The sequence below is a fragment of the Dermacentor andersoni genome, chromosome 6 (genome assembly GCF_023375885.2).
Source record: "Dermacentor andersoni chromosome 6, qqDerAnde1_hic_scaffold, whole genome shotgun sequence".
NCBI lineage: Eukaryota > Metazoa > Arthropoda > Arachnida > Ixodida > Ixodidae > Dermacentor > Dermacentor andersoni.
The window spans coordinates 147,144,476-147,432,833 of NC_092819.1; the positions used below are offsets into that span (position 1 = coordinate 147,144,476).

The 288,358-nt window shown below is 46.3% G+C and overlaps 4 protein-coding genes, 2 long non-coding RNA genes and 1 pseudogene across 7 annotated transcripts; 2 read left to right on the plus strand and 5 right to left on the minus strand.

Moving 5' to 3' along the window:
* Positions 1–5,744: 5,744 nt before the first annotated feature.
* On the plus strand, positions 5,745–32,351 carry sra (RRM_RCAN_like domain containing protein Sra). Its single transcript, XM_050172252.2, has 4 exons — positions 5,745–6,057; positions 20,194–20,367; positions 24,040–24,208; positions 26,025–32,351. The coding sequence occupies exons 1-4, from the start codon at positions 5,890–5,892 to the stop codon at positions 26,174–26,176; spliced, it is 663 nt and encodes a 220-aa protein (XP_050028209.1). The 5' UTR covers positions 5,745–5,889; the 3' UTR covers positions 26,177–32,351.
* Positions 32,352–41,460: 9,109 nt separating this feature from the next.
* eIF3m (eukaryotic translation initiation factor 3 subunit m) lies at positions 41,461–51,942 on the minus strand. The gene is made up of 3 exons (XM_050172249.3): positions 51,379–51,942; positions 43,470–43,805; positions 41,461–41,899 (listed from the first exon to the last, which is right to left on the minus strand). The coding sequence occupies exons 1-3, from the start codon at positions 51,817–51,819 to the stop codon at positions 41,519–41,521; spliced, it is 1,158 nt and encodes a 385-aa protein (XP_050028206.1). The 5' UTR covers positions 51,820–51,942; the 3' UTR covers positions 41,461–41,518.
* A 10,194-nt stretch (positions 51,943–62,136) lies between these two features.
* On the minus strand, positions 62,137–87,839 carry LOC126523395 (lamina-associated polypeptide 2-like). Its single transcript, XM_055066948.2, has 5 exons — positions 87,464–87,839; positions 80,522–80,633; positions 77,750–77,933; positions 68,629–68,748; positions 62,137–62,489 (listed from the first exon to the last, which is right to left on the minus strand). Exons 1-5 carry the CDS (start codon positions 87,638–87,640, stop codon positions 62,291–62,293), a joined length of 792 nt encoding a protein of 263 aa, XP_054922923.1. The 5' UTR covers positions 87,641–87,839; the 3' UTR covers positions 62,137–62,290.
* A 307-nt stretch (positions 87,840–88,146) lies between these two features.
* LOC140219016 (uncharacterized) lies at positions 88,147–170,824 on the plus strand. Its single transcript, XR_011895294.1, has 3 exons — positions 88,147–88,298; positions 170,201–170,419; positions 170,641–170,824. It is a non-coding gene; the product is annotated as an uncharacterized lncRNA (long non-coding RNA).
* Positions 136,828–139,252, minus strand: LOC126523396 (piggyBac transposable element-derived protein 3-like). 2 transcript variants are annotated; one of them, XM_055066727.2, is made up of 3 exons: positions 139,039–139,252; positions 138,621–138,760; positions 136,828–138,558 (listed from the first exon to the last, which is right to left on the minus strand). In XM_055066727.2, exons 1-3 carry the CDS (start codon positions 139,067–139,069, stop codon positions 136,924–136,926), a joined length of 1,806 nt encoding a protein of 601 aa, XP_054922702.2. In that variant the 5' UTR covers positions 139,070–139,252; the 3' UTR covers positions 136,828–136,923. The 2 variants fall into 2 exon arrangements, with proteins under 2 accessions (XP_054922702.2, XP_072144956.1); XM_072288855.1 differs by having other exon boundaries at positions 138,621–139,251.
* Positions 170,825–171,017: 193 nt separating the features above from the next.
* Positions 171,018–177,519, minus strand: LOC129382767 (uncharacterized; annotated as a pseudogene).
* Positions 177,520–219,935: 42,416 nt separating this feature from the next.
* Positions 219,936–239,251, minus strand: LOC126523649 (uncharacterized). The gene is made up of 3 exons (XR_011895018.1): positions 238,956–239,251; positions 225,752–225,873; positions 219,936–220,641 (listed from the first exon to the last, which is right to left on the minus strand). It is a non-coding gene; the product is annotated as an uncharacterized lncRNA (long non-coding RNA).
* Between the last annotated feature and the right edge of the window lie 49,107 nt (positions 239,252–288,358).

Below are 288,358 nucleotides of genomic sequence, written 5' to 3' on the forward strand. Positions count from 1 at the left end.
CACCGGCGACTGACAGTGGTCGCGCGACCAAGTTGGTCGCAAAGCGACCAGTCGCAAATGGTCGCAAACGGTCGCCTTTCTTGAAAAGCGACCGTTTTGGGCCAGTCGCTCTCTGCCCGATTTTTCAGTCGCGCGACCGTGGTCGCAAAACTGATAAACCAATCAGCGGCGCACCGGAAGTGATCTTTCATGTGTCTACATCCGGCCTCCTCCGGCGTCGCGTTCAAATTCCGCGTAGATTCCGAGAGTTCTCGCTGAGAACGATAATCTCCGGGATTGCGACTTGCGGGTCGCGCTAAGCCGGGCTTGCCGGTGTGAACATCAGTCGCCTTCGGTCGCTTTTTGATTGCGAGTCGCAAATGGTCGCGCGACCTCCTCAAGTCGCCGGTGTGAATGTGCCCTAAGGCCTACACTGGAATGTGCAAGCATCATATGGGACTCCTACCAAAAAGGATTAATTCATAAAATTGAGCGGGTGTAGAGAAGGGCGGCTAGATTTATTCTTTCAAGGTACTCCCGAACTGATTGCGTAACAGAGATGCTGCAAGAACTGATTGTAGCCCCCCCCCCCTCTTGAAACGCCGTCACATAGCCAGACTAAAATTCTTGTTTTTGCTTTCTCAAAATTTATTTAACTTTGATGCAGCGCAGTACCTAATTCCGCGACAAGTCCGGAGCCTACGAAGTGACCGCCGCAGAAACTTCCTAGTATCTCAATCTCGTGTGAACATATATGCATACTCTTCTTTCCCTAGAACCATAAGAGACTGGAATGATTTACCGAATGCTACATGTGATTCTCAAACTGTAGAACACTTTGAAACCAAGGTTACAAAATATTTTCTAAGTGAATCCTCGTGATCTACCATATCTCCTGTAAGTTGTATAATGTAGTATTGTTATGTATAATGTTGTGATGTAACATGTATCATGTAAGTTGTAGAATGTAGTATCGTGATTCAGTGCATATCGTATCGTATACATTGCTGCTTTATGTTTCCCATGACGATTGTTATGTCAGATTTTGTATATTTACGTATAATGGCATGCTGTGACTTGTATAAGTATATGTATTAGCTATACAGTGCTGCTTTATGTAAGCAATGATGGCTTTTGTGCCATATTTGTACCCCACCCCTGTAAGGGCCCAATCGGCCAACAGTACCTGCAAATAAGAAAAGAAATATAACTACGAGCCACATACAATGACATTACCAAACACTACTATTTAGGACGCAGGCAATTCCCATTGCCACATTCAAAACTGAACAGGGCTCAGGCAGTCTCACTGCGCTTATTGCAAACAGGTACATATCCCTCACCGTACACCATTAATAAAATATATCCAGAGAGGGAGATTAAGATGGACTGCAACGATTGTAATGGCATCATTGGAATCAGACATATGCTGGCGGGGTGCCCCGCGATTCTCCCCAACCTCGTTGAAAAATGGACACAGTGGGAGAAAAGGATTCAAAGCCCATTGTTTCAGGACCAACTAAGGGCCGTCCAGAGGGCCCATGATGTCGCTGAAAGGCTTGGCCTGACAGTGCCAACGTGGGAGCGGCCCGCCTTGACTTGAGAAGTCGAGCCTCCGGACCTCATTCCAATAAATGTTTTCACACACACACACACACTGTTTCTCCGCGAGGCTGCAAATAATTCGTACTTCAAACTTTCCCGTTACACAAATAAGGCGGTAACCACAAAAATAAAATTATTACCGCGTAGCTTTAAATGTTTTTCCTTGCCTATTATAGTGCAATGGCGAAAGCCTAATTCTTTATTGAAATGAAATAAAATGCTTGCTTCACTGCAACTATTTACTTTCAAATTTCACTTGGCAGTGAAGTTTCATGAGTAAAACGGGCTCAGTAGTGAAATGAACTGTACCGCAGACTTTTGAAGAGTGAAATGATCAGACTCCATGCCCTTTGTCCATGTCTGTTGCACACCTCATTGCTTCCGCCGATGAAAAGACTCTTCAAGAGCAGCAGACGCTCCGGAAGTATCAAGCACGACGCCATATTGAAAAGGCCCCATGACGACGATTTTGTTTGTTTCTGTGATTGGCTGGCGGGGTAACAACCCCGCGTGGTCCATGTGCCTTGGTTACCAACTGCTGTTTCTTAAGTTGTATTCTACTATAGTAATCTTTATTTTACACTTTCACTTATTCACTTAATTGTTCTTGCTCCGGCGCTTTATTCATGCGCGAGTCCATTTGACGTTGTTTCTTGTTTGCAAAGTAAAGGAGAGGTGTATCTCACAGGCGTACCTGTGAGATACACCTTATTTCAGTTCCCTTTTGCGGGCTTACGCGTCTGTATGGGGAATGGTGGGCGTTATTCACATTTCTACTAGTAAATGTACCCCCTCCCTCGTGTGCATAGAAAAGTTACCTTGGGTTGGGCCTCCCCTGAAAAAAAATCCCGGGCACGTGCCTGCCTGGGATTGCAAGGTTTACTTGAGTATGGCTCACACACCATGGAGGAATCGAACGTCTTGCCGCAGGTTCGCAACCTGATCTTCGCACGGTGCGCGAAGACGGTTGCACTGAATCCGTGCAAAGTAATGGGCTTCCCTTTGAGTTATCATAAATTGTTTCTTTCCTGATTTCATTTCTTCCTCTTAAATAGTTACTCATGGCAGGTTTCTTTTCCATTGCCGCCACCTATGACATTATTTCAGCCTCTCTGACTTTCCGCTTGACCGTTGCTGTGTTGCCCACCCTACAGGCCGCATACCTGTTGGTAAGCTTCCTAGTTCTTTTCCTCCACTGTGAATCAATGTTCTTCCTGTACAGATACCTGAACACTCTCCCAGCCCATTTACTTTCTTCCATATTTTTCAGCCGTTCTTCATACTCAATTTTACTGCGAGCTTCCCTCACTTCAAAACTAGTCCAGCCCATATCACCCTGCCCAGCTTCATTTGTAGTCTTCCCGTGAGCACCCAATGCGAGGCGACCCACTGACCTTTGGTTCCCATCGAGTCCTGATTGTACCCCTGATTTAAAGCAAACAACCGCATTTGCAAAAGTAAGTCCTGGAACCATTACACCTTTCCACATACCTCGAAGCACCTTGTACCTATTGTATCCCCATAGCGCTCTGTGTTTCATTATGACCGCATTTCTCTTCAACTTTACTGTTATTGTTTTTTTCCCGTGTTTCAAGATATGTTGCCTTCGTTTATATATATATACCAAGGTATTTATATTCTTTTACGCGAGGTATTTCCTGGCCCTGTATTGCGACTGTCTGTTCATTGTTTTCATTGAATACCACAACACGTTATTTTCTAACACTAAATTTCAAACCTAAATTCTTGCCTTCCTGTCCACAGATCTTAGTCAGACGTTGCAAATCACTTTGCTTGTTAGCTAGCAACACAATGTCGTCCGCATAAAATAAACATGGAAGCTGCTGCTCTACTACTGTACCCGCCTGTCTGTATGAAAGATTAAACCCGATATTACTTCCTTCTAGCACCCTCTCCATCCTCACCATGTGCATCATAAACAGCAGTGGGGATAAAGGGCACCCTTGCCTCAGCCCCTTGTTGATATCAACTTTCTCCTCGCTCCTCATCCCTTCCCATTCAATGCAAACGGTATTTTCTAGTTAAGTCTCTCTCAAAAGCTGTTGACAATCGTCGCCTAAGGCTTCCGCTTCCAGAATATCCCACAAAAGGTTGCGGTCTACGCTGTCATACGCTCCTGTAATGTCTAAAAAGGCCACATTTGCTTTCTTCTGCTTTCTATACTCTTGATATTTCAAATATGCTGAGTAAGAGCAAATAAGTTGTCATCCACACGCCTACCTATTCTGATATCTTAATCAGCCAACAAACAAAGACACCAAGGACAATATAGGGGAAGTTACTTGTACTTACTAATTGAATTAAAGAAATGATAAATTAATGGCAATGAAAGTGGATGAAAAAAGAAACAACTTGCCGCAGGTTGGGAACGATCCCACGTCTTGGCATTACGCGTGCGATGCTCTGTGTGTGTAAGACGGTATTGTAATGATAATGTAACGGTAATGATTGTGGCATGCTTTTCTAGAGCATTGCAGCACCTCAGTAGGTCATGGTGAAATCGTGCGTTGCTTTCGGCTCTACAAATCGACATAAGAAGACGCCGAGAATAACATTTCACCTGTAAGCACATGTTTCTCTATGCTTACCGCCGCCCGTATGGTGTGCATTTTCTTCAGTTCGTAACCATTGGGAAGATGCACGTAGGTGATGTACTACATTACGCGTGTCTCGATGTTAAATTTAGGCCTTAAATGCTCGTCGGCGTGTCACCGCATGTGGTTGGGCTGGGATTTCGCCGCTAGCTTCAGCGCGCTCGAGTTCTGCTCAAGTACGCGGGCAGTCTGTTTGTACGTAGCGCAATGTGTGTGTTTAAGCACAAGGGCGCTTACGTACCGAGCATTATGTACTCTTGTCTTCTAGTAAGCTGCTGTGGAAGCGCTTTAAATTGTGCGTATGTTGATGCATATGCATTCTTTCGCGAGTGCCCTGCTCCGTCACGCGAAGAGTGTAATGTCTTGTATTTGCACAAAAACGCGTAATTTGCGAAGTTAAGACATTTAATCGTTATACTAGTGTAGATGTTGGCGATTGGAACCTTCATAAGCGAGCAGAAACAAATTAAACCAATAAAAATTGATCAGAGATAATACCCATAGGATCGATACATAGGGCTCCATAGAAAATGCATGGGCAAGCTTACTTTAGTAGGGGTAGCTAGCCAACTGAAATTTGGGGTTGGGCCAACTTGAAATTTATTGTTTGGACCGCCCTCAAATTTCAAGTTGGCCTAACCCCAACATTCAGTTGGCCCACTTCCAAATTTCAGTGGGCCTACCCCAAAATTTCAAGTTGGTCCACCCCTGAAGTTCAGGTTGGGTCACCCCCACATTTCAGTTCGCCCTCCCCCAATTTCAAATTGGCCTACCCCTACTATAAGCTTCCCCGTGTATTTTCTACGGAGCCCTTTGTATCCCTATGGATATTGTCTCTGATAGTTCTTTTAATTGCTTAAGTTGTTTCTAATCGCTCATAAAGCTACCGATCACCTATATTTGCACTACTATAACCATTCGAAAATTACGCGTTCTTGTGCAGGTACGAGGCATTACACTTTACACGTGACGTAGCTGGGGTACTCGCCAAAGGATGCTTATACATAAACCAAGCTAATCATTAAAACGATTTCATGCACACGAAAAATAAATGTAGTATCATATATTACTGTAGCTAAATTGCCTCATCGCAAATAAAATAGTTATGTAAGAAAAACGGATATTACTTGTGCAATTTTCGTTAGGGGAATCGAAAACGCACTCGAGTGCCGCGCGTATTCCGCGGCTGGGCCCATCCTCTTTTGCCCCTGGCAATATGGCCGCTGGTGACTTCACTCGCTCCCGTAGGCGCCCGCAGTGGCTATTGCTCCAGATGCTTTAGTATATAACCTCCTTGCTCTATAGCGGCACCATTGCGGCATAGAGTTTCATACAATTGTAGGAAACTCTATGCATTGCGGCACGCGTCGCCATAGAGTTTCATACAATAATTATATGTATGAAAGTATATATGCGCGTTGCGCCAAAACTATAGGTCTACAGTCAGACATCCATGGTTGAAATGTTGCGCCGCCATATTGGCGCTGCCTACCATAAAAATCTACCTCTTTTTCTCCATTAAGTTGTCCACCCGGGCGCCTCTTTCTCACCCGTTGTTTCTCCGCGTTCGTGCGCGGAACGTAATGGCTGTGTGTGTGGCGTAGCGCTGTATCTGTAAATATCCGAAGGACATCCTGAAAAGTCGCGTAAGCTAGCCTTACCACTTCGAAGAGTAGTAGGTGTCCTTATAATGAAAACCCGTGATAGCGCGTCGGGCGACATGGAAGAGTGCCACCGAATCAGCGCCTTGGAAGATTGCGAAGTGTTGTTGAACGATTTGGCGGATACATCCGACCTTCCGACGTCGCTCATAATCACAAACGTCGACGTTAGCATCTTCACGGACCCGGAACAAAAGGTACCTACTTCGCCTTATGACATGACTCATCTAGCTTAATGAAATACAATCGATGTCGCTCAGCCGCGCTAGCAAACGTTGCTTCACTCTGCTATGCAACGTCCAAGATGTCGAGCATCGATAAATTTACCATCGATGTTGGTTCGATTAAGTAATTTTGCTATGCCCGTCCGAGTTCTGCACTTTAGTTCCTTGCCTAGTGAGTGAACGCTAGGCAGCATGCTTTCCTTAATCCGCCCTTATAAAACGCATATGGGTCGGAGTAATTCATTGCCGGCAGATAGAAGATCCTTTTCGTTCGAGGAACGAACACACCCCAATCTGTGTGTGTTAACGAACCAAGCATTTGTTTTTCTTCCATCATTAGTTCTTCGTGCTATAACTGCGGTGAAATTTTGCTATGCTCGCACATTTTCGTTATCCAAACTAAACTACTTGCCGCTGGCTGCAATAGGCAGCAATGGCTCAGTTTGAAGGTTTTACTTTTATTTCCAGAAGTAGGGTCTTATGAAAGGAAGAAAAGTAATAATAATAATGGGCCGGTTTTAGCGGTAACTTTAGCGAATGATCGCGCGAAACTTGCGATTGTTAGTAGGGCGAGTAACTTAATACTTTTGCAAAAGCGCCTCGTTCTATTGGTGACTAAAAAGTAGGTGGTTGTAATTAAACTGAACGGCGCTGTAATCGTTATTTGTATGTGTGCGTCAGTGGTATCAGGCTTATGTAAAATATCATCCAAGGAGATTTCTAGCACTTACAGGTCGTGATATCCTGCAGTCATTGGGTAGCCTCAGAAGTAGCCATGCCATTCATCTGGCAGCATTGATGGGGAGTATCCTCACAGTCTACATCGTGTCACACACTCCTTATCAGAAAGCAGTCTTGCAGCATATTCCACTCGCATCAGCACCAACCGAAGACATATACATTACACAGCCAGCTAAGCATACTTCCATGTTACATCCATCCTTGGTAGCCCACAGTCCGTTTGAGTCAGCTGTTTACGCACATCTGGAGATGCGTGTGTGCACGATTTGATAACAGGATGTATTATTTTTCTTTTGCTCCCACTGGGCTTTCTCGGAGTAGAAGGGAGCAAGGTCCAGTGAGCAGGGAAAGTGCAGATTCCACCGCAAAAGAAGGGGCACGCATGAATGCAAGAGTGTCCAGGAAAAAGTGGGACGGAAGCGGCCAGCATGATGTTCCAGCTGAACAAATCTCAAATGGCCAGTTGCCGTGCTTGGCTGTTTCGAGAGCAATGGAGACTCCTGTATGGCCTCTATTGTTGTTAGTCCTTTTTTTTGCTGCGGGAAGCTCCCGTCTAAAAGCATCTCACTCAATTTCACATCTTTTTTTTTTTTTTTTCATTGCTGTAATGTGCCCATCTGTTGTTTTACAACAGTAGTTATGGATTCCTTTAACTACTGGTCTATCAGAACGCCCTTTCATGGTTAGCCTATAGAGACAGTTTCTTAAAGTCTGAGTGTTGTGTAGTTGCACAAGTAGCATTTGCCGCCTTGTCACAATCCAGATTTTTTCATTCTGAAACAGGTTTGTGCTCAAGAGTAAAGTTGGTTCCAATGTATGGAGGGATTTTGATATCTCATGTAAAAATTTTGTTGAAATCGAAGAGAATAGTCGGGACCCCTTGTGACTTACCTTTCTGAACACACCCAAAATCCACATTTGCGATTGTAATTGAAGTTTTCAATAGTGCTGAATGCTTTGTGTTTTGTTGATATTCTCCCTCTCCTGAAGTCCGCAGCCAGCTCCTTGACTTACTGTATAAAGGACTTTGTTCACTCATATTATCATGTAACTTACTGTAAATCTCATTGCTTTTAGAAAAAAAAAGCGCCTAATCACTGTCCTCGCCTGCTGGGTTAATTCCATATTGTCACATTGTAGTGACAATGAAGCACCAAAACCACCATCAGTCCATCCTTCTAAAGCAAAACATTGCCAAAAGTGCACTCTAAAAAAGGTTACACCCTTTGGCGTTTATCCTGTCCCCACATCATCGTCTGTCTTGCTTGCTTTTCCTTTCTCAAAAACTCTGCGCTTGCTACTTTCTTGTCAAGAATGCTATGTCATGCTGATAATGCGCATGCAGTTTGTGACCTGTAAGTACTGAGTGCACAGGCATGTACAATAGATTACAATCATTGTTTGGGGAAAAAATAGACCCCAAAGGGTGCAAACTTTTCATAAAGTGTGTGTGTTAATAATTTCACTCTTTATTGGGCTAACTTGGGCTCGGAAAGACAAGCAGCGCTTGAATCGCAGTGATAGTGGCAAGTGCAGTAGTCAGTCATCGAGTCTGAATTCACGGGTCAAGTCCTTATGCTATCTATAAGTGTATCAGTACATTCCAGAATAATCGCTGGCGTTAACGTACATTCAAGAATTTGAAACACTATTCCGGGTCATGTGTGCATTCTGATTAGGCAAGTCTGTTTCACTATAGAATGGGCAAGTACATTCAGGAAATTTCAGGTGCAGTAGGGGCCCGTGCAGCAAGTGATAAACTCATAACAGTCATAATTCGGTGAAAATCTGTGATGCAAGAAGTAAAACAATGTAAGCGGGACAATGTTTCCGCACTATTACTCACTCAACCTGCCAAAGTACATACAAGAACCACTTTATCACATATTACCATTGCACTAATCCATCTGCCCCCTTTCCATTCTGGGCAGGAAGCATTCCAAACCCCGCTATTCAGACTTAGTATTGCACATTTACCGTACCATACACATAATTTAGAGGGCAAAAGGCGGTAACCAATACTCCAGTTGCAGTAAGGAGGAAGAAGTGGAGTTTGGCAGGCCATGTAATGCGTAGGGCAGATAAATGGTGCTCTATTAAAGTTACAGAATCTGTGCCAAGGGAGGGGAAGTGCAGCCAAGAATGCCAGAGAATTAGGTGGTTTGATGATAATGGGAAATTTGCAGGCATGAGATGGGGTCAGCTGGTGCAAGACAGGAGAAATTGGAGATTGCTGTGAGAGTCCTTTGTTCTGCATGGACATAAAATAGGCTGATGATGATGATACATAAATTGTATAGAAATATATTGCTATACATATAGCCAGGTTGTGAAAAAAAATTATAGAGGGCCAGTGAAGCTGAACCTCAGTGCCAGAATTTTATCAGGGAATCGTTCCAATATTTCATTGTTTGTTTTTATAAAGGTACCTGCTTCCTGTTCTTGCACTCTGATCACGAGTTGTAACAGTCATAACATAACACACATATTTTATGCCATAACACACATATTTCAGGAACTGTGAATTTAGATGCTGTACCCGACTTTCGTATGTATGGTATACGCTTGCATGCTTTTGGTGTACCCCCTTGTCTTTTTTTTTTTTTTAAGTGAAGTGCTTTGCTTTTTGCCAAAGTCTGGCCATATCTACACAATGAGGACAAACGCAAGAATGAAAATTTGAGGTGTTTTTTATTCTCAGAGTATAAATTCCTAAACATTTTGATTCCTAGATTTAGTTGTAAGGCTTATGAAACTGCTTTTGGCTGCATGTGCGTTAAATTGTTGCGGGTCATGCCTCTTGACAAGCCAGACATATTTGGCGCATTTTCGGTGGTAAAAAAGCAAATTTTGGAACATCTTGTTCTTGAACACATTTGGAAGACTCATAAAATTGCTGTTTACAAAATGCACATAAAATTATAATTTCAAATGTAAGTATTAAAAAATTACCTAAAGACTGGCATTGTACTTTATAACGTGGGCTCTTGCCATGTTGGCACAGTATGTCACAATTTTCGCAAGGCAGGAAATTTATAACTGATGGTGGCTATTAACTGGTAGCAGCTTGAAAAGAGTCATCATCATCATCAGTGGTGAGCGGACTAGAGGTGGAGCATCATGTTTTAGCTCAAGGTCCCAAGCTCAGAACCTTGTCCAGGCCACTGCATTTTCAGGCCTGGAGTGGCACCTGAAACTGGTGAGAAAGGATTGCAGAGAACCAGTAGTGCTGTACTGCTGCAGGTCCAACGACCTCGCTGACGAAGCTGCTAGGAAAGCACACGAAGCAACCGTTGTTTCTTTAGCTTTATCGCGGACTGACACAGCCCAACACTTCAGCAAGCTAGCGCATCAAATGACAATGGAGAAGTGCCAAACACTTGAATTCACTCAACATTGATTGCATTCCCTCGACCCCTCTATGCAACTGCGGCTGTTGCCTGGGCTTCCACGAAATGAGGAGACAATGCTGTGCCACTTACGCTTGGGCATCGCATTCACCAATGCATGTATCTGTTTGACTGGAATGGCTGACAGCACCGAGTGCAATGCCTGCGGGGTCGAGGAGACTATAGAACATCTACTGTGCTACTGCCCATCTTTCGACGATGACAAGACATGACCTCTGCACAGCTCTAAATTAGTTAGATAGAAAACCGTTCACGTTGAACAAGATCTTGGGACCATGGCCTCTCATATCGCAGCTAAAGAAGGCCACAAAAGCGCTGCTGTGATATTTGAAAGCTACTGGATTGAGTCACCGTCTGTGATTAGGACTGAGTGACCAATCGATATCCCCAGTGGACTTTCTCTTCTTCTTTTAATCTTTCCCTCTCCCTAGTGTAGGGTAGCCATCCGGGCTCAGTCCTGTTTAACCTCTCTGCCTTTCATTTATCATTTGCTCTCTCTCTCTTCAGGTGCAAGCAAATTAGGAAGGCCCACTGAGCTTCATCAAAACATTCTGTCACCGTAACAGGAATTGACCTCCTTAGAGAACTGCAATATTTGACCACTGCCTCCCTGATGACCCATGACTGTAATTACTGTACAAAGCCTCAGTTCCTCGAGAGTGCCACATATAATTACAGTGCCACTTGTTTGACCTATTCATAACATGCGTCAAGTGCAGCATAGCTTTGGACAGTGAAAAAGGATGCTCAAGTCAAGGAGGGTCATTGCGTCACCGAAAGCGGAGGTAATGGTCACATGATATCTCAAACAACTTAAGAGCAGGCCGTTCAGCCTGGTACGGTTGTTGAAGGCCAGGCAGCGACCGCCTTGCCAAAAGCTGCCAAATGGACGTTTCCACTTGTTCACTTTTCTCGTAAAGGCAGGGGCCCATACTCTCCTTTTCTCCCATTGATTGCTGAATGAACTTGGCTTTCAGCAGCTTGGCCTGTTACCACGAGACTGCCACAACAGGTTTCAGTGATGTGACAAGTCTTCTTTTTCACATCCGAAGCTGTACTGCACTTGGCACTTGTTTTGAACTAGTCACATTAACAGGTAATGTAATTAATTACTTGCTGCGCTCTACGGGGAATGAAGGCTCCATAGCGTAATTTATTGGGTCAACAGCCATCCAATAAAGTGTTAAAAACGACATATGCTTTCTGTCAGTACTCCTCTAAGGGGCACTGAAGATGTTTGTGTGGTGAGTTATAATGATAAGATTCTCTGGACTATTTACCCCTGGCACCGCCACTCCCCAAATAACTCGGGAACCAGCCCCCATACACTCCTCACTAATCTCAAGTATAGGTACTCGTTTTATGTTATGAGCACAGTCCTTGCCTCGCCCAAATCAACACGTCCAAGTAGAACATCGCAGATCCATTGTGCATACCTGCCAATTCTCCTGAATTTTTTGTAAAGTTGACAAATTTGGGATCGTTCAGCTATTCTACAAATGTTGCGTCAATTTTTATGAAAAATATATTCGCAAAAAGGTTTCACTTGTCAGCCTTTTATTTTTATGTTGGAAGCCTTCTAATGAAAGGATGCAAGAAGGGTTCTTGCTTTATGCAGAGGACACTGAAACAGGTGATTAGCGACTCAATAGTCATTAAAGAAAGTCATTGAAATCTATAAAAGCTGTTTTGTCATTTTGTGCTGTTCCAAGTTGGCTGCTGCTTGTGTGCCGCTTATAAAGGTAAATTGTTTATAATGTGCATATGTATCCCTCAAAAGGCGAGCGCTCGCAGCATGGTTTAAGAAAATGCATATTTCCTTTCCGCCTCGTCCCCCTTTCATGTTGTGGCCACGGTATTTTGCTAATTTTGATGTTGCCAGGTTGGCAAGTAGGCACTGTGCCATGCAGTGTTCCACTATTCCAGTATGCACTATGCCATCCAGCTAAGCACACAGAGCTTGTAGTTTATATTTCTGGCTGTTTAGCTGGAGCACATGTCCGAGTGCTCTGTTGCTTTGTTACAACGGGACAGCCATGGCAGGTCGACGTATTGGTTTCGTTCACACTGTGATAATTAAGTTTATGAACTGTTCATGAATTCCGATGCAGACAAAGGTCGTGATGAGGAACTGTCATTGTAGATGCTGCCATCTAGTGAAAGCAGGGTGAAATAGTTCCCCATAACAACATGGGGTCAGTGATCTAGCAGCATGTGACTTTCTTCTTGTTGAGATAGAACATGTCTGAGAGACTATTAAACGTGTGGGTCTCCTATGAACCCATGAATACTAACATTAAACTGCTGGAATTGGCAAAAAGAAAATGTTGCCTAAATTTTTTCCCTTGCTTAACAGCAAATCGGCAACTGATCATGCATTGTACATCTCCCTATTGTCAACGAGACCTATGTGCCATTACCTAACGCACTTTCTAACCACATATTTTACCAGAACTAATATGTATAAGCTTCCCTTCTTCTTGCATTCTGTATTCATTTTGAATAACCTAACTGAACTCTCTGACACACTGTATGAATAGATGCTCAGAATTTTTTTTTCTATTTATGTTGTCTGTTCTGCTTAGAGCAGTTTTTACAGAAGATTCAACAGTGCAGACAATGGAAAATGGCTTAAACAAGCACTGACTCGTAACTAAACTTTATTTTGGAAGAACAGTGGCTTCCCAACAGGAAATCACACATGTACGATGTGAGTTGAAATTAAAGCAAAAGAAAGGCAGGAAAAGACAAACAACAAAGTACAAGGCATGGATTACATTTTCGACAGGCGAGATACACAACTTTTTCATGAAGGACAGCTGAAGGCAGGCTAATGCAGACGTGCTCATTTTTTGTGGGATGCCTCCATGACAAGGCGTACTTGTCCTAACTTTGGGATTGTATAGATTTTTTTTATTGTGAACAGCACTCTTTTTTTTGTCTGCCTCAGCCATTTTGAGCCTATCTGTCTAACTAACCTCTTACGCTGACCCAGTGACACAAGATGTCTACCTGCTTGGGCCACTAGGTATGTGCACCTTGTTGTGATGCCAATGTGGTCGTTCTGTTGCCATCATTACAGCTTTGTGAGCTTACCATCATCGCGCCATTGTTGTCGCGCCTTCTACTCGGCCCAGTGGCCTAAGGGATCTAACAGCTTGGGCCACTGTGTATGGGCATGTGGTCTTGATGCCATCGTGGTCGCATCATTACAGCTTTGTCATCCAACACTCGTCGTGCCTTCGTTGTCACGCTGCCATAATGTCATAGTGGTCGTTCCGTCGTCATTCCAGCTTCGTGATCAAACTCTCATCATGCTGTCGTCCTCACGCCTTCTACTACAACACAGTGGTCCAAGTTGTCTAATAGCTTCAGTCGCTATGTATGTGTTCAATTTCTTGATGCCGTCATGCTCGTTGCATCCTCGTCATGACATTGTCACGCCATCGTCGTCGTAGAGCTTTAATACAGTCGTAGTCCCTTCATTGTCATCATACACTTGTCATCCCATTGTCCTCATGGCATTGTCATACCATCGTCGTCACTGCATCATTGTCATACAGTCATCATTGTGCATTTGTTGTCATACCGTCGTCGGGATGCCGTCGCAGTTTTTCGTCATCATTACTGTAACTTCGGCATCCAACTCTCTTCATGCCGTCATTGTCATGCCGCTGTCATCGCTTCAGTATTGTTATCCACTTGTCATCATGCCGTTGTCATCCTACCACCGTCATCAATGGCATTCATTGTTCATCATTCTATCGTAATGCTGTCATCATTCATTCTTGGTTATGGCACCATTGTCATGTAATTGTCATCATTGTGCCATCTTCATAAAGATGCTGCAATGTATCCATTGTTATACCATTGTCGTCATTCTCGCTTCGTCTGGTGTCGTCGTACCTTCGTCGTCATAAAGTCGTCCTCATCTTTGTCCCTATGGCATCGTCACATTGTATGTATCCATTGTTATACCATCGTCGTCATTCTCGCTTCGTCTGGTGTCATCGTACCTTCATCATCATAAAGTCGTCCTCATCTTTGTCCCTATGGCATCCTCACATTGTCGTCATTATACCATTGTCATAATCTAAGAATCAATATCTCATTATCATCATGTCATCGTCCATTTGCACCTTTTTCGTTCCATTGGTATGATTCTTTATCATTCCACCATCATTGTGTCGGCATCATACAGTCGTCATGATTCTTCAATGCTCGTGGACAACCTTGCTAAGGGAGTACCATAGCAAAGTGGAACAATATTGGAGCATGTGCATGTAAGTGAAGCATTAAAGTTCTCAGAATTACTACTGCATGCGTTAAATAAACATCACTTCAGGAATATGGTTAGTCACTGTATCGATCAATTGCTATTCGCATTACCTACACAGCCACCATGAGATGTGTTCTGCTGTAATTTAATTTCTTTTTCTTTTGAGGTCATTGACTGAAAACTTGCTTAGTCATTTTGTTGCAGTGCATTGTAGACTGCGTGGTTGCAGCCTGTTGTGTGAAAAAACAAATTCTTTATCATCGCAAAGAGTGCATGCCTTGTCAATGGAGGCATATCACATAAATCACATAAGAATGAGTACACCTACATTAGTAGGCTTTCATTCGGCAGTTCTACTGGACCAGATCCTCTATTTATTTATTTATTTATTTATTAAAGCTAAGCTGTTAGCCTCTAGCCGGTCGGAATTTTTCGTGTCCGTCATCAACAACAAGAAAATGAAAAAAAAAAAAGTGCTTGTCTACTTTGGAATCTGGCATACAGCACATAGCTCAATATTCATTTCAATAAAGAAAATAACAAAACAAGCGTCAAAACCGCGTGATGGATGATCAAGCGCCTGTGAACAATGCGAGGCACATTCCTTCTCTGCGTGTGTGTTTCCCGGTAAAGATTACGGTTGCATTAGCTGCTCTGGTGGGAAAGGAGCAACATTAGCATACGGATCAGTGAGTGACGTCACCAAACTTCATGTATAAAAGGGAGACCTGCCTAGCAACTCATTCAGTTCATTGCAAGACCACAATGGGTAGACCACACAAAGTTAAAAGACTCCCGAAGAACAGTGTGAATACGATGAGTGTCGAAGAGTGCAAAATTGTAAAGCTCAACAATGGTGTCAGGCTAAGACTAGGCAGAACAATAAAGCATTTCATATCCCCATCGACGGCATTTGAGTGGTTTTCTAACAGCTTCACTGGCCATCCACTTTTGCAAGGTTGGGATGGCGAGTCAATTTTTACATTTTTTTAATCTCCAGTACGCTCATAGCCCATGTAAGGCCATTGAGGAGGCAGTGGGTGGTTACAAAGAGGAACATAAGACCAATACATGGGATTAGTTAAAATAATATCTAACTTGTGTAGATTAAAATTTTTGCAGCATCATTATACAGGATTTCTAGGTGAAGGAAATTCAGACTACACAATATTATAAATAAGTAAACAGTGCGCAATAAATATTTTAAGGTAAAAAACAAAACTATACAAACCTGGTATTAAGTATAAAACTATATAGAAACACTCACAACAGTTATAATACAAACCAATGAGGATACAGTTAGGAAGAACATTATATAAATGTTGTTAAGAACGTGAATAACGCATATACGTGCAAAATCAGCATCATTGCCATGCAGGATTACACCATGAAAAAAAATCCCATATATTCTAATCTGTTTCAAAATGGACCTGCAACCGTGTCTTGAATTCTTTAGTGTTGTTAGTTATAAGTAAAGCTACCTGCTTATAGGTGGTTCGACTCCGATGACGTCCTGGGGATGAAAGATGCCGAGCAAGTAGTAGTGTGGCAAAGTGGGATGCCAACCTTATGTGGATGATCGATGTGTGATGAAATGTAGGTAGGTGGGATGAACAGTGCGTTTTTTAGGTCTTCATTAGTATGGTAAATTTTAAAGAAAAAGCCCAGTCGTGACACCTTTCGACGCACCTCAAGAGACGGTAATAATAATGCATTCTTCATGAGCGTTACCCCTTCTAAACATTTATAGTTAGAACAACAGGCTGCACGATATTGTACAGCTTAAATAGCTGCTTTTAGTTTGGGGGTCCTATGTTGACAAGGCATACTCTAACTTAGTATATTTATTGACAAAGCATATTCTAACTTAGTATGCACTAAAGATTTATATAGTATTAGTTTGACAGCAGAAGAAGCTATAGAAAATTTTTTTTAGATATCCAAGCGTGCGATTAGCGTTGGCGACAATGTGGCTGACATGATTATTCCAAGCGAGGCTCAAGGTTAGAAAAACACCAAGATGTTTGTACGATGTAACAGGTAGTAAAGATGTGTTGTTAATAAAATATACTGAAAGATTTTTGGTTTTAAGACTTGAGAAGCACATCACTTTGCATTTAGTTGCATTAAGGGACATCTGCCATTGATGACACCAGACAAAGACTGCGTCCAGGTCAGTTTGTAGCATTTCAGCATTGTTAGTATTCTTAATCACACAATAAATAGCACAATCATCAGCAAAAAGTTTAATTGAACACGAAAGGTTGGTAGGTAGGTCGTTAATATAGGCAAGAAAAAGTAAGGCACTGAGCACCAATCCCTGCGATACGCCAGCTGTTAGTGCAACTTACGAGGAGGTACAGCTGTTAGCATGCACGAATTGTGAACAGTTTGTTAGGAAGGATTCGATCCACACCGATATGTTAGGGTCCATATTCAGTTTTCCCTGTTTATAAAGAAGAAAGTTATGGGGCACTTTATCAAACACTTCCCCAAAATCTCAGAAGATACAATCGACCTCAGAACCATGGTGAAGAAAAGATTGGCGTTACTCAAAGTTAGAAGCTGTGTTTCGCAAGAAAAAAAATTTTCAGAAGCCATGTTGTATAAGGGTAAAAAATGAGTTGGCTTGAAAAAAATTTGCCAAGTGAGAATATATGACATGCTCCATGATTTTGTAGCAAATACTGGTTAGCGATATTGGACGATAATAAGCTGGTGAGTGCTTGTCACCAGATTTATGGAGTGGGACCACCTTAGCTATTTTCCTGTCCTCTGGAAACGTGCCAAGCTTGAAAAATTGTTCGAATATTTTACATAGTATGATAGTGGTCTAAACTTTAGTGTTCTTCAATATTTTAGAGTTAGGCTGTAAGACCAGCTCAGGTTTAAGTTGTCAATAACGTTAATGATTCTAGAACGATCAAATCTTATCAGATCCATCAGGAAGGCAATGTGATAGTCATAATCAAGTGAACTTGGATTGAAAATGTGTGAAAAGGCTTTACAAGATGTTTCTTTTAGAATATTAGTGCATTTAATAGCTGGAATTGGATTTGATTGGGAATCGCAGAGTAATATTTCTAATTGCTCTTGCTCGTTTATGATGCCCCAAAACTTTTTAGGATTGTTTGTTAACATTGAATGCAATGTCACATTAAAAAAAAACTTCTCTTTCACTTCTTTTAGCACTCTTTCTTTTTTAACTTTTGCTAATTTCTTTTAGCTTCGACCAAAGCTCTGGTCTACCCGAGGACTTCACTTTCTGGAAAATTAGTCTTCTTTTATAGTCGATATGTTTTAATTTCCTGTTAACCACGGAGAATTAAGGTTAGTTATAATGTTTGTTTGTGGCAGTTTGTCCCTACATAAACACAAATTAGTGTGGACTGAACATTGATCAAAGTCGGTGAGGAAATAGTCAAGAAAATGCTCAAGGGCCTCATTTACAGTAGGAAAGTTAGCCTTGCCATAATTGTATATAACTTTCTTTTTATTTGGTGATTTAGAAGATCATAAGGCCAATACGATTGCAAGTACTGAATAGTTGGTTATCCCTGTCAGGTAATTAATGTTGGAAACGAAATTCGGTACATTTATTAGCAAGAGGTCTAATGTATTACATGTGGGATATGTCAGTCTTGTTGGCTCGGTAACAACCTGTGTAAACAAAAGTCGGAGCAGACCGATACAAAATTCAATGATTCAGGTGTACTGACACTTACACTAAAAGCGGTGCATGACCAGTTGCTATCAGGGAAGTTAAAGTCGCGAAATAAAAGATCAGGAAGGTTGGGAAATGTAGTATTAATGGTGTTCAAAACATAATGAAAATTTTTGCGAAACCCGATGAGTGCTGACGGCGGTCGGTAACAAGCACATAATACAAGCTTTTGAAGACGGACAGTGATTTGAACACAGATGAATTCGAGTGCCGTGAAAACATCAAACTGCAAACATTCCAAGTCTTCAGAAACAGCAATCAAGGCTCCACCCCCACGCCGGAAGGAACGATCACAGCGAAATACTGAAAAGCATTGTTTAGTGCAAAATATTTCTTTATTATGAACAGTATCACTTAGCACGTTTCCTTTGGAATAACAATATCAGGGCAAGTGGTGTGAGTAGTGGAGGACAATTCATGTTTTCCAATGGCACTGCGTATGTTGGTAAAGGGGACTGTGATGGCGTTAGGCACTTGTGACTTTGACACGGTTTATCTGTTAGCTATGAAAAATCAGTACAAGACATTGCAGCACATACACTTGAAGCATATTTTCTGCTTTGTTCACAAAGGCTGTCATTTACTGGACAGTACATGTAGCGTAGGCTGTTTAAAAGGAGCTCATAGCGAAGTTATAATAATTGCTCTGGCATGGTTTGCTTAGCCAGTTTCATTAGTTTTTTTTCCTGCAGCTTAAAATGGCTGGGCACTAGTCTTCAGGGACAACAATTTACAATTTTTTTACTCTTCCAACTTTGTTTTAAGGCTGAGCTCTTTCTCTTTGGATTTAAAGTTTGTGTACTTGACAACAATTGGCCTAGTTTTCTCTGGGCTAGCCTTTCCAATCCGGTGAGCGCCTTAGCCGTCATTGACAATTGGATATAACAACAATTCTTTAAGAATCACATTTCTAATTTTATCTTCGGACACCTTCCGGGATTCATCCCGCACATAAGGAATACCGAAACAGATTGTCCGTCCAGGACCTATCCTCAAGGTCCTCTAACCTAGCTTTCAGTGCATTATTTTCTGGTTTTAGCGCTTCAGTAGTCAATGTCAGTGATGATATGTCATCGCGACCAGAGTCAAAGCTTGATAATTTGGTTTCGACCGAACCGAGTCTAGTGGAAATGTCAGCAACTTTGTCATTCAGCTCCTGCTGATTATATTTGATGCTCTTCATGGAGTCAATGATTAGGGCCAATATTGGTTGAGTGGTCTTGCAAGTCACGCAGGATATTAAAAATTGAAATGCAGTCAACTTCGTGTGACGTGCCGCTCTTCTGCGACAGGTCTTTATTGCTATCATCTCCATTCGGCCCAGGATTCATTTCACTGTCGCCCGAAAGCAACAATCTTAACACACAAAAACATTCATAAGTATTCAGCATAAGGACTTGTGGCCATGGTAGGATAACAAGAAAACGATCGTCAGAATGCTTTGTAGCTCATAACTCACCTGAAAAAAAAAAGGTTTAAACAGAGCGCATTCTTCAGTGGCATTGTTGCGTGACTCCTACGCCCACCGAAGTCCGTTGAAGTGCGGCAGGCGTTTATGTGCAGGCAAGTGACTGTTGTTGATTTCGGTGCGGCTCTTAGTCCCAGGCGAGCCATGAAAACTTGCATCATCATGGCGTCCCATGGGGCAAAAGGAGAGCTTGCAGGTTTCTGCCGGTCTGTCTGAAACTTGAGTGGAAGGACCAGCATGGCTTTGATATTGTGGAGAGGTTGAAAGCTGAAAACTGAAAAAGGTGAAAACAGAGCATGTTTTCCAGCACCATTGTTGCATCATTCACATGCCCAGATTGGTTTTCAATGTGTAATAAGTAAGTATGTCTGCTAAAATGGTAAAAAAGAAAAGACGGCTGTCAGAGGTTTAGTAACGCAAACCAGTTTCCCTCCATAAACTGAGTTGTGTGAATCACTGAGCTCAACTATGTACTTCTCCTGTGCAGGCCAAGTTTGAGGAGATGTTCGAGTGCATCGAGCCCGGTGCTAGTTTCTCGTACTTCCGCAGTTTCCACCGAGCGAGAGTCAACTTTGAGAGCCCAGACTCTGCAGCACTGGCACGCATTCGCTGCCATCAGATGCAGTTTGGCGAAAGCATTCTCAACTGCTACTTCGCTCAGGTCTGTTTGCCACCATTTCATTTTGTGCTTCCTTTACTGTGACAGCAGCTACAGATGTACCGACAAGTATTTTCAAAGTTGTACAGATCCTCCCGCAGGCTTTTAGCATGTAAAAGGGTTACATATAGCAAGTGTGAAGGTCATGAAATGCTTATAAGGTTTCTTAAAGGCACACTAAAAGAAACACTAAATCAGTTGATACCGATAAAGTGTTCTTTCAGAACTTTGTTGTCATTATTTTCATGATAATAGGTTCATTATTAGGAGAGAAAATGAAGGTCAAAGTTCCTTTGTTTGAATTTTGTGCCGAAACTCCAATGCCGGTACGTCAATGTGACATCACGGATATCAGGTCTTTTTTTTTTTTTTTTCTTGTTTGGGCTACATTGTCTCAGTAAAAATCCCAAAAACTTATGATTCAGTCTGTGGCCCCTTTAGAACACAGTGTAGTCCATTGTTGCCAATAAAGAATTGATTAGGCAAAAACGAACACTGTCAAAATCCGTGATGTTATGGCGAGCTGGTATAGGAACTTCGAGGCGTCGTTGTTACTTGTCTTTCCATTTTGCGCCTTTTCTGGTTTACCAAGCACCTCGTTGTGGTAAGAGTGGAATCGTTCATGTTGTGGAAAGGTAATTCACTAATGCAGGTGAAATTATTTATGTCTTTGGTGTCCCGTAAGTTTGATGCTAAAGTTTGTCTTGAAATGCCGCCGTGGCATCATCGTCATAATCATGATGTCACAGCATAGAGTGAAATTTGCTCGCATGATGTAGCAACAAGGCTAGGTATGACGACACGCTCAGGAATAACAGACAGGATCGCTGTGTGCGCTTCATCTGGCTTGCAAATGTGTGTGGCAGCTGCAGTGGTCGCTGGAACGAAGCGAGCCAACATATCATGACATCATGGCACATCCATTTCCAGGATACAAAAACTGAAACTAGTTCATAGAAAGAAGTATTACAGTTGTAGTGAAGAAGATGAAGCCAGCAGCTCTGCGCCGCCATCGCTAGTGCGCGAGACTTTGTCTGGCCCGACTGCTCTTTTCTGAACTGTGTTTGCTGACCTATTTGTCACCAATAAACCCCCAACAATGTCACGCACTAGTGATCGCTGCACACAACTGCTGGTTTCCTCTTCTTCATTGCACAATGATTTATTTGTTACTCTAATGCTTGCCAGTATTTCTTCAATGGTTTAGAAAGTGCAGACCTTCCTTTAATGCAAAAAGAAAAGTGAGAAGTTGCAAGTGTCATGTCAGTTCTCCTTTAAAGGATCCCTCGCTAGGTTTGGGCATTGCATACAGGCAAGTATGGCACATAGACCACGCGGTGACAATCGTGCCTGCAAAGTATCAAGTGACTGCATGGCACGAAAAGTGGTTAAATTTCAAACATAAGACTGCACGCCCTTCCTCTTGAGGGAGCCCTGCTTCCAGCTAGAAAGTCGAGGTCACGCACACAAGTGCCTCTGCGTAAAGGCACTTCCTGCAACATCGCCGATGATGGCACGTGACCTTGGTAAATTGTCCATCGCAGAACACAGTACCGCCACTGGGAGTTCGCTGCGCAGCAGAACGAGTAAGATGAAAAAGAAAAGAAAGAGAGTCGGGGCTCACCACATGAACCCAGACGCGGTCCCTCAGCTTCGGTGTGGCAGAAGGCAGGGAAGAAAAGGTCGCTTGTGGATGCTAGTCAAGGCAGAAGGAGAGCATCGATGTTGGCAGTGAAGCATGCCTTCCAGCAGCATCTCAGTGCGGCATTTCAATTTCTCTTGTCTCCTCTAATAATGAGCCGATTTGAAAGATTCTTGTGATAGGATGCTCCCTAGATGACGCTTTACATTTTTCAACATATAACTAAAATTTAATATGGAGCCTGGTGAGGGGCACTTTTGGAGCTCCAAACTCAGCTTGCTGTGTCCCGCCATTCACTACTCCACACCAGTGATAGCCATCACTGTCGTCATTGGGTCACTAGCAAGTTTCAGGGATCTTTCAGCACCAATGTAATCCTAATATGAGAAAATACTTTTAAATCTGTGACGCCACACTGATGTACCAGCCAGTAAAGCTTCGACGCAAAATTAAAGAAAGGGAAGTATGGGTGTTGTCTGTCCATTAATAATGCCTTACCATTTAAGTCCTTGCCATTTGAATGAAGAATACTTTACCAGGTGTTAAACCAATTTAGTGTTAACCCCTTATCACATGGTGATATATATGATACGCATAGAACTGCTTATAACTTAATAAAATTACTGCAAAAAAATCAACACACATTTATCCATAATCTGTCATCTCTAGCAAATAAATTTATTGCAGCTGTCACAGTGGAAATAATTTTTTAGTTTTCTCTCAAGATATGTGTGTCGGCAGCTTATAAAACGTGTAACAAATTTGTGAAAAAACAAGTTATTTTTTTATTGATACGCTTGAAAGTGCAACAGGAAGAATCAGTCTACTGTGACATTTTCAATGTAAAAAATATTCGTGTTCACTGGTGGTTCCATGAGGCAAGCATTAATTGCTGTGCCATATATGACATAGCATGGGCAGTTTAGTGGCAAAATGTTTTTTTACAGGTTATAATGTTGAGCACCATTATTGCGATGAATATGTCAGAAAATAAAAATTCCAGCTGTCTTAAGGATAGACATAGTGCAGGGCCAGCTGTGTTCCAAGAGATAAAACCAAGAGCAGGTGCAAACAACTCTTTGGATGAACAGACAGTGGATATCCTTCCTGCCTGCATCAAGCTCCTAAAGCCTGCACAAAACAAGAATCCACATAAAAAAAAGAAGTGCGCTAAGGGATCCAGCTTAGATATTGACGTTTTAGTTTATTCGATCGAGAATGACATCATCAAATTTTCAAGATTATAATAAATCAAGCTGCTAGAAATACACTTCTTCTATTACATCAATTTTTTAAGTTTTTCAATAGTTGATATTTTTAAAGGTTTTTCTCAATTTCAGACACCTTTCTGTGTGGTTGTAAAATATACCTTTGACTGCATGGTGTATCATATACGATAAGTGACAATTTCCATTCATATAATCGCAATTATACATTTCTTAGGAAAATCGAAGTTTGTTAGGGCATTTCTGGCTGTAACAAACCCTTTGTTTAATTTTTTTCACAACACAAGTTCATGCAATAAAAGATTGACCCACAGTCTGCCACTTTCATTTTCACCTATCACTGGACATGCTGCTTTCTCTTGCCTTGCTATAAAAGTAACCATTTGAAAAAAATGAGGGGGAGCAGGGGTACACTTATGTATCTGTTCTGTGACTGACTAGTGCGATCTAGTGACTGGGAACAATCTGGTAGGAGAAATTGCTGTCTCTACTATGTTTCTATTGGTGAATGCAGGAGTATTTGCTCGAGGTTCAAAGGGCGTTGACCCACCATGGCGGCCATAGCATTTTGCTTGTAAGTGTGAGGTCGCAATTTCCGGCCATCTCATCCCCACTTCAGTGACACTGGAATGCAACAAGGCTCGTATACTTAGATTTAACTGCTCATTAAAGAACCCCAGGTGGTCCAAATTATTCAGAGCCCTCTACTGTGGCCTCTCTCATAGCACCATCGTTGCTTTGTGATGTCAAAACTCGTAAGTCGGGCAATCAATCACTTAATCACAAAGCATTTTCGTACTGTTGCAGACAGCGTCACCGGATGAGGGCGACGACGGCCATTTACAACTCCCGCCTCCTCATCGGCAGTTCCTCATTTCGCCGCCTGCATCACCACCTGTAGGCTGGGAACCCGTTGAGGAACAGCAGCCATGCATCAACTATGACATCATTACAGCTCTGACCAACCTTGCACCAGGTGCGTACTTTTACGCTCTAAATGAATGTTGAGCTTAGCTGTGAAGACATTTGTGTACGTATCAAACACCAAATTAACCAGACCGCAACTTTCGATGCGTGACTTGTCATCTTGGTAGCAAAAGTCTTGAAAACAGATATCACATGCACATCTCGCTAGCCAGAAGTATAAAAGCCGTCACTGTATTGCATGGTCAGCACTATCCGAGTCACCATCCAGTGGCGATTGAGCATGAAATGGAGTAGCGAGCAGAAATTTAGCCGAAGTAGCAGGATAGTTATCTACTAACCAGCTGACAACTAGTGGTAGTTGCCCAATAATTTGTCTGTGTGCCAACAAGATGAAGCGGGAAAGGGAATGTTCTGGAGTGCTGGTGATGAGCAGTAGTAGCACTCATGACTGCTACTCATTGCACTATATCACCAAATAAACTGGGGTCATAAATTGGCATACTTTCTCGCAAGTACCCTGACTCGTATTCGCTCCACACTCATTTGACAGGTGTGGCATAGGGCTTTAGCAAGCAACGAAGTTTGCAAGTGGACGTGAGTGTCAGTGGGAGTGAGTGCCGGTGAGTTGAGTAGGCGTGGGTGGGAACAGCAGTGCCAGTTACAGTAAGTACGAACGAAAGCCAGTGAGTCTTGAGTAGAGTATGAACATGAGTGGCTGTCGGCGACTGTGAGTGGATGAGACTATGAATGCTAGTGAGAGTTGGTGAGCATGAGTAGGAACGTGAGTGAGTGCCAACAACTGTTAGTGCACATCGGTGGGACTGAGTCCCTAGCCTACAAAAATATTGGTGGGCGAGTCTATCAGTCAATCAATCTTTATTTTCATTCTGTCAATGATACAGAGAGAAGGACTGTGACAAAAAGCTGTTTGTCAGAACAGCTTGACTAGGTCACAGCCCCATAGAAAAATTTCGGAGCGGTAACAGCACTGCCGTAAAATAAATAAAAAATTGAAACTTAACAGATAGCATAGTACTATAGGGCACACACTAAGTAATGGAAATGTAAAGCTAATACAGAAAAGGTAAAGCAGTTTCTACAGCCATCATATAAATAAATACAAAACAGTTTCTTAGAAAAAAGAGAATATCTGAAACGCTATCAAATTACAAATATCTAGAATAAGTACGCTGAATGTACAGGAAAAAACAATATAGAAATCAACTTGTTACAAACAGTTACATACAACCAGATGAAACAATTTGATATGGTTATGGATTTGATAAATGAGACAAGGTGTGTAATAAAACAAGTGTTAAGTAGTAGAAATCTCAGAGCTATACATCACTGTATATAACTTGCAAATATCCTGATATGAACAATCAAACAAGTCAAAATTGTTAAGGTCATAGTGATTCAGAAGGGACGGAAGAGTGTAAGACAAGCACTCTTTTCCGGAGTTTATTCGTACTGTGTCTACTTCCCAATTTTCTCCATGACGCATGGGATAACTTGAATGCCTAATTCTTAAATTGGCCAGAACGCGCAAATGTGTTATGTTCTTACGAGTTTCTAATTTGAATTTTCTGCTTAGCATATGTCTGGTGTACTTTAACTATTACTAAAATGCAGGAATAGTTAAATAGGTCTATTGGAGTTGCAGAACAGGTGCCAAGGTAAGTGTGTTCAAGGATGGCAAAGAACTAGGTGTTGTGATGAAATTAGAAAATTTACTGGCATAGAAAGCAGTTCGCTGGTGCAAGCCGGCATTACTAACTGAGGATCGCTGGGAGAGAGGCCTTCATCCTGCAGTGTGCATAATGATGATAACGATGATGACACACAGACCAATGCACTTCCTGCAGGTGAGCCGCACGAGCTCCACCCGGCTTCAGAAACCCAGCCAGGCATCATGGTGCATGTCTGCGAGGAGGTGGCCTCCTCAGAGCCCAAACGGGAGAAGCCCACTTTCATCCACACGCCCCGTCCCGATAGGCCGTGCGATGAATCATCATAGGGCTGCAACCATCCTGCTCCTTGTAACCCCAGCTGGGGCAACACCAGTTCCCCCTTGAGATTTGTGGCGGTCGTCGTGCCTGGTGAAAGCTACAATGTGTGCAATGTCCGGGTGCCTGCCTTTGTGGGGCTGTGCTCATGACCTGGCATCACTTCCGAGGCATCGTTGTTGGGGCTCACATCTCACCCAAACCAGCGATCCTCAAACAGCTCTCTCTGCTATGGAAATCTGCGAAGGCATTTTGCTATGATAGGAAAAGCCATTATTCTTAATGCCTCCTACTTTCATGTCCAAGTGAAACAGTCAGATGGGGCCATGCGCATCCAAAAAGTAACTGTACCATTCTCTTACGCAACCCCATGTACGTTGCCTTAAATCTTCTTCAAAATGAATTGGGAAACGACTACAAAAACATTAATTCCAGATATTGTCGTATGCATGTGGAACTGTGAGGAAATGGTTTAATCGTATCCTTGCCGTCGGGCATTCGCGAAAATTGGGACTAATATTATCTTGACTGTTATGTCATCACAGACAACAAAAAATGCCCATGAAGTGCGTTTCGAATGCCACGAGTTAACATGAAAATCTTGAATGTACAGTCAACATGCCAACCTAGCATCCAATGTCACATCTTCGCTGTTCTAGGGCACTGAAAAAATGACTTTTAGGTAAAGAAACATGAGAAAATGATTAGTGTGTCCATGTACACATGGAGGGGCTGCCTTCAGCATCTAACCATGGTATATTCTAGTGCTCTTTCTTTTTCTTTCTCCCCCCCCCCCCCCCACTTCTAACATACTTAATGGCATAAGAATAGAGATGAAAAGCAATCGTGTCTGAGCTGTCTTCAGGTCTCACAAGGATACCGGGTGTGCAAGGTATTTGAGGACATAATGATGACTGCAAATTATCAGTGATATTTCAGTAAAAATCTAAATATTTGTTCTCAAACCTTTACATTGCTTCTGTCACTGCTGCTACCTAGGTCTGTCGAATAAAACTGTCGTCAGCTTGAATTACTGAGTGAGTTCAGCTACAATAATGGCTGCGTGCTCAGATGAAATAGTGCTGTTGATGTTCGGCAGTGCTTCCGCAATAACAGCTTATAGCATGTTTTAAGCATTGTGTGGTTGTTTGCTAGTCTCCATCCCAATAACACTGCCCTTACAGCAGCGTAGCTAGCTTATATAGGGAACTAGGTCGCTGTATTTAGGGTAGCGGTGCCACAGATGTTCACAGCCAGCCACACTTGGGTCGGGCAGGCCTTGCGGGAGCAAGCAAATTTATTTCTTAGGAGTGGCACTTAATGAAGTCATGCGCAAGGAGCTTGGCGGCTGAATCTGCCCCTTGATGCTTCTTCACAATGGCCATAATTGGTCTTTCAGGGTTGACATTCACGATGGCCACCACCTGCTGTTGAAACTCAATCGCCAATGGTGCCTGACCACAGGCGGGGATTATTCCTTTGTCACAGGTGTAAACTAGCTGTCAGCTTTTCTCTTACCCTAAAAGCAAAAGATTTTGAAACTTTCAAGACGTTGGCAATCTCAAAATTGCTGTAGTCTGCACATTAGGCGACTAGGGCAGTGTTTCTGTGTCAGACTGGAAGCTGACACCCTAGTACCCTAGTGCTACGTAGGTGACAGAGAGGTTGGTGAAGAGAAAGCTAGGCACCTAGACAGATAGAACAAGGATGTTACCATCTGTGGCATTCAGAAGCCATGTTTTCAAATACCTCATGCACCCAGTATGTGAATCGCACCTTTCTTGGGACTGTTTGGAAATCTGCTTTGTGCTACAACAGCAGGATGCTCCAATAACCAAGTTCAGACATGCAAGCTTTTCCAGGTTAATATGTTACACATGTGATTAAGAAAAGCCAAACTTGCAATCGTGTTAGTTGTGACAACTTATCTTGCTGTCATAATGCACTGTTCCTGCCAGTTAGGTCTTGCACTCGACTTTGCAGGCTCACAAAAGACCTCCAGGTGCATTTATTGTGGAGAACCATTGTTCACAATGAACAAAACCCTTTGAGCAAACGTCCTGTCAGGACTGTTTTCACGACTTCACAGCATGGATAAAAGCATTTCAGCATTAACAAACACCTGTTTCTGCAGTGAGGCATGATAGTGAATGTTGCAAAAGTGAAAGTATAGTTAAAAGTCATATGTTGAGAACAGAAACCATTGTTGATGTGTTAATTAATGAACGGTGGTGAACGGCTCCATTACGTATGGAGTAAGAAATCATGGCTTACTGTACTGGTAACAGATTGATCTGTTGAAGAGATTATTGATTTCCTTCAATTCTGACCTTATCATCTGTGCCGAGTGGTCATTGTATGACTGTGGTGTGATAAGAATGGATAAAAAGAAATACTTGTTACAAAAGCTCGATCTATATTGTTTTTGTTGATACTGAAGGCGTAGCATGCCAGTAGTAGATGTAAAAGCAAAATACAAGCAGCAAAGCCACTTTAATGTTCTCACACAAGCTGTCATTGTCAGCCCGCCCAAGGCTAGGTACTTGCTTAATAATGAAGAAGCACCATATAGCATTTGAAATGGAATTTCAAAGTAAAGCATTCAAAAGTCCTGTCCTACAGAAGAATGACCTAACACATTAAAAATACTGTGAATCTCGTAGTGCCATGCAATCTACACTGCAATTTTGGTGCAGAACCCAAGCATGGACATTTGAACTTCGTTTTCACTTCTTAATAAGCCACCCACATTTGTCAAGCAAATGGCAAGGGAGTTTCAGAAGAGTAATTGGCCAATCTGGCCTGTAACAGAGTCTTTGTTTAGTGTCTGCTTGTTTGTTTACCTTTTAGGTCAGGTAGAGAACCCTGTTACCTAGCAGTATTGATGCCAGCAGCTCAAAATGGGGATGTTATAAGTAGCATTCACATCTAGTTGAGTTAGCTAACTGTAGAGTACTAGCTAATTCTTCATTTTAGTTTGATCATTCAACTAGTTGCTAGTGGTGTGTTGATGCTGTGTCATGGTCTGCAAGTTCAGTGGCAACCGCAACAATATTTAACTTTTGCTAAGTTGGTAATAAACGACTAGCATATACTGCTGCAACAGTCTTGGCAAAGCTGCAGGGCTGGTAACTCATTTTCTTAATAGCAGCCTTTAAATCATAATTAAGCAGACAATGCACACACCTGGTGGTTAGTGGATATGACACAAGTCCCAGCACATTTTATCCGAGAGTTTTCAGTGCGCTATGGGCAGTGAGCGGTAATGGTCCTTCTTTTTCTTTCTTTCTTTTTATTTATAGTTTTGGTTTTAAAAACAACTTTTGATAGCCTTTCTTGATTCATCCACTCATACTTAAAGAAAAATTTTGCACAGAGGCTGCTCTATATCTACGCTATCTGGAACTAGGCTTCTTGCTCAGCTGAAAATTTTGTTGCAGTTGGCTGTGAACATTTATTCGCAACCAGAGTTCTTGTTTTCTTGAGTAGCCTAGCACTCAAGAAAACTTGCCTGCGACGCTTACCGTGCTCTTATGACATGTGCGCTAGTCCTGTGCAGTCCACTGCGTTTGTTGGTTTATGCTGCTAGCTGGCTCTCCATCTGCCTGCCTCATATTTTTCTTACATTGCTCCGCAGCGCACGTTGCAAGAAGTCTATGAAAATGGCATGCCATCCGTCAAACTTGTAGTAGCAACCTTGCCTTTGTTGGAGCATTTGCCAGCGCCTGCTGCTGAGCATAAGAGCCTCAGTAATTGCTTCTGCTATGGCATTTCGGACACTAGTAAACTGGCAATTTAGTGTAAGGGCAAGCTTCTTTTGCCATTTCCTGTGTTATGGCTGCATCTATTTGTGGACAGCCCTGAAAACAGCCTTGCTTGATTTTCATACCTGTTATAGTTCACTGCCAAAACATTCTGTTTGGTATCTGGTGCAGAACGTGCAATTAGTGAACAGCAATGATGGTATGCTTTAAATTGCTATGGTCACTTGATGAAACCTGCTTGTTGCAACCTTAACAGGGATGTAAATGTCGTAGTCAGCATACGGACAATGTTGTCGGCAAACCTTGCAAATACAGTGGTTTGCTGGACCTGCCAGTTCCTCTTAGTCGCCAGCCATACAAGGACTTGGCACAAATCAGAAGAACCCCATAACTGGCAAGTCTCTTGTAATGAAATCTCAGCATCTAGAATGTTGCCGCCATGTTGTTGTTGGTTTGGGTTTGTTGTGTGCTGCACCAGCATTTGTGAAATCTTTTTCTTGTATGCAATACATGGTCTTAGTAAACTCACGCTTTTTCTGCCGCAAAATGTCTGCTAACCGCCAAGCTGGCTGAACGAAGCTGTGATGATATTGTAGTCGATTCCTCACTTACAAAACAAATGCAAAGAATGCATGGGCACCACCACAGTCAAAGAAGTTCAGTTTTAATTGTCCAGTTGGCTTGCATCCTGAAACCCAACTCCTCAAATTTTACTCAACAGGCTTCGCTGGTTAGGATTGCCTTTTGGGATGTGAAACAGCTGGACTCATTAACTTTTTTTTACTGTGATCTAGTACTTTGCGCTCGAGATTGAGTTCAGCTGTGATAATTGCTGCAATTGCAAGGTTTGGCACTGCTCACTTTTTAAGTTCTTGTTAACTGAACACACAATTAGCCAGTCAGTGTCTTTCGTTATGGGTTCTGACGAGTCGCTTTGCACGTTGCAGCAGTGGCATGTTGTTTCAAACAACAGTGCAATATATGAGAGAGCCCATGAGCAAGCTGCATATTTATGATATGGTTACAATGTAGCCTAATATTTTTCGCGTGTTTGTGTTGCGAGTAGTGTATTGTGCATGATGCTTCCAAATGTAACTGTATATGTGGGAGAGAAGGCTCCCTGAAGTAGGAGTCAAAGTGTTGTGGGTGAAGCGAGCTGATGTTCTTGTATGAGAGTTAGAAAGGGCACTGTGAAAAATATTAAGTTAGCCTATTACATATTATTATATTACAGTGTCAGTGTAACTGCGAGTGCTGGCTTGGCGAGCCAGAAAGTATGCAAAGTAAAACAAGAAGAGCCAACGCCACCTTGAAGCTCTCATACCAGCTCACGATGACATGGTGGAGTCTGGCTGATGCTGATTGGTTGTTGATTGACAGAAGGGTGTTATATCGCATCTGAAAATGAACAAAAACTCAAGCTGGCAAGTTTTCTGGATCTTTCCTACAAGAAAATTAACCCAAATAGGGAAACACTATGAAATTGGTGACAGCGTATTAACGTCATCGGTGGTATAGCTTGTGGTTATTTTCTCCACCATTAAGTAAGCTTTCCAAATTTGGAAAAAAAAAATTCAGAGTGTGCTTTGAAAGAGCAGTGACTTATTTAATAATCCTCTTTAGTGCCCCTTTATAATATGAATGGTACTTTTGACTGGTCATATTCAAACACTCTAGAGCGATCTGGGGGTACATTTGGCTGTTTGAAAGGAAGCGCTTGGAATGGCACCGGTATAGTAGCTCCGCCCCAGCGTGCACCACGATCACGAAAGAGAAGAAAGAAACTGGCACAAGTATAGTCTGCCGTACGCATTGATAAAAGGCAAGGAAGAAATGTTCATCAGTCTTAACAAACTTGTTTGGTCCATTCACAGCACCACTTAAAAGCTCAGACCGCTCGGAAGCGCTCTCACATTCAACCTGAGAGTGTGTAAGCTGTCTGACAAAATTAATACGATCATATGACTCCTGTGATTGAGCTCCAGCTCCACATCACTGCAAATTGAGTTGCAACCAGTCAGATGTACCATAACCTGCAGCAGCTCTTTCTTTGACTATGCCACAGTATTTGAGTAAGCTCGGGTAGGTTGCTTGCTTTTGGTCTATGTTCCAAGGCCCTAGCCGGTTGCTAAATGCTTAGAGGGCGCATTGTGTTTCGTGTAGTGTGTTGCGCTCAGACACTTTGACTTGGCATACTTAGCTGTCTAAAAGCAACACAGGCTGCCTATGTATAAAATGAACTTTTATTCAAACTGTTGTATATTCTTTATGTGTATTTATTGGTCTAGCTGTTGAATGATTTATTGTTGCGCTGACACCTGCTTTTTTGTTTCATACGTTTTTTGCTGCAAGACATGTTTACTGTTTTTTTTTTTTTCTTTTTCACCTTGTTATGGCTTCGATAAAGCTTATTATACGGTTACCAGTCTGGTTTCCTTCATTTCATTTCTCGCCACATGCGTTGTGGATAGTCACAGGGAAGTGAGATTATGTTTGCCATCAGAAACACCAATGACGGTATTTGCACTGATTTCAGCCCAAGGAGAATGGGCATTTGGGACATACTCACGTACAACTTTCTGTGGCAGTGAAAGGAAAGCTACACGTTCAGAGAGTCTGCGCATGTGTTATTGTGCCAAGTAGTCCAGCAGCGTTTGACAGCGCTCTTGGTTTCTTGGAACGTATAGTACTGGGAATCAGCATAGCTTCCATGTGCAATAGTTTTGCACTTGCCTGAACACGGAAGATGAAAGCAGAAAAGTAACTCAAATGTGACACTCTTTAGTTTATTTTGTCTTATTTTGCTGTTGTACATATCCCCCGCTTAGCTAATACGGATGAGAATGTTGGATTTTTTCCAGGAGTACTCTTGTTTTCTATTTGCTTTGATAGCTTTCCTTTCATTGCCACAGAAAGCTGTCCTGTAGCTTGAATAGTTGTCAACTTGTATAGTTGAGAAGCAGTGGAGTACTCTTTTGCATGTTTATTCCTTCATCGGCACAACAGTGACAGAAAGGTATAACCCTTTATAGGGCTCCTTACCAGGCCACAAAGCAAATATAGTTGCATGCTAGAAATTGTTTCGTGCCCTCTAGGGAGTGTTCTGCCGCACAAACTTTTGGTTCGTTATTAGCAGAGACAGAAATCTTTGAAGTGTTGCGAACCCATTATTTCAGGAGGCGAGCTTCATTGCTAACGTGGACACTCTTGCCACTTGCCCTGTCTAGCCTCTGCAATAAAAATTATTTCCTTGCATTGTCCCATACCGGATGCGGAGGATCGCGTCACGTGCAGGTCACAGTCCCTGCCTTCTTACCCCCCCCCCCCCCCCCACCAGCCCATTTTGTTTTCCTCACGTTTTTGTTGGGCCATGTGTTTCATTTTGCTCTGTGCCCAATATTGCAAGCTGTGTGCAAGAACACCTGCATTGTCGGGCTGCTTCTGTGAAATGGATCCCTCAGTATGCGCACTTTTGGAGAAACAGGCCCGGCTCATGGATCCTTTCAGCGATACGCTGTATCGTTGTACCGCTGGCACCAGGCTAGCGATATGATAAGTGCCACATGAACACTGAGGTAGATGAGAGCGGGCACAATCGCACGAAAAATACGAACTAGACGAGTCCTCGCGTGTAGGAAGGACCTGTCAATCGCAGGGGCTTAGCTTTTTTGTGCAAACAGCAAGAGATGTACTGTTCTGACAGTTAAAAAACATGCCATAAAATTAATAAAAAGAAAGGTTAACAGAAAGATAGTTGTACCAATAAACTCATATTTGAACTCATTGCTTTCATTTCACATTTCCTCTGCTTCCTCAACCCGCTCGGTGGTTATACAGCGTTGCGCTGCTTGGCACGAGGCTGTGGCTTCCATTGCCGGCCACGAAGGCTGCATTATGAGAGACCTAATGACAACAAAAAAAAAGCATGCTCATGTACTGCACTTGGAATGCGCAGTCAAAAACACCGGATGGCTAAAATATAGAGGCTTCCACTACGGTGTCCCTCACAGTCCACTTTTCAGCTTCTGGATGTTAAACCTAGCAATCTAACATAACCTAACACTTTTCACACTGCTGTGCACTGAAGAACAACAAACTTGTGCATATTTATCACATGCAGATTAACAGACAAAAGTAGGGTGAATGATCTGCTCATCGTATGGATCTCAAAACAAGTGCAGTATATAGAGCGAGAATGAAATAACAGTGTTCCGGGTCTCAAAGTGCGGAACGTAAATTCTGCAGGACGCGCAAAAGATCCCTAACTACCCACAGTTGCTGCAGACTCCCGAGAGTGGACGTAACCTCCTGCTGACTCAAAATTTTATTCTGAAGCATGAAATTGCCATAAGTGTCCATGTTCTCTTTCATTTTAGCCACAATTGCAATCATTTCTTTACTTGAAAAATAATAAAAAAAGGAACTGGCCTCATGCTAATGATTATTTAGGTAGAAAATTTCTGTGGCAAAACATATTTCGCCTTCGAGATATGTAAAAATGTACTGCAGGCAGAAAAAAAAAGAATGACACAGACGCGCGCATTTCCTTCGCACTAGCTTTTTAAATTTTTTTTTCTGTGGCCTACACCGCACCGTTGACGTAGCGATCAATGCAGGTAGCTGTGCTTTCACGACGTTTCAGCGGTGAAAATAATTGTAGAACTGGTACAGCGCAACATACAAACGAAGAAACAAGCCGAGCGCTGTACCAGTTCTAGAATGCAATACCAACTCGCCCAATCCTCAACCCTAGCGAAAATAATTGAGCTTGATCCAGACAAGATGGTGTAAATATCCTTTGACACGAAGTAAGTACTTGTGGCGAACCATCGCTGTAAAGTTCACGCACGCAGACCGGTGCGCGCAGAAATTTGTGCTTTGACAGTGCATTTGACATTGCAGCAAAATGGAGGAGGACCGCTTGCCGTACCGGTTGTACCAAGGAGGAAAGCAAGTACTTTCTTTTCTCCATGGACTGTACCCCCAGCCAGGGCAAATTTTTTTTTCGGTAGGTGGCGTCCGCAACTAGCGCTCCTGCGCAGCGCTGTGGTTGTCAAATGACAAACGTAATGAAGCACCTGCTGGCAGGTACGGCTTATTTACATCCTTAGCGAAATCGATGAAAGCAAGTTCGTTCGCCTATGGTAGTGCAAACTTTCCTGCCTAATTATTCTTTGAGTTGCTCCATTCACAGACGGCCTGCTTGTCGCACAGGTTGAACCATGCATGCAAAATTTTTCTTTTGTGTGTGTGTGTGAAACACAAGTTAGTGAAACACAAATCAGGTGGTCGCTGCTTTTTGTGTTTTGGTTTTCTAGTTGGCAGATACTCCGTAAAGTGATTATTTTGTTGCTTGAAGCGAAGTCATCCCCGAAAACTTATGCAAGTGGCGCTCGTCCATACTCGCCGTGTGTTTGGGCATGACTGCAGTGGCTGTACAAGAGCCAGGCAATCCAAATAAGGTTTGGTTAACCATTTTAACGTGTTTAGACGAGTAGGAAATTGTCGCCTTTGTTTATTATTATTATTTTTCGTCAAGAAAACAAAACAACATAAACGCTGCTCGCGCTGTATATGTTATCTCTACATTAGTCTATACAGAATTCCCTTAGTAATGCTAAGCCACTAACCGGTCGGACATACATTTGGACTTCTGGAGGAGTATTTGCAAAGTTTTCCTTCCTACTTGGTGGTGTCAATTTGCGCCCTCTCAGAAATACGAGATTGATTGGCAGATGGTTTTCCTCTGAAACATTGTCGAATGTTTTTCTGTCCTCCTTCTGGACTACATGTCCATCTTTGTGTTGCATATAATCGTTCTCCCAAAATGTCTCGTCTTATGTCACTGGAAAGTGCAAAGAATTCACTTCTGAACGGTAATGGGGGTAAAAACAGCGCATAAAATCAAGACAAAATAAACGAGAAGAGACACCACGGACGGCGCTTTGTAGTGTGTGTTCTCATTTCTTTGGTCGACATGGTATTATGCACTGTTTTTACCCCTATTACCACGCCAAGCCAACTAGCCCAGCGATTCACTTCTCAATGGTCACTACATGTTCTTTTTCGTTCAATCTTGAAGAGTTCTTTTTTTTTTTCTTGCTATTTCTGGTCACTGTTAACTTATGCGCAATGAAGTTTCAGACAGTTTGGCAAAAGGAGTGCTTAATAGGTTTGTAGTTTTGTTTTATATATATATATACGTAACCTTACCCTTCTGACTATTGCCAAATTCTGTTGACAGCGAGCCCCTCCTCACTGTTGTGGATTTAAAATATATTTTGCTGTTTTCTTGGGATGTCTGTGCATGTCCCTGACAGTATGAGGTATCATTTTGTTTTCTACAGTGTCGAATTCTGCACTTGAAGGGCAATTCCGGCGTGTTTTTTTTTTTTTTTTTTTTTGAGCCATATTAAGATATTTCATTTTCAAATGGCATTGACAGTCCTGTCACCGGTAGGGTGGTTCAGTTTGCTTAGGAACTCCTCAATAATTTCAAATAACCAATAAACAACATACTGGAACCGAAACAGGTAGCTGCTTCATGTGACGTCATGATAAGCCGATGGCGTCAGATCCTACACTACCGTAGTGTAAACTAAGCAGAACTCGTGCTGAACAGGTAGTATGCGTGGTGCTAATGCCGAAAAAGCAAACCTGATAATGTCTTCTGATGACACGGGGAGCTTTTCCAGCTCTTTCAAACTAGGCAGTGGCGATTTCAGCGACAATATGAGTGCTGAAGAATCGCCGCTTGCTTTTGACCCACCGCCACTATGCAAGGCAGCTGACATGCACAAGTTCAACGCATTGTGCTGCGGCAAGATGAAGAGAAGCACCAGTTATCACGTCTGTCAAAACAGTGATTGTCGGCCATTGTCACGTAGAAAAAGGAGCCCGATTCAGTGTTTCTGGGCGAAGTGGCGGTGTGGTCTCTTGACGCCACAAACACAGAATGGCAAGTAAGATGTCACACATTCATGGGCATGAGTCAGGAGCACGCAGCCTATCTTTAAAATTCATTTTCAGGAAAATTAAACGACTTGCAGTCATATTGCCTGGCACAGATAATCATAGTGCGAGAATGTATATTCAAAATTTTATTAAGGTCAGTGGACATCGAAAAATCACCGGAGTTACCCTTTAAGCCTTCAAATGAGAAGGTGTAGATTTGTATTGTCAAGTGTTTAATGTGAGGATATGGAATTGGATCAATTCCTCCATTTTCCTGTAAGTATCGTACCAAAAAAAACTTATTCTGACAGCTACCCTTTTGCACGTTGGCCTTAGCCTTTTGTTTATCTTTTGGTGTAAGCAGCCAGGGACATGTCTGAAAAGTTTACATAGTTGCTACTGAGGGATGACATTCTAATTTAACACCTGTTTTCATACTGTTAACAGAAATCCTTTTATGTCCCTCTTGTGGCTCCATCATAAATCGACCTCCGTTCGCTTTACAATTACTTATTGTTCATTTTTGTTACATATTGGTATTATTTACTCTCAAGTTAGCATATGAAGCCACTCAATGTTGTATTCATGGAAAATCTTGGCCAATCCCTCATGCGTAAGTATGTGCCATATTTCACCAACAACAGTCATTAAATCTTTTTTTCTGGTGGGAAGAGTGCATCCCAAAGCCCATCATGGATGTTCGCAGAACAGTTTAGCTTTACAGAAATCGTCGCCAGCTCATAAAACACCTCATATGGCATTCAGCTGGCCTCCGCAGTATGAGGAATGCTACAGGTTTCAATTATATCATTTGTATTGTCTTTGGAAGAGGTTTTGTTTGCTGGGCACCAAAGGTTGTTAACTCCAGCACCAATGCATACATTGCGGTATTAAATGTGATGAGCATACATTGCGGACCATTACAATGTGATGAGAATGGCCATACGTTCAATATTATGGTAGATTATAGCCAGCGTTAGCTCAAGCTCTGCTAAAGGGCTGCAGTATGCAAAAATAAAGTGCTGGTTTCCAGACGCTATAGCTGCCCTGTGCATTAAGCTCACAACTGCCTTCTGAGCAACACCACCCACAAATTTCGACACCAACCTCGCCGTCACATGCACTTTGATGGCGTCTACTTAGATCTACTTAATTGCATATCAGTGAAGATGGACTATGCTAATGCAACCAAACACTCAATCTAGCAGTCATTGAGAACTTTAACTCTGCCAAAATGGCAAAATAGAAATTTTTTTAAATCTGTGATGCCAAGGTGTACTTGAATGGAGATTTCGGCATGAAATTCAAGATAAATTTTTGACCTTCATTTGCTCTGGTAATAATAAGCCAATGAACAAGAAAATAGTGCTTTACCAGGTGTACCTAATTAGTGCGAATAGCATTCTTGGCAGAGTGAAACCAGTTTTCGTTCCGGCTATTTAGTTATTTGAGGGCGAGGAGATACGGAGTCGCCATCTGTTGGAAGCACCTCCCTTGTGTAGTATGAGGGATCACGTGGCACGCTCCTAATCGGTTTCGCTTACGGCGCTCAATAAAAACACCATGCGGCAGCCCTCCTGGACATTTATGTAAGTACTCTCAAAATGAGGGAAGTTTTTGACTTTCGATATAACAATCTTGGGCAAACTTAAAGCACAGAATCGTTTACAGACGCTCTCTCTTTACCGAATACGTACAGCGAACGCCACTACGTGCGGTCGCCGCGATGGAGCCTCCCGAACCGGCTTCTTGCGTGAAAGGTAAGCAAGCGCTGAAAGTAAACTATGTGAAATATGTTCCTGTAGTCGGCTGTCTGTGTAACCAAATGGGGCATAAGAGAATGAAGCCTCAATGCAGCGATTGCAGGGGTTCGCAGCGACCATTTCGCTGTGAGCGCGTTTTCGCACTGTGCCGTGAGCTTTAGGCCGCAGCATACGAGCATTTGACAGTACACTAGTAACCATTGTTGCGTGGATGCTATCAGAACTGTTCAAAAATAATTTCGTTACAGAGACTTCGAGGCCTATACATAGTATGCATGTACGTCATTCAACGATACGCCACGACTTCCGGTTTATGGCAGCGCCATCTTGGGGAACCTATAGGCCTATGCGCGCGCCTGTTGATAAGGTACCCCAAGATGGCGGAAGGTAGCGAAAGCAAACGACAGCAGTGGATGTGACGTCACGTGCATACTATGTATATGGCGACTGTGACGTGCCGTCGCGACGATTCATCTTTTTTTGTCATCTAAATTCTTAGACATATCAATATTATTTCTCAAGTTGCGCCGCACTGTATGTTTATCGGTCTTCTCAGCGTGCGATTTCCCTCTGCTTCTTTTTTGTAATCCAGTGCATTAATTCTTAACACAGACATGACCATATGCTATGCCTTTCTTTAATGTGCGTCTTACGGCTCCCTTTCCGTTCCAGTGAATTTGCCAGTATACTATCAACAAGTTCATAGACCAAACCGTCCTGACATTAGCCGGGCAGCGGGCGAGGGCGAGCGTGTCAGTGCGCGTTTTCTGCTACTCACCGAACATCGCGCAGTCCCGGTGCCGCAGCAGAAATCTTCCTCGCGTGTGTGCTTGCTGCATACCCGAGTTGTCGCCGATGGCTGTCTGCCGGTTTTAAGTTTCGCCAGCCAAGCTTCACGCAGCTCCTTGCCCTGCGGCTACATGTGAATAAGGCTGACACCAGGCTCCATTGCGTACGTCCGTCACTGCGGCACCGAGCAGTAGCCTGCCATGCTGCAAGCCTCCAAAGGCAGCCACTACCTATTATAGTAGTTTCAGATGTTGTCAAGTTGACACCCAAGGCGGTAAAGCCTCACCACTTAATCAGATCCGTGGTGCAGGTGGGACTTTGAACTTTCGTTTTCAGCTCGCTTCGGCGCTTCCGAAGCAGCCGATGCGGCCGCTGTGTTTACGTGATCCCTCATGCCATGTCACGCCGACGGTGGCGCCAGCTTTTCCAATGGTGGAACTCGCCGCCAATACCGCCAAAAATATGGGCCAATCCTGGAGATAGTGTGGTCCAAAAATATGGGTGGATGCCAAAGCTAGTGTAGTCGAAAAATGTGGGCCATTCACTTGGCAATGTGCCACTGGTTATATAATGCTCTTCAATCAACCTCTTTGACGCCAACTTGAGCGACTGTGAGTGCATGCACCATTGAGCCTGCGCAGACTTCACAGTGGCGCTGCACCAGAGGGAAACACTAGAGGAGTCCGGGACATCTAATACATATGGTGGGTTTCGGCTACTCGCATATTTGGATGGCCATCATTAGACGAGTCTGGCTTAAATTTTTATTATCGATGGTCTATATCATTCCTATTAGAACAGTATAGTACTACAGAAATTTTTTGGCTTCCTGTTATATCCTTAGATGCAGGGACATTTGATATTCGTTCATGAATAGTTAGACGTAACATACATAATGCCTTTAAAGACGGGTCCTGCTCTTGTTTATGTATAAAAAAGCACCAACATATTTTGTTAAAAGAATTTTTTATGTTGCTTATGAATGCGTGTGCCAACTTTTCAGGCCACACCATGCCACTGAAAGCTGGGTGTGCTTCGACTGATTTTAAATGTGTTCAGAATCCCTGTTCACTAAATAAAACTTTCAACCCTTCTCACAGATTTAAATTAAAGGTATGATTATGAGGCACACTGTAGTTGGGGGATCCGGATTAATTTTCACCACCTGAGGTTCTTCAACAGCACCCAATGCTGGTAGTACATAAGTGTTCTTGCATTGTGGCCCCATTCGAATACAGCCGGGATCGAACCCACGACTTCAAGCTCAGCAGCACAATGCTTCAGACACTTCTTTGAATTCAGCACAAGGTAAGCTGGCATTGCAAACTTTTCCACTGCCACTTCTCAGGGAACACAGAGCATGATGAATGTTATCTTTTGTGGTTCAAGGGCCAAGTATGGCCAACGAGTGCATAGAGCATCACTTTCCAGGTAGCTCGAAGGTTCAAGAATAGGACAAGGACTGTTTCTTGATGTTTATTTTAGTCACTTCCGTTAGCCGTGCTCATGCAAGAAACACCCGCTAAGTCAGCATCTGAATAATAGAGTTCCTTCAGGGAACTGTGACAGTGAAGAGTACAACGACGAAAAGGAGAGGTTAGAATGACGGTGAGCCAGGCTCACATATGCCAGCAGTGGGAGCTACAATGCGGTGGCATAAAGTGCATGCTTTCACAGAACCCTGCAATTTCAAGGCCACAGACTCTTGTATCCTACTGCTGTTATGTTCTGCGACAACCATCTTGAACAAACAGTAATTTCAGTGAAGTTTTTTGCCATCTCTTTCGAACACCACAGTTGAACTGTATCAGCAAGTTAAACTTAGCCCATTGCTTATTCCTTCGCTTGTGCTAGTCAAAGGCGATGGCTGCTGTAATGCACGACATGAGAAGTCACTGCTGCTGGTAGCAACTGCCTTTTATGTTTATTTTCATTAAAATTTTTAAAAATGTGTTGTCGAGCGGTTTGCAGCTCAACAAATCATGCCACGCAGCAGCATCAGTTGCACACAGATGAGGCATACAATACTGAAAGAATGTTTTTATCTTCTAGAAGCAGTGAAGTAAGCACAAATTCTTTTTCTTCAAGCCGTGGGCGGGGCTGCCAGCGGCTCAAAGTGGGCGCGTACGACTCGGTCCATGCTGGCCTCAACGTGCCGCAGCCGCTCGTGCCACTGGACGAGGCTCTCCTTGAGCTGGACCCACTGGTGGCGGCCGAAGGTGCGGTGCACCGTGGTGCCCACAATGACCTTGCGGCCTGTCTGGTCAATCTTGGCGGTGAGCATGCGCGTCCGCAGTGCCTCCACCACGAACCCTTCCACATCCTGGAGCTGGAGCTCCTGCTGCAGAAGCTCAAAGGGCAGTTCGCGCCGGGACTCAGCCAGTTGCATGAGCGTCAGCAGCCGCATCTTGTGCAAGTTTTGCTCGTGCGACAGCCCCAGGGAGGACACAAAGTCCTTGTTTGCCTGGTGGTGCAAGAAAGAAAAAAAAAAAGACGAATATCCACTCAAGATCACTCTCGGGTGCAGTTGGCAGAAGAAAGAGACAAACTCTGTAGACCTGTTTTCTTAACACTTTCTGGTTCAAATGTCTAAAATGATGCTAACATTTTATATTACGTGCATCTAAACAATAAAAGCCGGAGAAAAATTTTAAAATTCTAACTGGAGTTTTTTTGGCAATTAATTAAAGGTTTCTGATGGGCTGCCGAAAACTCAATGTGTTGTAAGCAGCATGTGGTTCTTGAGATAATCATGTGTGAAATGTGGCCACAGATTGACTATTTTTGGGCCACCCAAGGCAGGTTATATACATTGGGCAGTAGCCTCCAAAAATAGAGCGCAAAGTCCTAACTTCAGCCACAGCTGTGCTCAAACGCTAGCAAATTTACGGCCTGTTCGATGAGAGTGTTTCACAGATACGGCATTCCGAGTGTCTATTCTTGCAGTTGCTGCAAGTGGCACGGAAGAGCCACCCCGTACCATCGCCTGCTACAGCACCGCTAATGCAGTTGGCTGTAGGGCACTGGAGGGTCCGCCTGATTTTGCATGTTGTAATGAGCGAGAAATGCATGTTGTGTCCTAGCATTCCTTTATGATGCTGATCAGTGCGTGGTTGCTTCTACGTCCCCTGCAGCCAGTTAGGTATGCTTGAAGTTCATGTCCACTATTTTGTACCAAGTGAACAACAAAAGAGTTTATGCCACGACTTTTCTTTATTTCTGGGGTGCTGCACATCATGCAATGGTCCACTGCGCCAGGTACATAGACGGCTTCAAGCTGAAGGCCATATAGCATGCCTTAGAGCATGGAAACTGCACTGCTGGACGGCATTTCAGCATCGACGCAGTGCATGCACGCTACTGGAGAAAACAAGAGGTCAAGCTTAAAGCTATGAAAAAGGATCGCTGCGCATTTTGAGGATTGAAGCAAAGTAAGCTTTAGGAAACACCCAGCCTTAAGAAACCTCAAACTGCCTGGACAGTGCTGAAGATGATGCTCTGCAGGCCGACGACCACCCACACTTGTGAGAACAATAGGTAAGTGGCCAGCAGCATTTTCTGAATGAACTTTTGATTCACATGGCAGATGTGTTTTTACTATACATGTAAAGGTAGGATTGTGATCGCGATAGTTATCTACACAGTGATATGAAATTTCTACTGTTTACAAAAAAGTATGTCAACTTTCTTTCTCCCGTAATGAACCCTCTCCTCAAATTGATGTCACCTTCTTTGGAAAAAAAGAAAGGTTGGTTGATTGTGCAAATAAGGTAAATGTCTGTTCAATTATTTCATCATGGCTTTTAAGATATTGTAAGTCAATGTTGCAACTTAAGATTCCAGCAAATAATACTAAGCAATGATCATTGTGTTTTATTTCAGATGTTCCAAAGCACACAAGTAACAACTTTGGTCTGCAGTACTATCTAGCAGGGTTCATCGTGAAAGCATTTAAAGAGGATGGGTGCGAGCCCAATATGCAGCAATGCATCACTGGAAATACTGAATGCCTCAAATGCCGATGCATTTCGTACCTGATAGAAGGCGAGGTAGGCAGACAGCTTGTCGGCTACAAAGATGGTGAGCAGGTCGTGCACAAGCTCGCCTTCGAGGAAGCGCACAGGCTTCAGGGGCAGCAGATGGTCCAGCAGGAACATGGTCGGATCAGCCAGGCATGAGACGATGCAGCGGTGCGCATCGTCACGTGCTTGTGACGCATTGTCCTCCGTGTAGGTGGACAGCAGTTCGACCATAACGCGCGAGGCCAGCTCGCCACCCTGGCGGCACTCCAGCAGGGCCTCATGCAGTGCCCGGAGAAGCCGCTGAATCCGCGGCACTGGCACTCGCAGAGCCGTCATCCACGACTTGAGCTGCACAACACAATCAATGAAGATGATTGCTAATGCCATCCCCAATGGAGAGTGGCAACACATTGTCCTAGCCTAAGGTAGTTAACCCTCTCCGTACTGGTTACAAGTGTAATCACCATTGGAATCCGCATCAATACAGCAGACGAGTGTAGTTTTCATAAGGTAAAATATCTTGCAATATTGTCATAAGGCTGCAAGCACTGTGACAAAGACTTTGTCACTTGGTGGAAAAGAACAACAATTATGGAGATTGTATTTTCCACCACCTCGGCTGTATTGTAGCTTGGTGAAGATCTTGTAACTGTATTTCTATCTCTATCTGTGGCATTTTGGTGGCGGTGTGGGGTAGTGTGCAAAACGGAACTCCACAGCAGACGTGTCCTGCCCAGTTCTACTGTTTCAACCACAACACCGGCACCCCAGCTGGTGATCGTGATCCAACCCTGCGACCCTGGCTCTCTTTGCAGCACCGATACCGTTAACATCAATGACTGTCTTGGGAATGCGAGTGCAGTGCAGCGAACAATCGGTGGGACCCCAACAGTGACGCTCACCAATGTCGCTTTCTAGCTCAGGACAGCATGCATCTGGTTTGACACTCAAGAGGCAGAGCTGACAAGCTGGGATGTATGCAAGCAGATGCTTTATGACCCATTTGGCAAACCAATTGGTTGCCAGCGCGCCACTTCAAAAGACCTCTCCTGTCATGCTCAAACTTCCACGGAGTCATATGTGTCGAATATATGTGACGTTATTGCCCTTTGCTGCCGAGTCGATACCAACATGATCGACATGAACAAGGTAAGCCATATCCTGAAAGCCATCGCTGATGATGCTTTCAACTTGCTTGTTTTTAAGGACTGCTCAGCCGTTGACATTATCAAAGAGTGCAAGCATTTTAAAGAACTTAAGAGTCGCCGCATTGCCACACGGCTCTTAAATACTGCTGCTATGTCATCCTGTGCGGACCTTCAGCCACCCAATAAGCTGCCTAACACCAGTAACCTTGTCTGCATCATGCAATCGAGGTGGCCTTGCCACCTTCCTTTTTCACACACTCTTCCGATCATTTTTGACCAACAATCTCTTCAAATCAATCTGTCATTAGAGAAGAGCAGGCTAACGTTACAGCCCACCGGTTCTTTACTCACTCTCAGGTTTGTTCTGTTGCTCTGCCTAGAAATACAGCAACGTTTTGCCACAAGTGTGATCCTGCCAAATGGAGAATCCAGGATGACAAGCCCATCTGCTTTTATTGCCACAGCGTGGGTCATATTTCTCTTTGTTGTCGATATTGCCCACCCTTATCCCCTCACTCGTTTTTTTTACCATCACCACAATGACAACCATCCCCCACGGTTTTCTACTCGTCCTAGCTCACCACTCCGAAACGCTCCTACATCAACCTGACACTTCAGCCGTTCACCTTCCCTACATGACCGTCGTTCATGATCACCTCTGCCCCATTGCTATTCGCCGCTACATCTCTCTGAATGCTCTTCCCAGGAAAACTAACTATTAACCGATAAGCGTGTCAGCCAATTTGCTACTAATAGCAGTTTTCGAATCTAGATGGTGGTGCTTATCAATGTCATTGTGAGTAGTATTTCATTTTATTATGGATTGCTTAAACGCATGCACTGAGAACATGGCTGGCCTGCGTGCCGCATCTCTGATAAATTAGGTTTTGCTATATCCTATCGCAATCTAGCAATCCGCATATCTTTACCTATGCCTGTGAGGGCCAATGTCTTCCCTGCCTTTTTTTTTGTTTTCACACCAAGACTCCAACCATCTCTTGTCTATCTCCCCCACTGACCCAGTTAAGCTCCCATAAGCTTTGAACCCCAGTGCTTCGGGAAGGTGGACTTTCACTCCGACTCTGGCTGGAGGGATATCCTTGCATTCCATTACAATATGCAGTCATCACCGGACTGTACTCCGCAGCAGACACTGGTGTCAACCTGTTGAAGGTGTTTGCCCCGCTGTGTGTCTGTCCTCAGGCTTGGGCCTCAAAAAGCAAGGCACTACTACCTTTCGTATGTGAAGAATATTTTCAGGAGGAATGGTGCCATCTGGTGTATTCCATTTTTGAACTAGCAGTACACACACACAACACCAATTAATCCTGACAATGCCCAAAGCTTCTCATCAGACATTATGAGGACCCATACAAGAGCACTTCTTCCTCGGTGTTCTGTTGTTCTTGACAAAATGATAACTAGCCAAAATAACAACCCATCCTATTCCTTTTACAGGTTCTCCTCAACAGGAAAAGTCCACTCTGCCTGTCATCGAGAAGTGGACACAGTGAGCAGAAGCAACTGAGGTGCCCTTCGGTGTCGGGCATCTCAGTTGCTTCTGCTCACTGTGTACGGGAGGTAAATTCCAAAATGCAACAAATTCACTTTTTTGCGCAAATAACACTTTAGCAGGCCTTAAATTGAAATGCATTTATTGGTGATATGTTGTTGAACATCTTATTCGGTTTTTTTGCTCTGAATATTCAAAACCAAAATTAAGACATGTTAACTGATGATTAGGATGAGTGTTCCACAGGCAAAAAGTAATCGAAGTCAAAGTCCTCTAAATTGGAGTTAAGAAATTATTGATTTACATCATCGAAGAAACATGCCAGCTTCTGGTGCAGGTCCACAATGTCAGAAGCGATGAGATGAGAGCAACTCCAAGAGATAAGGTTTGTCATGCAGTTGATCGTGTAAAAACAAAACATCCCACAGAATTTTAAAAAGGTTAACCATCTTCTGTGTAGCTGGTGCAGCAGGCATATACATGTTTCACAGTTATAAATTATCTCAGCGGAGGTAGGGTGCGTGCGGGCAGTGTGTAAAAACTTGATTTAATTGAGTATGGGCATGGGCGTGTGTCGGCACCCAGACAAGTATACTTGGGCACGGCAGTTCAAAAGGGTTAGCAACTCGCACTAGTGTCCTTAACATTAAACCAACCACCTCATTGAGAGAATTATCCAGTACAACTTTTAAGAGCGCTGTTATGCCTGTACGGATCAACGTAGATTGTCTGTGCACTCACATAGGAGCAGCCGTAGAGCTTCATAGAATAATTACTAGAGGGAATGCTAGTGCTTTGATAATTCCGCCACCACGGGAATAATGGTCAGTACATAGATTCGTCTGACGTTCGTTCTTGTGGCTTAGTTTATTGCACTTTATTTGCATTCATTGGCCTAAATTTCGAGGCAATCAATACTTTTCTTTTTAATGCAGAACACAACAAGACTGCGAATGCGCACAATCGCTGTTAATTTCAGCAGTTTTGTTTGTCCATGCATCCGCGGCGTAGTGGTTTCAATATTGGGCTGTGATAGAGGTCCTGCATTCAAAGCCTGCCGCCAGGTAAAATTAATAATGCTTTATTTTTAATGCAGTACTTTTTTGAAAATGATCAGTTCGGAAACTCACAAAGCTGTTTAAAGCCAGAACAACACGTCCAGGTGAATACATGGATTAACCATCATTCCCATGCCAGCTGAACCACCCTGCTCGCAGCTCCCATAGACACTAGTACCACAGTTCCCTCTAGTAATTGTATGAAACTCTATGGGAGCAGCAATACACAGATGCCTGCCATGCTGGTATCAAATGGTATGCAAGAAAACGACTTCTCGTGCTTGCAGGAGCCAAAAGAATCTGTAGCATGTTATTCTCTATCGCAACTCCTTTAATCAGGTGCAGGCAACATTGAATGGACACATGTACATTGCTGCCTTGACAAGAGTGTTTAACAAGACATTAGCACACAAAATGTGCTACCAAGTTAAGCTTCACAAAAACAACAGTGTGCTTTCTCAGTGGCTTATGGCAGGCCTTACAGAGGCTCTTTCCTCATAGAGGATTTCAATATTTTTGTTGAAGGCATACCATGGCATAAATCTAATAAAAGAAGCAAGTATTGTAATTAAACATAGCTTTAGACAAAACATGCTAGCAAAAGCAATCTTGGTGCTAAATTTAAGACAAATGAGGCAAGATATTGCTACATCACGTTTCTGTAAATATTACACTTGCAATTGCCACACAGATAGCCATGTTCTAGCTTCTAGCATTTCTTCCTTCTCTTTGACCTCCTTCGTATTTATCCGTTGTCATCTTCTGCCCATATGGCAAGTAACATTGAAAGATGGCTGTCAGTGTGGCAATTAAATGTACATTTATGTTGGCATGCAATATTACAGAAATATTTGCAATCCTATTCCTAATAGGAGTACTACGGTCCCCCCTCCCCCTCCCTATTTTGGCACAGCATAGATCCTACACCGCAAAATGGCACCACAAAGTCAATACTGCTGTGGCAGGAATGAACAGGATGAACAGCTAAAGTAAGCAAGCAAGCATAACATATGAGTTGCAAGTGTTGAGTTTGATTCTCAACCAAACTATAGAATTAACATGCCCACGCATGTGGACTGTTGAAACTTTGCTCTTTACAGGAGCACATAACAGAAACAGTACAACTGCAACCTGTGTCACGTGATTGGTGCTCAATCCACTGGTGGCAAAAAAAAAAAAATACGACATAAGTAATGGCAGTTGAACTGCTCAAGAGAACACTAACATTTGATAGTGATGCAATGCTGTGCTACTGTATTTAAAGAATTGAGGTGCAGCCAAAACTCAGAAACCTTACTGAAAACGGAAACAGCATTCACCAGAACACAGCATCTGTTATATGGGTGTCACACAGCACACTTTTGATCGCGATCAAGCCTGATCCGGATTGAATTTTTCGGTCATGGTTGGCTCCTTTGCACAAAATGCACGAGAGAGCCAATCCCAGTCGAGAATTTCGATCCGGATCGGTGCCGATCGCGATCAGACGTGTATGTGTGACACAGGTATAATAGCATGAAGTGACGGCAAAAAGCTGTCTTGAATGCAAACTGGAATTCCAATGGCTCCAACAGAAAAAAATGTCAAAAACTGGCATATGACCGGTCTATGAACTTGACACAGCGTTTAATGCTGAACTACGTAGTAGTTAGAAAAATGAAGGGTCCAGGTATATTATTTCAAGCCATTCTGCACATCAGTGTTGAGATTGTGCATTCCAGGCAGTGATTAAGGTACCTCACAGGCATTTTTTTCAAACCTTAATGCAGGTGTCATTCGGCGCTCGCTTATGTCCTCGATTTCTGTTGCCAATTCTTCATGCTGGTATGAAATATGGAAGACAAATAAAATGAAAGTTTATTTAAAGTCATTAACTCCACTGTCTTTGATGACATGACATTCAAGCAGCTATGGGGATGAAGGGGTCACTGCAACTGCACTGGAACAGAGCCTCGGTCTCACTGCTTCTGCATAGGCTCTCGCAGGTGACACAGCAATGGGCACCCTGCAATGAAGTTTGGCCTGTACATGTCGCGCCACCTAGCAGCGGCGGTGAGCACCCGCGGGTAGGCCCTCACCGTCATTTCACCATTGTCCGTGGTGCGCTCAGGCCCGCCTGAAAGCCTGCTTTTCCAATTTTCCGATGGATTCACCGCGGCCTCTTGGCAGCTCCTTCGTGAGAAGTGTGAATGAAAAGAACACGTTCAGAAGCTGCTGCGTTAAGGATTGTCACCACCTCGAAGGGAATGTCGATCGGTATCAAATTGTACCGCTTCCCTTCAAAACCGGGGGAAGCAACCCAGCGGCTGCAGTGGATCATCACGGTTCATGTCGGTCTTCTGAATTCTGTTAAACGAACTAAGACGTAAATGCAAAAACAAGAAAAATAAAATAAGAACCAGCAGCGGCATCCGTAAAAATATGCAATAAAGCGTCAACTGCACAAAAATGCGTGAACTGATTCCTGCTATTGTAAATCAGTTTACATAGTTGTTTAGCTCGTCTTGCTCCAAAACAAGCGCGCAGTGGTTGTTACATGTCAAATCTAGCTTCGTAAGCGCTCCATGCTGGAGCTTTGTACGCGCTGTGTTTCTTCCTGCGTCAAGATCAAGACGCGAATGCTGGAACCTAGCTCATTCGCGCCGATATTTTCTCGCGCTTAGAACAACAGAACTAAAATTGGAGTACACTGCAGCGCACGTCGAGTACTCGAAAATTAGCATTTCTCTCGCACACGCTAGCGCATATTTGTTCAGTCTTCACATTGTTTAGTCTCAGCTGATTGCCTTCTATGATGCTTCAGCGGTAATGCCCTCTCACATCGAGCCCTAACGGCAATACCAGAATATGATTGTGGCACTTTATCAACGGAGAAAAAAGCACTTGCCTGCCAATTCGCCAAAACCTCTACAGTTGTGAGGTGCAAGGTACGCTCCAAGTAATGAAGCTACAAATGACAGTCCAAAGACGTCGACGGCCGTATCTGCTCAATTAAGTGGCATAAAATCATGATTTGTTAACTCACTTTGAGTTCGACGTAAGTATGCTTGTTTTGTTGTGACAACCACTTCGCGACCTGCGGTGGTTGCTTAGTGGCTATAGATGGTGTTGGGCTGCTAAGCACGAGGTCGCAGGATTATATCCCAGCCACGGCGGCCGAATTTCAATGGGGTCTAAATACCAAAACACCCTTGTAATTTGATTTAGGTCTACGTTAAAGAACCCCAGGTGGTCCAAATTATTCCGGAGTCCCCCACCATGGCGTGCCTCCTAATCATATTGTGGTTCTGGCACCTAAAACATCATGATTTAAGCACCTCGCTGTGATGTCCGTGCTGTTCACTTCTTTGACATGATATACATGGTTGTTGTCGTAAATTTGACGTCCTTTCTCAAGCGTCGGTAGTCCAAAATAGGCCTCGATGTTTTTGATTGCCTTAAAACCACAATTTAGAACGTCCGACAAGTTTCAAACGAGCGCCGCAAAAGCATGCCTCCGTAGCAGTGGCCGCCTCGGTGTTTCGCGCAACTGACACGGTGGCGCTGACGGCTGAACCGATCGCTGCGCCGCCTGACCATTGCAGTGTGCTCACAGTAGGAAGCAGCGTTGTGAATGAGATGCGAGTCGTTGACACGACCGATGATTTAGATTTGAGTGAATCAGCGTGCAAGTTGTGTCATCATGTGACCGCGCAAGGATTGGTGCATCGAATGAGCGAAACTATCAGTACGGGATCGGCACAATTTAAGCGGGAATATCACAAGCGGTAAAGCGGCAAACGGGGGCACCAAAGCTAGAACCTGGACTGGTCCGTTGGTTGGGGCTCGCCGAGGCCTGCGCGTGCCAGGGGTGTGTAAGATCAACTGACAGCCAATTTTTTATGCGAACAACCCCTGGCACGCTTCGGCCTCCGCGGCCCCAACCCACGGGCCGCCCTGCTTCCTTCCAGCTTCGATCCCCCGCTACCACTTGGGTGCCCTGGAGCCTGCGTCGCCTCCTTTATTATAACCTCAGGTGCCCTCCAGAGGCCTCCGTTTGCCGGTTACATGTGCCCTGCTGGAGCAGTGCTTGTAAAGAATCTATCGTCGCGACTAAAAAAAGCGACCCGCGACTTATACAACACCAGTCAGAACCTTGCCGAAACCGGCACCCAAAGCTGTCAGCAGAAGCGTGGTTGGGGGGGGATTTGCTGTCACCTTACCTTGGCGAGGTCGCTGAACACCGACATTATCATGTCCGTTTTGGCGGCCGCTTTGACCAGGTTGTAGTAGACATCGTAACGAAGTGGGCTGTCCACGCTTAACGCCTCGAACAGATTCTGAAGCACGCGCACGGCCATCACACCGAGACGGTTGGAAGGGGCTTGCGCCAGCTTGGCGCAGAACGCGTTCACCAGCGGCTCGCCCTCGGACGGCACCACATCCACGAGAAGGGACACGATGCTGTTGAGCACGGCCTCGATATCGGAATCGGTGGCCTCGCGGAAGCACACGTCGCACACGTTGATAATTTCGGCCAGGTTGAGAGCCAAGGTCTCGGGGAACTGCTCGTCCGAAATCTCGGCGCCGAGGCTCTTGAAGTAGGCGCGCAGGTCGAGGCACTGCTCATCCACGCCGACATCGATGAACGTCGGTGTACTCATGGCTTTGCTGTTGTGCGACTCAAAGGTCCAGCTCCGCTTTGTGGAAGTTATGACCGGCGGAGAAGCCGCAATATGGACGCAGCGACGACAAGCGCGCACGCGGACGGCAAAGAGGCAGTGTTGAGAGACCGCCGTGCCTGAGCCGCTAATTTGAGACAACAAGGATCACAAAAATGTTAGACTGCGAGCATCAAATCTTTCGCTGAGTATATAATAATATATTGAGAAGTATTTTCTAACATTAATGCTGCCCTGGAGTTTTGTTTTGTTTAAGTTTACTTTAAAAAATATTTAGTTGTTTGAAACAGTGTACATGAGCCATAGAAACATGAGCTAACGCTCATGTGGAGGAGCGGGAAGTATGAACATTTGTATGCATTACAGTCAGTTACGGTTGCCGAAAGGCGTCATAGGTGTTCTGTGAAGGCATGCCGAAAAGGGAGCTGCAAGTTGGTTGTAAGCGTTCTGTGTAGCTTATGCTGTAGGGATTCGATCTTCAAATTGGTCGCTTGACATGCGCTGAGAGGAAAATATTAGACAAGCGGTAACTATGAGCAACAGTTCCTGATTGTACGGAATGCAGGTCTCGTGCGTGAACTGCGAAGCGCTCGCTAGTTTATACGGAAGAAAGAATTTTACAGCGAAGGTGTATAAAGGCTAGCCGATTCCTCCGTCCGTCCGTCTGTCGCCTGTACGCCGAAAGCTCCTCCGGCGCAACCACATGCGCATGCGAGAAACAAAAGAAGAGAGAAAGAGAGGCGCGCGATTGACTGTCGCAGCCGAGCGCACGTGCAACAGTTTCTTTCCGGCTCCGATATGGGTAAGCCACGCGTCATACGTACTCCTGCGGAGAAGGTAGTTTACGATCAGCAACGCTGCGAGCAGAACCAGGAACAGGCTCGTCTATGCCGTGCCGATGCTGCAACCCGGGTACAAGAACAGCCGAGCGCAAGCAAGAACTGCGTACCAAGGATCCGGCAGCCTACCGAGACGTCGTTTAATCAACCGTCGGGATTAACCCAGTGATAAACACCGGGGCCGCAGGTAACAGCTCCTCTGGTTAAGCATCTGTACGGAGTGCTTGAGCGGTGATCTCTTACACTGCCGTGTTGTAATCGAAAGTTACGTACGGAATGACGGCATCGTAAAGGAAGAAAACTAAACGGAACCCTTAGATTAGTAAAACATAGAATGAACTGCCAGAGACGGAAAGTAACAAAAGACAGTGCAGAAATAACTGAGTTGTCCACACAACTGCATTCTTTGATTACTGAAGCCAAAAAATAGATATTACAAAAAAAAAAACACTGACAAATTTCACAAGGTCATTTCCCAATAAATTTTGGCGTCATATGTAACAAAAGGACGAGTAACACAGCATTGTAGTAGATAACACTGTGGTTACTGATCCTGCAGTGCTTGCTTCGATCTTCTTACGAGTTCTTTCAGTCGGTGTTTTCTGTTCTGTCACAATCCAATATTGAATCCACACTCTCTCCATTGCTTTACTCGGGAAGAAATGCCAGACATTGGAGTCTCGTATGAGGGAATTGTAGTTCTACTACTGAACATTGACGTCAAAAAAATCAGTATGCCCTGATGAGATACTGGATGCATTTCTGCACAGGTATGCGGAATGGGTTGGACATTACTTTAAAATTACATTTGACACGTCACCCGCGAAAGGCCAAGTCCCTAATGACTGGCTAATGACAAAGGTTATACCTGTGCACAAGTCTGGAGATAGAGTGTTGAAAATTATCGTCCCTTATTGTTGACTTGCATTTGCTGCAAGCTCCTAGAACACATTATAGACAAGTTAATTTACAGCTACATAGAAAATGCAAACTCATTCTTTTTCCAACCAACACGCATTCTGTCAGCGCCTTTCCACAACGACGCAGCTTCTTGAAGCAATTCATGACTTTGCCAGCACATTAAACAAGAAACAGATGCCATCTGTCAAAAGCATTCAATAGAGTGCTACATGCAGAATTGATTGTGAAAGTGACTGATATGGGAATAAACAGAAAAATAATAAAATGGATAACCTCCAGAGCAGCACCCAATACGTAAGGTGGAACACATTAAATCAAAGCCATTGAACATGACTTCAGGTGTGCCACAGGGGTCTGTGTTAGGTCCTGCATAATTTTTAGTCTATATTAACGACATCTCCTCTGCGATTGACGAAGGAGTCATGGTGCGACTTTTTTGCCAATGACTGTCTATTGTACAAAGAAATTAATAGCATGGAAGATCAGCAATTACGCAGTGACGTTCTTAGGACTATAGAAGAATGGTGCAACAAATGGAAGATGAAAATAAATGAGAAGAAAACTATTGTATTGCGCATAACGAATAAAAGAAATCATATCTTCGATTTTGATTATACAGTGAATTCTTCGGTGCTTTCTACGGTTGACATGCTGAAATACTTAGGCATACATATATCTGTGAAATTAATCTGGTCAAACCACGTTACAAAAAAATATGCAGAACTGTGGAAAGGAAGCTTTGGTTCTTGCAACGAAAATTGCAGTTAGCCTCACAGTCAGTAAAGCAAACAGCTTATTTAACATACGTTTGGTCTACACTAGAATGTGCCAGCATAACCTGGGACCCTTATCAGTCAACGTTAATTGAGAGACTGGAAAGAGTTTAATGCCAAGCAGCAAGGTTTATTCTAGCTCGATATTTTTGCACAGATTCTGTCTCCGAAATGCACAATTTGCTGAACTTGCCTTTGCTCACTGAATGCAGGCACATAGCCAGGTTAACATTCTTTTTTCTTCTCACTAAAAAATACATTAAACATCAATAGTAAACAGTATTTGATTGCACGACAGGGTAGAATGTTACTTTTCAAATACCTCAGATGCACATTAATGCTAACGCATTTTCTTTCTTCCCTACAACCATTAAACAATGGAATTAATTACCGGTGTTAACATGAGAAAGCACCAGTGCAGAAAAACTTGAGAATAAAGTGAAACTACATTGAAAAATTCAGGTATATATACATGCTCACTGGGTTTTTTTTCTTTTGTGTGTGTACGAGCTCATTTGTTAACATTGCATTGATAGTCTTGTATTATTGATCGGTGTATGTACAGAATATTTCACTTATGTAGACTTATGTTTATTGTTCGCTTATTTTTATTTTATTTATACAGTACATACTGCAGACCCTTCGGTCCATGGAGAGGGGCAATAGAATACATACAAACAATAGTGAACAAATCAGGAACAAGCAAGGTCAAATTTATACAATGTTTAGTCACAGTGCGTTTGTAAACCATTGTTCCAGTCTGATATAGTTCGGGGGAAAAAAGAAAATTTAAATATATCAGTTCTAGCATAATAGGGTATTAGTGAGTGAGCATGATACTGTCTTGTGTGCAGTGTTGTTGCAGGCATTATGTAAGCCGATGGTTTCATTTCAAGCTTGTTGAGAAGAAGCGAAAGGAATGCAAGCCTTGGCTGCTTTCTGCGTGATTCAAGAGTAGGTATAGAATTTTCTTACATAATTTTAGAGGTGAATTTATGAAATATAAACTTAACTGCCTTTCTTTTGCATTTTTTCAAGATGCCTGATATTTGACTTAGTGTAAGGATTCCATGGTACACATGCATACTCTATCTTTGGTCTAATAAAAGAAAAATAACAGTAATACACTAGGAGAGGTATTTTTCAGTTTGTGTCTTAGAAAACAGAGTTTGCAAAAAGTAGAACAAATATCATTAATGTGCATGTTCCACGACAAAGTGGAAGTCAAAGTAGCACCTAAATATTTGTAGTCTCACACAGTGCTGAAGAACCTAGTATATTAGAAAAAGTTAGTGTTTTTTTTTTTACAAGTATTATAAAGAAACACGGATTTTCTTAGCGTTAATAAACATCCCCCATTCATTACACCACTTCATTATGATAATTCTGACAAGTTAGGTCACTGTCAAAAACACAATCATCGGCAAACAGACTAATTTGCACGCCGGGAGTTATGTTCTTAACAATGTCATTCATATATACTATGAACAGCAAGGGCCCCAAGACACTACCTCGCAGCACCCCTGACGTAACTGGAAGAGTGGCTGAGCTATGTTCAATTGTAACCTACTGGGTGCATTTGGCCAGATAAGCAATAATCCAGTTTATGAAAATGTCAGGTATGCCAATAATTTTAAGTTTAAAGATTAATCTGTCGTGCAGAATCTTATTGAAGGCTTTGGTGAAATCTAAGAATATTACATCCATTTGGCCATTATTGTCAAGAGATAAAGCACAACAATGTTCGCTTATTCATGTTCTGTACTAGTTGCAGAAATGCTGCTATTGACCTGCTTTTTGTGCTTTATGCAATATTTGAATATTCATGTACTGTACTTATTGCAGAAGTGCTGGTTTTGACTTGCCCTGTAACGGCCGACAGGCCAGCAGTATGAGTAAATAAATAAATAAAAAACCTCACTTCTTGTGCTCAATGTCGACGTACGTTGCTATCATGTCAGCGAGGGTCTTGTTCAGCCACTCCATAAGACCACACACCTGCGGGTGGTAGGCCGTTGTTCTCCTGTGGCTTCTCCGACTGTATTGCAAAATGGTTTGGCTAAAGTTCTGCTGTAAAGGCCATCCCTCTATTGGTGAGAACATCTGGGGTACCATGTCGCAGCAGGCTGTTCTCAGCGGAAAAACTTTTCCACTTCGGCTGCACTGCATCCCGGCAGTGTTTTGTATGTTTTTATGGTGTTCCGAAGTATAAAGTTGTAAGTCTGCATTGCTGGCTGTCTGTGTCCCCACATTTTTTTAAGATCCTTTGCATAATAATCACGTCAGATGTGTCTAGTGCGCTAGCTCTGTACTCAGTATATCAAATGAGAACCAAAGTTGCATTGTGGAAACTCTGGATTTAGAATGATTCCGGAATAATTGCACATTTTCAAATGCCCGGAATGGAATGTGAATGGAACGATGCGAGTCTGGCAGCTGGAACAGGAATGTAATGGGAACCTGAGATTCTGGAACGGAGTTGTAATGGAAGGGACACATAGTCCTGGAGCGCTAAATGTTTGTCTTAAGTGAGGCTGCAAATCCATTTAATTTTCCACTTTGCCATATTTCAGCTTGAATCAAGTTTTTATTTTCCAATTAGGCTAGCATTTACATTAGCGGACCAAAATCATTAAGCTGTGAGCAATTGAGGCTCCAGGTGGCTCAGCTTTCTTTTGGTGAAGGGCAAGTACACCACATTTTTTGTGGGCGGAGCATGTACTGAAATCTCAGGTTGCCATTCACTATAGTTGAGAAGGCACGATAAGAGGTGGTCAGAAAAGTGTGCTGGAAAAAATGTTGCCCCTTTATATGCCAGTATAAGTGCAAAATAAAAGAGATTGTTCCACAAAATACACACATCAATGTGTCTTGCATTTATGTTGGTCACTAAAGTGAGAGAATAAGCTAGCATGACATGTACAATAATTTAATGTTATATTGTTGCTTGCTTTAGCTGAATAAAAACAGTGCAGGAAGAAATAAGGATTTTCGGAAATAGCATATTTTAGAAGGCAAAGCCTAGCTTTTACCACAGCGCGACATGTTGATGTGAACTGCCTTACACATATAACAGCTAAAGTGAAGCTAACTTCAGCAGCCATGAGCCTGTAGCTGTAGGCTCGTATTTGCAAAATCGACACACCATTCTGTCTGAAATTAGTGTCGTGTTTGGCATTGAAAAGTGGCTTTGATCATAAATTAAAGAAAAACTGCGTAAACACGACGAAGTGAAATTTTGCTTATCAAGGCTTCAATAACTATACATCATTTTTATTATTGTTTTCAAGAAGCCTAAAGAGTGACCGAACCTTTGCTCTGTCTCTGAACACTAATTTCATGTGGGACTCTTCAGAAGAGCGCACCACAAAGCAGGCTGGCAGCATGCAAGATATATATACAGTTGAACCCACTTATAACAATATTCAGGTGCCACTGTTCCATTTCCAATTTTCCAAATTCTATTGTTATAACCGGGTTGCTAGCCAGCCTTGCATGCTTTACGCGAAGTTTGCCGACATCCTTCTCCAAGGCATCTAAATGCTCCACGTAGTACAGCAGAAGGTTCCTCACGAAAACGAAGCCCCAGAGGAACTGAATTATCTGCCGGGCCTCCTGTGAGGACAATGTTGAGGCAGACCCGCCGTGGTTGCTCAGTGGCTATGGTGTTAGGCTGCTGAGCACGAGGTCGCGGGATCGAATCCTGGCCACAGCGGCCGCATTTCGATGGGGGCAAAATGCAAAAACAACCGTGTACTTAGATTTAGGTGCATGTTAAAGAACCCCAGGTGGTCGAAATTTCCGAAGCCCTCCACTAGAGCGTGCCTCATAATCAGAAAATGGTTTTGGCACGTAAAATTCCATAATTTTGAAACCTTTTGACAAGCAATACCTAGTATATACAAGCCAGCATCCCAGACATTGCAAATAAGGTGTCTTTAAACGTCAAGCCACATGACTTGTCACATTTGTATGGAAAACCAAGGTTATATAGATAGACTCGATCACCTTAAAGAAGCCCTATCAAATGGGAACCACCTGAATGCTGCCTTCAAGAAAGCCTACACCTATGAGCGAACCAAGGTCCTCAAACCCCGCTCCTTACATCGCAAGAACCACGCCTCTTCTTACTACTAAATTCTCAAATGCACTCCCAAACGTGAACATTCTCAATAAATACTACCCAATTTTCACTAGCAACCACAAACTTTTAGAGATATTTCCTGACCTGCCCAGTGTAGCCTATAGATGCAACTCTATTTACCAGGATATTCTTGTACATGCCAAACTAAGCACAAAGACAAGGCCAACATCCCATCCCTATGGCCGCTCCAGGTGCCCTATATGCAAATATGCACAATTTGCTACTACATTAACAAGTGCGGCATCAGATTACCTCCACAAGGTAACTTCAAGTTTCACCTGCACGTCAAGCAACGTAGTCTCTCTAGAGTGTGGCATTTGTAGCAAAGAATGCATAGGTGGGACTGGACAATAAATTCATATAATACCCAATGTTCATTTCACAGATAGAAAACACAATTTACCCAAAGCAGTAGTGGGCCACTTAAATGAACATGGCACTATATTCGTTGAAGCAAGGCTCTATATACTACAAACAGAGTTCCTTTCACTGCGTGAGAGAAACTTTGTAGAATCGTACCTCATACACAAGTTAAAATGCTTACACCTAACAGGAATCAATTTGGCATGTGGCAACTCAGAATCGCTAAAAAATTAACTCCTGAAATTTTCATGCCATTAATTCGAACATACTGCGCTCTGACAATGTTCTCAGCAGTTTGCCAAATCACGCGGTGGCATCTCTGACCAGCACTACTCTGACCCCGCCATAGAGGAAAGGCTTAGGAGAAATTCCGCAATGCCACGTGTGGGAAAAAAAAAAAGTAGGAAATTTTACCCCTTCTCTAACGGCAAGGTCGCCGTTTCTGCGTCGCGCTGTAATGCCCCAGCCGCACTAGCGGCACAACGTGTACCACGCAAGGGATTGGTCCTGAGCCGATTTTTTGTGGCTCACCATGGTGGCAAGCAAGCCGCAATAGGAGGAGACCAATAAGAGTTGCCCCTACAGTGACGGACGCACAGGAAACTGGTATCAGGCAGACCCGCCCGACCGCCCTATTCGTACTCGCATCTGGTTCATCCGGGCTGCTTGTTTCACACTGTCGTCTGCTCGCATCAGCTCTCACTCGCGCTTGTTTTAGTTGGCTTGGTTAGTCTCATTTGCACTTGTTTTTTTACACTGACGCATCTAAACGGAGACGTCCCGATGGAAAGGTGTTGGAGACAGTGCGCCATATCTGATTCTGTATGACAAGACAGACCCTGAATACAAGGACGTGAAGGCAACACCCCATACCTCATTCTCCTTGTCTTTTGAACGTGGCGACGCCGCAAAAGAAAGGAGCACACCAACATGATTATGATCAGTGGCAACAACTTCTCATCTTGATAAGACCTGACTCCCGTTAAATATGCAGAAAGAAGAAGGTAAGCATAGCGCCAGTCTGTAAGCGGACAAAGGGAGAAACATGCAAGCATGCAGAGGGAAGCAGCAGTGGAGTCCCAGTCCTGGCCTCGGCAACCCTGCTGCTTCGGTGGCCGCAGTAATTAGCACCCTCCAGCAAGCTGGCGGGGAAAGCAAATCTGCTTCCCTCCCGCCCTTCCTCGCAACTACGCTCCCCTTGCCCTCCCTCTCAACTCCCTCGTAACTCTCTCATCTTCGATGGTCTCCGGGCGCGCATGCCTCCCAGCCGGCACCAGCTTAGCCCGCTCCTTGAAGTTTCATTTTCTGCCGTTATGGGGAAGCGGATGTTGGCCAGCATGGGCAGTTTCGTGGTCCTCGCTTACTGTGTGCTGCGATATTTCACCACTCGCACTGCTCCTGCATCTTGCTATGGTGCACAAATACTTCAAAAACAAGTCCTTCTTTTAATATGAACAAATTTTCGGGGCCCTTCGAGTTTGAATTATCGAGGTTCGGCTGCATATTGTTCTGTCCAGAAGGTTTAAGCATTCAGTTGAAGATTCCTGTGTGAATATTGTTCGGTGAAAAGAATTTAGGAATGCTACAAATTTACCTAGACTGTCCTGACCTTGCCCCCATGTTATACGTTGTCTGTGCAGCGAGATAGGAAATGTTTATAGAGTCCCCATAAGTCTGTTTGCCTAGGTTGATGAACAAAGTGTACCCATATTTGTCCCATATATGTACATGCAGTAAATGTCCTCAAAGCCGAAGTAGTTTTATGTAACGACTAATCTAAGACACAAACAAACTTCCATAGTGTTGTGCACTTTGTTTGGATAGTTTCTTTTATGGAAGATAAACTATTGGGGATTGGAATGTTGGTGTATACAAGGACATGACGTCTAGTGTTGCAATAATTATGTTTTGCAGTGGTGTGCCCTTAGTATTGATGTCCTCCATAATTGTCAGTATGTAGGGGGTACCGTTCATAAATGACAGAAGAATGAGTTGAATTCTGGTGTTTTATGTGCCAAAACAACAACTTGATTATGAGGCACGCTGTACTAGAGGACTCCGGAGCAATTTTGCCACCAGGGGAGTTTTAACGTGCCTCCAATGCACGGGACAAAGGCGTTTCTACATTTCGCCCCCATTGAAATGCGGCCGTGGCAGCTGGGATTTGATCCCGCGACCCCGTGTTTCGCAGCGCAACGCCATAGCCGCTAAGCCACTGCAGCGGGTAAACGATGGAAGAGTTTTGAGCAAATCACCATGGAGGTGGTTGAGAAATGTGGAGGCTCTGTCAGGCTGTTATTTGATACTGTCATGATACTACATGACTCTCTGTGATGCATACTTCAGTGGGTGGAAATTTATGAATTATCGGCAGGAGGTGGAAGCGTTCAGTTTTGTTGCTTGGTTTAAGAAATTTGAATTCCGACGGTGTTATCAATTCATCAGCAAAAAGTGATTTCAGCCTGTTGGCAATTGTTAGTGTGCATGGTAATGTCAGATTGTGGTCTAGCTTAAAGTACTGTTCAGCATTTTTGACTAAGCCTTGTGCTTCTCATTTTGTACTGGCCAAGTAACTATGCTTCCACCCTTATCTGCTTCCTTAATGAGAATGTTGTTACGGGAACCAAGATTTGAGGTGATACGTTTTTAGGTCACTTAGCTGTCTTAGAGTTGATAATTTCTTTAGCAACAGTTTTAAGACATAGGTAAAGTTCTATGGCTTGTTCTGGTTCAGGAGTTCAAGTGGATTGTGCTCCAATTGGTGTCGTACCAGTGTCTGGTACGTTGTTTGCGAAAAAATGCCTAAAGCGCATTCACTGGGCAAATTCTGCAAGGTCTTTGTGAAGCTCAAATTCAATTGTGTTGTCCGAGGGTCAAAAGTTTAGGCCCTTGCTAAGCACGCTAATTTCCTCCCTGCTTAATGTTTTTGAAATTTCTACGTTAGACTGGTTTAATTCTGTGGACTTCAGCTGCACCTAGTGTTTCTAGATTAGAGTTCCCTGTTGTTGGTGGGACATGGCTGCTTGCACAGAAAGTTTTTTTTATTACGGTTAGTTTTCATTCTCTGTTTTTGAATCAATTTTCTAGACCCTTCTTTGTGTTAATGTTCAAGGCTGCCTTTGACAGAGATAGGTCCAGCTATCAAAACATTGGCCAGCCTTTCTGATGCATTTTATCCCTGTTTATGTAACTTCTATACCACATTGATGTATTTGTGTAAACAGGCTATTTCTTCGCGAAGCAACCCAAACTAAGAACACAAAGTTGCCAAGTTGTTTATTTGAACATTTTATTAGACATGGCAGGGGAGAGAACATGATAAAATTAAAATGCATTAGTTGACAAAACAGTTAAAAGGATGACTAAAGTCTGTGGCAAGCGCTGCTTCGTGGTTCCAGGAGAGGTGAGCTTGCTCATTTGTTCACTACAGAAGGCACGGGCACATCCGACTTGAAGTACTCCAGGTTGGCATAGATGAGCAGGTTGACGCCGACCACGGCTGCTGCGATGGCAAACTTGAGGAGCAGAGGGAGACCTTTCCTCGGCCTCTGCTGTGCCACTTGTGGCCGCACATGGTTTCCACTGCTTGCTTCTTTCCTTCCTGCCGCACCCCTGCACATGAATTGAACATGCTTGATTCTCATTCAAAATATTGACCAATTTACAACCTGAGAATGATTTTCGAAGTCAAGCGATGGCTTCTCTTTAGACATGTCGAGATATGCTGCCGAAACAAGTTACTTATGAGGACAGTTATCAGGACGGTATCACAGTGTAAGATGAGGACAAGAGAAAGGCAATGTCCTCATCTAGTTTCATCCTTTTCTTGCCTTACACTATCAACAAGCCTGGTTGTTCCTTCTATTGACTTATAGGCATGTAGGTGCTCCAACGTTGCACTGCCTCTGGAATTGGTCCACATTATGTATCATGCGTTAAAGCCTCTGAGGACACATATCGTGCAGTGCTATCAGAATCAGCCTCCCAAGTCATCACCCATGGATCTACAATCTCTCAGCCTGGTTGCAAAGTATGTGTGTGTGTACATAATGTGTGCGTGCATTCATGTGTGTGTTCATGGGTGTGTGGTAAAGCGGCAACTACGTCCGCACAATATTCAAGTGACACGCCAGGCAGACCTTGTTCTCGGTGTGAGATGGGATGAAGGCTGATTTTACTATTTCTTTTTTTCTGCCACGGTAGAGAGCAAGCTGCACGAGCAAATTCAGATTAAAGTGGATGGACCGGTTGCTGCCATGTTTTTCTGCGATCACACATACCCAGGGGAAGTCAATGCGTGGACTTCTGGGCAACAAGTGATGGCGAAACCTGTCCTTTGTTGCCATTGCAGTTGCGGCATAAAAGGGGGGGGGGGAAGAGCCATACAAAGCTTAGTCGCACTTATGGAGCATAATGCAAAGCGTTTACAGTCAACCCCTTTCCTTCTCTCAACACTTTCTGTCACACCCTTTCACTGCGGACATGCGCACAGCTTGCTTCGCCTCCACTGAAATTGTGCCACGGCTGACTGCTAGCATTGCAGAGCATGCGTCTCGAAGTGGTACTTCTGCAAATATGCGTTGTACTGTGCCAGTGTAACGAGCACACATGTGCCAACAGCCACACAACGGTCACCAATGTAGTGTGCGTGTGCTCTTAAGGGGAGACGCTCCTTGAAAAAAGCATTCCTCAAATATTTGCACTAGGGATTTGAAAATCCACACACTTCAGAGCATTACAAGGAGACTTCAAATATGTCATTAGTTTCTGTGTAGCCGCTATAGTTCTTGAGTTATGTGCTACAGAATGGCAAAATAGAGTGATATTTTGGGCACTTTACTGTGTAATAAATTTTCGTAAAAAGCTTTGTGCTGTAGCTTATTTAGTTCTTTGTAGGCCGCTAAGTGCAGATATTTATTCAAACAGCATCTACAATTACTGCAACTGAAAAAAATTTTAGGACACATTTTTCTCTAATTTTTTTGCATAATTAAGTACAGTCGCCGACCGATTTTCCGGACTCCAAAAATTCGGACATGCCCGATTATTCGGTCAGCTTCGCGGCACCGCCATTCTCCCCATAGACCATAATGTATAACAACTGCCGAAAGTTCGGACGCCCTGCAACCCCTCGTCTGATTTTTCGGACACTTCTTGAGCCAACTCGTTCGAGGGCATCATGCACCAACTCTGACCGCGGCGCATAGTTCGACTTGCTGAACGCCATTTTTGTTTTGAACGGAGCCTCCTTGCTGCCCCACGAAGTGGCGCTACTGGAAATCCCCGCTCATCATCATCGTTTCTGCCTGGTTCAATAGAGTGGTCGTACAGTAGTTCCGGTTTCAGCTTAGTAAGCCATGTCAAGACAATCCAGCAGCTGATTTCTTTCTTTCGCGCACGACGCTGCGAGTAGCACGTTTTTCGTTTGTGCGACTGGTGTCGGCACGGTGGTGTTTGCGTTGTGTACTGTGTCGAGGTTTCGGTGATCCAACGTGGCGTACGGAAACATCGCGTCAAGTGTCTAATGGCGCCGACAGTGACCGCGCAGACTGCGCTGGGGAATGCCAGCAAGCGGGTGCCGGGAGGCCTAAGATTTGTCGCCTTCCGATGTGCTCCCTACTGACGCGGAAAATATTCTGCCGAGACCTGCGCAGTGGTTGCATTGTGATTCCGGACACCGTCTCATTTGACAGTTTCACAAGTGCTGACACTGCTGTACTGACATGCGCAGAACTCGACAACGGCGAGATCGTTCGTCAGGTTTCTGCTGCTCCGCCGGACGATGACTCCGAGTCGGAAGATGACGCACCATGTGCTACGCTGCCGTCGCATGCGGAGCGTGCACAGGCAGTGACTGTGCTTTCAGCCGCCTATAGTGACCGTACGACCCTCTCCGAGATTCAGGCTTATCTGATTGCGCGTCAACGGGACAGCGTGCAACGGCGCACTCACGATTTCTTCAAGCCTACTGCCGAGCCCGAATAAGTGCGTGAAAATAAAGGATTTCATTTTTTTTTCTTAATCTGCTTTTTCGGACACCTGTTTATTCGGACATTTCCGCAGTCCCCGTGAGGTCCGAATAAACGGTCGGCGACTGTAATAAAGAAAAAGTTGTTTCGAGGAGCCTCTCCCTTTAAGACGTGGCTGCTACGAGAGCAGTGCTCTGTTACACACTAATCCCAACATTTGCTCGCGAAGAGGCACACAGCCTTCGCCCATACTTCTTCGCAGGCTTCTCCGAAGTTTTCATTTCTTTGCTATGGCGTTCAATGCCCTAGATCACAATGGCTACAGGAAGCACTGTAGTGGAGTTACCAGATAATTTTTACCATCTACGTTTCTTTTTAATTTTTGCCTAAACCACATTACACAAACAATATACAGCGTAGCAATGAGTGCTACTACATACAGTGGAGATTGCCCACTGCACTCTACTTCCTTAAAAACCCACCTGCAAGAGTGTTACATAAGGAGTGAATAACATATATACTACAAACAGGTGTTTGTTCTGAAATATGGGTGACAATAGCTTCAGTAAAGGCAGATGGGCTTGTGAGCAAGGCTGTCCCAGTCTCTTGCTGCTTCAATAAAAAAATGGTGCATGAAAAGTGGCATTCCAGGCATGTGCGCAACTTGAAGCGGTTGACCGCTGCAGAGTTATGTATGAAGGGGGTGTGATGTACGGCTGATGATTAAGGGAACTGTAGAAAACTAAATGTAAGAGATAGAGGGTGGAAACCTGTCGACGGAAACAAGTGTGGACAAGCCAGATTCTGCTTTCAATGATGAAATGCTGATATTGTATGAATATGAAGAATGAATGAACTTAGTACCAGTGTGTCAGAATGGAATGAAAACAAAAACGAAAAACAAAACAAAACAATATTTTTGACCGGAATACAAATGTAACCGAAACATTAATTTGTTTTAGAATGAAACCGAAATTTTTTTATCAGTTTTTGGTTCGAGGGGAAAGTGGGCAATTTGAAACAACTGCCACACCAAGCAAGGTCAGAATTAGTGCACATCAAGCATCCGCATAAGTGCCTTTATGAGGTAGCATAGTGCAAGCGATAGCCGGTCGAACGCTCTACATATTGAAGCCTGCCGCACGGTACAGTAGCAGATCAGCATTGTAGCAAAACCTAGGCCTTGTGTACTGAAGAGCTAATTGTTTTGTTTTGTACGGGTACAACGCTTTGTTACTGAAGTTTTATTGTTCGTTTATGTTCCTTTAAGTTTGTTTTATCGGAACAGCGGTCTCTTACTTCGACGAGTACACTCGATGACGTGCTACTCTCGATATCATGCTCAGTGCCTCGACTGAAGGCATTGAGCATGATCCCGGAGCTCACAATTCACTTATTGAGAAGAATAAACAGTTTCTATTGTTACATTGTTTCGGAAGTTTTTGCATGCGAACTAAAATCGTTCTGAACTGTTCATATTTTTTTTTTCTGTCTGGAGTAGAACTGGGACAAAACTTTTTTTTTGGTGGAACGTAATAAAACCAGAACAAAAAACATTTAGTTCCGACACCCTGCTTAGTATAGTCGAATTCCGCAAATTCAACGTTAACCAGACCGACAAAACTTATTGAATAATTCGGTGGGTTGAACAAGATCAAAATGCCAAAACACACTGCCAATTCATATGGCAGTATTTCTAACTTGCCCCCAAATCAAATGTGCACTCACTTTGTGTGCCCAAAATGTAAAAGTAAATGCAGTAAATATACGCCTTTGCAGTAAATATACGCTATTCTATATGCTAAATGTACATTGTTTGCAAACAGTTTTTTATTCCACTTCACTCATCTACGTTTCTCTATGCTTCACTCTTCGTCAGAGTTGCTAGACCCGTTGTCCAGGTCGATGGCCACTTCCACATTGTGCTCCCACAACTGGTTGTCCTCACCGCCGCCCAGCGCATTTGTGATCCCAGTCCTCTTGAAACTTTTTGAGATCAAGTCAGCTGGCAGCAAGCGCCATACATACAAGATCCAGGAGTATACCAGCTTGACGGATGGCCTTCAATCGAGTCGGTCGGTGTCAGTCTGTGTACAAGCGGTGCGCACTGTCTGCAACACTGAAGTGAGCCCACCCGGAATGACGGCAATGTCGGTGCGCAGCTCCTTCCCACGTTAGTTCTCTCGCAGGTGGCCTGTAAACTTATGGAGCATGACGAGAGACGGGATAAGCAGGCCGCCAGGTCACCGTCCCCAGACAGTACGGGCACAATCAGCCATTAGGTCGGTCGACATCCATCATTCTCTTGGGCTCGTATGTGTATGCTGGCTGGGAAGTTGGCCTTCGGCACAGTTTTCTTTTTAAAGATAACATACGGTGGCACTTCCTGCCGTGTGCTGTGATAGCCAGCATAACCGTGAAACGCTGCTTTTCGGCGCCTGTCGTTTTGACGAGCATGCTGCATTCTCCTCCTTCACCAACCACCCTGCTCATCGGCATGTCGAAGTTGATGGGCGTCTGGTCGGCGTTCCCAATTTGCCAGAGAATTAATTCTCGGTCCCGCCACGGGCGTAAGACACACTTGTGAAAGTCCACAGCCTTCTCTTCTTCGTAGCAAGGAGGCAGTCACTGACAGTGACGTGCACCTCCTCAAGCAGTCTGTTGCATCGCATGGAGCCTGTCGTCCACCCAATATTTTCTGTGAAAGCGGTGGTAGCGACGCTGTGCTTCCTGGCTGCGACTCGCATGTGTCCCGATCATTTGGTGTGAATTGACACAGCCTTCCTTTCGCAGGTCCTGAACACATTCTAGGACCTCTTCTTCCACACCAGGAAACTTTCCGGTCTTCGGTCCCCTAAAGGCAAGTAGCTCCAGATTTATAGCGTGCATCCTGCCGTGCTGCTTCTGCCAATAATGCAAGTGGACTTCGCCCATTCCAAAATGCCTACTGGCAGCACGATTCCTGCGCTCAACTGCACACTCCACAGCCTCTAACTTGAAACCGGCCGTGTAAGTGGCATTTCGGCCAATACCCCACGGCAAAACACAATACAGGCAAAAAAACGAGCAATTGACAATGCTGTCACTGAGCAGGAGTGGCTGCCAGAAAAAGAAAAAAAAAGTAAGGCTAGATTCTGTACCACTATCTAGCGTCGTTTTGATTGGCCCTCTCCGCAAGCTCCTGTCACCATGCCAGCACCGCAGGTTGCTGCCGGCTCCTTAAACTTTGGTGGGCAGTTCTGTGATCTTTGCTTGCTGTGTGCTTGTGCGCTGCCGTCTCTACACTTGCCCCGTTCATGGCACATGAATATTCCGAAAACAAGTGCGTGGCGCACACAGGTAAAAAAGGAAAGCAATAAAAAAATAGAACAGTGCGCGCTGCAGGGGGCGGGGAGAAAAAGAAAAAAAGGAAGAAGAACAGCATTAGGGCGAGGAAGCGCAGTGTGGCTGCTGCTTTTGTTTCCATGACATCAGCCGGATCAAGTAAAGTGGGAAAGCTACGGCGTGGCCATTCGTGGGACTGCAGGGGATCAAATCTGGGGGTGTGTATATTATGCGGGAGAAAAAAAGAAATTTTGACGACTAAACTTGGGGGTGCGTTCATTATGAGAGTGTGTTCACTATGCAAGTAAATACGGTACATGCGCGTCCCACTTCCTTCTCAGTCAGATGTCTACACTTCAAAAATTTCTGGGGAGAACCCCAATATTGTATGTGCATCTTTCCGAGAACAGTGTACTGAAAGGCCAACAAGGAGATCTAAGAAAAGAGTCGACACTCACGTCCTAGCACGCAATGACATCTGCTGCAGTGGTGGGCTGGCCCCCATGAACGAGGCACTCGTCTGGCTTGTCAAGGGCCCCTCAAAAGTGCCGAAGGAGCCGAACACTCCACCATGGGTGCTGAAACCAAGGAGACACTGTGAGTACACGTGCCAAACACTAAATTCAGTTTTATGCTCAGCAGGCAACACTGCAAAAGCTCCTGCACAACTAGTACAGTTATAGAAGTATCGCTGTGCGTTTCTCAGTGTAGTAGTTTTTGATTGTTGATGCCACCTACAAAATACCATATTTACCTCATTCTAATGCACACCCAATTTTTGCATATCTAAACTAACAAAATAAAACTTCACCTGAATGTAGCATGCCCCCTTGATTTATGAAAGAAACAAAGAACGAATTCCCCCCCCTCTTCGATCACAAGAAACGAGATGTGCAAAATTGACCTTCACAAAGGGCCAACTTTCTTTTTTGACCTCTCATAATGAAAGTGGCCAGTCATTGTTGCCATTTACGCTTCCTTGGCCACAGATACCAAGCACACAGGGGCAGTATTCTAGTACAGTAAAACCTCGTTAAACCGTACCCGCTTAAACAGTAGTTTCGGTTTAAAAGTAGTAAAGTCAATTCCCTGACTCAGCGGCCATTGAACATAATGTATTTTGTATCTGCATAAACCGTACCAGCTTATTGCGTACGCATAGGTTAAAATGTAGAGTTTCCACTTTTCGTCGCGCAAACACGGCGGTGCGTTGTCTCCATCGGGCGGCCCAGCAGAACAACGAGCCTCAGAGATCGATACAACGGCCTCCAAGCGCCCTGTGCGTTTGCACGTGAAGCCGCATCAACATCAACATCATTTCGACGCCATGCCAGAGAGCGTATGGAGTGTTGTGGCGTCGTGCAAGCGAGGACTCGAGTCATGCCGAAGCTCGGATAAAAAGGACGCCGGGTGCTCAGCACAGAAGAAAAATTAGACATCGTCCGTGCTATCGAACGTGACACGAAGAAGTCGGCATTTGCCCGCGACATGGATCTGCTGTTGACTACAGTGTGTGGCATTTGGAATGTGAAGTTGCTCGGCAGCACAGCTGCGACCGCGAAGAGATGTCGGCTACGAGGTTCGACTTTTCGCCATCGTTGCCTCTGTTGTTGCCGAATTGTCGACTAGCGACAGTGATGAGGACGACACGGAGAGCGACAGCACTGGCGATTCAGGCCCGACAGTGGCATAAGCTGCGCGCTACGTCAGCCTCATGAATGCAATCGTCGCAACGAGAACAGGGGCGCGCTAACGTAACTATTCCGAACGAAAAGTTTTCCGAACTCCGGCACCTGGCAATAAAAGAGGCACCCCGGGACTTATGCAGCACTACTGCGCGCGTGCACGGAGAATACGTAACGCCAACGAGGACTGCCGAGCGAGTGTTGCCGAGAGGAGGGGGCTGGCTGAGAAGCTGGTACGCAGCTTCAGTAAGTTTGAGGCCGCTGTCGTCGTGCTAAGCCGCCGCGGCATCAAATGAAAATAACATTTATGTTGCGCGAAGTGAATAAATACTGCATGTTTTTTCCCCTTTCATCGCACTCTCTCTCTGAGTTCCGTTTTCGACAGGTAAGTGGGCGATCTCATGCTATTTCGGTTAAACAGTACTACCGTTTAGTACGTACTTTTTCCGAGCTCCTGCCGACCACGGTTTAACGAGGTTCCACTGTATTACTACTACTGTCAGATACTAATATATCATTTTCGTGAGGTGCTGTGTCCTACTTCTGAAATTATGCAGCCAACAGCGTTCTGGCACTGCGTGCAGATAGCTCCGCACAGTGCTTGGCACAGCACCATGAGCGCTGGCGCCCATATAAGTCACTGAACCGGTGAATGCGATCGACCAAGCCTACCACTCCAGGTCGTGGTCGAGCACAAAATGAACCCACAGCAACCTTCACAAAAATTTGCTCTATCACCACTTTGCGATGGCAATGTCACCAATGCTGTGAACATGGTTGTGGTTTCAAATCTGATTGTAATGTACACGCTATTTTTGGACCCCACTTCTTGGAAAAAAGGTGGTGGCAATACGGATAAATATGGTAACCACTCCGTATGCAGCAAACCTTGCCGCACAGTTCAGGCGACCAGAAAAAGAAAAATGGCTGAGTTAATGAAAACTGGAATTATGGAATGAGTTAAGAAAAATGAATGCTTACTACATCAATATGCGGGATCTCCAAGGGAGGTATTCTATAAGAGTCCGCCTAGTGGACATGTGCATTTCGTCTGTCGTTGAAGTTCTGATTGGCTGGGCTGCACGTCCGCAGCAGCGAAGTGCCACAGCCAACCAGCACTTCAGCAGCAGACGAAATGGACATGTCCACTATTTTATTTATTTCTTCATTTACACTGTTAGCCCAAACACCTATACAGGGTGGAGAAATCGTAAGATAAGCTTCTAAGATCTCTACAAACACGAGCGCTATACAAGTCAAACCAGGAAATACAACTGCTTAATTATGCCAATATTACACAAGAACATCCGCAGGAATATAAATGAACATTGTATGACAGGCACCGAACACTACAAGCAACAACTGTACCATACAAAATAAAATGTTCAACATCACACAAGGAACTTCGTCAATATCCCGTAGAATCATTTCAATCATGTTACAAATGCTGCTTATCATTGTACAAAGAAGCTAAGAATGTGTGAGGGTGGTTACATAGAAAAATAAAAGGCTAGTACAGGTTTTTCAAACTGTTCTAGAGAATCAATTTTCATTATGCTATGCGGTAGCGCACTCGAATTTTAAATCGTTTTAGGAAAGAGGGAGTACTTAAATGAGTCAACCTTTGCAGGTATGGGCCTATATTGGTCTTTATGGCTAGACCTAACGGAATGTGATATCCGTGATGTTTTCTTTTGAAGTACCTTTGAGTGTCGAAATTGAAGCGGTTATGTTTCATTAAATAAATAAATTTTAGTTTAGCCACTTTTTGCCACAATGAAAGCTCGGGCAAGTTTAGTTGAGTGAGCATCTCAGTCACTGAATTTGTGTACCTATATTTTGACCTAATAAATCTTGCTGCATGCCTCTGTATTTTTTCAGTTTCATTTACTTCATTCTTCTTATACAGATCCCATATTATGCTAGCATACCATATTTACTCGCGTAATGATCGCACCCCTGAATTTTGTCGTCAAAATTCAATTTCTTTTCTTTCCTGTGTAATGATCGCACCCTGACCTTGTCGCAGCGATATGTTGTGTGCCAAGTCTAGCGTGCCAAGTCTAGCTAATGATGATCGCGCTTACCATTTGTCGAATGCTACGCTAACGACTCTTGAAGACATACCAAGTGGTTTGCACGCACCCAACATTCTTAACCCTTTGAAGGTTTTCGCCGTACATGTACGGCGGCGGTTTTCTGTCCCGCAAGGTCTTTGCCGTACGGGTACGGTTCCGACCCTCCGTTTGAAATTTCGCGCCATAATGACGATGCATGCTCACCGAGAGGTGCTGCCACCTCTAAGCACTTACAAGAAGCGTTTGAAATTTGTGCTCCCTTCTTGGGGAGATAAACAGAACTGATTGCTAGCTTCAGCGCATTGCTCAGACTGCGGCAACGCCCCTTTGGCGGTTTCGGTTTCGCCGCGTCGTCGCAACGGAGGCGCGCGAAACGTCATTTTCTTTGTCGGCACTCTCTTGCAGGGCGGTGGAAGTTGATATCTATCTTGATTGGCGCTGCTCTTAGCTTGTTTATCAGCGCCGATCGCGAAGTGTTCTCGCTCTCAGTGGCAACGCGCTTTCGGTTCCGTCGCGTGATCGCAACGGAGGCGCGCGAAACGTGGTTTTTCTCTTTGTCGGCACGCTCTCGCAGGGGCGGCGGAAGTTGATTTCTATCTTGTTTATCACCAACGTCTTAGCTTGTTTATCACCACCGCTTGCGAGGTATTCTCGCTCTCTGCGGCAACGCGCTTACGCGAGAGGGTGCATCAGACCTCTGCCCAAGGCAGCCGCACGCAGAGATGTCATGTGTGCGCCAATACAACTCCTCGCTCCAAGAGAACAGACACATTTTAGATGTGCAGACTGCGATAAGGCGCTGTGCGTAGACCCGTGTTTCAAGGAGTACCACGCACGGAAATACTATTGAACATTTTGCAGTTCTGAGTGATGCGGACACCAAAATACTGTTCCAAATTATATTTTAGTATTTATTCCCGACTTTATACATTTTGTACATTCAAGATCCGCAATAAAGTAATTTGACCACCTGGGAAAGTATTTTTCAAAATAATTTGGCTGTGTTAAGCAGATGCCCCTTTTCATTCCTTTCATCACTTTCCGCACTTTCATGAAAAAAGAAAGCTACAACCAAACTTGCCTCGGCTTTATTATTTGTAGGCTTCATAATGGTTTTGGTCAACAACATAAAGGGCACCTTTCGATTCTTCTCGTCTGCCATCGTGGGCGCGCAACAAATCATGAGCGGCAACGATAGTGGCCACGTTTACACTGATACGTTAGAAGTGTGTGCTATTCATGCGCCGACGCTTGTAACGCAGCTAAGATATTCGCCTACCCTTAGCGGAAACGTGCCGTATTAGGATAGCAGTGAAGACAAATGCCGCAGTTTCCGCAGCATGCCCGCCATGTGTTTTTATCTCACTGGCAGCTAAGCGTGCCCATCTCCGTTTCTGTCCCCTCAAAGTGGACAAGGCTATGTTATTGTCGCAAACTTGCCGATATTAATATTATTATTCATTACTGATATGGAAGAAACTGGTTCAATGCGCGTAATGTACTCACGAGAAGAAAAATAATCGCGTTCGGCGCGTGCGCTTGCTCCGCCGGCCGCCATTTTTGTTTTGGTGTCCCGCACTGACAGTGGCAGCCGCCTGCTTGTCATCCCGCAGCAAATGCGGGATGAAAAAGGAAAATGTGTCTTTTCGTCGGAAATTTAACTCACGTAATGATCGCACCCCATAATTTGCGTCAATTTTTTTTACAAAAAAGTGCGATCATTATGCAAGTAAATACGGCATTCTATAGCGGGACGTAACAATGCCAGATATGCAGCTAGTTTAATATCTCAGGGAGCAAGTCTTAGTGACCAAATTTTAACCTCTGCGGCATTACATAAATTAGTGAAGCGTTTTTTCCAAGTCACCTGATATCCTAACGCCTAAATACTTGAAGCGGCTCACTTGTTTTATTGGTTTGTTGTATAACTTGTAATTGGAAAGTAATACAGTTCTTGTTTTTCTAGTTATTGGTGCCTAACAGTTTTTTCGTAATCAATTTCCATCTTCCATCGCTTGCACTAACTGGTGATTGCTTCTAGTGCTGAAGCTAATTTTAATTGGTCCGCATGAGATTTTAGAGTACACTAAGCAATCAACTGCAAATAAACAAACCATTGTCTTATCATTAAGGCCATTTGTCATGTCATTAATATAACAAATATAGGTCCTAACACAGACCCTTGAGGGACACCTGATGTTACCTTCAGAATTTTCTATTTGTATCCTTTCACTTCCAGATATTGCAAATTGTTAGTAAGGTATGAAAGAATCCACTTAACTATATTTAAATTAACTCTAAGATCAACTAGTTTACCAACCAGATCTGAGTGCGAAACGTGGTCAAAAGTGTTTGATAAATCTAGGTGAATTCCGTCCACCTGACCCGTTTCATTTTTTACCCGAGCAAAATTGTGTACTGTTTCTGCAAGCTGGGTGATAGTGGACAATCGGCTCCTAAATACATGCTGGTTAGAAATAAATATGTTCGAGCTTTCAATATAGTTAAACAAGCTTTTTGATAGGATATGCTCACACATCTTGCACGAAGTACTTGTAATTGAAATGGGTCTATAATTTTGAACTCTATGTTTGTCCCCAGTTTTATGAACTGGCACGACTCGCACCATTAACCAATCATTTGGTAAATTGTGCTGTTCTGTTTAAGAGACGCATGGAAAATTATCAGCAAATACATCAAGATCCATTCAGCATATCGTCTCAAGAATTCATTAGGGATGCCATCCGGGCCAGGAGACTTTTTCGTGTCTAGACTTAAAAGAAGTGAAAGCATACCTTCTACAGTTGAGATAATGTTTGGCATGTCTGAACGAGCATTAGTAACTTCCTCTCTTATTTCCACAGGCAATGGTAGGGGAGGGTCAAACACCGAATGGAAAAATGTATTGTATCTATCAGCAATTTGAGCAAAATTTGTAATCATACATTCATTGCTGGTAACATAAGTCACATCTTCACGTGATGGAGCAAAGTGACTCCAAAAACGCTGTGGCGAATCTTTCATAAACCATCAGAAAGTGTGGGAATAGTAATGTTCTATCACAGTAGATAATTTTTCCTTTAGTATTATCAAAAGATCTCAAATCTCATTATGATCTTTGTTTTGAATTATCCTTCTACGTTTTAATTTCCGCATTAACTAAATGATTTCTCGGTTCACCAAAGGGTTTCTCGTTTTAAGTTTTTTTATCTTCATTGGAACATAGTTATGCATACAGTAATTGACAATACCTTTAAACTTATTTCACAACGTATTGACTTCAGCTGCTCCATCAAACGTCTCCAGTGCAATCTCCAGGTAATCTAGGATGCTGACATCTGCTGCAGCAACATTTCTTATGCGTATTGTTTCTCTGTGAAGCTTGACTGGCAAAACTTTTTTTATGCACAATAGGACAAGTTTGTGGTCTTCATTAACAGAAACGGCATAATCAGAAATCCTGTTCTTTTTTAAATTTTATTGTACCCTCAAGACCGAAGTATTACTATTATTATTATTATTATAAATAGAATGTCAAGCACTGACTGAGTAGTTGGTCCAGTTCTAGTTGCTTTATTGACAACCTGCATAAGATCTCCGCTAAATACCATGTCAAATAAAGCATCACAGTGTCTGAAGTCTGCTGAGCCAATCTGTCGTACATCCCAAAGAATATCTGGCAAGTTAAAAACACCTGCTATAATTAGATGTGTGTTCAGATATTGTCAGTCAAAAAGTCTTGAACTGATTTTAGAAATGAAAGAGGGGCATTAGGAGGTCTATAAACAGCACCAATTATGCAAAGAGAGCCTCACAGCATTGATCTACACCAAATACTTTTGCTACCGGGGCATTCGCATATCACCATAAGCTCAATATCTTTTTTATGAGCAATCGCTACACCATCATGAGTTTTACGATTCTTTCGAATAATTTGATATGAGGGGGGGGGGGGGGGGGGAGGGCATTATTTCGCTATCGCCTATGTCCAAGTACAACCAGGTTTCAGTCACAATGACAATATCGGGGTTATACAGAAAAAGAAGGTGCTCAAATTCAGTGGTTTTGTTCACTAGGCTGCGAGCATTAATATTTATTAGCGTGAAATCTCGAGTTTGGTTTCTACGGTGTCATTCAGACTCGCGTGAAGTTGCATTTTTCCGGCTTGTTTTTATTTTACAAGCCTGCGCATCGTTCCATGCACACAACTAGTTGTCGATAACAATCTTGGCGGACTCTTACAAAATGCGTCTCCAACGCACTGTTGAGCGCTGGAAATCCTGCACAGCCGCTTTATTACAATCTCAAGTGCTCTTCTCAGACCTCCGTTTGCCAATATCAATTTTTTTTTTTACACGCTCAATCATCTCATGGTACCAAATTGCACTAGAGGAAAGCAGGTTGGTTTGACCTAGGGGCACAGCAGGCATAAGCAGCAACTGCCCAACTGCTGGCGGAATAGCCACTTAAGAATGCAATGTCTCTTCATTAGGACATGATTACACAAAATGAGTAAGCACATCAGAGAAAGCAGGCTGGACAAAACCAAAAGGAAAGGCAGTTTTTGTCACCTTGCAGCTTGTATGGAATAGTTATCACGAACCAAAATTATTACAAAAATTGCTTCTAATGAGCACCCACGCTGTCACGACTGTCGTTTCTGGAGCGATTTATTACTGCTAAACTAAAACCTACGTCAACTGCATTGCGAATGCTGCGATAAGGGCACATTCATGAATAAATACGGCACCGATCTCAGAGGCAGATTGACTTTAGGTTCAATCACTCCGGTCATGTTGACTTAAATCAGTTCACTACATATCACAGAATTGTTTGCAATGTGGAAAATGCCACATCATTCTAAGTAGACCATTCCAGATAGAAAATGATCACTAGCAATTGTAGCCAATCATACGCCTGGAATACAACTAAGAGCATTTGCCCAAGCCAGCAGTGGCAGTGAAGAGTCTGCTCACAAATGGCATCACAGTGTATGCAATATGGTGGTACAGTGAATTAAATGGTCTACAGCATATTGCATTCAGCAGGGGAATGCTGTACGCGGCGTACATGGCTAAGCAGTCATGCATCCTCTTTTGCCACCTGGAGTGGGCTGCAGGTGGCTGGGACAACACATGCACCTTGCAGCTTGTATGGAATAGTTATCACAAACCAAAATTATTACAAACAGAAATGACGCTGGTGCTGCAAGTGCTGCTACAGTTTCCACATAGTTGCTTTTGCAATAAAAGAGTGAGGAAAAAAGAAAACATGAAGATCCTATGCACTGTGGGAATCGGCGTAAATGAAGCTTCGATGAATTGGCAAGACAGTGCAGCACATCACGATAAGAAGTCTGCTGTAGTAAATTTCAATGTATGCGTCCTGTGACATGCCCATTAGTAGTCATCAGCAGCGGCAGCATACCTTGCAGAAAAAAGGCAAGTTTTACCAGAAGCAATATTTCCGATTATCACTTTCGGCGATACTATCAGCTTCTCGAGACTTCGCATGACTTGGCATGAGATGAATCCAAGTACACTGACGAAGCCATTCCTGGCACAGATAGTGCCAGAAATGCTGTCAGCCGTACACCCTGATCAGCCCACTGCCGAGTCATGCTAAACCTCACATCATATCCCCGAAAGCAAATGGTGGCATGATTAACGCCAGATGCAACTCAACAAGACAGTAGACAATGACGTCGACACACCAAATTGTGGAGAGGTAGGGAACGAAAGCTTTGAGTTAAAAAAAAAAAAAAAAGAAAAGAAAAAAATTGAAGAAACAGAAAAAGAAAGAACACGCAAGCATACCCGAGTCCTATCCGGGATGGAGGAACATCCTGCAATGGGGTGCCCTCATAGTCATCGTCATTCTCAGCTTCGTCCTCCGTGGCTGAGAATGTGACGTTGAGTGGAGGGCTGGTAGGAGGTTTGGGAGAGCCACTACTGTTGATGAAACGCTGTAGGCGCTTCTCGTATAAGTTCCGTGTCGTGCCTGCATCATGTCACCCAACATTAGGCAGCAGCTTAAAGAGGCACTAGAGGTAAAATATGTTGATTTAGTCTGGCAAAGTATTTTTTCAAACTTTGAATTCCGCTTATTTAGCAGATAGTCCACTTGATGGATATTACCAGAGAAAACAAAAGACAGTTTCCCCTCTTGGAGCTTGATCTCAAACTACAGTGCTGCTACATTAGCATGACTTCATGAATTTCAAGGTATTTTCGTGCATTCAAGCCATCTTTATGGAAAGGAAAAGCTGTCAATGATCAAGAACAGTAACCCTTGTGTATCAATGGGCCATTGGGTAGTCTCGAGCATATGCTACCCGAATGCCATAACATCAGAAGCTAAAGCAAGCATTTTAAGACATTCTTTCAATTCTGCATTTTTTGCTTGCTAAGCGTGTTCCAGAAACGCAATTTACCAATCTGGCTTCACGCTGTTAAGTGTACCGTTAGCCAAACCACCCAAATGCGAGAGCACGTCACAGCCAGCTCCTTGGAACATTGGCCGATGCGCCCTAATCACTAAAGTTGGCATGCGACACCTGTCAACAGTGGACATAATGGCTGTGGGTGAAGCACAACAGCTGTCAAAATGACAGATTACAGTTGCTGTAGACAGATGCCACATGCTGGCTGTGCAGGCTCGCAAGCTAAGGCTCAACTGCATGTATGCGATTCTCAAGTGACAGGTCTCATCGTTGCGGAGGACAATCTGTTGCTGCAGTGGTCACCGCGTGCTTGTGCAAACACAGTGGCAACCGGTCTGCTCGATTCAATCTGAATTAGCAGTTGCTACTTGCTCTCCCCAGTGACGGCCGGAAATAAATGGTAAAAATCAGCCTCCACTTGGTCTGACCTCACAGTGAGGGCAAAGTATTGGCTATGTTTAGTCATCAGTGTGATCAGTTTGTTTTGACTGTTAGGCCTTAGATGCCACCGAGAACCACTGAGGTGTTTTGATTTTTACCTACCGGATAGCAGCACGACAGAATATTAAATCAACATCTAGTACATCCTGGCCAAAATGTTGGCTTCATGGCATGTTGGAGATTTTTTTTACAGTTCCATGATTGTGTTTACTCTGACAACAATGAAAACTTGTCACCGCTTCTATTCGCAATGTTGCGCCCATGTTCTTGCCCAATGCCGTAACACAGACTGCCTGTCCCTTTGCTTGTTGCCTGACTATTGTGTGCATGTACGTGGTTACCTTTACAGGGTCAAGTCTGACGGCAATAGTGCTTTTAAGAGACACTAAGGGCCAGCACTAAACCTAAATTGTTAGGTTCTCGTGCTAAAAGGCCTTGAAACCATCTGCCTTTTTCATGTTCCTGTGCTGCCCCCTGCCACCGGAAACATTCTGGAAGGATGCCAGGGCTTTCACCAGTTAATTTGTGTACCTTGTGCATTGGTTGTGCATCTTGTGGATAGCGATGAATTATTAATGGGGGCAGCATGTCATTCCTCGAAGCTATGCAGCACTCGCCAACTACTAGCAGGCCTGAGTGCACTGATGTGCCAATAGTGCGGCCGATAAAGGCACACAGAGTTCTGTATGCCCACGCGGCTACCTTGGAGTTTGTTGTTGCTGTTGCCTGCTCTTGCACCTTTCTCTTTGTATTCTTTTTACATATTCATTAGACATTTCACATATTCAAGAAAGCCTTCGAGCTCAGCATTCCGCATAGGATTTGCCGAAGTGGTGCGCTTGTTTATATCGACATCTACAGCCGCAAATCGTTGTTAGCCTGACATTAAGAAAATGCTGAATCGCCGATAAAAAATACTGTCAAAACGCAGTAAAACCACAGCCGCTGGCGAAACACATATCTGTGCATATGGGCTGCGTTGTTCCACACCGAGAAAAGTCAATATGAGCTGCCGAGCCACTTAAGCTACGGCAACACGTGATCTAGACACATATTACAGGCTGTTATCAATTCTGCTTCTTTCTTTAACTTCATCATACTTGCACTTCACTCATCCCATAAAATATTAGAGGAAACTGTGCTTGGCAGAAGTGCTCACTTATAAGACGTGTAGTTCTCTCGCAAAAACATGGATGCGATCGCTGACACCGTTCGTAATTAACTGAGCAAGGAGGTTGTTTATGCTGCAGTACCGAATGCACTGTCTCCTGCGTCCCATTTGATGCATGCAATGTCAACAGTACTTCTCTGGCATTAAGAAATGTGTCAGCATAACAAGCTGACAGGTGTACAAAATTCTGCCGCATCCGCATGTAGTCCGCACACCAGTGTAGCGTCGCATCTGTGTGTAGCTAGAGCACTGTCCGAAGACTTCAAGTGGATTGCTAAGCCTTGCTATTACAGACAGTGCTTTGCCTTTGGGTGAAATAGTAAATACAGTATTTTCCCATTCATTCAATTCTCACAACGGTTTCCTTGTGCGCACATTTCAAATGGCTACAGTGAGAAATGTAAGTTGTTTAAGGGAAATTTAAGTTGCTTAAGTTGACTGCTATTGGGCTTTGACAGCTGCATGCCAGAGAACAAAGCTCGCAACCATTTGGAAGAAACACAACGTTCTGCCACTTCAGTAACAAACACTCACTGACAATGGGGCCAACTGGCTCGCCAAATTCCTTCAGCTTGGTGTAGAGCTCATCGTTGGTCAAAGAACGTACCCCCTCGGACACTTCCACAGGTAGGCTGGTATCATGCCCCTGCAGAGAGAAACATCACGTGATGTGAGGATTCGGAGTTGAAAGCCTGCGAGGATGAGGGAGGGCAAACATGATGCGAAGCAATGTTGCTGCCAGTCCAACTTCAAATAAATTTTTTTCCCCATCTTGATTTGTTCACTACAAGCGCAGAGAGCATGTAATGCCTGTCTGAGTGTTATGTTATTTGTGCATCGCAAGAATGAACCACATGGAAGTCAGGCCAAGCAAGGCAGCTTCCGTACTGTGTCCATTCTTTGTCCCTGCCCTGCTGAATGCCAAGCACCTAGTTCCCATGCCTAAAAGGAATTTCGAACATAAGTAAATAAAATTCTGGGGTTCTACATGGCCAAAGCACAATATGATTATGAGCCACACTGTAGTGGCGGACTCTGGGTTAATTTGGACCAGCTGGTGGGGGAAGGTGGGAAGTTCTTCAATGTGCACCTAAATCAAAACAGATGAGAATTTTTTTTATTTCAGCTCTATCAAAAAATTCTATTAGACAAAAAGTGTTTGAATGAATGGATAAACGAGGAAGTTTCCTTTGTGCACTCTCGGCGGAAGAATTCCAAAAGAGCTGCATACAAAGATTTTCACAAGTAATGCTTTTTTATCTATTTAAATATACCTTACAGGCCCCTACAGCCATCGTGTAAGGGGGGAGAGTACACTTAAAGATTATACAATAATTAGAATACATACGAGAATACATATACAAAAAATACAGTGTAAGAAATGCACTAACATACAGTAATGTGGTGATAAAATTGTACAAAGGACAAACCGCATGCTTTTGAATGTGAGAGGTCAGTGAACAAGAAACTTTCCCGAAGTTCACAACTCGAAAGGACAGCACCTTTCGAGTTGCTGTTCTAGATAACCCCATTCTATCATTCTGATTGTTTCAATCTCTTGCTGTGGCTCTCACCGATGAAGTGAACGAAGATTATGACATCTATTCACCCATATTTGAATTTTTTCTAGTAGGTGCAGGCATGCAGTGTGTGTAACAAAAGTGATTGTATAGCTAACATGTAAATACATAATACTAGTGTGCAGTGCACATTAATGAAACAATATGCGTGCATTAGCTTCCATGCATCAACCTTGCAGCAAAGGCACACGTTGAGGCACATTTGCAGAACCTTTGATTGGCACTATGACCCTTAACCCTTTCAGGCAGTGTACACAGTAGTGTACAGTGAGATAGTGCATCAAAAGCAAAAGCACTCATGAAAGTAATGATATTTAACATGTGTCACATACATTTTGAAACGCTTATAATTGGAATTGCACTGCAAATTTGAATAACATGCGCGGAATGTTTTAGCAGAATGGGTGGGAAGGTAGACAGTTTGGCGTTTACTCGGTGTCAGTATGTTGTATGTAGCAGGTTCACTTTTTTCTTTGTTTTTCACAATGTCATGCACCAGGATTAATTTTCAAGTGGCTGAATAAGTGCTTTTCAAGCTTTTCGAAACATGAAATAGTTTATGTCCTCATTCTACAAAATTGGTAAATTTCACTAAACAATTGAAAATTCTTAATACTTTTCTACAGCTGTACACTTTATGATTGTGAAGATGCAAAAAATGTGGTGAAAGTAAGTTTTTAATTAATGAGATAAAGCGGCATCTGAAAGGGCGAAGAAGCCAAGAGCGAGAATGTTCTGAAGCAAGCACAGGTTGCAAACTGCACAGGAAAGACAATTGTTGTTCGTTCAGGATTGTAGATGTTTGTCAAGCTCCACACAGACTGCAACCTATTCTACCTATATATAAATGGCACTCTTACTGTTGCTAAACCGTACAAGTACACAGATTTGTGTCTGTCTTATGTGTGTGCAACATAAGATATCTGACTCATCTGTTGCTGCATGCTTCCCAGCAAAATGCTGCAGAGTTTTCTTTTTTGCAAAAGTACAACAATATGCAGCTTGCATTAGCACTGAAGCTGGTTCGTAGAAAAAAAATTATGCTCACTTCTTAGCAGTGCCAATGTATATGGTCAATTTTCAATTGTCGGACAAGTAAACTGATTATTTAAATTCAGAAAATTTAGTGCAAGGACAGGCGACACATTTTAACTGGGAGTGAGGGTAGGAGGAAAATTATGCACAGAGGGCTAGGGAGGACAGGTAAATCTTACAAGGTGAAAATGAGGACGAGGCTAGTGTGCTGAAAGTGAGGGAGCAAAACAAAAAATGAAGGCATTTGCCAACCTCTGGTCACTAATGCCCTTGACATGCAAGCAAACTTGAGTAAGTAAACAAGTAAACACCACTTTTCTTGACTTGAGGGTACTTGAAGAAGCAAGGACTTGCTTCTTGCTGGGCAAGTTCGTGCAGTTTACCTTATTCCTTTAAAGGTATATAAACAAACAGCACACAGTTGGTAGCGGCGCTTGTGTGTGTCGTGTTCTCTGCACTCTGAAATCAGTTCACACCTTTCGGGTGACTTCGGGGCCCGACGCTGCGACATTATTGGGGTGCCCGAGGAAGTGCTGTTTTGCCTCCTCAATAATTTTTGCTCCATGGGCCAAGGTAAGTTGTGTCCACAAATGTGTACACTGTGATTGGAAGGGTTAATAACAGTTGCACTTTAGAAACTCTGTGTGACCTCAAAGAATTGTTCACTGAAGTGACGGCCTCATATGAGTACAGTGCAGTCCACTTATAACGATATCGAGAAAGACGAAAAATATGATCGTTATAACCGATGATCGCTATATCTGGACTGCAGTTATCAAAAAAAAAAAAAAATTAAACGCGTTTGCGCTCTTTACTTTTGCAGCTCTGAACTCGAATTCGCTACTTGCTCTAAAGAATAGATGATGTATACAGTAGGCCGTGAAAAACAAACTTTATTTCTAGCGCCAATGACCGTGTCAAGGATTAGGCGCGCCGAAATAGTCCAAAATCTGCACTTGCTCTTGCGGCAGCTTCAGCTTCACAACCGCGGTGTGCATGGATTCCAGCTGCTGCGCGAACACTGGCGGCAATCCTTTAGCATGCATAAAATCAATTAAGGAGTCGATCGACGACAGTCCACTTTGCGTGGACATCGTGGTCGGGGTCAAGGAGCCACTGACGATCTCGTTGTCACTGTCGCTGATGCCGTCGCCACCGTCGCACAACTTTGCGTCTGTCGAGACAGCACATCTTCGGCGATCGCCTCGTCGGTGACCTCATCGCAGAACGAGGCAGCACTGTCTGCAGTCAAAAACTCCTCCTTCGACACACCACCTGTGTCACCAGTAGGAACGAGCTCCCAGAGCTCGGTTATGTCAGCGACTTCCACCGGGTTGGGGAAGTTCGTCCTTACGCACAAAGCCCGCCTTCTTGAAGCAATTGGTGATGAACCACTGGTAAAGCGCCTCTTCAACATCGGCGTACAAAGGGTCTCTAACCCCTTTTCCGCTGATCGGCATGGCAACTGATAGCTCCTGCATTCACAATCGCGGTGCTCCCGGTTTTCAAGATGGTTGATATCGTTAACTGGACGAGCTCATACTTCTTCACGAGGGCGCTCACCTTGAAGCCGCATCGAGAATCCTGCAAAATATCCATCTTCGTGTCAAGCGACACAGCTTTGCGCTTTGTCGGCGCCATCTTCGAACTGGGTTGAACCGTTGCTTGCACGCTGCTTCGGTGGCGTCAGCCTGCTATCGCGAGAGAGACGCGGGACGGGCGCCACCGCGCCGCTTTGCTTGTCGCTTCTTTTTTTTTCTTTCTCTCTCTTTCGGAGCGACATGGCCGACGCGCATGACCGCATGAAGCAGCTAGCGCCATCTTGTGGCGCGCTGCGCCAACGTTGGCTGCGCCTACTCGTGCGCGGGCGGGGCGAGACGCGCTGCGCGGTAATGGCGGCAGATACGAACTTACGGAGGTAAACATCGCCTCGTCTCGACATCGTTCGTTTCAGGGAACTAAGCAACGCAAACGTTACGATTATGTGACACGGAAAACGCCGTCCAGACTGCAAAATTTTGATCGTTATATCCGATATGCGGTGAATAACCTATCGTTATAAATGGTTTTTTTTCCCCATAGACCTAATGCATAAAATGACACTCTCATGTCGACCCATCGTTATAACCGATATATCGTTATATGTGGTATCGTTATAAGTGGACTGCACTGTATTTACAAGACCTTGTGGTAGGAAACAGTTCAATTTTACTGCCCGAGTCCCTTGCACCACCAAGAGACAGGCGTTTCTCAGCGGTGCAAGCTTCCTTTATGTTATTGTCTTATACTTTGCCATCACTAGAGGTTTACATAAACACACACACATGTATACAGTCATACCATCAGAAGCCAACCAACAAGGACACCAAGGACAGCATCGCATGCGTAAGCAAGGACGTGGGCTCGTGCCTCACCTGCATGAGGTTCCTTTTTCATCCACTTTCATTTCCATTGGTTTATTATTTTCTTTAATTCAATTATTAAATACATGCAATTTACCCTATGCTGTAGTTGGTGCCTGTTTGCTTCCTATGATACGACTAATAAATATCGGACCCTCGGTTTCCTTTTTTTCTCATTCACACACGCGTGGGTGTGTCTAAAGCTGGTTGGGCCACTCCACCGCCTGAAAAATTAAACTCCGCCTGCGCTTTTGTCACGGGGAGTTTCCGTCTGATATGATAGCAGGGCTGCCTTTCCTGTGCTCCCGGTGCATTCAATTCCGATATTGCCTTGATTTACAGTTGAAATCTGATGATGAATATATTGAATTAGGTGCAACGTTTAACAACAATAATAATTATAATAAAGACCGCATTTGCTATTTAAAGAACTGCCCCTAACAAACAGTTAATGAATTGTCATTAATTAGCCTTCTAAAGCTCGCATAATTAGCAGCAAAGTATGTCCACTTCACCTAGGAACTCCTCCGTGAAAACGCCGCATTTGCTGCACTCAGCCTTCTTACAAAAAATATGCACAGTCCCAAAAGAAAAAGAAAAGTGCCGTGTAGAGATACAGAATATCAGTAAGGAGAGCAAAGAAACAGCATAAGAAACAAATAAAGATAAGTGACGGCACCTTTGGACTATAATAATCTATTATAGCAGGTAGGGTACTGGTTTATAACTGCACACAAATTGAACTTTATTCAAATACGCAAGTGAAGAGGAGTTGACACAGGTGCCTTGTAGCTTTGATTTCTTTCGCTTCTAAAACTTCGTGCAGTTTTATCAAAGTTCCTGCTTATGATTTATTTTTGAAACAGTGGCACCCATCCGTAACCCCTACAGCGGAAGGCTAAATGCGCTGAAATAGCATAGTCTATGTTGTACTTGTGCTCCCTGATCCGCCCGTTGAGACAACAGCCTGCTTGTCCTATGTACACTTTTTTTTAACAGTGAGCTAGCTATTTAAGCTTTTAGTTTTGCCATGGAGCATTACTGAAAAATTCTGCCCAGCTGTGCACCACCTTGCGATGCATAGCAACCACCTGAGAGAGCCCTGAGCCATGTAACCTCCTCACACCCCACGCGCGTAGGGTGGAGTTGTGACGTCACAGGTGGGTAAGAGCTTAGAACAGTCGGCGTGTCGACACATCTCATGCCTCCTCTACTCCGTGCGTCTCTGAACACCTGACCCAGAACACCGCGCCAAAGCTGTGGCTGAGAAGAGGCGACGCTGAGTAGAGGATCCAGAGTTTCAGTCCAGGGAATGCGAGAGTCGGCGCCTGAATGCTCGACGTCACTGAGAAAGCAATCCTGGCCTGCGACTGCTCTGAACCATGCCCTGGTGCAGTGTGCGCGACAGCAACCCACAGCAGCAACGGGAAAGTCGAAGGAAGAGGCAAAGAAAGCTTTACTTTAATAAGGTAACTGATGGAGGTATTTTAAGGTTATATTTTAAGTTGCACCTGCTGACAAGGGTGTTCTTTGTTCATAAAGGAGCATGTGAACGAGGAATTATACCATAATGGCAACCGTAAAAGTGTCTCAAAATTAAATTGACTGGTCACCGCTCTGCACGTGTGGTTTCGAAAAATGTGAAACGATGGCCAGGTGCTATTCTTGAGAAAGAAAGAAAAGGTGACTGCACAATGCACACAGATAAACAGCTGCACCAACATATGCGGCAGGCGACAGTAGTCAGAGCAAAGCCTGCATGCGATTCTTGGTGGCGGTCAACCCACCAAAGATGGGTTGTTTTTTTTTCTTTGTGAACAAGTTCATTGCAACCGCTCCTTCCATGGCACATTGCTCTGACAAGTGCAATAGTCTATTACTACTTGCGTTTTTATCGCGCGTACGAAACATCCCAGATGCTTCTCTTAAACGTATAGCCAGTTATGGGAAAAACAAGAGTAGACCTAAACTGCAAGCGCTTCGTTAATCTCAGTCACGTACCAACTAGCCCAAGTTAGCACGTTGGTGCAGAGTAGACAACCACGTTTGAGAACGCACCGGATCAGAGCATGTATACATCGACAAAGAACGCAAACTTGCGAGTTAGCTGGAGTCGTAATTAAATACTTGTAAGCAGCAGCAGAAGCGGCAGCCACCACCTCGGAGTTCTGACCAATGCAACCCGCATGTCGCGCAACATCTGTCAACAAAGAGGAGTGTATCCGGTATCAAACGAGGCTCAATGTCGGAACAGTGAACTGCCCAAGTTGGCAGCGCGCCGTTTGATTCCCGTCACTTCAAACGTTCGCAACGAAAGGATCGCGGCAGCGGGACGACACCTATAACGCAAAGCCGCGAAACGGGCTGCGCACCATTTCGAACGCGGCGCCAACGACCGGCCGTCAATGAGGCCGCCGGCGAGCGAACACCGCCCAGCGCAGCTGACAAGTCTTACTCGCCTGTGTGTCCACTTCTTCGTCACTCGAGAAGTCCAAGAGGCCGTCGCGCGCGGTGTCCGACCCGGGAAAGTGCTCGCGGTAGAGCCGCACGAGTGTCTCCTTGGGGGAGCCGGGTGGCACCGCAACTCCTTTCTGATGCAGCGCCTCCCGTAGACTTGTTTTTGTCATCGTGGCCATTTTCCTTTCCGTCGAGTGCGGCTTTGCCCCCGCTGTTTATAAACGCACGAACGGCAGCCGCTACCACCAATAAAACGGTGCACTACGACGGCTACGACACAGCCGGTTGGTCACAGCAGCACGGTGATGGCCTAGCTACACTCGCACACACTGCGTGCCGGTAGGTCGGGCGTGTGAGCATGCGTTTGAGGAACGTTGGGAACGAAAAAGAAGTATACATGAGGCGACATTCGGCAAAAGCTGGCAACAGGAAACACGTCACGCCTAGTGTTAATCCCATCCGTTAGCTGAGGCGAGTATCAAAAAAAAAAGTCGTGAAATGAACTTAAACAACTCTTTATTTTTTTATTCTTTCCAGCTAAAAGTAAAAAGTTTTGCGTATAAATGAACTTATATTTTGTGACTTATTTTTTTGCGTCACCTAGCAACAATTTAGCGTCACGCCAGGAGCGCCATGCCGAGGTATTGGCCATGTGCTAGCCATGCGCCGTGATGCGCCAGGAACAAAGCGTGCGAGACCGGCTGAACGTGTGAAGTTAGCCTGTTTGGAGACCCGTTTCAATTGGACGTAGCCTGTTTGTTGGGCTGCCGGCGAATGTATTCTTGCGTTCCTTGTGCACTTTAACACGGCACCACTGCACTAGTGGACTACCGCAAGGTGAGAAATTCTGTTTGACAGTCTGCGACGCATTTCGGCACGGAACCGATACTTTTGACGCAAAAACAGTCGAGCCGTGTGAAGCAGTTAGTTTCGTGTATGCTGAATCTTACTGGCACAAGTCTTGGCGCTTTCTCTGACCCCCGAACATTATTGTAATTAATTTCGTTACTTTTTTGGAATACTTTTGAGGCACGCTCGCCGCATCCGGCGTTGTGACGCAGTTAGCGAAAAGCAGCTCGGCCGTGCGACGCAGTTTCGCGTCTACTGAATACTGGGACAAGACTTGGCGCTTCCTCTAACCCCGAACATTATTGTAAATAATTTCGTTACTTTTTGGGATATACTTGAGGTACGCGCGCCGCATCCGGCTTTGTGACGCAGTTAATGAAAAGCAGCGCGGCCGAGCAGTGCACTTTCGCGTGTTCTGAATCTTGCTGGGACAAGTTCGGGACGCATTCGATCTGTGACCCCAAACATTATTGTAATTTCGTTACTTACATTTTGGGACACTTTTTCAGTTACGCTCACCGTGCCTGGCGTTGTGATGCAGTTAGCGAAAAGCAGCTCGGTCATATGGTATGGTATGGTATGGTATGGTATGATGAACTTTATTTAATATCCTGAAGATCAACCCTTAGGTTGACGCAGGCGGCTCCTACGTCGGGACAGTAAGGTTTAACCTTACCGCCGTATTGTGGGCCTTCTGGACGGCCTGTACTTGATCGAAAAGAACTCCACTGTGTAGGACTCGCCGCCACCAGTCTCTCTCCTTGTCACAGTCTGTGAAAGTCACAGGACACTGCAAAAGCATGTGATCCAGAGTAATTATGCCATTAGACTTTTCGCACTTGATTGGTCCCTCACTTTCAGGATATAGCTTGTTAATAAAGTTTGGACTTGGATAAGTTCTTGTCTGCAACAATCTCAGTCACCGCTTGAGCTCTATTGAGCTTAGCGTGTGGCACTGGGAATTCCCTTCTGTTAATGTAGTAATGCCTCGTGATTTCATTATATGTAAGTAATTGGTCCCTGTTCTCCTCCTGTAAATTGTTAAGGTCCTGGTCACGTAGTGCACAGATAGTAAGTCCTCGTGCAGCTGCGTTAGCCATATCGTTTAAATTCTTCCTAGATGGATCGACAGACCCCATGTGCGCAGGAAACCAGCGGATTTCGATCCCTTGGCTGTCCAACTCACCGATCAGCTGGGCAGCCCTTTTGGTTACAAAGCCATTGGTAAAGTGTTTAATAGCCATCTTAGAGTCACTGTAAATCTTCGTCCACTTATCATTCCTTAAAGCCAATGCTATTGCTACTTGTTCCGCGACTGTCGTGTCTTTGGTCATGATTGTAATAGCATCCCAAGTGAGACCATCTGCATCTACTACTACTGTCGTAAAGGCTTTCTTTCCTCTGACCCATGCAGCATCTACAAAAGCCGCATGTTCTCTGTCGTGTTCTATCACTCGCAGGAGAGCTTTGGCCCTTGCCTTTCGTCTTTCCAGGTTGTGCACCAGGTGCATATTTCTGGGGAGAGGAGTCGTCTTGATTATCTCTCTTATGCTATCTTTTAGTTCTGCGTGATGAGAAAGTAAATTTGGCGTGTACTGAACCTCAGTAGGACAAGATTGTGATGTCCCTTGTGGCCCCGCAACAGCTATATACCTTCTTTCAGTACTCAAGCTTGTGAAAATGCGACAAGCGATTGCCAGGAATGATAACACGAGTGTGTTGCTTACGCCAACACAACGCGCAAGAGATAACACCGAGGAGCTCGAAAGCCAAGAACTTGACAATTCTGTATTCTGAACGACTGAAAACAGGCTTTGCACCGACGCATTTGACTTGAGTGTGAGTAGAAGAAATTCTGCCAGCGTCTAGCATGGTCTCGCTGAGACGTTTGCGTAGCCAGGAGGGGGGATTGGCGAAGCCACCCTCCTCCCCCCCCAGAAATTTTCTGACCAAACCCGCTCCCCCTTCCCACGGAACAGAAAGTTTGTCTTGAAGGGGCAGCACAATATGGTGAAGACAGGAACACACAGGACAGCGCTGTCCTGTGTGTTCCTGCCTTTGTGGTATTGCGCTGCCCATTCAAGATGTTCAACCAGTGCCAACTCGCCCAAATGTCTATTCTTCTACAGAAGTTTCAGGGGGTGGGCTCCGAAAGAGCACTGAGGATAGCTGTTGGGGGTGAGCTCCACCACTGGAAAGGCTGGCACCACTGTCGGTGTGACGTAGCATGAGGGATCACATGGACACAGCTGCCGCATCGGCTGCTTTGGAAGCGCCGAAGCGAACTGAAAACGAAAACTTGAAGTCCCACCTGCGCTGCTGCTCTGATTAAGTGGCGAGGGTTTCCCGCTTTAAGTATCTGCTTGACAGCATTTGAAAGCAGTATAATAGGTAGTGGCTGCTTTTAGAGGCATGCAGCATGGCAGGCTACTGCTCAGTGCCGGACGTGTGTCACGGAGCCTGGTGTCAGCTTTATTCACACGTAGCCACAGGACAAGAAGCTGCTTGAAGCTTGGCTCGTGAAGCTTGGAACCGGCAAGCAGCCATCGGCTACAGCTCGGGTATGGAGCAAGCACAGACACGAGGAAGATTTCTGCTACAGCGCTGGGACTGCGATGTTCTGTCAGTAGCAGAAAACGTGCACTGAGACATTCGTCTGCACCCGCTGCCCGGCTAATGTAATGACGCTTTATTTGGTCAGTGAACTTGTTCATGCTAGATTGTGGCAAGTTTACTGGAATGGAAAGGGAGCGGTAAGGAGCACATAAAAAAATAAAGGCATGGCACATGGTCATGTTTGTGTTATGAATTAATGTACTGGATTACGAAAAAGAAGCAGTGGGAAATCGCACGCTGAGCACTCTGATAACATACAGTGCGATGCAACTTGAGAAATAATATTGAAACGTTCAAAAATTTAGAAGAAACAAAAAATCGAATCGTCGGAATGGCAAATCACAATCGCTGTAGGCGTCAAAGTCTCTCTAACGAAATTATTTTTGAGCAGCTCTGATAGCATCCACGCAACAATGGTTCCTTGTGTACTGCCATATGCTTCTATTCTGCGCCCTAAAGCTCATGGCATGGTGCGAAAACACGCTCGCAGCGAAAGCAAAACGGTGTGCGCGCACATGCATGCAGACGAGCAGTCGGGCGCCGCGAACCAGTGCAATCGCTGCATTGTGGCTTCATTCGGTTATAGGGGCAGCCCACTGTAAGGACAGATTTCACATAGTTTGCTCTCAGCGTTTCCCTACCTTTTACACAAGAAGCCGATTCGGAGGACTCCATTGCGGCAACCGTGTGCTGTGGCATCCACTGTACGTATTCAGTAAAAAGGTTGCATATGTAAACTATTCTGTGCTTCCACTTTGCCCTAGATCATTATTTTGACAGTAAAAAACTTCCCTCGTTTTGAGAGTACTTACAGAAATCTCTAGGAGGGCTGTCATGTGGTGTTTTTATTGAGTGCCGTAAGCCAAACCTATTAGGAGCATGCCGCGTGATCCCTCACACTATGCAAGGGAGGCGCTTCCGACAGATGGCGACTCCGTAAATCCTCGTCCCCAATAGGAGCTTCTTGGTATGGCATACCTTATTTTGCGCTGTGTCGGATGTGCCTTTCTGTTGTCCTTGTCATTCAGCTCGCGCTACAACAAAATCCGAAAGAGCGACATGGATGAAAGGGAAAGTCTGAAGGGGGATAAATAAGTTGTCATGTGGTGCTGAGCTCTGCTCCCACAAGGGCTGCCTTTCCTTTTCACATCGTACCACTTCTCTCACTCGTGTCACCGTACCTAGAACTTCAGTTTATCCAGTTTCTCCACAACCACAGTCATGTCTATAGTAGTAGTGTCCCCTTGCCTTCTTGCATCGCCTTTTACCGGTCCTTCCCTCTCCCTCCACCCTCCTTGTATGGAAAATGCAAACGAAGAGTGGCAGTTTCGCCACTGCGTCAATTCTACCCATTCTCTGCCTCTTCTACCCCTTCTCTACCATTCTATCTAGCTTCCCTCTGGACTTCAGTATAGTCAGCGCCTCCTCTAGGAAGATGCCAGTTGCGTGAGCAGCATGCTTCCTGCTGAACCCTTTCCTGTTTTTCTCACCCATGCAGCTGTAATGGTGACGAGAGGTGTTGTCGACCAACACTACCGTAGACACGACTGGACTGGTCACTGCTGCTGTGCACACTGTCCACGCGTATGTTTTGTGTCCTTTTTGTTTGTGCCAATGTAGTATCGACGATGCTTTAGAGTTGTGTGGATGAACTCCTGTGGTCATGCAGTACTGTTGTTCCACTGTGTGCATCTAGTCAATGGAAAAGACCTCCAGGTGTTTCTTTTCATGAAATACCGGCCGACAGCACTGCACGTGAAAAATGGCTGAAGGCTGTCTCGAAAAAGGACTGGCTACCAAACACGACGTCGAACTACTCTGTCGTGTGCAGTTTGCATTTCCAAGCGTCCGATTTCAACAACAACTGCAAGGAGCGGCAGCTGAAGCCCAGTGTTGTGCCAAGTGTATTCCCTGGTTACCTGTCCTATATGGCGAAGCCAGCGGCGCCAGCATTCAGAAGTGCAAGCGAGAGCCATCCGACAATATGCGACCCACCAGCAACGGCACTTCAATGGTTCAGAGCGAAACACCTGTGTCACTGAATTGCGAGGAAAGTGCTTCGGCCGACTCTCCTCTGAGTGAGGCTGCAGCATTAGGGATGGAAGGAAACATTGAAGTAGTTTCAACCAACTGTGAAAATGACACAGGCAGCACTTCGCTCACTGCTGACTATTTCAAGCAACATGCTGCTGCGATCTTCGGCAGAGAGGTCATGCCCAGAGGGTATGTGAGGCGGTCTTTTGGCATGCAGACGAAGAACCAATAAGCCTTGACCTTTTACATAGAGAGAAAGAGATGGCATGAAAAACAGCGTACGTTAAAGGCGAAAACTGACAGTTTAAAAAAGACTGTTGATGCCTATAAAGAACTTCGAAAGCTCAAGCAAAAGTGCCATTTTAGTGCATTCATGGAAGTTGTTGATGATGCTAAAAAAGGCAATGCCAGAGCAGTATTACTGCTCGATCAAGTGAAAAACTACCATGCTAAGAAGCCACAGGAGTCGGAGACGACAATCAGGCACTGTGTAGTGCTCGGGAATTTATCGGCAATGTCCTATGAGTACATCAGAAGTGAAGCACTCCTCTGTCTGCCATGTAGAAATACTCTGGAAGCACATAGGGTCTGTCGCACACATCTACCAATCGAATGGATTTAGTGACACCGCTGAATCTGCAGCGTTTAAACGCATTTGAATAGGTTCTGTAAATAATAGAGAGATTTCAATTTTGTGAGTGCAATGTGAAGGCTATGATGACCACTGTGCTGTGAAGAATCGCAATGTGAAAGCTGCCAATGTGAAGGCAACCATTGTTTTATCATGGTCATAGAGCCTATTTGTCGTGCAGCGAGTTTCGGCCACTTACATATAGCTTTTCAACATTAATCCTTTCAGGGTCAATGACGTAAATTTAATACGGCGCCGCGAACAAGCCCAAAATGGTCAATGCCGTGTATTTACGGTGCCGTATTTAAAAAAACACGCCTATTTGCTAACTTTTTCTTTTCTGGCATGTGCTGCCACTATGTGGGAACACAGGAATTTTTTCTCACGCCTCCTTTCGGGTTTTGTTGCATGGTTTGCTTTAGAGCTAGTTTGCTCTGGTGCGTCTATATACTACTGCTCGCGCGTTGGTGTGCAGGCGGGCGGGCAGCAGTTTGGGTTTTGTCCAGCAGGCAGTTTCGGCTTCTTACGCTTGCAAAACTGATGGCTACCTCGTTACTAATCACTCAAAGGGCGATTGCCTGTTTCTCACTCATGCGCATAGGACAGGATGCTGCTCGCTCGTGCACAGGGGTGCGCGTAGGAAGGATGCTGCCGTGCATGCATTTCCCTTTCTTTTCTTTTTCTTTCTTGGAGACACGTGAAAACTAATTACCTCTGGTTGGTGGTAAGATGAATATTAGTGTAAGTTTGTCACACGTTTAGCTTTTTTGACGGGCACACAACCGCACAGTTTTCTTGAGTGCGCTCACCTACGCAATTTGATTACGCTATGGACGTAAACATTAGTGTAAGAGAAGGAACATTTGAGAGTTGCGAAATAGCGTTTATTGAACGAAACTAGCGTTTATTGGGCGAACCTGTGCTCTCAAAAACAGGATACACACAAAGAACGGCAATAGCGGTGAACACAGTCCGCGATTGTCGAAAATCTGATGTCGGCTGTTGGTCCTCTGCTGATTCTTGATCTGTAGGCAGGCGAGCTGTCGGCCTTCTTCAGTGTTCTGGAAATAGGTGGCGACGTCGGGATTCTCTTCGTCGGTGACCTGCGGCAGCTTGGTGTTCATTCGTTGTCGGGTTCCTGCAGTAAACCAGCTTGAATGGCGGGATTTGTATTGTTTCTTGCACCAGTGTGTTGTAAGCAAAGGTTACGTAAGGCAGGATGGCATCCCAGGTCTTTTGTTTGACGTTGACGTACATTGCTAGCATGTCGGCGCTCCGCAAGACCATTCGTCTGCGGGTGGTAGGCAGTTGTCTTCCTTTGGCTTGTCTGGCTGTATTGCAGAATGGCTTGGGTGAGCTCCGTTGTAAAGGCTGTTCCTCTGTCGGTGATGAGGACTTCTGGGGCACCATGTCGCAGCAGGATGTTCTCGACGAAGAATTTCGCTACTTCGGCTTCGCTACCTTTCGGCAGGGCTTTCGTTTCAGTGAAGCGGGTGAGGTAGTTTGTCGCCACAACGATCCACTTAATTCCGCATGTTGAGGTCGGAAAGGGTCCCAACAAGTCCATCCCGATCTGCTGAAATGGTCGGCACGGAGGCTCGATCGGCTGTAGTAATCTCGCTGGCCTTGTCGGTGGTGTCTTGCGTCGCTGACAGTCTCTGCATGTCGTGACGTTTCCGTGTATCCTCGATAGCGTCCGTGAGAATCCGAGATGCCCAGCGGTCGGATCGCCGTGTATGGTGTGCAGCACTTCTGGACGCAGCGCTGAGGGAACAAGAAGGTGCAGTGGAACCTCGTTAATTCAAAGTCCGTCGGACTGCAAAAAATAATCGAATTAGCCGGGTTTTCGAACTATCAAAAATGGACGAAAAGCGAGAAATAAACATACGAAACGTGGCTATATCAACACTGCACTTTATTTCGCCTGAAAAACGGTCACTTGAAGTAGTCATCGATGCGCGACTGCTTGGTGCGGTAGTTAGCCGCACTGTAGGCTGCGTCCTCCAGTCTGCTTACAGTGTGCAGCAATTCACTGTTACTGCCGCTACACTCCACAAAACCACACAACGTTCTGCAACTCAACGACTGCAGCTAAAGCTGGTGCTCGGGCGGGCTCAACATCGCCTTCACCTTCGTTGGAAGGCCCGTTGTCACATATTTCTCCTTCCAAGTTGGCATAAGACGTTTGGACATCGTTTCACGCTCAAATATGCCGTTTTCTTCATCGAAGTCGGTCATGCACTCACACAATGACTCTCCATCATCCAGCATGCAGTTGGCATCAGATGCATCCTCGGAACTGTCGTCTTGTTGCTTGCAAAAACCGGCGTGCATAAAGCAACGCCTGATCATATCTCCCTCCACCTGCTTCCAGGCGTACACGGTTAGGCAAATGGCACCGAGTCGGTCCACGGAACAAGGTTCTTTTAAGCAAATGGCAGCGATAAATCTTCCTCGCTTATAGAATAACGCTTTGGTTCATAGGCTGTGATACAGCTGTAATATTCGGCGGCAGGAAGACAAGCTTAACTGCTGTCAAATTCTGGATGTCGGCGTGGGCTGGGCAGTTTTCAACAACAAAAACAACTTTTCGTCCCCCGGCAGCAAACTTAGTCAAGGTAAGGCCCTCGAACAGCGCGGCGTCATTCAAGCTTTTTTGTTACTTTTGTACAGCACATCATCCTTAGGAGGAAGTCGTGCGTTCTTGAAGCACCGAGGCTTCTCCACTTTTCTGATGATCAGCAGCGGGAGTTTGTGACTGCCGGACATATTCGCACCAAACAGAACGGTTATTCTGTCCTTGGGTTGTTTTTTTCCTGTGGCTACCGCATCCTTTGGGGCAAACATCTTCGTTGTCAGCATTTTATAAAACAATGTGGCCTCGTCCATGTTGTAAACATCGTCCTCCATGTACTGCTGAAGCAGTGGAGCCAATGTATGCTTTTTCCAATTCTCGACAACATTTGGGTCGACGCACCCGCTTTCGCCGCGCACTGTCACGAACGTGAGGTTCTTGCAGTCTTTAAATCTGGACAACTAGCCGTTGCTGCACTTAAATGCTTCATGGCCCAGCCGCAGTGCAAGCTCGTCGGCCTTTTCGTGCAGCAGCGTGCCATTCAAAGGCAGGTGTGCTGCATTTGCATGCTGAAGCCACTTTATCATGGAGTCTTCAACGTCCGGATATGTAGGAAAACGAATCCTTGTCCGCTTCGTCAAATGCGCCTTCCTGTGGGCCTCCAGGATCTTTGTCTTATTCTTCAATATCGTCGAAAGGGTCGATAAAGGCACCTTGTGCTTTTCCAAAAGCCAGCTGTGTTTTGGAGCTCGTCCATTTTTCAGCCTCCTTAATTAGGCACACTTTCTGGCAGAGAGTCAGAGTTCTGTACTTCGGCAATTTCTTAACACCAACACCGCGCACGTGGTCAAGAATAACTAGCAGATCACAAAACACGTCTGGTCGCGGCACCGAACTATCAAAACGCTACGAGCAGTGCCTGCCACAAGCTAGACAAAGAAACAACGGAAACGGAACCAGAAAAATTTCGACCTAGCGGCACCTGGTTGTTGCTTTTTGTCAACTAAAGCTAGCCTCCAAAATCAGCTGTAGCACTGTGCAGATCGCTGAGGCACAACAAAGCACCGGAAACAGAAAGTTGATTTAAAGTGCTGCCTGGCTGCCACTCTGGCAGCTATACTGGCCTCAGAGATTGGCGCACAAATTTTTTTTTTGCAGATCACGGATGCATGGGAAAATCACGGAGGCCATGGTTTAAACTGACGTATTATCCGGATATGGGCACGCTGGCTGTTCAAATTATCCGGCAAAATTTGCATGCAAACTGTTGGGACCGCCAAAAACCTTCTAATTACGTGGGATTTCGAATAAACCGAATTCGAGTTATCGAGGTTTTACTGTAGTTGGCGCGGACTGGTGAGAAGTTCTTTACGAGTAGGTTGTTTTGAACTGAGAATGAAGCCAATCCTCGCTTAAATGCCCTAGGGACAACGTCGGTGTTTCCTTCCAAATACTCGATGAGGCTTTTAGTTCCGTGTCTGCTCGTTGCTGTTCAGCGAAGTCTTCCGCGCTTATAATTCCAAGGAAGGTGTCGTCATCTTGCGGTGGCGGGTCAAAAGGGGCGGGGCGCGTGATAGGCAATCCGCATCGGTGTTTTCGTCCGGACTTGTAGATCACAGTGATGTCATATTCTTACAGTCTGAGGCTCCACTGTGCCAGCAATCCTGGAGGGTCCTTTAAATTTGCTAGCCAACATAACGAGTGATGGTTGCTGACGACATTGAATAACCTGCCATATAGGTAAGGACAAAATTTTGCTATAGCCCAAATTATGGAGAGGCATTCTTTTTTCGATCGTAAAATGATTGCCTTCCGCTTTTGACATCAACCGGCTAGCATAAGATATCACCCGTTCATGTCCGTCTTTCCTCTGCACTAGTAGGCATTGAGGTCTAGGCTACTGGCTTCAGTGTGGATTTCGGTATCAGGGTCCTCGTCGAAGTACGCAAGTAGCGGCGACGACTGCATGCATCGTTTGAGTTCTTGAAATGCGTCGGCCTGCGGCATTTCCCACTTGAACTCAACATCACATTTAGTTAGATGTGTCAGCGGCTCAGCGATGCGTGAAAAGCCCTTGACAAAGCACGTGTAGTAGGCACACATGCCAAGGAATCTACGCACTGCCTTCTTGTCAATGGGCTGTGGGAACTTCGTGGTGGCAGCTGTCTTCTGCTTGTCAGGGCAGACTCCAGATTTGCTGATGACGTGGCCTAGGAACGGCAGTAAGTGAAATGGCACTTTTATGGCTTGAGAGTAAGCCTTGACGACTTGATGGCCTGTAGTACTGTCGCGAGCTGCCTAAGGTGATTGTCGGAATTCCCGGCGAAGACGACATCATCCAAGTAGCCAAGATAAGTCTGCCACTTCAACCCTGCTAAAACTGTGTCCATCACACGCTGGAACGTTTCAGGCGCCAAGCACAAACCAAATGGCATGACCTTGAACTCGTAGAGGCTGTCGGGCGTGATGAAGATGGTCTTTTCGCGATCTCTCTCGTCGACTTCTATTTGCCAGTAGCCAGATTTCAGATCCATCAACGAGAAGTATTTAGCGTTGCAGAGCCGATCCAATGCGTCGTCTGTCCATGCGATGGGGTATACGTCCTTCTTTGTGATCTTGTTCAGTCGACGATAATCGATGCAGAAACTTAGGGTTCCGTCCTTTTTCTTCACCAAGACAACAGGAGATGCCCACGTCCTTTTCGATGGCTGGATTATGTCGTTGCGCAGCATTTCGTCGACTTGTTGCCTAATAGCGTCACGTTCCCGCGTTGAACCTCGGTAAGGGCTCTGCAGAGTGGTGGAGCGCACTCTTCGGTTATTATGCGATGCTTTGCAACTGGTGTTTGTCGAATCCTCGATGACGTTGAGAAGCAGTCTTTGTATCGTCGGAGCAGACTTCTGAGCTGTCGCTGCTGAATCACGGGGAGACTTGAATTTATGTCGAAGTCTGGTTCGGGAACTACGGTCATGGGGGGTAGATGCAGCAGAATCGGAGAGGACAAACGCATTGCTGGTTTCCAGAATTTCTTCGATGTATGCGATCGTTGTGCCCTTGTTCATGTGCTTGAACTCCTGGCTGAAGTTTGTCAGCAACACCTTCGTTTCTCCTCCGTGCAGTCGAGCGATCCCTCTTGCAACGCAAACTTCACGGTCGAGCAGCAGACATAGGTCACCCTCGATGATGCCTTCTACGTCTGCAGGTGTTTTGGTGCCGGCGGAAATAAAAATGCTGGAGCGGGGCGGGATGCTGACTTCATCTTTGAGCACACTCAAGGTGTGGTGACTGCGACAGCTCTCCGGTGGTATCGCTTGATCTTCCGACAGCGTTATTGACTTCAACTTCAGGTCGATGATTGCGCCGTGTTGGTTCAGGAAAATTATGCCGAGAATGACGTCTCGTGAACACTGTTGGAAGATGACAAAGGTGGCAGGATGGACCCGGTGTTGAACTGCAGTTATTGTGGTGCAGATTCCAATCGGCATTATTAGGTGTCCTCCAGCTGTCCGCATTTGAGGGTCTTCCCATGCAGTCCTAACTTTCTTCAACTGGGTGACGAGTCCACTCATCACAGAGTAGTTTGCTCCTGTGTCCACTAAGGCAGTGACTGCATGGCCATCGAGAAGTATGTCGAGGCCGACGGTTCTTTGCCTTGCGTTACAATTAGGTCTTGGTGTCGTATCATGGCTGCGTCGTGTTGATGTGTGGCTGGAACGTCGAGTCATCAGGTCTTGTTTTTGTGGCGTATTCTTAGCTTCTAGGCTTTGGTGGGATGGCGGCATCTTGTTGATATATAGTTGAGATCATCTTTTTGGCGTCTTCGTCGGTGGCGGAGGATCTTTGTCAGTTCGACGAACAGCAACCGCACCTCCATCGGTTACTGCTTTTAGTTTTCCGGATATGGGCTTGCAGAACGGCCCCGGGCTGGGCCAGTGTATGGTCGGCATTGTGGTGACAAGTAACGACCTGCTGACGGCGATCGGGATGGTCGTCGAGTGCTCCACTGAGTAGCGGCAAGGTAGCCGGTGATATCGCGAGTTCCTTCGCGAAGGTGTGGTTGCGGCGCGTTAACGGCGAATCCTTGCAGTCCCATCTCCCGGTCCTATCTCCGCAGTGGTAGCAGAGCGGGCGGTGGTCAGGAGCATGCCAGACGTCTGTCTTCCTTGGGTAGCTACGCTGGATGATGGGTGGGCTGTATGCGTAAAACTTCTGATTTGTTGGGGGAGCAGTGGAGCCTGTGTCAAATGGCCTCAGTTTCAACGCAGATAGTGTCACGACTGTGTTGGTTCTACCCATTCTTTGCATTCCCCCCCCTCTCTACCATTCTATCTAATTTCCTTCTTGACTAAAGATAAGTGCTGCAGTTTCTGCAATGCTTTTGTGGGGGTCATTACAGGTGTCAAGAGGCTAATGTCACGGTGCCCAGGGGAGTCCAGAGGGTATTGTGAACATGAAACATGGTGCAAAGGTCCAAATGAGTTTATCGCATCGCCTTTGCTCCCTGCCACGCTTCTTCCATGTATACTCACACTCTGAACCACCCAGGACATGGTGTGCCACACAGCCACAGCAGCTGCAGTGGAAAAGTCGAAGGAAGAAGCAAAGAAAGCTTTTCAATTTCATTGGTATTTCAAGGCATTTCAAGCCATCGCAGCTATTTCCTCGTGCATTATCACAGCGAATAACCAGCATAGTGCGAACAGGGCACGCCGGCGCGGTAGTGGCAGTGACGGCCAAGTCGAGGCAGCAACTGCCCCTTCAAAGATGTCCCCATCCTGCAGGGAGCGGAGATGAGGAGAGCATTCAGGCACCTGTTTTCTATCGGGTATGATGGAAGCCGAAATGTTCAAAACAGAGTGTTACGTTGCGTTAGCGATGGAAGAGGGGAGGGTGACTTCAAAAATTTCGGCAGGATGATGGATGGATGGATGCTATGAGTGTGTCCCCTTTGGAACGGGCTAGTGGATTCCGCCACCAAGCTCTTGTTATTATATTGCCTAATGTCCTACCTATGTTAAAGAAAAAAAAAGAAAATGAAAAAAAAAGCTCACGATGAATTCTCATAACCAAACTTTCTGAACCTCTATTGTGAACTTTGTTTTTGCACACCTCCATTGTTTGCCGGTTCCCTACTTTTCTTCCACCATCTTCCAATCACCACTTACTAATCTCTGCTGCAGACATATTTACTTTTCCCCTGCTTTTGCTAAACCCAAGGGCTTCAACGAGGCTAGACATGCCTAAATCGATCGGTGGGCAGGGATCTTCACATCCTAATACATAACTTGCACGTGATGTCACATCCATAGTCTGCACCGACCGCCCGCCATTGCTCGGCACCATGTTTGGATCACTTGCTCTTTGTCTGTGAAGTACAATGCGTTTGTGACGGGCATGTACGACGGTTGAAGCATGGCAATGCTGAAAGGACAGTGTTCAGAGTTTTGCCCTGCGTACTACAATGGTCTTGTCGGCGCTACGCGGGCACTATACGAGACGAAGACCAAACTCTACGATGGCGTGGACCCTTACACACTCAGAGTCGGCGCGGATGCGACTGCAGATGTGGAGCTGCTGCCAGCTACAACACAGGTGGACATAATCACTTACCTGGTTTTGTCGACCAGCTTTGGACAATCAAGTTGTCCAAAGTGGTTTATGTATCATGCTGGCAGAATCACTGCTTCTGTGACAAAGTGTGTGCTCAACGAGCTTGAAAAAGCCTTCTATAAGTCTCCTGAAGAAAGTGTGTTATCCGGAGCAGCAGAAGTTCACCTGCACATCGACAATGAGGGGATTGGAGCATGAGTGTGATGCAATCACGAGCTACATGTCTGAAATGAAGCAGCATCATAGTTCTTTTTAACTGTTAAAGCTGGGAGTTTACATGAGCACACAACACCCATATCTTGCAGCGACACCAGATGCTTCTATCAGCTACAAATGCTGCGGCAAAGGCATCGTCGAGGTTAAATGCCTGTACACACTGGCCAGGAGAGGAATACATGAGGCGAGCAATGACCTAAATTTTTGTCTAGAGAATGTGAATGGAAAGCTGACATTGAAACGAACTCACCCATACTACTTTCAAGGGCAAACACAAATGGCAGTATGCGAGACAACATTGCAATTTTGTTGTTTAGACCCCATTGTCAGTGTACATAAAAAGGGTCAGCAAGGACGATACCTTTTTGAACTCCATGCTGTCCTCTACAAAAGAAATTTTTTACACAAGTAATCATGCCAGAACTGCTTGCACAATATTTCACCAGGAAAAGTACAGAAAGCAGCCAAAACAGCAAAGATGAAGCCTCATACTGTTTTTGCGGAGGGCCTGAATCTGGCAAAATGCTGGCATGCAAAGGCCAAAATTTCAAGTATGGCTAGTATCACTATGTTTGTCTTGGTACTAAGAGGGCTCCGAAACAGAAACAGTGGTTTTGTGAGGACTGTGCCGCGGGGAAATAGCCATCAGAAAGCTACAAACCCCAACAGAGCTGCAGCACCATTCAGCTGTTTGTCAAACATTGTCAAGACTACACCTGGAGCGGCCAGTACAGCGTCAAGTGTAAACACAGGATAGCTTAGTGAAGTGAAGCCTTGTCGCCCATTATTATGTACACAGCAACAAACATCAAGACGGCACACTGTGAATTTTGCATGTACAGCTAGATCCAAGTAAACAATGATTGCTAAATGTAGAATAGCTTTAAGTGTGTAAATGCACCAATATGAAACGATATGCCAGATTTATATCCAATACTCACAATTTTAGTTTCTTTGCTGAAATTGAAAAAGTTCCAGAATAAGAATTTATTCATAAACTTACTGTTATTATTTACACAATACTGCTAGCTACCATTTTGCAGTCAAGACAGGAGTGGTTAATACTAAAACAAGCAATATGGTATTGCAGGGGGTAAAAAGACGAATTGTACTCAAGCACGCAGTCAAAACTTATTTGAGGTGCAAAGGCACTTGCAATCAAGTGTGTTAACAAATACACACACATAAAGATCACTCAAACGACAAAATGTTCCTTGATAACCGAACAGCACAAACGTACACTTTATTCTCAGCGTACATGAATCAGAAAATGGAATATGAAAAAAGCTGTGTCACAAGTAAACTACAGGGAGAATATGCACATGTTGCGACCGCACACTGCAGATCAGATTCGGCACACATTTACAAGCACATGTTTGTTCAAAGATGCATGTTTGTAGACACACCAAGTGCTTGAGTGAATACTTGTGCAAATGTAAAAACACCTGTAACAAGTTCATACTTGTACAAGAATGCCTTGAGTAAAACTTTGCAATCTGCCTACTGTGCAACACGCAGTTATTTATAATGCAATGGGAGAACAATGGCAGCAATCACTCAGTGAAAAAGTCGCAAATGAAAGTGCACAATCAGCAAAGAATGGCAATGGGGGTCATGGCGCTGGAAGACAGGGACAAGAGCGAGACAAGGACGAGCGCTAACTTTCACCTGAATGTTTATTTCCAGGAAAACCCGTATTTGTAGGTCTGCACGCTGAAAAGGCCCAATTACTGCACATGAAAACCAGCTGCTTCCAGGAATGCAAATTTGCTTGTAGTCGGAGCAACTGAAGGAGAACTGATGCAGGTAGCAGCGGCCCTCGCTATCAAAGCAGCTTCATCAACTTGTCGCGTAACTTCATCTACATTCCTATACAAAACAGAGCACTTCTTAAACAAGGCTTAAACAAGCCCACAATCACCGCAATGACCATCCCTGCATCGCTTCAATTTTTGGTTATGTTATATTAACCTATCATTCAGCCATCTTTACGACTGCGCAGTGTAAACCTTCCCGCACTACATGGGAAAGTGATGCACCACATTCCTTCATGCGTGACCCCAATTGCCCACATTCTTTGTGCTATGACCCCGATGGCTGTATGTAACGAACTAGCCCAAACAACCATACTTCTAAACAGCAAGGCTGTTCACGAGGGCAGTTTTGGATTTGCAGGAACTACAGATGGACAAAGGTTGCTGAGGGCACAGCAAACTGTTACAATCTTGTCAAGTGGTGTGAATGCATGTCCTGTCTTGCTAGCCATGTAGTGATTTGGCTGGACTGCCTTCATTATCAAATATTAGTTCTGCCCAAACCATATCACCCGTTCTACATGAATGCAAACATTGGCCAGTTTTCTCATTTTTTTCTACAGCCAGCGCAGTGAGTTGTTTCTGGCCTCTAGTGAAAGCAGGGATGTGGAGTCTAGCACAGTACAATCCTAAAGTATCTGCAATGTCGAAACCTCTGTCAGCTAAAACATTCCCTTGTGACAAATACTCCAAAATGCTGCAATGTTTGGTTATGTGCTTATCGCTAGCTCTGTCTCCCCAGCCTTCAGAAATGTATGTCATGATGCTTTCTGGACACATGCCAATTAAAAACTTCTCAGTGTTGCTGTTCTTATAGTATGACCAAGTCTCGCTTCTTGGCTGCAAGGATGATGGTCTCTCAATTTTGATCTCAAAGCAGTCAATTATGACTGCCACTTTTGAGCCTAATGAGTCAAAAAACGCTTGTGGCATTGTCCTTTGTATCTCTCTTCGTGACGGCTGCATAATTTGCGATCTCGGCCTTGAAAAGGCAGCATCCAGCCACTTCTCAAAAATTCTATCGACGGTAGTACATGAAATGTGAAAACTGTAGGCAAGATCCTGGTGCAGAAAGTTGAATTTAAGTTTCATGAAGAAAATAATAAACTCTTGAAACTTTGGCAACCCATCTTGCGGCATATGTTTTACAGCAGGCTCGACCAGTTGGAATATAACATGCAAGACCGAAAGTTCATCATTCCCAGGTAAAAGGCAACTTTGGCGTCATCTTGACACAGAGATGCTTCCGTAACTTCAAGCAATTCTTTTTGCTTCTTTAAGATGCACAATTCAGAAGAAAGCCTCTTGTTGTCTGCCTTAAGTGCTTGGATGTTTTGCTCCGTTAAATCCGTCTGCACACCAATATTAGCTGCAAAAGAAGAAAAAAATGTAAACCAAATCCTACGTATTCACAGTAGGCAGTATCACAAAATTTTGTTGCAAACTTACTTCTGCGTGGTTCCGAGTCCACAATAGAAACTCGAAGCTCCATTCGACACTCTGCCTCACTTTCAGAGCTTTCACCGCTTTCAAGAAACTCGATACCCACGGGAGACTGTTGCGCTGCTACGCTGGCTTCGAGAGCATCTGTTCTTTTTTTGGCTGTGCTTCTTTGATCGCTGGAACCTCGCTTCGTTGGTCAAAGGTCTTTCACTTCCGTAACCCAGATTCTGCATTGGTGCCCAGTCAGGGTTTGCATCATCCATCAACTTGGAAAACCTGCCTGCAAATATTCAGAGCTATTGCGAAGCCTCCCAATGTAATGATCACATAGGATGGCTCGACTTTCAGCTGCCGACACGAAAGCACCCACGTTTTTACACGGCACATAGTGACGTTGCACAGGCAGTGTTTTAAGGATGAGCAGAAAAAGTGAGCAGCGTACGTAAACGGCAATCTAAAACTCGTGGCGTGCACCATACATTAACAGAAGCGAGAAAGATCGGCGTACGTAAACAGCGGACGAGATCTGCTGCGTGTATGCATCGCAATCAGCGGCATGGCCTGTCTATATCGGTTTGTAAATGTATGCTGGTGTGCCTTTTCCTTACCTGTGAAGTGGCGACCGCAGACATGGACGTTTTCAAGGTTCTTCAAGTCGTTTCTATTAATACGAGCAAGCCAGAGGCTCCTGCGCTTTTTGGAGAGAATCCTCGTTCTTTCACACTGCCGAGTTATTTTAGGCAAACCGTGCTGTCCTACATTCACTTCAGTGCAGCTGGGCCTCTTGGCACTCATGCTTCTTGTTCGGCAACCATATATTGCACATATAGGCATTACTTTGAACAAAACAAGGACTACGGAAAGACGCGAACACAGTTGTCCGTATGGCTGCCGGATCGGTTGGTACCTGGCAATGGCGGACGTGGTCACGGAAGCTGCGGGAAGTGACGCACGTGCAAGTTATGCATAAAATGTGCTCTATCGTTTCCGTAGCCTTACTGCAGCAAGTGCATGCTTCTTCTTCCTTCTTATATCTTGCTTTATAAGCGCGTGTTCTATGGAATCTTGATCTCATTTCAAAAAGTAATGAGCTTCCCTTTGAGTTTGCACTAGCTCAGGTCGACCTCTGTTTTTCCTGTGAATAAATTCTATTCTATATGTTCCCTTTGAGTTATCATAAATTGTTTCTGCCTGATTTCGTGTCTTCCTCTTGAGAGGGGGGGGGGGGAGGGAACAAACACCACCTAGAGGAAATTCTTTCTAGGCTGGGGATGCTCCTGTGGCCACGTGATCATACGTCATCGGTGTGGGGCCGTCATCCACGGCGCAGTGGTGACTCCAGTATATAGAATAATTCTAGTACACAGTGTAGGGAGCCTACATGGCACGACATGTAGGCTCCCTAGTGCAGTGGCATGTTCGAACGCGCACCCGCATTGCCGTCAGATGCACGTGGTCACTGCAAAATGTGGTTGTTTGCTTGAATCTTTACTTCCATGCGTGAATCGGCGACAGCGATTGACACCGGTGTTTATTGCATGCTGTGTGTGCCGAATAGGGTTGTGCAGAATTAGAATAAACTGCGAAATGCCTGGGAAGTGTTGTGTGCCGCGGTGCAGTGGAAAATAAGACAGGGCCCGAGGTGTACATCTTCTCGTTCCCTAAAGCCGACGCAAGAAAAGCTTGGATACGTGCCATTCCAAGCAATAACATGGTCGTCTCAGCAAACTCCAGGGTAAGAAATTTTGAATGTTCATTTTCCGAGCAGGTCGCTGATACCACTGGGTTGCAAGCACTGCTTAAAACTCCTTTGTGGCAGGTAAAGGTTAAATACGTAACGCATAGCCCGCAATGTCAGGTAACCATACTTAGAATATATTTCTTCTGTTTAGGTGTGCGAGCATCACTTTAATGCGGAAGATGTCGTTCAAGAGACAAGCTATATTGATTAAGCCACTGGCCGCACAGTGACCACGTCGCTCTCACGTTTGTGGCTTCAACCTGAGGCCGTGCTGACGGTATTCCCTGATTGCTAAAAGCTGCCTGCCTAGAGAAGGAACTAGACAAGAGGACCCAGAGAGAAGGTGCTTGCGGTGTCAATTGTCACTGCCCAGAATAGACAAAGCAGACACGCTTTGCAATTTGAAACGTTTGGCAAACTTAATTCGAGGCAAGCAGCTGACATTTTGGCATGTCATCGAACGCAATTAACACTATATTATGGCTCACATTTGTAACGATAAGGCTCCCTGGATTAAATACTCTGTTGTTATAAATGTCGCAAAAGCACAAGTGAAGCAGCTCAAGTCCAAAGTGCTAGTTGCGTCGGCGGTCGACAGCAAACGACGGCTGCTGCAGTTGCTTGAGGGAGTCGAGAGGTTCGACAGTGCCGCGAGTTCTGAAAACTCTGACATCTGCGAGACTGTCGCATCTCTTTTGAGCAAAATATCCTCAACACGAGGAGATGATAATTCCCCGACCATTCAACCACTCACCGAGCAAGTGCAGCTGTCAAAAAAAGAAAAATAATGGCGGCGTTACTCTGTTGACTTCATAGTGTACTGCTGCATAGTTTTTACTATATCGCCTCATACATACAAGTGCCTGTGCAATCACGGGAGCATTATCATGCCACACCCAAGGACCATTTGGTGAATATGCTCATCACTCTGGCTGATCCCCAATTGGAGCAGCAATACGGTATATTTCTCCGCTACATGGCCAAGAAGGTACCCGAGTTTAATGAGCAACGAAGCTACGCGACTTTGATGATAGATGAAATTAACCTAAAGCCCTTTTTATTAAAAGGGACGCAACATAGTTGGTATCACATTGAACAATGCAGGAGCAGCAAACAAGGCATTTGTATTTATGGGGCACAGCCTCATGTGCAAGTTTAAGGAGGTAGCACACATTGCACTCTTGCATAAGGCTAGTGGGGAATTTCTGCACAAGGTTTTGGGAGACATCATCGTGGCTTAGAATAAATAGGATACAAAGGCATGTGCATTGTGACTGAAAAGAACGCTGTGATGCCTTTTAAGTACTCGGTGACCGAGGCCCCCCAAGCCATACCGAAAAAATTACTGGCAAATGATTTCGTGTTGCCGCACCCATCAGTTCAGCACCGGCCATTGTTCTTTGTCATTGACCCAGTGCACCTACTGAAGTGCGTGCGCAACAACTGGTTAAAGCAAAATGACTAGTGTTTCTGGTTCCCTGAGTTTGAACCAAGCACTACGAAGCAGGCAGCGCATGCATTATGCGTATAGGTTGTATTCGCTGACAACACGCCCATGCCGCCGCACGGGCTGATGGGAAGGGCGCGAGCTGGTTCCACTTCCGGTGCGCCATAATTTTGGCCACTTTGCGAAGCTCGTCAGTTCACGGAGAAGCAGCTGACCAGTAGTGCAGTAGCAGTGAGTCGCAGAAAATCATGGTAAATTGCGTGGTTCATGGTTGCAGCAATAGGTTGTGGCAAAAAAACAGCGAGAACACAAACGAGGTTTTCTATGGAGTGCCTTCAGTCAACTACAACCAATGCAGCAGGACGCAAGAATTGTCGGAAAGGCGTCGTGCCGAGTGGTTTCGCCGCATTCGTCGCGCTGACATCGACAAAAATTCTCCGAACTACAAAGTGTGCGGTGTTCACTTCATTTCTGGTAAGTGCCAGTTTACATTCTAAACATTGCAATTACGCATATTTTATGCTTGAGCACAAGCGTGTTTGTTGCCACGTCACCAAGCTGCTTTGAAAAGGGCAGTTAAAGTTGTGGTACTCCACTGTTTACGCTTACATAACCGCTTTTTTTATGGGCGTAGGCGACCTTAATGTAGGTACACTGCCATCGCGCGCAGTCGCAGCTGAATTGTTTCAGCTCCACGTAGTAATTCTTGAGCACGTGTGTGCTGTCACATCACCAAGCAGCTTTGAAAAGGGCAGTTAAACTTACGGTACTCCGGATATTCACGCTTTCCTAACCGCCGTTTTATTGACGTAGGCGACGTTAATTTGTGCTGTCAGTGTGCACGGGCGCAGCTGAATTGTTTAAGCTCGCTTGCGACGTCTTTTGTAAAAAGCTGTCGCTTGGACTTTTCTCTGTGACCTTGACATCATACTGCAAGGCACGGTGCTGACATGCGCGCCTGTATTTGTTTAACTTGCAGGAAAGCCATCTTATTTGATGGACGAGACAAACCCAGACTGGGCACCAAGTCTTCAGTTAGGGTACGCAATAAACCCTATAGATCTTGCAAGGGACAGGTATGGCATGCCCTTTTTGCTCGCTTTTGCTTTCTCCTACAACTCGAGCAACAATAAAGCATTGCTCTCACGATAATATTTGCGCATTATGTATCGCTGCAAGTTTTTAGCAAGGCCAGAAATGCACTATAAAGGTTGTGGAATGGTTATCATAAATGAAAGTATTTTTTCTTGTGATTCGTTAGCTGCTGTGATGAAAGTACATACTTGCGTAGTGTGAATGTAATTTGACACGCTTTAAACTTATCAAGACGGGGGCTGTAGAATAATTAAAGGCTACGACCAACGCTCTATGGAGGTCACTTCGCGAGTGCGACTACAACAAAACTGCTGCGTGAGACTCTCTCCGGCGGCGGCGTATAGCGGCCGCGCACGCAGGAGCCTCGAAGGAACGATTCTCACTCGTCGGGGTTCGCTTCAAGACTGAACATTTATTTTACAAAGACATCGCAGTGACTAGAAAAGGAAGAGAAAAGAAAATACAAAATACGAGTTGTCCGTTGGCCGCACCGACGCCTTCATCTTTCTCGGAAGCGCCGGCCATTCGCACCCAGCAGGCGGTCCGCCGAAAACACGGGCACGGATGAGGTTGCGGGTCGAGGCGCCGGTCGGGACACCAGCCCAGCGGGGCGCCCCCTCGTCCGTTCGCCGGCTCCCTCTTGGTGTGGCTCCCTCTTGGTGCGTCGCCGGGTCCCCAACCACGGTTGCAGGAAACGCGCGACGGTCGCTACCAATTCTCAACAACCTCCCCCGCAATGAGCGTCGGCTCATTCCTCCCCTAGTTCAAGCGGGTAGAGGGCTTGGACCGGTCGTCTCAGCAGCTTTCGGTCCGGCAGAGAAATCTTGCATGCTCGAACTCGGCCATCCCTTCCAGGAAACGTTTCGACAACCCGGCACAGCTTCCACATCTGTCGCGGGACCTTCTCCTCCCCGAGTAGGACAATGTCCCCTTCCCTTATGCTTCTCTCTTTTCGCTGAGCGGTAACATGACCAGAGCGAAGTTCTAGTAAGTATTCCTGCCTCCATCGTTTCCAGAATGAATCGACAAGTGTCATGCGGTGTTGCCAGCGTCTTGTGAGCGCAGACTTCGTAGATTCGCTGGAGACCGTTTCTCCAGTGCTAGGCAAACTTGTCATTCGGCGCCCTATTAAGAAATGCGATGGCGTTAGGGGCAGAAGCTCCCCCGCGTCCGAGTGAAGGAACGTGAGCGGGCGGGAGTTCACAACCGCCTCGATCTGAGTGAGGACGGTGGTCAAGCTGTCATAATGCAAGGCACTTCTTCCGAGGACCTTTCGCAGCGCTGTCTTAACAGTTCGCACCATGCGTTCCCAAAAACCGCCCCACCACGGTGCTCTTTCTACGATGAACTTCCAGGCGATGTGGTTGTCGCCCAAGTAAGCCTGCAGCTCGCCTCCCTTTATAGCGTAGAATAGCTTTTCCAAGTCTCTCGACACTCGCTTGAACGTTAGAGCGTTGTCTGAATAAACTTTCCTGGGCATTCCCCGCCGGGCCACGAACCTCTTGAAAGTCATAAGGAAAGATTGTGTTGTCAAGTCCCTGACGAGTTCCAAATGCACAGCTCACGTGGTGGCACATGTGAACAGGGCTATATAGGCCTTGTAGGAATTTCCAAGCTCGGTATAAAATATCGGCCCTGCGAAGTCCACTCCAGTAATTTCAAATGGCTCTGATTCGCGGATACGGTCGTATGGGAGCGGTGCAAACGGCTCATCCGTGGGGCGGCTGCTTTGTCTTTGACACGGAACACAACGACGAATGATTTTCTTCACGGCCTGTCTTGCTCGCAGGATCCAATATCTTTCGCGAAGTTGAGTCAGAGTGTTCCTTACGCCAGCGTGTAAAAGCCGCCTATGCTCCCAGGCCACCAATAAGCGTGTAAACGGATGCACAGCGGACAAAATAACTGGGTGCCGCATCTCTTCTTTATGCGCGCTATTCTGTAGCCTGCCTCCAACTCTCAATAGGCCGTCGCTGTCAATGAATGGAGTCAGACCCGCGATGGTGGACTTACGATTAAGTGTCCCGGTAGAGATTAGAGATTGGATGTCCTTCCCAAAGGTTTCTCTTTGTGATACTTTCAGCCAGTAACTCTCGGCCTGTGCTAACTCTTCCGCTGACAGGCTTCCCCGTCGCTTCTCTGACGCGTTCCGTGCGTTATGAAGAAAGCGCATAACCCATGCGGTGACACGGAGTACCCGTGTCATTGAGCTCTTGTGCTCAAGATCCATGAGAGGCATTTTGTCTACCAGCGTCACGGTGTTCAGCACATGAACTTTACGGAGCTCTTCGGTGCTACATTCAGCTTCAGGGACGTGTGAAGGCATCGCGTCGTACGTTTCAACACCTTTTAGCCATTTCGGTCCCGTCCACCAGCTCTGGCTGATAACCCAAGGGGAGGGCAGCATGCCCCGTGTCAACAGATCTGCTGGATTTTCTCTCCCCGGGCAATGTTTCCAAACAGCGGGATCAGTTAGTGCTTGTATCTCCTGTACTCTGTTGCTCACAAATTTTGTCGTCAACGACCGGAGCCTACTGAAAGCCGTGGCTTTGTTGTCTGCCGAATCGCCAGCATTCTCTTTCCAGGGAAGGGAAACTTGATATCGGCAGTTGTTCCTGGAGACGTTCTCCCTAAATTCCCGCAAAACTTGGTTGTCTTCCACGTCCGCCTCTCCTTCGTCGACAATGCCAATGTGCTCGAGCTGCCAAAACGATTTCAGTTGAGCAGCAGTGTCGTCTTCGTCTTCCTCGCCGATGACAGCCACGCGCAACACTCCCACAGTGGACACGTACGTTGCTGTTGATTCTGTGGTGTGCGTTGTCCCCTGCAGGGTCCAGCCAAAAATGGTCTCCACGGCTACGAGACCGCTGTCCAGGCGCCTGACACCACCGGTTGTGACCTCCCAGTAGTAATCGGATCCCAACAGCAGCCCTATCTCTGCTCCATCTTGCATACTGTCGGCGAGTTCGAGACCTTGCTCTTCGAGGTAGTTGACGGTGGAAGCTTCAGGTGCTGGCACGATGTCGCAGCAGATTTGTGGGATCTCAAGTGCTTCAACGCAGATTTTTTTTCCGCTGTGTCGACTGCACAGCCATAACTCCACTCGGCGGCACTTCATTTCTGAAGACTGCTTGTCGTTTCCAAATGTCATTATTTTCAGGGTCTCCTCTCCCATCACACGCAGTTCCATCTTCTGTGAAACCTCTTTCTTGACAAATGTGCGCTGACTTCCGCCGTCAATCATCAGCCTGACCATCGCTCGCTTCTCCCTACCCTGAACCCACGCTTGAGCCGTCTGCAGAAGGACACGGGTTCTCTTCTTGGTGCCTTCGACTTGCAGCGAAGACTGTACGATTGTCTCAGTGAGTACAGTCTTCTCTTCCGACTTTCCTGTCGCTGGTCGTCGATTCAGGTTACACAGGGCTGCAACGTGCCGGCCGGAACATCTCTTACATTTAAGCCATCTTGAGGTGCGGTATTCGTATGCTCGATGACCTGCCTTGGCGCACCTAAAGCAGAGTCTTTCCCGCTGCACAATTGTCCTCTTCTGATCCGCAGTCAAATCAACTTCACAGTCGGCGGTTGAGTGGCTGCTCGCTTCGCATAATTTGCACTGTGTTTCAGCTTTCATGACGGCAGTTAAAACCGACGCGGACGCCTTCTTTTCAGGAATATCCTTGCGGCTCGGGCGACTCAGCCTGTCGGTGCTCAACTGTTGGCGGGTTCCACATTCGGCCCTCTCTCGACTTTCTACTTCGGTCTTGAGGAAACTGAGGAAATTTTGAAGATCGTCTCCTGGCGCGGCTGCAGATGTTGTCTTTTGTCTGAAGTAACCGAGGCAAAGCTCATTCGGGATGTTCTTCCGTAGGACTGTCAATAAAAGCACTCCATAAGTGCTAGACGCCACACCCAATGCCTCGAGACTCCGAACCCCCGTCTGTACCTCATCATAAAGGGTCCGCAGCCTTTCGGTGTCGAGGATGTTATGGACAGGTCGGATGTTGAGCAACCTCGACATATGTTCTTCAATGATAACGTCGTCCTTTCCGAATCTTTCGACCAATGTCTTCACTGCAATTTCATAATTTCGGTCACTGAGTGGTAGCCCGTCGATAGCGGCTGCTGCTTTGCCGGTGAGATAGCTCGTCAAGTACTGAAACTTGTCAATTGGATGTAGAGCTGGATTCTTGTGGATGGTAGACTCGAACTGATTCCAGAATCTGTGCCATGAGCGCAGGTTTCCGTCGAATTTGGCGATCTCTAGCTTCGGAAGCATTGTCGTTGTCGACGGTAGCTGAAGAGTCGTCGTAACTGCATGCTGGACGGAACCTGACTGTGCGACGTGGTCAGAGTTATTTCCTGTTTCTGATGGTGTACTTGACCTCGTTTCGCTCGCGGCTCCACCTCTCAGTGCCCTTTTTATCCTTGTTTTCAAGGTGCAAATTCTCAAGCTGTAGGCAGCGCACTCTGTTATTACGGTGTCGAGCTCCTGTAGGTCCACTTTCTTTTCTATAGCGTCGTTGACTGCTTTAAGCTCTTCAGCTTGTTCAAGAAGGATGTCCAAATGTTCTTCAAGCTCACCGGTTGGTGCTTCTGACGCTTGAAGTAAGGTGGTGGCCGCTGCGATGGTAGTGTCGATGGCTTGTCGCAGGGCCGCTTGCTTCCTTTGTAGTCGCTCCATGATGCAGGCGAAGTTATTCCAGTTGTAGCACTCCCGGGTTTCGGCACCAGAAAATGTAGAATAATTAAAGGCTACGACCAACGCTCTATGGAGGTCACTTCGCGAGTGCGACTACAACAAAACTGCTGCGTGAGACTCTCTCCGGCGGCGGCGTATAGCGGCCGCGCACGCAGGAGCCTCGAAGGAACGATTCTCACTCGTCGGGGTTCGCTTCAAGACTGAACGTTTATTTTACAAAGACATCGTACAGTGACTAGAAAAGGAAGAGAAAAGAAAATACAAAATACGAGTTGTCCGTTGGCCGCACCGACGCCTTCGTCTTTCTCGGAAGCGCCGGCCATTCGCGCCCAGCAGGCGGTCCGCCGAAAACACGGGCACGGATGAGGTTGCGGGTCGAGGCGCCGGTCGGGACACCAGCCCAGCGGGGCGCCCCCTCGTTCGTTCGCCGGCTCCCTCTTGGTGCGGCTCCCTCTTGGTGCGTCGCCGGGTCCCCAACCACGGTTGCAGGAAACGCGCGACGGTCGCTACCAATTCTCAACAGGGGCTTTAGTAAAAGGAATGCACGAGGTAGCCACAGTGGTGGCTTACCCTCATTGCCGTTGAACGAGAAGCTGATACAGTCGGATGATTTGACGACAGACGAGATTGTTAGCACCAATGTTACTGTATCAACTGACGGCCACGACGTGATGGCGCTAGTAGACACCAGGCGACAATGTTTTGCAGGAAAATACTCATTGTTATGCATTGCATAAAACAGCATTTGAAGAGATGTAAAGAATCTTACAATGTAACATTATACCTCCAGCTGTGAGCACTGATGCATTTTTTTGTCTAGGTCAGCCAAGCCACAGTGACAAGGATCTTGGAATGCTGGCTTGATGTCATGCACATAGGCCTGAGCCAACTTGTGGAGTGGCCAGATTGGGAGGAGCTGCAACTAACCATGCCCATGTGCTTTCGTAGAGCATTTGGAGCTAGAGTGGCTGTAATAATTCACTGGTTCGAAGTGTTTCTAGAATGGTCGTCTTCAGTTCTTCCACACTGTGAGGCTTGGTCACAATACAAGCATCATAATACTGTAAAATATCTCATTGGAATTGCACCTCAGGGTTCCATCACCTACATCTCTAAAGGATGGGTTGGGCATACAAGCAACAAGCTCCTGATCGAGCACTGTGATATTCTAAACAACCTTTTAGCAGGAGACACTGTGCTTGCGGATTGAGGTCTCACTATTGCTGATGCCGTAGGGATTCATTGTGCACGTCTTAAAGTGACAGCATTCACAAAAGGGAAGCGACAGCTCACGGCCTGAGAGGTGGAGAAGACACAGGAGATAGCCAATGTTCACATACGTGTAGAGAGAGTCATTGGGCTGTTGCGTCTGAAGTATGCAATTTTGTCCTCGATTATTCCAATCTAGCTTGTGATGGTATACGTCGAGACACGGTAGCACAACTGGACAAAATTGTGACAGTGTGCTCTGCCCTGACTATTCTCTGCAAGTCTGTTGTGCCGTTTCAGTGAATTCAGCATATGTTATTGCTGTAATTCACTTAATAGTCTTGGTTTGGAACAGTTTTTTTTTTCCCTCTACGAGTGCTCGAATTGCAGAGAAATACAGACAAGTTGGACATGCCACGTGTGTGCGTGTGACGTGCTTCCAAGTCATCCTGTGTGCCCCCTTGTCGACTGATTAATGTACCCTGATAAAGGCTGATGCTTTTTCTTGCTAGGTGCACATTTCAGATTTGCACATGCAAAATGGAGCCATTTACCAGAACACTGTCGGCTACTGCACTTAACCATTTCACCATACTCAGCACCGCCGCAGTAACAGTAGCATTCACTGTCTGCTGAACTTTCATCACATGTAAGCATTGTTTCTTGCTGTGGCAACATAGTCCAGTGTTTAAATAAAAGCTGCGAGAGCAAAACCTGTTGAATGAATGCTTTGGACTTCTGCGTCATTTCTTTGCAAAAAGACAAATCAATAGAATCTCTGATGGTGTCCACAGAACGAAATCACAGTAGTGCCACTGACACATGTAGAGTTGTAGTTGTATTTGGTAGAAGTATGCATGGCTTCTCCTCAATCGTGCACTGTCATCAGATAGCTCCAAGCAGCTACCTTTCTGCTTGCACACCATCGTGACAGCATTCACATGAAATCAAGCCATCTGGGCTGGCGGCTAGGTAGGGTGCCTCTGCAGAAATGTGTAGGCCAGAGCTATGACACACAAATTTCTCATGCAGTCATTGCCGAGATGTAAGCCTTCCTGGCTACTACTACTTTGTTTCCCCCAATTGGTTGCCGCTGAAAAGAACTTCTGCTCTTCGGGATAGCACATCCTCTTGAGGCTTATGGACGGCTTGTAGAAGGGTGTTTGGCAGGCTGCATACACGGTCGATGATGTCACCCTTCCTGCCCGGAATGCAAACTAAACAGAAGATGCTGACTGCTCCCTTGTTGCTGCCTCTACAGCCTGATGTACCTGCATGTTCAAAACAGAGGCCACTCAAACAGTGAAGGTGTTGCAATGCAACATGTTTATAAACTGGCATCACTCATGTTGACCACTGGCATGGAAAATACAAGTACTTTGCCATTCTGTCCTTTACGTAACAGGCACAAGCCTTTATGCCAAGATTTTAAAAAATACTTTAACAAAATACTGCCTGAAGGAATGAATAAATTCCATGCTCCTTACGTGCCTTACGGAAACCTGAACTAACCAGTAAACTGTACTCTTTTTAAAAATGCAGCTTTCACACCTCAGGCACACCAAAATTGCATACTACTATGCTATCGTAAGAGTACCACTATGCTACAGCTTGTTAAGCACACCAAGCTTTAACGTTTACATAAATGTCAAAAGCAATGTGTTGCTTACCTTCAGTTCTACAGTGAACGCTTGTGCAAGCATCTGGCACTCCTCTTGAATGTTGTCCTATGTTGCTGGTTTGATACGGGTCAGCTCCCCAAGAACAGCTGTAGAATACTTGAGACAACGCAATGAAGTCATCGCAATAACCCCTTGTGAGTATGAGCACTGCAGACTGCGCTCCAGTATTTTTTACACTGGTCAGGAAGGCAGCCCATTCTTTTTTTGATGGCCTTTCGATCCGAGCTTTACTTTTCTTCGCAGATGGGTGCTTTGTTTCACTGAGATGCTGTCTTTTTGCATTGAATGATGAACAGTTTATCTCGGCAATTGGTACGCAGGCCACATTGGTCATATAAGGTGGCAACCACTTGTTTGTCTTGTCTGTGCAGGCCTGGCACTCTTGAAATGAAGCTGCTGCCTCCAAATAAAAAAGAACTATGCTTAAGTGAGAACGGCCTCACCAAGGCCCGCCATGCACGTACAGTGTGCTGCCTTCACCAGTCCGTCTTCTTTACTAATAATCCATGGCTCCAGTGGTTGTGTCAAAAGTGACTGCAAATGGTTTAACTGTAAATGCAATGAATAGAATTGTTTAGAATTTCGAAACTTCTTCGAAATGGTTTAGCCTGCTTAAACCATATGGGTACAGTATCTGATAAACATTCACAATTACAAATGCTTTAAATCTATCCCGCGACGCATCATTCGCACCAGGTAGTGGGCTATGCAGTACAACTTTACACACTTGTGGGCTTACACACTCGTACACACACCGATATGCTTAGTGAAGTGTTGCTTACCTTCGGTTCTACAATGAACGCTCGTTCAAACAAGCTATGCTGCGCGCTGTCCATATTACTCATCGCCGCGAAAAGCGTACTCATGACATAGAGAGATCTAATGCTTTAAGTTCACGAGTTGCGGTTTACATTGCCGAATAAAACGATTCCAACACCTAATCGATTCCATCAGAACCTTAAAACACACACTGCTGCGCGGTACTGTGAGGATCGGCGTACGCCAGGATGTCTACCAACTGGGAAAACCGGGAATTCTCGGGGGTTTTTAGTAGTCTGGAAAAACTCGGGGAATTTGTGCTTCCATCAGAGAAAATTAGCTGTGAATTTCTTGAAAGGGAAAGAAAGTAGTGGTAATTCTGGCTCCAGTAACAGACAGCAACGGTAACGAATCGTCTTTGACGGCCTTTCGTCGGCTGGAGGAGTCCCAGTGTACATTCAACGACAGACTTTCCAGATGCCCGATAATTCGGGCGGCTTCACGGCACCACCACATACCCCATAGAATCACTGTATCAGAATGTATGAAATTTCGCGCGCAAGAACCCTTAGCCGTCTGATTTTCCGGACAATTTGCCGGGACCGCACGTCCGAAACGGCTTTCATGAAAGCCGCCACCGCTGCAGTTTTGAGTACCTCGCCACCTCGAACCGGCGCTCTCGCACGCAGATCCGCTGGAAGCCATAGCCACCACTTCGGCAACGCTAGGCCTAACTGCTTGACGTTCACTATTAAGCTCTTTTGCCGTTAGGCGCCGTGTTTTTCATTAAAAGAATTCGCCGCTGTCAGCAATGGCATTGAGTCCGCCTTTCTGTTCCTCGCAATTGGCTTCAAAGCTCGGAAAGCACTGCGCGTTGTATAATGCCGGTTCCCGAAAGTCAGATTCGCCTCTGTACAGATATGTTACTAGGTGAGGCATACGCAAAAGCATCATGGTGAAGCATAAGCGTGAGAAGGGGCAATTGCCACGGGACACGTATTCCTTAATTACACACACGTACACCCGGTATCTCCTGTCACAGAAAGAGCACCAATATGTCTAATAAGTGTACCGACAGGCCTTCAGAGTTTTTTCGAATGTGCTTTGGAGTATAAGCGCTTAAAGGCAGTAAAGGACGTGCATTCATTTTTTCCAACTGGCCGATTTTTCGGACGTTTTCGCAGCCCCTAGGGACCAAGAAGATGTTTCAAATGGTCCCTGGGGCGAACGCGCGGCGGAAGAGGACGAGAACAGAAAGGACCTACGCATTGAGGAATGAATGGGAAAGGAAGCGTGCATCGGCCGCTTTGAAGGAGCTTGAGCTCAAAAAGCAAAGTTTTGGCTGACGCCGAGATGCAGGTGTTCCTCATACAAACCAAAATAATCTCTTTAAATCAGTGAAGCACAACACTGAGGCGTAGTATGCGGGCTGAGTGTATATCAGGACAGTTGAGGTTGACTTACGAGCTGTTGTGAGAGAATCTCAATTATAACAAAGTTTGGGCCTCTACCACTGAGCTTGCTATCAGTTGATAGCAATAGCTCATATTCTAAAATACTTGCTTCTGTATGCATCTACTTTTTATTCGTATTTGAGAATGTTCGTGTTCATTTGCAATTTTTTTCAGACATCTTATTTGCTGTGCATTTTACTAACCTCTCCCTTCTATTCTCCTTTTGAATAATATAAACACTACTCCTTAGTATTCAAACTGGATTAAGTCGTTTTTTATTTTTTCACATGCTTACTAGAGAGTGACAGATGCTGTCACTCTCTGGCGACATGGTTTCCCGTCTTGACATAAAACATAGTTCTGCGTCGCTCAGGGGAATATTGCAATGGCACTCAGGGAAAACCTGGAAAACTCAGGGAATTTGGAAATGTCAGCTTGGTAGACACCCTGGTACGCCGTATCATCTGTAGCCAGCGTGTGCGCGAATCCTTGAATTTCCGTTCCTCCACGCGCGCGTGAAACTGTGTGTACATACTTTTCTCGGCAGCCATGCAATGAGCGCGCGATCGCTTCTGTGAAGCGACGACGAGCTAGGTTTCAAATCTCGGCTTTCAGCCGCCAACGCTCGCTGTACGCAGCCCTGACGCGTCCTTGAACCATCCTGTCTTATTACTCTCGTCTCGTTTAAACACTCTAAATACTTTCCTCTATGTACCGCTGTGTAGCCACGCCTGCCTCGCCATTAGCCTCCCGTCGTGACGCAGCTCCGTGCGTTCGTCAGCATTAGCAGAGACTTTGAGACCGCTTGTCGGGATTCAAAACATGCTTCAACAAACTTGCTTTTCCACATACGATGATGACGTCGTCCACCACCTTCTTCAGCTGCAGCTCCTGAACGAAACCGCTTGTCAGGTAGTTGTGCGCTTCGAGCAACTTTTTTTGCTTTTAGTTGCTCATGTGTAACGTAGCTAGTTGCGTTAACTAAATTATCCTTGATGCGTGACCTCTACCTTTGGCACAAGCTCGACATCAAAGCACAGCTCGTCCGTGCCCAGCAGCAGTGGGTCAACACCGCCGCAAAGTTTCACTTTTTCTACGTAGCGCTTTTTTGCCGCTTCCTCTCAGGTTCGCGCATATGCGCTCAAACTGATTGCAGGCTCATCGCCCATGACTTCACAGCGTCTTTGTGTTCGTGGAAGCTCTTGCGGTGACTGTTAGTAAACACCAGGAATTTTTAATCCAAAGGGAATCCGTCAACTAAACCCCAAACCGAGCACAACGCACGGCTAACACACGGTGACACGGACGCGACTTGAAGTGGCCAAGATCATGGCGGGCGCTGGTGCGGAGGGTGCTGCCATGGTTGCCAGCGCTACTCGCGGCGTGGTGGTGACGTCATGTGAATACAACCTATATTAAGACTATCAAAGACCCATATTTTAGAGAGCGAGCAGTTACTCCAGTACGGCTATGTTTTGTTCAGGAAAGCAGTTTCTCCAACACACATTGAGAAACAATGTTAAACCTGCTTTGCAGGTATTGAATAAGTCCACACCGAATGCACTTCGAGTGATTGGAGCCAAGCACAACCTGAAACATCACGAAGAAACCGCCAGTTTCATAGAAATAATAGTAAGCTTATATAGTGGTGGAAAGATGTCAATGCCAAGACTCCTTTCAAAAGACTGAGAGTAAGGGATGACTTTCAAAAGCCCGTCTACCCTGCTTCATTTGACTCGGGGTTTCCTTTTTGAGCAATTTCTTGGACTGGTTGGAGGAATAAAAGGAAAGGAGGGCTGATGCCTGTAAGTTGTCTGATGAGACTGGCTGTGTCGCTTATTAAACTGTTTTTTCCAAGATGGAAATGAGGTTTCATTGTCCCTGAATGGAGTCATCAGCCAAGGCATCAGAGGATACGCACTATCCCCCAGAATGTAGTTCTCACCACATTCCAATGCTGCACGTGCGAAGAAAGGGTCCTCCTTCAAAACGCGGGCGTCGTGGACAGATCCAGGGAAACCAATGAAAACATTCAGAAACCGATTCCTATCATCGCAGATCCCTTGTAAAATGATAGATGGCCACTTCTTGCGATTGAAATATGACTGCGTAGATTCTCTTGGAGTTGTCGAGGCAGCCGATAGCATTCCGTGGGCCTTTGCCTCCACTCTTATGAAGGAAACCTGCCTCGATGCGATTCATTTCTGCACTGCTGGGCCAGCATATAACATCACCGCTAAGTGTGTGCAAAAAGTGGATGAACCGCGTCATGCATGCATGCACTGACGACTCTGCCACGTCAAACTTGTCTCCTATGGCGTACGTCGACATTTGCAAGCCGATATACACAACAGCAATTAGGCATGTCTTTTCGGCGAATATTTTTTCACGCCCTTGAAGCGCGTTTGGATAGAAGGTAGCAGCCCTGAATTGACCAACAAATATTTTTCTAGAGAGCCTGAACAATCTTTTGAACTCATGCTCATGATACCTGGATATCACGTTCTCGTACCCCAGCACACGATTTGCATCTCCTCGTACAAACGTACAGGCTACCAAAACACACACATCGTCAAACTCGTCGTCGGAGTCAATGTGAATGTCACTGTAGTCGCAGTCGTCGTCTCTTTCCGAGTCCAATAGCCCCATGGCAATTTCAAAGAGGGTCATTTCGCGTGGCAAGCGGCGCCAGCGATACACTACATGCATGTAAAACACGTAAACAAAGCTATGCGTCTGCTAGGCTTGCACTTCCATCTTCGTTTTGCAGTCGTGCGCTAGTGCGGCTCCAGCCGCACTTGGTGAATTGGCGCTGCACCCGCTCGGCGCCGCTGCGGCAATTTTCAGAACTAGTGCAGGCAGTGCACGGCCGGACTAGAGCTGCCGCTCGAGTCCGGCCGTGGCCAGTGCAAGCCAAATCGAAGAGACCTTATTTGCGCTTTCCAGATACACTAGTGCCGCTGCGCGGATTTTTTCGGAAGCCGAGAAGGAGTGATGGATTTTCCGCTCATGCGGTTTCTGCAGCTGTGTTCGCGTATTGGTACTCTTCGATATGAAATAAAAAACAGTCGACGAGCAAAGAGCAACCGCATGTGCAGTGTGCCACAAAGCACAAATCGTGCAATATTGGGAAAAGTAAGCCTGCACCACTTTCTAAAAGAGTAAAACAGAACGGAGGAAGTGGTGGGCGGTCAAGCTCCACATGGGGAAGAAAATGAGCGAAGAAATCGTATGTAGGGAGCATTTGAACGAAGACGACTTCTTTTGGGGCCACCTTAGTGAGTGTAATTGACTGTTGCGCTGCTCTCAATGATTTCATTTGATTTTTGTTGCGAGCTGAATGTGAAACTTTCCCTTAAAGGCGAGTTGAAGCCCTTACGAAAGCGGCTTAAGAGACACGCCGTGCCTTTGCAAAACATCATTCTGCGGTCCCACGAAGCAACAGCAGCAGGGTTGACCGAAGAAAGCCCTCCAGATTCCCATGTAAATTTAAGTACGGAAGTGTCACCGTTTGTTAAATTTCCTGCCTGCACTCGTGCTGTTTCGGTAAATACTCTGCAACGGTGCTTGACGCTGCGTCGCGAGCATTGCAAACTATGTAACGTATTCCGCAGCTGGTTCTTAGTCGTTCTGCGTGGGAATAAAGCAGGCGGTCAATGCACAAAACATTCGCTTCTTTTTTTGGGCCTTGGCGAAAGCCGTGTACCGATCGAAGGTTGTGCGCACGCGTTTCTGATTTTTTATTTGTTCTGTTTGGTCATAAAGCATCTCTTCCATGACAATATTGCACGAAACAAGGGCCAGGACTGCGTACCTGAAGCGGTCATTGATGAAGACTGCCCATGCGAGCGTCCCTACAGCACGCGAAAGCGCTAATCGCGCTGGAAACGGCGCGCTGGCACACTCATCGTCTGGCTCATATATTGACACTAAGATGTGGGGCTCCCGCACGCAGAACGGAGCGCGCAACGTTGGCGCCATGAAAGACGAAGTACGTAGGCTGCACATTCTTCTCCTGGCCCGCCATTAAAGAGAAACGTCTCTTTTATAACACTCCGTCTCCAACCTACGTTACATTTTTCTGGTGGAGGTGCGGGGTACATGCTACCACTCCCAGATCGAACACAGTCTACAAGCCCAGTACAAAGTCCGGTCGAGCTGACTCCTGTGCACGTACGGACAAGCCGCCGGTTTCAAGGACTGCCACCTGAGCACGAGCCGCTACCCAATCAAGTCAGAAGGATGAGTACGTCGGTTCCATCATCTTCCTCGACCGCGTCGACCGAGGTCGTCCTCAACCAGCCGCGAATCCCCACGTGCTTCCATGGGGACACCTTCGAGGATGTAGAGGACTGGCTCGATCACTTGGAGCGTGTCGCAGAATACAACGGCTGGACTCCAGAGCGCAAGCTACGCAACGCCTACTTTGCCCTCGAGGACAATGCGCGGACATGGTTTGAGAACCGTGAAGCGGCCCTATCAACATGGGACGAATTCCGACGGCAGCTAATCGGCATATGCGCTGGACTCGATCACAAGGAGCGAGCTGAATCTGCAATTCAGGCGAGAGTACAGCAGCCAAACGAAAGCGTCGCAATGTTTGTTGAAGATATGTGCCGACTTTTCCGACGCGCGGATCCATCCAAGCCGGAAGAAAAGAAGCTCAGGAACTGGATGCGCGGTGTAAAGCAAGAGTTATTCGGTGGCCTAATACACAACCCACCAAAGGCCGTTGGTTGCAGAGTTCCTCGCGGAAGCCACATCAATGGAAAAGGCACTGCAGCAGCGCACACGGCAGTACAACCGCGACGTGTCGACCCTCTCGCGTGACCCTCTCGCTATGCCCTTGGACAATACCGACGCCTTGCGGGAGCTCATTAGGCTTGTTGTTCGAGAAGAGCTCCAAAAGCTTCAGGTGGCTCCAGCATCGGTACAGCGACTCGCTTTGGCTGGGGTCGTCCGGGAGGAAAGCAGGCAGGCAGTACAAGTTCCAGAGCGAAGCGAGACACCCCAGCATGAGGTACGGCAGCCACAACCTCGCATGTCGTATGCGGAAGCAGCGCGAAGTTCGTTGTCCCCGATTTTTCGCGATGTGAGCGACGTCCCGAACTTTCATGGTGTGCGCGCCGTTGAACAAGCAACTGGCGACTTCAGGCCCCGCCGCACGCCATTCATGGCTGAAACAGGACCACCCCGCAAGAGCGACGTATGGCGCACCGCAGACTGGAGGCCCTTGTGTTTTCATTGCGGTGAAGCCGATCACCTCTACAGGGCGTATCCTTACCGCCGAGCTGGGCTCCATGGATTTTCACTGAGTGCACCGTGCCTGCGCAATGGTGAACGCCCCCTGGAGATTGAAGCATACCTCGCGGATGCCAGGACCTCGTTTGCCCCACGATTCCGTGAACCCCGGTCACCGTCACCCACCCGAAACAGGTCTTCCAGCCCCCTCTTCACGCCGAGAGCAACGAGGCATCGCTCACCCAGCCCTGCCTCCCGGGAAAACTGAGTCCAGCGACCTGCGGAGGTGTGGTCGCTGACGTTGCAAACGCTGGAGATCTTCCACTACGAAGACCGTGATATGACGTAATTGAGACACAGAGAAAGCAGTGTAATTCCGTGTCAGTATCCTGCGACGTACCAGTTACCATAGATGACCACGAAGTCACGGCGTTAATCGACACGGGCGCAGACACGTCTGTTATGAGCCAGAATCTCGCGCGTATACTGAATAAAGTTTCGACGCAATAGACCGGAACTCAGATTCGTACTGCAGGAGGGCATCTCATAACTCCAATAGGCCGGTGCACGGCGCGAGTCAACATTCGGGGCTTGACGTGCATCGGCGACTTCGTCATTCTTCCTGAATGTTCAAAGGACCTTATACTCGGCTTGGAGTTCCTTCAGGCGAACGGTGCCATCATCGACCTGCAAGAGTCTAGAGTGAGTTTCGCTACTACGCAAGCCATAGCGAACAGTAATGACGACCATGACGTCGCGCTTCGCGTAGCTGACGATCACGTCACGTTGCCACCCAAGAGCAGCGTGCTTACCCTTGTCCGATGCGACATGGAGGACGACGCCGAAGGAATTGCTGAGGCGAACATGCCCCTGCTTCTTGAGCGCCATATTTGTATAGCCAGAGGGCTTCTTCAGGTTCGAAACAATTGTTCAGTCGTTTTGCTAATAAACTTTAGCAACGAGTATCGGCATGTACCGCAAAAAATGACAATCGCATTCCTTCGCGAAATCACTGATGTAACTGACATTGCCACATTTGAAACCGCATCGTCTCAGCAATCTGGGTTACCCAGCACCTCCACCAAGAAAATGTAATGTAGGTTCGAGACGGAGTGTTACAAAGGAGACGTTTCTCTTTAATGGCCGGCCACGAGAAGAACGTGCAGCCTACGCACTTCATCGTCTTTCATGGCGCCGACCTTGGCGCGCGCCGTTCTGCGGTGCGGGAGCCCCACATCTGGCTCAATATTGTAAATCGACACTACTGAAATGTTTCCGTGCCATCTGGCATTTTTAACAAGCATTCCGCAACTAAGCTGGTGCATGGAGCCAGGTATCTCGTCTTGAATGCACACATAGCGGCAAGGGGGGTACTGCACTTTGTTTACATCCGAGCGCAACCGATTAAGTGCTTGGTGTCAATTCTCGTACATCATGTATAGATTACAAAACGTAAGGAGAAATAGTGACCTTTACAGCGCCGGTTACATCGCAGACTTTAACTTTTATAGTAAGCAGCGGGCCTCTAACGGCGCGGCTTGTCTTCAGGCAGTCACTCGACCTGGACAGCCGCGCTTGTTGTCTCGTATTCCACGCCTTATTATATGGGCAGCTTTAAACGTAGCCTCTCCTTCGACATCACATCTCTGCGTGTCCTTAGCAAGGTCAAGGATCGCGCTTAGAGATACCAGAGGCCCGTAGGCCGCCTGCTTCTGCAGGTGCGCACGCTTTCGTATCGCCTCTATCATCTCTATCCCCGCCATATTGAAACGTTCTCCGCTCCACCTATAGGCGCTGGAAAGTGCGAATATAGGTTCAGTTTTGTGCAGTAAGCCTAAATGTGCTTGAAGTGCATCGCAGACAGTCAAACAAAATTCCTCACCCTGCTGAATTCCAGTAGTGCAGCGGTGCCGTGTCAAAATGCAGACTTAACACAATAGAACGCTGGGAGCCCAAAAAACTGGCTACATCCAAAACAGACGGGTCGCCAAGCACGCGAGCTTCACATGCGCAGCAGGCCTCGCTCGTTCCTGTGACATGTCTGGTGCGTGATGTATGCACGCGCTTCTGGCGTGCTGCTAGCTTGTTGCTAGGCAATGCGAGAAAAATAAGTTGCAAAGTATAAGTTCATTTACATGCAAAACTTTCATAGTTTTAGTGGGAAAGAATAAAAAAAAATTAAATGTCTAAATTCATTTCACATTATTTTTTTCTGATGCTCACGTCAACTAACGGATGGAGTTGACTCTAGGCGTGACGTGTTTCCTGTTTCCAGTTTTTGTCGAGTGTCCCTCTTGTTGAATTTCTTTCTCTATGGTGAAATGCAGAAAATGGCAGTTGTCTAAACCTGCCGCTGCATGCGCTTAGTAGCCGCGGCGCACTCCCTCAGCCGGTTGGCGGGCTATTTCAAAAGTTCAGTTTCTTTTTGAACATACCTGGTATGTCCTTTTTTTCATGTGTGCGTGGACTTGTCTGATTTAAGTGCGCTGCGTCATCAGTATCAATGAAGTGCAGTCAGCTACACATAGCTGTTATAACCTAATATACCATGCCCAAGGCTGAATTTACTACACTAGGTTAACCCGATGAAGTTGGATAGGAAAGTAAAGCATCGAGAATTCTATCTGCATTTCCTCTGTTTCGACGGGCTTTGGCAACTGCGACTAAAATATCACAACTGCCATCTTTCAAATTTGTCTTGGGTTTTGGTTAGTTTGCGGCGAAGGATTCCAGCGGTCAGTGGTGTCAGAAATCGGTCTGGAGGCGATCGGCATGGAGAGGGCCTTCTCGGCGGAACTCACCGCCGCCAAATTGAATTCCACGCCACTATAACTTTGGGTGCCCCAGTGTGAACGTGCCCTTATAGTTCACTAGAGGGGTTTGCGCATGCATTTGTGCTCATTATCGCGCGATGCATTACTGCACCGGATTTGTAGCCGTAGCCAGTGTGCTAATGTGGCTGTAAAACCAATACTTTTTAAGAAAACGAGCAGACAGTGAAGTGGTCGGCAATCCTGTCCGCCATCGGTTCTGCCCTTTGCGGGGGATGATGATATGAGGATTCACCCTTTGAATCGGGTGCAATTCACATACTAGCTATAAATAAAAAAAAATATCGCTCATAAAGAATCGGCAGGACCCATCTCGCGATGACAGTCGACGGTAATGCATTAGCATTGAATTAATATAGCGACACAATGTATTGCCACCATCGAAACGAGTTATTTAGGAGGCATGTACTGCAACGAGACTTCTATTTTACACTCGGCGTCATATAGCGCTGCCAAGCCTGGGGTCGCATCCCAAATGCATGGCCTACAGGTGCATGCCAACGCTAAGATACGCGTTGTGCAGCAACCAGGCTCTTACGCTTCTTTCTGGTTACGCTGGGCCAGCTGGTAGCGCTGCTGAGAAATTGTGCGTGCCGCTGAGATGAGAAGCGCTGCGAGCCTGTGCCTACGAACCCTAAGAAATATTCCCTCACTTGCTGCACGACTAGTGGCACATACTCAGTGACACAAATTGGCGAGAGGTTCATTAAAAACGGCTGATACCTAGTGCACTGTGGCACAGACTGCTAACGCATCGGGTTGCTGTCCTTGAGGAACCCTTGCGAGGTGGGTCCGATTATGTCCAGCATCGAAGTTTACGGAGCCTTGAATTCGTCATTGCAGGACAGGGCATTCCCAGTCTCTCAAGGTCACTCAAGGCGGCATTAACAATATTCATTAAAGAGCGGCGCGCATCTACTGCCGCATACCTTGTGACCCAAGTCGGTAACAAAAATTCATCGGCCTTTCCACTCTGCGCAGAACGATCAGCGAAGCTGGCCATTCTTGGCGGGCACATTGCGCGCCTTCGTCGGTTGACACGCACGACGGCCATGCTCATCGACGGACGCATGACCGGCCTTAGCTGGTTCCCACCACTGGCGTGCCCATTTTCGCTGTCACTCCAGTCGTCGTTCTGGGACATGTTGCTCCTCTTCTGTGTGCACGATACGAGTCTGCCCCATGGAACCGCTCAAGAACTGTCAATAAGGTCGCTAGGCGGCACTGACATCACTGTATAGGTGAACACACATTGGACGATATATATATGTGTGTCCGTTTATTATGGTCTTTACACGGATACGGTTGCAATAGTGGCGAGCACCGTCTAGCGGCAGCGAACGAGCACCACACCGAGAACACTGGGTCATCAGTCCCTTGACTTTACACTTGCGACGAGTGTCCTAGGATGAACAATTCGGCCATCCACCATAGGTTTTGACACTTATGCTGATCAACCTACAAGCATAGAGAAGGTATTGAATAAGAGCGGACACTCCCATGGAGCCCAGCGGCCGAATTGACTGCAGTGCACCAAGCCGTCGGCGTTAATACCTGAACCACATTTCCGGTGTCGGTTTTCGGCACATGCGTTTCAACGCTAGCTGGTACGCGTTACGCCTGCTGCGCTGATCTTTTTTTTTCTTTTGCTTCTACAGCTTAATCGGTTTATTAAGAAAAATTAAAATTGATTGCGAACAATCTTTACGAGCCTCTATCGAATATGTGCCACGTGCAATTTCATAAAGACGCAAGATGCAAAGTGCCTTGTGAAATGAGATGTTTATTTTATTCTATATAAATGCTTGTTGTGGGCTTTTTGTGCATTCATCCAATGTTTTGGCACCAGGTAAGCAGCAGTAGTTTCTGCATGAAGCTCCACCAGACGACGTCAGCTGAAAAAATTAAATTACAAGCAAGTGCCATTTTGGTATTAACATGTACGAATAATGAGTGTAGAGGCGAAACGTGCGAAAGTGGTGAATGGGTGGCATTAGAAGAAAAGGCAGTTCGCTTTTACATACACTGTGTAGAAAATACCCGACTCATCCCAAACAAGACCGTACATACCATGAAAACATCCCATTTACAAGCATTCCCCTTTTCCCGGGCCTTGTTTCTCGCACTTTAAGAGCACGAATACACGGGCTATATATACTGTGCGTTTCCAGGAAAACTTGGCTACAACCAACGCGATAGTATGCTATCGCGTTGGTTGTAGCCTTAAAAAGCATTCGATTCCATTGAAAACACGATATCTTGTTACAAAAGTTAAATGAGTACGGCATTAGGGGAACTGCTTTTAACCTAATTAAAAATTATTTAACCAACCGAGTACAGTACACATACATTTGTCATTCCAAATCAGCAATGAGTGAAATCAAATACTACGCTGTTCCGCAGGGGTCCATCCTAGGGCCACTTCTTTTTTTATTATACATTAATGACATCACAAACGTGCCTCTAACACCTGACATAATCATGTATGGTGATGACACTAATATCTTCTTTTCTGGTGGAAACTTGCTTACTCTCCAGCAAGAAGCAAATATTTGGCTCAGTAATCTTTCAGACTGGCTTAGCGCAAGTAAATTGGAATTAAACACTAAAAAGACAAAATACATTATTTTTCGGCCTCGTAACAAGGGTATTGATGATAGCTTAGTATTACAATTCTGTGATGAAGTCATACGTTCTACGTCACAGAGGTTCCTTGGTGTTACTTTTGAAGAAAACTTAAAACTGGTCCAGTCAGGTCGGCAACATTAAAACCAGCATTTCAACATCCATCGGTGTTATTAATACATTAAAGCGTCTATTACTTTCTAGATTAAAAAAACAATTATACTATAGCCTAGTGCATTCGCGCCTCCAATATTGTTTATCTGTCTGGTGTACCACGACGAAAACCAACATTCATAGTTTACTAACCTTGCAGAAACGCATGATTCACGTAATTGAAAATGCGCCCTATAGAACCCACTCCACTCCACTTTTCAAGAAGAATTGTATTTTAACATTAGAAAACCTTATGAACAAAAAAACAGCCATTGCAATATTTAAAGAGGTGAGACTCAATGAAAGCGCCATTTTTAAAGCATACCTCCCGAATGAACAAAAATACAACACAAGGCAATTAACTTACAACAAAGGTAAGATCCGTACCAATTACGGCATGCAAAAGCAGGCATTCATAGTTGCAGATTTTCTGAGTCATCACCCTGGCTTACTCACTATAATAAATGAATCGCCGTCCCTAAGCACTTTTAAAAAAAAAAGTGAACATGTATTTGCTGTCGCTTAAGGTATGACTGGTCATTCTTTTGTACACAAATCGCATCCAGTATTTCTGTTACGTATTTCATGTACTTTTCATTTTTTGTGTATATGTCTCCACTTTGTGTACCATGCTTGCCCTGTGTGCTTGAGTGTTTTGTGCACTGGGAATGGGTCGGGGAAGGGGACTGACGCTTAGTCAGGCATTCGTGCCTTTTTGTCAGCCTCTCTGACAGAGATTCTTTGTATTTTTTTGCTGTCAAAATAAACATTCATTTATTCATTCATGAATACACACAGATGGCCACAACACAGGCTCTCAATCAGACCACGCTGGACGCTCGCAGCATTGCTTCTACTCGCACTCAAGACAAATGCGTGGGTGCAAAGCCTGTCTTCAGTTCAGAAGACAGAATTTTCGAGTTACAAGTTCCTGGAATTTGAGCTACTTGGCATTATCTTTTGCGCGTTCTGCCGGCGCAAGCAACACACTCCTGTGTTATCACTCTTCGCAATTGCTCGTCGCATTTTCGACAAGTGTGAGTACCAAAAGAAGGCTTAAATTGTTGCGGGGCCATAAAAATTGTCGCAAACTTGTCGCAGTAAGATTCAGGACACGCGAAACTGCGTCACAGCTCCCTGTGGGACTAGCGTGCCCAAAAACTACCGAAATAAGTAAATAATATTGGGGCTCATAGAAAGCGTCGCACACATCTCCCAGTACGAGTCATTAATTCAAATTAACTGCACCACGACGACCGTGCTGTTCGTTAACTGCATCGCAAATCCAGCCTAGGTGCTGTGCTGTAAGCATAATTGCTTGAAATGCGTCGCAGACTGTCCAACAAAATTTCTCACCTTGCAGTATCCAATAGTGCAGTGGTGCCTTGTCGAAGTTCAGAAGGAACGCAAGAATTTACCGGGAGCCCACCAAACCAGGCTAAATCCAAAAATAGAAAAACAGGCGGACGGGTCGCCGAACAGGCCAACGCTCAGATGCGCAGCCGGTCTCGCTGGCTTTGGCGGTGTGTCCATAGAATAAATAAGCAACTGGTGTGTCTGACAAATTACGCATGCATCTGGCTCGTCATTTGCTGATTGCCTGTTGCTAGGCACCAGAAGTAAGCCAGAAAGTTTAATTTAATTTAAACGCGGATATTTTTACTTTTGCCGGAAAAGAATAAAAAGAATGAAACAAGTTCTGTTAACTTGATTTCACATCCTTTTTTTTTTTTCGATGCTCCCGGCAGCAAACAGTCGGTGTTAATACTAGCGTGGCTTATTTCCAGCTGCCAGTTTTCGCCGAGTGTCCCCTCTTGTTTAATTTCTTTCTCTATGCTACAAGATTCTACTCTCTTTCACACTAGCTCTGGAGACGAACATTTTTCTTTGTTGACGCGACGGTGTACACGCATGGACGCAGAAAGTTTGCCGGGGCAGCCATATACAGCTTCGCTGTAAAAGGCTCATTGAAGACCAGCACAGGCCAGAGTGGCATATATCCAGTGCTCCAAGTCAGCGTCAAAGTTTCTTCGAATAGCGGTGCTTACCCACTCCCTCATCTGCCTTGTCCCATGTCGGTGTGAATGAAAGATGTTCATTGTAGAGCGGCATACATGTACACATTGGCACATACTCAAGTGACCCAAGTTGGTCCGATGGTGGGTTTGGAACCCTGTTACCTGAGCACAGCAGCCAGATGGGTCGAATAACCACAGGCCACCCAGTGACCCAGGTAGGTGGAAAAATGGTTAGGTACAAACGTAGAGATGCATACATACAAACATGCATAGCTTCCAAAAAGAAGCACTCTAAGAGTGCTCAAGTATTAATACCAAGTAGGGCAAAAATATATAGTCACATACAACTCCCTCCTGATTGCGTCTAGACTGTTGCGACTCCCCACCTCTAAAAGCGCCGCTTCAGTCGCTCTACGGTGTCCATGTTGACCACACCGTGGGTATCCTCAAAGCCCAGCGCAACCTGGATGGAGATGTTCTTTGGACAATTAGTGTAGCTCCTGCACACTGTAGCACCATATCTACATAGTTGATGTCACCACCAATGCGGCAAAGCACTTCGAGCAACTCACTCAAACGTCCATCGACGCTGCCCTGGCTCGTACCTCAAGAGCAAGCGGCTCCCAAGACTGTTATTGTAAAGCTGTACCGTGTTGATGGTCCTCTTGTGCCTGCGATATACTATGCTCATTGCGGTCTTGCTGCTAAGTGACGGCTGCCAGAGAGCCTCTCCTGAGCACGACTAAGCACGGTTTCATCGAGCCAGCTTGCACAGCTGCCATGAAGAGTCCGTTACTTTAGGTGGTACATGCAGTTTGTGCAGTTCGTGCACAGCCAACTCGCCGCCAGGTGTTCGAAGACTAGTTTGGCCCATCGCTCTCCCTCTGCATAAACTGCAAGTGGTAATGAAAAGCCAGCATATTTGACGCCTACCATGATTTAAAGTTGGACCAGCCGAGGTCTCCTTGGGCTGTCATTTCCTACTGCTCCGTGGGATCGAACAGCAGTGCAGCTTGTTGCCGCCGCTCTAAGCATTCCCTATTTGCAGGTGATAGGCAGACGATGGTGTTGTTGCCTGTATATAGCTATATCTGAGCACAACGTCATACCGAAATACTTGTACTGTGCGACGACCTCCAATGTGTTCCCGACAGCTACAGAACTGCACTGCATAGTGCTTCACCCGTCCCTTGGACAACAGCCGTTTTTTTTTTTTCATTGTAACCAAGCCCTAGCTTTGCAGTTTCTAATGTGTAGGTATATAGCCACTTCAGTAGCTACTTTCTGCTAGCACCATCTACCATAAGTCTGCAAAGTTCGGCTTTCTCACGCATAGCCTTCTGTATTTTTCAATGCCAACCCAGCTGCTGCCTAATGCATGCGGTCTACTGCAACGGTACCACATTCCCAGTCATTTGATACCTGCTGTCGTTAGAGCATGGGGAACTCTCGTCGCGGTCTGCTGCCTCTTCATGTTTGCTCCTTTGCTCTTCAGCTTCAAACGGTGTTATGATTTGCTGTTGCGGGACACTAAGCTGGATGGTGGAAAAAGTAGTTAAAAAATGTGACCCTCATTCGTTATTTCATGGGTAAAGGAATGGTGTCACATAGGTCCAATATAGGATGGGTATACCCGTGGCACTCATTGCTACTCATGAGCTTATTTTATTTCTTTTGCTTGGCATGAATATGTACTTGGTGGCTCGCCGCTTGAGTATACATTCCTGCCTTCTTCCAAGACTCTTCCATTCCTCACACTTTTCTGAGGAAGCCTGTAATTTCAGCACAGTCCCTTTTACGCTGATGGAGATGGCGCATCGACTTATGTGGATAATTCATAATTGAAAAGTTTTTTTAATACATAATGTTTAAGATATGTTGGCACCTTTAAGCAGCACCGGTGCGTCCTTTTTTCGTAGAACAAGGATATATTAAATACGACATGACAATCCAGTGCTGAGCTAAAGAAGGCAACCATGAAAAAGTCTTACCTGCACCAGCAAAACCAGCATATCACTGATGCAGCATTCAATGTCAGGCACACAGGTAGGCAGTGCCTGTTCCAGAAAAGTTATTTACAGTATGTTTGAGATAGTTCGACTGGGCATCCTTGTAGCCATATTTAATTTGAAGAAAAAATTATATGCATCAGTGCTGAGTAGTACAAAATGTGTTCTGGATGAAGAAATCTCTACCGGAAAAAGAATTTACGAGTGTTTGGTTGGTCAAAGGTCTGTCTGAGGATTTTGCTGAATCGACATTTTGTTGACCCCAAAAGAAAAGGAGTGTTGCGGGTACAACTCTCAGAATAATTAGTTTGAGACGAATGAATAGGATTGATTGTCTTTTCAACACAAAGTATCGCTGCTTTGACATTAAGCGGAAAAAACTGCCAACATCGAAGGTTCGGCAATATTGCTTCAAGTTCAGATATTTTTTCTCATCTGTACAGAGCACTGTTTTCAAATTTCACCAGCCTGCTGACCTAAATGCAGTTGACATTTGAGAGGAATATCTTTGTCCTCGCTAACTGCAGATGTGAGGCATTCAAGCTTACATTTTACTTAAGTTGCATCCCTTTAAATTTTTTTTCCAGAAAGCCCATCTTCGATTCTCTAAAATTTTTCAAGTGATGTATATCAACTTACACTAATGCAATCAGGAAAAAAAAAAACAACGTGCTACATTGTTTGTTTTGTTAACGAATCACAAATCAAGAAATGCGACGGAAGGAACACTGCCACTGCTGCCACGTATGGGCCCCCTGCGTGCTCGTCGTTAACAGGTTCCTTTTTTTTTTTTTGAGCCACCAAAACACTCCAGGATGGCCGAAAATGTACAAATTGATAAAACAGCAATATTTGAACTTCGAACACTCTGGAAGTTTTTGTACAGGAATTGCAAAACTTTTGCACGGGCACTGCGAATGGATTGTGGTCCAGTGGCCCATAATGTTTGATTCAGAACATGTGCATGTCGGTGCAGGCGGCGCCGACACGCTGTGCAGACACAGCTTATCAGTAGTGCCACCACTAAAATATAGAATGTTTAGGTACAGGCCTGTCGCTGTTAAGTGTACAAACGAAAAAAAAAAAAACAGCAACTCGGACAAGCAGCGGCAAACATTTTGTATGTGCCAAACCAGAAGCCATATTATTTATCCTGTGGGTCCACACACTTGCTAATATTGATGACGACATGGATGACTTCCACGTTATGAAAGTCGAAAGTGTGATACTGAAGGCGTGGAACTCGACGCAGTGATGAGCCAGCTCTGTACTGAACTCCACTGCACTCAGTCACATTCCAAGATACTACGACGAAGTTGTGGCCAGGTATTTTGATCACGAGCCCAAGCGCTTTTTTTTTTTTTTGCTTTTCAGAGACCCATTTGATATCCTTGCAGGGCACTTCAACTCGCCCGATTTCTTTCCTAACGCCTGGGGGAAGACGCCCATAAATACCTGCTGAAAAAAACGTACCCGAAATGCTTTTAATTATTTGGGTGCTCAAAACAGTGTGTTTAGAATTGCTGATACCTTTGGTGTGTTCAAATCATAGTGTTTCTATGCCTCAAAAGGGTTCTGTACATTTTATACAGTATCAGCGGTCATTGCTGGCGTAGCAGTCAAGAGCAAGCAAATATTAAAGCAGGTTGGGAGAAGCGATGGTAAGGACCACGAAACACCCCAAGGGTGTGTTGACTGATGCCACATTGAAAAGTCTCACCAGGAATGTCATAGGAAGCCAACAAACACTGGCACCAAGGACAACATAGGGGAAATTACTTGTGCTTAATAAATGAAATAAAGAAACAATAAATTAATGGAAATGAAAGTGGATGAAATAACTACTTGCCGCAGGTGGGGAACGATCCCACCCTTACAAAAAATGTTGTTGGAAATCCATTGGTTTTCCATCGATATTTCATGGTGCGTACAACAGAAAAACTGTGGAAGTTCCATATGGATTTCTTGTGGAGGATTTGTTGCACAATCATGGAGAAGTGGCCACCGTGAATCCATGGGATTTCCATGGGATTTTCATGGCGTTGTTTTTTTGTGGGATTTCCATGGGATTTCCATGGCGTTGTTTCTTTGTGGGATTTCCATGGGATTTCCATGGCGTTGTCGTTTTGTGGGATTTACATTGCATTTAGTTCTTGGTGTAATGGCTTCATGTTGTCAGGTAATGTTTATCGAGTGCAACAGTAAAATACAAGGCATCCTACTCATTTTATTTCTCTGGAGAGGAGAGAGGAAAGACTATTCTTCAGGTATGGCACACTCGCCCCCGGGAATTTTGTGCAGGTGTATCCTGAAAAAGAAATGAATAAAATAAACAATGTGCAGCTTTAGCAAACTAATCAGCAAAGGATGCTTACTTAAGCCAGAAGACTAAGCAATGAATGTCTACTGGAAGCTTTCGGGTTTAATCCAGGTTGTTCTGTTTAACCCTTTGCGACACGCATTAGGATATAGTCATCAGAAAATTTTGAAACTGCCTGTGTGCACTCTTGATGAACAATATTTCAGTAAAAAACCATAAACAAGCCGGTACCTTAGGTACTTAATAAATTAGGTCGCGTCCTCATATGTACACACTGTGACTCAATACAACTAAGTCAGCAAAAGTCAACCGAAGGCTTTATTGCATGAAAATATTGCAGGTAGAGCGATAAAAAATTCCTCTTTGGTCATCAGCTGATCAGCCTTCTTGCTTACTTGGTGTGATATTCATAAAAACAGTCATTAGTGGCGGACAGGCACAAGAACACTTCGCACTTCCTGCACCGAACTCGTGATTTGGAATTGCATCCAGGCTTCCGGCAACGCTGTGGGAATCGTGCATCCACGTGCTGAGGCCAGTGCGCTTTACCATCCAAACGAACAGTGTTTGTAAGGAGGGGTCCACTATTATGAGGTGCTTTTGATACCCTCTGTAAGCTTTCCGCACTTGGTCGCCCTCGCTTCTTCTCCAAAGGTTTCTCGGAAACAAGCAGGCTCATGGCAGTATCGGTTTGAAACTGTAGCATGTCCATCGTGTTCTTTCGGACAAGGCCTTCAGCAGAAGCATCTCTTAAATACTGCAACCATGAGTTTGCAAGCGCAAATGAGGTGAGGTGTGAAATTACCCTTACAGGCCATTTTTTTGTCTTTGCTCTGATGTGATAGAACGACATGATAAAATCCAACTTATCAACCCCACCCATGTGGCGATTATACTCTAGTATAGCCTGTGGGCATTCTACCTCGATGCGCTCCTTTTTCGAGGAGCTCCACCTGCTCACAGCCCTAGCTTCACCAGTGGAAACCTGTGTTGAGGCCACCGTGACCAGATTGTTGTCCTTCCATCGCACAAGGGCAACGTCTCCTTCCTCTGTCACCTTGACATCGGTGCTCCCACGCTCCTCCTTTCGCATTTCTTTTTCGCCCTTCAGCTTACAACCCAGCAGCCTGTTGCACCTGATCGTACCCGTGGCAAGGATTCCAATACCTTTTAGCTCCCTCAGAAGCAGCACGGACGTGAAGTAATTGTCAAAGAACAATTTCAGGTTGCGGTGCTGTGGGAATGACTCCACAAGTCTCATTACCACACAGCCCCCTAGACCAAGGTAGGAGAACTCCCGGTCTACTCCTGTGCCTTTGCCCTGATAGAGTTCAAAATCATGCGCCAGACCATCGGTGCTGCATCGCACAAAGATCTTCACACCAACAGGGTTTGGCTTACTTTTCACCACCTGTTTTGCTGGGACCCTTCCTGTAAATGCCACCATCTGCTCATCAATGCAGTTATGTTCAAGCTCTTCAAGCTGAAGGCACCGGGACCTAATGACATCGAGGAGCGGCCTCACCTTCCAGAACTTGTCCACACTGGATGCATCCCTTGGCTCATTCTGGTCAGTTATGTGCAATGCGCTTCGCAATTTAAAAAATCTGTTTACCGCCATTGCATCTGCAATTGCAGAAATTCGGGTACCGCTTTGCCAATACATGCGGACACGTGGGAATTTCAGGACACCCATGTAAATGAGAATTCCAAAAAACACTTTCATCTCTTGCACGGAGCACGAAAGTTCGTTTCCTGTGTTCTGCAAGGCATAAATATTTGTGTACTTCGTGAAGTCCTCGAACACTTCATCGGTGAAATACTTCATGAAATACTTTAGCGGTTCTTCTGGCGTTGATCCGCCAAGCGGGTGGTAGGTGCAGCGCGTGTCCACTGGATCGAAAGGTTTGGAGAGCCACTTGACATGCTTCACTTTTTTCGCAGGCATCTCATCACTGTCACTGAGATCACCCTCGTCGTCTGCAGGATGCATTTTAGGGTCATGCTCCTCATTCGATGCAGTTACCTGCAAACGTAAAGGCAAAATGATGCAACTGCTAACAAGAAATTTCGCTATTTGCCACTTACCGCTTGAGCTGCCTGTACATCGGCGACTTCATCGTCAGAAAGATCGGCGTCTGACACATCTCCATTCATGATGGCGTCAAAAAGCTGGTCTACTGACGAGTTCGGAGTCTTGCGTCTTGTTCTCGCATGAGTCTGGATGCCTATAAAAGGAAAAAAAGGCTCAGTAAAGCAGAAAAGCGACATTCGCCGCAGTTACAGCAGGATGAACCGGCGGCCGCCTAAACGGTGCATTTGTGACACGTTGTGTACAAATAGACACGCCATCGTAAACATGACCACCGTTTCCTAACCAGTAGTACAATAAAAAATAATTCCGTATTATTCTTATCTATAGCACTTAGTTATCAGGTCCACAGCTTTAGTTCCAGCTTAATCAACGTTTTAAATAGGCAGAAAAGATAAAGCCAAGAGCACCTACTTGACGCGCCGTAGAACGTCGAGGCGTCCATCTTGTTTTCTTGTTTTGGTAATGCATTTGGCGCGGCAATCACGAGATGGCAGCACCGTCCGGTAGAGCGGTAAATTCGAATGCGGCTCCAATGGCCCAAGTGTTGATGACGACGATAGAAGCTCGCAAAAAAGCTCGTGAAAATCGCGTGTACAATTGTACACGCCGTGTCGCAAAGGGTTAAGGAGCTATAACAGTATAACGAGTCATGGTAAATGCGGCAAGAACTTTGTCCCAGTTGTTAGACAAAGTATTTAACTAAATCAGCTTCTATGCAGATTAAACTATAAACTATCTTTATGTGCGAATTATCGCCCTGAAAAAAACCTGAAATATTTGTGTTCTCCTTGGTTAAATATTTATTACAATTAGCATTACCTGTTAAGCTATCTGATGGTCACTATGGCAATGCAAGGCTTGAAAATAACATGAAAACATTGCATCTGCAACCGAATACTTTCTGTCAAACTCTTTAATTAGTTTAGGAAAAAGCATGCAACATGTTTAAGGTAGGTGCAGCCTGCTGCTGACACATCACAGTAGCGCTGGTCAGACATGCTGTGAACAAACTAAATCACCTCCATTCTGAATGCGACTTTCACACGAATCTGATGGGGCTCTTCTCTGTGCAGTCACTAAGGTACTGCTAGAGTGAGCCTTGCATGCAACATGAGTCATGTATATTTGCCACTTTGTGATAGCAATAAGCACTACGTGAGGCCAAAAAGTAATGAAAAATTTTGCAGGCTTTTCTTAATAAAGAAAAAGAAACGCTATGGAATAGGTAGCACAGAAAACACAGCTGAACATGGTTTAAACTGCGCCATGAGAACCAGAAGCAGACCTATGACTGTACGTGTGCTATCTGGCCAGCTAAGATCAATCCATAGCTCAACCAGTCATTTGTTTTATCAGGCCTCTAAAAATTGTGCATAACGTTGCAGCCACAAGGTTAATAATACAAGTGAAGTATTTGTCATTCCACACAAATTACTAGGAACACTTACTATACTTCAGCTAGTTGCTAATGGCACAGTGGGTATAACCACAATAGGCTTTCTTGCTATGGCAACTTACATGCATGTTTTTAGTTATTTTAAACAAAATCACTGTAATCCAATAGTGTACGCACCTATCACAGCCTCCACACGTGCGGGTTCGAGGGCCTCCTTTTGTCGAGTCTCCCCCCGAAGGCAGCTTTTTCCTCCAAAGAGAGACTTGCCCCGCAGCTCTTCTTCTGGGAAAACGTGGCGCAAAAGTGTCCTGGCAAATTTGCCAGGGCCACTGTCACAGGCTCGGCACAACTGGTTGATGATTGTCTCATCAACCAGCGTGCCACCGCCAATGTCCACCTGGACACAGAAAATTAAGAGACACTTTAGAAGCTCACCTTTGATCCTACAGGGCATAAAGGTGAACAATGTATCACCATATATACTAGCCATAAATGACAGCAGAAGAAAAACAAGTGTCTGGCAGCATCGTCACATGGTTTGCATTGTAGAGGCATGTCTTTGACAGTTACTTGCAGAGACTGACACTGCAGTGCAGGTGCGAGTAAGAAAGAAAAGAAAGACAAAAAGACAAATATAAATTGTTCACAAGTGGACTTCGTAATTGACGGCTCGTTGCTTACAGATACACAGGCAGCTGTCAGCAGGTGTGACATCAACATGATCATTGTTAACGACTACTAAATGGCGTATAGTTTCAGCAACCTTCCTGCAACGGCTTGCCACCGGCCATCATGCTGGCCAGGCATCAGCTTTAGTCATAGTCACAAATTGCAAATGATCAACTGCACATCGTTAAGTGATCCAGACAGACCCCTTTCACCATCTCAAGTGATTCCAGGGGCCAGCAATTTGGGAAACACTGATTTAACCTTGCATTGCTCAAGGCATCACTTCAAATGCACTATACTGCCAAAAAAAGAAAAGGAACAACTGGCAGCAAATGCGATGCTCTACCAATTGAGCTACCGCGGTGCCGTTTCCCTATCCACTTCCTTAGGTACTTATGTTTCCTAGTAGACACCTGGCAGTGTTAGCCAGCACCACCACTCGCAGACCTGAGTAGAACATGAATAGAATCCAACAAGTCCAATTGGCAGTCTTCTATTTCACTAATCTCATAAACAAAACAAATAGAGACGCTTAACACAGCCTAGGTCAGCATAAATTTCGTAAGGGTGCACTAAGGCGAAATTGAACTCGTCAAAAAATGTAAAATGGGGAAGTAAAACAAAGAAAGCATATTCAATCGCCAGTTTTCAAGCTCTCCCAAAGGTTCTGGCTATCCAATATGCATGTGGCTCACCGCCACTGACACCCGCATATTACACATACATATGCAGCACGAGCAGCACTGACTGCCCGCACTTTGCTGGGCCCATTCTATCACTTGACCAACTAACCGTGAAACCACAAGCTAAACTGTGACCCTTGTAAAGGGAGGGTTTTTTTTTTTTTTTTTTTTTTTTGCTGCTGAATGATGAGAGTACTAATATACACAGTTGGCAGTTGTGCACTGATTATCATCAGCAACACAGTTCTGATAGTTGTCGTATGCTTTTTCAACAATCTGCATTAATAGCACATAACCATCGCCAAATTCAAGACTATTTACAACTTTTAAATATGCTGTTTCCCCACAAAGTGATCCTATGCGCTACGCACTTTGCGATCCCATATGAGCCCAAGGCTCTCTGATCATACCCAGCACGTTGACATTTGCTGTTGGGGCCTCCGACACATGGTTTTGTATACTGAGAAGCATGCACATGCGCAAACTGGTACTGCGTCACACTGATGTACGTCTCATTCCGGCTCCGCACTATTGGCTAGTCGCTCATAGCACTTCTGGGTGGCAAGTGACGAATTTTAGATTTCCAGAACCGAGCGATGGAGCGACAAGACCAAGCGATCTGTTCAAGTGATGGCCCGTTTAATCGTTCCAAGCCGTCACTTGTCGCTGTCGCACCTAAAGTCGTTCTCATGGGGTTTAGCCTTTATTACTCGTGCGAATGCGTGATTAGACTTCGCGCAGAGCTCTATGCATAGGTGGGATTCTGCGCACACTTGACATGCATTTGGATTGCAGTACCATGGGCAGCGTTGGAGGATCTGTGGTGTCAAACAACTTGGTCTTTTAGTTTGAGGGAACCATGCATCCTCATAATTTTTTTCGGGATATGGTGCCACCACATATAATTAAAGAGTCAGTTTCTTTACAAGGGCCCTGAACCACTTTTTATTGAAGTGGGGAAAGGCATTCGAAGTGAAAAGAGGCTATTTCACAAATACTTTTCCGCAAAATGTGCTTCAATGCGTTCAGCAGGAGCAGTGTTATTGGCAGTCAAACATGGCCTCCGCCGTGCCTGTCGTCTTGTATCGCTATCTCATCGTCGTCGCCTCCTCTGTGTTCTCCGTCGCCTCCACCGCAGCCCCCCCCTTTCGCAGGGGGTGCGGGCTGTTGGGCCGTCACTGCCCGAGCCGCGGTGGGTTAGTTCTCATGCGGCTCGGTGAGCCTTGTCGTTAAGGTTGGGAGGGGTGCTCAAGTCTTCTGTAGTTACTTCCCCCATATGTGCCGGGATCCATTTAAGATATTTGGGTGTGATTTTGCCGTTCTTGAAGTTTTCTGCTCTGCGGTTCAGAATTTTGGCTGCTTCGGTGGAGACCCAGCCCTTTGTGAAGTTTCTAATGGCCGTCTTGGAGTTGCTTATTATTGTTTTGTCTTGTTGCCAACCGTTGATTATGGCCAATGCGATTGCTGTTTCTTCTGCTGCTTCCGATGATCTCGTCTTTGCGGATCACGCAGTCAGTCTTTCCTTTTGCGTCTACTACCGCCATGGCGAAGAGGGAGATTCAGCGATGAGCACAGTTAGAATATAGTGAACTACAAGCCTTCTAGTTCACTGTAGTTAGGGTGAACACACAAGCGCGTGGCCGACGGTGCTGCTAGCGCCGGGTCATTGTAATCACCGGAAGGATTGCACATGCGCTGTGCGAGAGAATATTTCCACCACATGCATCACATCACCGGAGACGCTCGTTTGTGTTCTGCTAGCTGCAGTTTTGTCTGCTGAGCTGATACTTTCTGCACTTGCTGGTCCATCTGGAATTAAGTGTGGTGCGTGAATAAATCAATCAGTATAAGGCAGTTTGTATTTTAACAATTTATTCAACCAAACTGCAAGCTCGCAGTGTAAGTAGAAAAAACTTGCTGCAGGGAAAGAAAATAGCATTTCTATTACCGAGTCATGTCACCGCGGACAGCAGCGACTGCTGCTGTTCTGGATGGCAGCGAGTCATAAAGTGCTCGCACATATTCGCGATTGGCCTTCAGGCTTTCCCACTCGTTGACTGCAGCCCACAACTGGTGGGAAGTCGTGGAATAAATGGGCTTTCTTGCCAAGGCAGCTTTCAGGCGGCCCCACTCAATTTCAATAACATTCAGGTCCACCCCTTTCGCCGTCTGGGAATAAACTGCCTTCATATTGCAACAGCACATTGGTCAAAATACTGCTCAGATGATAAGTGCCTACGTATGCGTTGTAATGGTCCTTAACCATATTGTGAAACCGCACCCCACACGCTCACACTTGCCCTCCCCCTGGCAGAGGCATGTTGCATGTTGTCTGGGTTGTTCCTGCATGGTATTGTTAACTACAGTAGAAAACTCACTCTTCAACGAAAAAGTTTGCCTTACCGTGTGCCTGGCTGTCTCCACACAAGCAGTCTTTGGTCTTGTCGCGTCTAAAATGTAGACTCGTCCGAAAAGATGACGCGACCCCAGTCTTCAGTTGTCCATGACTCGTGCTGCTCAGCGAACCGCCGTCGTGCGTCCCTGTTGGCAGCCGTAAGTAGCGGCTTCTGTGCTGTGATGTAACTGTGAAGGCCTGCACCACGCAGGTGACGTCGAAGAGTAGTGTACGAAACGTCTAAATTCAACTCCTCGCAAACTGCTGCGGCAGGCAGCACAGGGTTCTCAACGACAGCTGCAATTATGCATGCATCTTCATCTGTGGTAGCCCTAGGACAGGGGGTGCACGAGGTGCATCAGGAATGCAACCTTCATGCTTATATGCCTGAATTATTCGGCTCACAGTTTTGAGGGCCTATCCACTAAAGAGCCCATATATCGCTGGGAATAACTTTTCAGTGAAAGGTCAGCAAGAGCGTCTTTGATGATCGGGAACACTAGCCATAATGTGTACATGTGGCGACAGACGTCTGCCGAAGATGCTCGGTGTTTTATATGCGGCATTACATGCTGAACAATTCTGAAGATATTAGTCCCGCCCCCCATAGCTGTACGCGTTTTCTTTTTTCAGTCCTGTTCTCTTGAAGCAGAGATTTTTAAAGAATGAGCGAACTTGAAATGCAGAAAGTATCAGCTCACGAGGCAAAAGCTCAGCTAGCAGACGAAGAACGAGCCTTTCCAGTGACGTGATGCACGCGGTTGCAAGTCTTGCCAAACGTGTACTGCGCATGTGCAGTGCTTCCAGCGATTGCCGTGATGCGGCGTAACAGTGCCGTCGCCACACGCTCGCATGTAAGGCTCGAATTTACGCCGACGTAGCGTGCGTGGCACGTTGACGTCATGTGACTGGCCGCTCCTGGTGTGCTCGAACCTCGTCCGGCGTCGAATGCAGCTGTTTGCACTTCGCGCTGACTGTGCTGAACTCGTATGCACCGAGCGCCCTCTCTCGTTGCTGCTTGCCATCGGAAAAAGATGGCTGCTGCTTCACAAGACAATACGGTGGACCTCTCTGGTTCTGTAATCGAGAGGTTTTTGGACGCTGTTCAGCAGCATCCATGCGTTTGCGATACGAACCGGTCGACTGTCGGGACTCGGATCGTAAAATCAGTGCCTGGGAGCGGATCCGATTGTACTCCGGCCTCTCGACAGGTGCGTCAGTGCTACATATGCGTGTGGATAAGTCTCCTGCCCGAATACACACTCGCCATTAATGTTTTTGTATTGCTTTTTCTGTTTCACTTGAGTGGTACATACTGTGGAAATACTTAAGAGACCGCTACATTCGTGAACTCAAAGCCATAGAGTCTACTAAAAGGAGCGGCAGTGCATATGTGTCGAGGCGTGCATGCGAATTCGCCGAATCGATGGCCTCCTGCAGATACTGCGGCAGTCTGAGAAAGTGAGTTACGCTTTTTCACACTTGTGCGATAACAATTATTGCTGATTAGTTTTTCACCTATTTTCATAACTGTTCCACAATCATTCAGTCATTGTTTTTTTTCCCTAAAGATTCATCGCATGACACTGCTGGAAACCTAGCTTGCGAGGCTCTATTCACGAGGCCCCTTGCATTAGCCTGACTTGCTTCGCGGTTTGCATTTTTAAAGTGCGCGTATTTAACACTGTTTTGTGCGTTCATTTAAAAATACACGAGTTTGACAGAGTTGGCTAACTCTTTTTTTCTTTCTTATAACACAACATTCAGGCTACAGTTTTTCTCATATCCCTTGCACACAACTAAATTGAACACTATATATTTGGATATAATTACCTTCCTTATTTGGGTTTAATTTTTGGTTTGGGCTTGGGGAACGGCATCTACGATAGTGCACGAAAGTTTTCAACCTTCATTTTTTCAGTTGTCTGTAGCCATATAATTGTCTGTATACAATAAATATTAATTAGTCCTCCGACAAAGCCTTCAGCATTCTTAGCGAGCGGTGCAGCCAAACAAAATTCGCACAAAATCCATTTTTTTAGCCTTACAAATGCATGCCTTTGTTTTCTTGAATAATGTCAGCCTTTCTCTGCAAAACAACACGCAGCTAGGAGGCTCTGGTGGTGATTTCGACGACACTGCCAAAGGTATTTTCTCAAGGATGCAGAGCACAATGCCGTCATCTTCAGCAGCTGAAAGTTTTGATGCTTTGCTTGAAGAACTGCCATCACCAGCGATACCGAAGCTGGTGACAGCATCAATGTTGTCGACCGAGAGACATGAGGCACCAAAGCAAAGACAAAGAAAAGACAGCTTTGAGGACCAACTTTTGGGCAAACTGGAAAAACGAATGCAGAAAATGAGGCCTCTGGTTTGTCGATAGGGCTGAGTTTAGATAGAATGCCACGTAAAGTGGCATCAAAAGGAAAGTCTCGCGTTATACAGATCATTGCAGAACTGGAGGATGAGATAGATTGATCAAGGAGATTTATTTCCAGCCAGTTGGTTGCCCATGACCAGAAATGTATTACTCGTAACACAGTAACAGAACAAAGAGGTGTCCTTTTTGTTTTGTCCCTCTATTGCAAGCACTATAGTTTTCGTCAGAAGTAGCTTAACCTCAGTATCAATGATTGTGGCATTTATTACTGTATTTTTTACATTACGTATCGAGGAACTTAAATATTTAAGAGGTGTGCGTTTAGCTCCTGTTCATGGTAATGATCTAACATTTTTGTTTCTTTTTGTTTACTGCTAGTGTTTAATACCTAGCTTATCAATATAGATAATCAAGAATTCTGAATCATATTTTCATTTATTCTCACAAGACTGCGAGAATTACTAGAATGATATAGGTGTGGTATGCTGTGATGTAAGGCGTGATATTCCGTTATTTAATGCTGTAGTAATAGTACAAATAATGTTGCAATATTGAATCCAATTTTGGTAAAGCACACATTTGCTTTGGTTTATCGTGTTTAATGTCCCAGCGCGACTCAGGCAATGAGGAACGCCGTGATATGCTGTTATTTAATGTTGTGATAAAATACTACAAATATTAATGCTGAAATACTGAATGCACTTTTGGTAAAGTACACATTTACTTTGGTTTATGGTGTTTAACCCTTTCTGGGACAAAATGTGTGGGCGCATGTTGCATGTAATTTGAACATAATACTCGAATCTGTAGCACCTTTAGCACCTAAAACACAAAAAATTAACCATTTTACATTGTCCCATTGTCGTAATAAAAGTGTGACATATTTGTCCCATCGACCCCACAACACGCACCAAAACGTGGGACGCTATGGTCCCACTGGCCCAATCGTCTATATGAATCTTTTAACAAGATTAAATTTCGCTGACTTTGCAGAGTCACACGCACAATTGTTTCAATATTTTTGTCAGGTAAATTTAGGCTGAAAAGTGAAAAAACGTTGAGTGGTAAAAATATAAATATTGTCATTCAGAATGGGACGCCCACGTCTCGTGAGCTACAAGCAAGGACAGGGCATGTCCTCTAATTTGCTCAGAAGATATTGATTTATTTGAACATGTAGTGCAAACAGACAGTTAAAAAATGTATTAGTTTTGATCATGGAACGGGAGAAAACGATGCACAAAGTAGCACTTGACGCTTTCAAAACACAAATAATGTTCTCACTTCTTTTTTTTTTTTTTAGTTGAACTTTGGAGGCTGAAATGCCTCCAAAGGCTTCGATGAAGCAGTCAACTTCTCAGAATATTGCGGCTTGCGCACATGGGAAGGTCGGCAAAATGGTTGTCCACGGAGCGGGCCCTCCCTCCACGCCGTCATCCCTCACTTCTGCCACTTAGCCGTCGTCCGAGTGTGGAATGGACAAGCTGTTCTTTCGCTTTTTAGGCTTCTTTTTTACGTAAAAATTCTTCCGCCGCTTCTTTCCTATGCTTGTTGACGGTTCATGGAGATCGTCACAAGACTCATCGCTACATGCAGGCACCAGCGCTGGGACGAACTCTTCATCACTACTTATTTCTACATCACTTTGCAGTGGGTCATCCGGAAGGTTGAACAGGAGTTCCACGGCCTCCTCAACTGAAAGTGACTTCCCTGTAAAAATTGTAATTGCAAATATCAAGAAACCCGTGTGTGAAATCTGTGACAAGCGCTATGCTTCAGTGAACCTAGCCCTCAATTTAGGCTCAGAAATATATACTCTGAAAACACACTGCACCACGCATTGCTAAATTGTTCAACTAAACGGCGGGAGCATGGCACAGTCAGACCAGCTAGAATAACTCTTCCATCTATAAAGAATAAGAAATAAACTTTCGGCACTCACCGTTCATTCAGAAGTTGTGCATTGAAGCGACAAAATCCATTAAGAAAGGCGCGCTGAGTGCACGCTAGGAACGCTTTGAACGAAACACATTTTATGCTGCCATCTGCTGAGCAATACACAAGTTATGCAAAAATAGCTTTGTAAACAACCCGAGAGATTGCACAAAAAGTCTGAGTGCAGTGAGTACCGCAAGGGTTTTTTTCAAGTTACGAGAAAGTGGGACGTTATTGTCCCTCTATCCCACAAAGGGTTAATGTCCCAATGCGACTCGGGGAATGAGGAATGTCGTAGGGGAAGGTTCCGGATAATTTCGACCACCTGGGGTTCTTTAACGTGCCTTGACATCATTCAGCACACGGGCCTCTAACGTTTTGAGAATGGCATTTATGGTGTTTTGAGCATCATGTAGTATAAAAAGTGCAACATTTTCTGATGCACTGGCAACAGTACAGTTGAATTGTTCAGACAGAAGTGGACAGCGTAAGTGTACAATGTTCAGTTCCACTGTGATGATGAATGGATTATTCTCAAGTCTTTTTTTCCCACATATTTCAGAGTTTGTACTGCCTTTACATGATATCGAGATCCTTGCAATGTAGTATCCACAAGTAACAGAAAAAAAAGGGAAGCACACTGTCAACAGGCATAGAGAATAAAATACATATGACAGCATCCGAAATTTTTTTCTCATTGTTCTTTTATTTGCTCTTGAATTTGTCCAATTTTCGATCACTCTGTTGTACAGAAACAAGGCTTTCCATGGTTTGTTGAGTGAGCGTAACTGCTCCAGCTTTCTTGTGTTTCATTCCAAATGTTTCAGTAAATTACTTGGTTTACGATGTTTTGTGTGTATATATGTGCTGTAACAGTACTTCAGGAAACTTCTCACAGGATGCTACAATGTACAGTCTGTTTCACACTTAGGGGAAAACTCTGAGCGCATTGCATCGGCGATGCGACGAGCGCTGGAATCGGGCGGCGGAAGCAGCTGGCGCAGACGCTCTAGGGGCGGAGTCGTGATCTGCGTCGTCTCCTACGGCGGTGCGCGCTGTCCGCATTGTCGGGAAGAGTGCTACTGTCGGAAGCAGTGCGCGTATTTCATTGTTACTGTACTCAATATAAACACTCAATAATAGCTATGCGAGTCCAACACGATGAAACAAACGGATGCGAAATAAAGGAAAGTGTATTTTCTCGACAATAGTTCATTACTCAAGACAGGCCCTGCCTCAGTGTCATCACTGTGTCGTAGCTCTTGCACGAGGTGATGGTACTCCCCGTTCCATGGACATTTGTCAAATATTTCTCTTATGTACAGTGACTGCCTCCTCTTGGAGCGTAGGCAATGGAGCAGCGAGATAATATTTCTTTGCACTCGGTATGTCCACGCCATCTGCAGAAGGAATCTGAGTCCTGCCACGAAGGGCTGGAACTGGAGACGCTGCAAATGCTTTTAATGAAAAGGCACGAAACCTCTGCAAGGGAGCGAGGAAGAGCGTAGGATAAAGGGAGCGAGCAGCTACGGGATTGCTTCACGCGTTTTATGGCAGGTGGCGTGCTGTACTCTGTGCATTCTGCGCATGCGCTTCGCAAGTCGCGCGTCATTGCGCCCGTCAGCGCCGCCAACTTGTAACGCTAGCGCAGCGTCGCCGACTTGACGTATCCGACTTCAGCCGGCGCTCACCCACGTGCCTAAAACGTCGGAGAATAAGTTCGCCTTACCTGTGCTCATCCGTGTACCCTCGTTAGTACAGGGTTCTCGCTGTACCATCGCTTGGCCCTGTACACGCTTATACATGTGCAGGGTGACCTGCATTGAAATGCCCCTCTGCCATCATACCCAACTGGCTGGTGTACCAGCACAGGTAGTTGAGCATAGGTGTCTCATGTGACACCCACTCCTCGTCACCGGGCCTTTTAATCTTTGGCCCTTGCGTGCCGAGATGTTTGGACATGCTGTTTTCTGCCAACTGGTACAGGCCAAGGGAGAGCCCTTTATGTCCCTCGTTCCTGAATGGGTCAACCATGAACGTCCGCCCAACGGACGTTCATGGCCAGAAGCAACGCGGCCTCGATGCAGTTGGACATGCCGGTCGGGTCTGCCAACTCGGTCAGCACCCGTATGCATGGAAATGCGAAACAGGAGGCTCACCAAGGTAGTATCCATGTATCCAGTATCCAGGTAGTATCCAGGTAGCATCCATGATCTAGCGCACCTTTACTACAGGCTCAACTACGCCCTCATTTGACGTCCCGGCCACAGGGACGCAACAGCCAGTGATTTCTATGCTGACATTACCCGCCTGCCCGCCCCTTGGCATCAATGTCCACCACGACCAGTAACACATTTTCCTCACCGTCAAGCAACCCCAGGCTCGCGCTGGGAAGGGTGGCCAACTCCGCTTTTTCGGCGGGTTCGTGAACTGAGCCACAGGAAAATATGTACTTGATGCTGGCATTCTAGTAGCTGGCAGTCACAAAAGACAGCACATGGGGCCGGATGTTCTTGAGCCACATAATGTGCTTTTCACAGGGACTGTTGCTGCTGTTGAGTCCCATGTGTCGCCTCCAAATTTTGAGCAAAGTTCAGGCAAAGGGTCCCTCCCTGCCATCATTCTGAGGAACCGCATGAGGTCTACTACCATCACGCCCATCGGTGCTGTCTCAGGGTAAGGGTACTGCTCTTGTAGTCTGCGTACAGGCCAAGTCCCCCGCAACAGGGCTTGGAAGCTGCATTAAGCGGGGTGGTGGTGGTGAAAAACTTTTATTGATGAGAAGGCCAAAAGTAAAAGCAAATTAAAAAATTAAAAAGCAGCGTTGTGGGCGGCCTTCAGGCTGCCGGTCGTGGCGTCCAGGCCATGCCTAGTCGCGACGTCCTCCGCCCAGTTCACCAGCCGGAGTTGGATATCCGGCTCGGTGCTGGACAAAGCAGCCTCCCACTGCTGCGGATTGCTTAGGCGCCAAGAAGCAGGGGGCAAGTGTGCCGGACAGAAGAATAGGACGTGAACGTAATCGGCGCGGGAGCCGTCACGTAAGCGGCAAGCCGGCGAGTGCGTCCCGGGGTGGAAGAGGGCAAGACGTGCGGGAGTAAGATAGGTATGGGCCTGAAGGTGGCGCCATAAGTGTTGGTGGGGCTGGGAAAGGGATTGGTGCGGAGGGGGGAAGGTGAGACGAGAGAGGCGATAGTGCTGCGTGATATCGCGGTACGTGAGGAGCGCGTCGCGCGTATCCATTCCCGGCGAGGACGGGCTTGCTCGGTCAGTCTAATCTCGAGCGATGGAATTGGCCGCCTCGTTACCAGGATGGGCCGCGTGAGCGGGCACCCAGATGATTTGGATGGGGCGAGAGGGAACGGTATCGGAACGCAAGATTCCGATGGCCGGGTGTGCCACCCGTCCAACCGCGTAGTTGTAGACCGCAGGTTTGGAGTCGCTGAAGATGTACTTCGCGGAGGTTTGCGTGATGGCAAGGGCAATAGCTGCCTCCTCGGCCTCGACAGAGGTAGAAGTGTAGACTGAGGCAGTAAGAGTGGGTCGGAGAGAATTGTCAGTGACGGCAAGGGCATGTGCTGGGTAGCGGCGGTACGGGGCAGCATCTACGTAAGCCACGGCGGCCTGCCGTTCGTACTGACGCCAGAGCGCGGAGGCTCGCGCTGCTCTACGGGAGGGGTGGTGTTCGGGATGCATATTTTTTTTTTCATCATCATCATCATATGTACTTTATTTCTCGTCCGAGCGAGGGGAGACTGGGACTAAAGGCACGCAGGCCTGACAGAGGTCCCAGACCCCACGGTTACAACAGCGGATAAAATCAGTACAAATGAATACACATATAACGTACATAGATATTTCACACAAGAGTTCATCAATTCATGAACAAAAATGATTACAATATTTGTTCGTTAGAACCAGCAAGCCTCATAAAGATTAGCACAGTATGCGCTCTTTGTTAGATCATACATGTCTACAAACAGAGGCAATAAAATGAAAAATGTTAATAATTAGTGAAAGCAATGTCATCGGCAAGTAATAATGCATTAAGCTGTTTTTTATAGGTACTTTCTGAAGCACTGAAGTTTAACAATTCTCCTACCTTGTTTACTATTTCTGTCGACTGATATATGAAAGTGTGCTTACCATAATTTGTTCTTGTTTTCGGTAAGTGTCTGGTATTCCGGCGCAATGCATAACGAGGTATTTCATCGTTGTCTATTTTGGTGAATAATTTTTGCTTGTGTATGGTCATCAGAAGTTTCTTATAATATATTCTGTCTGCTCGAAGAAGGGAGTAGCGTTGAAATAATGGAGCTGTTTCAAGGTCTACAAAACGGCCATGGTAATTGCAGTATATACGAAGGATTCGTTTCTGTAAGAGAATTAATTTGTTGTAGTTTGCTTTTGAAGTAGTACCCCAAACCAGGACCCCGTAGCAAAGTTTAGTGTAAATGAGAGTATTGTATAACTGTTGTTTGAGCCAAAGCGGAATCAGCTGGGTTATCCTGTTAATGATACCGACAGATTTAGAAAGGTCATTGCATAGCATCCTTATATGCGAACTCCAAGATAAATGTTCGTCGAACCAAACGCCTAAGAATTTTTGTTCTTGGACATGGTTAATTGCTATACCATTGTAATTAATGATAATGTCATTAGGTATGGTCTTGTTACGAGCCCTGAATAAAATGTATGTTGTTTTTGCAGTATTTAATTCAAGACTATTTGCACTCAACCACACTGATAAGCGATTGAGATACGCATTAACACTGACAGAAAGTTCAGAAGTGTTACTGGAAGTAAAAAACACGTTGGTATCATCGGCATACATTGCCAGGTCAGGGGAGTCGGGTATTCGTACAATATCATTTACATAAATTAAGAACAATAGTGGGCCAAGTTTTGAGCCCTGAGGTACACCCTGTTTTATAGGCAAAATGTCAGAGGTACTAGAATTTATCTGAACAAATTGGCTTCGATTCGTTAGGTAACTTCTTATTAAATCATTAGCGACGCCGCGTATTCCGTAGATTTCTAGTTTATGGAATAATATTTTATGATCGATCGAGTCGAAAGCCTTCCGTAAATCTAGAAAAAGGCCAAGTGTAACCTTCTGTTTTTCGATGTTCTCAATAATTTTATCCTTGATATCTAGAAGCGCTTGCTCTGCTGACTTATTCTTTTGGAAACCATATTGGTACTCTGAGATTACACTGTGTTTAGTCAAGAAAGACCACAGCCTGTCAACTACGACGCTTTCGAAAAGCTTTGAAAATATATTCAAGACCGAAATTGGTCTGTAATTTGAGACTTGATCTTTCGCACCACCTTTATGTATTGGTGTTATGCGAGCGGTTTTTAAAGCATCTGGAAAGATCCCTGAAGATATTGACAAATTAACAATATAAGCTAGAACGACACTTATTTCACTTGAGACATATTTTATCGGCTTCGGTTGAATTCCGTCGGGTCCGGCCGAGGCTGTGCTCTTCATTTTGTGTATCAGAGATTGCATCTCAACGCTATCTGTGGGTTGTAGAAAAATGGAGCTGGTCACCAGTGGGATGTCGATTGCAGGAACCACTCTTCTTTCGCGTCGCCTCGATGTACATGTACCAGCCTGAACGAAATGTTCGTTCATGCTCGTCATTTGACTTTTGTGCAGTAATGGTGTCTGGGACGCGATACTCGGCTTTCTACTGGTTATATTATTCACTGCGTTCCATATCAGTTTCGGTTCGTTACGTATGCTAGAAAACAGTTGTAGATAGTCATCTTGTTTAGCTTTCTTCAGTTTGCTTTGTAGATGATTTCTGAACTTTTTGAATGTCGCCAACTGTTCTTGGTCACGTGTTTTTATGAAAAGGTGGTACATCGCATTTTTCTTCTTTATCTCATTATACAAATGACTGTTTATCCAAGGTTTTCGTACTTTCTTATTTCTGGTACGTTCATATCGTATCGGGAAAGCGGATTCATAAGAAGTTTGTATGCTGGAAAGAAAAATGTTGAAAGCTGCGTTAACATCACTTTCATTGTAGACCGCCTGCCAGTCTATAGCTACAATTAATTCCCGAAAGTGTTGTAACGAAAAATTATTTATTATTCGACGATGACAAGCTGTCCGGGTAGCGCGAATGTTAGTGGAATTGATAAAAGAAAATAGGGGTAAATGGTCACTTATATCACTTGTAAGAACACCGGCAAGTACTTCATCTTCATTTAAGTTTGTAACACAGATGTCAATCAATGTGGCACTATTCTCTGTAACTCTGGTTGGTAACTTAATGTGGTTTGTGCAGGCGTGGCAAGCTAGAATTGATTTCAGATGCCAAGCCCACGTGTCATGTGAGCTCATGTCTATGTTTATATCTCCCATGATTATCACAGGTTCATTGCTAGAACAGGCGTACAATAGCAAAGCGTCTAAAAAATTGCAAAATATTTCTTTCTCGCCAGAAGGAGGTCTATATATTACCGATGTCATGGTCTTTCCTATATATATAGTAAGGCATTCTACATGTTCATTAATTACAGAGAATTCGTCCACTACGGTAAAATGTAATCTCTCTTTTATGTACACAGCTACACCACCTCCCCTTTGATTGATTCTAGTTATGTGCTGCGAGCGATATTCATCAAGAATAGGTATGTGGTCGTTTTGTGATAACCATGTTTCGGTGAAACATATAACATCAAATTTATTTTCTATTGTCGACATCATATTCTCAATTTCGTCTACTTTGTTCCTTATACTTCTGGCATTTATATGCAAAGTCGAAAAACTTTTTAAACCTGTGGTGTCTCTGTTGAGACGAAGGATATCATAATAATTGTCGTCGACTATTTCAAATTCCATGCTAAAATAATTTTTGATGTAGCGTATGTGTTCCTGGTAGCCTATTCGCTCTCTAAGCCATTTTTTCTAGGTCATTTAGGGAAGTTATGCGGATCACCCTTGAGGTTTCAGTTTTCCGTGCCAACACCCGTCCTTTTGATGTCCAAACGAACTGCCAGTTTACCTCGGATTTCTTCTTGCGCGCGGCTGCGAGCAGTTTCTTGTTTGTTTGTGTCAGGTGTTCATTTACATACACCGCGTTATTCGAATCTAGATCTAGTTCTTTACATGTCAGCCACTTCTTTCTGGCCTTGGCGAGCAATTCATCGCGTTTCCTTCGTTGGACGAAGCGGATAACAATGTTGTTCACATCCTGTTTCGGTGTCGGGACCCAGTGGCATGTGTCAATGTCACTTTCCCGGATGATTTCTTCAAGGGCAACGCCAATTTTTTCAACCATTTCCATGGCGTCAAGTGTTTTCTCGGTTTTTGGAATCCCCCTGATTTCGAGATTATTCAATCTTTGATACTGTTCAAGGTCTTCGATTTTTTGTGTCAGTTTTTCGTTTTCCTCCCTTAGGGTGCTATTTTCTTTGAGTAGCTGCTTAATCTCATCCCTTAAGGCTATGAATTCCTTTTTGAATTCGCTCACTTCATCGCATGTATCGGAACAGTATTTTACACTGTCTTTCAGTTCTCTCAAATCCGTTCGCATGTCACGCTTGAAGGCTTCAAGCTGTTTAGACAGATCCTTTATCTCTTTGGCGTCATCTTTCCCACCCATTCTCGGCACTATCAGGCAGAAGCGGGCACCAACACAATCAATTCGGCAACGGTGCACACGAACGAAGTACAAAGTTGAATGAAAGACCAGAGCAGCAGCAGCAACGACAGCAGGAAAAATAATGTGTCAATGTAAAGGTACTGTAGTTTCAGAACTAACCTGTACAAGAATAAGAGGCGACTCAGATGCTGCACGTTATGCTGTCGCCGCTGCTGCTTTGACGGTCCGGTGATATCGAATTGTATATATAGGCAGGGGCCACCGGAAGCAGGTAGACTGTCACCGGAAGGTGGGCATGCGCAGGTGCAGAGGAACCCACGTGTCGTCGGTCTCAGGAATGATGCGGCTGGTAGGTGCGGGTAACAACCGGGGTGGGCTGGTCTGATGAAACCGGGATATTTGCGTGTCGTCGGTCTCAGGAATGATGCGGCTGGTAGGTGCGGGTAACAACCGGGGTGGGCTGGTCTGATGAAACCGGGATATTTGCCTGTACAAGAATAAGAGGCGACTCAGATGCTGCACGTTATGCTGTCGCCGCTGCTGCTTTGAGGGAGGGGATTAACGGTTAGGAGGGGGAAGACATGGGAAGGGATGGGCAGTGATGTGGGAAGAGGAATAAGAGGGGAGAGATTAAGGGTGGAGAGAAGTGCGCGACCCGGGCGGGTGCGGGAGAGACGGAGGAGCTGGGCCGTGCGATGGGCCTCCGTCAGCTCCGTCAGGGAGTTGTGGACGCCCATCGACAGTAACCGAGCCGTCGACGTAGATGTGGGAAGGGACAGGGCTGATTTATATGCGTGGCGAAAGAGGCTGTTGACTTTGTCTTCCTCGGTACGAGAAAGGTAGAGATACGGAAGAGAATAAATGAAGCGGCTGAGAACAAAGGCCTGGACCAGGCGGCGGAGGTCGTGTTCGCGCATGCCGTGGTGGCGGTTTGCAATGCGGCGTATGAGGCGGACAGTGTGGTGTACAGTGTTTGTGAGTCGAGTGATGAGGGTGGTGTGCTTGCCATTGGAGTGAAGAAAGAGTCCGAGGATGCGGAGGGTTGAGACGAGAGGAATGGGTGTGCCGTCAAGGTAGACGGTGAGTGGAGAAGGCGACAGGGGGGCCATCCGCCCAGGCCGAAGGAGCAAAAGCTCCGATTTGGTCGGGGAGCAGCTCAACCCGATGGCCCGGGCGTGAGCTGCTACCGCGTCCACACCTGCCTGTAGAGCGGTCTCCATGTCGCCAAGATTGCCGGTGGTCACCCAGAGGGTGATGTCATCGGCGTAGAAAGCATGAGACAGAGCTGGGATAGCTCGTAAAGCACGTGCCAGCGGGAAGAGGGTGATGTTGAACAGAAGAGGGGACAAGACAGAGCCTTGGGGGGTACCCTTGTTGCCAAGGGAGAAGGAAGGAGAAGAAAGTGGGCCGTATGAGATTTCGGCTGTGCGGTGGGCGAGGAACGCAGTGACGTAAGCATGGACACGGGGTCCGACATGGAGGGAGGAGAGAGCGTCCAGGATGGCGGTGTGGTGTACATTGTCGAATGCTTTAGTAAGGTCCAGCGCCAGGATAGCTCGAGTGCGTTTGTGGTGGGAGGGGTGTAGGACATCCTCGGAAAGTTGGAGCATGACATCCTGGGTGGACAGCTGGGGACGAAAACCGAACATGGAGTCCGGATAAAAGTCATGATCATTCAGATAGGTTTGGAGGCGGGCCAGGATGACATGCTCGAACAGCTTGCCGAGACAGGAGGTGAGAGAGATGGGGCGGAGGTGTTCGAGGGCAATAGGTTTGCCGGGTTTGGGGATGAATGAGACACGTGCATGGGTCCAGGAGGATGGAAGAGTGCCAGCCTGCCAATGTGTATTGAGGAGATCAGTAAGGGCTTCGAGGGAGGGGGTGTCTAGGTTGCGGAGTACCTTGTTAGTGATGCGGTCCGCCCCCGGGGCCGAGGTGGTGCGGAGTGTGAGTAGCGCCGCACGAACCTCGCCCACGGAGATGTCCGCCTCAAGGTCAGGGTTTGGGGAGCCGGAGTAGGTGGGAAGCGGAGTAGGTAGGTCGGTGCAGAGGTAGTGGTCCCGGAGGGCCGCCAGGAAGTCAGTATCGGTGAGTGGGGAGGAATGAAGGAGATGGGAGATATCCTTGCGCTGGGAAGCTTTAGTGTGTGTAGGGTCTAGCAGCACCCTGAGAAGCGACCACGTGTCGCGGAGGCCCAGGTTGCCTGCCATGCGGTCGCAGGTCTGGCCCCACTGTTGTCTAACGAGAGAGGCGCAGTGCTCCTCCATGTCCAACGCGAGTCGGGCCAAACGGAGGCGCAGGCGGCGATTGTATTTCTGAGCCTGCCACCGGCGGTGGACAGCGTGATAGGCCTCCCAAAGGTGCAGCAGACGGCTGTCTGCCGTAGTGGAGTGTGGTGCTGTAGGGAGTGTGGATGTGGCAGTGTGGACGTCCGCCAAAAGGGTCTCGGTCCAGGCAGTGAGATCGGCGATAGGAGCAGAGGAGGAAGTAGAGAGACGAGTGGAGCGAAAGCGGTCCCAGTCGACTATCTGGGTGAGACGAGTAGAGGCGCGAGCAAGGGAGGGGAGTGGGAAAGTTGTACAGAGGACGTAGTGATCGCTACCGAGGAAGACCCCTGTATTAGTCCAGGTCGGATTGGCGACATTTTTGACGAGGGTAAGGTCCGGATTGGTGTCTCGTTGAACACTAAATCCGATCCTGGTGGGGCAAGCGAAGTCATTAAGGACCGAAAGGCACTCGTTGTGGATGAAAGTCCAGAGTGAGTGGCCTTTGCGAGTGTTCTGGAGGTAGCCCCAGCTGGTATGTGGGGCATTGAAGTCGCCAAGAACGACCAGGGCATTGCGGCCAGCGCAGGAGAGCGCTCGGCGGAGGACGAGGAGGAGAGGAGCTGAAGGGGCTTTGGGAGGACTGTACACATTGAGAACAAAGAGGCTTGTCTCAGTGCGACGGCGAGGAAGGATTTCAAGGAGGAGATGGGCACAGTCCGAAACGTCCAACTGGTGCTGCACGGCAGCAAGGTTTCGCTGCACCAGTGTGGCAACGTTTGGGTGGGCTTCAGAAGAAGGATGGAAGGAGGTGTAGTCGCGCAGTTTCACGGGAGTTAGGGGTTCCTGGAGTGCTAGGACGGAGGGGAGAGTGTCGGGAGGGATGTTCTGGAGGTGGAGCTGCAGGGTGTTCCGCTTGCTGCGGAACCCCCGACAGTTCCACTGCCAGAAATTAAGGCGCGTGGGGTGTCTGGCCATGATGGATGGCGGAGTCCCCCGACAGAGTTGGGGTAGGTGCTGGGGTGAGTGGGGCAGGGAGCGACAGGTGTGCGACGGTGGCCTCAGTGGCGCTTTGGCGGGTCTCTAAGGCCGCGACCCTGGTGTCTAGGGCGGTAAGGTGGGATTCGATGGCCGCCACACGGGTGTCGATACTGGCGACGCGCTCCTCAAGTCGCGCAAAGCGGGCCATGACGCGCTTCTCAAACGCCTCCAAGAAGGAGGTTGTTTGGCGAATCACGTCACGCTCGGGCGCGACGGGGTCGGAGGAAGGTGATCGGCGTTTGAGCGGGGGACTGCGGTTTGGAGAGGAGGCGCGCGATGATGCAGCCGAGGCCGTATTCATCGGCTCCACAGCTAGCGACGGCGGCTGTGGAGGTGCGGGAGCTGGGGAAGTAGGAGGAGGAGCGAGGAAGGACAGACGCACTAGCGCGGCCTGCAGCTGGCGCGACAGCTCCTGAATTTGGAGCTGCTGGGCAGCGATAGTGGCCTCGAGGGCCGCGGTTTGGGGGTCCGACGTGGGAGGCTGCGGTTTCCAGCTTACCGGTGATGTGGTGGTGGTGGCGGGGGCGGTGGACGCCTCGGACCTAGGCAGAGGCGGGAAGGAGACGGAGCGGTGGCGGCTGGCAGACTGGGCACCACGGGAGATAGAGTGGTGGCGGGGACGGGAAGGCCGGGGGGTCTTGAGGATGGGCACGGTGGGTGGCGCTGGTGGGGGAGGCTGGTGCTTGGAGGTGGCCGGGGGCGATGACGGGCCGTTCCGCTCGAACCGGAGCCCGCACGAGCGCGAGCCCGTGACGTGGGCTCCCTTGCACAGGATGCAGCAGGGGACGCAGGCCGGGGGCTCGACTGGCTTGTGGGCCTGGCCGCAGCGGTGACAGAGGGCGGACTTTGGCTTTGTGCAGACATCCGCTCGGTGGCCAGGAGCCCAGCAGTTCGTGCAGGCCTCGGCTCTCGGGCGGAACGGGTGGCAGCGGTAGACCCCGCAGTTGAAGACGATGGTGGAGGGAAGAGTAGAAGTGCCGACGAAGGTGATGAAGATGGATTGGGAGCGCCCCATCTGGCGTGCGTCAGCGATGGCGTAGGGGGTGTTCACGTTCATTGACTGGAGGTCTTGGACGATCTCGTCCTGGGTTTGGGAGTCCACTGCGTTGTGTATGATACCGCGGAGGGCGTTGTCGGGTGCGACCATGTAGGCACGCAGGGGGTAAGATATGGCACACAGGCGGAGTTCCGAGACTCGGAGGTAGAGGCGAGCGCGCGGCTCAGATGGGGTGCTGACAGTAAGGGAGTTGTACGGATTTATCCGTACACGGTCGGCGGTGCGTGCGCTGGCGTAGTCGATGGTCGCACGAGTGCAAAGGGTTTGGAGCAGGGCTCCGTTAGTGGTTGTGCGGAGGTCAAGCCCTCCTCCCGGTCTGTAGACGATCTTGAAGTCCTCCGCTGGGAGGCGAGGTAGGGGAGCGTGACGACGGAGAGTGGTAGTGCAGGCAGTCTTGGATGGTGGCGAGGCAGGCGGTGGCGAGACGACGGGCTGGTGGGCCGCGGCTGCACGGCGTGCTTTCATGGCACGGACCCAGCGTGAGTCAGCTTCAAGCTCGGCAGGGCTGATGGAGGTGTCTGCGACTTGATATTCCATGTCGGCGTGTGAGCTGTATCGACGTAGGCGGCGAAATCGGGCGGCGTAGACAGCATGCGTTGCGCGGAACGCAGCTCCCGCGTAGGCAGAGTCCGCTTCAAAAAGGTGGTCGGTGGGAAACGGCGAGAAGGCCGCTTCCCATATGACTCCCGACGATAGCGGCCCGGGCAAGGGCGGTCGGTGAAGGTCGCGTAGTCTCGATGGTTACGGAGCGCGCTGACGACACGTCCGTTCACCTCGGCTGACTCGGAAAAATCTCATTAAGCGGGGAGCGTTGGCTGTAGAGACCAGACACTCGGACAATAGCACTGACCTGAACAGGGGGGTCTCGTCACGAATTCCGGACACCCCTTTCATGAGCATGGATGTCAACAGCGCCGTTGACTGTGTGTCCGCAGAGAGCGAGATGGAGAACAACCTGTTCGCCTGAAAATCGCCGAAAGATGCGGAAGTGAGCAATGTCGCCTGGTTGAGAAATGGGGTGACATCCAGTTCGGATGCAGGGACCACCGGCTGCCTAGCGTTTCTCACCACTCGCATTGGCACATCGCTCACTGACACCCTGTGTTCTGCTTCGTGCGGGTGGGCGCTTACCTGGACCAGCCTGAAAGCGATCGCCCACGATACCAAGGGTCGGTCCCAATGGCCTTCACACACATTTGGGAGTTCACTATTTAGGGGCAACATTTTAGGCGCTGTTTGTGCCCAAGCCGCTCGTGCTGCCTCCACCAAAGGGTTTTGCGTTGTGGCACCTGTTTGTGTCGGGGCTTCCTTGTTTTTGTTTTCCAGTTTTGGGGGGATCCGAAAACCCAGCCATAGTACTATGCACAGGAGGCCAGCTTGTGCACTGTGCCTACGGAGCGGCACGTGGATTGAGTGTGGGCAATCTCAGACACGAAAAAGGACATTTAAGACAATAACAAAAGAAAGTGGAGGATGCCGCTTTCCACCACTACTATTGTACCTCGTATAATGGTGGTGTCGTCACCGCTGACACCACCATTGTCTTCCCGGTTTTCGGGATACCGGGCGGCGTCCACGAAGAGCACCCCCCTTCGCGCGCCGTGGTTGTTGAGGATAATTTTGTTGCAGCATTTTCTTCTCTAGACCTTGTGCACGGGGTGCATGTTCTTTGGGATGTTTTCTGTGTTGATTGCAGCTCGGATGTCCGGGTGAATCTGCGTCTTGGGGCCCTTCATTCCGTGGTAGTTTATGCCAATCTTTTCCATAATTTCTCTGCCCGCCTTCGTTCCGGAGAATCTTTTGAGTTGCGCTATCCTCTGTGCTTCCGCGATTTCGTCCAGCATGTTATGTACCCCGAGCTGTAGTGACCTTTCGTTTCTTGTGTACTGCGGGAGACCCAGTGCCGTTCTGTACGATTTTCTAATGAGTGTGTCGATCTTGTCTTTCTCAGCCTTGTTCCAGTGAACGAATGCCACCCCGTATGCGACGTGGCTGACCGCGAAGGCTTGGACGAGTTGTACAACGTTTCTTTAATGCCCCGCTGCTGTTGGAGACCCTCTGTATTAGCTTAACAGTCACCGTGACTTTCTTTTCCAGGCGCGTTGTGGTTTACGCGTTTGTTCCCCTGGCTTCTATCTAGAGACCCAAGACTGATCTTTTAGACCATGAGTATGTATCTCCGTGCCTTTCCTCGTGGTTATTGGGGTTCCCCTTTTGTGTAGTTGCTGCTACGTCTCTAGGCGGGTTGAATACGGACGTAAAATATGAAAATTTTACGAAAATGCTAAAAATGAATCCTCAGTGTGCAATTGCACCGAAGAGAAGTAGTCACTAGGCTCATTTTTCAGCGGATGGCTTCTGGCTTTTTTGTCAGGGTGTCTACCAACCGGGAAAACCGGGAAAACCGGGAATTCTCAGGGATTTTGAGTTGTCTGGAAAAAGTCAGGGAAAACTCAGGGAATTTGGGCCTCTCTCAGGGAAAATTAGCGGCAATATTATTGAAAGCTTCGAAAGTCGCGGTAATTCTGGCTCGAGTAACAGACAGGACTCGTAATGTCTCGTCTTTGACGCCCTTTCGTCGGCGGGAGGATTGGCCAGTGTACAGTCAACGACCGACTATCCGGATTCCCAATAACTTGGACGGCTTCGCGGCACCGCCACCTACCCCACAGAGTCAACGTGTCAGAATGTATGAAATTTCCGACGCAAGAACTCTTCGCCGTCCGATTTTACGGACGTTTTGCTATGACCGCAGGTCCGAAACGGCAATAATCAAAGGCCCCACCGCTGCCGTTTTGATTGCTTCGCCACGTCGAAACGGCACTCTCGCACGCAGATCCGCTGGCAGCTGTTGCCACCACTGCGGCAACGCTAGGCCTAGCTGCTTCGACGTTCGCTATGAAGCCTCTTGCCGTTGGGTGTCGAGTTTTTTATTGAAATAATTAGCTGCTGTCAGCAATGGCAGGGACTCCGCCTTTGTGGTCCTCGCGATTGGCTTATAAACTTGGAAAACACAATGCGTTGCATAATGCCTGTTCCTGAAAGTTAGCTTCGCCTCTGTACAGAAATGTTACTTGGTGAAGCATACGCAAAAGTATTGCAGTGAAGCATAACAAGCGTGGGAAGGGGCTATTGCCACGGAACACAGTATGTATATCTTAGTTATACACGCGTGCACCCGGTATTTCCTGTCACAGTACGAGCACCGCTATGCCTAATATGTGTACCGACAGGCCTGCAGAGCGCTTTCGAACGTGCCTGTGGCGGCTTGAGCCTCTAAGGGCAGTAAATGACACCCATTTATTTTTTTCCAACTGGCCGATTTTTCGTATGTTATCGTGCCCCTAGGGAGCTCGAAAAATATGTCGTGGACTATGCAACTGACCAAGATGCTTCAAATGGTCCTTGGCGCGAACGAGTGGCGGAAGGAGCACAAGAACAGATATGACCTACGCATTGAGGTATAAACGGGAAAGGAAGCTTGCTGCCGCCGTTTTGAAGGAGCTTGAGCTCAAAAAATAATGTTTTGGCTGATGCCGAGATGCAGCTGTCCCTCATCCAAACCAAAATACTCTTTAAAGCTGTGAAACACAACACTCAGACGTCGTGCGCGGGCTGAGAGTATGTCAGGACAGGTGAGGTTGACTTACGAGCTGTTGAGAGAGAATCTCAATTGTGACAGAGTTCGGGCCTCATACCACTGAGCTTGCTATAAGTTGATAGAAATAGCTCATATTCGAAAATATTTGCTTCTGTATGCATCTCCTTTTTGTTCGTATTTGAGAATGTCCCACTCCATTTGCAATTTTTTTTGAAGACACTTTATTTGCTGTGCATTTTACTAACCCCTGCCTTCTATTCTCTTTTTGAATAACATAAACACTACTTCTTAGTATTCCAATTGGATTAACTCTCTTTTTATTTTTTCATGTGCTTACTAGAGAGTGACAGCCTCAGGCGATAGGGTTTCAGCCCGTCTTGACATAAAACAGTCTGCATCACTCAGGGAAATTCGCAATGGCACTCAGGGAAAACCTGGAAAACTCGGGGAATTTGGAAATGTCATCTTGGTAGACACCCTGTTTGTGAGCGCGTGCCACGGAAGGCATGACGTCACGACACCCTCGTTGGATAGCCAGCCGGGCGTCCGCGGTCATTCGAAGCGCGTCGACTCTGCTATTGCGAGAATGGTTTCTAGTTCTGGTGCCTCTACCAGCGATGAGTACACGTCTGAAGATATGGACCATTCCAACTTTGCAAGAAATAGAACCGCTTACGAGTCTTCTGTGGGTCAAGTGACAAAGAGCAGGCGGCCGTAGACGTGCCGGTCAGGCAGTCCGGGCAAGCAACTTGGTAAACTCTTTCTCTAGCTAACTTAACGTGCTGCTGCAGCAGTTCGTAAAGTAATGTTACCTAAGATGTAAAATGGCTAGTTTCGTGAGTTACGTTCAGGCAGAAAGGCAGCTATTCCGCTACGGCTGAATCGTAGGTAGTAGCATCGTAGCTCGTCGCTTTGTCTTTACTTACGCGGTCGGCTTTAGACGGCTGCGCAGTTCATTTTTTCGTGATGAGGCATGCCATGGGGGGGGGTTCGAATTTTCCAACCGTTTCATAGTCATGTGTTTACGGCTGTCACATCCAATCCACGCCATTAGAAATCATTTACTGGTTGAATTCATTGAGCTGGGTGGGCACGCTTGGGACCCGTCGACCAGATCACTTAGCTACATCGAATTTGTGGCCATGGGCACGTTGCAAGTGCTAGGCGGCGCCCTGTCTTTCGGACCCCTAGCGCCATCTGACGAATAGTTGCTCGAAGGCGGTAGGATTACTCACGGCGTGAGCAGCTCGCGCTGCGTGTTTGGCGCCCTGTGAAAACGGTAGTGATGGCACGAAACAGAGTGCGGATATTAATTTTAGCCGGTTTTCGGGAATTACAAGATCTTGACAGCTTTTTTCGTAGAAAGATTTTAGAGAAAGGAAATTGTGTATTTGAAGCGGGGCGGTGCATGAGGGAACTGCTGAAGTCGCACTGATCGGAAGTGACTGCTAGGTGTATTCAGCAAACGAAAATCAGCGCACCAGCGAGATGCGTGAAGCTCAGCTGTTGAAACTCATGGGAGCGGACAAGAAGAGAAAGAAGACGGCGGGCTCCAGAGGCGCGCGCGCTACGGAAAGCAATAAAAAAAAAGAAGAACCTTGATTCCGTTCGCATCGAAATTGAAGTGTCCATCACGAAGCTGCGCTGCCGTATACCTGCATTGAACTTCTACCTCCACAGGTCTGGTCTGGTCCCCTCACCATTATGCTCATTCTGTGGCGAAGCGGAGACAATCGACCATTTCTTGTTGTCTTGCAGACGTTTTTCTATTATAAGAAAACGACTACTCGAAATGCCGCTTCGCTCTATTGATCTAACTTTATCAGTGCCTGTGATCCTATCTTTTGGAGCCTCCATTGTTGGGTTCAGCCACAGAAATGTTTGCTTGGCGATCCAAAATTACCTAATTGAAACCAATCGTTTTCCATGTTAGATTGATCGTTCTCCCTCCCTACCATAGCTTTCTTTTATTTCTTATCTATTATTAATTATTATTGTTATTATTATTATTATTTTCTTATACCCGGTTTTCATCTGATTGTCAATTTTTTTTTCTCCCGACACAAAACGTTTACTTTTAAGCTCACACGCCCAAATTGATAACTCCCTTGTCATCATTATTATTTTTAGGCACCTAATTAATCCGCCCGATTCTTGGCCAATCCCCCACTGTGGGTATGTGCCACGGCCACATAGGACAACAACAGCAACAACAACAACGCAGCTGTCTCGTCTCGTTTCTGCGACATGGTGCCGTGACCAGGATAGCGGCTACTCCTCTTCCGACTGGCCACTGACTACCAGAACGACGGACTGGCCACAGAAGACGGACGAAGAGGAGGCCCACAGGCAAACCAACGGCAGCGAGGCGAGACATCGACAGCAAGGAGCGGCACAGACACAGAGGGCGACCGAGACTCCGAGGACGTTTCGCCGCTAGAATCTGTAAGCGACCAGCTGTTTCCTCAATTAGTGAAGATGAACAGAGAAGTGATTATGAAAAAGCGAAAAACGCTGAGGACGCAAATAACTAACTTAGTGACCGATGCTGAAAAGAAACTGGAGGAAAATCAGGATCCTACAGCGATGTCGCTGATAGCCAGCCAGATCAAAGGTATTGCAGACTCGCTAAAGAAAGCAGACGAGCAGATGGAGCAGTTCATAACACCCGAAACAGCTGACTCGGAATTTGCGAAGACCACTGAGTACTAGTTAAAGATAATAAGTGCTCTGCACAGCATCAACGCGTACCTTTCTCGACAAGAAATGTGGGAACCAGCGAGGGAGCTATCCAACTTTAATGGCGAAGCTAGACAATCACAGCAAGCAACAACAGTGAAGCTGCCAAAGCTAGAAATAATGAAGTTTGACGGCGATGAAATGAAGTGGCAGAGATTTTGGCGGCAATTTGAAACAGCTGTGCACGAAAGAACCGACTTGAACGAAAATCAGAAGTTTACGTACCTTCTGTCATCACTAACCGGCAAAGCGGCAACTGCCGTGGAGGGACTACAGTTTTCCGACAGTAACTATGTGAATACCATTGATCTACTCAAGGAGAAGTACGGAAAAGATGACGTGCTGGTAGAAATGCATATGAAAGAACTAACTTGAATACAGTCGCAAGCTGCAAAGACCATGATGGTTTAAGAAAGCTGTCACAAAAGGTGCAAGTGCACATACGTGGATTGGAATCCTTAGGATTGAAAAGCGATTCTTATGCGTCGATGTTGCTTCCGATCCTGAAAAGAGCTTTGCCAGTGGATCTCTACATTGGATTCCAGTTAAAACAAAGAGAAGTGATCAGTAGACCGTCAGCACAAGATCAGAACGTGGCTTTACGTCAAGAAGATAACCTTAGGCGCTTGATGAAATACATAGAAGATCAGGTAGAGTGCAGAGAGGAATTGTCAACAGAAAGGAAAGAAAGCTAAGGAAATAGAACGGAGAGTAAACAGCAGACAAGAACTGTTAATTTTCAAAGTACAGCTACAAAGTTTTGCATATTTTGCCAGAATACGACTCATTTTAGTGATGATTGTAGGAAAAAATGATGCCTTATGAAGACAAGAAAATGAAGCTGAAAGAGGCAAACAGATGTTTCCGCTGTACCAGGCCTCGCCATACTGCTAAAAATATGTAAGGCAAACATTAGGTGCAAGATATGTAAAAAATGGCATGCGACGTTCGTGTGCCGAAGCAAACAAATGATAGCACAGTGTACAGCATATACTCCTGATGAAATCGAAAATCAGGAAGAGCAAACATCTACTTGCCAGTTTATGAACCTCTCATCAAGTGTTTTTCTGCAGACTGCAGGTGCATTAGCAGAAGGTAGAAGGCAGTCATGTTATTGTCATGTTCTGCTGGACACTGGCAGCCAAAGATCATTCATACTGAAAAGCCTAACTGAGAAACTTGGCTGTAAAGATAAAGGAAAAGAAAGACTCACGATAGGCTCATTCGGAGGAGGTCAAAATGAAAGAGTCATGAATTCGGTTGAAGTTAAACTAAAGAATGCCTACAGTAGTGAAGAAGTGTTATTGGAAACACTGGAGGTAGACATAATTTCAAAAAGAAGATTACCGTTCCTGCCTATATCACAGCAAAAGAAGTATGAAGAGGACGGATTCAAGCTGGCTGACAGTTTGTAGGAGCACATCATGCATGGAAATCGGACTACTTATTGGATCAGACCAGTACTGGCAAGTAATGAAAGGTGGGATCCGAAGACTAGAAGAAAGGTTGCCAGCAGCCTAAACCACATTCGGCTGGACAGTACAAGGTCAAGCTAAGATATCAGCAACAATAATGAAGAAGTCAACCGTAATAGTGCTTGACGTCAATGTGGATAACCCTGAAACACTGACAGAACTCAGACATTTCTGGGATATTGAACCACTAGGCATAAAGTTCCCTGAGAAAGAGACAAGTGGAAGTGATTCGGAACTTCAAGAGGCAATTTAAATTTGAAGAGAAGGGCTATTCTGTCAGACTCCCATGGATTGAAAACGTGGAAGACTACCTCGGTGGAAACGAGGATGGCGCATTCGGCCAAGAGAGCTTCCAAGGAAATCAGAGGGGACTCACGACAGCTCCACCCGTTGTCACCATTGTAGAAGAGCCCACCATTCATGCAGTTGAAGGTACGGAGGAAGCTGCGGTATCCAACGTCACATTATCGCGGCTTCGAACTAAGTACTGGAACAAGGAATATCTAAAAGAACTGAGAGAGCAGTGTAACGCAAGAAAGCAAGAAAAACAGTGAACCAAGGAGATATCGTTTTGATCGGCGCACGCACTGCTAGATCCTTCTGGAACCTGGCTGAGGTCATTGAGGTATATTCTGGAGTCGACGCGAAACCGCGCTACTGTCTCTTAAGAACGAAAGGAAGACTCGTTCGGAGACCTGTGAAACATCTCTACACACTTGAAGGCTGCTTCCAATCATGAGAAGAAAAGTTTTCGCGGCCGGAAGCTGTTGAAACTCATGGGAGCGGACAAGAAGAGAAAGAAGACGGCGGGCTCCAGAGGCGCGCGAGCTACGGAAAGCAATAATAAAAAAAAGAATCTTGATTCCGTTCGCATCGAACGCAGCTGTCTCGTCTCGTTTCTGCGACATCAGCGTAAGTTACTTCGTTATCTACGGTGTGGACGCATGAAATTATAGGTGACATTGATTCTTGCAGATCGGCGACAGCAGACAAATACTAGCGGGGAGCTGCGATTGCCGTGCTGGCATCGCAGGGAAGTGTAAGCACGCCGCGGTAGTTGCCCTGTACATACAGGACGGCAAATGCGAATCGAAAACATCTCGTCTAAGAACGTGGGGCGTACGAACGCCTCGTAAGACCTACCCGAGGTATGCTAACGTTGCTCTCCCCAAACACAAAAAAAGTGAGGAGCTTACCAGTTGCGTTATACTACGCTGGGAAAATATTTTCGCCCAACTTACTAAAAGTTCGAGACTTTTTATGTTGTGATTTTTCAGTGCGTGCAAAGGAGGTTCCAATAAACCACGTCGTCCAATATTTTAGTGATCTCAACTGCCCCTTAGTTGATATGCTGCGTGCAGAAGGGTGTATGCCAGCTGAGCCAGCTGCAACCCCTCCTCGTAGCTCTCAGCAAGCCCTGACGTTGTTTTAATGGGAGAGGATTGGGAAAGAGTTCCGCATCTTTACTGCGGTACAGTGTGGAAACAAACTACTTTGTTGGCGGCATATCCAGGTACGCATTGCAGGTGTCACGTTGCTGCCATCATTGCTGTAAAAGCAACGATTTCAGCGTTAACGCACTTGGCATAACGCCGGAACATAAAACGGCTTGCTTCTGCCGTCGGACAAGCGCGATCCAGTGTTGACGCCGTTCTACTTCTTACGGTCGGCTCGGAAACCTGTAGAATTTCGTTCTTGGTGAGTTGCTGTACGTGCTGTTGCAGCCCACTACGCAACAATTGGTGTTGCATTTCGGCATTGCTCAGAAAAGGCAACAGCTACGCGCGAAACAGTGCACGGGCAGGCTTTCCCAACGCAAGCGGGCCGGTCGTATCCTACCGCGTGCCCGCTCGCCGCCGCGAGGGGCGCCCTAGTGGCCGCGGGAACTACGTTCGCAACCTGCCCATAGAGAAAGGAAAGACTGTGGCTGTGGCATTCACTAAGGAAATGCTGCGCGAACAATCAGTTAATGAACCCCTACACATGATCTTGCAGAAGCCTATGAAAATCTGTCATTTTCTGCTTCAAATTGAAAAACGAGTAAAACATTAACGAAGGTAAATCCGCGGCGCATTTTAGACTAGTACACATGCGCGCTATTGTCAGCGTTCATTCACTGGCTGTGGTTTGCATATTTCATCAATTAAAACAGCGCTCATATGCTCTCATTTGATAACAGGCGCAGCAAAAGTGTACACATGACTATTTTGTTTTGTGACAAAAACATGCATTCGCAGGGTGAACAATTTCTGTCGCAACCTGAGAATATCTGTTCTTGCACAGGCAATGAAAGGGTAATTTCCCTTCTTTCAACAGGTGTTCCTGCAGTCACTGCTGCAGCAACATGCCTGCAGAAAGAGACAGGGTCTCTTGCGCAGAGCAAGAAAAGGTGGTGAACACAGCTGAGAGTTACGAATGCATTACTAAGCATGCGCACTTTAAATCGTATTGCCTCAACAGGCATGCACTCGACCTGGAGTATCTCAAGCTGAAGCATTACTGCCCATACCACCTTGGACAACGCACCTTGAATGAGTAAGTACAATAAGAAATCGGTACTTTTCATTCAGCAATGAGGCCAAAAAGAATCGTGAAGCCCAGTCACTGCTGCATAGATTGCATGACATAAACGAGACAAAGGGAATGGATCGAGGGCTTGTTTTATTTAGACACAATTAAACGAACAGTTCATGGCATGTGATAGACATGCAGTGCATTTCTTAATCTATTTTATTGTGCGTTTCCTTTTTTTGCAGTCTATACTGATACCAACAGTTCGGTGAGTGTACAGGCGACTTGGTCAAGGTAACCGGGTTGTTCTACGAAGCTGTGCTGTTTATAGGATGAGGAAAGTTTCCTACAGCAGGAGAGCATTGCACTGGCTACCTGGATGCATGATGGCAGTTCTTCCTCAATAAACGCCCAGAGTTTTCTGCCAAAGTGACATGTCTTGTTCAGTGAACTACTGCCATCTGCAACAGGAAACGGAAATGTGAGATTACACAGGAAGCTTCAATTCCGGATGCAACGTGAAAGCAGCCTTACGTTAGTCAAATATTAAAGCGCCTTGTATGTGCTGCCACGAGAGCTTCTTTGTCAGCACTTTGGAAGTTGCTTGAAAGTGGAGGCATATGGTGGAGGTTCGTTCCAGTGCCTTCCTGTAGGAGCTTGCATTCTGGCAAAGGTCCACAGCACAGTTTAGAAAGTCGTTCACATAGCCTGAAACAACAAAGTATGGTAAATATGTGTGAAAAAACATGCAAACTGAGTACCGTATGTGCAAGATTAATTCACTGGTGCGACAACGGCAACCCTTTTTGCCTTCAGGTATTTCACCAGTCACCTCTTTGTCCCATCGTCAGGGGTTGCTTGCTGCCTTGCGCTATATTCGTTATAGTGAAGTGCGGCAAGGCGTGTTTTGAAACAGAACCATATCCGTTCACATCACAACAGGCCACCTAAACAGCTCAGGCACAAAATATCTTTTACCTTGCTACCGTGCTGGAATACCCAAAATGAGTATTTTTCAGAGCAAACTGTGTGATGGTGCTATGAAAGTATTCAACAGCAAACGTTTGTGTACTCATGAACAGTCGAGGAATGTCTTTGAGCAAAGCCTTCTTTAGGATGATGGCTTTGTTTTTAGTGCGCTGGTGATCCTAAAGGAATGCTTTGGAAATAATGCAAGAATAATGAAAAAATGAAAAATTTCAAAGCCACATACCTTCTTCCAGCCACTTCTTAGCCAATGGCTCACGCTCGCACCTTGGATAAAGGTTCTCATCATGTGTGTGAATGTCAATGACATGACGGACAAGGGAGCGCCATGTAGCAAGAACTAGCTCAGGTTGTGCCCGGCTTAATCCATGGAGTCGGCTCCTGAAACTTGAGCTGCGATGCTGCTGTCAGCTTTTTTTTTTCTTTTTTTTTTTGATTGAGCACTGCATAAAAATTGGGATAACCAGATGCATCATGAATTAAAATTTGAGAGCCCAGATGGTTGAATTGTACTTGTGCTTCTAAAAAAGTTAAAGCAGAACCCACACCTGGCAACGTGCCAGAAATCAAAGTTGTACTTTATGCAGATCTCCTTTGATGTAAACACCTTCATCCGAGGGTGACTGTCAGTCACTAGAGTTGAAATCTCGAGGCCATTAACCTCGCATGTTTCCAGTGACCTCTTCAGGCCTTCTAGCTCCATATGGTTGCTGCCCTTGGCTTTATTTGACTGCAACGTAACATTAAACCAAGAACACGTGTATGTAGTCATGAGCGCTTGCACGACCCTTGGAAAACAGCGCTGTCCTATTGATAGCGCTGTTTCTTGAAGATTGTGTACAACCAACTAGCCCACCATTACTTCCTAAGCAAGCTTGCAGATTTTCCTATATACATACTCTTTCATGCAAAAATAATGAATACCTAGAGAGTTTCAATGTGCAGCACTGTGTTTAGCTCTATGTCCAGAAGAGAGTATGTACCTTACTTGGCAGAATGAATGTGCAGGGAAATCAGCCCTACCATCCCGAGCAACCCGGAGTGAACGGCCAATGTCTTCATTAAAAAAGACATTTTGTTGGTGTGTCCAGACCTTGAAGTGGTAAACAAGTACTGCTCACGAATCTATGTGCATACACTAAGGTTGGCTACATAGAGGGTTTTAGTTTAGTGGATGCAAGCGGCTTGCGTACGCACATAGCCTAACCAATTTGATGAGCCCACATACCTTGGTGACTGCAGGAATGAGAAATACATTTTGAACTCTGAGGTGTGTTCTGTCACTGCTGCAGGCAACACCCACACTCCCGAGAAAATAGATAAAATAAAAAAATGTAAGTACCATGTAAACGGTGACTGACAGCAAAAAATAACCAGACAGGATAGACAACCCACCTTTTGATATCTGATGAAATAGTAAAAAATGTAGGCAATGCAATAAGAGCGACCCACAGCGAAGAATAGCAAGAGTGACTAGAGTACAAAAATGTCGGACAGCACCAACTGTTTCCAGCACTTAGCAAAGCACACTGAATATGAGCCATATACAAGTGAGCAGACGCACAGCAAAAAAAAAAAAAAAATCAATGGCTAGGCACCAGATTCCTTACTGAGATAAAACGCGCAAAATATTAGTATGGGTCCAGCAAAACAAAATGTGCGCGAGACAGCACCACAGACTCGCAGAAAAAACAACGAAAGTGACTAGAGTGCTACAGTGCCTGTGAGCAAATTTTTAAGGAACATCAGAGAGCACCAGCTGTTTCTAGCACCCAACGAAACACACTTAATATGAGTCACCTATGAGCGAGGTGACCTTGATGTGGTTGAGCCAGAAAAGTTTGGTTGCGCTAGTTCATCCTTGCGTCGAGTTTGACGGGTGCCATTGTTGGAAGCTTGTGATATTGGAGGCCACCCCTGCTCTGACGAAAGGTCCTTGTGTAGGAAAGCTGAACACTGCTGGCTGGTGGCCTGTCATTTGCATCTGTTGGCTGTGGCAAAAGGTCTCGAGTGCCTTCAAGGAAGGAGGTTGTAGTGTTTGCCATGAATTGATTCATCTTATTCCGTTCCTCCTGTAAAAGGGGCCGCTGCTGTTGAAATATCATGTCTGTGTGCTGTCTTAAGAGCTCGGCACTTCTGCTTTGCTGATCGGCGAACAGTTCACGCAGCTCCGACTGCTTGTTGTGTCTGGTGCGCTTCCTTGGTGGCTGTGAACAGCTGGCTTCTGGGGCTGCGCGCAAACACAAGCAGTTGAACAATTGAATTTTGTCATAAGAAACGAATTCCAGTACAGAACCCTTTGTTCGTTTCGCTTGTCACGTCATGGAAATTTTAATACTTGCTTGCGAAGAAAAAGGAGCGATTTGGTTTTCCCTAATTTTCTGCAATTTCAGCATTGCAGATCTTGTGACCTCGAATTGTAGTGCTAATACACTCAATATTGTAGATATTGCAAATGTTTTCTATGCACAGCTTAAGGCACTCCTATGAAATTTTAGTACCACAGTCGCATTGTCCGAGTTAACGTTCACAGAATGTTTCCAGCGTTTTTCATTTCTTGCCCAGGTGAGCACGAAAAATGTTTCTTAACGGGCGTGCGTGACTAAACAGAAAGGAACCAGTGACTTACAGGACTGTACTTCGGAGCGTTTCGGCGTCGTCATCAGCTTCACTTGCACACGTCTGCGAAAAGAATAAATAGAACAGCCTTCTAAGCGCACTTTGCGCACAGTCTTCTGCTAGTTTTCACATTTAATTACAATGAGAAGGCGGAACAAATGCATATTAGGTATTACCTACAGAGGCATCATTACATTCAATGTGCTTGCTTCCGCAGTTATGATGAACCTGTCTGCAGTGGCACAATTTAATTTACTGTCGCAAACAGAGCCATGCTTTTCCAACGAAGTGGCGAACGCCAGGCATGCAAATGACCACAGATTCTTTTGTAAAGGCCACACTCCTAAACGAGAGCCGACAACGTTAGGAAAAGAAGTTCGTGAATTTGCCAGCTGCCCACCACAGCGGGATCTGCGGGCAGCATCGAGCGCTACACATAGGGATATCGATATCTTCGGTTGTAATCGCAGTTGGTAATCTTTTTCGCGGGAAGCTTGTCTACATAACCCTTGTCCCCTGCGATTTATGTTCTCGCAGCTTATGTCCGCGCCTCTTTACAGCTGCGAGCCGTCGTGTGTGCGCAACGTTCTCCCGAAGTTTTACACGCTTCGTACGCACATACGTAGTCGCTTTCGCGCTGTCCGAAAAGTACGCGAGCGTTACGTTGAATTCGCTTACCGGCTTGGGAGTCTTCACTTTCGTCCGGCTCGTTGCTGCCGATCCCGTAATGCAGCGTTTGGCTCTTAGGACAATGTGCGAGTAGAGAATTCATTTTAGGAAACCACTGCCAAGTGGATTTTCCCGCGCCGCTCTTGCTTTGCTCTAGCAGCTCCTAGGGCACATCAAAAGAAGGAGAAAGGTGTTCTAAGCAACCAACACTATGACACAGGCCGAGAAGGGGAAGAACTAAAATTAGAAACATGTCTTATTGTATCCGGACATCAGGTTTTTCCACTTAGTCCACAGTTGCTGCCAAGACCAATGGTAGCCGAGCGCGGCCATCTCGGCTTGTATTTTTTAAAGGTGTGCCTAACTTCGCTGACGCCGGGAATCCAGCAATTCACTTATGTTCATCTCACTAATTATAGCTAAAAAGGATGCTGTTTCCTCGCGTGTAAAGGAAACGCGAATTGACACTTCCTCGCAAGCAACAGGACCGTGCGACGCACCTGCTTGTTCAGCCGCCATTTGCTTTGATGTCTCGCAGTACGGCAGCGGCCGCGCTGCTGGTTGGTTGGCCGGTTGCAATCCCGCAGCGAATGCTTTCGCCTAATTCCTGATGCGATACGCTTCTGTTTACATTCGCCGCTGAAATGCGCATTCTCCATCTCAAACTACCCTTCTTTGGCGTATGGGATACGATACGCCTTCCTAGCGGATTACCTCGTTTACATGAGATGCGATACACTTGAAAGTTGCTACGATACGCTTCTGTCGTATTCATGTAAACGCCGCTACTGTTTGGATTTCTGCAGCGTGGCTCCGGCTGCAGTGTCACATTGGACGTGAAGAGCGCTGCTTACGGATTAGAGAATGCTCAATACCTGCATCGTTGCTTCTTCCAACCACAGCAATGTCAGAAGCTCAACTAGGTTTGCATCACAAAAGTTTCTGTGATCACACCACTGCTCCGCCAACCTCAACAGCAGCACAAAAACGATCTTGGACGCATCCGTGCAGATAATAAAGGAACACTTAATCACAAGCACCTTGCGCACCAAACCCAGACAATGCCAGCGTTGCAATGGTAGGTGGATTCATCGTAAAGGCGACAAGTGAGAACATTCCCTGCGCTGACTGTGTTGCACTGCTGCAAGGACCAAAAGCCAGCACGCCTCTCCTCGGACCTATCGCACACCAAAACCGCGGTGGCCTGCTCTACCGAAGTCACGAACTTGTGAAAATTCTTGTAAGGCTCCGAAAGTTTGTCGACAGTGTTCTTCCGCACAGAAAATGCATATCTAAACCACTAGAGGTCTGCGTAGGAAAAAGGCTACAGGTTCTGATGGGACTACCAATCCTGAGCTGTGGAAACACGAACAGCGATCACTGCAAGAGGCTTTTGGTAGTAAGAACCAAGAAATTCATGAAGCCACTTCTCACCACTTACGCGCTGGGAACTACTGAAAGGAATGCTGTTGTCCAGGTCCTGCAGCGAAAGCCATTATCGCGAAACGTGTTGAAGTTGTAGGTGTCATGCGCGGATCCAAGGTGGATGTCCGCATGTCCTGTCCCCAACCCTTAAAATTTGCGTGCGCAGCGCCAGCGTACGGCACGTGACAAACAACCGTCCTTAATTCTTCTCAGCTGCTACTGTTTTTTTACCGAAGCGACAAGAAAGGGTCAATAATTATTGAAAACAACCCACTAGAATGTAAAAGAATCATAGTCATTGTCGTTATTCCGCATATCAAAGTGAAAACCCTTTGAAAAAAAAAACAAACAAACAGGATCCGCACCTGGCGATATTTCCTGCGTCTGAAGTGAAGGTTAGGATATTTTGCTGTTGGCTATTTGGTACATGACTCTGAAAGCAAAAACACCGCAAGAAACGGGACGGGAAAGTTGGATAAGCACAATGCTGACTTACAATTTTGTGTTTGTGTGCGCCATCCTTATGTCTCGAGAGCAACGGCGTAGACGTTCGAACGTACTCTAAGGCTTGTACGTAGAAATAATGAGCGTTTACTACAACCCCAGCAAGTGGATCTTAGAAGTGACCGCCTTGCTTTAGGCTCTGCACGATCTCTGCAAACCTGTTGGGTGCACACTTGGCGTACCCTGTTATGCGCCAGAAACATACATTACTGTGACAACTATGCCTTCTCAATGTAGTTTGGACACTATAGTCCCATCGTGTGCGGGAAACTGAACTCGTCTTCAAGGACTCAAATGCGTAGCGCAACAGGTGACACGTATCGAGACGCTTATTTGTTGTTGGTGGAAGTGCGAGTAAACGCGTATGCATGTGCGTCGTCCTACACTTGCTCAGCATCACGTCCTGCACTTGCTATGCATAACTGAACGCCTTTTACATAGCCAGCGCTATAAATACACGGATTGAATCCAACTGATTAGCTCAAACTTTCGTGGAATTGCAAAGAAGGTCGAGCGAAATACACAAAGAACGTGATGCTCATTACGGAGTTTATATAGATTACCAAGCTTTTTCATTGAAGGCGTAACAACAGGAATACTTTCAGTTACGTGCGACATAGTGCCCAGTATGATGCTCTCCCGGAGCTATGGCCATGCTGTTGATACCAGTTGTCTCGTCTATCAACGCGAACTGAATTTGATATCCCCGAAAGTGGTCGAAGACTAGCATACGAATTCCCCTCATGCAGACGCTCTTGCAGAGCGCGCGCCTGGCCACCGCCCTTGAAGTCGTCACTTCCGCCGCCACCGGAAGTAGGGTCGGCTGCGTGCGCCGCCTTTCGGCGACTGCCCTGAACCACGGGAACCTCCGCTCCAATGGGAAAACGAGTGACCTGGCAGGCATTTAGTAAAGGAGGCATTGGCTCAGGGCGGGCACCCTTACCTGGTAGGCCTACCTTCCGGATATAGTGTGCTAGAATATGTTATAGTGACACGACCGGAATGACTCCAGCGGCCCGTTAGAGGTGCTCCCGATCTGCTTCATACTACTTTCATACTGGTACATACCTTTAACGCTACTTTCATACCGCTTAAGGGGAAAGAACGAAATCAGGAAAGAAACAATTTATGATAACTCAAAGGGAAGCGCATACCTTTTCGAAGCGAGATCGGGATGCCTTAGAACACGCACCTATAAAGCGAGATATAAGAAGAAGCATGTGCTTGCTGCAGTAAAGCTAGGGAAACTATGGAGCATGCTTTATTATAATGTGAAGACGTCTACGCAGAGGTCGATTTAGACACTACTGGCCTCCTTGAAGCCCTTGGGTTCAGCGAGAGCAGTGGAAAGTAAACATGTCCCCAGTAGGGATTAGTAAGAGGTGTTTGGAGGATTGGTGGAAGAAAATTAGGGAAACGACCAAAAACGGAGACGTACAAGAGCACAGTTCGCTATAGGGGATCTGAAAATTTGGTTGGAAGAGTTCATAGCGCTTTTTCGCTTTTTTTATTGTTTAACCTAGGTAGGACATTAGGCAGTATAACAGCAATAGCTTGGTGGCGCAACCAACCGCCCCGTTCCAATAGCGACGCTCATAACATCCATCCAACCATCCATCCATTCATATTGCGGCGCGGACGGCTGGGCTTGCGTGGGGCACGGATAGTCATTCGTCAACCTGCCTCTTCTGCGTTTGGCAAGACTGCTGTGAGTGTTGTGTGCATCCGGTTGGCCTTGTGTTTCTTGCGAAGGGCCTTCTCGTGCGGACCGTGTGCCCTGTCCGTCTTCGCCGCGTGCAGCCCACGGCATGGCGAAGAGGCGGACAGATTCACACTGCTTCGCTCCGGGCTGCTGCACGGGCTACCCAAGCGGACGGACCCAAAGCGTCGCTGTTCGCGGCACTGAAAGACGAACTCCGCAAGAAGTAGGAGCGCAACCTTCACAGGAAGGATAAAACTCTCGCCGTTTCTTCGGCGGTATGCGAGCATAATTTTGAACCACACTTAGTTCTGCGCGACTATGCGCACGTGGTAAACGGCAACGAAGTGCGGATTCCGCTAGGAAAGCCGCCGCTTGTTCCGGACGCGGTACCAACGCTGCTTCTAGGCTGCCCAACGTATCTTTTCACTGCAGCACCGCGACGAAGGCCAGAAAGGAAGAAGAAAGTTTTACCAACTACTGAAGTACAGCAGAAAAGAACGTGCCAACGAAGCAGGAGTGGGTCCTGCAGCGGCGAGGATGATGCTGGAGCGCCAGAGCATGAATATTCGCTTGCAGCCGACCGTGCTTCATTTCATTGTCTGTCGACTCTCTCCGGACCATGGAAGCTCCGTCCAAGGATTCGTGTCGAATTGAGTTGGAGAGTCTCGAGGCCGTAATATTTGTAAAAATGGAGAAAAGACTATAAATGTAGCATGAGAAAATTGTGTTTTTACAACGCCAGGAGAATTTACTGCGAAGATGTACATTCAAGGTTTGCTATGTGCTGCAAAAACAGTGACTTTTGTGTCTGATGCAAGCAATATTTTGAAATATGCACATGCAAGCAAGCTTGCAAAGGAGCCATGGACATAAAGATTGCGGTCATATTTCCCACTCTGACGATAAAGCTGCGAGCTGCAACATGATGTCTCCAACGTACAGTGCCCCGGAATAGTATCCACAGAAGGTATTTACCTTTTAATACCAGTTGTTTCAGCTAAGGTTAACCAGAACATTTAAAGTTAAGTTTTTAAGATACCGAGCTAGCTCCTGCGGCATTGTAATAGTTAGTTAAATGGGGTTTAATGGCCCAAAAGCAGCTAAGGCTATGCTGCGCCAAACACGAGGTGTTTTAAAATCCAGTTTATGAAGGAAAAAGCTGTATTAGTAGTCTATACTTTATGTAAAAATCCAGTGTCGTCCAGAAATTTACGGACGTCACGTAATGGGAATAGCGCATCATCACCTAAAATTATAGCAGGGTGTAAAAGTATGTGTAGTTGATATAATTTGTGCAAAAGTGTTCGTCTGTGTTTCCGTCTCCGTACATGTGAGTAATATGTGCATAACTGTTAGTGGCTGTTGACATTTCTCGCATGTTGGTGTGCCTTCTTTCGTAAGTAATTGTGTGTGAGGTGTGTGTGCCCAATGCGTAGTTGGCATAAAACTACTTCGATGAACCGTTCCTGATGATAGCATGACTTCCACTCGCCAACTATGGGTTTCGTGAGATGTAGCTTGTTGTCGGCACAACGGTCCCATTCGCGCTGCCATTTTACTGTGAAGGCTTTTCTAATTGCACGGATGCTATCATTATATGGGAGTGTCGTGTTTGTAATTGCTTTGTGCGCTGCCATCAATGCATATCTATCAGCTACTTCGTTACCCGGTATCCCAACATGGCTTGGGACCCAGCAGAAACGAATTGACCTCCCGTATTCGTTAAAAGCCACCATGTTTAAAATGTGTCCAATCAGGGGTTCACACTCACATTTAAGATGTAGAGCCTTCAGTGTGCTTAAAGAATCTGTGTATATGACTGCATTTTTGTGTTTATCAGCGATAATCTTTTTGACAACAACCCATATAGCGAAAACTTCGGCCGTGAAAACAGAGGCGTGTTGTGGCAACCGAATACTTTTTTCCCAATTTTCCCTTACGACCCCCACACCCACGTGCTCTTTCGTTTTAGAGCCATATTGCATGTTATTTTGATATTTGTCCTGAAGTGTACGGAATTCTTGCGTGATGTGTTCGCGTGAGGTGTCTTTCTTTAAATGTGTCAATGTCCAGTCACATAACGGTTCAAAATCGTACCACGCGGGCAAACGCTGTGGCTTTCTGGCAACCTGGAGGACTTCGCAAGGAATGTCATAATCCCGAACATATTCCTCATATCGCAGGACAAGCGGTTTAATCATGTTCGGTTTATTTGTATAGTGTAGGCGTGAGTTGCATTGTGTGAGGATGTTGTAGCATATGTGTTGTGGTGATGACTGAATTCTTAGTACGTAGGAAAAAGTGAGTAATGCTCTGCGCTGCTGTAACGAGGGTTCATTACACTCAACATATAAACTTTGAATAGGTGACGTTCTGTAGGCACCACTTGCCAGTCGCATTCCAAGGTTATGTACTGGATCAAGTCGTTGGATGTAGGACTGCCTGGCTGAGCCGTCAACCACGGAGCCGTAGTCCAAAAGGCTACGCACAAGAGACCGGTAAATACGTAAAAGACACGTTCGGTCGGAACCCCAGTGCTTATGAGATAAAACTTTCAGGATATTCAATGCTTTATTTGCCTCTATATTTACTGTTTTAATGTGGGCTAGGAAGTTTAGTTTTTGTCAAAGATTACTCCCAAGAATTTATATTCTTGTTTTACCGGCAGCGCGACATCATTCAATTTTACATCCGGGTCTAAGTACAACCCTCGTTTTTGCGAAAAAAACACTGTAACGGTTTTCTGAGTATAGAAGCGGAAGCCATTTTTTTCAGCCCACTCCATTAGTTTATTTATTGTTATCTGGAGCTGCCTTTCACATGCTCGTAAGTTTCAGGCGCGGCACGCTATTTGCAGATCATCGACGTATATGGAGGGCATAACAGAGGTGGGAATGACGTTGTTGACAGAGTTCATTTTTACTATAAAGAGTGTTGTGCTAAGTACGCAACCTTGTGGCACGCCGTTTTCTTGGATAAATGTGCGCGAGAGCACAGTGCCTAGACGGATTTGGAATGTTCTGTTGGACATAAAATCAGCGAGACAGTTTAGCATTTTGCCACGGATTCCTAATGCGGCGAGGTCACGTAAGATTCCATATCTCCACGTGGTGTCGTACGCTTTTTCTAGGTCGAAAAACACTGCCAGGCAGTGCTGTTTGTGTAAAAATGCTTCACGTATTTCGTGTTCAAGTCGGACGAGGTGGTCTGTTGTTGAACACCCTTTTTTATAGCCGCACTGGTGAAAATCAATGGAGTTCCGTGTATCAAGCGTGAAAGTTAATCTCGCATTTACGAAACTTTCGTATGATTTCGCCAAACAGCTTGTCAGGGCAATGGGTCGAAAGCTGCTTGGGGATGTGGGGGATTTACCTGTCTTTAAAAAAGGCACAACTACTGCGTTTTTCCAACTCTTTGGCATGTTTCCAAATTCAAATACATTGTTAAAAAATTTAAGGAGAAGCCTCTACGGATGCTTGGGACAGGTGTGCAAGCATGGAATAATGGATCCGGTCAGGACCTACTGCAGTTTTTTTGCCAGCACGGAGGACCCTGTTAAGTTCTTGTACCGTGAATAGAGCGTTATATTCATCCCTTGACATACAAGCAGTTGGTAGCTTCTCCTTTTCTGCTGACAGTTTGTATTTTAAAAACGTGTTTGAATAATTAGCCGAGCTAGAGATGTTGTAAAAATGTTCTCCAAGTATATTCGCTTGTTCTTGTGTTGTTTGAGTGCCTGAAGGTGTAAGTATGGGTATCGTGTATGATGAGTAGTCCCCCTGAAACTTCCTGACCTATTCCCACATCCTTTTGGATGTGACGGTGCTATTAATTGTAGATACATATTTTTGCGAGGAAGATTTTTCTGCCTGTCTCCTGATATATCGAGCTTTCGCTTTGGCTTGTTTAAAATTTAGAAGGCTGTTATATGTTGGGTACCTGCGTAAGATTCCCCAGGCCTTATTTTGCTGCTTTCTTGCTACGGTGCATTCATGTGACCGCCAAGGATTAAGCTTTTTCCGAACAACGCCAGAAGATTGCGGAATGGCCTTTTCGGCTGCAGAAATAATACAGTTAGTAAATTTTTCATTAATTTCGTCAATGCTTAAATCTGTTAAAGTAAGCGCCTCCAGCCTAGCACTTTCTGTGAAAACAGACCAGTCTGCCATTTGTAGTTTCGAATGGCGCGGTTTGTGAGATATGATGGGTAGCGTTGAGGTGAGATTGATTATAGCAGGTATATGATCACTGCCACATGATGTCTCCAGTACATCCCATTTAAAATCGGTAAAAATGTCGGGAGAGCAGAATGCTAAATCAATGCAGCTAAAGTTACGTGAACTCGGTGAAAAATGAGTTGGCGCACCTGAATTTAAAAGACAGATGTTATTAGTCAAAATAAAATATTCGATAAGTTGTCCTCTTTGGTCATTCTTATCGCTACCCCAAAGAGTGCAGTGAGCAATAAAATCTCCAACTAAAACAAAACGCTCCGGCAGCTGGTCAAATAAATCTTCTAAATCTCGAGTTTTGAAAGGGCTATGGGGAGGAATGTACAATGAACAGATGGTGACGGTCTTAAATGACAAAACGGTGACAGCTACTGCCTCGTACGGAGTATTTAATAAAACGTTCCGTGTGGGAGTGCCGCTTTGGACGACAATAGCGACACCTCCTGATAAACGGCTGGAGTGCTCGCGGTCTTTTCTTACGACCGTAAAACCTTTAAGAAAATATGTCTGTTTGGGTCCTAGGTTTGTTTCTTGGAGGCAGAATGCCACTGGTGATAACTTACTTATAATATCTTTGATGTCACCTAGATTGTGGATTAGGCCTCTGCAATCCCAATGAATGATAAAAGCCATCTTATTGGAATTGAAAAAAAAATTACTTATGTGCTTGAGCTTACAAGTTGTAGGCGACGTGTTTTGAAAAAGCTGATTACCCTTATAAAGGGCGGTAACCGTTCAGGTGATCTTTCCCTTTCTCACCGGAAATACAATGTTTCTCCTTCTGTAAGCGCTCCAAGGAGCGCCGGTCTTTTTGCGTCAATGACGCCGGGGTTTTTGGATCGACCTCCATCGCCTTTTCCGAGGACTGGACGATCGAGAGCCAGGCGCCGAGACGCGCGTCTCGGCGCCTACGCGCGTCTCGGGCCGTGGGGTACGGTTGAACTTCGGGCCCTGCGGCAGTGTGGTTTGCCGGCCCGTCTTCGTTTCTGATGGAGCAGCACTGGCTGCATCCACCAAGGGGGCGGTTGGGGCCTCTACAGGGGTACCGGACGTGGACCCTGTAGATTCCTGAGACCGGTGTGGCGCTGCCCCCTGCCGCGTCACACTGGCATAGCTTACTTGAGGTAAGTGCGCTAGCCTTTTCCTGGCTTCATGGAATGAAATCTTTTCCTTTACAGTTATTGCAATTATTTCTTTTTCTCTTTTCCAGCAAGGGCAACTCCGTGAGTAAGCTGAATGATCGCCCTTGCAATTTACACATTGTGCGGGAGCATTGCAGTTATCAGAAGGATGGTCATTGGCACTACATTTCGCACATGTTTATTTGCCTGTGCATGATTGTGATCCATGCCCAAACCTCTGGCACTTGAAACACCGCCTCGGGTTCGGTATGTACGGCCTCACGTTGATCTTCAAATATCCTGCGTTGAGTGAACTAGGGACTGTGCTGTTACCAAATGTCAATATCACATGTTTCGTCGGAATCTGTTGGTCATTGCGTCGTAGTGTGATTCTCTGTACCTTAATTACGTTTTGCTCCTGAAATCCTTCGAGGAGCTCTTCATCACTGAGGTTCAGGAAGTCTTCTTCTGATATAACTCCTCTGCTTGTGTTCAGTGAGCGGTGTGGAGAGATTGTCACTTTGATGTCAGCGATAGTGGTGAGTTCGGCGAGTTTTTAAAGTTGATCTTTTTTGGTCAGTTCAAGGACGAGGTCTCCGCTAGCCAACTTCGAGGCTTTGTAACCAGCTCCAATTGTGTTTGCTAGGCATTTCGAAACTATGAATGGTGACTGTTTTCTTACGGTTGTGTTGCCTCCACTGTGAAGAACATGGTATTTTGGAAATGAGTTTTCGGTTGGTTTTAAAAAGAACTGGAAAGTTGCTTCGGTGCGACCTCTTTTCAGAGTCCGATCTAAAAGTCGCGGGAACGCTTCTGCCATTGGATAGTTTGAAAATTCGGCAGCGGTGGTAGCCACCCACCACGGAGCCCAACAAGGGGACGCTGCAGGTTCCAAGAAACCTGCAGACGCGAGCTATACACCGCCACTATAACCTAATGTATATACCCAAGGTTGAATATATGACACACGGTTAACCCTTGCCGCCCGGAAATACGGAAGAATAAGTGAGTAGAAGACAGGAAAGATTGAAAGTGAAAGAAACAGAAAAAGATTGAAGAGGGGGACAGGAAAGGGCGACTGCCGATTTCCCCCGGTCGGGTCAGGCCGGAGGTGCCGTCTACGTGAAGCAGAGGCCAAAGGGGTGTGTTGCCTCCGCCGGGGGGCCTAAAAGGTCCAAACGCCCGGCATCGGCTCAACCCCTAGGATCCCCCTGGGGGTTGAGCTCAACCCCCAGGGGGAGCTCAACCCCCAGGGGCTCAACCCCCAGGATCCCCCAAGATCCCCGGACGCGGCTAAGCCGCGCACGGCTACACGCGGGAGGATCCAACCCTCGTGTGCTCGGGTACGTGGTGTCGCAACGCACCAAACGCCTGCTGACGCAGACGCCCCTGCGGGGCGGCATTGTAATGGCGGTGTTGGCGGGCATCAGTAAACAGATGAATCGGGGTAACTAGTAAGCTGGTGAACTAATTGCTAATAGTTACCTTTTTGACTGTTCACATATTTTATTAGTTCACCTCCGCTGAAACAACTGGCTTATGTTTGTTGTATTTGTGTACAGTGGCACCATCTTTGCTGGCATGCTATCTAACTGGTGTGCTTGTCGTTTTCTTAACTTTCAGGACAGATCTGCACCGAATACAAGACTCTCCGAAAATCCTTGCTGAGTGGAAAATCATGCGTAAATGCCGCTGTGCGCCTGTCTACTGGAAAAACCCTTGCTCATCGACTCAAGTTGCTTAAGCAGAGAAGCACGCCTTACAAGCAGTACCAACTCTCTGAAGAAGCAGTTAGATGAAATGATGATAAAAAACAAAGCTATCGCAGAGGAGGAACTGACTGAAAAGATGGCAGCCCTTTCTCCAAAGCAGCGTGAGGCTTCATATCTTTGAGGCCTCATCACGTAAAAGCACCAGAATGAACTTTTCAAATGAGTCGGTGCTTGAATGCCTAATTATGAAGATGAAGAGCGCACGATTCTATGAACATTTAAGGAGGGAAAAAGTCCTAGTGCTGCCAAGCAGTTCCACTTTCGCAAATACCTGAAGCTGTACAGGACTGGATTTGGATTCATCAGAAGATTTTTGAAGTGCTGAGTAAGACAACCTCCTCAATGGATATCTTCTCGCGCCGCCATGGCATCATAGTGGACGAGATGAAACTCTCAGAACACCTTTCCGTGACCACAGCAGGTCATGTGGATGGATTCGTTGACCTTGGCCCCCAGCGCTGGATTAAGGGGGGGGGGGGGTGGGCATATGGGATCCTCATCAGACATACCTAATAACTGACTTAGAAGCCCTGCAGAACTATGCTGTACGCTTCAACTTTTCAGATTATTCACGAGAAACCAGTGTAACAGCATAAAAAAATCGCGCCGAGCTTGAAGCCTTGTCCCTTAGTCGTAATATATCTCGTTTGACACTATTCCATAAGCTTTACTATCGCGTATCTCTTCATAACGAGTTCATGTGAGAACCCTCAGCCATTTTTCCGCGTCGGGATCATTGTTGCAAAGTCAAATACATGTGTCATTCCCTCGCATTTGGTCGTTCATTTATACCTCACACCGCGATAAAGTGGAATAATCTGCCATCTCACATTGTCACGGAAACAAATGCCTCGAAATTCAGACCCTCTACGCAGTACCATGCATATACCGAATATATAACGTTTCACTCTCCGATTTGTAAACTGAGTTTTTGTTTTAATGCGCCGATAAACAAAGCCTCCGAGACGTTGTCATAGTTTCTGCAAATCATTTAAAGTTGTTATACTGATGACTATCTTTTTATTTTTTTTATGTTTATATGCTGATGCACTGTAATTAATTTTGTCTCAGTTTTGTTTTTGTATTGTACTTACATTTATGCACTTTTCTTTGCCTCACCAATGTAACCATTACCCTATGTAATACGTTCCCTAGAGGGCCTTCAGGGTTATTGTGAAATAAATAAAATAAATAGAATACCAGGTGACGATGAAGGGTAACATCTATTTGTCGCCTTTGCCTGCTCGTAAAAGCAAAGTAGCGCAATCAAGGCACAAGGACGTCCGGAGGCGAAGAAAACACATGCTAGGGTCTTGTTCGTGTCCATGCGTCTTCTCGTGTCTGTGTGCCTTTTGCATTTGACTCTTCCCACAATTACTGACCAATACGCCTTTATCGCCATTCTGATTATCTTATTAGTCTCTGTCTTCCTGTGCTAAGCCTCATCTACGCAGTCGAAATTTGACATGTGCAGAACGCTCGCGACATAAAAAACATATTTTCTAGAAGTAAGCACAACTACAGTGACTCAAAGATGAACGTGTAGTGCTACTTATTATGAGGTCAGCTGCTCCTGGCCCAATGCAACGTAGCTGGAATGCAAAACGAGACGCTCATGTCGGCGCGAGCCACTGCTGGTTCGTTGGCTGCATCGCTCCTCGCTGATTTCATCGAAAGGTCGGTTCCTTTCACTTCCCTTTGCAATCTTTTGCATTCAGGCTCTTCTTTAAGGCATCGTGCCTTCCCTGGACGAGACAGCTGGGCCAAAGGGGCCTATAATTTGATTTTCTGGCCGTTTTTAGCGGCTGCCGGTTCGGCCCCCTTCGGCCCATGGCTGAGGCGAAGGTGCCTGGCGCGGGATTACCGCGCGGCAGTGACGCATCTTTCAAAGGCGACTCGACGCGGTCGGACGTTTCCGTATTCGACGCGGACGGGGACCGATTACTTGCAGATCTTCGTATCGGTTAGCAGGAGGCCGGGGCTCCTGCGGCAGTGGGGCGCGGGCTAACAGCGGGCTCTGACGGATTGCAGGGCGCGGCGGCGCCTAGTTCGAAGCGCGGCGTAGTCGATGCCGCGCTCACAGCCGCCTACCACCGCGCGGTGGGATTCTAGCAGGAGATCACTGTCGTCCTGTTTGATTCTAACTGCAAAGTGACCAAATGCCACAGGTCGCACATCCTGGGCCTGTTGAGAAAGCTGATGCAGGAATGCGCTGGCAGTGGCGGCGCGGCAGTGCGGCCACGCTGATGAGCTAAGCGACCAGCTGGAGCGGATGCGTGGCGCCGGCCCTGTGATGCGCCCGGGTGCTGCTTCCCTGTTGACGCCGGGGCTGTCTTATGCGGCCGTTGCCCGGACCGGTGTGCTGCCTGGTGCTCTGGCAACCGATGCGGGCGCGTCAGGCCTCGTCCGTGTGGGCTCTGCGTCTACTCCGGCGATCGTTCCTGGGATGGTTACTCCGGAAGCTCCAGCCAACAAACGTAAGCACGCCCACATCATGTTTCTGACACCGCAAGTGCCGTCGCCCACTGCCGAGCAGGACGTCTTCCGCCTCCTTAAATGTAACATCGACCCTGTCCAGGCGACCCTTACCGATCTGGCGCTCCGCAAAACACCCCACGGAGTTACGGTATTGTCGGATGATCTAGCTTCCATGCAGAGTTTACAACAAGCTATTGAGAATAATACGATTACGAGAGTGGCAATGTCTGTTCGCCTGGTTAACCAACGGGAGCCAGAAGTTAAACTTACAGGGGTCGATCCCGACGTTCCGGCGAACGCACTTATCGATCAACTCAACCTCCGTAACATAGACCTGCACCTTGACCCCTCGTCATGTGAGGTGCGGGTCTCGTTCCGTGAGCGCTCGGGGAACTTCTCCCACATCATCGCGGTAGATCCGCCGGCGTTCCGTACGCTAATGAGCCGCGGGCGTGTTGCCGTAGGATGGACGTCTGCGAGCGTGGTGGAGAATCTCCACGTGCCTACGTGCACCTTCTGCTCCACCTACGGCCACCGCCGACGCGCATGTCCCGTCCGTTCGTAGCCTGAGCGCGCGATATGCACGCGATGCGCGGGGCCGCACCTCGGCGAGCGGTGCACCGTTCGCTTGGGGGATGCGGCCGTCTGCTGCAGCGAGTGTCGACCCGCGGGACGACCGAGCACGCACTCTACGGGTTCTCAGGCCTGCCCCGTCCTGCAGAGCAGGATAGACCGCTTGCGGCGCCGCACCGACTATGGATAGCCAAGCTTTCCCTGCCTCATCATCCCAGTTCGGCGGTCCCCTGTCGCTCGCTGTCGCTGGTGGCGCTTGGAGGAGTGCGCCCTGTTGGAGCGCGTGGCCTTCGGTGTGGCGGGCTGGCGGGGGATCGCCGTGTGGCTTTCGACTGTCTCGTTTACTTCTTTCCCTATTTTTCCTTCTCCTTGATTATAATCTCTTTCTTTGGAGCCTCTTCGTATTTTCTTTTTCTCAGCTTACTGTCTACGCGCGGCTGTCTGCGGGAGCGGGGGAGGTCCTGCGGTCGGGTTGGCGTTTACTACGTCCGTAGCCGTGCGGTGGCATTGAGCCGCCGTGTCGTGGCGTGATCGGCTCGAGCTGGCCTTCGGTTGTGCGTGCCGTGCGTGGACTGGGCTGGCCATGTCCAGGGGCTTGGACACGCGGCTAGCCTGCGTTTGTTGCTCCACCGCTGCTGCATTGGTCATGGCTGCTTTGCATCCTTTTAAATTTATTCAGGCTAACCTCGCCAGCAGCCGTGACGCCACAAAGTCCTCGTTCACCGCATGCTTGAGAACGACATATCGTTTGGCCTGATATCTAACCCGCATACGCGCGATCACAAAGTGCCCCACGTGCCCCACGTGTTCCACCCTTTCCACGCAATCGAACACCCGCGTGTGGTCTCGTTGGCACGGGCTCCGTTCCTCCAGTTTTTACCCCTTTACCTGTCGTTCTTAGTTATGGCTGTCCATTGCGAGGGTGCGGGCGTTTCTTTCGTGATCGTTGCTGTGTATGCCTCGCCCCATCGTCCTCTTCGGCCCATACTCGACGAGCTGAACCAAGTGTTCACGCGCTTTCCATCCTTCAGCTTTGTCTTGGGCGGGGATTTGAACTCGAAGCACGCGATATGGGGGCCCGTCGCGGGGGACGAGCACGGCGCGCAGCTCGTCCAATTTGCGTGCAGCAATCACCTTCCCATACTTAATCTCCCCGACTCCCTTCCAACATTTGAGACACCCTATGCTCGCTCTTGGATAGACGTGACCCTTGTGTCCGTCTCAATCGTAGGCGGTGGGTACCGTTGGTCAGTCTCGGACGAGGACACCTTATCGGACCACCGATACATTGAATTTACGCTGCGGGATGCCGCGAGCGCGTCCGAGAAGCGGATCACCAATTACGCTCGGGCGCAGACCTTGGAGATTCTCAACCGCGATCGTTGGTCCCATCACGTATGTCATTCTCGCTTCTCGCCGGCATGAATGCTTGACGCCGCGGTTAAACGCTTCTATGCCACATATAACGCCCTATGCAAGCGGTATGCCCGCAAGCTGCGGCCCCGTGGTGAGGGCGACAAGACATGGTGGACGCCTCAGTTGAGCGCGGAACGGTCGCGAGTGCGCGCGTTGCGCAGGCGTTATCAGCGCGTACGTGACCCCGCCTTGCGCGAAGTGTTTCATCTACGGTACGCTCAGGCATTCGCGGCATATAAGCGCAGCCTCCGTTGCGCGAAAGATGCCGCCGACCGCGCGCTGTGCTCGGACATCGCGTCCCGCAACCTCTTCGGCCGGCCTTTCCAGACTGCGTTTGCCAGGCTGCGCTCTTCTACCTGTCTTCCTCCGCTAGATACCACGGACGGCGCCATCACCACCTCGGTTCAGGCTTCCGCTGCGCTTTTACTGCGCACGCATGTCACGGTTGACGATCCCGCAGCGGACAGTCACTTTCATAGCCGCATTCCTGCACTCGCGGGCTTTCCTTATAGGGAGATAGCTGATGATCACCTATTCAGACTACCGGAGATCGAACACTCGATACTTCTGGGCAACCTGCGTGCGACACCGGGGCTGGATGGGCTAACGGGCATGTTTGCGCAGCAACTCTTTCATATCCACCCTCATTTTACACATCTTCAACGCCGCCCTTCGATTGGGACACTTCCCCTTCACCGGGAAGACGGGTCGCCTAATTTTTATTCTTAGACCTGGCAGCCCCCCTCATGTTCCGTCAGCCTATCGTCCGCTGGTCATCAATTCACTTTACCAAAAATTCTCGAACGCCTGCTTAATTCTCGCCTTTATTATTTCCTTCACTCCCATCACCTCATCCATGATAACCAGTTTGGCTTTACTCATGCCCGGAGTGCCCCGCTGGCCCTATACGCCCTCAAGCACCGGCTCAGTGCGCTTAAGGCCACCAAGGCGCCCGCGGTGTTAATTTCACTGGATTTCCCGGGCGCCTTTGATTGTGTCTGGCACGATGCCGTGTTGTTTTTCCTGCGCAAGCACCGTTGCCCGGCGAACTTGTATCGGCTCCTTCAGTCATTTCTCCCCGATCGCACGGTGGTTCTCCGGAGAAAGACTAGAGACGTCTCGGCTCGCCCTTCCATTGGCAGTCCGCAGGGATCGCCTCTTAGCCCTCTGCTATGGAACTTAGTCATTCACACTTTACTAAGTCTTCCACTACCAGAGGGCGTGCATATACAGTCCTATGCTGACGATACCATCGTATTACTTTCTGGTTCGTCGCGGTTGCAATTGCAGGCTTTAGCAGAATCGGTCTTAACCTTGATTTGCGATTGGGCCGGGCAAAACAAGGTCAAGATCAGCCAGTCCAAATCCTTCTTTGTCTTTTTCAACAATGGGCATATTGGCACTTCTAAGCGCCGTCTGTCTATCCGACTGGATGGCGCTTTTCTAAAACGTCAAGACCACATTAAACTCCTCGGCATGGTCATCGATAAAAAGCTGAATTTTCGCGCCCACGTTGACTTTCTTAGGACTAAAGCCGAGATATTGGTCACTCGATTGCTAAATTTTATTCGCATGCATTTTACGCTGCGCCGAGTACTTTTCCGTCGTCTATATAGACAGGTTCTGCTGTCTGCGATTGCATACGCGTCGCCGGTATGGTGGCCGCCTTTCCCGACGACGCACCTTCAGACACGCGTCCTGTCGGTCCAACGGTCTTTGTTAGTGGCGTTGACTGGCGCATACCATAACTTCGGCCCTACAGATATTGGCACACTGTCCGCCTCTCACTGTGGATTTAGAACGCCTGAACGCGGAGTTCTCGCTGTTTACGCTCCGTGAGATCACCCACTACGGGTCTGACACATTCCAGCCGAGCGACATCGACTCCCCGTTTAATCAATGGTCCCACCACCCTCGCGAAATATGTCCCTACAAGTTCACGCGCCTCACCCCAGCAGACGCTGCTCGAATCGCTGCCCGCTCAACTTTTCATATATACACTGACGAGTGTCAGAGTGTCGAGTGTCACGAGTGTCTTGGCGAGGGCGGCTTTTGTTGTGTTTAACCCTCGTGGACGCTTGACGGCTGTACGTAAGTTCAGGGTAGTCAACGCCACAAGCGCGTATAGCATTGAGGCTGTCGCCGTCGCCGAGGCGCTCGCGTACATAGCTTCGCTGCCTGCGGGAGCGCCCGTCCACGTCTACACGGACTGCCTCTCTCTGCTGTCCGCAATCTCACATCTTCGCGACACAGACTCCCGCGTGTGGAGGTGCAAACGAGCGCTCACCTTGCTCGCTGGCGAGGGTCGACGGATATACCTGCATCATGTCCCTGGACACAGGGGCGTTGTGGGTAATGAGTTGGCCGACACCGCTGCATCATCCGCGGCTCGAACGGGCCTGCTCCGCACTACCACTGCGTCCATCAAGGCAGTGCGCGCGCGCTATTACCGCATCGTGCGAAACAAGTGGAGCGGTTATTGGCAGCGAGAGGGTTCCGACACACGCCTCTACCACTGGGTCCCCAGTGTCCACACTATCCCCGACTGGTTTCCTTCAAACAAACTTCTTGGCCACTTATTCACCGGGCACGGGCATTTTGTGTCATAGCTTCATAGATTCAAGCTACGCGTTTCCAACCTGTGCACGTGTGGCGCTGTGGGCGACGACGTATCGCACTGTTTCACCGTCTACCCCCACACGGCGCACGTCGTTCGAGAATTGTGCGACGAAGCCCACGTCCAGTCTTTGTCTCCTGACAGGTACGCTGCTCTCCTTAATTCTAGACGCACGCGGGCCTTGCTCCTGCAGCTAGCGCGTCTCGCCGTCCTTTCTGTGTCTCCTTCCTCTCCTCCTTCCCGACTTCCCAATGCCTCCTAACGACACTCTATCATTCATTTATCCTATTCATTATTTTAACTCATGTTACTTTTGCATGTTTGCTCGTGTCAAATGCACTGTTTCAGCCTACAATTGGCAGGGCTTTCCCGTGTCAGCTGGCCCTAGCTGCATGCTTCATCTTTCTTTTCTCACTTCCTTACTTCTTTCTTCCGTGGCTATGTCCGATCACCTTTCCTCTCTCCGTGGTCATCCCTTGGTCCTCGTCTGCTCTCTGGCCGTTCCTCATTATGTATTTTGCCAAGTGTGCAGCCCGTGGCATTGACTCCACCTGCCCGGCCATCTCTTCTGGACGCCTGGGGTGACTTTCTTTCTGGGCTCTGCTGGCATCACCTGCCTACCCCTGGCCTACACCGAGCAGTGACCTGAGGCCTTCATGACCAGCTACGCTGGCGACACTGGCCTACTCTGGGACAAGTACAAGGAAGAGCGCGTGGCGCTCTGGACTTGCTTTGCTTTTAATAAACTTCGCCCGTGCTGCGGATGGCAGCCGGAGCGGTGGGTGGGTGGTTTTGGGGGAATGCGGGGTTCTTAATTAGGAGCACACATATACATTATGCAGAGAAATACCTTTTCTTTCTACGGTGCCCACCTTTTTCTCCTTGTTATTTCTTCAGGCTTCCCTTACAAATATATTTATAGAAAGTCTATAGGCAGTCTATAAATATTTGTCTATGAGTCTATAGACTGTCTATAGACATTTCTTTAGACTAGTCTATAGACTTATGGCCACACATTTTTATGGACTAGTCTATAAAAAGTCTGAGTCTATAGACTTTCTATAGACTGTCTATAGACAGTCTTGGTACTACGTTTTGTTTCAAGACAGGTTCATGTGACACACAGTGTACTTATAAAAATAAAAGAAATGAGAGAATCCCAGATGATTCCTATAATAATTGTTGAAACAAAGTTACGTGGCAAGACTGTGCACATTTTTCAGGTGTTAATGCAATATGCCCGTGCCGAACGAACATGCTCAGCATAGTTCGTTCGGCACTTATCACTCTGAGAAGGCAGAGGGACCTATCTACTGGAAGCGAAACCATCAGCTCCCAGGGTGCTGCATAAGCAGCATAGCGACGAGATGAAGTTCATATCCGCTGGTGCACGCGGAAAGCCCGTAGCCCCCCCCCCCCCCCCCCCCCTGCAGACATCTGATTGTTATGATTTTAAGGTCTTCACGACTAAGTCCAATATCAGCCAGGGTGCTCAAAGATTGTCTTGACCATGTCCCTCGGTAAGATAAAGTCACTGAAGAAACAACTGCGCGTGAGGTTGAGTTCACGAGGGCTAGGAGTTCCGGTGATAAGTACTTCTTTTTATTTTCATGGGCTTCACCTAGAGGAATTCGAGTCCCCACTACATGGGCATCAAGAATCACCGTCTGGCCGTCCTTTTTGATGACCAGATCCGGAATTCTCGTGCCCATTGTTGTTCGATAGTGGGGCTCCAGTTGGACCTGCCAACCCTCCTCTTTGAGCCGTTTGGCTAGGTATTACAATGCCATCGTGTCTTTGAATTCTGGGATGATGTGTCCTGTGGCAGCGCTGCAGGATGTGCCCCAAGGACTCGGCTGTCTCGCAGCCCGCTCTGCATTGGATGGAAACATTTCTGCCTCTTTTGAGTCTTGTTAGATTTGGAATGGCAGCTATGTGAAGCTTTACTAGCTCGATGTATTCTCTTCCTTTGAGAAAGGTCGTGCCTTCCCCGAGCCAGGCCGTTGCTCCTTTGGCGTTTGAGCAGTCCTTTAACGGCATCCCATCGAAACTTCTGTGAAGTGAGCCTTTCCAGAATTTCAGGCAATCTTCTGAATTCCTTATACTGTTATCCCTATATGTGCAGAGTTGTCTAGCTTGCCTTGCGGCATCCAGCATGGTGTCTGTGGTGGCAGCCACCACACAGGGGCAGTATGGGAAGTGTAGGAGTTTTTAATACCTCCTCACCCCGGGAATAGTTGTCCTAAGGTTCATTATCCCTAGTCCACCTTCAGAGATCGGGGCTGTTGGAATCTCAGCGCTGACGCCCGAAGTTGCAAATGGGTCGCAAGCCCCAAGGGTAGCGTTGGCCTGGCGGCCTGGGGCACAACTGGAAGCATCCGAAGGTCCTGGCAAAGCATGAGTCGACTGCTAACAGAACAACTTGTTTATTCTAGCATCGCAAAAGAGCGGCCGGTCAGGTCGACCGAAGTGGAGAGACGGGAGAGCACGTAACTCAGCAGAAGAAATCGGAGCCTCTCTCGGCGTCCGGGGGCAGCTGCTTTTATAGTCTCGGAGTCGAGGGCAAGAGGGAACGCCTCGATAGAGGCGCACGTGACTGGGCACGGACAGGCGGAGAGACATGTTGAGACGAGTGTAGTGACGCATCCGCCGAGGCGGCGCCTGTCAGACTTCCTCGCTTCACACTTGGGGAGCTCCTCTCCCCGGCTGCCGCGCTTTGACAAGCGTGGGCACGAACATGCACACACACACACACGCACACTTGAAGACACGTAGCACTGAAACATTCCTGGACGCGCTTGGCGGGGAGGCGTATCGGCGGCGCTGAACGGGCCAAAATGTCCGCCGCTTTGAACGACGCCCCGGCGTCCGTTGCATCCGCGCCGGCTATACCGCGCGTCGTAGGCGAAACGTAACAGACCGCCCCGCCGGGGGAAGGAGATCCCGATGGTCAGGGGACGGCATCCGCTGTCCGGAGGGATGTCGCTCGATGATGCTCATAACCGAAGTCGGGCGTCCTTCGGCGTTTCTTGAGCGCAGCGCACAGAGAAGGCCTCGTTCTCTCGTTCAGGTTCACACAGGACACTGCAAAGTGACTTCGGGAGAGTTGACATTTTTGTTCTCGTTCCCGGCAAGCGTTAGAACTACGCCGAAACTCAACCGCTCAGTCAGCAAGCACGGCACAACCCTCACTAAGCCCTGCCAGGCTCTTTCCCCTTTTATACCACTGCCTAGTTCCTTACAGTAGTCTAGCAGCACTCAGAACGCGTCCACAAATCGGAAAATTGCACTAGAAAGCACATCATCACTTTGAAACGCTACACAAAAGCAATATGTTAAAAATCCTGCCTCAGGAAGAAAAACATCAGTAACAAACAATTTTGAGGCTGATTCCCACGTTAGGGGCTTCGACTTAAGCCATCGGCGTTACCGTTGAGACTCCCCTTTTTGTAACGCACCTCAAAGGAATGTTGTTGCAAAGCGAGGCTCCAGCGCAGGAGGCGGCCATTTGTGGAAGAGATAGTCTGCAGCCATTGGAGAGGGCAGTGATCCGTCTCGAAGCATGCGAAGCGGAGATCGCAGCGAGCGACCGTACACTAGCTCAGCTGGCGAAAACCCCGTAGCCGCATGCGGCGCGGTCTTTAATGCCAACTTCACCCCAGGCAGACACAGCTCCCAGTCAGTTTGTTGTGCAAATCACAATTCTCTCAACACGCGCTTCATGACGGAGTGGAGCTTCTCAACGGAATTCGACTGTGGGTGGTACACTGAGCTGTGTAACAGCTTTACCCCACACCTTTCGAGAAAGGCTGTCATCAAAGCGCTAGTAAACACTGTGTCCTGATCTGATTGGATTTCCGCAGGAAAACCAGCTCGCGCAAATATGGACAGTAGTGCATTGACTATCTCAACTGAGCTCAGTTCTTTAAGCGGCACTGCTTCAGGGAACTTTGTCGCTGGGCAGATCACAGTCAAAATGTGTCTGTACCCCGTGGCTGTTACCGGCAGAGGTCCCACTGTATTAATAACGAGCCGTCTAAAAGGCTCCGTAATGATAGGTACCAACTTCAACTGCGCCCTCGATTTGTCCCCTGGTTTGCCCACCCGCTGACAGGTGTCACATGTCTTCACAATGTGGTCTGCGTCCCGAAAACACCCTGGCCAATAGTACTCTTGCAAGAGACGGTCCTTAGTTTTCTTAACTCCTAGGTGTCCGGACCACGAACCCCCATGCGACAAGCGCAACAGATCCTGACGATAGCATTGAGGCACGATCAGCTGATCGAACTCCACTCCCCTGCGGTCTAGATACTTCCGGTACAGGACCCTACCTCTTTCCACAAAGCGAGCATTTTTCTTGGCGATACCTTCCTTGACAATGCAGCGTATGTTTTCTAGGCTGCCATCCTTCTTTTGCTCGGCTATCAAAGCCGACCGGCTGACTTTTAGCAACCTATTAAGTCCGTCTGACGTAGGCGCGATGAGCAAATCTGCAGATAGCTCTTCTAACTTTCCCGCATCGGGAATTTCCTCTCCAGTATCTGGTGCCTTCAACGATACAGGCTCAATTTTATTCAGTTCGGGCGTGCTCTGAATATCAGCTTGCTGCGCCTCTGACCCTTTCTCATCGTTCGACAACGTCGGCCCCGCAACTACCGCCTTTGCAGCGAGCTCCCGAACCTTCGATCTGGTTAAGGCCTGAACGCTAGCCTCACCAAACAAAAGCCCCTTCTCGCGCAGGAGGTGATCGGACCTGTTCGAAAATAGGTACGGGTACTGGGGGGGGCAGCATAGATGACACTGCGGCCTCCGTCTCAAGCGCTCCGAAAGGTCCTTCAATAAGCACTTTTGCTACGGGCAGACACACGCTATGATCTTCCACGGCTTGCTTGATCCATGCACACTCGCCCGTGAACATATCGGGTTCTACGTAGGAGGGGTGAACTACATCCATTGTAGCTGCGGAATCGCGAAGCACTCGGCACTCTTTACCGTTCACGAGGAGGTCTCGCATGTAAGGCTCGAGAAGCTTCATGTTCTCGTCAGTGCTGCATAATGACAAAAACACGACTTTTGTTTTTGTTTCCGGACACTGCGCCGAAAAGTGACCCGGCTTCTGGCACGTATAACAAACGCGCGCTTGCCTCGTCTCGAACCGCTTTCTGCGTTCGGCTTCGGCTGCCGCCGTCTCCTTACGTTCGGTCGGACTGCTTTGACTCGCATCCGCACTACGTGTGTCCCCCTTTGCTCTCATGGGCGTGAACTTCGGCCTCTCAAACTTGGAGCCAAATTCACCCTTTTGACCGTCCTTAGCTCCGCGAGCCCGACGCGTCACAAACTCCTCGGCTAGCTCAGCGGCTGTAGCCACCGTACTAACGTCTGGCCTATCCAAGACCCAGTACCGCACGTTCTCAGGTAACCGACTATAAAACTGTTCTAGCCCGAAACACTGCAGAACTTTCTCGTGGTCACCAAACGCTTTCTCTTCTTTGAGCCACTCCTGCATGTTTGACATAAGCCTGTAGGCAAACTCTGTATTTGACTCACTTCTGCCTTTCTCATTTTCCCGAAACTTCCGACGGAACGCCTCCGCTGACAGCCTGTACTTTTTTAGGAGACTCGATTTCACTTTGTCGAAATCCTCTGCCTCCTCTCTATTCAAGCGAGCGACTACGTCGGCCGCCTCGCCGGGTAACAAAGTGAGCAAGCGCTGTGGTCACGTTTCCCGAGAGAACCCCTGCTTCTCGCACGTTCGCTCAAAGTTAACCAGGAACAAACCAATGTCCTCTCCAAGCTTAAACGGCCGCATCAGGTCAGTCATATTGAACGATACTCGTTCTGCACCGTGTGCCTGACTTCCATTACGAGCGCGTTCCATCTCTACCTCGAGACGCTTCATTTCCAAAGCGTGTTGACGGTCGCGCTCTCCTTTTTCTTTCTCTTTTTGTTCTTTTCGTTCGCGCTCATCTTTCTCTTTCTGTTCTTTAAGTTCGCGCTCCTGTCTCTCTTTTTGCTCTTTAAGTTCGCGCTCCTGTCATTTTGCCCGCTCCTCAATGGTCTCAAGGCATTCCGACAGCTCGTCATCCTCAGCTTCTAACTCAAGAATAGCCTTTAGCAGTTCTGGTTTTCTGAGTTTGTCTGAGACATCCAGACCCAACTCTCTTGCAAGCTCCAGCAATATCGGTTTGCGCAACGACTTCAAATCCATGGCTGCTCTGAATGCTGCTTTCTCTACTGCCTACTATTGTCTTGCCGCAAACTAACCCGGCAGCAACGACAACCACAATTACCAGCTCTGTTTCTGACACTAACAAAAGCCTGGCAAAACTCAGAAGAAGAAAGTCCCGCACTCACCAAACCTCGCAGCCAAGAATTCAGCGCAGTCGTTCCGCTGCAGGCAACCAGTCATCACACAGGGCTCGTTGCACTGCTCCCGGATGGTCGTTGTGCTGCTCAGCATACAGTCAACCGCATATCTTCGCTGCTGGCCTCCGTTGTCGCGATCTCACCGCTGGCAGACAGTTGTTGTAACCTCAGCGCTGACGCCCGAAGTTGCAAATGGGTCGCAAGCCCCAAGGGTAGCGTTGGCCTGGCGGCCTGGGGCACAACTGGAAGCATCCGAAGGTCCTGGCAAAGCATGAGTCGACTGCTAACAGAACAGCTTGTTTATTCTAGCATCGCAAAAGAGCGGCCGGTCAGGTCGACCGAAGTGGAGAGACGGGAGAGCACGTAAATCAGCAGAAGAAATCGGAGCCTCTCTCGGCGTCCGGGGGCAGCTGCTTTTATAGTCTCGGAGTCGAGGGCAAGAGGGAACGCCTCGATAGAGGCGCACGTGACTGGGCACGGACAGGCGGAGAGACATGTTGAGACGAGTGTAGTGACGCATCCGCCGAGGCGGCGCCTGTCAGACCTCTTCGCTTCACACTTGGGGAGCTCCTCTCCCCGGCTGCCGCGCTTTGACAAGCGTGGCAACGAACATGCACACACACACACACGCACACTTGAAGACACGTAGCACTGAAACATTCCTGGACGCGCTTGGCGGGGAGGCGTATCGGCGGCGCTGAACGGGCCAAAATGTCCGCCGCTTTGAACGAAGCCCCGGCGTCCGTTGCATCCGCGCCGGCTATACCGCGCGTCGTAGGCGAAACGTAACAGGGCGTAGAAGAAGCCTAGAGGTACGTCGATCGGCAGCACCAGCCACTGTCTCACCGAAGAGCGGATCGACCTATCTAGTCCTAAAAGTAGCTTGGCCGTTACTGGCCTAAGCACCAAGCGGTGGAGTAGGCGAGGAACAACATATTGACGGAGGGCGACCAGCCTTTGTTGGGGCTTTAATGGCGCCTTGGATAACCGATGTAGACACACTTTGAGGTCCTGCCGGACCCCATCGTATGTTGTTCCCGTCGCTATAAATCGGATGCCTAAGTACTTCCACTGGGTTGTACAGCCGATAGGTTCGATCCTGTTCCCGCCTATGGTGTAAGTACAGTCAGTTATGATTTTCGATTTCTTTTCTTTTCCGCTTGGCAAGATAGTCAATGTTCGGGACTTGGCGGCATTTGCTTCAAGTCCTCTCTGCTTCAGGTACACGTGTAGATAGTCTAATTGGCTTTGCAAGCCAGTCTTGGTACTTGCAGTTAAAATGATGTCATCGACAAATGCCATTGAGGTGACAGACAGTCCCCCACTGTGGAAAGAGAGTTCAGGCTCCTGTGTCTCAAGGAACTCGTCCAAGACGAGGTTACGTAACAGTGGGGACAGTGGGTCGCCTTGACGAACTCCTCTGGTTGGATGGACTAGCAGCGTGGCCCCATCCTGGCAAAGGACGGTTGTGGCCAGACTGTAGAAGTCGTTCATGTATTGGCAGAACAGTAATGTCTCTTTTCTCACACTTGGACATAAATACATTTTCCACACTTTCAGTAAAATGCACATGAATGGGGGCGTATTGATAAAGTTACTTACCAACCAAAGCATGTTACGATCTCTTAGGTGTTTTGATAATGGTAGAACAAGCGCAATGTCCACTAGATTATTTGAATACTCTGTGCGTTATCTACTAAGAAAAGACCACCAAATGGATAATCTGGCTATCTTTTTCTTTTGTACAGTGCATACATTATACAGTCTGTCCAAGATGACGGCACTAAATGCAACCGTAATGAAAACTGGAACACTTACAACGCACAAGGGCTTCATACCATGCACGACTGGCACAATGCGAATCTGCGCCAGCAGCTGCTTAGTGATTACAGCACGTAAACTGCATAACGCCGAAGCATCGAAATGCGTTGAACGCTTTTCATATAGCCCGAAAGATAACTTCTGCTGCTAAACTGTTTATAAAAGAGACAAAAAAAAAATCTACCGTCAAACGCAATGCCTTCAGTTTGAAACGTGTAAAGGTGCTTCCCGGCGCGACTAATTTATTGTTCTCTAGTCTTTTTGTTCTCTAGTCTAGTCTTTTCGCCTAAGTTGCGAAGCTGCGAGTGACTGAGCTTATCGTAGGTTTCATGCTCCAAAAGCGTTTGTGGTTGCATATATTTAGATAAGGTGAATCTAGATATTTCTGCTAGATATTTTTTCAAGTCTCGTGTTATGCTTGCAGTAACTTCACAAAATTATTTAGATTGGTTGCCAGCTAGGAAGCTTCAAAATACTGCTACTTTTAAACTTTACGAAAACGACAGCGCACACAATGCTGATGCATGCCCCGCAAACACGGCCTTTCATCCGAGTACGCAAGCAGTTATTCAACCAGACGTCTATGTTTGAAAATTCTTCATACTAACACAATTTTGAGATATATAGGTAAAGTGTGCCACGAGAATTTCACTACACATGCGGCGCAGCATTCGGCGCGGCCGGATCGAGAGCCACGAAAGAGATATACCACACTGGCTGCCCAACACACAATCCGCTTAGTGTCAGCTCAGTATCAAGTTAAAACATGGTGTACTTCCTTTTTTACGCACATCAACTATAACGCTAAAATCAACAAGCGTGAGCGATCGCTTGCCGTAAAGAGAGAGAGAGAGACAAAAGGGAAGGAAAGACAGGGAGGTTAGCCAGTGTAAATACCGGCTGGCTACCCTGTGCTGGGGAAAGGGGTAAAGGGAATAAAAGGAGAAGGAAGAGAGACGAAAAAAAACAAGAAAAATGCACACAGTAACGCGATGTTACGCGCAACAATAGTCGAAGTCGGTCGCACTTGAGAACTTGAGCAAGGCCCTTACGGCCTTGAGTGCCGAAACCCGTCTGGACCAGTGTCCTAGAACTTTCTCTTCTGTGAAGGGGCGATTGTCCAGTTTTTCGAGCACGGTCACGAGCACTTTTCTTTGCACATTGTAACGTGGACAGTCACAGAGGAGGTGCGCGATCGTCTCTTCGCAGCCGCAGGTGTCGCAAGCAGGGCTGTCGGCCATTCCAATACGGAAGGAATATGAGTTCGTGAATGCCACGCCGAGCCATAGGCGGCACAGAAGTGTTGCTTCCGCTCGTGGCAACCCTGGTGGAAGACGGAGTTGCAAACTTGGATCCAATCTGTGACGACGTGTGTTCGTGAATTCGCTGGTGTTCCACAGAGTTAGCGTAAGCTCGCGTGCGAGAGAGCGAAGACTTGTGGCTGCATCTGTTCTTGACAGCGGTATGGGTACAATCTGGGCACCATCATGGGCCGACCGGGCAGCGTCATCCGCACTGTCATTCCCCGAAATTCCGCAGTGACCCGGTATCCACTGGTAGATGATGTTGTGTCCCTTGTCGATTGCGTAATGGTGGAGTAGTCGGATGTCTGCGACTAATTGTACATTTGGTCCGTGGTTGAAAGGGGACAGCAGACACTGGAGAGCTGCCTTTGAATCACAAAAGATGGACCATGAATGTGGTGAATTGGGACCTATAAACTCCAGAGCAGCACGGATAGCTGCGAGCTCTGCAGCCGTCGATGATGTAACGTGAGACTTCTTGAATTTGATAGTGACAGATTGAGCGGGAAGTACCACTGCTTCAGCTGAACTATTACAGGAGACAGAACCATCCGTGTAAACGTGAGTGCGTTCGTTGTGTTTTTCATGTAAGAATGAAAGGACGGTTTGTTTGAGGGCGATAGATGACATTTCCGTTTTCTTTTTGATGCCGGGAATAACAAGAAGGGCCTGGAGTGGATGCAGGCACCACAGCGGTAGAGATGGCCGTGCTGCATGTGTGAAGTTTGACGGTAAACTTCCGTGGTTGGCGGCAATAATTCTGCTAAACGCTGAACGAGGTCGAGCGGCAGGAAGGGAGGCGAGATGATGCGATGGAAGTCGGGCAAAGTGCCTGATGTGCACCCGTAAGGAGTCGATATGAATATACGCATTGATAGGGTGGTCATGCGCGATGGCAATTGTTGCTGCCGTTGATGCACACCTCGGAAGGCCAAGACAAATTCTCAGAGCTTGAGCTTGTACAGATTGGAGGGCTCGGAGGTTGGTCTTACCGGTCCCACCTAGTACAGGTAAGCTGTAGCGTAGGAGACCCAAGAACAGTGCATTATAGAGTTGGAGCATTGCACTCACAGACGCACCCCATGACTTTCCTGCAAGAAATCTGAGCACGTCTGTTATCATCACTAGTTTCCTTTTTAGGTAAGAGACGTGAGGACTCCAAAGAGGTTTCGATCTATTATTACTCCTAGAAAACGGTGCGTCTTCTCGTAGGCAATTGGCTGTCCATTAATTCTAACAACGTAGTGTCTCATTGCTTTGCGCGTGAAAGCGACCATAGAGCACTTCTGGGAGGACACCTCCAAACCTCGTGCTCGAAGATAGCTGGATGTTAGTGTGGCCGCTTTTTGCAGTCTGGCGCGCACCTGCGGACGCGTCACTCCTGATGACCAAACGCATATATCGTCTGCATAGATCGACACATGGACGGATTGTGGAACGGTGTGAACCGGGTCGATGAGCACGAGGTTAAATAAAGTGGGACTCAAGACTCCGCCTTGTGGTACTCCGCGGTAGGTGTTGTGTTGTGATGATGCACCATCCTCTGTTTGCACAAAGAATGACCTGTCTGTCAAGTAGCTGAATATCCATCGAAATACAAGTCCGCCTAGGCCGACATCGCCCAAGGCGTCCAGGATGGCTCGATGTGTTACGTTGTCATAAGCGCCTCTAACGTCCAGGAACATCGCCGCTGACAGTCTCCTTAGGCTTTTTTCGTGTTGAACAGACGAGACAAGATCTATGACGTTGTCTACTGAAGAGCGTCCGCGTCGGAAGCCTGCCATATCGTCAGGGTATATCTTGTAGTGTTCTAGATACCACTCTAGACGTGTCAGCACCATCCTCTCCATCACTTTTCCTAGACAACTGGCCAGAGCAATGGGACGGTAAGACGCCACATCTAGGGGTGATTTACCTGGTTTGAGCAGAGGCACGAGGCGGCTGGACTTCCATGCAGCTGGAACCACTCCTTCCCGCCATGAATTGTTGTACACCTCTCGAAGAGCATGCCGGGCTGTTTGACCGAGGTTGCCAAGAGCTGCGTAGGTCACCCCGTCAGGCCCAGGTGATGAGGAACGTCTACACGCTGCCAACGCCGCTTGTAACTCTTCGATGGAAAACAGATTGTCCATACGAGAATCCCGCGCGATCGGAACCTCAAGTGGGTCATGTACGGGAAACGAGGATGGTAGAACCGCTACCCTTAAACAGAAATCCTCCGCTACATCGATCTCTCGGCGACCTTGACTGAGAGCCAGGCATTTGAAAGGGTGGCGTTGTTGTGGTGATGTTCGAAGACCGCGCACCGTTCTCCATATATGTGATAGGGGTTTATGTGGATCAAGGGAATCACAAAAAGTCTTCCATCTTAAAGACTGCAGGGAGTTGATCCGACGTTGAATCTTCTTCTGTATGCGTCTCGCCTCCCTTAGGTCGTAGATGGACTTGGTGCGCCTGTACCTCCGTTCCGCGCGACGGCGAATTGCTCGAAGCCGCTCCAATTCTGCTTCGAATTCAGAAAATTTAGGATTAGGCCTAAAAACTCTTGTGGCTTCTCGAGCAGCGTCGTTAATGAGCTCCTCGATGTTGCCAGGCGGACATTGTTGGATATTTTGGCAATTCTTCTCCATGAGTAACTTGTATTTAGGCCAGTCGATGCGTTGAAGAACTGTGGTAGAGTGTGACTTGCGTATGCCATCGATTTTAACGTACGTTGGAACGTGGTCACTACCATGTGTTTCGTTGTCCGGAAACCATTTCACACTGGCACTGAGGCATCTTGAAACAAAAGTTAAGTCCAGGCAGCTACTGTATGTCAATCCCCGCAGAAAAGTGGGACTGCCATCATTTAGGCAGCAGAGTTCATGGTCCGACGCGAAGGATAGTACACGTCTTCCTCGACAATCCATCTTCAAGCTTCCCCATAGCGGGTGATGCGCATTGAAATCGCCGGTAAGAATCCATGGTCCAGGTGTCGCTGCTATAATTGTACTTAGTCTTGCGTTGTCAAATCGACTCGAAATGTAGGCACCTACCAGCGTGAGTGAAACGTTGTTGCATTTTATAGTCAAACATACGTACTGATTGTCGTCATCAGGTGCCACTGGGTGTAAAAGATAAGTGAAATCGCATCTGGCATAGACGATGACTTTGCTGCGGTCGGTATAGGTGGCAGACATGAAAGCTTCATATCCTGATAGGCGGAAGGCGCTCTCAATGTTTGGCTCACAAATTACAATGATTGGAAATTTGTGCTTGAAAACAAACGGACGAAAGTCCGAAATGCGGGATTTAAGGCCTCTGGCATTCCACTCGAAGAGGAACGCTTCCTTGACTTCTTTAAGGAAGTAGTGCTGAGGAGCAGCCATGGTGCTTCTCAAGACCAGACAGTACCGGATTCAGAGCATTCAGTATTTCAAGTGCACCTCGAGCCGCCGGAGTGTGTATGGCAGTCAGTAGTACTCGCAGCGTGTTCACGAGGACCCGTATCATGGTGACGACTTGCTTGTCGTCTTCTGCGCTGCTGCCAGAAGCTGAAGGATAATTCGGCGAGCGTGCTACATCTTGCTGCTCCGCTGGTTCGTCTAGCCTTGGCAACGGCGGCCACTCCTCGTATGAGGCAATGTTATTCGGGACTTTCTGTTTAGGAACCTCGTTGCTAGTATTGCTAGTTTTCTGTGGAAGTTTGTGGACTGTCAGTGGACGCGGTGCATCCTTAGCAATAGCAGTGGGTTTCCTAGACCTCTGGCGATGTGAACGCCGACGTCGCACTTTAGCGGCAGCCTCCCTGTGTGACGAACCATCTCTGACCATTTGCCTCAAGACTTTAAGCTCATTTTTCACACGTGGGCAAATCTTTGAAGATGCATCATGAGAGCCTTGACAATTGGCGCACTTTTGGTTTTCTGCACGACATGCATCAGAGCTGTGCGACCCAGAGCATCGTGAGCACACGGTACCATTTGTGCAAACAGCACTAACGTGCCCTATTTTTTGACACTTCCGGCACTGAAGCGGCCTTGGAACAAAAGGCCGTACTACGTGTCTGAAGTGCCCGACCTTGACATGTGACGGTAGGCTGTCTCCTTTAAATGTTAGCTTCACACAGTGCGAACTCCCCAGGCGACGGGCTTGCAATATGGCAATTCCCTCTGTCGCTGGCTTAATGAGTATATGCAGGTCAGCATCGCTAATGGCATTGTCGACGTCATACACCACACCGGCCGTAGAATCACGATCGTCTTGTTTGTAGCAGCGTACGTTGAGCCTATCCAGCACCTTAACGTTACTCAGAACGTCTAGTGCGCTGCGGTTTGTGACATCTATAGCGAGAATGTTCTTTCGGGCGTTGATCCTTATATCTTTGATCTGACCCGGAACAAGCGCCTCGAGCGATAGAGATGTAGCTTGGCGGTTGAGCCGGTTTAGATTGTCGCAGGAGCCACAGGCACGAATAAAATTGTGTGGCCCGATGACTTTCGCCTCGGGACCACAGTTGTCTTACTTGTGGAAGGAGATGTCCCGACAAGTCTTCTCTTTGCTTTGCGCTTTGCTACGGGCACGAAGTCACTGTCATCCGAGGTTTCATCACTGGTCGTTGAATAGATCACAGTGTCCTCGCTGTCGGTGTCACTCGGGCGACTAGACCGCTTTCTCGGAGGGGCCGCTGTTGACGTGGAAGGACCCGGCACCCCTCCAGGTGACTCCACGTCCATCGCCGTAGTGAAGGGATCGGCGTCTCCCACAAAGTAGCTTGAAATTAGCAGAGACAGAAAAGCAGTGTTCCACACAACGCACTTCGTCGTCTTCCCCGCCTAAACCGCTTGCCGTAAAACGTTCTGCATAGTAGAAGTGTGAACAAGAGCGCGTTATCAAATCATGAAAACGACAAACCGATTCTAGGCCCCAGTCGCCTGCGCTACATGCAGCCGGTTCGCGCTAGGAAATGCGCTCCCCTAATCATGAGCTATGGACGCAAAACATCTTTGCTAAAGCTTACCGTTCACTGTAGTTGACGTGTGATGCCACAAAGAAGACACGCATACAACGACACCAACGTCCAGGCAAACACCGCACACGGCTACAGGCGTTTACGTGCCGGGCGCGCTCGTTGAGAATTCAAATTGACGCGGACAGATGGCGCACCGCCGCGCATGCGCAGGAGCTCCGCACGTCAGGACATGCGCGCTCCGAAGAGTCTAAGCTCCTTTCCTCTTTCTTTCTTTTTGTCTCTTTCTCTCTCTCTGCGCGTCATGCGCGCCGGAATGGGTTGCTTTTCTTTTCCATTTTTCATCTTTTTTTCGTGGGCGAAGGAAATGCGCTGGCAGGTTGTATTACAAACGCTGTGGGCTATCGCATGAGACTGGAACGCCCACATGGATGAATGCGCTGTTTCTAAAAGCCGTTACAGGGCCCTTCAGGCGCTTGCATTATCGCCAGCGACGATGAGTAATACAGCGCATTTGTAGCATATCTGCCAGCGTACCGCCAAATGTGGTGCCCGCACGTATATTAGTGTTAATTTTCCGCTCCGATGATAGGTCAAAGCAATCAGTACGGCAATGAGGTATTCATATGCGTGGCCGCGCAGAGGCATACCTCCTGCGAAATACTGGGTGGGCTCAGAGAATTTGGCACATATATTAAGTGAATGGGAAACTTTGATGAGATTGTAGTGCAGGATATCAGTCAATGAGAGACCGCCCGATGTTAGTGATGCAGCCGAGATATGAAGACAATGTGAAAAGTATCTGAGAATCGGACGAAACAACGCGCACACCACATGCGCGACATCCGTTCATCGCACACTCACAAAGTCCGCGTTGTTTTCAGCTGCAAACATTACGAGTCTCTGTGTGGTTAGCTTGATGCCTGTTTGGAATCCGCTTGTAGCTAAAGTTGGCGTTCATACCATCTATTATCACAATTGGATCGGCGTTTTTCTTTCTTTATTCTACTGCCGCAAAAGTCATGCTATGACAACTGTGAAGAGTGTCTTGGGATTGCTGAGAGCGATTACGCAGATCATATCATGTGGTCAACAAATGCGAAGGTGTACACTATGTGTATACTAAAGTCTACAAATAGGCTCTACAGCAATCTCAGCAGTATACAACTTCAGTGGCTTATATCAAACGCAGCTCCGTATTATCCGCCGGTGCTTGCGCTTGGTTACAGCGTACATGGGTTGAGCCCAGGTTAACAATTTTTGTCTATTGTCAATCTATAGACGGCATGTAAATCTGAAGCAATAAGTATTTTGCAGTATCGGCTGTTTTATACTTCATCTTACGTCTTACCACAATCGGTATAAGGGCTGTTCGCACAAGTTAACATGACCTTTGGTGACGTCCCACCCTATGGCCTTCACCGGTGGGGATATAGAAAACCGTGGAAAATAATTCGAAATGCAATGAAGTATATTACGGGGTGCTTCACTTAATTTGAGCCAGACTTCAACATATGCAAATGCTACGTAGCTGGAGAGAACCAAGGTAATGTTGTTTGCCATCGCTTGGAGATACTCAGTTATTCTTTTGCATTCGCCTGATTGGATAATTAGTGTTGATTAATTTCTCGATTATTTTAATTAGATGAATATTCTCAATGGTAAAATTGTAGAGCAACATTAGAAGCTCCCGACACAGCTTTCTGTTGCTCAATACGTGCTCCATAGAAGTGTTTGTCCGAGCGTGAAGAAGCCGGCTATTACACGCAATGTGACTCGAGCGGCCGGTCCCGCAGCAATATATATATATATATAACTGTCTATAAAAAGTCTATAGACTTTCTTTAGACAGTCTAAAGTAATTTTTGTAAGGGAATTGCCTCCGATTTCTTTCTTTAACTAATTGGCTTTTCTGTAAATTTTACTTGGGTAGCACCGGCTTCCCCTGTTCATTTACTTTTTATTGGCTTTTATGCCTGCTATACCTTATTGGTGGTGCGGGCTTCCCCACTTTATTTTTATTTCCTTTTTACTTTTGGGGACACACAAAGCAAAACAAGACGCTTATGCATCAACTCGTCATGATAGTTTAGCTGCTCTGCCAGTGCGCTGCCGCATATCAATGGGAGCGACATGCAAGAACGCTTCTGTACTCGGATTTAAGAGCACAATAAAGAAACCAAGGAGGTCAAAATTATTCCGGAGTCCGCCACTACAGCAAGTTCATAATTAGATCATGGATCATGGCCGGCTCCACGAAGTCTATGCCATGAAAATGCGCGATCAACCCCATCAACTCTGGCTTTCCGGCATACCTTAAGAACACTTCCATCCTGAAAAAAAGTAAGTGAAAACCATAAATTCCAACCAGATAAAGTGCACAGTCGGATCATGCAAAAGTGAACTTGTTTTCTCGTCTCGGTACAGTACAAGTTGTGATACACCTACCTTGAGTCTCAGAAACGCGTTTTTAAACGATGGCGAGTGATTTGCAGGAGGCGAATACAAAGCGCAAATCCAAACACGCGGTTATATGAGAGACGAGAAGGGCTCGAGTGTTTTATGTTCGCTGTTTGTTAGCGAAGAATATTACTGCAACACCGAGCTCTTCTTAAATGAGGAATATTGGCGTAATTAACGGTTGCCTCACTGCAGAAGAGCTATGAACGTCTGCGCAGAATAATTAGCACAAGTGAAAAGTGGGCCACAAACTGTACGGGTAGCTCTGAACTTAGTTTCACAAGATAGCGACGCCGCCATCCCCTTCTTTCTCTGTCTTCTAGATTGGATTGGCGCGGCTCGCTACGTGCTTCTGCTCGCGTTTTCGAGCACAGATTGGTGTGCGCATGGTTCTCCTACTGGGCTTTCAACAGATAGCTCGTTGCTCGCGCTAAAGTAAAGGCTGTGAGGTGAAGTGAGCGTCGGCTAGCGAAGTGGTTTGCCGCGCGCTTACTGTGTAAGCACGCAGGAATGCCGGAAAACGCTGATACAAGTAAAAGGTCAGAAAACTAGCTTTATTTTCTTTTACTTTGTGGTGCACCTTCATATTAGGTAGCACCGACTGATGGCTATTCTTACAACCGCAGGAAAGAGCCTTCATACGAAGGAGGTTGCTTCGATAACACGCCGCACCGCATCGGTCGTCCAAACGTCCACCCCTCCAGGCGGCAAGCGACTTGGCTCACGTGCAGCGTGAGCAAAAGCGTCCCCGTGCGGCTGTTTCTTCTGTCGGAGCACACCATCGCCGACTGGAGGAACTACGCCCTTGTGGTTGTGGGGGAGAAGCTGCTGGCGCCACCACCACTCGGTGACCCCGGGAACATAGCGCAAGTTCAGGAGTGCCTTCTTCGCGGTAAGCGAAAGTCCAGTCGAAGCCGCCTGATGACGGGCGAAAAGGTCCCGCCGAGCCGCCAAAATTACGGCTGTGTGGCAGATCGTGGACCATACGGTCTTCAGCATGGTCTGCGCAACCATTGGGGAGCTGCGACTTTTCCAAGGTCAACCGACGAGACGCGGCGACGCTAGGCCCCATTACTGCGGCGCCAATGTTCAACCGGGGACAGTGACGAATGGGCCGTAGACAACTGTATCCTAGATATTTAGTGCATGCTAAGGGAGCGTGCCTCAATCTTCATTGAGAGACAGTCAAGCACAGCGTTAACTTTGTGGACCGCATCACGGGCGCTCACACGCAAAAAATAGAAAAATGTTGGAAAAAACTGAAGGGCCACCTAGCCGGGTACCTGGTAACTGCACCGCTGGAGTCCCACCTACCATGGCTGTGGTGGCAGCCGTGTGCGCCGCAAATATTCTTTCCTGCGGTTGTTAGCCATCGCTCGGCGCTACCCAGTATGAAGTTGCATCACAAAGTAAAAGAAAATAAAGCCGGTTTACTGACCCTTTGCTCGCGTCGGTGTTTTCCGGCATTCCTGCGGGCTTGCACGTTAAGCGCGCGGCGAACCACTCTCCGCTGGCAGACCCTACTTCGTCTCGCAGCCTTTACTTTAGCGTGGGCTACGAGCGATCTCCTGAAATCCCAGTGCAAAAACGAAGTACGTACCAATCAGTGCTCGAAAATGCAAAGAGGAGAAATCAAGGAGGTTGTGTTGAAAGCCCAGTCGGTCAAGGGTGAAAACAAGGCGCACACCAATCTGTGCTAGGAAATGCGAGCGCAAGCACGTAGCAAGCCGCGCCAATCCAATCCAGAGGAAAGAGGAGGAGGGAAAGTGCGGCGCCGCCAATCTTGTGACGCTAAGCTCAGCGCTGCCTATTTTTGTGTTGTGTTCGCGCGCTTCAATCAGTGTCCTTTTAAAGATGTTCTTGCTTGATAGTAAAAACGTCTATAGCGGTGTTTAATCCGGCTTTTTATTTTTTGACAGTTACCGTGAGTGATGATTTTATATTTTAGCAATTCAGCTCCGGACATCGAGCTGTAAAGCCCAATATCTTAACTTCTTACAGTACATGAACCTTACTATGATGTGTGATTATCTCAGCATGTTCTCTGTGCTGAGGGCCGTGCACTATGTTAAAGGCAAATATAATTGTCTACTCATCCTGAAGTGTATATCATTTCTTCATATAATTGGTTACACGCACAAAGCCGACATAGGTGTACTGTTGCCTTTTCAAGTTAAAGATACACTTCGAGATATTATTCAACAGTGCGCATTACCATGTTTCGGCATGAACTCAGGGGTATTATATGTTGTGCCATACATAGTTACTCCCTTCAAGTACTGATTCCTCCGTCGCTTGTAATTTGTAAGACATGAAGCAAAAAAATTATTTCAGCCTGCACTGAAAGTATAGGATTCCACGCAGTTTTGTTAGTTTAGTAATTGGCTTTATTTGCCACGAAATTATTGTGCATGTGGGATGCTTATATGCATTTGTCTGGACAATGATAGAGGACATGACATGAGAAGCAATCTGATCACTAGGAAATAGGTTTCTTTGTGTCACTACTTCTATAATGGCAGATTTACTGGGTGATCGTGGGGTTGAATTTCTAAGCTACACATTTGCCAAGTTATTTTAGGCACAGTGTTTGTGTTTAGTAAACATTGGCCCTTTCTTGCCTTCCCTTTGTGGAATTCTTGTCTGGTTCTCACATAATGTTTAGTATAATATAATGCAACTGAAAGCAAGCACTATCAAGCACAAATGTTAGGTACGAGTACCGGCTTTCATCACATCATTCGAAATTGATTTTATGAAAGCTAAAAACGGAAACTTTCATTCGTCATAGCCACTTGTATTCATGCCTTTCTAAGATGTGTAGGAATGGTACGCATTCATTAGTCATTGCATTAAAATATTTTGAGACTGCTTGTTTTGAGACTGCTTGCCAACCACATGGGAGTGGGTACTAGAATAAAACACCCAGTTGTTTTATCCTAGTACGGTGTAATACGGTGTGCCATTGGTTCTATATGTGGCACGTACTGTTACGTACAAGGCACATATAAATGGATACTGGAAACGTATGGTTCCATACGAAGCACTTAAGTGAACGCATACGTGGCGCGTAAGAACGCATGCGTGGCACGCGAGAACGGATACGTGGCACGCGAGAACGGATACGTGGCACGCGAGGACGGATACGTGGCACGCGAGAACGGATACGTGGCACGCGAGAACGGATACGTGGCTCGTAAGAAAGAATACGTAGCTCGTAAGAAAGAATACGTGGGAGGTAGGAATGGATATGTGGCACGTATAATTTTATGAGATTTTTCGATAGGGTACGTACGCCCTCTAAGGGTTAGACTGTTTCTTTTTTTTTTTTCTGAACTCGCGATGCATCACGCTTGTGGAACCATTACCAAGCGTCCGCGTCTGCGCCGGCTGCTCGGAGGTTCCAGAGAGGCCCGTGCAGCTTCTCCGCGGCTACGCACCCTGTGTGAATTACGTGAATACGACGCATTTGTCTGTGCCGCTGCCGGAGCCCAGCGGGACCAGGACGACAGTGGCGCAGCGATGCACCAAGGCAGCGTGTACCCTGAGGACTGGGCCCCGTGACGTCATAAGGACTGGTGTCACTAGCATCAGCCTATTTGCATTAGTAAAGGTGGAATGCGTATTATAAAGGAGCCCAGTGCTAAGCTTGGCAAGTGTCAAGGTCATTTACTGAGCCACAAGGTGGTTTCACGGCCATATTTGAGAAGCACCACTTTGACATTCACTTTCTCTCCTACTAATCGACCAATTACTGTGGAATAAACTAATTGTAGAAAATGCTTCCATATATCTTAACTGAATCACTTCTCTTGATGGCGCTTTAAATGAGTGCTAGTCTGCTTTGTTGCAAGCTGGAGCAATCAATGTATTGTCCAAGATCAACAGAGCTTAAAGAAGCAAGATATTTTTATGGAAACGTTTGAGCGCGTTGATAGAGTCATTAGCGCTTGTGTTTTCTATCTAACAATAAAATACACCATTCAAAGCAAACAGGCAATGTACCACTCGGAGGTTGCTGGGTTGGTCTCCACTGGCGACAAGCTTTTTTTTTTTTTTCGTCCACTTTGATTTCTCTTTTCTTCATTATATTATACATTTGAAGCACAGCTATGAAAGCACCCTATGCTTCCCTTGGCTTCATTGCCTGTTGACTTTGTATGGTCGTGCTCAACAAAAATCGAGCCCCTCTGCTTTCCTTCCTCTCGTTCAGCCAAGTATACCGTATTACAGTGCGTTTGTGTGCATCAGAATGGTTGTACGGATAAGTTTGGTAATTCATAACCGTGTATTACCTTTCTGTCAAATCGCGCAACAATGCGGAATTGTTCGTGCACTAGGACTTCATAACACTTTCGAAGAACTCAGAGAGGCACAACATGTTGCTCAGCTGCGCAGACTACAACAGACTCCGTCTGGCAGGGAACTTCTGCAGAAGTTGGGATGCAGCAAACAGATGCAAGAAACCCAAAGAACCGCGGCTATCCCGGACAAAATACGAAACACAATCAAGGTGACTCCCATTCCCAAGAACATGGACCCCAACCTACACGAAGAACGCAGGAAGGCGAGAGCCGAATACATCCAAAAGTCACTAGCTTCCCAGGCAACAACGGTATACGTGGACGCAGCCACATACACCAGAAGGGCGAGACAGACCAACCCCAACGCAGTAGCGGCGGTGATAAACTCGGACATGCGAGAAATCGTCAGCGCATCTCTACGGGACTGCACAGTAGTCGAGGCTGAATCACTCTAGCGGCAGCGGAGGGCTATCGGACTAGGCGGTCCTAACAATACTAACCGACTCCCAAACAGCATGCCGAAACTACATGTTAGGCAGAATAGGTCACAGAGCGCTCCGCATACTCCGCTCTGAAGATCACCACACACAAAACCCAGAAAAAGAACAACCAATTAGACACACGGTAGTGTGGACGCCGGGTCACACGGACGTGGAAGGCAACCGTGAGGTCGACAGGGTAGCTCGAGGGTACACTGCATACCGAGCACCCTCCGCCAATGGCCTCGAGAAAACCGAGCCAGTCCCCAGAGAATACTCGGCTATCCTAAACCACTATAAGGGCAGCAGGAAGCGGTACCCCCCGCCCCATAGCTCTCTCACTAGAGAGGACTCCGTAGCTTGGAGGCTGCTACAGACGGGTGCATATCCGAACTTAAACACACTCAGTAAAATACAACCCACACAGTACACTGACAAACCCAGGAAACACCCACGCTCTACCATATAACGTGGGCCTGCCAGAAAACAAATGCGGCACCAATAATACCAAACCCGAGTGCGGAGCAATGGGTAGGAATGCTCTCCAGCGACCGTCAGGACGTCCAACTAGGGCTGATCTGACGGGCCCAGCTGGCAGCGGCATCCAGCGGAGCCCTGGACTAGGGGCAGATGGCCATTGCTAAGAAGATGGAATGCACCATCTGACTCCGCGAAATTCATAAAATTTTTCTAGAGCTCAATAAACGTTTTCCTCCTCCTCCTCCTCCTCCTCGTGTCACACAAATATGGCGGCGCTCTTGGAATAGAAAATAAAATCGCCTTGACAACTTCTATTTTCTACACTCATTATATAGTAAAATTTTCGCTGTTGGTGGGGTGCGTCCTTAAGGCAGTTATGTTGGTAAAACGTTTCTAAGTTTTGTTTTTATTTCCTTCGTTGTCCTTTCTCTAACCTTTTCCTTACTTTGAGAGAACACATCACGGCATTTCATTTTTAATGAAACGCGATTCGGGGCCAATATCTTATCGTAGGTAGGCGCTATATCAAATTAACTATGTCTAACATGCTAGGTAGGGAACGTTGACGTCGCCAAGTGTGCACACTGAATAATGTATACCCGTAAAAGTGAATAAGGGGGAACATGATCTACAATTGGCACACTTAACCCCCTAAAAAAAGGATTTCACTTATAATAGACACATTTACCCACTTAGAGGGCGTAAATTATTATCTACTGCAACGGAATATGCACGCCTATATTTTACTGCACAGTTTGTTCCTGCTTCCACACTTTGAGCGCCTGGGCTATAGAGGCCACCGTCACGAAACATTTATAAATTTTAAAGTGTCACCCTTTAATATAGGTTGTTAGATACGGGACCGTTTCCTGAGCCTGCTTCCAGTTCACCAGACCACATCGAATCGCGTCACAGCTAATTAAGAAGCGCAGAAGCACATCTACCCCGTTCCCGAGGCGCGGCACGTGCAAACGAGTTGGCATCCCCCACCTCGTGCGCCGCAGGTGGAGCTATTCACTGTTTGACTCTTCCCGAAAGTGTAGCGGGAGCCTGGCACGGTTCCAGGTAACGCAGGTCCCGAGCAAAGCTGCTTTGCAGCACTGAAACTTCGCCCCCTTCTGCCTATTGTCACGGCGCTTGTAAGACAGCAAGGCAATACCGCAGATTGAAGTCAGCACTCGGAAAATTGGGGCCCAAGGAGCGACCCTGTGCGCCAGGTGTGACATAATCGCACGGGCGCCTACCATTGGCCGGAAATGACGACACCTGAGCGGGCTCGCCGATTGGCCGAACGTGACGCGACTTCGAGACACCGAAGGGCTTAAAAGCCAGAGACCGGGAGCAGCAAGAGAGCATTCCTTCATTCATCTCTTTCGAGCTTCGTGCCACGGGCCGCAGCGTCCGAGTTGATGCCGGCCCGTAATGACTTTATGACTTAATTTCTTTGTACTCTCACTGTAAATAATGTAAATCAACCTCCCGTTTTCATCTCAAAGTCCTCCTCAACCTTAGCCAACTCCCGCACACAAAAGCAAGGTCCAAATAGCTGGGGGACAGCAATTGGGATTGCCCTCCAAATCCAACAACTGGTGGCAGCGCTACGGATGAACCTTCGTCGAGAGAAATGCTGAGGAACCCGGAACAGCGAAAAAGAGCCTTCGTCCAAAGGAGTCCCGAGGAACTGGGCACAGCAAAGAAAAGCGAGCCTTCGACCCAGAGAGTCCTGAGGAACCGGGACGAGCGGACCGATCAACCAGATGGCAGGGTGCTGCAACCGTAAGTGAGCGTGTGTTTTTTTTTCCTTTTGATTCGCCAGACTTCAAATGTTGTGTGTATTTTGATATTTCTAGGAATCGGGAATTTCTTGCATATTGTGTGTTTGCACAAATTAATTAAGGAAAACAGTTCTAACCACCAGTCGGGACAGGTGCCATGGATCTTAGAAGGTTGACGAGGTTAGACTTGTTATTGGTGTGCGACGATTTGGGAGTTGAGGCGGACGAACAGATGAAAAAGCCAGCTATCATAAAGGCAATTCAAGATAGTGGCAATGATGATGAAAGCATTAAGATTGCTTGGGAGGTGATACAAGAACCACGGGAGCGGGAGCGTCGTGAACGTAAGCGTGAGCGCCAAGAACTTAATATTAAGTGTGAGCGTCAAAAACGTGAGCGTGAGCAAAAGTACGAGAGAGAGAAGGCAGCATACTTTGAGCAGTTACAGGCACAGAGACAACGGCTGTCTGAAAATGTGTAGGTAGTACAGAGCAAAAGAATGAGGAAGTATCTGGTGGATTTTCACCAAAAGCCGACGAGAAAAGTAGTGCCTGTGAGATTAGAGGCCCATTCATAGGCGAAAGGAAAGGGCTAGCCGCTAACGATGCCTTAGTAGCAACAGAGACCGTTAAAGACCGTAGTGAAAGCGACGAGGTGCTGTGCGAACAGAGCACTGTAGAGACAGCTAGGCTAGCTGTGAATGAATTGGCACAGTCACCAAGCGTGTGTGTCGCATGTAACGTTAACGAGGTAGTTAACGAAATACAGAATACTGCTGACCCGACGGACACGAGCACCCACATCAGGCCAGATCTGCGTGCCGAAGCGCAGTGCCAGCTGGACGATGCAGTTGAGGGCAGCTCTCAGGATTGCGAGCTGCATAGCTCAAGAGAAGACAGGTGCATTGTTCAGGGATCGGTGCAGCTTTCCGCCAGTCTAGGTAGCCAAGACAGCGTAGATTTAAATGAAAATCACTAAGACTGCGCGGGTAAGAGACCGATCCGGGCCGACGAGATGTGTACCGGCCAGCACGAGGCGCCAGAGGACGGCATGAAAGTGAGTGCGAGGAAAAAGCGCCGCAAAAAGAAGCGCCGTAAAGATCAGAATGCGATGAGTAATGTAACGCGGCCAAAGACGGCGACAAACGCAAAAAGGCCGAGCGCGAAGAAAAGAAGGGTGCGGTCGTCGTTGACGACGTGTGCGCATCAAGCACGTTTTAGCACCCGGTCCAAAGGAGGCCGTGAAGCATGTTCAACACTGACGCGGACAAATGGCACGGTGCAGTTATGTTCCTCGTCGTTCCGTAGTTCTTTTCAGAGTGCAGCATGTAGTGCGAACGAGCGCAAGGTGGCAAGACGAGACGAGATGGTAAGGAGTCGCGACGCGGTCAGTGGAGTTAGTAATGAAAGCGTGGCGCCAGGACGCAAATTGGCCAGAAACTGTAACGTGTTGAAGGAGCTGATAGTGAGTCAGCCCTTTTCGTGTTCCTTGGTAGCCAGAGTAGCTTTCGAACTGCGACCACCTCGAGTACGGCTCAAAAGTATGAGTCAGTCGTAAGCGTTTGGAACCGGAGGCCAAGAGAGCTTCCGTAGAAGTAAAAAGTACTGTTTTGTTTTATTTTTGAGCATTTGAAAAATATCGCGATTTAAGACTACAATTTCTTTCAGTACGTAAGGTATCAGCTTTGTTTATGTTTTATTTGAGAAGCTCCGAGAGTTGAAAGACGCGTTTGAAGTAAACCTGTAGTTTAGCGAGTTGTTAGTTAATGAGCAAATAGGCTTTCTTTTTTGTGTGCGTGAGTAACCGGAAGGTCAAGGTTATCGTTGAGAGGCCTATCGTAACGCGTGTGTGTATTAGTTAACCTTTTTATGTGTTTTTTATTTTCTAAGGTTAAGCGCGTAGATTTTCAGTGAGTGCATGATTTGCACTAAGCGTTCTTAGTTCCATTAGCACGTGTCCTGTTCGGACGGAAGGAAGCAGGAGGTTTATGACTGGGTTGCTCGTGTGTGTTGAGGGCAGCCGTGTTCTGACTTCTCTAGTAAGCGTGCATGGAACGAGTTATTAGCAGACGCACTTTTTTTAAGGGTTCTGCGGTGTGCGTGTGTTACGCAACTTTAGTTGCTCGGTTAAGTTTCGTGTCCTGGTTGGACTAGAGAAAGACACGTGAGTCAGCGTGATGAAACGTTTGCGTGCGACGCAATCACGTGTTCGGAATAGGGACCACAAGGCTAGCGCGATTGTAATTACGTACCTATGGAGTTGGCCAGACTGTTCAGTGGCAACAATACGTGCGATAAGTACGCCACTGTGATAGGTTGAAAACATGCTGTTCGTGTAGTTAGGCCACTTAAGTTATGTTCGGCTGTTTTCATTTTTTTGTTTGCAACGACAACGGCCCTTTGTTTTGCAACAACAATGTCACTCTGGCCATGTCGGCATTCGGGGAGAAATGGTTAGCACTTTTGAAAGGTAGTTCGAACTGTTTTATCGAAATTGGGGAAAGAAAAGATCAGGGTTCATTTTGACTTAGTAATAGCCTGGCGAGTCAGGGGTGGAGAGCCTGCGCTTACACGTGGTGCAGCGCTGTGTTGTTTTGTTTGTTTGGCGTATGTTCTCCAGGGCCCAGGATCCTGAAGTTCGTCAAACGAGGCTCGACACCAGTACCCTGCAGGTTCTTTCAGCGTTCCTCATGGCCAGCGAATTGATTTCAACGGCCATTCCGAACTTCCGGGGCGAGGAGGAGCTGGTAGATACGGGACCGTTTCCTGAGCCTGCTTCGAGTTCACCAGACCACATCGAATCGCGTCACAGCTAATTAAGAAGCGCAGAAGCACATCTACCCCGTTCCCGAGGCGCGGCACGTGCTAACGAGTTGGCGTCCCCCACCTCGTGCACCGCAGGTGGAGCTATTCACTCTTTGACTCTTTACGAAAGTGTAGCGGGAGCCTGGCACGGTCCTAGGTAACGCAGGTCCCGAGCAAAGCTGCTTTGCAGCACTGAAACTTCGCCCCCTTCTGCCTATTGTCACGGCGCTTGTAAGACAGCAAGGCAATACCGCAGATTGAAGTCAGCACTCGGAAAATTGGGGCCCAAGGAGCGACCCTGTGCGCCAGGTGTGACATAATCGCACGGGCGCCTACCATTGGCCGGAAATGACGACACCTGAGCGGGCTCGCCGATTGGCCGAACGTGACGTGACTTCGAGACACCGAAGGGCTTAAAAGCCAGAGACCGGGAGCAGCAAGAGAGCATTCCTTCATTCATCTCTTTCGAGCTTCATGCCACGGGCCGCAGCGTCCGAGTTGCTGCCGGCCCGTAATGACTTCATGGCTGTTAATTTCTTTGTACTCTCACTGCAAATAATGTAAAACAGAAGCAGAAAGCTAGAAATTTGTGGCTAGTAACAAAGTAACGGTGGTGCCGTATTGACATTGTGGTCAAGTCATGATAATTTTGCCTCTTGTAGTATATAAGTGGTAGAGACTAACTGCTCTATGAGTTGTTTATTATGAAGGGTACATGTCCCGAAAGTTGAGCAGATGGTGTAGGTTTAAAAGATGAAGCGTGGGGCGTCTGTCCACGAGCTTACTAGGCCGTACCGTGTCCAAAAGCTGCGTGGTTCACTGACACAGTTCTATCGGACCATTTGGACACCAGCGATAACGCTTGCAAGATCGCAGCGGTTCGCGCGGTCTTGCAGCCACTGTTGCACACGACGCGGACGCAGCGCTGCCGCAGCGCCTTTGCAACGCTGCTGCTGCTGGTCCCAGATGTAATACCAAAGCATCGGAGATGGATTCCAGTGCCTTGAGGTCGATCGCGCGATCTCGCGCGCTGTTTTGAGAGGGCCACGACATCTTCGTGGAGCATCCACGGGCGACAGTGTGCGACCGGACTTCCAAGGCGTCGGGCTTAGCGAGAGCACCAGGTACACGTTGAACGGCAGCGAAGAGCGCAGCGAAGTATCCGTCTTGGTGGATGCGTCGAACGCAAGAACGGAGGTTTCGACAGATGGCGGTGGGCACGTGGACACGCCGTCTTCTTGGCCTTCGCTGCAGCTTTCTGGAGTGGACACTCGTGGTTCGTTGAGCTGCGTCACACCGTCGACGTTTATTTGCCACTCAATGTAGCCGCACTGTCTTTGAAGGTGTTCGCATTCTCTCCGGCTCAGGGCCTCCGTGTCGTCTTGGGCGACTGGAAAAAGACCAAAGGACACAGCGTGTGGATTTTTTCGACCTCTGATGGCGCATAAGATATTTCCTCCAGGTACGAGGCGGCGTTTAGAGGTGTGCATGTCTCAAGCAGCGAATAATATCATCTAGCATTTTTTCAACGTGTTCCGGAATGGTTAACTTCCCTTAATGTCTAATAGCCATGTAAAAAAAAAAAGAAAAGTTTTGCACGGATACGTCCGTTCGATGTTTAAATTCTGGTGTTTTACGTATCAAAACCAGGATATGATTATGATGCACGCCGTAGTGGCCAACTTCTGAATAATTTTAACCACCTTGGGTTCTGTAACGTGCACCCAATGCACGGTACACAGGCGGTTTTGCGTTTCGCCGACATTGAAATTCCGCCGCCGCCGCCGGAATACAATCCCGCGCCCTCAGGCTTAGCAGCGCAACGCCGTAGCCACTGCGCCTCCACGACTGGTGCCGTTCAATGTGGAGCATCGCGGTCAAGTCTACCGGGCCAAGCGTGACTCATAACTGCAAGCATTGGTTTTCAAAATCTGTGTGGAGCGCCGGTTCTATCTTGAATGAGATATACTGAAGCTAATACTAGCAAATTATCTGGTTGTTGACGAGCTACGGCACCACTTTAAAGAGACACTAAAGTGAAAAAAATGCAGATCCAAAGCACATTTTGGAATCCATGGTAAGCGAGGCTTTCGCGAAGCGATTAAAAGGCACTTGGTAAACTATAGCAGGCGCAAAAATGCAAGACTGGTATAAACACTGCTTTGAAGTACTCGCACCGCTACCCTGTGAATGTGGCCATTTTCGTCGGTGACTGCGCTTGCTTACTGATATTTATTCAGTAAAGATGTACTACAGTGCATTACAAAGAACTTAAAAAATGAAGTTAGCAAGTTTCGAGAACATTTGCTGCGCAACAATGTTGTTAACAATTCACTGAAATCCATGACCTCACTTTGACGTACTGACGCTTGAGTTTCAGTGCGCAATAAAAAAAAGTGGAAGTGAAGTTTGACCTCCATTTTCTGCACTAATCATAAACATCTTACAACGAAACAACGCAAATACTTTATTAAATAAATTTATTGGTCTAGACCAATTTGGTGCTTCTCTGATGTGTTCCATTAAAGTAAGCCTGCTCGTCTCGCAAATGGCGGAAATAGGTTGAAGACAGCCGAGGTGACATTCTTCTTAGCGTACGGCTGATATAGTTAGCCAACTGCCATTCTCATGCTCCAAAAGAACAGATGATGACACTTCATGTAAACTATGCTGCTATCCGACCTAAGAAAGCGCCAACCTGCATATGCATGAGGAGTGATGCGTGATTACAGCCGTTTACGCGCATACATGCACGTAAACGTTGCGTTGGATCCATTCGTTCATAAAAATAGCTACGAAGCTAGGAAGGCGCTTCCATTTAACTGAATAACCAATTTCCCTTGAATCGTTGCTGCAAATGAGCTTTTATTTAAAACATGGGCAGAGCGGTTCACTCATGTTCACATGGCGGCGGCTGCTGGGTCCAAGGTAGCGCGTATATGAACATGCGCTGTCTAATAGACGTACAAGGGTGCGATCTTATAACAGCTTGGAAAACGAACCGTTCGGTTACCTTTACGTAATTGATCAGAACGGCACTTTCGTCTGTGGGAACACGTTTCAGCGAAGCTTTCGTCGGTATTGTTAAAAAAAACTCTGTTCCTGCTTAGCGACCATTTTCAAGCAGGGACCACACAACCCCGTCGCATACATTTTCACTTGGAACCGCCTTGTCCGACGTACACTCGTTGCGCTCGGTCATGCACACACCACGCATCACGACGGAGAAATGCCATACATGCGAATTGTCCCGGGTGTTTCATAAACATCACAAAAATTTGTGATCGTTTAACAATTTTACGAATGTTGGGTCAGATTTTGCGAAAATGCTGTTTGCGAGGAATTTTCTCTACTAGGTCTCATAACCTCCTTTTGGAAGCTTTCCTATGGCGAAAGCGTGCAAAGGGGCCGCTTGCTTTGAGCAAGTTGATAAAGACGTGTTCCAGAAGCAGGCGAAATCTGCAACAGCAAAGTCGCTGAATGACTTACTGTGATATGAAAAACGATGCCTTGCTTGCCAGTCTCAGCTGTTCCTGCTTTGCTGCTGTTGCTGCATCTCTGCATCTAAAGCTAAACCATCATTACTAACGTGCTTATGTATACCAGGAAAGGCGGGCGCTTACAACAAGCATTAAATAAATACCTGCCCCCACTCCCTCCCCGATCTTTCGCCTTAAGGATTTTTACGAATTTGAATGTACGCAGGCTGGAAGGTTTACATGACAACAATGGAACGACTCTGGTGGCATAAAGACGGCTGTATAGCGACAACGGTATGACGACACTGAAATCGCTACAACAAAACCACGACCATTGCTCAACACGACGACGCATTGACGACGCTGGAGGAACGACGATAACGGCGTGAAAACGTGATGCCGACGCTGAAATGAAGACGACGGCATCACGAGAATGGGATGACGGTGCTAAATTAATTACAATGGCATGACGATGACGTAACGGGGATCGTATGACTAGGCTACTGTGATGACGATGAGCATAATGACAGTTGTACGATGAACGTGGAATGACGACGATGGTGCGACAACAAAACAGCGACGACTATGGGATGGCGATGAAGGTAGGTCCACGATGTCCTGACAATGAAATGACGATGGCCAACTGATCACGGCAAAATGAGCAGCCGGTATGACGACGATGACTTGAATGTGAAGGCGTGATAACAACAATATGGCAACGTAGTGATGATGACAGTGAAAACGGCAGAAGGATGACGATAACGTTACAACGAAAGTATGATTACAATAGCAGGAAGGCGACGAAAGTACGACGATGTCATGATAACGGCGGCGTGTTGCTGCTGCACTTCACCTCCGCGCTTATTCACCTTACATGAGTTCTTCGCACTTTGTCCGTTACCCGTCAGCCGCGCAAGATTATAGCCAGCAAACAGCATTGATGACACTGGTACGAGAATGACGGCGAGACGACGGCGGCATGACAAAAAACGTGTGGCGATGCCTGAACGACGATTGTTAAGAACGGCCAGCTGCAGTGCAAGTTTTGCCGGCCAGTTGCAACAGTGACGGCAACTTTCCTGGAGCGTCACCGCACACCTCTAGCCACGGCGTGACTAAGTCGACTGCGTGTGAACAACAATACGTGCGTCCTCGACTCTCCGTCACTGGAGTCGAGTTTGACGAAGTCGCCATTGTGACTAAACGGGCTCGGCGGACCAACTATTGTTACTGAGCCCGCGGGAACGTCTACTGAGACCCCTTCCCACGCGCCGACCAAGACGCCAGACAATGGGCAGCCGGCGGGCGCGCTGCAGCTCGGGGAATAAATGCCCCTACGGTGCCTGGTCGTCTCCCCTACGGTGCTTCGTCTCCCCTACGGTGCTTCGTCTCCCCTACGGTGCCTGGTCAACTCGCCTACGGCGCTTGGACGGCCGCTTCCGTCACCTGGGTATCGGGGGAGGACCGAGTGTTTGCAAACCGCTGTTGTGCGGCTGCTCAGGACACTCTCTCAAGCGGTCATGTTAGACTGATATACTTTTCAAGCAGTCTTGTTAGACTGATATAAATACTGTAAATAATACCATACTCCTCGTTCTCGATGAGAAGCAGTCCTTCCCTTCATTAACGTCCTCAGCGTAGATAAGTTGAACATCGGCATGGGCCAGCTACCTTCTAATTCATGCCCGACTCCAATCTTGACAACGGATCACGAGCGATGGGATTTAACCCCCAATCATAACACGATGTATGTGTGTCGACAACGGCATGACCACAGTCATGACGAAGCTGGAATGACGATGACGCAATGACAACGATGGAAAGACAACGACACCGTCACGACGACGTTGGAATATCACTAGGACAGAATGACGACAACGGAATCGCCATGGCGACTTGACGGCGCAGGAATGATCGCGAGCAGCAGTAGTAAAGCGGTACTAAAGGTAGTAAAGTAGCGGTAGTATCATACTCTGTATGAGCTAATCGGCAAGACAGCAGCAGCGGGAAAGTCAAAGAGAGAGGGAGAGAGAAAGCCAGGATAGGAAAGGTAAGGAGGTCAACCAGACGAGTGTCCGATTTGCTACCCTAAAAGTTGAAAGAAGAGGCACAGAATACTTCGTTTTAAATACGCGATTCTCGCCAATCGCGCAAGCCCGGCAAACTGGCCGGTTTACTAAATGTTACAAGATTGCACCCCAGACCTCGGTTCATTGCTTTTGACGTTAGGCAGTGTTGGTAAACGCCATCTTTCTTCCGGGCGTAGTCTGGGGACGCTGTTTTACTTTGCCGCGGGGCAATAGAAAGACGCGGGTCTTATGACACGCCACATGGCCGCGTGCATACCCCGCTAGGCGAAGGCATTTTCAGCATAGCGGCTTGTAAAATGCGATACAAATGCTCCTGTGTGTCTTTTATAGTGTTCCCAATTAAAAGTGTCAAAGTAGAAAAAAAAATATGTGAAATGTGTAGAAGTGGTCAGGTGGCAGAGATAGGGCATGTAGTACATACACATACATGCATATACAAACATGTACTACATTATATATATATATATAGTGCAACTGACGGTGTTCTGCTCCTGACCAACGTCAGCTACACTTCGCTCCTCGAAGAGGCAGTATGTGTGTCGAGTGATCGACCTACTGAACTACATTTTGCAATCTGGTGAACGGGGCCTAAATCCGATCCAGAACCTCACAGAGGTGCGACGTAATGCTGACGCATTTCTCTCAAATTTACCGCTAAATCTTCATTGAACCTTTTTACGCTTCGCAAGCTTGTGGACGCACAAACTAGAAGCAGCAGCGTTGCAAGCGCACACTGGCATACACCGCACTCGCGCGCCCTACATAACAGTGAACATAACTGTCCGTTATAATGCACGCAGATGAAATAAATTTGGTGGAAGTTTCTGCTCCTGCAGGGGCGTTGACAGCAAGACGTATCGTGCTGCTAGCTGCTATAGTAACGTTATAATTAATAATTTGGACACGCTGAGAGAAGCATTAAATTACTTACTCCAACAGAGCCGTAGAAATTCTTTCCTGGGGCTGTAGTCCCTCGAGTGGAGCAGTTGGCGTCGTAGCAAACATAGCTGTGCCATCGTGGAGGAAGTCATTCTACCCATGTGATGGGCGGGACTGCAAAAAAAAAAAATATTAGGTTTTTCATCACTAGGAGTCAAAATACTGAACATCGAACGAGCAGCTGTGACTATTAAACAAACAGTGTGCGCCACGAAATTCCTGAACTATGAAAAAAATACAAGAGCAGACAGCGCAAATTTTTTCTAACGACAATTTTCTTTGAATGACCAGCACACACGCACGCACACACACGCACAGAAAAAAATAAATAAAGCATAGTCCAACTGAACCTTCAAAAAGCCAACATCAGGTAAAAATAAAAGGTTAGGGAATGTCGAATTTTTCGAATACGAATAGTAAGCATCGAATATCGGATAGCAAAATGCAGACGCCTATATTTGCAGCAGGAATATTTATTTGGGGGCAATTAGGTAACGCATTGGTATCGACCTATGAAAATAGACAGCTAACTATAATAGACGATCAGGATGAGTTTCAAACAACCGGTCACTATAATTGTCATTAAAATAAGTGCACGAATAGCCGCTGGACATCTTTAGGGTCATGTTTCAAACAATATTTCTAAGGTTGACAGGCTGCTGTACTACTACATTTCCAAAAGCTCTCAATAATTGGTTCTTGAAAAGAGAACAGAAGTTGTGGAAGACGGAAAGAGTAACTGTCGAAGTATTTCTGTGCCGTTGACACAATAAAGAGCCCGTTACAAGAAATATATCAGTCGTTGTATCAAAAAAAAAATTAATAACTGCATGATTAGACTGCAAGACAGTGCCAGAAGAACAGTAATTAGCAAAAATGATAGGCTGTCGTGTATTGGACGAGCCGACGGGTAACCAAGAGGCCCGATTTTTATTAGTCAACTACATGAAGCCAGCAATTAGCGAACGAAACAAAAGCACGGGCAAAATAATTTAATTTTTATTTCATTTTAAAAGTTCAAAGGGAATGAAACTGGGGGAACAAGTGCTGCCGGTGTGAGCCGATCCCACAGCCTACGCATTAAGCGCGCACCGCGCTAGCAACTGTGCTGCGGCGACGGCTATTAGCCACGTGCGCATTACTGGGATTTCATGTATGTTGGAAGATCTAACCTGGGGAGGGGCGACTCGGCCAGCACGATGCTTCCGCCGCGAAACCGAAATCAAAGCTTGCATTACCGGTTTTATTTCTGCATTGCTTTGAAAAATTTTTCAGTTCTTTTACTTCTGATAATTTGCGATATCTTGTTCAACGGACGGAGAACGGTAACTAGACTTTAATTAAATTATGAGGTTTTACGTGCCAAAACCACTTTCTGATTATGAGGCATGCCGAGGTGGAAGACTCCGGAAATTTCGACCACCTGGGGTTCTTTAACGTGCACCTAAATCTAAGCACACGGGTGTTTTCCCATTTCGCCTCCATCGAAATGCGGCCGCCATGGCCGCGATTCGATCCCGCGACCTTGTGCTCAGCAGCCTAACACCACAGACTTGAATGGTCGGTTGTTGCGAAATATATTTGGTTATTCTTGATATTCGAAAATACTGAATCTCTCACTTTTCAAGAACGAATCTACTCTCGCGCCAGGTGAGGGCAGATGTACGGGTGCCGAGTCGACTAACGCATGTGGCGCTTTACGTTCCCGAAAGCGTTAACGCGCTACGTGTAAACGGCCTCGCATCGCCTTTCCCAAATGCGCTTCGAAATGCGACGCGCTACCGTCGCACTTGTGTACACGTGGCTACATATTTTTGCTTTGTGGCAAGTCTGCTTTAGCGACCGATCTCTACTTTAGGGGGCTGGATAGCGCATTGAGCACACTCGACTGAAGCCACCGGGAGTAAGCTGCCTTGGACGTTCGACGCTTTGCTGTTTACTTTGCAGTGACATTTGGCCTGCACGGGAGATCAGCGTCTTTTTTCTTCTTTCCTTTATATACCTCTTTATTGTAGCTTAAACTACACAAGAAGGCCGGAGACGTCTCTCGTGTAAAAATAATAAAATTGGCCGTCGCCACGCCGACGGCGTCGCTGACACGAGCGGAACGGCACGTGCACGAAACACTGGCGATTGAGAAAACGCTTTGTGTCAGGAATAAAGTAACGCATACGGGTTCAGATTATCGTAAAGGCCCTTACCAGACACGAAGCGACGAAACCACCCTCTGAAATGAGGTAAACCAGGAAGAAACATTGTTACTCCCGCAATATTATCCGGCAAAGCGCACTAGTAAGTGAAGCATGCGCCCTGTACTTCCGGGACAAGCCGCCGCATATCCGTCGGCTTCAGCTGCACCTGCCTCGACGAGCGGCGAAGCGGGAAGCCGGGAAGTAAGCAATCGGAAATGGCTGCCGCTCTGCCGCCTTTCCAAGAAAATTTTCGGGACCTGCTGATCACGGACACGGCTATGCAATGGTGCTATGAAGTACCGAGACCAGTGACGTCAACGGCAGACCCTCTTCCATACCAGGATGTAATAGCGGAGCTTCATACCAATAACTTCGGCGGACTTCGTGGCACCGTCACGGGACACATGGCCATGCAGTTCTGGTCGCACAGATTGGTGACAAGTATTTGGTATATTCTATACGAGATGATGAAAAAACCTTAAGTGTTACCGAGTCCAGACTTTCTTAGTGTTTTGCTGTACAAATGATATGATGTCATAAGACTATTACTACTAACATCTAATGTAGAAATCGATTCCGTGCCGCACTCCGACTCGTAAAATGATGAAGGCACGGACGCTGACTTATTGCAGATACTGAAAGAACAAAGTAAAACAAACAAGACATTGAAAGAATTTATTTCATCCTGAAGCAAAGTAGAAAAAATAACAGTATCCCGCATAGAACGCCGGATACTAATAAACAAGAATGTCTGCCATTGTGCATGAGTTAGCTCGATTGAGGCAATGCGAACCCAACGTCTCGGGATGGGACAGTTGTTGCAACAGCATGAACAAACAGCTGCATGACCTCGTTATTAAGATTCATGACATAGAGATTGGAAGACGCCCGAAATAGCTTAAGCATTCATAGCATCTGCAATTGTCATGGTCAGCGACCACGCCAGATGTTTGACTTTTCGATTACAGGGAAGAAACAAAATTTCCTTCGTGCTGTAACAAACTCAAGGGCATACAGATATCAGTATCTGAAAATTCCTTAACGAGAGCAATAGACATCCGAGCTGAGTTATAGTGCTCAGTGGCACTTGAACGGGCAAGCTGTACAAAGGTATCGCTATCAATTCATAAACCAAGACTAAACAGACGAAAATACGCATGGGATCCGGAACAGAACAGAGTGGAAATAACAAAAACGTCGCACGTACAAAAGGGGATCCCCACGTCTCGCCATCTGCACAAGGTAGCGCCAAAGAATCAGAATGACAAGATAACATGACAGCGAATTTTTGCGCCGCTTTTGATTTTTTTGCCCCGATGTTCGAAGTGTTGTCAATAAAATTGATAAATTAGAAAAATTATTCCTACCGCATTGCCTAGATGCTATGATTACGCAATTTCGCCACATTACGATATACATCAGATTGATATGCGTGTTAACCGTACTCATTGGTACGCACAAACTGTAATGGCCACAGAGGTGGCGTAGCTATTACAAAAGATCAGTGTAACATTTCAAGAAGAGCCTGCAATACCTAACCATGAGAGCACTTGGTGCAACTTTTCAATAGTTGCCATTTACAGACCCCCTAGAGCACCTTAGGAATACGTTTTCAAAGTACATGATTACCTACACAGCAAGATCAATAAACAGACAAACCTGTTATCAACTGGCAATCTTGATCTAGCTGGGGTAGGTTGGGATAAGTTAACTATCGGCGATAGAAAATTACAGGAAAACTGAGCGCCTGATTGGTGAATGGTTTACTTTTTTTCCTTTATCACGGATGGTTCAAGAACCTACGCGTGTTCACGGGAATAAATGCCTACTCAGTATTTTATATTTAGTATCTCAGTCGATAACAAGAAATATTCGCTTTGGCGAAGGGATTTGAGATCATAAGATGCTGGTTCTAACATTTTTTCACTCTGAATATACGTGTTAGCCCCAAGGCTAACACGTATAGTTTCACACGAATAGTTTTCAAGGATTATAGCCTTGTCAATGATGAGAGTGTTAGTGACTATGTAGAAGAAACCTTGGACAGCTTGTCAGCTCAATCCTGCGGATACATGCACTATCTTTGGTTAAAACTAAAAGACGCTACAATGCATTGCGAAAATAACTTTCTACCTACAAAATTGAAATGAGCCGAGTGCAAGAAACTGTGGGTTACGCGGAGCATAATTCGCATAAGACGAAAATTGAAAAGAACGACAAATAAGAAATGAATTCCGGAGAGAGAATAGTTCGCGTGCAAACTGAAGTTGGATAGAAAAGGTGTAAAATACGAGTTCTCTTGAAATACCTAACGACTTGCATAAGCAATCAGCCACAAAAGATTTGGCGCCACTGGATCAGTAAAATAGAAGTAACAGGTTTGGTAATAGAAGACATGCGCACAGCAGCAAATACCCTTAGCAGCTATTTTAACGCGTTTTTTCACGCACACGCCGACCTCGAGTGCGTCCGTGGCACTTGCTAATGCACGAACGGGCGAAATTGTGATAACAGAGTCAGCCATTTTAAAACTACTCGTGAAAACAAACAGTAAGCCGGCACCGGGGCCTCATAATAGATCAAGTGAATTTTAAAACAATAAGCGCAGTAATTTTCTCTTGCAGATTATTTTCTTCGATTCGCTAAGCACAGCTGCTCGGCCCGCGGTTTGGCTGTGGGATATAGCAATCACCATCCATAAAAAAAACCGACGAATTACGCGGGGAAACATACAGACCAGTATCACTATCAAGTTGCTGCTCTAAATTAATGCAACACGTAATAAGTAAAGCCGTAATGACATAGAAGAACAAAGCGGATATGAAACATGGTTTTCGAAAAGGGTCGTGAACTAAAACATTATCTAAAACATGATTTTGCATCTATAAGTAACTCCGAATTTCACATAAATGTCATTTTTATGGATTTTTGAAGGCTATATAATCGTGTAAAGCACTAAACTATTCGAGAAAATTAGTTCCCGGGAATTTCTTTAACATCGCCTGTCGCAAATAACAGTTCTAATCCTTGAGCTGGATTACTCAGGGAAGCGGGCATTACTTGCACGATAAATAGAAACATATATTCAACTAATTAAAAATAGCTCACTATTTCACTTAATTAATTACTTTACGGCACATATTGTAATCTACAAATTGTAACCGGTGAGTAATTGGAATGAATTTCCAGAATGACGCCAGTTTGAGATATGCACCATCAAATACACTGTTATTCCACTTTTTAAACGAAACACTATTTTGCGCCTCGAAGCACAAAAGTAACGGGAAGGCCCTTGTAATTTCGTCACATTTTGGAAAATATCTCAAAACTAGTGTCACACGTAGATTTACTTAAAGAGAATACGTCTGGTAAATTCACTTGCTACAATGAATAAATTTCAATATGTGCCGTAAAGTAATTAGTTGAGAAAATAAGTAGTGAATGTTTGTAATTGTGTTGAATATGTCGTTCGATTTCTCGCGATAGCAATGTACACCTCTTCGTATAATCTAGCTCCAGGACATGAATTATACCTACCATAGGCAATTTCTTTAGAATTCCGGAAATGTTTAGAAAGATCACCCCGTATAGTAGAATGGATAGCAGCGTATTAGATTAAGTTAGATTAGATTAAATACTACAATGAATATGCCAAGTTGGTTTGACATGTCGGGAATCGAAATTAATCTTTAAAGAAGGATGCGTGGGACCACAAGTCAAACAGTCGATCTTTAATTTCAAATATAGAATAATGGCCTACAATGCAATACAAGCTCACAACAAAATGTAGCAGTTTTGCGCGAAAGGTGAAGCATCGTTTGCGAGAGGAAATTATCAGACAGCTATACGAAGTAACGAGAGTAGCTCATCGGCCGTATATACGTTTAAACATTCGTAAAAAGAAGCTAAATTAGCAAGCATCGTGTCACGCACGCACAGGCAAACACGAACACATTTTACTCGATGACCGTGGGGACTCGCTTTGAAAGCGCTGGCGTAAAGGCCGGCACCAATAGGGAGGAAATTGTCCTACGTGCTGCCTCTCGCTTGAACGCGAAGCGGCAAGAACACAGCGCACAAGAAACCATCAGCCCTCGGCACGCATAGCCTCTGTACCTACCGCAAATCGCTTTCAAGATAGGGCCCGCGCGGCCGCACTCAGCCGCACCATACGCAGCCGCCGCCGGAGTAGAACGAGCCTGCTGCCTTGCGCGCGATGGAAGGCGGCGCATTTCCTCCCCGCCTTCCTCTCTTACGTGCGGGAGATCGAGACACCATGTTTCTCGGCCCACGCTCGCTCCTTCCCTCTTTCTTTCACCACTCTTTTTATCCCTTCCCCCCGGTGCAGCGCGGTTGAGGTGTCCTCGTCTGAGAGACAGTTACTGCGCTGCACTTTACCCCAATTTTCTTCCCTCCAACAAGAATCTCTCTCTCTCGCACGCTTTCACTCGCACCCGAGGCACGCCGCGCGCGGCCGTGATGTTATCGCACTGAGCGGAAGACCACGGCGACGCCAAAGACGTCTGTGAAAATTTGCCTGGATTGTCCGTATAATGGCTACTTCTCTTCGAACCTTCTCCCAGCGTTAGTTTAGAACGGTACAGTTGTCACGGCGAATTAGTGTGATTCGACCGTGTGTGTGATTGCTGCGATGTCAGGTAATTCACGGCAACGGGCTACCACTGGGCCGTATTCGGCTCCAAATTGACTTTTTGAAGTAAATGTGAAGTGCATTTTTCACTTGGGGCGGCTCCGTCCGATCGACCGTTGCGGTTGCAGGCAAACTTCGGCTTTAGATTGCCATCGTAAACGAAAAGCGCTTGACGCCATCAGCTTGTTCGCGTATGTGTTCAGAAGATCGTTCCTAGTGAGCGCACGACGGTCAACTTGGCACCGATGATCAAACTGGGATATGAACGCAAGGTGCGTGTTCGAATCGGTGAACTAGTGCGAATGGACGAAGTCAAGTATTTAGTCATGCGCACACGTTAAAGTTATTCTTTTCAAATGTGGTCCAAGATCATCTCGCTAGGCAACCAACGTTCTGGATGAAGTTGGCCGGGGACGTATTATGAAAGCAGTACGTGCCGACGAAGGTGTTCTTTTTGCGTTCTATAACCAAAGCCATATCTACGATGTACCGGCCGCCCCTTGTTCCCATGGGATCTCCCCTGCTCTAGAATCTCGTCGGCAAGCTCTCCGGCCGATGCCGGACATCACGCACTGTATTTCTTCAAGAAAGAAAGTTGCTTTTGCAGAGAGTAGTTCGTTTTAGAGCGCAGCTCTTTGGCGTCCGTTCCTGGGTTTCGCGTCGTCGTCGGCGTTGTCGTCGGCCTCGTAACCAGCTCCGCCCCCCTTTCATCCCCCCAGCGCTAGCAGCGACCGACTGATACCGCTGGATGCCGCTGACGCCGCTAGAGAGTCAAGATAACGTGGCTGCATAGAACACCGTCGCCGCCATGCAGAAAGAGGAGGAAAGGGTCCCCCCCCCCTGTTCTTGTGTGGCGGATAGGGTGCTCTTCAGTTGCCGACGCGCCGGTTATTTCACGTAGGCCCCGGCACGTCGACGAATACGTGACCACCTTCCCACGGCTAGACCTGGTTCTTAGCGCTGCGGAAGCGAGGGTATCATATTGTTTGTGTCGGCATCGGCGGCGTTGTCCCTGAAACCAACTCCGCAGCTGGGGTTGACTCACTATCGGCGTCAGCGGCATCAGTCAGTCGCTGCTATCTCTTCCCTCCTCCCTTTATCGTGTTGTCCGCTTGCTGCGCGCGCTTCTGCCCCCATCGTTTGCCGCTGGGTGTACACGCCGCCCCCCTCCCCCCTCTTCCTGCGAGTCTCCGGTTGTCAAAGCGCCGGCTCGAACTTAATTCCTTTCTTCGCTCCTCCTCCAATGCAACCCCTGTGCGGTGGCAATCAGAGAGCCAGATCGGTGGCGGCGGATCTGTATATGTGCACCGCCCGAGCCGAAATTGCCGCTGCCGTTCGCCCTGTGCGGTGGCAATCAGAGAGCCAGATCGGTGGCGGCGGATCTGTATATGTGCACCGCCCGAGCCGAAATTGCCGCTGCCGTTCGCCACTGCGAAATTATCTGCCAGTTCTTTCTGAGCCATGAGCGAGACGACCGATGGAAGTCCTCCGTCTGCTGCTGCTGCTGCTGCTAAACGAGCTGCCAGAGCAGAGGCCCAGCGCCGTCGCCGTCAGAATCCAGAGGTGCGTGCCGCCGAAGCAGAAGCTTACCGTCGCCGCCGTCGAGATGATCCAGGAGTACGCGTCGCCGAAGCAGAGGCTAAGCGCCGCCGCCGAGAAGACCCTGCCGTTCGCGCCGCCGAAGCGGAGGCTCATCGCCGCCGTCGAGAGCAACCAGCAGTAAGCGAGGCTGAAGCAGAAGCTCATCGCCGCCGCCGAGAAGACCCTGCAGTTCGCGCCGCCGAAGCGGAGGCTCATCGCCGCCGTCGAGACTTATTTGCTGCGCTCAAATTTCGCATTAGGAAGTAACGTAATCGTCGGTATTTTTCATCTCTCTTCAGTCAGCGAGGTGTCCTCGCAGAGGCACCATTCGAGACCTAAGAGTGCGCATATTCTGTCAGCCCGTCGCGTGCGTTTGGGTGATCGTGACATGTTCGCGGCCACTGTCACCTAGTCGTTTTGTCTAGTAGCCCATGTTAGTGGCCCTTCTGGTTGAGTTATTTTACCGTTATTTATATTGTAAACCATGGTGCCCGGGTGCCAGGTAAATATTGATTAGAAAATCATACCGCAAGAATTTAGGAGCGCGTAGGCTATCAAAACTGGTTTCCACGGAGGTTCACTACTTACCTTGATTGGGATCTATGCTGGTGCTGCACACCGGATAGCACACGGACACACTTCTGAGTGCTGTCACCCGAGTAATATCGTAATGAAGTCCAGTGCTAGATATACAAAGATAACAAGCTGCACGTATGATATTTTTAAGTGACAATGTCCTTTCAGACAGTGCCACGTGGGAAGTATTGGACGGCGTATCAGACCATAAAGAAACTAAATATTCTATGTTAATGTACTCACCAAAGCGTAAGGATGAGCTTTTTACGAATGTTTTAGACTGGCCAAATGCTGATGACGTCAAAACTATTGATTTTCTTGAAAGCTGTCATTCGTCTTTTCTTAATGATTACCACAACGATGCAGTTCGAGCAGATGACTTGTTGGTATTTTTTAAGAACATTGTTCAAAAGTGTTTGACATCATTTGTACCCGTAAGAAAAAAGAGAGTGCATAAGAAGAAACCCCGGATAACCCGTGATATAATAGACGCGAAACCTAGTATTACAAGGCTCAGAAAAGCTAAAAATAGGTCTGACGAATCTCACTTAACTGAACTACTCCGCAAGCTCTCCCATTCTCTAAAAGCAAATATAAGAGTAGCTAAAGATAGATACCTTAATGTTACTTTAAATAACTTTATGAAAACGGCTCCCCATAAATTCTGGCGATATTTGAACTTCCGAACTCATAAAGAAAACAACCTACCACACAATGAAGCTTTAAAGAAAGCGAAAATGATTAATGACTATTTCAACTATGTTTTTACCATTGATAATGGCGTTTTACCCCCAATAGGAATTGATGAAGGGACTAGAAGGGAAACAACGGACGAGATAATTATTACGGAACCAGGGATCTTTTCACTGCTGCTTAACATTGATGAGAAAAAATCCAGTGGACCTGATGACATTCCAAACACTTTTGTGAAAAGATACGCCGAGTGGATGGCCAAATGCCTCTCACTTATTGATCAAAAGTCTATGAACACTGGTGAATTACCGTGTGAATGGAAAACTGCTAAGATTATGCTGATCCATACATCTGGAGATGCTACAAATCCCTCTAACTACCGGCCGATTTCTTTAACCTGTACTGTTTGCAACGTATTTAATCATATCATACTTAAACACCTTATACAGTTCGTCAACGACACAAACTTCTATGTGAAAATCAACATGGGTTTAGAAAAGGCCGGTCGACAACAACACAACTAACATAAACAATCCATGACCTCGCAACCTCCATCAATAACCGCGGACAAACTGACGTTATCTTTCTTGATCTATCAAAAGCCTTTGACCGGGTATTGCACACTAAGTTATTCTGGAAACTTGATAACTATAACTTATTTGGTAATTGCAAGGTGACAAAATGGATTAAAAATTACCTTTCAGACAGGACCTAGTATACTCACTGCAACGGCTACTCATCCGAACGCTCACCTGTTCAATCTGGAGTGCCGCAAGGCACAGTACTAGCTCCTATTCTTTTTCTCATTTTTATTAATGAATTAGCTGAGAACTCGGATGTGACAGCCCGCATGTTGGCAGATGATTGTATAATATATAAAGAAATCAACAATACTATAGACCAAGTTATTCTGAATAATGCACTTAGAAGGTTACGAACTGGTGCCGATCATGGCAGATGAATATTAATCTAGATAAATCTGTCTGTATGACAATATCAAGAAAAAAGAAGCCTCTGACGTTCCCCTATGTAATAGATCAAGCACCGTTAAAAGTCGTTGACCATTACAAGTACCTCGGGGTAATTATTTCCACAGACTTAAAATGGGATAAACAAGTGACATATTTCAGGTAAGGCCCTTTCCGCTCTTTGCTCGCAAAAACGGTCACTTCTGACTGCTTCACCAAACACAAAACTATTAGCATATACATCATTAGTTCGCTGAATTCTTGAATATGGTATTATAGGTTGGTTTCCGCACGCGAAAAGATGTATTGATAAATTAGAAGCCGTACAAAGGAAAGCAAATATATTTGTGTACAACAAGTATCGACGCCGTGATTCGCCTTCTGAATTCCTTGCGAGAGCAGGTCTTTTCACAATAAACAAACGTGCAAAGCTTCTACGTCTCAAGTTCGTATTCCAGCCCTTAAATAATGAAGTAAACGGAAATAGCCGACGACTCCTATCGTTCTCAGACACCAGGCCCACTAGAACAAAACATAGTAGACACTTGAAAGAGTATAGATTTCACAATGATACATTGAAGTTCTCATTTTTCCCACGGACAGTAACAGAATGGAATACGCTACCTGAACACGTAGTTGGTAGTAGTTCAACTGATATGTTTGTCTCAAGACTAACCTATTATATGTCTTTACTGCCTTAGCTTGAAAAATTAAATGTATGTATCGGTGTTTTCCATGTCAGTAATAGTTCGTGGCACGTTTTCTTTCTTTTAAATATGTTTATTGTGCTATTAATAGCTTTGTGTATACGAATTGCATACATTGACATGACTTGCAGGAAAGTGTCTGTACTGCCCTTTGTTCTTTGTCCACAATATTTGGAAATGCTATTAAACTATTAACCATGTTTGATACCACTTTCACAGTTGTATTTGTGTCCCGGCCCTGCTACAGCCTTATGTAAAAGGCTAGGAGTATGTATTAAATAAATAAATAAAATAAATAAGTATGTTACGTATAGACAATATTTATACTTGACTCGCCTCCTATTTCGATCGCGGGTAGGGATATGGCAGCGCCTTTAGGCCCGCCTCCATTCGATATGGCGGCTATATGAAAGCTCAAAGGTAAGAACGACATGGTACGAAGTTTCCTAGTCGTAAAAACTTGTGTTCTGAGATAACTCAAAGACAAAAGAAAAAACCAGACAGCAAATTATTAGGCAGCTATACGTAATAGTTTTATTAGCCGTGTAAACTTACGAACGTTCGCTAACTAAATTAACAAGCGTGATGTCACGTGCGCACAGACAAGCATAAACACATCTTATTCCATGAACGCGGATTGTCAAAACGCTGGCATGAAGAAAGCGGTAGCATTCGTGCTGGCTCTCACTTCAACGCGAATAACAAGCGGCGAGAACACAGCGCACACGAAGCTATCAACCCGCGGCCTGCCTAGGCTCTCTACTCACTGCAAATTGCTTTTAAGATAAGGCCCGCGTAGCCGCGCTCAGCCGCCGCCAGAGTAGAACGCGCCCTCGCGCTATCCCGATGCGCCATGGAAGAGCGCGCGATTCTTCCCCACTTTCTTCCCTTGCGCGCGCGAGAACGAGCCACCGTCCTCGCCTAACCCTCGCACGCTTTCACTCGCACCCACAGCATACGCCGCGCACCCACGATGTTGTCACGCTTCGACATTATACGGAACATCATAGTGACAGCGACGGTGGAAAGGCGCCTGGCATGTCCATATATTTACTATCGCAATAAATCTTGCTACTCATTCATAATGGCATCGTCGCTGTGCACCATCCAGCGCGATCCCACATACCAGCATGGCGGCGGAAGATAGACGGGGCTGTGATTGCAAAATAGCGGCGCGCTCGATAAAACGGTCTATAGTTGCTGGCACACGCTTCAATACATTCAATCGAGTGCTAGTTTATTAGTGCCGCACACAACTGTAATGCCGAATGCGTCCGCTGCCTCCCGAGGCCATAGCACTCCTAGCAGACTTCGCGCATGTCATGGGGCCTGGGTTACAGAATCACCGCTTTGCCAAAGGCCTAATTTTATGCTAGAGCTCAGGCGCCGTCCTAAATGTCTTAGCAATAAGTACCTTACCTGGTCACTGACTGTGATCATTATGGGGTATATTCTGCAACAGCGCCAACGCGAGTTCAACTGGAAAATGCCTTAAGCGCTGTCGCTACGAAATATTTCCGGGGGGGGGGGGGGGGGGGGGGGGCAAAGGAGGATTTATGAAGACATTGCCTTGGTCGGGCATTGAACGTCACATGCCTTGTAAGCTACCCAGGGCTTGGAAAGTAAAACATCACTGTTCCGCGGCATTTCCTCGTTAGGAAAGTATTCTGTCTATTGAAAGGGCGGAGACTGTGAGCAAATGATGCTAGAGCGCACACAAGATAGGTGAAATTTGATTTGACCAATTCAAAAGGCTTGCGTCTTACCGTGACGAGCTTGCCTCCGCACTTCAGCATTCGAGATTTAGAAGCAAAGCAGTCTCACTCACGTGCTTGGGATCGGCGTGGGCCCTTGTGGCAAGAGACCTTTCTTTTTCACAGTTGCTCTTGAATGAGCGGCACAAGAAACCTCTGAAGCAGTTCGTGCCGCGTGAACAGATTCTTGCTTCGCTGCACTCCTTGCTTTTGCTCAGGTCCTGAGCGTCTCTGTTGTGGCTAAGTGTCAAGAACGCGCGCTTTCCTGACACAAGCCGTGCACGCTTGGCAAATCCGACGCAAACCACTCGTTCGTCGATAACAACGGTGGCTTTCATTATCTGCCGTGACGTCACGGCTACCGCTTAGACAGCTAGTAGAAACATCATTTCTTGGCCACGTGAAGCATGTCGGCAGCGTGGTTCCGTATTCATTCTGAGTTATATAATTGCCCACACTTTGTACATACATTTGCGTTGAGTTGGAACGGTGGGTATACGCAACACCCAATTTTATCATTCGGAACGAATACGGAAGCACGTTGCCGATACGCTTCACTTCGCCTGCGCCCAAAATTCTGCTGTCACAATCCGCCGGCTGACAGTGCAGTTCCAGCGGCAACGACATTACTTTCCTTGCTTTCAACGCGGTCACTTCGCTTGGCAGTTAGGGTTCGTTGCTGCTCCTGAAAACGTGGTGTCTTCTTTGTGCCTTGTGCTACGTCTGCAGCGTCTACCGTATATATTTATTCGTATCGTCATGTCTGACGATGCCGAACAAGTGTTGTGTGCCGGTATGCACAGGCAATTTCGATACTGGGACAAGGGTGCGAGTCTTTTCTTTCCCCAAAGATAGGGACACCCGAACAAAGTGTATGCGGACCATTCCCGAAAGGCTTTCACATCAACTGCAAACACGAAGGCAAACTTTTATATCAATTGTGTTCACGCTGCTATTTTTCCTGAGCACGCAGTTTTTGCTTGTGGGTGAACTCAATTTGTGTTCGTACAGTTAGGAAACGATACAACTTATCGCATTCGCGACATCGCTACATTCATTATAGCTGTTTTTCGGTAAGCAACCGAATGTTTTTCTGAAACGCAAAATATTATCTGTGAAGATATCATGTAGAATTAGCCAGTGTAGGCTTTTTGAAGTTATTGTGCACGTACCTGTGTAGCAGTTAGCCAGGTTGCTAGCAAACAGTGCGACTGACGTACTTTTGAAGCATCCCTTACAAGTAGACGAATGACCTTGCACGTGTTAAAAAAATAGCACTAAAAATGGAAAGCTGGTATCCATACTGAGAAATGAATATTGGCAATTGACTGTCTTGCAAGGCTAAATTACATATTTCTTGCATTTTGTTTGCTGAAAAAGAATCATGGTGAATTTGATGTACTTACTGCCTTTTTCTGACTTGTTTGCTTGTGTTATCTGTATTGCGTATATGTAACACTGTGCTCATTGTGCGCAGTTGAGTGCCCTCATATATTAACTGTATATATACGATCTTATATAGCCTTCACGGGCGCCGCCATCTTGGCCTGTTGCACAAACAGTTCCTATTTTTTATCAGACGTAAAGTGATGCAACATGGTCATGAAACGCTCAACGTATTTATACAACTATTTTCATGGTTACGAATCGACTGCAGCAACGCACGCTTCGTCCTTAAATACAGAAAACTGCAGCTTTAACATCCCAAGATGGCGGCACCTAAACGCTTCCTTAAAATAGTATGTAGACTGTTTTAGAGCGCAATTCTTTGGCACCCGTTCGTGCGTTTTTCGTCGCCGTCGTCCCTCACCGTAACCAGCTCCCTAGCCGGGGCGCGCATCTACATTCGCTCGCCTGTGCAGCCGGTCGACTGCAGCGCCGCCCGTGCGGCACCAACGGGAACTACAGATCTAGGTAACTTTCCGCCCTAGGGGAGCCTAGTCCCTGCGCCATCTAAAACGCCTAGCGCCATCCTTCCCCTAGTGCCGCCGCCTCCCCAGCTTTTGCAGCCTCCACGGAGCGACGGGAGCGCTGCAAGCCAGAGGGTCGCGGTGCATCAAAATGTTGAAAAAGACAGGTAAGTTTCACTTTGTCTGCTATATTGATTAAGCGGTAGTTAACACAGTGGGGGTGCCGCAAACGTTAGTTTTCTATTCACTTTTGTTCTTGAATGAAACTATACGCGCGTCCGTGCCAGATGCAAAAAAAGAAAACGTGTACCCGTTCTGCCGCGCGTGTAGCCGTACTTGTGCGTCTGGTCTCCCTTTATTCAGTCACAGCAGTTGTTGCTCGGGTTTCTTTTGATTGCAATCGAGGCCAATCAGGACAAAAATTTGCGCTGTTGCACGGCCCTGCGCTCCGTGTCAAGTTTCTTGAGCTGTGGCGCAGAAAACGAATTCGCTCTCGAATACTGGATCGACGCTCGATCGACTGGATCCCTACCGAGCAATATCGCTATCTTAGGTGCGCGGGTGTCACAGGTATAAACGTGCTATGTGCTCACACCGCACACATCAATCTACATGTTTAGAAAACATAGTACATTCCAGTCATATCATTGGTGATCGAATTGTGAACTGATAAAATGTTCATACCCACCAATATCTGTGATGTTCAGGAGCATCTCGAAGCACAACAAGGATCCTAAGCTTAATAAAAGCCAAGTTGAATAAGCTTTTTATTCAGCATGAAATTTTGTACAGAATTGCGAATTATACCGTTTCCATATAACAGTGCAGAACTCAAGCATACCAATAGGTAAAAAAAAACATTGTATTTTCAGCGCCATACTCCTGTGAGCATCTGTACAAGCACTGCAATTGAATGCAGCAAATGCTTTCACAATGTTTACATTTGGTACAATGTGAAGAATCAATGCTGAATGAAAATTAAAAAAAAAACAAAATTGCACGTGCCTCCAACTTCAGAACAAGTTTGATAGTGGAAGAAGGAGTGCTGCACGAGAATAATATAACCACAGAATTACAAATTGTAGCACTTTCACTACAACAAGACAGAACTCAACCATGCCATAACGTAAAAAAAAGGATTTTCGGCACCATACTCCTGTCAGCATCTGTACAAGCACTTCAATTGAATGCAGGAAATGCTTTCACAATGTCTGCATTTTGTAAAATGTTAGGAATGACCACTGCATGAGAATAACAACAAAATTGCACGTGACTCCAACTTCAGAACAAGTTTGATAGTGCTCCAGCTTCCTCTACACCAACAGCTGTGTGCAGTAGTAACAGTGGGCAGAACTCTTCATCCTGAACAATGTGCAGTTTGGTTTGCCAACACTGGTAGCAATGAAATTGACAATTAGCAAACAGCTGTTACTCATGGAGGTGCATTTACTAGCATCACACTCACTAGTTGCCAAAGAGACTTTTTGACATCACCGGCCCAATTGCTGTGCACAGCTGGAACCCAGATATCTTTTATTGCACATATGGTCTGGATAGAAAACATAAAATGGCGCTCCTAGGATGCTAACTCAGCGAGTTTCCATCTCTGGAACAAGACCACACAACTACCTCCATATCGTCCTAGGCCAAGGAGGTAGTCGGACAAGGTTACTATCAGGCTCTTCGTTTTGGGATTTCCAGAATAAACGCTGTGATTCTTGTAGACCTGGGCTAAGTTTTGGCTCATCATGGCATGCTCAATAGGCACAACGCCGGCACACTGGTGAACCAATGCATCTTTATTTCCTACTAGGAGTTACATTGATATTCCTGATATGCCATGAAGGGCCACTAGCTTTGCATTTGGCAGTACACGAGGAACTAGACATACTGGAGGCTTGAGGAAACCGTGCAGTTTGTTCCATGGGCCACACCCCTGCATTATTGACTAGAAAAGTGGAACGGTGCGCCTTTGTGGCAAGTACTGTTTCACGATGAGCCCGCCTTTTAGGTCAAATCCTTAACCTCTCGACAATGAATGAGTTGAATGCCAAGGTGAATGGTTCTTCCAAAAGACACATTCCAGCAGACATACCTGCAATCACGAGTAGATGAAAGCCCCTCTTAAGATCTCGCTGTGACCACAGCAAAGTTACTCTACCGAGTCAATCATGTATGTTCATTTCAATATTGCCGTAGCGCTTTTGCATTGCCTCTGCTTATTGTACTTGACGGCACAAGTGTGTACATCGATGATATTGTCGCAGCCAGTGATATCATTGCCCCGCGACAATATCCTTAAAAGCAGTCCTGAGACTGCTATAAAGTGCAGGAGTCAGTGTTTTGAAAGAAACGTTTGTGTTTGGTTCACTGTTTGTAGGGTTTTTCGGCTACTGTGCTGATGGTGGAGGCACCAGACCAACAGCTAGAAAGTAGAAAGCAATCAGGGAGAACTTCAGAGCTGAATAACAATACGGAGATACAAAGTATCCTTGGAATGCTCAGCTTCTATAATCATTTCCTGCAGTATCGAGCATAACTAGCAGAAAGCTTACATACACTGCTCGATTAAGAAGTTTCATGGAACTGGGGAGGATGTGAAAGCACTGCCTTTCAATGACTGAAAGCAATTTTAAGCTTGGTGCGAAAACCAAGTCACTTTTATGAGCTACGTGACCCTGTATTGCCATGCAATGCTTCACCCTACGGCTTGATAGCTGTCCTCTCACGAATCGGTGGCGAAGGTCTCGAAGCACCAGTATCTTTTGCATCCTGAACATTGGGAAAAAAGCAAGCAAAACTACACGCAGGTTCAAGGAAGTGGTAGCAATTGTCTTTGCAATAAAACATTTTGAACTCTATCTTGCTGGTTGTCACAAAACTGTGTACACTGCACATATGCCGCTACTGAGAATAATGAGCCAGGTGGAACAAATCCCATTAACGGTGTCAACCAGAATAATATGGCGGGGTTTGATGCTTCGCTGCTACGACTATGAGCTTCTTTACCACTTTTGAAACATGCACCAGCACCACACTCTCAGTCGAATCCTGCTCCCAAGGGAACGTGATGAGCTGGCGACGCCGGGAGACATTTTAGTTATCAAAGCAATACAGCAACCACTGCTCATAGCCCACTGTGTAGCACTACTAATCGGGGTGGGCAGGGTTCTTTCTGCTGTTCCTGGTGTATTTTAGGAAGGCGATACGAAGTAGTGGACTGTAAGAGAATTCACCCCATTCAAGTAATGTGGAAAAGAGCTATCAATCCATAAAGGTTACATTCGCAGAATTGCAGCTGTCATTCCTCCTGAGCCGTCGCAACCACAGAGCAGCTCTCCTTTCCACGGGCTCCGAGCCGGAATCCCTCGAATTTTGTAATGTGCTCCTGTCGCCAGTTGAGCTAGTCGCAGCCCTGACATCAACGGCACATCTAGGTGTACCATTATCAGGTTTGCTAAAGATGGGGATCTTGTGGCGGCGAAGTTGATGCGAACACTAGCCGCCGAACAGACATGTTCTTCGCCCCAAGGACTTGGTTCAACCGGTAGAGACCTTGCCGACAAAGGCAAACATGAACCAGCTAATCCTATGTCTTGAGGAGTGTCATAGATGTCTCCCACATACACGGGATGATTTGTCCAAATTTCAGAAAACTTACGTCTATCCTCTGGATCCTCTTGAACCTTCAGATAGTCATCATCATCATCAGCCTGGTTACGCCCACTGCAGGGCAAAGGCCTCTCCCAAACTTCTCCAACAACCCCGGTCATGTACTAATTGCGGCCATGCCGTCCCTGCAAACTTCTTAATCTCATCCGCCCACCTAACTTTCTGCCGCCCCCTGCTACGCTTCCCTTCCCTTGGGATCCAGTCCGTAACCCTTAATGACCATCCGTTATCTTCCCTCCTGATTACATGTCCTGCCCATGCCCATTTCTTTTTCTTGATTTCAACTAAGATGTCATTAACTCGCGTTTGTTCCCTCACCCAATCTGCTCTTATCCCTTAACGTTACACCTATCATTCTTCTTTCCATAGCTCGTTGCGTCGTCCTCAATTTGAGTAGAACCTTTTTCGTAAGCCTCCAGGTTTCTGCCCCGTAGGTGAGTACTGGTAAGACACAGCTATTATACACTTTTCTCTTGAGGGATAATGGCAACCTGCTGTTCATGATCTGAGAATGCCTGCCAAACGCACCCCAGCCCATTCTTATTCTTCTGATTATTTCCGTCTCATGATCCGGATCCGCCTTCACTACTTGCCCTAAGTAGATGTATTCCCTTACGACTTCCAGTGCCTCGCCGCCTATTGTAAATTGCTGTTCTCTTCCGAGACTGTTAAACATTACTTTAGTTTTCTGCAGATAAATTTTTAGACCCACTCTTCTGCTTTGCCTCTCCAGGTCAGTGAGCATGCATTGCAATTGGTCCCCTGAGTTACTAAGCAAGGCAATATCATCAGCGAATCGCAAGTTACTAAGGTATTCTCCATTAATTTTTATCCCCAATTCTTCCCAATCCAGGTCTCTGAATACCTCCTGTAAACACGCTGTGAATAGCATTGGAGAGATCGTATCTCCCTGCCTGACGCCTTTCTTTATTGGGATTTTCTTGCTTTCTTTATGGAGGACTACGGTGGCTGTGGAGCCGCTATAGATATCTTTCAGTATTTTTACATACGGCTCGTCTACACCCTGATTCCGTAATGCCTCCATGACTGCTGAGGTTTCGACAGAATCAAACGCTTTCTCGTAATCAATGAAAGCTATGTATAAGGGTTGGTTATATACAGCTATATAAGCTATATATATATAATATATATAATATATATATATATATATATATATATATATATATATATATATAAGCTATATATGAGAGTAGTGGGTCAATAGTGTCTTTAGTGAAACTACCTCTCTTGAGAATTGGCTTCCGTACAGATTGCCAACAAACAATCTGTACAGGCGCTGGCAACATACTGAAAGTGCCATCATTTTTGGTCCTTGTAAGTCAGAAAACACCCAGAGGGTTTTTGAACAGTCTTTGTAGGGTGCCTGGGAATAAACCTTCTGTGACAAAAGACTATGCAGATCGTCTACTACAATTTGGCCAGCGTCATGGTTAGTTGAAGGGAAGGTCGGGGCCAATCTTCTCCTTGTACGAACCAGTGCACTCAAAACAGATTCATCATTCACAAAAGACAGAAATCCCTCATTTGTTAGAATGTGGTCAATTAGGCGATAAGTACAATCCGTAATTATCACGATGGGCTTTTTCCTTGTCATCATGTTGTGGTGATACGTAGATCGACAAATGCCTGCACTCATGACCCCTTTTAGCAACCCTACTACATTATCCTTTACGGATACTTTTCCTTGGAAAGTCAGTGGAAACAACTTGTCATCTTGTTCACCGCGTCTTCCTTCAATAGAAAATGTTCCAAAGGTCAAACCTTGAGCTGCGCCGACATGGTACGACCGTTCACACGGGTTAAGTCGATTCCAGTCGCCGTTTCGGATGGGAGGAGGAATGCGTTCATGGATCACAGTTTCTTCGCAAGTCAATATCATCTCCTTCAACACAGGAGAGCAATTCTGGGGTGAAAACTCGTCCTCGCTGACTAAGCATAGGTCCTGAATCTCGCGAAAACATCCTTGGCAGGACGGATGCATGTGATAGTGAACACATCCTCGTTTCGCAAACAACTCTCTTTCCAGAACTGTTAATTGCCCAAATAACAGAGTTGGTTTATACATGAAGTCCCAGTTTTTTGTTTTGCAAAAGGTCATCTCGTCCCCTGTTGCGGAAATGAACCTTAATCCGTTAGGATTAACACTTCAAGATCCGCTGGCACTTTGACGCGGGGAACTGTAGCAATGAACAGCGGTGCCAGTTCGGTCAGATTTCAGGGACTCTCTCGGCCAATTCAATCCAGTAAGGTGCTCGAGGTTGTTCATGATAAAGGCCGCCAGGGGAAACTCTGCTGCAACAAACCAGTCAATTGCTGACTGTAGTTTAGATGCTCTAGTGATGAGAGGAATCTTGACTTCTTTCTCCCAAGGGTGGAAGAGAGTGCTAGCCTCTGGCGTTGTTGATCCGAGATAGGGAGCAAGCGGTCGACATTCTTCCAGGCTCAAGTGAATAGGACCTGACACCAATATTAGCAGCTTGTCTCGTTTCTGGTAGTCATTTGATAAACATTTTTTTTTGCATCGTGGATTCCACTCTGTTGGTGGACCCATATACTCGAAAGCGTGCGGTATGGTGGCACATACAGTGGGGACTGACCAAGATAGGTACCTTAAATGATCTGCGTGTTCACAAGAACATTTCCACGCCTGGGCACGAGGGTTCAGGGGGCTCACCAGCACCCGGGTGGCCAGTTGCTCACTTTTCCTTAACAAGATGTCCACTTCCCTGGGGAAAGTCTTCTTGAATTGTGCGCGGATTGTGCGGGAATTTCGGAATAGCCAGAGCAATGAATCACTTATTCCAGCATAAGATGCAGCCTTGAACTCAGCAATGAAGCGAGGAAACATTGGAGTGATCCCTCTTAGGAACTGTAGGAGAGAATGGTCTTCGTTGTGAATATTTTCGGCTGCCTCCCTAAACAAAGCATGTGTGATGTGCGCATTTTGAGCTAGGTTTTTCCTTACTAATTCTTGTACCAAAGTGATGGCACTTAGCCCCCTCGGTGAATTCAGAGAATTTGGTTTCTCCAATAATTTCCGGGTCTCGATCCTCGTATCTTTTAATTCTTGGGTTACCAGAGGTTAGGCCTAGTTGCTGAATAAGAGGGAATTTGGCAGTATTGTACAGGAACAGCCAAAAACATAGGGACTCCGTCACTGCGTCTGGAAACTGACGAACCAAAAATCTGGTGAGGGCCATGCCTGAGATACCTCCCAAAGACGGATCACGGTAGACTGATCTCAAGTAAAAAAAGTTCCCATTGTTTTTGACTTAGCTGTCCTGTGGCACTTAACAAGGACCCCTGTAATAACGGGTTATGAGCAGCCAAATTGCACTACAGAAAATACTAAAAAAGACATAATTGATACAAGCAGAGACCATGGACAGATTTGACTGGGCCACTGTAAGAGCATTGGTTCCAACTGATGACATGATGTTGCCGAAAGAGGGGAGCTGATAATTCGTCACGCATGTGGTTCTAGACCACCTTTTGGTTTCTAGAGGATAAAACTGTCCTCGTAGCACCGTTATCTTGCCATAGTTCAGGTACTCAGATGTTTGCATTGTCTCTTCCCTGTTTAGTTTGAGCCCTAGTTTTTGGTTGCCAGAGTGGATGGCACGCATAATAGCGGAGTTGTTTTGGTAGACTTGTTCCAGCTTCGAGTCAGTTCCTCTTCCGTGTTTGTCTCGGGCAGAAGATACGTAGTGGTAATGACCTGGTTGCCACCTTGGGCCAAGACAGTCACTTTCGTGTTTCTCACTCTTGACTCACCTAGTATCACCAGAAAGTTGACCAATGTCCATCCTTTTTGACTTAACCCTTCCAGGCCTCCCGCTTGCCCATTCCAGAAATACAGGTTCTCAGGGCAAAAAGGAACTTCGTCGTCCCCGATGTCCAGTACATCCACACGGTCAGCATAATATACCCAGGATAATTAAAAGAACTCGTGGGTTCTGTAGAAAACATTTGGAAGTCCGTAGAACTGTCCCATGACACGAAAAACTGGGTCATTACTTACGATTCGTTGGTGATTGTTCGAGGAGCTGTAATCAAGATGATTATGGTGGTTGATCCTTTTGCAAGTAGACAGCCCTTGTCCAGATGATGTCAACAACTTTTGAAGAACAGTCACATAATCATCGGCCATTGTCAACCCCTTGAATAGTGGAAGATAGCTTTGTTTGATAAGTTGCTCGGTCAGTACAAAGTAGTGTCGAAGTTTCCAGGACATCAGGGTAAAAAAGTGACCCTCTAACTTGACCTCTCTCTCTATTGCTCTAAGTCCAATAATAGGTTGATCCTCTGGGAGTCCATAGTCATTGACCGTTTACAAAAACTCCTGTAAATTAATCATTTCGGTTAGCAGGGCGGTCTTGAAGACATGATGGCTTTTTAGTGCCTCAGTTTTGTGATGCCGCAAATGTTTAATGAGTTCTGTTCTGGAGACCGAATGACTTTTGTCAGAGTACAACTGACTCGGGTCAACAAACTCTGGAGTGGGAAAGCATTGCAGCAGAGGCAGTTTATGCCAAACATTTCCCATATCCTCAATCTATGATAAAGTCGGCCACATATTCATGTCCACATGATAATACAAGGGATGGGTTTCTGGGAGCAATGTTTAGTCCACGAACCATTTGTGTCGCTGGTCGAATTGTTTTTAGGACAAGAAGTGCAAGGTCACTAGCCAAGAGTTGAGCATATGCCACATCGATGACTTTCTGTTCCTGGACCCGCTCTTGCAGCTTTCGGAGACCCTCCTTGTTCTGTAAGAACGGGTGGCCCCAATGTCGGAAAGCGCCGTACAACAAAAGAACAGTTTCTGGGTCCTTTTGGGTCAGGAGAGATTCACCAGATTTAAGACCAGGCAGGGCGGCATCCACCTCGTCTGAAATCAAGGGCGCATTTAGGTTGTAATCCACAGTGACTATCTCATCATAGTGCTTTTTCAAGCACGAGGAGTGTTCAGTCTTGAAGGTGTACTCGTCTCCTAACAAGTCTTGGTCGGCGTCTTGATGGTCAAAGTCCCATTCCAAAATGTCGTCGTCGGGGCACTCATCAGCACCAGACTCATCAAAAAAGCTTGTCATTGTTAGAGCAATAAAACACGCACATAGCACGCACATCACACTTGGAAGATGCATGATGGTGGCCGAGGAGCATGGTGCGGCACTGCGTTGGCTGGTTGCCGGGATTTGCGTTACCGGTTTGTTCCCTAACAGGATGGAGTTTTTTTCATGCACAGTGAATTCCCGTCGTGGGATTATTACACTAAAAATCAACACACAAACATGCATGAAATTAAGATCGAGACGTGCTCGCAGAGGCGGCCGTCGAGTCTGTGTCCGGGACCAACAATGCACCCCAAGTCTGTAGGAGATCTTTCCAAGTTTCCTGGATTCCTTTGTAAGTCTCATCCGGAGGTATACAGGATTGAGAGTAGGTGGTTGTCAGGCGAACCTCCACTGGATGTCCTCCAACGCTCCAGCTGCGGGGAACACAAGTTTCCAAGTGGGATGAGTCCATCTCTTATCCACTCTTGATCTCCAATTGCCTTTCTCCATGCCCGTACTGTGCAATCCACTCCCTTTTCCCTTTGGGGTAAACTTTCGAGTGGCTGATGTGGTGGAAGGCCCCTAGCGTTCCGCGCAGTGTGGGTTTGTACAATCTGTTGGACTGCGACAGCACCAAGGGAAGATTGTTGGCTTAGGGTGCGAGCTGGTCTTTTGACACAAGGGAGTAGGGGTTTGTAATATACAATCGACAAATAATGTCGATATAAGAAGTTCCAGGTGGTGTTGCGTTCTCCGCAGTCATTTTCTACAGCGGGTTGGAAGTTCCTGAGGATCTTATGTATTTCAGTTTGTATTTTTGTCATCCTGGGGAAGTGGGATGAGAAACACTAGAAGAGTTCTTACTTCTTGAGAAGCTCCATGATTTGTGACATAAAAGTGATGTCAGTGTTCACCAGAATGGAAGTCAGCCCCGTTATGGTGTAACCAAACCTTGTCGTGAAGCTGCATCCCCCAATCGTAGGAACAGAGCCATTTTGGATGACGACAAGAGATGGCACATTATGTCTGACGGTTTGTAAAGAGACAATATGTCCAGTATTACTACTTTATACATGGGACCTGGCACACCTGTGGGAGGAAGTAGCTTGATCAGTTCCTTTTCTGTCAGAGCTTGACCCGCTCTAGGTCTGCTGTGGTGAGGAGCGCTTTCAGAGCGTGCGGGGCTTTGTGCGGTTGTCTGTCGGTCCCGTTGAGGGGTGGTTTGACTGCTTGCTTGCTTGGCTTGTCTTTTGATGGGAGGACCAACCTCACTTTCTGATTCTACACTGTCTTTGACCACTTCTTTTACAAATTTTCCCGACACTGCGGGGGATGCATCCGGTTCCTCCTCTTGCAGGGGTACAAGTGTCAACATCCTGGTTTTGGCACTGTATTCCACATCAGGGGGCGACAGTCCAAAGGCAGAGGCGGTTTTCTTGATCACTCCCAGGTACAAGTCAATGGTATCTTTTAGATCAATGGGGATCAGTACGGGCACCTTCCCTTCAGGAGTGGGGAGCCTTTACCCGGAAAGGCGGTGGTCCCGGGTTCGAGTCCCGGACCAGGACGAATTTTTCTTCAATTCTGAAGCTTCCTTTCGAGAAACCCGTGTGGGTTTCCTTTGTAGCAATTGCTATGAACGGGTGGATGTCTGATTTTCCGTTTATTAAAGGTTACATAATGTGCGGTTCGCAAGTGATTGTGCCAAGATGTGCTCAAAAGCAACCCCTAATGACGCTTCATGTCAACCACCTTAGAGTTGTGGCAATGAACACTGCAGCACGTGGGCAATTTTGGTGGTCATGCATCTCTTATAGTCCCAGCACTGCTTTTAGACATAAAACGACACAGACCACAAGCAGTAGTTAGGTGAATGTGACATTTTGTGCTTTATAAGTCAAGAGGGCCAACATGAACTACGCAGTGACGTATATTTTTATCTATCAGGCACTTGACACATGAGCGTATAGATTGAGCTGCAACTAAATTGCTTCTCTCAACATAAAAAATGCATGCCACCAGAATAATTGCTTCAGCCATAACTGTGTATGCTTATTCTGACCCACCGTGATGACTCAGTAGCTACGTTTTGCTGCCGATCACAAAGTTGCAGGTTCAGCGCCTGTGGCCCCATTTCCAATGGAGGAAGGTATGCGCAAACACCCTTATTGCATTTAGATTTATACTGTGTCCAAGTACTTTCTTGAACCACTGTGGAAGCTGCACAACTAGTTAGCCAATAGGAAGACCGAATGCCTCTCAAGATGTGTTCATCCGTGCCGCGTCTGCTCATCGTGTGCTGACTGTTCTTTCAAAAATGGGTACGCTTACGGAACAAATGTTTTGTTGCTGTAACCATAAGCCATATTCTAAACTCGGAACACCCTTTCTACAAACCACATTGATATCGTGTGTGTACACCTTGTATTTTTGACTGGGCTGCATAGTGGCAGCATGAAAGCAATCATCTACAAGATTACAGTACATGAACAAGAATATATACACACAAACGTACACTCGCCAGTGCACAACATGGTGACATTGCTATCACTTCATCATCTAACAGTGCTTAACGCACGTGCCGCATTCCAGATACCGACACAACACTTCCTTCCCTATTAGATAAAAAACAGTCATAGCCCCAACACTCGGGAGGCTGCCTTTCCCAGCAGCTTCGTCCTAGAGGTATCAGTTCATCATCGGTCGACAATTTGTCTGACGGCTGTGGTTCAACCTGAGACTGTGGCTAAACAACAGGCAGTGGAGGAGAGGCGACCTCGGATGCGTGTGGCAGGCAAATTTCCCTGTTATCTTAGTTTCCGCCGTCAAGCACACAATGTCGTAAAAATTCCTCACGTACAAAACGCACTTTGTTTGCAGCAACAACGAAATACGTAGTTGGACACTTAAGTCGTGTAATTTTTCCAGGAAACCACTTCGACTGCCTTGCCTTGCGGTGAACGAACGCGCACATGGTCACCAGCTACAAACTATTGTGGCTTCACTCTACGCTCACCTGCCAACTGTTTCACCCTTTCTGCTTTATCGGTCATGACACTTGTCAGCTTCGGTCTCAACAGAGACAATCTTGGTCTGCAATTTCCTTATCAAGAACAATTCGCCGTTGTCTTTCCAGTGAATGTGTGCGGCGTTGTTCGATAGCAAAATGTGAAGCGGTCTCTCTGTGCTACAGGGTTCTTGTGCTGCCATTTTCTCTGTCCTCCAGCAACTGCTTGGACAATGTCGTCTTTGTAGCCTGTACAGCATGCCCTTTTGCCTAGTTGGAATGCAGGTGGTACAGAGGTCTGAATGTTTGATTCACACCATTAGCTTTCAGAAAACTTTGGAACTCATTGGCACGGAATTGCGGCCCATTGCCTGTTACCACTTCTAGAGGCAGACCGTGCACAGCAAACAAGAGATCTAACCACTGCAACTGTGATAGGGGACATCGTCGTGCTACACACTTCAACTTCTAACCATTGCTATAAACATCAATGGCTAAAAGAAACATTTTCCCTTCTTTCTCGGCAAAACCGAAATTCACCCTTTCCCATGGGTGTTCGACATTTTCCACGAGGTCATGTGCTTTGGTTGTGCTGCGGTTTGTGCGCTTTGACAAATGCTGCACTTCTGCGCCGTTTCCTCCAGTGCATCATCAATGCCTGGCCAGCAGACCATTGACCTTGCGACCATTTTCATCCTTGTGATTCCCAGGTCCTCTTTGTGCATGCAGTTCAGTACAGCATTCTGCAAACATTCGGGAATGATCAATCTGTTCGTCCAAACAATGCAACCAGTTCCAACTAAAAATTCAAAACGTCGAACCCAGAAAGGTTGCAATTCCCCAGAAACAGCCTTTAGCCAGCCCATATGTCGCAAATTAGATTTAGTAAATTGTCGTGCATTGTTTCATGCTCCATGTCCTTTGCTGTCAAAGGAACGTCGTCAAGAGAGGAAAAATAAAATATTCTTCAGTTTCCTCTGCTTTTTCTGCCAATGGTAGTCTAGATAAGGATGGCCAATTGTCATACGGAGCTTCTGTGCTATCCTATAGCTGTCGTTAGCTAAGAAAGCAAATCATCGGTGTACCCTAGCAGTGGCCACAGCACTGCTTTTAGTTTTATGCTCGAAGAGCATGGTTAGGAGTTGATGGTCTGTTAATACATTTAAAGCTTGACCATACAGGTAGTTGTGACATCTTTTCACACCGAACACAATGCTCATAGCTTCTTTTTCTATCTTCCCATAATTGCATTCAGCAGGTGACAGTGACTGGGACGTAGATGCACTTCGTTTGTTTTTTCCGTTCACAGCGTGCAACAAAACAGCACCAAGACCATATTTGGAGCCATCACATGTTAGCTGTATCTTATTTTTTGACATCATACAGCTTGAGAATGTTCTCGTTGGTAAAGATGTCTTTACAAGCCCTGAATACATCATCACACTGACACGACCAATGCCATGCAGTTTCTCTGCTGAACAAGTCATGCAGGGTTTTTAGTTTAAGCACTGTAGCTAGGTAAGGCAAAAGTTATTGGTAGAAATTAATCAAGCCCAAGAAAGCTTTCAGGTGAGTCACATTTTCTGGTTTTGGCACATGCTCGATGACTGCTACTTTATCCACAGTGGAATGCAAGCCATTCTTCTCACTCTCCTGGCCCAAGTATCTTATTCGCTGTTGGAACAACTTGCACTTGTCAGTGTTGATCCTTATGCCATGTTCTCGTAGGCGTATGAGCATCTCCTCTAACCTGTCATGGCACTGCTTTCAATCTTCGCCTGCGATGACGACGTCATGTAAGTAACAGGCGGTGCCAGACAACCCGCGTAGGATTTGGTCCATCACTACTTGAAACACTGCCAGCGCGCAGACCATGCCGCATGGCAAGCGTCGGAACCTGAACAGGCCCAAGTGTGTATTGACAGTGAGCAGTTCTTGGGCTCGCTCGTCCAATTAAAGCTGCAAGTGTGCCTTGGATAAATCCGGAATCGAAAAGACTGCTCCGCCGTGTAAATTCGCAAAAGCGTCCTCTAGCAGAAGAAACCAGTACTGGGCAACCTCAATTGCAGGGTTTACTGTGACGCAGTAATCACTGTATAGGCCATTTATAGGCAGTAATCACCATATAGGCACTGTCCATGCCGTTTTTCTTTCGGACGGTCACGAGAGGGTTTGCCAAACACTGTGGGGCACACGGTCTATGACTTCAACTTTTTATAATTTAGCCAGTTCCTAATTAACCTGTCTGCACAGTGCATACGGAACTGATCACGCCTTATAGTATACAGGTGGAGCATCTTCTTGAACAACTGCTTGCCTTGAAACCTTTTATCACTCCATAACCAGGTTTAGACACTTCGCAATATTTGTCAGTTAAGGACATTTCCTTTGTCAGTGCGTTCACTTGCATTACTTCATGAATTGGATTTTGACTTTACTGAGCCAGTTGCAGCCAAACAACGTAGGCATTAATGCAGAAAGTTCGGCTAGTTGGTGTTGATACGCTTGCTTTCACACAGTGGCACTAAAAATGCTGACGGAAGACAGAGTGCTAGACTTCGTCTAGCACTTGAAGTCTAGCGCTCTGTCCCGTCAGAACCTTTCTTTTCGTTAGTCTTGTTAGCGCTAGTAACTATGTCACACCAAATGTAGGCATTCTCACTCCTTTAGTCTCTTTAGCAATTACTAGAGGAAATGAAAACACTGCTCATAGTAACTCACTTCAACATCAATGATTCCTTCGGTATCAACCGGCGTGTCATGTTTGATATCAGCTTGCCTGAGATTAGCACTCGGTAAATGCTTCGCACACTCTGCCTCCAACATTACAGAAACTGCTGCTTTGTTTAGTTCCGTGGGTACCTCTCCCGTTTAACAATACATTTATGACAATGCCAGGACTGCCCGAACGGTTATCGGTGTGACAAAGCTTAAGCAACTCTCTATGCAATGTTTCCGGCTCTAATTGGTGTACTACTCTCGTTTTGCAATTTTCGCGAGATGGCCTTTCTTTTGACATTTATAACAAGTGCTGTTCAAGAACGGACAGCTTACAGGTGCGTGCCGCCCCCCACATCGGTGACAAATTGACTTAGCCCTTTGCGTCGAAGTCCTTGGGTGTCGGCTTTTCAGGGCCATGGTTGCTGCAAGCCCCTGCTTCTGAACCCGGTCGCAACGTCGACGAGTTGCTCTGCCAGTGGAATTCGCTGCTGCTGTATGACTGTTCAGTGCTGTTTTTCGCAACCATTTCCAATGCATATCTCGCTGCCATCTCCATGTTGCAAACATGTAGATGTTGCAAGCGATGTTGCAAACACAGTCCCAGGTGAGCTCGGTGTCAGTTATGGCCAGCAACCAACAACGTGCGGCCTCGGGATAAAGACCGGCTATCAGGCAGTCCCAAAGTTCTTTTTCCAGGAAGCAGCCGAAATCGCATGAGGCTGCCAGTTTCTTGAGCTGCACCACAAAGTTTGTGATACTTTCTTGAGGTGCTTGCTCCCTTTCATTAAAGTGGTATCTTGCGCTTACTATTGAACGCCTTCGCGAGTAGTATTTCCGCAGCGTCGACACGACTTTCTTGTACGTCAATGTACGAAGCTTTTGATGAAAACGCCCAAGCTTACGCTGTCGGGATCTAATTCCGGTAGCTTGCCGACCACCGTTGCCATCTTCAGTCCTTGTTCGACCGCACCCTCATCGCCTGTTTGTTTTACTCGTAGAGATTGGCGTAGACTTCAACAAACGGCTGTATTGTCCGTGCTGCATACTGGCAGCATGAAAGCAACCATCTACAAATTACAGTACATGAACAAGAATATATACACGCGAAGATACACTTGTGCGTGCTATCACTTCATCATATAACAGCGGTGAATGCACATACGTATTCCAGATACCGACACAACAATGGGCACAAATTGCCAACCACATTTTGCCGTTGCTCTAATGGCATTTTGCTCCTGGCACATTGTCTTTTACGCTTCTTAGGGCATGGACTCGCTGTGTTTTTTTTTTTTGTTGGTCGTCCAGCTGGGATCCGTCCTGAACCCCTTGGCAAGCCAGGTCGACGCCTTGCAAGGCTTGTTGGCTGCACTTTAATTTTATTGCCGTGCCTCTTTTTTGCCACAGCAGAAGCCTTCAATCTTATCACGAATTCGTGAATGGCACTTGTGGTGGTGATCCCATCCAAATGTGCACTAACAGAGTGCAGGAGTGCAGCATTAGCAGGGTCTCATGCAGCTGCTGTGCAGATGTGCTGCAGGCTCTTGTTGAATGATGAGCCCTCGTACTGTTCGGCCAGGTCCTGCAAAGGATCTTTTTGTCAGCTGTTGTCCATCCATTCTAGCACGAACCTGCTAGCTGTGAATTTCTGGTGTTCTTAAAAATGTGGACACTCATAAGACAGAACGCATCTTGCCTTTCTATAAGATTGCGTGCCCAGGAATTGGTCGTGATGGCAAATTTTTATTTCTTTTGTTTGTGCCCTAAGTTGTTTCAGATCATAGAGAGCAGATGTTTGCAATTTGACCAATAATCTATACTTGAGTATTGGTCGCAAACAGCCTAGAATAAGGCCCTCCTTGCATGCATGCACTCGTAAATGTGTGTGTGTGTGTGTGGAGGGGGGGGTGAAAGACACTACAGGTAAGGGTACTAATTTAATCAGTTCTGTCCAGTCAACCAGCTTTCATCTGTAAATGCAGAAAAGTAATCTTGCAACAACAGCTATGCAGTGGTGGGCAGCATGAGAAAACTGACATTGAAAAGACTAAAAATAAAAGAAAACCTGGCATCTGTATCAGGTTATCGGCGTACTGAAACATGGAATGTAACACACCTCGGGCTGTAGACTGGAGCCAGCATGTGGCTCTTGTGGAATGCACAGTGGCTCAGTGCAGTTGGCACTTTCTTGTGCAGCTGGGTCACTGGCCGCAGGAGAAAGAGAAAGTGTCATGTCATCTTTCTGAGCAGTAAATGGCATGAAAAATTTCTCTGGGGGGCATCGATCCCTAAGTGCAGGATGAGCCAGCTCTCGGCAAACTCCTGGAGCCTCCAGCAGCTGCAGACTCCTATATCAGCCCTTACCTCATACGTCCGATTACCCAAAGAGTTGGGCACATTGGAAACACTCTCTTCAACTTGCACTATGAATTCTGGTGGGATTTCGTGCATTTTTGGAGGAGGTGCTGGAAATCAATGTTGTGTGATCTTTCACGATAATTTACATGACGCTGCAGCCGCGTTTCAAAATATTTTCCCCAATTAGTCATTTCAAATTCAATTAGGGCTACTGCGTTGTAAGCTTTAGTCCGGCTGAGAATGACATCCTTGAGGATTCGGGCAGATGCCTCAGAATAGTTGTTAGTATTCTGTCCTCGTGTGACAATCCCAGCACGGTACAAAAACACCCACTCATATTCACTTTGAAGGAATGCCTCAACTCTTCTGGACGTAGCATGGACCAGGCAGGGCATGTAGGTACGCTTTGGCTGCCTGAAGTTCACCTTCATCTTTTGCCTAAAGGACCTGAAACATATGAAACATCAATGTGTATCAGTTCGTTTTCAACATCCTCATTGTCTTCTAGTGGCGTTTTTCATATATTTGATCGGGAATTTTAAAGAGCCCATTCTTGCCAAAAATATTAGTATGCAAGAAATAAGTTAGGCCAAATCATTGCTGTATCTTGTGCACAAAGTCTTGGAATGTTACTTCTTTCGTTTTGGTTGAATAACTCCATTATACATTGGCTGTCAATTTGTGGCAAATGTCACGCATTATTATGATTGCATTTTTATTTGTTAGAATTGTTTCAAATAAGTGTTGTGAAAACATTCCCTTCACTATGTGTATTATGCAATAGTAACATAGCTAGCTAGCATGATATTAACATTAATGAATGAAAAAAATTGCCATGACAGATAGCACTCACTCGCACAGTGAATTAATCACTGTGCTAGCATTAAAGACCTGTGTTTCGCCTTGCTTTTTCGCATTCAGAATGGCCAGAAATTACTCATAACTGACATCACAGGGAATAAATCCGTGCATTTTAGAATAAGACCCTGATAAAAAACTCCAGACTTAGCAGTCGCAGCACTGAAGCTTTACTGCAGCTCTAGAAAGCACAAATGAGTAAAAGGAAGGTCAAATTGAAGCTAATCTCTATCTATTCTGGGACCGAGTGGCACTACAGATATAAAAGAATGTTACCCCTCCAGACTAATCAATGAATCAATTTTTTACCTGTGACATTCTTTGATGACTTCAAACAATGCGTTTCACATGTGGCCAGTGATTGCCCAGCTTTGATGCTGCAGCATGACAGTGTCCCATGTTATGTGGCACTTTCTGTGGTGCGGTTTCTGACACCAGAAATAATAAGATCAGTGACGACTATGGAACCAAGTCGTCGCTGATCTGATTATCTGATCTGATCATTTGCAACTTTAGGAGAAAAAATGCATATATGAAATATGTATACTTTTTCACCGCAAGTTCCAAATCGATTCAGTGAAATGGCATATCTGGACCGCGGACAGCATTCTCTAGCTCATTATAGACGAAATGACCGACTCCAACAGAGGCTTTTCAGTGCTGCCATATACTGAGTAGATGGAGCAGCTCTGAAAGCATGTGGTTTTGGAAAGAAGATTGTTTTTAAAGGAAATATCGTTACATACGTATTGCGTGTATCTTGAGGACGATGTACGCGGGCGCCCACAAGTGTGATAAGTCTTCAACTTACTCAGTTACGTCATCATACCTTGCTGGTGAAGCAGCGCAATGACACGGACACAGTAAGGACACACAAGAAAAGACGACACTCGTCTTTTCTTGTGTTTCTTCACTGTCCGTGTCAGTGCGCTGCTTCACCAGCAAGATATGATGATTAATCAGCAACTAGCTCAACTATCCACGTTACTGAACTCAGTTACGAGCTAAGTTGCATTATGTTTTAGCGCACCTTGTGTATATGTATTGTCCAAAGGTAAAGATTGTTACTAGTCTGCGTCATTTTTTCCCTTAGTGATTTTCTTTTCTTCATTTCGTGTTTCTCTTGGCGTGAAGAACCTAGCGTGGAAGCTTAACATGAGCTAACTAGCTCTATTACTCGCCTTATGTAACCTCTTTGCTTTTTACACCATCCCGCTTTGTTGTGTGCTTGCATATGTCCTCTGTCGCTTGTATTCAATCAACACCCATCTGTAAATTGCTCTCTTGTGTGGTGTAATGTCACCAGCATGCTGTTGTGTAGCGAGGCAAGTGAAAAAAACAACCAAGGTCATTCGGACCTGATACGCCGCACCCATTCTTTTTTTCCAATCCAGGTTACGAGATGATGTTCTCTACCTTTGCTCTGACTATAAAGTTCCAATCTTGCTTCATCGGTGGCTCGGAAAAAGCTTTGCCAAAGATCAATCGTGTAGCGCGTCTTTCTGCAGCATTCAGCTGATGCCTCCATCGAACAGAAATTGTCCATATCTTGGGCCATTCACCTACACTCCGACGTTGGCTTAAGCTGCAGCCAGGGTGACAATTCGCAGCTGAGAGTGGCGATAGCAGTATCAGCATAGCTTCATATTTCATCACTTTTATCTATGTATATCATTCGCTTTTATCGTGTAGCAAGTGCCCTTCTCATAATACACCTCTGCCTTAATCCGGGCTTTACAGTAATAGTTCGTTGCATCACGTTTCAATTGCTACTCTTATAAACTGCCGATACCATGCATCTCCGATTTACACATGCAGTAAGAAGTCCTGAAATAAGATAAACTGCATAAGTTTGTACAGTTTCCATTTTCTGGAACCTGGGTTGCAGTGCATATTTTGCTGTAGTAAATGCATGATCCTTACTTGAAACCCTTTAGCCCATTGCTTCAAGTGTTGAAGCAGTGTTGGCAAGCATGTAGAACAATAGCAGCGAACTGTGAAACTTGTTGCATGCTGTATTTGCTGACCATCATCACAGGTACTTCTTAGTGGATGTCTACGGCAATTGTCCTAACAAACAATACTCGGACAGAACGCTGCATAACACCACAGAAAAACTGAAGCCTAATAGTAAAAACAGTCGCAAGCTTTTTCTACTGTTCTAAGCAGTGGCACCATCTCATCAGCTTTGTTTAACTGTTTCAAGTAATAGTTACCTTAATTTCTGTCATTTCGTTTTTCCGCCATTCTTACACTTAGTGTAAGCACTTTAAGCCTTTTCGTTACCTCCTGAAAGCTTGCCATGAGGTGCCGCCGGTCATCTTTTGGTATCTTGTTGTGCGCAACCAAAAGCAAGTGCCACTCAGCTTGGAGGACATGAAAGGTGCACAGCACTTGTGTTGCTGAGGGCAAGGCGTCACACAGGGCATCCTTCTCCGCCCTGGAGTTGTCGGTCATGAATGCTGCCAGAGCCTGCAGGTAAAAAAGAACTTAACGAATCAGCGCTTTAATGGATGAACCCTGTATTTCATTAATATATTACCATGCAATATAATATCATGCAAGAGCATGGTCCCATAAGCAAGGTACAAATGCATTACTTCATGCTGTCTTTGGAAAAGAAATATGTAATCTTACTGACATAAAAGGCCTGTTCCGAATCTTTACATATAGTTAGTATATATACTCGCATAATGATCGCACTTTTTTGTCAAAAAATGCCGCATATTCAGGGGTGCGATCATTACACGAGTTAAATTTCCTGCGAAAAGAAAACATTTTTTTTTCATCCCGCATTTGCTGCAGGATGACAACAGGTCAACAAACGGGCGGTTGCCGCTGTTACAGTGCGGGACCCCAAAACAAAAATGGTGGCCGGCGGAGCAAGCCGAACGGGCCGAACGCGATTTTTTTTCTTTTCATGAGTAGATCACGCACATTGAAACAGTTTCTTCCGTATCAGTGATGAACAATGTCATTATTATCGGCAAGTCTGCGGCAATAACGTAGCCATGTCCACTTTGAGGGGAGAGAAACAGAGATGGGCGTGCTTAGCTGCCAGTGACATAGAAACACATGGCGGGTATGCTGCGGAAACTGCGGCATTTGTCTTCGCCACTATCCTAATACCACACGTTTCCGCTAAGGGTGGGCGAATATCTTAGCTGTGTTACAAGCATCGGCGTATGAATAGGGTACACTTCTAACGTATCAGTGTAAACGTAGCCACTATCGTTGCCACTCGCGATTTGTTACGTGCCCACGAGGGCAGACGAGAAGAATCGAAAGGCGCCCTTTATGTTGTTGTTGACGAAAACCGTGACGAAGCCTACAAATAATAAAGCCGAGGCAAGTTTGGTTGCAGCTTTCTTTTTTCATGGAAGTGTAGAAAGTGATGAAAAGAATGAAATGGGGCATCTGCTTAAGAATGTTTTGTGCGTGCAGACTGCTTGGTATGTCCTGAACAGTCTTTCGCGTAGCATTCGACAGCATTCAACAGATGGTAAGCGCGATGATCATTAGCTAGATTCGGCACACGATATATCGCTCCGGCAAGTTCGGGGTGCGATCATTACACTGGAATGAAAAAAAAAAATCGAATTTCGACGACAAAATCCAGGGGTGCGATCATTACACGAGTGCGATCATTATGCAAGTAAATTCGGCATATATATATATATATTTTTTTCACCCAGATGTTATGAAGGTTTATGGTCCTTTTTGCTAACTCTGTCATTTGGCGGAGGTTCTGGTACGAAACTTGCTTCTCCCTATGTTAATGTGCTTGCTTGTGGTGCTTGGATTCTTCATTCACCCATTTTTCTGTACCTACGTATATCATAATATTTGTTGAAGTTCTCATCATTTTATACTCTCTGTGGCATGTGATTTCTGAAATGCCTGCCTATGTTATTGGTGAGGAGAAACCGTAGCGCGAAGGAAGCAAGGACGAGACGAGTACACAGGACTGGCGTTAATACCAACTGAGGTTTCCTGAAGGATTGTGATATCTGTAATTACAGCACGAGACCCGCATAGGGTATCATAGTCATGATAAAACAGCAACATATCAACGAGTCACCAAGAACACCCTCACTGCACAAAACAACCACATTGTAGCCATGCACCATGACAGAACCGTGCGGCCCAATGTACCACAGGTGTTAACCGACAATAGATTATTGAACCACTTCACTCTAAAGAATATGTGAACATAGGTTGAAGCACATTCTCTGACTCACCAACTAATAACGACCTAATACACCTAGAAATAAAGACATAGAAAAATAAGACTGAAAAGCACATGCTGTGCTGGTATGCAAGACCTGTTAGGAATATATACCAGACAACAAAAATGAATGAAACAAAAACCTAGGATACTTTACTAAGAAACTTATATAAAGCTTGAACTACAATAAAAAATAACAATGTTTATAGAAGGAGGTGCTGTGTCACTAAACAGGCACGCTATACATATGCTTCCAGGAAGGCGACCTCTTTGTAAATTAGGTGCTAAAAGGCATGTTAATGCACTTGTTTCCCGACTTCAGAATATGAAATGCATCATCAATTTCTCCCTCTGTTCTGTCTCGTGAGGGCTTTAGATATGTGAGTGAAAATATTTGTATGCACTGGAAATTGTTGAGGCATTTCGAATTCTTTAGCACCTAATGACAAAGAAATCGCCTTTCTGGAAGTATATGTGTAGTGGCCCTGTTTCCTGATGCAGCGCCGCGTTCTTTGAGCATGATCATTGTTATTATAGTTCAAGCTTTATATAAGTTTCTTAGTCAAGTGTCCTAGGTTCTTTTTTGCTTTCGTTCTTGTTTCTTTATGTATTTTTTACAGTTCTTGCTTACCGGCGCAGCATTTGCTTTTCAGTCTTGTTCTTCTAGGTTTTTATTAGTTGGTGGGTCAGAGCATCTGCTTTAACCTCCCTTCACATATTTTTTTAGAGTCTAGTGTCATATTGTGCAATAATATCTACGGTCTGATATCCCCTCTGGTATATCGGGCCCCACTGTGGCGTCATGATGCATGGCTATGATGTGGTTGTTTTGGGGGCAAGGGTGACTCTTTGATATGTGGCTCTTTTATCATGTGATACCCGATGCTGGTCTCGTGCTCTACTTACAATTATCATATTTCTTCAGTATACCTTAGTTGGAATTAGGCGCCAGTCCTGTGTACTCGTCTCATCCTTGTTTCTTTCGTGTTATTGTTTTCCTTCTCAATTCTGAAAGAATTCACCCAAGAAAATGTATTACCTCCCCTTATGCAGTCCTTGTTTATATGATCCTTACCAGTGACGATTTTGCTAACAGCCTCAGTTCTAGCTACTAGCTATGGAGCAGCTGATGGTGGGTATATTTCCACATTGTGCAGTGGGTCAGTAAATGTAACTGAACGTCAAAGTGCTTGTGGCTGTTTTGGGAAAAGCACGGATATGTATTTCCTGGCAACCATAATATACTAGTAACTTCCTGTTTTATAAAACTGGTAAGCCATTTGGTATTACTAAAATTATTGTTATTAAATTATAGTATTATAAAGATGCCATTGGTTCCTTCAGCAACACTGATGCTGATTCTTTTATAACATACTTTAATTGCAACATACAATTTCTACCTCTTTGTTGCCGAAGTATGATGGGTGCCTGTCCTTCAGCAGCTGAAAAGCAGCACGGTACCCCTCCCTTGTTTAGGAACTGTGCACAGGCACAGCTACAGGCACTGCTCCTGCTTTCGTGGCCGTGAGCAGCACAGTGGCCGTGCTACTGTCTGCATCACATGGTGAAGTTGAGTCCACGAACACAATGTTTTGTGATGACCCCAAGCTGGGGGCGCGCTGCATAATGGCGTCACAACGAGCACTGCCCATCAGTCATTGGACGTGCTCGCTGAGCAGACATCAGTGCCTGCATATCCACAGTGAAAAGTGTCAGCTTTTCTTCATGAATTGTTGTGTTGCTATTAGTAAAAATTTCAGCATGTGTGGTACATGTGAAACAACTCTTGCCAGCAAGCTTTGCAGTATGTGTCGTTATTCTAACAATGAGGACCGCCTTATTCTGGCTCAAGGAATAAAGTTTTCTTTTTATATTAGACTACCGAAATGTACATGGAGCCTTCCTTAACAGTAACAGCCGCATCCACTACTCATTTTTCATTGATGATAATACATGGGTTATGCCAGCCACTGCAAAAGCGGAAAATTGTAGCTGGAGTTTTAGAGAGACACCTTGGAAGGATGCATGCATGCTCGGCCAAGGAGTCAGTTAAACATCACCAGAGGCGCGATAATGTAAAGCTTTTCCAATCTGTTTAAATTTGGACCCCACCATTAGCCCTTCATAATAAGTGAAATTGGCTCAAGCCCCGTCTATGTGGGCGCGGCGGCTGCCCATATAGGTAGTGACCGAGCCATATTGACCTATCAAGGGGGGCTAATGGTGCATTTGGGATAGAAACAGTACGAAATAGTTTTATATTATCCCTGTCTTGATTTGCCGTGTGAGGTTTAGGCCATTCTAAAATGCCTTGGTCATTTTAGAGCAAATACGATTTGCATGCCTGCCCCATCTGCCACCGTCTTGTGATGTCAAGAGAGTGCTATAATACAACATCCTTGTTAACAAGTTAGCAAGTAATGTCAGAACGTTCACCACGTAGTCTTTTGCCAAGTTATGCATAAAGAAACCACAAGTGTGTCTTACGAAATTTTTGTCTTTTTGAAGAAAGCTGCTTTGTATTTTACGTTAGTAGGCTCTGGAAAAAGTATCGTTTACACTAGTCCCTGCTAGAAAGAAGCTCCATCTTCTTTCTCACATATGACCTCGTTCCTCTCTGAAGGTGGCATCAAAATGTTGCAAATGCCTCAAGCTCCAATACGTGAATGTCTGTTTCTACAAGAGGCCTGTACAGGGTCGCCAAACCACGAGTTGTTCCTTCAACTTGCAGTTCACAGCACTTAGGCATAGTCACAAATTCTATCGCATTTAGAGCACTTCATCCTGAAAGGATCTGATAAGAACACTGTTAAGCTTAACCCAGTTTATCCGAACAGGCCAGAACCCCACAGACACCTAATCTGGCAAAAGGTTGCTTGGTGAAACAAGTCACTGAGATGACTTAAATGGGTCCTTAAACGCCTTTTTAACTAATCATAAAATGGCCTCACTATGAAATGGCGTTGCCTCAGAAGTCTCACGCCGCAAAAGCTTTGAAAATCCTTCAACTATAAGTGAAGTTATCGAACCGGTGCCTGGCTTTCTGTCTCTTCTCCGCTAATGCACTGGGAGCTACACAGCGGAGAAGCCAAGAGGGCAAAGGCCCAGCCAAAAGTTTACTGTCGTGGCAGCAAAAGGGCTCTTTGTGGCACCTCGTGGTCGCCGCGGTAGACTACGCTACGGAGCATGTCGCTGCCATCTCGGAGGCCATGTGCAGCAGACACAACTACGCGCAGTGCAAAGATAAAATTAGTTTTTCGTCTTTTTGAGCTCTTGGTAGTTATCATTTAACTCAAAATTAGGAACTATGTATTAGTGAGAGTGCTCTTGCGATCACAAAATCAGCCAGTGTTGGTGGGCCAACTGCTTTATGATGAATTTATGATGATGCTGCATGGCGGCACTGCCGGAGTGAGAGCAAGCAATTTTTCGCTGTTTTTGACATCAGATTGCAAGTTCCCTGCGGCTTATGTGTAGTAATATTTGACTCACATGTTCAAAGAGCCTCTTTAATAGACCTGCAAATTTTTCTTACTACGTTAAAAAAGTGTCTCGGGGCTCGCTTTAAGCCAACTAAATAAAAATACTGCAGTATGTGCTCATGACATCTATCCTCAACTGAAGGAAGTGGGGGGACAGAAGCCAGTTGTGATGTTAGTATTCTCAGTGCCGAGTAAGCATAGTCATCTGTGCACAAAGGTCGGTAGCGATTTCTTCCTTCTGTATGTTCCTACATAGCATGTAGGAGATCGCAAATGTTATTGTGGAAGTATGCACTGAGCTTTAAACCATTGACTTAATATGATTCACCTGCATATTGTTTCAACTGGGATTCCTGCCTTGACTTCAGAATGTGCAATATTGCGAGAACGCAGCGTCGTCTTGAACTGGAAGTATAACTGACATCTCACATGTTTTACTCAATGCTCCTCCACTAGTGCGCTCCTCCGCTAGGTATCATTGCGCTTAGGGTTCAGCAAGTGTGTTTCAGGTCCATTGCCCTGCCATGCCTGAGTCATAACAGCGTTTTCAGGGATATTTAGTCCCTCCATAAAGATTAAGCAACAGAGGGAAGTCTTGAAAGTGATGAATTCCCTTAGAAGTCACTGGGAAGCAATATTTCATTGCAGTGAGCGCATATGTGAAGGACAGAGGCTAATTTTCACATCCAGAAATCTAGATGTTGGCCGACTGTGGAGGAGCGGCTAATGTGCTACATATGCTGTTGCCTAAGAAACAAACATGTGCATGGAAAACATTGTGCCTACAATGTGATGTTCTGGGTATTTCAACGTGCCAGTTATCTGAAAAGTATGAACTCAATCACATTTTGTTTATATGTTTTACTTTTGTCTGTTGTTTCTTTGCAGTAATAAAAATTATAGTTCAAATTGAGCTCCTGTGCAGTGCTTTTTCTGTCGGATTTTCCTGTTATCTCTGCAGCTTCTCAGCCTCATTGGGAACCATGTTGTCTCACATCAAATATTACTGTAACACAGCAGTTACCTGTAAAAGACAGTTTGTTATGTATTGCGTTTTTTTCTTTTTTTCTTCTACTCGTCAATGCGGTTTGCATTTCCTTGGTAAACTTCCTGTGTGTGACGAAAAAAAGCTACGTTTGTGGGTATGTCTTACTGTGGATCTCATGTCACCTGCAGTTCCCCACGCAAACCAGTATGCATGGCCAGTAATAAGCATGTCAGCATCTTGTAAGGCTGCACTTTGGTAACTAGAGCTTCTACTGCTTCAGTACTGCCTCATCAGTGAAGCCTGACATTTCGTCTGCCTCTGTATGACAACGCACTCTGCCTGTATATAAATAAATTGGGCTTTATCCATAAGATGTGTATACATCCCAAACATATGTATACCAGATCCCAAAGCTTACTTGTGCTAACACTTAGTTTCGTTTTATTTTATTTTTATTAATTTTTTATTTACATCATACTACATACTATGCGGCCCAAGCGGGAGGGGCAAGGTAACACAAAAAATATGCGTACAAGAGGCACAATTGCAAAATATAAAACATAAGGGAACAAAAATAGCACAAAACAGCAATGTTAGGAACTTATTTTGAGGAGAGATCTAAGTTCTGCAAACGCTTACCACCATTGCCCTGGACAAGCACAAGTATTTTGACAACGTTATTGGCACGTTGTTGAGGTGCCGCCTTTTCTCTATCCGTTCTTAGTACATTTGTTAACATCAGTTAACCTTTGTAAATAGTTCCATGTGCAATTACCACTGGTCATTCCTAACTGTTACTGCAGGTAGGGTACTTTGTCAAAGAAGGATGACATTCAGAAAGTGTAGGAGCTCATTTAAAATTGATGTGTGTGTGGTTTACCAAGCAAACAAATCACAGCAATCCAAGAACAGGCTATGCTCAATACTAATGGCACACATATTCGACAAATTTGACATAACAAAGCTCACCTGAAGCTGCGTACTTGGCTATCTTCTCCTGTAGCTTTGCCGTTGGTTTTCCTGGTGGACCAAATCTTGAACTCCTCCATTCGTTGTGCCACCAGTATACACTCCTCCTAAGGGGGTTTACGCTGCCATTCGCAAACAGGAGGGGGTGATCAGGCTTAGCAGCGAGCAAGGCTTCGTGGTGCCGTATTGCTTCAGCAGGCCCCAGGCCTCTTTCGAAATATCTGCTGAAGGACGCTTTTGCTTCTTCACTGGTCCGAAGCATTCGTAATGCATCAGCAGAGTCTGTGCTATGATTATGCTGACCTGATATCTTGATGACTGTTTGTAGGGGGACAGGCCTGCGTAGGATTGGGTCGTTCTTTTTCGTGTCCCTGTTCAATTCTTATTTTAATATCCAATTTAGCCTCGCACTTTGTGCTTCGCTGGGTAGAAGTATTCGTCATGTTTCGTTCGTGATGCTGGCAGCGCCAAACTTTGTGGAAGACCATCCTAAGATAAGAAAAATTCAGCGTTTTCTTTAGCAGGCCACATTTTTACCGAGTCTTTCTTAGAATGTATAATACATCTTTCATCACACTGTATTTCTTTCCTCCTTGAATGCCTGTTTTATTCCTTGTGAGTTTGCATTCTTCCTTTGTTTTCAACAAGATACATGCGCTTTTATTTACGAACTAATTGATTTATTGCATGAAGATGACACAGGGCATATTATAAAGGCTAGAACCCATGACTCTCACAAGGGTTTATAAAAGGGGTTCGTAGATTGCACAATTTAGGCAAACGTAATCAACATTCAAGGGAAAGAGATAATTTGTGGCTATAAAGATATACTGTTGGGTCTGCATTGATTCCTTTCTTTTCATATTCACACTTTCTGCTTTCTTGTCAACTTGTAAGTCTTGTAACCAGTGTGTGCAATTTTGTTTGATTTTCTTACATCATATTTTATCTTTGAGCAAAGCCTGTTGCAACTAATTTCTTGTCTTATAATTAAACTAAGTACACCAGAGTTGCAGCCCTTGCTTCCACTTTACATTTTACAGTCTGTATGCTTTCTTCCCATGCTATTGCTTTTATTATCACCTAAACTAAGCATAATTTTTAAGATCCTTCAACGACCCCATTAATGGAGCATCTGCAGCCCACTTTAACAATGAGAACTCTGTCCGACGCTGTCATTTCCTTTCTATAGCCCCCACTGCTATTACCCCTACCTGCCTAATTATGGCGCTCCATGCTCCAGAGGAGACAGACCCGCCGTGGTTGCTCAGTGGCTATGGTGTTCGGCTGCTGAGCACGAGGTCGCGGGATCGTATCCCGGCCACGGCGGCCGCATTTCGATGGGGGCGAAATGCGAAAACACCCGTGTACTTAGATTTAGGTGCACGTTAAAGAACCCCAGGTGGTCGAAATTTCCGGAGTCCTCCACTACGGCGTGCCTCATAATCAGAAAGTGGTTTTGGCACGTAAAACCCCATAATTTAATTTTTTTTCCAGAGGAGACAGAGCTGTGTGCTGTATAAAAAGGAGAATATATGTGTTGACGAAAACAAGTCGTTATCCAGAAATGTCGGCCCCAGGCTGTTTTCTTGTTTCCCATTTGCACTTCGTTGATTTATAACAATACCAGCTGTGCAATATATATATATATATATATATATATATATATATATATATATATATATATATATATATATATATATATATATATATATATATATATACACACACTGATATACAGCCTTAGCATTAACACTTCAAAAAATATCCTGCACTTGCTCCTGCTTCGTTACCGCTCTTAGTTCATCCTAAGATTGCATTTTGTTATCTAATTGGTCACAATCTAAATTTCATATCGGTGAATGCGTGCTCCATCTGGCAAATAGACATCTGCACATAAAGGCCATACATAAAGAGAGTTGCAGGAGCTGAACCGAGCTTCTGCTGTCTGTCGGATGATCTGCAGAGTAATGCGCTACAGGCCATCTGCTCCTGAAACTTGCCATTGATGACTAGATGTGCAGACATCTTTTGTTGTTCCTTTGTGCCAGACGAACCAGGCAAATGCAGGTGTGCAGTTTCAATTCTAATAGATTGAGCAACATAATATGCCATCTTTGTCTAAAATAAACGTGCTAACAAGAAGCAGCGGACACGAAACGATTTAAGATTTGGAAATATGGAAGACAGCTGTACATGTAACTGTATATACTGCCCGCACCTTTTACCTCACATTCCTCTCTCTCTCTTTCGTTTCATTGTCGCGATAATGTTACAATGTACATTGTTTTATATCTGCTATTTACTCAATTTAGCAAACAATAAGAGTGCTCGAAATAGGTCAACCAAATTCATTGTAACACCACATGCGGCCTTAACTTTCAGAAAATAAAGTGTAAGGATTTACGGAACATAATTGTGCAGCATAAAATCCTTGCATAAATTAGTTGTAGCACGTACTTAAATGTCGTCTCTTACTTAATGCTGTTCGTTTTGGACTTCTGAATTATCCAGGACGTGTTGGTCGCAGAGCTGTACATCTTCATCCAGTCTTCCGCAGCTGCTCCATCCGTGATGTTTAGCCGGTTGACTTTTACGCTTGGCGAAGGGCCGCGCTGTCGTGCACACAGTCTGCCGCGTTAAACATCAAATAAGTCCCATCGGTAGAAGCGGCCACAGACGCGTCGGTTTCTGTGCAGTCCATGACATATTCCGCGTCCTGGTGTGAGTGCTTTGCACTGCTGACATCGAATGCTTCCGCTGAAGCGGCAGGTTCAAAGGCATGCGCGCGTTATCCTCGTGCTGCATGGTGCGTACGCTGTCGGAAACCGCAGTGATCGACGACTGACAGCTATTACCCAAGAAGAGCGCATGTATTTGCCGCCAGTTGTGCACAGCTTCAGTTTCGTTTTTATTTGTGATTTTATTGCGCGATTCAATTTTGGTTCTCGCAATTTTACGTTGATTTGGGGAAGAGAAGTGTTTTTCTTGCGTTTTTACTGCCGTCAATCATCTGTTGTAGAATTTCATTGCCATGTCAGACTGGCACGTTTTAATACCAGGGATATTAGAGGGCGCTATTGTCAATGGCTACTCTCGATGAGATGAGAGCTCTCACTCCGGCATGGAGGAAGGAAACTGAGCAGAGGCCCTACCCCCTCCGCGCGGTAGGAGAAAAGTGTGGAGGAAATGACGTAGTAGGTTCTCCTTTGTTTTGCTGTTTTTTTTATTTCTTTGCTGTAGTGGCCCCGCCTTTCTGGCCACAATGGCGGCTTTGTTAATGTTCTGTGCGCGCACACGTCTTGCTCCGTAGGTTTCGTACCGTGGCAAAGGCGCCGTGCCGGCAGGTTTGCCTTGGTCTCCGTGTTTTATTGCGCGGCGTTATCTGGACCGTGCTCTACCGGAAGTTGCTGTGGCCAGGTGGGACAGGAGGAACTAAAGTTCGTGAAATGAACGCGCTTGCAACGCTGTACGCAATGTACCGCGCCACGCAATGGCTACGGACGAAGGAATATCCGCGGGAAATTTTGCCCTCTTTGGCGGAATCATGCTAACGTGCTAACGATTGTTTAGTATTGCTGCGGAGCGCGCGGGTCCGAGCAGCACGGTTGCGCGCAGCGCGGCGTGGTTTCGCGAGAAATGTAAACAAGAGAGGAGAGCTGGCCCGATAGGCGGAGCAACGCCATGAGCAACGCCAACTTCCGGCTTCACTTTCGCTTCACAAAGAGTGACGTCAGGGCCTCTCCTGAGTTTCCTTCCTTCGTGCACTCCGGTGTTAACTGTGTGCACCATGGAGGAAGGTAACTAAGGAGAGGCCCTGACGTCATTCTTTCTGGAGCTAAGTGAAGCCGGAAGTTGGCGTTGCTTATGGCGTTGCTCCGCCTAACGGGCCAGCTCTCCTCTCTTATTTACATTTCTCTCGAAACCACGCCGCACTGCGCGTAACCCGACTGCTCGGACGCGCGCGCTCCGCAACAATACTAAACAATCGCGATGCCTGATCGCATTACCGTTGCCGAAGTAATGTTGAAAGAAGTTCATAATGAACTTCGCAAATTGGGCGGTGAGGTCGAATCGGCTGCTTTTACCGGCTTTTATGAAAATAAAAATGCCTTATAAGGCCAGCCAACTGAACTGTTCTCACCAACCGCAGGTACCGGCCGCTGCCCAGTTCTTGTGTGTTTAGAAAAAAACGACACCTTTATGGCTGCCTTCTACTTTTCTCTGCTTGGCGTTCTCAGACGGTCTTGCGAGTTACACGTCTGGCGATACGAAAAAAAATGTACGCATTCTCATTGCAATGCAAGAACGCACTGGATACACGCACGACACACCGGCCCATTTGCGATCCATTTGGAGTTGATGAGCCCAAACACATATTCTCGCTGTGGCTTGAGGAATCGTCGTGCTTTATTGAACAAACTTCGGGTAGCCGCGCATCACTACGGCAACGTGGCGGCGAGGAGGCAGAATGTCCTTTCTGACACCGCGCTTAGATTCATTGCCTGCGGCTTGAGGTGCCTTCTTCCCACGGTAAGTGAAGCTTTACGGAACAAAGTTTTGCTATAGCCGGCGCACGGTGCAGAACAGTACGCGCATGGAACCGGCCTACGTGCGACCATGGAACAGTCGTTTGATGTGTTCGCAGGTACGTTCTGTGGAGCCTTGCTCACTCTTGCAGCGCATCCGCTAACCTTCCCTGCGCTTCGTGCGCGCACAGATAAGATACGCCTGCGGTAGGGAGGATTATTTCCTTAATAAGTCAAAGCAGCCGCTTCTTTCCCATCTTCCCGGATGAAGAGTCGACTGGCCTGTGCACGGTGCCGAACAATACGCGCGTAGACCTGGCCCACGTTGGACCATGGAATAGCTAGCCGTTCGACGTGTTCGCTGGTGTACGTTCTGTGGAGCCTTGCTCACTCTTGCAATGCATCCGCTAACCTTCACTTCCCTGCGCTTCTCGCGCGTACAGGTGAGATACGCCTGTGGTAGGGAGGATGAGTTCCTTAATAAGTCAAAGCAGCCGCTTTCTCATCTTCCCGGATGAAGAGTCGACTGGCCATGACTGCTTTTTCTGCGTTTCTTTCCCAGCGAACGATAAGCGAAAGGCACCGTTTTTGCAGTTTTCGTTCGGCGCACGAGTTGTGCGGACGCTTGCCTAGGTATCCGCTCATCCAATGCCTAGTTGTTGTGTGCCAGGATGCAAGTCGCACATGCCGAAACGTGGGCCGCCCATCTCTTTTCACTTGTAAGTAAATTTCCTTATTTGGTTGGTGTGTTATATCAGAGGCGAAACTAGAATTTATGATACACGCATTCACATAGCGATAATAATTATATACTTATAGTATAACAGTAAAATATTCTATTCGCACAGTATAAGTTATCGTCTAATACATATGCTCGTGATTTTTCATTATCACGTTTCCCAGTGACACCGTTCGTCGGAAAAAGTGGATAGAGGCAATTTGGCCATCCTCCAGTGTTGAACGAGAGCCTAAGAAGGAAGCCCGTATTACTTCAAATCACTTTCGGTATGAACATAGATCGCACGTCGCTGAGTAGAGTCCGTCTGCGGGGACATGCAGCGCCGACGATCTTGGTGATAATTGATGCTCCTTATGTGGCATGGCATATATATATATATATATATATATATATATATATATATATATATATATATATATATATATATATATATATGTATAAAGGGGGCTTTAAACAATGGTAAACAATGCTGATACCAGTATGCGACCAGAATTTTAGTATTTTAGTAGAGGATGAAATTTTAGACAGCAAATTTACACGTAATGAACCGACTTACCGAAACAAACAAATAAATTTTCAGCAGTATACAATACTCACTATTCAGGTTTTCCAACTTTAACATGACTTAAGAAACTACATGTTTCTCATAAATTTTAATGATGGATATCGTACCTGCTGCTCTGGTTATTCGTGGCACCCAGTGCATGAATTGGTGTGATGGAAAAAAAATTAACTGCATGCATTTTAAACTTTAACGCAAGCACAAATCAGAAGTAAATTTGGCAAACCATGCAAGATAACTTTGTGAGAGCAAACAAAGGATGTTGTTAGCAGTCCCAAAGTGGCCAAGCACATATTCAGTTTCTGCTATTTGACATCCCTTCCTTGTCATGTCTAATAATAATAATACGAAGTTTGCAACCTCCCAGCTGCCTCATCCAGTTCACCACGGTGACAGTGCATCTGATGCAACAAGCCGTGTCACACGCTCGCACTGTGCATCCTCTCAACCCACGCAAGGCTATGATTAAGGCTTGACGCTGCTTGCACAGGTGAATATTTCAATTCACTAATAATAGCGAGCAGTTGCTATTGAACACAAGATTGTATCAGGCCATTTGGTGCATATCAGTTTCAAGTAAAACTGCACAATGCATAATAGGGATGAATGCAGCTGTCGCACGCTCATCCCTCTATATCCCACGTCTCGCTTAGTCTACATCATGCTGCACAGCTTTAGTTGAAGCGGTTATTTACTGATCATGTTTTGCCCTCAGGTTGCCACAAGTTTTGATGAATGCACAGCCCAGGCCAGCCTACCTACCCCTGGTTTGTCTGGCTTCAGTGCTGTTCTTTACAGTCAGACTACATTTGAAAAGGTACACATTATTTCCTTCTGTGTTAAACTTTTCCGACACCTTTGTATAGTACTTCAAGTAGGCAGTTTACGACATACATGTGATTAGGATAAGCACTCTTGTTTTCAGGCTGCCATGGATTTGGAGTATGAAAGTAAAGTACAGATCAACCTATCTGAGCCTGGTCCCTCCGGCCTAGGTGCCAGTTTTCCTATTGAGCTACAACTTGAGCAGGTGAACATCTATTCTATGTGCCATTCACCCAACACTTTTATTGTGTTATAAGCATACCGTGATTGCAATTGAAGTTTAAACGGAAATGGCTAACATGTTCTCTTGCTACCAGGCTGCAATGGATACTGGAGACAACAGTGAAGTACGGGAGGGCCTCTATGTCACAGACCCATCCAGCCTAGTTGCTGTTCTTCAATTAGAGGTGACACCAGCGCAGATAAACACGCATCATTCTGATAATAAGGGATGCATGAACTAGCCTAGCTTAAAGTATTTTAGTCAAGACAATGGTATAGTGACTGTGAAGTTCTGCCCTCCTCCCATTTGGTCACAATGAAAACGGAAATGAAACCAGAAATATGTAACAGGTATGTGGGCCCAATTAAATTTTGATACAGCTAATACCTAATGAAATCTTATGATTACTATTACACTCAAGAAACTGATTCAAGCTAGCGAGGGCATACATACAAGCTTACAGATCTGCTTTAAAAACATGGCTGCTTAGTGCTGACTGTTTGCTACTCATGTTTGGAGGGCGTTAGCTTGTTACATGCAATCACGCATTCGTGACAGTGTGGTATGGGCTAATATTGAGCACCTGCGGTATACACCTCATGATTTGCTGACAGTTCCCTTTTTTTCAAAGAATAAACTGAGGATGCGGCTTTCATCTTGATTGCAGCATGCTTTTACAGTTTAACAATGGTAAAAATTCTGTAGTGTAATGTTGTTTTCAACAAACTTTAGTCCACATCTCATGATCAGTCACGTTGCTACCTTGAGGTGCATTGCTCACATAACGTCTAGTGCTGTGCATGCATTGTAACAGGGTCAGTTGTGTTATCAGTCACCATCGCACGTGTTAGTGAAATCGCATTAAGGGTACAGTAGTGTCTGCCGTAACTGGCTATGCAAGCCCCAGTAAATATAAATATTTGTGATCATTGCAGATCACTTAACGATTAACTAATGAGGTGCTATGAACTGCTTCTGCAGAAATTGCAAAGGTCATCGAATGTGGAAGCTGCTCTGACAACGGCAAAAAAAAAAAAGAAAGGAAGCAGGCAAAGGTAAGGGAGATCTACGGCTGAAAAGTATCTTACTAAAGCAATCTGTGTGCATTCACGTGGATGAATGTGAGCAGTTCTAGTATACCGGGCGTCCTTATTTTGACATTATCAGTTTCTTTTATATCACCTGTAGCGAAACAGCACAAATATACTCACCGATCTGGGTGGTTTGGAAAAGGTGGCCATTAATTGCATAAGACATTAAAAACCATAATTGAATGAATAACAAAATTTCACTAATAACCTTTCGAGCTAATTAGTTTAGGCTACATATTGCAATATACAAACTGAAGCCAGTGATTTCACAAGGCGCATCCACTTGGAACGAATTTTGACACTTGCACACCTTTTGAAATAAGCGCTGTCAAACTTGCAGTGAAAATGCACTGTTCATCTGCTTACTTTTCTTAACAATGTCTCTTTATGCACTGAGGCACAAAAAACTGCTGGAACACCAAAGCAGTTCACCACGAAACTTGAGAATGCATATTCCAAAACTGGCGTTTTCAGAATTCACTTGGAGCCGATGACTTCCGAAGGGACTGGCTACAAGTGATAAATTGCAACGTGTTCTGTACAGTTATTAGTTAAAAACTTAATCAGTGAAATAATAATTTAATTCCTTGTACATTTATTGTCCACGTGTGAGTAATCTAACCCAAGATGAAGAATTGTGCTCCATGCCATGGGTGATACAAAAAAGTTCTGTTCATAAAAAATAAGCATTTATTGAGTTCAGTACAATGCAACAACAGCACACAGTGATGTGTATGAAAGGGCATAATTTGATTTCAGACAATGCATACTAACTGCACATGCTGTATTTATCTGCATGATGTAAAAATCAATAAATGCATATAATATTAAGTGTTTTAATACCTGTGCTTTGAGCTGAAAAAACTGGTTGGCTAGTTCTCGTAAGATTTTCTTCGAGCAGACCATGATATGATGGTAGAAGGTTGTCATGCATGTGTAAGATTGACGCACCTTTTAACATGATTATGGATAGAAAGAACAGGAGGATTGCAATGTGGACTTGTTGGTAGTGCATGTTCAAGGGGTGTACGGTAGTGCGATTAAAAGACAGGACAAAAAAAGACACACAGGGACACACACAGCGCTGTGTGTGTCCCTGTGTGTTTTCTTTTGTCCCGTCTTTTAATCGCGCTACCGTACAACCCTTGAAGAAAGAACAGGAATGCAGGAAAAATATGGACTGAAATCTGTCCTTGGGCTTAATGATATCACTGATAACAGCGCTTTAAATTTGCACAGGTGTAACAGGTTACTAGCTGATAAATTAGGCTTTCTTTGTGACACTTAGTTTTTCATTGTAGGTTGACACCCCTGAGAAAGCTTTCTTGCGAGCTCGTGCAGCAAGACTTGCTTCAGAGCGGCGACAGTCAAGAAAAGAGATCAAAAGGCTGCAGAAATCGAGGGGGCGTCTTCAAAAACGGAATGCCGAACTAAAATTAGTTCTGAAAACGCTAACCACACAGAACATTTTGCTCGGAGAGCAGGTTTCTGTGCTCGACAGTCTTGGTGCTGCAAATAACAGCTTGTGCAACGATAGGTAGCAAAATGACAGGACAACTGAAATCAAAGGAGTATTCGCCTGAGTTGAGAACATTTGCTCTCACTCTCAACTTTTATTCACCATGGGCATGCGGTTATGTGAGGAATGTATTCGACACATGCTGCCACATCCTCGTACTTTAAGGGCATGTTACGAAAGCATTGATGGGAAGGCAGGGTTTTCTAAAGAGGCTCCGACTGCGCTAAAGTTGAAGTGTTCAGAGAACAGCACACGAGGCCATCAAACTGTGTGCAGCCTCATAGTTGATGAGATGTGAATTAGACAGTAAGTCCAGTGGCAAGGGGGGCACGTTGAAGACTACATGGACATGGGCACAGGAGCCGAAGGAGACTGCTTGCCACAGGCAAAAGCTGCCTTTGTTATAACGGTTGTCTGTGTTAATGGGCACTGGAAGGTTCCTCTGGGTTACTTCCTTGTAGATGGACTTGTAGGTGAACAGCGAGCAAACCTAGTTAAGCAAAGCTTTCTGACTGCACATCAGGCAGGGGCCATGGTTGTGTCAATAAATTGTGATGGTGCACCAGCAAACATGGCAATGCTTCAAGAGCCTGGCTGCAATTTTATACATATTGAGAACCTACGAACAACCTTCCAGCAGCCAGCAACCAAAGAACCAGTTGCAGTCTTTTTAGATCCCTGCCATATGCTGAAGTTGGTGAGGAATGTTCTTGCTCATCACAAATAATTTATCAACCAAGATGGAAGGGCCGTATGCTGGGCACATGTGGAGAAGCTGCACAATTTGCAAGAAAAGGAGGGTGTCCATTTGGCAAACAGGTTGCGCAAAGCTCATATCGCGTGGCGAAGGCAACCGATGAAGGTTCGTCTGGCAGCCCAAGTGATGAGCCTGTGCGTGGCGACGGCCCTTGTTGAATGCAGGGTCATGCACGTGGTTGGGTTTGCTAATAGAGAACCAACCGAGGAATTTTTAGCCATCGTCAATAAACTCTTTGACGTGTTAAATTCCCGCAGTATGAATCAAAGAGAGTGGAAGAAGCCACTATGCGAAGAAAATATAAATAGTGTAAAAGATATGTTGAGCACTGTAGTACAGTACCTTTCCGTTTTGAAAGAGCCTGTAAATAGAAGAAACTTGATAGAAACAGCGCGGAAGCCTGGGTTCTTGGGATTTATTATATGTATGAAGAGCAGAGGAAGGCTTCACTACCCATCAAAGAGCGTTATTTCAATTTGCTAAAAATCAGAATCTCTTCTTCGATGGGCCGTGCATATGAAAAAATTGTTATCAAAAACACTATTGCAGGACTTAGTACACCAAGTGCTTGAATCACTGCCGCAAAGAGAGCTGTTTAGAGAGCTACACTCGCACGTGTTAGATAATTCTCCACTGGAGAATCATTATGTCCATCTTTTAAGAAGTGTAACAGAATGTTACTCGAATGTACGCCTCTATCATGTCGAAAAAGAGAACTCAGAGTTTCCACCGCAGTCAAGTTCGCCAAATGTTCACAGAACTGCCTCAACTTAAAGGGCAATAAAATTTTGTTCTAATATTTTATTTTCTAAGGAAAGTACTGACGTCATTTTCGTTATCCCAGTGAAGGTAATGCCAAATATTCTTTTGTGTTGAATGTGTTCAGAAACCTTCAATAATTTCTTTTTCTCCTTATCTTTTCATCAAGTTTTGACTTTGCTGATGCTCCAATACGCATGCACCGGTGGTGTTATTTAGTGCTTCATTAGCCCTGCGCTTACTATTCTTCGTACATACATGCTGAAATATTCTTGTTGATTCCAAGATTGTTCCTATATCACATTTCCGTTTGTTGTTTTAACGCGATAGCTCGTGTCGCAGAAAAGCCGGTGTCCTTGGTGCGGCGTCAGCGGCGTTGGCCGTGAGCGATAAATCCCAGAAGGCACTTCATAAATAAAAAAACATCTTGCAAGATGGGCTGGTGGGAATCGAACCAGGGTCTCCGGAGTGTGAGACGGAGACGCTACCACTCAGCCACGAGCTCGTTCCCTCAAAACGGGACAAAATCGCCTCTAGTGAACGCGGTGTTGCATTAGAAACGTGCCGTAGAGAGTTATACTGCGGTGTATATTGGTAATTATGGCCATGTAATTTATAGAAGTCGCCGTTTCACGAGTAGCGAAGTACGTTTCCGCTGCATTTCTTCTGCGCTCTGCGCACACGCAGAGCCATCTTGCGGCGAACACAGAAGACCCCCTCCTCGCAATGTACGGCGCTGCCCCGACACGTGGCGCGCCACTCGCCCCATGATCGCGTCCGCGTTCATGGCGCGTCGGGGCCCGGCTATCTGTGCCGATCGCGACGTTTGGCTGGCGTAGCGCGTTTGAGTAGGCGGTGCGAACGGGGTGGGATAACGCTATCGCGTTCCACTCTTGAAGGCGAAGCTTAAGCGTCCTCCAATTTTTTGTTCAGAAGTGTCTAAAAACTTTACCCTATGCAATGCGAAAGCACTGAGGGTATAAAAAATGAAATAATTGAATAGCTACTGAAGTTGAAACTAATACTGAGAAATCACTTGAGCGTTTTGATAAAGCATACTGCTTTTGTAAAGAACAATGTGTGTTTCATTTGTGTTGCTACAAATTCATGCGCTACTATACAGTTGAGTATACTGACGTGTTCTGTGCGTGCCTCTCTTTTCAATCTGCTATTTGTTAATAACACTGCCCATAACATGGCCATGGATATATGGCTGTTTGCTGATGTTTCAATCCTGTACCAGGAAATCATTCTGCCTTAAAATTGGCTCCATTAAACACATTTTTAGCCCATGCTAAAGATAAAGAACTCTGAATGACCAATACCGAGAACTCATTGCATCGATCGTCATCTCATATCCGTCATATCTATTTCTAAGTACCTGGGAGATATTTCTGATAGCCTTAGTAAGAATAATTATTTGAAAAACCATAATGGACAAAAGCAAGGAAGAAACTGGCGCACTTAAGAAGAGCTTCCGCAATTCTGCAAAAAATATTATGTCGGGCTATTGATAGAATATGCTGCTGTTGTATGGGACGTATACAATTTTGTACGCACTTATCTTGTGGTGCGAATTGCTTCTTTTAATGTTTACTTTCTCCACCACAATAGAAGAAATAAACAAAGCACACATTGGTTCCTGGGCATTGTCCAACACGGTCACATAATTTTAGCTGATTTTTTCACGGGACAGCAACATATTCAAATATTTTTTTAACCATCCTTGAACCATAGTTAAAGGACAAGGATAACAAAGGGGCTCAATGTGTGCTAGTTAAAACGCTACGAAGCCAAAAGAAATTGAAGCACAGGAGAAATCAGCAGTTCTTAATTGATGTACAAGAATAAGAAAGGAAAATAAAGATGGATGAAAAGAACGGATTGTGTAGCCAATATAAGTTGTTTTAATGCACAACATATTTACTGCATGGTTTACATGTTCTATTGAACTGATTATATGAATACAATTGTCATGTCTTTCTCTTTGTTTCATACCTATACACGGCAGTATCTTATGCGCATATTCCTTATTATATTAGTCCCATTTATATGGCGCAGAATTTTTTATATTGAACTTGCTGATTCAGTTGTTCGCATTTGCTATGTTGTATTTAAATGATAATCTTTAACCCCTCCCGCGAAAGGCTTGAAGATGAACAAACCTTTTCTGGACTTAAGACAAAAGGTGTGCAAACTTGTACAGTTGCCGCTGACAAGCGCCTATAGAGAAGGTGACCAATTAAACTAATCTTTTTTCTCTATGCCCAAATCGTATTAGACAAAGGCGTGATTTAAAGAACTTGCTTAATAAACTCATTATGCAAACTGGCTCATGTGAATTGTGCATTTCTTGCTCTTTATGCACTTTGCAATTTCACTGTCACTTGTACATGTCATGAATGCCTTTCAAATACTTTTGTACAGTGCTGGTTTTATTTAGTTAAAAAATTATTTGACCCATGTGATTCCCTGTATGGGGCGCCATTACATGAATCCAGCGCTTTAACGGCTACTGTACACATCGACGTGCCAATCGAGGTCATGAAACACTACATGTTGGCAAAAAGCAGGCGTGCAGCTTGTGAAAATGTCGATGTCGAGGGCAGCAAAATGGACATATTCTGGGTAAAGCTCTAGCAGCACGTGTATTGTGGTACACCTGTGCAAGTAACAGAGCGGGCGGTGGTCAGGAGCGCGCCAGACGTCTGTCTTCCTTGGAATGCTGCGCGGGGCGATGGGTTGGCGTGTTGGCGGTGACGGTGGTGGACAACGGAACTGTGGCGTCACTGGGCCCTACCGCGGGCGCGGAGGGGGAACGTGACGGCCGGCTACAGCGGCGTACTTCATCACTTGCGGCTGACCCTGCGGCGATTCAGGGGCTACTCCGAGTGATTGTCGGAGCTCGTCGCATACGACGTCGGCAATCGAAGCCACTTGAGTCTGCGACGAAAGGAACAGCTTCTGAAGCTCCTCCCGCACGACCGCTCTGATAGTCTCGCGCAGGTCGTCGGTGGCCAGTGACTGAACTCCGGCGTACCTTGTTGAGTACTCCGGCGTACTTTGTTCCGGCATACTTGCGGCGGTTGAATTGCCGGTTCCGCATTTCCAGTGTCTTCTCGATGCTCGTGGCTCCCCGAAGAAACTCGTCGGCGGTCTTCGGTGGGCTTCGTGTCATTCCAACGAAGAGTTCTTCCTTGACAGCACGCATGAGCAGGCGGACTTTCTTCTCCTAGGGCATTTCCAGGTCGGCGTGCCAGACCAGACGGCTCATTTCTTCCGTAAATACGGCAACGTTCTCATTAGGTAGCTGCACTCGGGTGTCTAGTAGAGCTTGGGCTCGTTCTCTGCGTACGACGCTTGTGAATGTCTGCAAGAAGCCACTTCGGAACAGGTCCCACATCGTTAAGGCGGCTTCCCTATTCTCGAACCACGTACTAGCGGCGTCTTCCAATGCGAAAAAGACATGTCGCAGCTTGTCGTCGGAGTCCCAGCTGTTAAAAGTAGCGGTTCGTTCGTACGTCTCCAGCCGCGTTTCTGGGTCCTCAGACGATGACCCTAGAAAGATTTGTGGTTCCCGAGGCTGTTGCAGCAGAATGGGGGTCGCTGGGGCAGCCATTGGGGTTGCTGACTTGTGTTTGATCCTTCTGGTCTTCTCGGGAAGAGGTCCGTATTCCGGTAGGAGGCCTTGCTGCCTACGGCTAGCTTCCTGGTCCTTGGCGACGTTGGTGGTGTCCTCGGGCTTCGGGCTTGGATCGTGGCTTTGTGGGGGCGTCCGGTACATGAACGCACTGGCACCTCCACGAGATGTCAGGTGATAGTGACTGGGACGAACACAGTAGCAGAACTGTAAATGGCGTGTTTACAGGAGGTATTCAGAGACCTGGATTGGGAAGAATTGGGGATAAGAGCTAATGGAGAATACCTTAGTAACTTGCGATTCGCTGATGATATTGCCTTGCTTAGGAACTCAGGGGACCAACTGCAATGCATGCTCACTGACCTGGAGAAGCAAAGCCGAAGGGTGGGTCTAAAAATTAATCTGCAGAAAACTAAAGTAATGTTTAACAGTCTCAGAAGGGAACAGCAGTTTACAATAGGTAGTGAGGCACTGTAAGTGGTAAGGGAATACATCTACTTAGGACAGGTAGTGACTGCGGATCCGGATCATGAGACTGAAATAATCAGAAGAATAAGAATGGGCTGGCGTGCGTTTGGCAGAGATTCTTAGATCGTGAACAGCAGCTTGTCATTATCCCTCAAGAGAAAAGTTTATAACAGCTGTGTCTTACCAGTACTCACGTACGGGGCAGAAACCTGGAGGCTTACGAAAAGGGTTCTACTTAAATTGAGGACGACGCAACGAGCTATGGAAAGAAGAATGATAGGTGTAACGTTAAGGGATAAGAAAAGAGCAGATTGGGTGAGGGAACGAACGCGAGTTAATGATATCTTAGTTGAAATCAAGAAAAAGAAATGGGCATGGGCAGGACACGTAATGAGGAGGGAAGATAACCGATGGTCATTAAGAGTGACGGAATGGATTCTAAGGGAAGGAAAGCGTAGCAGAGGGCGGCAGAAAGTTAGGTGGGCGGATGAGATTAAGAAGTTTGCAGGGACAACATGGCCACAATTAGTACATGACCGGGGTAGTTGGAGAAGTATGGGAGAGGCCTTTGCCCTGCAGTGGGCATAACCAGGCTGATGATGATATTGAAATGGCGAAACTAAATCTGTATTGGGCGAACCTGTGCCCACAAAACAGGCTAAACTTAAAGCGCAACGATAGCGGCGAACACAGTTGGCAATCGTCGAAAGTCTGATCAGCGGGTCAAGCGCGTCGGCTTTTATACGTCAGTCGTCTAATGTTCCAGAGTAATCGCTGGGACCCGCGTGCCTTCCACAAAGTTCTACATTATTCGCGTCGCACACACATGCAATCAGATTACACAAGGTTGGGTCACAGACAGCGGATGGAACCATCGATAACATACCAGAAACTTCCGATACATACAGGCACGTCCTGCGCTGTGCGATAACATGTGTTAGACAGTGAAACGTGTCGCCCGTTAAAGACAAGTACACATGTCAGTATGATAAGAGGGTCCCTACAGAAACAATCATAGCAACATTTGCAGGGACGGTTCGCCCATCAGAGATAAAGGCGTGGTCATTAATATACAGAGTAGAACCCTTTGCACTACGGCCACTACAATGCCTCAAGTGCTGGCGGCACCGACACAGCGCTAATAGCTGTCGATCAAGTACTCGTTGGCATTTATGCAGGGAAAGCCATCTTGCTAACGATCGTAAGTCTCAGGCTCAGTCATGCTGTTTGTGTAATGCAAATCATGCTGCTGATTACTCCAACTGCCCCACAAAGTCGAAAGAGATCCAATTAATCGAAATAATTGAGAGGAGGTGGTACTCTCGTCGAGAAGCCCTTGCAGAAGTCAGAGCAGGGCCCAGCGTTATGCCGGTGTAACACCCCTTCAATCACTTGGCATGGACTCGTCAATATCTGAGACTATTTCAACAGTGATGGAAAAAGCGATGGAAAAAGCACTAGAAAAGATTCTACTAAACTTATCTGACCCCTTGGCTACAGTATTATCAACGCACTTGTCTGGTATATCTCAGACAATAACAAACAGCATACAAAATTCGGCCGCCTTACAAAGTTACCTGGGTGTCAGACTGATGTTCCCTTTACCAGTGTGGATTTAGCAATACCTTCGACTACAAAACAGGTTGATCAGGAATGCCATTCTGATTCAGGCAATCTAGGCAATCGAGATGTGGATATGGACACTCGAGTTTTTAAACGCACAAGATCGCCTAACAACAAACTGCCTAATTCTCCCAACTCTAAAACAATAAAGTGTGCGAAAGAATCACTTAGGAGGACTGACTTTCTAAAAGGTATTATTCTGGACTAAACAGTTGCGGCTGCTTGTCTACCGTCAACATAGGGTGCCTAAGAATACTCCAGTGGAATATCCGATCAATGCTTTCTGCAGCTACATATTTATTATATTTAATCTCCCAACAATCTCCACAAGTTATACTATTACAAGAAACTCGTTTGTCCGTTGACCAAGACTTTCATTTAAACAACTACAAGTGTTTTCTGTTGGCGAGAGCTTCCCGAGGTGGTGGATTAGCTTTATTCATTTCGTCTAAATCTTAATATTAGAAATGACTATTCCGGGTTGCGCCCCGCTCTATATAATTAACTCCTATTTTCCCGCTGGGCTGCAAGACGTACGCTCACTTGATGTCGCAGTGGCCTATTGCAAAAAGAACATTGTTTGAGGGGGACTTCAACTCACATCATGTGTCATAGGGATTCCGCACTGACTTATCTGAAAAACGCTTATCGAATTGGACTAATGTCAACAATTTCACATGTTTGAATGTGAAAGTTGCCGCTTTCATGCGTTCGCAGTCGCGATCTGTCCAAGATTTGATATTTTCTACCTCAGGCGTTTCCATCTCTTTCGGGGCTGCTGTCGATGCCGTCACTAGTAGTGGCCGCCGCCCGATTGTCTTGATATTGTCACTAGCTATCGTAACAAAGGGCAGAAGGAGCGGGAATGACAAAAAGAGGCAGGGTGGAGAAAGAGGACGACGTCGTTCGGCGGGCTACCTTTGGACCGCTCCTGAAATAAATGCCTATCGTCTCCCTTTATCTGCCTTGCATTTTTGAGTAAACGGTTCGCGAGTAACATTTGGTGGAGCTGCGCGGAGTAACTCCCACTACCGAGAACGGAGCCGTCAGTACAAGACCTTCGTAGAAGCCGCCGCCTTGGCGGACTTGTGTCCTCGGCCACCATCATGCCTCGAGACGAAGATACTCCCAGTACTGCATCGGCAGGACCAGCCCCGATTCAGCACTACCGAGAGCCACGTACGTTTTCCACAAAGGAAGGGGAAGATGTCGACGAGTGTCTCACCCATTATGAGCGCGTAAGCCAGTACAGTCACTGGAACGCTGCCTCCCAACTGAGGAACGTTGTTTTCTTTTTGACCGACACGGCGATGATTTGGTATGACAACCACGCGGACGCACTAAGTACCTGGGCCTGTTTCGGTGAGGAGATCAAGAAGAAACGAGCCGAATTAACGTTAGCTGATAGGGTTCAGGTCCCCGGGGAGACACGCACGACATTCATCGAGGAAGTTCGGAAACTGTGCAAGACCGTAAACTCTCGAATGTCCGAAGAAGATGGGGCACCTTTTAAAAGGAATCGCGGAAGACGTATATAACTTCCTCATTGGAAAAGACAATTTGGAAACCGTGTCAGACGTGATACGGCACTGCCGTACCTTGGAAACACGGAATACTCGTCGAATTACACTGAAATTTGGAAGGCTAGCTAACGTGACGACTGTGGACACGAGTTCTCCAATAGACTTAACATCCACCATTCGTCAGATTGTCCGTGAGGAGCTCCTTCGACACGAAGAACAAGCACGTTGTGTGGCGCCACATTACAGCTCCTGCGCTTTCCGAGACGCCGTTTGTGCAACCCCCTTGACTCCTTGGCAGCAATCGATAAACGCTGTGGTTTTGGCAGGTTTACAGACGGCACACATTATGACTGGAGCGAACCATCTTATAACGACTCTTTTGATCGAAGCTTTGATCAGCGCCCACGCTACATTCGTTCTCGACGACCAACCCCTGCTTATGACTTATAAGGCGAGAATATTCGTTACTCTCCACGCACAGCCGCGGTAGAACATTGTCATCAGCATTCCGAAGTTTGCCAGTATGCTACAGCTGTGGCACACCAGGTCACATCGCCAGGTACTGTAACCAATGCCGACCAACTCTGGGCAATCGATGCCGTCTGTGGCGCAGTGGTTGCTACTTGGACACACAGCGGCCAGGGAACTCCGCTCTAGGAGGCCACTTCCGATAAGACAGGCCACGTAATTACACCCTTGGGAGAAGGCCACGCTACTTGGGAGAAGGAAGAACCCGCAACCGTTCGCCTGCTTCCGATCGCACTCTGTAACCACCACCAGTTTTCTGAGCGTACCGATCACCGTCTCCCCGACGGCGCATTACGTCATCATCTCCGCGGCGCCGCTTCACGTCACCCCCGCCGGAAAACTAGTCAGCGCGGCCGATGGAGGTGAGGTCGCTGGAAAACGTTTGCTGCCGACTGATATGCCTCCAACTATTTGTATGCTGAAGAATAGGGTTCGCGTGCTTATTGACGGAGTCACAACCATGGCCTTAGCCGACACGGGCGCAACTGTTTCGGTCATGAGTCTGCTGTTTAAAAGCCTTCGGGGACGCAAGGTTATGTTTCGTTGGGACCAGGGCGCTAGTTTTCGTGGAGTGAGCGGTGACTCGTTACACCCGGTTGGCGTTTGCCATGTGGATATGTCCTTGACCTGCCGAGTTTTTAACATTGAGTTTACTGTTATTTCTCTTTCCACTCACGACACGTCATTTGAGGGATCGACTTTTTGCAATTGTGTGGTGCCAATGTTGATGCTGGACGGGCGAACTCAGTGTGGGCGGAAGTGTTACATCCGTGATATTGGAAGACTCGCCCAGCCAAGAAAGTGGGTTTTGCGTTTCCGAGGATACAGTTGTGCCCGCTTTATCCGCGATCCGAGTTTCTGTTACTTCAACTTGCAAGCCGTTTGATGCTGCAGTGGATCTTCTACCTGTGAACTGCCTAAAGAAGAGTGTGTTGATTCTGCATTGCATGGTATCGGTGCTGAATGGATGCGCAGGGCTGTGGGTGATAACTTGTTCTACTGAAACGACGGTGCTGCCTCAAGGCGTAAAGCTTGCCACATTTCAAGAAGACTCGCCGATACCCATGGAAGTACTTACAGAACTTGCGGACACAGGAGAAGCCGGTAACATGTGCTCTTTGGACTCAACGATCCGTTGCATAGTCGCTAAATCACTCAGTGACCATAAGTGTGAGGCGTTGGTGGCCCTCCTTGCAACACACTCCTCAGTATTCGACTCCGCGTAGAACGACAGCCCGCCATCGATCGCTGCGCCTAGAACTCGTCACCGCATCAACACAGTGTCTGCCCAACCGATTCGACAAAAACCCTATCGTTTGTGGCCCGCCGAGCGCATGATAATCAGCGATCAAGTCGAAGAAGTGCTAAGCAAAGGAGTCATCCAAAAACCATCTATCTCTCGCGCAGCACCACTGATATT

Coding starts and splice junctions, on each gene's coding strand:
- sra (XM_050172252.2), top strand. CDS start 5,890: ATGAAAACCCGTGATAGCGCGTCGGGCGACATGGAAGAGTGCCACCGA. Junction 6,058..20,193: donor TCACGGACCCGGAACAAAAG/GTACCTACTTCG, acceptor TCTCCTGTGCAG/GCCAAGTTTGAGGAGATGTT. Junction 20,368..24,039: donor TCAACTGCTACTTCGCTCAG/GTCTGTTTGCCA, acceptor GTACTGTTGCAG/ACAGCGTCACCGGATGAGGG.
- LOC126523395 (XM_055066948.2), bottom strand. CDS start 87,640: ATGGCCACGATGACAAAAACAAGTCTACGGGAGGCGCTGCATCAGAAA. Junction 80,634..87,463: donor ACGAAGAAGTGGACACACAG/GCGAGTAAGACT, acceptor TTCTCTCTGCAG/GGGCATGATACCAGCCTACC. Junction 68,749..77,749: donor CCATCCCGGATAGGACTCGG/GTATGCTTGCGT, acceptor CCTTGGTTTCAG/CACCCATGGTGGAGTGTTCG.
- LOC126523396 (XM_072288855.1), bottom strand. CDS start 138,803: ATGTCGCTTTTCTGCTTTACTGAGCCTTTTTTTCCTTTTATAGGCATC. Junction 138,559..138,620: donor ATGTACAGGCAGCTCAAGCG/GTAAGTGGCAAA, acceptor TTACGTTTGCAG/GTAACTGCATCGAATGAGGA.
- eIF3m (XM_050172249.3), bottom strand. CDS start 51,819: ATGAGTACACCGACGTTCATCGATGTCGGCGTGGATGAGCAGTGCCTC. Junction 43,806..51,378: donor TGTTCAGCGACCTCGCCAAG/GTAAGGTGACAG, acceptor TGTGTTGTGCAG/CTCAAGTCGTGGATGACGGC. Junction 41,900..43,469: donor CCTACCTCGCCTTCTATCAG/GTACGAAATGCA, acceptor TTGCACCACCAG/GCAAACAAGGACTTTGTGTC.